This window comes from Eublepharis macularius, chromosome 7 (assembly GCF_028583425.1).
Source record: "Eublepharis macularius isolate TG4126 chromosome 7, MPM_Emac_v1.0, whole genome shotgun sequence".
Taxonomy (NCBI): Eukaryota; Metazoa; Chordata; class Lepidosauria; order Squamata; family Eublepharidae; genus Eublepharis; species Eublepharis macularius.
The window spans coordinates 69,661,756-69,950,113 of NC_072796.1; the positions used below are offsets into that span (position 1 = coordinate 69,661,756).

The window sequence follows — 288,358 nt, forward strand, 5'->3', positions numbered from 1 at the left end:
GAAACAGCAGCATGGAAATGTTATCTGGTTGCTAAGCTGAAAGTATTAAATGAGTGCTTGTCTCGGTGGAATTTTTTTGTTAAAAAAAACCAACTATGAAGTATTTTATAGTGTGAGAACTGTGAGAAATCTCAGCCATGGAAAAGGGAATCCCAAGTCATTTTTTCATAGATCAGTTTATTACCCCAACACCTGCATTTCACAATTGGTCCATTAACTGTAAGGCAAGGGTCCTTGGAAAGGCATGGGCAACTGCTAGTGAAAGTCAAATCTTTTCCTGGCTGCCTGTCTTGACCTCAGAATTTGAACATAAACCATTGTCAGCCCCAGGCAGCTGGAGGACAAGCATCTAGTTTTCCTCCCAAACCTTTAACTCCTTAAAGCAAATTTGGATTTCCTCTCTCCACCTATTAAAAATGTGATCTGTTACTCTAAGTTGAAGACAAGCATATTTTCTTAAGTTTTGGGAAGTTCAAGTAGTGGGTTTTGTGTCCTGAAGAGGTCTGACAAGGCTGGACTACATTTCAGGCTTAGCTTTTGTACAGACTTAAATTGGTTTTGCAAGTTCCTGAGAATTTGTTCTGTGGTTAGGGAACTCAGCACTGTCAGAAGATGGCAATAGGATGGTTTAGAGGAAGCCGCAACTCTTTTTTTTTTTTTGAAAATTTTTTTATTGGGTTAGAACATTATTTTTACATTTACATTCAATGTTCCCCAGTTTTTTCATCTCTAACCCCTCCCTTTCCCCCCTTTTTGTTGACTTCCAACAGCTTTCCCACCCTTTGTCCCCTTTCCCTTATTTTTATTAGCTTCCTCTATCTAAAACAAATATATATTCTCCATTATTCTAAGCAGTACATCCTTGACTATTTTTAACATTGTATGCCCAAACTGTAAGTCTTTGTTTCCATCTTAGATAAACAATTTATCCCATTTTTCAGTTTCAAATATTTCTATATATCATAAACCATATAAATCATACATTCATTTATATCAAACAATTTGACTTATTCTCTATATATTACTCATTCTATCTCTTTGTAATAGTTCTATATATCTCTCATCACGTAGTCAATCAATTTGACCCATCTATATCTACAGACATTCAGTTTGGTACAAAACTTACCGAAAAGAAAATATTATTAGTTAATCAATCCTTATATTTAATCCTTATAGTTAATTATTTTCTCTATGTTCTGTTTATTAACCTATATATATCTATATATATATATCAATCTATTAATCTGACTGCTTATTGATTCACATTTATCTCTTCTCCTCCCGGTAAAGTCTCCCCCCTCTACTTCAGTGCTTCAGTAGTTCTCAAACTGCCACAGTTTTCCTCCCACCTCCCATTTCTTCTCCAGATATTGTTTCAGCTTCTCCCAGTCTGTGTTGAACTGCCCTGAGTCCAGATCTCTCAGTTTTCTTGTCATCTTATCCATTTCAGCCATATACAGCAATTTGTAAATCCAATCTTCAATAGTTGGCACTTCTTGTACTTTCCATTTTTGCGCATACAGAAGTCTAGCTGCTGCTGTCATATAAAATATCAACGTCCTGTATTGGGCTGGAATTCCCTCCATTCCCAAGTTCAGTAGCAGGAGTTCTGGGTTCTTATTAATTTGAAATTGTAAAATTTCACTCATTTCTCTTATTATTTCCCCCCAGTACTGCCTAGCTACCTCACACGACCACCACATATGATAGAGGGAGCCCTCATGCTTCTTACATTTCCAGCATTTATTAGAAGTATTCGAATTCCCTAGCGCAATCTTCTTTGGTGTCATGTACCAACGATAGATCATTTTGTAGATGTTCTCTTTGATATTAGTACATGTCGTTGTCTTCATTGTAGTTTTCCACAAGTATTCCCATGCCTCCATTGTTATTTCTTTATTAAAGTTTATAGCCCATTTCACCATTTGTATTTTAACTATCTCATCCTCGGTATACCACTTCAACAGTACTTGGTATACCTTGGATATTCTTTTCTTATCTTCTTTAAGAAGGGTCTGCTCTAGTTCCGAATTTTCTATTCGTATACCTCCCTTTACAGAGTCCGAATTATATAAGTCTCTGATCTGTCTATACTGGAACCAGTCGTAGTTAGGTGATAGTTCCTCTTGTGTCTTTATTCTGAGTTTAGATGCTTCAGTTTTGGTTATTTCTTTGTACGTTAAACATTGTTGTTCATTATCAACAGCTCTCGGGTCTATCACCTCATACGGAACCACCCACAAAGGAGTTCCTTCTTGTAAATAAATTCTGTACTTCTTCCAGATTATGTATAGACTTCTCCGAACAAAGTGATGCAGGAACATCGAGTTGACCTTTACTTTGTCATGCCATAAATATGCGTGCCATCCAAATATTTTTTTATATCCCTCTAGGGCTAGTAGTTTCTTGTTCTTTAATGTCATCCATTCTTTCAACCAAACTAGGCAGATTGCATCATGATAAAGTCTCAGATTGGGCAGTTGCATTCCGCCTCTTTCCTTTGCATCTTGTAAAACTTTCACTTTCACTCGAGGCTTCTTGCCTGCCCAAACAAAATCTGATATTTTCCTCTGCCATTTTTCAAATTGTTTAGAGTCTCTGATGATTGGTATTGTCTGCAGCAAAAACATTACTCTTGGTAACACATTCATCTTAACTGCTGCAATCCTGCCCAACCATGACAAATTCAATCTATTCCATTTAATCAAGTCTCTCTCTATCTGAGTCCATAGTTTTTCATAATTGTTTTTGAATAGATCTATGTTCTTTGCAGTTAATTCAACTCCCAAATATTTCACTTTACTTGTTACTTCACAATCCGTTGTTTCCATTAACAATTGTTGTTTCTGCTTAGTCATGTTTTTGCATAGTATCTTTGACTTCTTTTTATTAATGAAGAAACCTGCCAAGTCTCCAAACTCCTTGATCTTATCTATCACTCTTGGCATGTTCTCCAATGGGTCCTCTACAATTAACATTATGTCATCCGCAAATGCTCTGACCTTATATGAATAGTCCTTTATTTTTATTCCACGAATTTCCTCATCTTGACGTATTTGTCTCATCAGAATCTCCAATACTAGAATGAACAACAATGGAGATAACGGGCAACCTTGTCTTGTTCCTTTACTTATCGTCAATTTCTTGGTCAATTCATCATTCACCACGATTGCTGCAGTCTGGTCTCTGTAAATTTCCTTAATTGCTCTGATGAATCTTTCTCCCAATTGTAGCTTTTCCATAGTGGCAAACATAAAGTCCCAGTTTAAATTGTCAAACGCTTTTTCAGCGTCTACAAAGAAGAAACCAACCTCTTTGTCACAACGCTTGTCATAATATTCAATAGCATTAATCACTGTCCTTAGATTGTCTCTTATTTGTCTGTCTGGCAAAAAGCCTGCTTGTTCCTCCTCTATGACTTCCGAGAGCCACCCCTTCAATCTCTCCGCCAATATCTTCGCAAAAATTTTATAGTCATTATTAAGTAGCGATATAGGTCTATAATTTTTCACATTAGTCAGGTCTTGGCCCTCTTTTGGGATCAATGATATGTTCGCTTCACTCCAAGTATCTGGAATCCTTTGATCCCTTAAAACCCCATTCATCACTTCTTTTAGGAATGGTGCCAGTTCATTAGCCATTGTCTTATAAAATTTAGCCGTAAGTCCATCTGGCCCTGGCGCCTTTCCTAGATTTGCAGATTGTATTGCCTTACTTATTTCCTCGTCAGTTACTTCACTGTTCAACTTATTTCTCCAAGCTTCCGAGATTTCTGGAAGTTTGGTTTTCTCCAAATATGACGCTATTGATTCTTTGTTTACTTCTTTTTTATTATACAGCTTAGCGTAGAATTTATAAAAGGCTCTACTAATGGTAGTCTGCTCCAAATACGTTTTGTTGTCTTCACAAATTTTATTTATTATTTTCTTTTCCCTTTTCTTCTTCAATTGCCATGCCAGGTACTTTCCAGGTTTATTAGCACCCTCAAACGCTTTTTGATTCAGTCTTTTAAGATTCCACTCCAATTCTTTATTGCTCATTGCTGTTAGCTGTTCTTGAAGTATTTTAATTTCCTGGTATACCTTCTTTTTCCCTGGTCTCTTTTTTAGCTGTGTTTCTTTGGCTTTTATTTTCTCCTCAGTCTCTTGTCTTTTCTCCTCTTTCTTCTTTCTTGCTCTACCATTTAAGTCCATTAGTATGCCCCTTACAACCGCCTTGTAAGCATCCCAAACTTTATTGGTTGGTACTTCTTTATTCACGTTGTATTGTATAAAAAACTTTGTCTCTCTTCTCAATATTTCCATATTCTCTCTTTCCTGTAACAAGTCCTCATTTATTCTCCATGCTTTCCTTTTTCTCCTTTTTCCAAATTTCCACATAATTGGGTTGTGATCTGAGCCTACCATCGGCATTATTTCTACCTCCTTAGTCCATAACGCTAAGTCTTTTGAGGCCCAGATCATATCAATTCTTGATAATGTAGAATGCCTTGCAGAATAAAAAGTAAACTGTCTACTTTTAGGATATTCTCTCCTCCATACATCTTCGAGAGTCTCTTGCTGAATCAACTCAAAAAAAAGCTTTGGCAATAGTCCTCTTTTCTTTTGTGCCGTTGTAGTCTTTTTGTCTAGTTCCAAGTCTGTCACTCCATTGAAGTCTCCAGCAAGAATTATCTGGTCATATGCAAGATCGTCTAAATGCTTCCTTAAATCCTCAAAGAAGCTTTCTTTTGCACCGTTAGGTGCGTAAAGTCCGACTACCAACACTCTCTTTAAATTCCAAATGCATTCCACTGCTACAAATCTAGCTTCCACATCTCTCATAACAAGTTTTGGCTGTAGCTCCTCTTTTATGTACAACACCACTCCTCTTTTTTTCTTGTTGGAGGCCGCTACAAATTCTTTGCCCAATTTTCCAGATTTTAAATATTTTACATCCTGTTTTCTAATATGGGTCTCTTGCAAACAAACAATATCACATTTTTGTTTTAGTAGCCAGTGAAAAATATTTTTCCTCTTATTCGGTGAGTTTAATCCATTTACATTCCAAGATAATACTTTACACTCCATATTCATAGTCTTGATGGTAAGTCTTTTTCATTGTCCTTAATAAATCGCTCCATCTCTCGCTCAGATCTGATGCGTTTTTTTGCCCCTCCAAACTCAAAGGACACACCTTCCGGTAATTCCCATCTGTACCTGATTTTCATGTCCTTCAAAATCTGAATTAGCACTTTATATTTTTTCCGGTCCAATAATACTGATCTAGGCAGTTCCTTCATTATAATAATCGTCTTGCCATCAATCTCCAATGGATCTTGAAACTGTTTTGTCACAATCCTCTCTTTCATATTTCGTGTTGTAAACTGCACAATCACATCTCTTGGTAATTTCCTCTGGGTTGCAATTCTCGAATTCACACGGTATGCCACGTCTAGGATAGCCACAACTTCCTCCTCCTCCTTCCCCAGGTATTCAGCCAACACCTCAGTCATCTGTTCTTGCGCTGACTTCCCTTCCACTTCTGGCAAGCCGCGAAAACGTAGCTGCTTCTCCATATGTTTAGTTTCTGCAACTGACATTCTCCCCTTCACCAATCTCATCTCTGTTTGTTGCGTGTCTGCTAAATTCTCCATCGCGTCTTCTACTGTTTTAACTCTCTGCTGCGTTCCTTGTAATTCACTTCGTATTGTTTCCATGCCTTTTTTCACTTCTGACAGCTCCGATTTTACTGTCTGTGTAACCTCTTTAACCTCTTTTATCAGCTCCAATTTCGTGTCCTTAAGTTCTTTAATCATATCTAAAAGTTTTTTATCCAAGTTTTTATCCAGGTTTTCTATTGCCGATTGCCACTCTTTTTTTGACATCGTGGGGCTTGCTTTAGCTCGCTCCCACGAATCCGCTCTCTTCCTTAACTCCGTGGCGTAAAATTTAACGTTTTTCTGTTTTAAATGTCCCAATCTTCTTTTAAAAATTAAATTTTAAAGAGTCCAAAATGTCGGGCGTCTTTTCTCTATGGTTTCTCTATGATTTTGTAAACCAAGATGGCCTACTTCCTCTTCCGCTGAAGCCGCGACCCTTCCCCTTTCAAAAATGGCGATTCCCTACTTCCTGCCCTCCAACAAGGGCCGCTTCTCTCCAGCCACTCTATTGTTATTACGCACTTCCTGTCTCCCGTCTTCCCACAGCAGATCTCGCGATGGTGTCTTTTTCTCACAGCTCCCAAGCCACAGGTATTCAAAACAATAGTCCGATTTCTTTAGTAACTTCTTTAAGCTTAGTCTCTTTTCAAATACAATTCCTGCCGAATCTTCCCCTCCTTTTCACTAGTCTGTTGCAGTTTAAAAATCTACTTTTTTCCTTCTCTGTTTTTATCAATCTGTCCCGTATCAGAAGATAATGATCTTTACCTTCTCTTCACTTTTCTCGGGTTGTAATCGCTGTTTCGATTTTAAGTTCTCCTCTCAGCTTCTTCCCCCAATCGAAGCTTGGGTATGTAGGTCTTATGCCAGCCGAATTGGCCCCAAAACTGCCGCAGAGATTATAGCCGACCCGTCGCAAGGTGGGACCTCAAGGATCGGGAGGGGACCCGTTGTGTAGAGCCCCCCCTCGTCCGAGATCTAGCTCACCCTAGGGTCTTGAGCGTTCTTTGCCTGCTCCCCGCCTGAGAGCAGTCGGCCGCGGGCTATTTTCACCCCACCGGCCGGTTAAAACGGCAGTCCGGTCAGCTCCGCAAGTGGAGCTGCGTTAGACCTCCATGAATCCCAAACCGGAAGTCAGGAAGCCGCAACTCTTAAAGTGATATAAAACTAAGAAGTTTTTACATTGTAAATATATCCATGCATCAGATTAGTTAATTATATCCGTATGAACACTAATAAACTATTACTAGTTTAACTACTAAATTAAGCTTTCAGTCTGTTGCCCATCAATGTAACTGCTGCCTCACCTCTTATGCCTCTGCCAGTAGCTTTCATTATGGAATTTTGCATTTGTCTGTAGAAAAAGTCTTCTTTGGAAAAACAGCAGCCTTGCTTTTGTTTTCCAGGATAGTCAGTCAGTCAGCATGTCCTGTAACTTGTTAGAGGTGTCATGCATACTATTCAGCACTTTCAAACAATAAGCCATCTAGCCTGGGTAGGCTGGGTAGATTCTAATGGAATGTTGAATGCAGATTTGCAGAGACAGCACAGAGCACAATGCTATAGCCCTTAATCAAATTAAACAAATTTTACTAGTGCTTTTAAATTAGTCACTTGACTTAGTCAATGTCAAGCATACATCCAGTAATATATTGTTCACCCAACTGAAGGAGTATATGTGAAAGAAAAAAGTCTTGCCAAAGAGTAGGAAACACAGCAATTTCACTATAGTCCTCAGCAACCCTTCCCCAGCCCACCAATCACAGAGCAGTGTGCTGGTGATATACCTGTGATGGGCAGAAAGAAACAATCAAGCTTCTGCTTTCAAAATGCATAACTGAAGCCCTGTTCATAAGTTGTGGTAAGTGCATATGCAATTTACAGTGTACACTTGATTTTTCTTCATACTCTGTGCTGAACAATTCTTATGTTATACTAGCCTGATACTTGTGCTTCGCTACAGTATCTAACTACTTTAAATCCAGTTATAATACTTACTGATATGTAACATTTTTTTGGTTTGCCAGCCACACAGGAAAGCCATGCCCCACAGGGAGATTGGCAACCCAAGTGAACTTTAAGGGGAAGACTGGGAGGTGCATTTGACCTCAGGACACATTCAATGACTCCCAATAGCAACTGCAGACTTAGAATGTGAGGGGTGAGGACCAATCAGGCTGCATATGCAAATGACCTCTGTGTTCCAACTGTCTCGGGGGTGGGGTGGGAATGAGGTGTGGAATGTTGTTAGCCCCAATCAGCCTGCATATGCAAATGACCTTGAAAGGCTGGCCCAATCAGGGAAGAGTGGCCAAGCTGGCAGTGAGCGGGGGCGCAAGCAGGCAGCAGCCTGCTAGCCACACAGGGGGGCTGTATCCCTTTGGGAAAACACATTTTACCCCTTTTTATCCCCTTAGGGGGTGAATTTCTTAAAATCCCTTCTTAGTGAGCCTCTACATCACAAAAGGAACGTTCTCCCCAAATTTCACATTTCTAGATCCAGCGGTTTGGGCTGGGTATTGATGAGTCAGTCAGGACACTTGTCTTTATATATATAGATTATGCACGCACCGCAGATATATTCAACTGTTGGTCTCATTTATAAAGTGAACATATGTTGGCTCTTACAAACAGATGTATGCAGGTACAGACTGTATGCATATGTGTTCACTGTAATGTGAACAGAGATAAGTGTGTGCGTGTGTATGGTACAGGAACAGAGGGAACACAACCCTCTCTACTAGAAGGAGAACCATAGTATAACCAAAAAAAGTCCTGGAGAGAATATACTCCAGAGAACTTGGCAGATGCAGGTTTCCGTTGCCTCTTCCTGTTTGACAGATGTGTTCACTGGGGAAAAGTGGCAATTCCAAACACAGCATTTTCTTGCTTCTGTAGCTCACTAAGCAGAGGCAACACTGCTAGATCACCCAAGGTTCCAGTCCTAGGGTGTACAGGGCTTGAGAGCACTAACCATTTGCCAGGCAAAGGGAATACAGACACTGCCTACAAGGGCACACACAACTGCATCTTCCTGTCAGCTCCCTAATAGCTCACTGGGAAAGGCACTTGTGTTTCAGTCAGGGATCATGGGCTCCGAACCTGTTGCCTTTTGGCCAGCGACAAGTTGGGCAGCAGCAAAACAGGTGGAAGAGTCCCGTCTAGAACAGAGTTTTTATACATGGGTGAAAGTTTTCAGAGTTTTCATACATCACATACCCATGTAGACACACAGAAAGAGAGCCTATCCCAAGTTAGTAGATCTAGTCTGGTATGTGGCCAGAAAGGAGTCCAAGCCATAGCTGAGATCTTACTCCATTTAACATAATTACTTGGGATGGGCGTCTCATGCTGAGTGGCTGCCCTGCACCTCCATCAGTTTGGCCAGCTATCTGCCATGCCCCATCTCTCTCCTGCATTCCAGTGCCTTGTTTGCTGTTCATCTCAACGACTGTTTCACTCCATCTGTTCTCGCCCTCCCCTGCCATGCAGGCTTCCTGGCTAATCTGGTTCTGACAGTGATATCAGGCAGTGTGTAACCCGAGGGACCTTCCTCTCCTTTGAAATGCCTGGACTACGCACTCCATCCCCTTGCAGTGTGAGTTGCATGCTGAGATTGGTAGCAAGCAGGGAATGGCATCTGATCCCTATCTGAAAAACCCTGATCATGCGGAGAGCTGTAAAGGAATCCACACATGTATTGAACAGCATCAGGTTTACTGGCAGCAAGCCAAATGAAGAGGTTGCCAGCTCTTTCAGTCTGTACTGAGTCTTGGGTGTAGGGTGGGAGAACTCTCCATGTGTTCAGTGTGACTCAAAGCTACACCAAGGTTTTTGCTGACATAAATTAGGGCCATGTTTGGGGCTGTAGAAGCTGAGGATGCTAACTAAACCCTGCTCCTCCTTTGACACATTGCTGATGCTCTCCATTTATACACCAAAGTCAGGGCTGTATCAGTTCATGCCACCATTTCTACATATACACCAGCATATCTTTGAGATATGCAGTCACAACTTCAGGATATGCTGGTGTAGGGCTAAGTGGTCATACAAAGCCATAGATTAGGTTTAGATTAGGTTCATAGATTAGGTTTAGGATTGTACTGCTAGTTGAGTTTTAGGATTAGTTAGTGAAAGTAAAAATGCTTTATAAGCTGAAATCCATAATACTTTCCAGGGAGTAATCCCCATTGAATAAAATGGGAGTAGACCTGCTTAAGATTGCTCTCATAATGTCTTTTCCTTGAAAAGGAGTATGATAGCGAGGTCATCTAAAGTAAAACAACCATCGAATGGAGATCATTCATATCTGCTGTGCAGACATAACATAAATGGGAAGGACCTGATTACAAATGAGTGTTATCTTCAGAGCTTCTTGGTACATAAAATTCCTTTTGTCTTAAAGAGGCAGCAGGAATGTTTCTCAACAAAGGATTTGGAAGTAAATGTGGCATAAAATAGTACACATTTTAGGAGTAGTATTTTCTGCATATAGTTTATCAGTTTTAATAGCTGCCTGCTCTTTATTTTTCCATCTAGAAATCTGAGCCTTCTGTGCAGGAATTGTGTAACAAGTTTAATATCCTCTACATTCACTGTTTTCTGAAATAGCACTGAAAAACTAGAGAGCAACACACCTGAAGAACTAGAAATCAAGCATTACATTTGTCTAGCCAGAAATTGAACCATTTGTTCAAATTTTGGTAAATAATACCATTTTAAGTGCATTTAGGTAGAACCACTGGAATAAAACAGTTGTATTAAGTGATTTGGGCTTTCAGATCAACACAAATGACTGATCCTCTGCAATGTGTTAACAGCTGTTCTTGTTCTCTATTCCTGTCCTATTCCAAGCTCAGTGACTTCAATAGATGTGAAAGGTGGTGTTAACTCTGCTTAGGATTGCACCTCGTATGGTTAAAGTCACTGAGGTTAGATATGCCTAAATCTGTATAAGAATTGGCCTATAAAGTTATAATAGTGTTCTCAGTCATGTTTGCCTAAGTTCGATTTATTTCAGTGGGATTCTTACGCATTTAGATACAGGGGTGTATTTCATACTTCCTGAAGTATGTGTTGACAGACTTGAATACAGCATTTCAAAGCAGTTTGATTTTAAGAACAAACATTTTGCAATAGTTTTGTATTTAAAAATTAGATGTATTTAAATATCTAGAGGGTCACACTTCAAGCACTGTATTTGGTATTTGTGTCTCCTCTGCAAACATTTCTTTGTTTTCTTTGTTGCATGATATGATTCTGTTCCCTTGTGGAGTGTTAGCAATCTTTGAAAGGCCTGGAATGTGATTATCACTGCATGCTGTGGAATCTGAACTCAGGTTCTTCATCACACTCAGAGGAACTAAGTAGGAACACAGAGTCCTGCCATGTGAACATCAGTCCTGTTGCATCCCAGATGTTGCAGAGATTTCCACAAGAGGTGAGACAGGGTCTGTATGACTATTTCAGAAAGAGTTTGAGGAAAAGATGGAAGTTGAAGATCAACAAAGAGTTCAACTCTTAAAGGCTAATCAAACAAGAGTTAAACACTTAAAGGCTAAACAAAGTTCCATTATATGCCATGTAGATGCTTTATGTTTGTATGATACAGTTTGCAGTATTTTTGAACTGTGTTTAAGTTGCTGTTGATGAAGGCTGTGTAAAACTTAAAATGTGTCCAATACAATAACAACGTGAAGTGTTCCAGTAAATAAACAAAACAATTTTGTTTGACAGCTTTTGAGATATACTTTCTCCTTGGCTTGAAGATTGGTGCTACCTTGCTTCCTTTCCATTTCTCTGTCTCTTTGTTGGTTACGTTAACTAAATATGAACAACATAAAGCACTGATAGATGTGTTACAGTTCCACTCAGTACATTTATATGAAGTAAACTTAAAATTATCCTCAAATGTGTTTTCTGAAGAACATACAATAAATATATTCATACACACTGACAAGGATATGTACAACTCCTCCATTTCACCTGTTTATAGTTTTAATTTATTTCAATTATTTCTCTTTCTTTTCTTGAGTTTTAGGCGGAAATGTGTTTTTCCGCTACAAGTTTATGTCCATCAAATATTATATAAGATACTAGGTGCATTCTTGTGTATTTACATAAGGGTGCTCATTCACATGTAAAGAAGGCGGAGGGGAATCAGTTTCTTTTTTTGTTTTGTTTAAGGGGTATACAGGTTAGGGAATATAAACCCTATTCCTTCTCGTGTCTTATTTTTTTCTCCAGTGGACTAAACTGCTGAAAGAAAGGAAGCTCAGGGTTTGAGAAGGGATAGGATTTAGCTCCCTGCACTTTCATGTTCCGTCCAATTTTAAATTTCTCTACCCAGTGAATTCATTTAAATACAGAAGGATTTCTCCAATCATGCCTAATATAGCCCTTTAGTATAAGTGTATAAAAAAGTTGCCTGTAGTTTTTCCCAACTGGAGCTACAAACAGCTATGGTTGTGATGTCATTTGTACAGAGAAATAGCACAGGGACAAAGGGTTAAATTAACCACCTGGCTGTCTGGCATCCTGAGGGGCATATGCCTCCCACTCCTTGGCCAGCTGTGTTTATAAATATTCAAGTTGAAACTTTCCCAGCTGCAGGAGCCAGCAATGTAATTGGTGTAAAATGCATCTTGGAGAGACAGACCTATTAACTCCATCCTCTTCGGTGGAAAAATCTACCCATATATTTTCAAACAGGAAAATCGTCCCTCAGTGCCCCCCCCTTCATCTTGGGCATGTAACAGGATAATGGAGAGATTTATTAATTACTGCCATTATTTTTTTCAGTTCTGATTAGTTTATAACAATAAAGCATTTTTACATCCCTACCAATCAATAAAGAGTACAGCCACACATTAATTAGTTACCAGTTCCTGTATTGTCTCTTTTTTTGAAATTTTTTTATTAGGAGTACATATTACAAATAACATTTTTATTTAAAACCTAAATATCAATTTCCCCCCACCCTTTCCCTCCCCCCTTTTCTCAGACTTCCAACAGCTTTCCAACCCATATCTTATTCTATTCCTTACTTATCTATTCCCTTTATATATTATTATCTCATATTTCCCTAATAAACTAGATAATATCCATTAAATTCAAATCTATTCAAAACTTAAACTTAACAATAATTAAAGCTTCACTTTAAATGGTAAAAATCCCTATCTCCACTATTTCCCCCAGTTCCTGTATTGTCTTCAGTCAGCGCAAAAAAGATCACAGGGAGAATAGTTACCGTTTTAAGTTGCACCAAATAATTGTATGGTTGGGTTTTTTTGTTTTCTCCAGACAAGCTTTTGCTTGCACTGATGTGCAACAGAAGGCTTGCAGGTTTCCTAGCAATTCTTTTTTTGTCCAGCACTGGTTCTGTAAATGTACACATTGGAAAATGCATGAGCTTTTCCTGCTCCATAAGCTCTAAACAGGTTACATGAGCTGTGTGAAAAAAAATTGTATATTGAAACTTTATTCATTTTGAGAGGGTGACAAGAATGTACAGCTATTGTTTCCTGTAATTAACTGGGTGTCTTCTGCAAGGAAAGAAGTTACTAGAACACTGGTCTTAATAAAAGAGTCTCAGGGCTGGACTGGAAGGCCAAAATGGCCCTGGGAAAAGGCCACATCATCCTCTCATGAAGCAGGGCCCCAGAGCCGGCTGAGGCAAAAGGAAGCACCACATACCACCATGCCCATGCTCCTCCACACAGGGTGCACAGAGAGTGCTTGGTCTAGCAGAACAAATTGGGTTGCCACTGTGCTCTTGTTCCTCTTTGCAGGGGCATCCAAGGTGCCTCCATGCACATGCCCAAGACTGGCCCAGCAGGGTGAAGCCAGGCACTGCTGTACAGGCAAAGCAACATGCCACTGTGCCTGTGCTCCTCCTTGCAGGATGAAGCTGGGCTCTAGTGTACCTATTCTGCTACTTGCTGGCCAAATGGAGCCCATGCTGGCACAGGGTGAACCGTGGTGCTTCTACATCTCGCTGGCCACATTATGCCTGGGCCAGCAGGGTGAAGCCATATGCTGCTGTGGTTAGGCAGGGGCACGGTTTGTGGCATCAGCCCACCAAGATATTTCCCCGTTAAAGAAATAGCCAGTCTGCCCCAATATGTCTTGTATGTTAAAACTCTGCAGCAACTTTTTTAGCCTCATGAAAGGCAGGGGACAAGATTTCCTTACAAGACTATACACTAATATTTACCATCATAACAACTTAAGATCCAGGAATGGTTTCCAGTTTGATTAATATTAAATGCAATTGGGAGCTGTTTAACTCCTTCTCCTGTATAATTGTCCTAGTCTAAATCATCCTTTCCATCCAGTTGCCAGTTACCTTGTGAGTGATAAAAAAAAAATTACAGGCATGATACAAGAACTGGTATCATTTTCCACTGTGAACTGCTTAAGAGCTTGATGAGGTGGAGATATTGTTGATCAGCACAGGGAAAAAATTTCTCATGACACTTCCCTGATCAACTCAGTTGACCTTGTCTCTCCGCCCCCTTGCAGTTGCATCAGAACAGCTGTGTGGGAAAGATTTACTTTTCATTTAAAGAGATCCAGGATTTAAATGGCGCAGTGGTTACTGTGGTGGTGTAGTGGTTAGAACGTTCGACTAGGATAAGGAGAAGCCATGTTCAAATCCTTACTCTGCCATGAGGTTCTCTGGGTGATATTAGGCTTCTCTCCCTCCTCCTCTACACACCTCACAAAGTTGGAGTGAGGATAAAATGGAAAAGGGGATACAAATGTAGACATTAAATAAATACCTTTACCATATTTCTGTAGAAAAATCAAAGTTGCAAGCAAGGTTGCAAAATGCTGTTTTTGATAGTGAATTATAGAAAAGGTAATTTAAGTTGGATACAAAGGTGGATAAATAGCATTACAGAAGATCAATCTAAGCCTTAACAGATTTCAGTTCTGGAATTTGTTTTCAGTCTCATCAGGAAGGAGGACTTGCAGGTTAGGCATTGGAACGTTATACCTCAGAAGTTAAAAATTGAGTAAAACTCTTGAATAAGTACACTAGAAGCATAAACTTAATCATGTTCACTCAGAAGGAAGTCCCTCTGTGCTCAGAGGGACTTACTCCTGAGGAAATATGCCCAGAATTGCAACTGTGCAGCAGGCTGCACATCTACTGAGAAATGTCCCACAAAATTGAATGGGGTTTCTTATGAGTGTGTGTGCATAGATTTGCAGCTTTTAGTAGCTTATCTGCCTGTTTTGTCAGCTTAGAAGGGTAACTGAGAACAGTTGACTGAAGACTTCTGCTCAGCTAAGTAGCATTAAGAATAATATGGACAATAATGCCAATTATTATGAGACTGTATTACAAATCAATAGCTAATGCTTATCTGGAACATTATGTTCAGACAAATGAACTCTTTTTTTAAAAAAATGCTGAAGTTTAGAGTAGGAGAACAAAAAAGCTAGTTTCTCTCCTTGTCTGTAATAAAAGAACCAGAAACATTTAATAACAATAAGGAACTGTTTTATCCTTTGCCATTTCATTGTAAGTATATAGGCTGGGATCCAAAAGGATTCTATTCAGTGTACTGCTGCCTATTTTGCAAATAGAGCTTCAGGATGAAATACTGACCAGGGAAATTTTCACTATGTCCTTGGAAAAAAGTGCTGTAGCCCTTTAAATCACATTGTTATGGCTGTTGTCCAAGGCTGGGCTGCATTCTTTGGGACTTCTCATTGCTGTGGAAAATGGGGAGTCTATAACAATATGAATGGTCCTGTAAGCCCAAAGACAGAAATTAAAGTGCTCCGCATGGATTTTGAAATTTTGATGGTCATTGCAGGAGACAGAATGCAGTGGCCTGTCTTTAAAAGGGTCAAGGGAGGTTACCAGACTATTATTGACCAGACTATAAGTGATGAAGGAAACTTGTGATTAGGTTCCAGATTTTAAAAACTTGAAATACAGCCTCAGTGGGCTGTACAATTGATCAGACCAGCAGCATGGAATGGAAGGATTGCTCAACCAGGATCCTAACAGATTTTCTTCAGGTCTGAGAGCCAGCCCCAAAATTTGGGAGCCACCCATTTTTCAGCCTTCAGGCCTTTGTATTGTAATTACCATATTTATTTACATCATTTATAGTCTGCCTTTCTCACTGAGACTCAAGGCGGATTACACAGTACGATGTTAATACAATCAGTATCAAGTACATTTCAATACAATACCATAAGGCAAATCATTCTTATAACAAAACCTAGCCCTAACCTGTTCACAGTTGCTTGTAATTTTTTAAGACTATGACAAAAGTAAAAAGTGGAAGGCCTGCAAATTTTGTAAGGGAGAGTAATCCCATCTTGCCCCCACCCCAGTTTCTCCCTTCTCATAGTTTTCTCCCTAGGTGTTCTCTTGGCTTTGCGGACAATTTCCCCCTACCTGTACATGACCCAAGAATGTGGATTTTTTTGTTCTGCCTTCTGGGGTCATTGTTCAGGATTAGATATATTTTATAGGAATAACCCTTGTTATCATCACTACAAAAAGCTAGCTTTTAACACTTTCCTACCTACTTCCCAATTTCTTACAATTCTATTATTGCTTCAAAAAGTTCCAATTAATTGAATATTGGAGCTAGAATAGAAAGTAACTGGTTGAAAAATGAATTCACCCACCATCGTTGAATGGTGTGAAGTTCAATTTATATATAAAAACATAATGACAAGCATTTCATGCACATTTTTTATATCATACAACAAAACATTGTGATGCAAATGATGATATATTAGCTTTATAAGTCCACTGAGAATTGCCAGGAGACCCTCCAAGAAAAGAATTGTTGGAAATACTAAGTACCACAATTAAATTACTGGGTGCCCTGGCAACCTGGTGCCAGGGATTTATTAAACTGTAGCTTAATTCCATTTGGTTAGGCCATTTTCCTAACCAAATTGCCTTCCCCAGAAGAAAAAATATGATATATACAATAAGATTTATCAGAAAAAGAGTGACTATTTATTTCTCTGGGCAGCTATGATCAGGCTCCCAGTTGCATTTCAGTTAAAAAAAATGAAATAGGTGGCCATCAGTCCTAGATTAACATACTTTGTGACATTCCCATGGAAGCAATAGTATTTGTTTGAATAAGTAACATGACATCCTGCACTTAGGATCAGAGCACAAGTCTGCCAGCTCCTTTACATGAACAGAGATTGTCCTGTGTCATCTCTTTCTCCCAAATTTTAAACTATGCCTTAGCTTTTGCTGTAAATTTAGTTGGCCTTTGATTCACCACTGTCCTGGGCATAAGCCCCACCAACTAACACAGAGCTTACTTTGGAGTAGGTCTGCTTAGGACTGCTCCTAATGATTTACATCTGCTTGTGCTACAAAACTGTATGAACAGATCCTTGTTTAAATTGGTTATACAGAGGTCTGGCCTCTCTGCAGTTGGTGTCCTAGACATTCTTTGAACCATCTGTTTGTGTGATGCGTGCTATAGAATGTCAGGTCAGATCAGTGGCATTTGTGTGCAGACACACAGACCCTTTAGTGTCTTGTCTAGCCTTAGATGAGCATGTACAGACTTCCAGACCAGGGAAGTTCAAAGGGCATTCTGACCAATCTCTTTTGCCTCTTTTGCAAACTCTAGACTCAATATTAAAGGTCCTTATTTTTTTCTACCATTATTTTTAGTGGGAGCAGCTGAGTAAAGTTTGCAAAAAAACACAGCATAATCAGTTAGGGTTCATTTACCCCAAATTTCTCAGTGCCTAAGTAAGTGTGGTTTTATTGTACTTAGGCTGAGATTGATCGAAGTAGCACTTCGTAATTATATAAGTATTTGGACCTGAAAATAGTTCTTTGTTTCCAGTCTTTGTTAGTTAGAAAAGGGGGCTATCGGTTCCCCAAAAAAAGTATGGCACAAGAATACATTAAAGATTAAAGTACACGTCTAGATCCCATTGAAACTATTATGATTGTGATGACTTTAATACCCAAGGAGAAGTTGTGTGAAGTTCCATTTGTAGAATTACGTATCTTAAAACCCAACAAATTTCCGTAGAAAGCCTGATATAGTATAACTTTATTTTTATGTTAGGATTTGATCAAGGTCAATATTCTTGTTGAAGTCAGGGAAGTAATACCTGTACCTGTATACCTGTAATTCTCATCCAAGCTGTTTAAATCAATATATTGCACTAACACATAATGTGTTCGGGATTGAGGTGCTGGCTTGTGGTATGTTTCTGGGCTTGTAGTCAATATTTTGCCAGATTCTGGAGCTGTGCTGAGCCGATGAAACTTTGACCCATTTTGATACTATGCCATGTAACTGCAGGGATGTTATTGCACCATTGGCATTTATTTCTCGATGCCTGGTCCAGTAGACGTTGCTGTTAAGTAGGTTTGGAACGTGGCCCCATCCCTCCGAATACTGGTGCAAGGCCCGGAGCATCTGCACTGCTGATTCACAAGAGGACATTTGGGATCTGCGATTTGTCTTGGCATAGGGTCTATTTTTAAGAGGAGTTTTCCTCATCATCCCCCCCCCCACCCCCCGCCCCAGCCAGCTGGATCTAGCTGTTACCTCCTTTCCGTTCGCGGGGTCTGGGAAGGCGCTTGCCCGTTTCTGATTTGCTGAAAATCGCAGAGGGCTCGTCCTGGGCAGAGCCCGGCTGTGCTGCTGACGCGTGGCTCCGGCTTGCTGCAGTTGCCGCACGTCCCTGTGACGTGTTGCACGCAGACTTCGATCCGGAGCCTGGCTCTGGCTCTTGCTCGCTGCGCCCTTTTGGACGAGGTACGCGCGTCTCCCCGCCTTTGCTCGCTGTCCCCTCACTGTTAAGCCAATGTCGTTTCCACGCCGCAGAGCCCGAGGGGGAGGGGAAGCGGGGGGGGGGGGTCCTGGGAAGGGCTCCAAGGCCTTCGCTTCTGCTCAGATTCATTTAAGTCTCGAGATGTGGGTTCTAGAAGCCATTTTTAAGTTCACGGTCGGTGGCGGCGGGAATGGGTCGCAAAGGGGTCGGGCCGCGGGACGTGGAGCTGAGGGGATGCGCCCTACTCGCGCCGACAGTCCCTCCGCCCTCCCCAGCAGCGCTTCCCACGCCAGGCGGCCGTTTCCTGGCCTGGGCGCTAATGGCCATTTAATGGTGTCGGCGGGCGCGGGAGATCTGGCTTGGGTGAACGATTCGCAGCAGCAGCCGGCCGAGGGCTTGGGGCTGAACGTGGAGATGGGGTGGGCAGAAGGGGCGCTTCTGGCCAGCAATGATGGAGAATGCCCTGTGGAAGGCATGGGCTGCGCACGAGAGCCGGGGACCCCGTAGCCTCGGCGTGCGCGTCCCTGGAAGTAGCGGACTGAATGACAAGGTCTGTGTAGGCAAGTCTGCTGCCTTCTGGAGATCTCAAGCGACTCTGCAGTGCCACCACTGGAGTGGGGTCTCTTTGAGGCGGGCTCCTGGCAGTGTGGAGCTGTCACTTCTTTATGTCGTTAATGGGGCACTTTGTAAGAGGGGGAGACCGATAGGAAACCGTCACGACCTATCGATTACAGGTTGGGGGGTGGGGGGCGGGACGGCTGCGGTCTTCCCTTGCAGCTGGAAGGTGAACAGGTTGCCTTGGTCGCCCCAGCCCGCCCGCTCCCCGAGAGGAGTCTGCAGACGCGCAGACCGCCTGTCCCCGGCTTCTTGCCAGCCTTCCGTAGATTCTCTGGGGTGAAATCGTTCTACAACCGTTCACAGGTAGAAGGTCCCCAGATGGCCTCTCCTCTGGGCCCATGCAGCCCTCCAGGCAATTTTCTGAGCGCCCAGTCACTGGGGCATTTCCCGATGGGCCGCGTAGGCTCATCCAGCCCAGGGTGGAAGGAAAAGTGGCCTCACCCGAACGAACCAGGGAAAGTGGGTCCTGCCCGGCGCGCGCCTCGCCTGGTGCATCCTGCAGATGGCCGCGCCCAGGAGGATCACAGGCGAGGCGCGAGGCTGGCTGACTCCCCCCCCCTTTCCCGGGGTGCAGGGATGCACGGCCGGAGGACGGCCCGTTTTTTCCTCCCCTGCGACGAGCTGCAGCCGCCTGCGCCTCCCCATGGTTGCCTGTGGGGAGGCTGATCCTGAAGTTGACTTGTGGCCTTGCGTTGCCTTCATGACCCACGTGAGAGTGCATTTCTTGATGCTGCTGGTTCTGCCAGCCCTGTTTGGGCTGAAGTAGGTGAAACGGAAGGACGTGGCTTTGATGAGAAGCTGTCAGAGCAGCAGAGAACTTTAGACGAGTTTATGGACTAGTTTGTGGAACAGCATTTCATTTTGCCTTGGAAGTGCTGCGTAGTTCTATACGGGAGCGTGAGCCGCCTGAATGCAAACTGAGCCCCAAACTTGCTCCATTGCCCAGCTGGGAAGCGCTTGCTGCAAACGAGCTTCTGGAGTTGGATTTGCGGGGCGCGTCGCCCGCGGGTTCCTGCGCGTGTCTCCCCTCCCCTCCTCTCCCTACTTCGCCTCCCCCGGCTCATGGCTTCTGCAATGCGGTGGGTGTGGTTTATATAGTAAATTGTCGGTCTGGACCTCTGCAGTGGAAGCTCTGTGAGTCTCCTCCTGCTTTTGCACTGCTAGTCCCAAGGTCCCCTTTGGTTCGATCTTGGCTGCAGACTGGAGTTTCAAGTTGGGGGAAAGAGGCTCCTGCGAGCTTAAAAGGAACGAACGAGGGAAGCAGATGGTATTAATCAGACGTGTGGGACGGGGAAGGAAAAGGGAGGTCGGTAAGGGAGGGGAGGGCCGGACCGACTTGGCTTGCAAGCCGGGGAACCCCAGTATGAAGCGTTGGGTTGACGCGCTGGTCCTGCTTCGAAGTGTTGCTTCCCTAGTTTCTAACTAAGTGGAGTGGTTCTTTGAAGGGATGTTTCTGTGGTTGATTTATTGCAAGTTTTATTTGACCACTAAGATAATCGAGTGATCCCGAAACATGCGTGGTGTAGCAGATGCAGATATATAGTACCAAGTAGTGGGAGCTTTATGGACTGGGGCGGGGGAGGGGGTGCTATTTAACATTTTTATAAGGGTATGGTTGTACCATAAAACTTTTCTGAATGTCACATTTCTGAGCAGTAGTCGAAAAAGGAGATTGCTCCTATTAGAATTGTTGATGTATATAACGTGTAATGTTTTACAAGTGACTTGTTTTGCATTTTTATAATTTAATAATTTTGGAAATCTTATAAATACCATTTTTGTGACTTGCTCTTTTATATTTTATAAAGCACATAGCATTGTTTGAATTCCATTTCTCATCTAGTTATACTTGGTGTCGATTAAACTTGTATTAATTATAGTCCTTTAATATCATAAGAACTCTTAAGTACCGTCTTTTCATGACATTTATTTTTGTTCTAGTTTTGATACTACACTAATACAGCTTCATAGTAAGTACTCATATAATGTAATATATTTTTGAAAATGAAAGCAATGCAATTATGCCTGACTGTGCAATATGGCCCTACACAATCTAAAGCAGCACTTAATCTGGGAATAAATCCCTTGAATTGTGTGACTTCGTAGCTGAAATGTACAAGTGGGATTGTTTCCTAGCCTTATCGGTCTGTTATGTTAAACTTCACAGGTGATTTTTAATATTGAAAAATAGAGTTGCAATGGATGCTAGTTCATAAAGTCTTATAAATTAACATACATCGGTATAGAGGTTAAAAAGGCAAATCCTGCAATACCATCCCAATAATTCTTCATTTTAAAATGTAGTTTTCACTTTTAGCTTAACAGATGTCTTAATAATGATTTAAATGTCCTAATTAAGTAGAAACTTGACACTCTGGAGTGGGAATAAAAGTGACACATACAGACAGAATATCTTGGTTAGATGACTGTAAAGTAACAGCTGATGCAAGTTCATATTTGTAATTTCCACTTGTATGACATAGTTGTCATGTAACTGGTATAACTGTTATTCCTAATAACTGCAATGGTAAAAGGGCAGTAGAACATCATCTTAAGTTAAGTACACTGTGAACAGCTAAACATTGCCACCCTTCTTAATGGTATATGTGTCTTTTTAAATATAATACTTCTAAAACCCTCACATTATGGCAACTGGTGGCTTGTAAAACTCGTCATTGCATAGGAAGAGTCTGCACATTGTAAGACTGATGGCAGTCTACTCTTGGGGAGGGGAAGGGTGGAGACATAGAAGCAACTAGAATCGTAGCAATGAAGTGCAAATACTGCTTTGGACATGACATCACCTTGGCTCAAGGAAATGAGGGTGGGGCAAGGAGACTGTCTGAGCCATCTTTAATCATCACAAATGATATGCGTTCAGTAAACAGATATTTAAATAAATGCTATGTTGCTCTGAGTACAGAACTATGATAGCTAATTGACGGAAGAGCTGGTAGAGATGAACTGAGTGGGTCTACTACACATACACAAGTGAGACAGAACAAGATAGAATAAATTCATATGCTATTCATTGCCCATCTTCCCAGAAAATGTTCTAATCGATATTTGAGAAATTCATTATTTGGATAAAGAATGTGATTATAGACAGTTGGTTTTAGGTAGCTATGTTTTTTATTCCCCAAAGAAAGGTCTAGCAGTGTACTAAGTGTACTCCTTTTAAAATTAGTATACATTCAACAAAACTAGTTGGGTTTTTTTAGAGTGGATTATTTCATCAGTATTGGTATGAGCGCTCATCTTTAAAAGAAGATTGCTCTTGAAGACTGCTAATGAGTATTATTCAAGACAGCGCAGTTCATTTATAACTGTAAATGTGTTGTTTAAGGGCTGACTTAGAACAAAACTAATGCAGATTTAAGATTCTGCAAAGGAACTACAATTAAAATAATGTGCTTGGTCAATATTATGAATATTTTCTTAATCTGGAATTTTGATTACATGTTATTATTTATAAAGTACCTGAACAAATATGTGGTCTGTTTTGCTATGGATCATCATGTGGTTTCACATCTATCAGTATTTAAAGGTAGTCTCCCAAGTAGTTAAACTTTTGTCTTTCACATACAGGAGATAAACACAGGGTACAGCTGTGAAAATATGATTACTTTCCACCTGTGTCTAAAACTGAGCTGTGATTATTTTACTAGGTTGAGTGAGTACCCTGGTAATCTTGATGGATTGCTTTTATCAAAGGTATACAAGCTGTAAAAACATCCAGCAGTGCTCAAAGGGATGAAAGCAGTGCCAACCAAAATTAAACTCCACAACAGAAAGCTAATAAGTCTTTCCCCCTCTGATGCGGGCATCCGATTTAACAATTAAATAGAATCCTTAAACATTCTTATGATGTTAATATTAGAAATTTCATTCACTTTTTAATCTTTACGTATGCTAGAGGAATTAAAAATCGATAGAATAATTTTCAGAAGCTATTCCTTATTATGTTAATTTTTGATAAATACAAAATCTAAAATCCGCTTTCTGTAAATCTATAAATAAAAGGCGAGCCTAAAGAATAAATAAAATGTCTAGGCTTGAAAGAAGATATTTTTTAAAAATATAAAAAGAGAGTATAATTTATTTTCATGGTGATAGTTGAGATACCATTCTTGTTAAGCGAAGATAACTCTTACAGATGTGTAATGGTGGAATGCTTCTGTTGTTTTCCAGTGTTCCTGACATCTGGGAGAAGAAACAGCATAGATTATAGGAAGAAATAGCCCACTTCATCTTTATGGTTTTGGCAAGGGAAATCATACAGGCTTATTCTTCTAGCTCCTGACATAACTAATGGCTGTCACTATGGGCATCAGAGCAGAAAGGGCCTCTAGAAAAAATGTAAGGCATTGGATGTCTAAGAAGTTGAAATGTGATTATCATTTGAGATGTAAGACTGTTTAAAATACTGTGTCCGAGAATAAATACAATGAAACTGAATACTGACAAGGTGGAGACAATGCTGGTTGGGAAGGCTGAGGTCTTGATGGGCATTGTGCATCCCACCTTAGTTGGGGTCTGGCAGATCCTTGCTGACTTGGTTAAAAGCCCGATCCAGCACTATTGCTGAAGAAGCAAGTTAAAACAGATGCCCCCCCCCCCAAGGCCTTATATTAGCTTCTTTTAGCCTGGAAAATGGCTTCCGACCTCAACTCAGCTGGTCTGGCCACATGGATCCGCACTATGGTAACTTCAAGGCTAGACTATTGTAATACACTCTACGTGGGCCTGAAAGACAACTCACAAACACCAGTTGATACAGAATGCTGCAGCCCAATTATTATCAGGCACCAGGGAGAAGTAGGACGTGCATGTCATACCCATTCTTTAAACGCTTAACTGGTCATACATCTGTTACCAGATTCAGTTCAAGATTCAGGTTATCACCTACAAATCCATTAATAGCCTTAGACTCGCATACTACATACATGTACACTGCTGCAAACACTTCACCCATCTGAGCAAAGCCTTCTAAAGGGGCCATCCTGTAAATGTTTAAGATGGACAACTGCCCATTCATGTGCATTCTCAAGTGGTGGCGGCCATCTTGTGGAACGACCTGACTAAGGAGGTCAGGAAAGCTCCCATGCCTCTATCATTCTGTAGAAAGTACAAGACAGAAATGTTCAGGAGAGTATTTTTAAAAAGGAATTAGAATTGTAGCAGAATGGAATTGCTTGGAAAGGCACCTTTATAATGGAAGGATTATAGTACATACCACTTGCTTTTAATGCATTGTCTTAAATCTTGTAATTAAGTTTCTATATTTTTTATAGTGTACCTTGCCTTGCTTACTTGTTCACATTTTTCTCCAAGTCTCTAATGTTACTCCTATTGCATTGGTTGTCATATGCTGTTAGCTTGCAGTATTTTGTATCCTGTAATCTCCCTTAAGTCTTAGCAAGTAAGGTGGGCTGTAAATAAAGTTAATGAAATAAAGTAGCTGAGTAATTTCAGCAGATGTGTTTCCAACACAAATATTACCAATTTAATCTTTTTGGCTGCAATAACAATGCTAAATCACTCATCAACCTGAGACATTCAGACAACAGTGTAATGTTCTTAAGAGTGTAATCCTGTTGGTTTCGTTTTCTCAGCCATGTCGGACGCTCCTCTTCGCTGGCTCGAGAGGAAGCGGCCGAGCACCCTGTCCGGGCGGCTGATCTGCGAAGATTAGCCCCCAAAACTCCCAGTGAGGGAGGCTGGGTCCGGGACGCTGCAGGAAGAGCCCCCCGGAATCAGTGCGGGGGGTTAATTGCCCGTTTGTCCCTACGGAGGCCGGCGGACATGCGCGGCGCCTCGAGTGCTGCCGGGCCATGAGAAACGGCAAAGAGCAGAACTAGGCGAGAGCCTACAAGTAAGCGAATTCCTTCTGTTATTACAAGCGTACGTGAAGGAGAGGTGAGATCTGAAGCTAAGAAGGCTCACTCTTCCCCTTTGCTGAGTTTCAAAATTTGGTTGGCGCCCCCCCCCCCCCAAATGGCAACAAAAAAACAAAGTCCTGCCCTTGGCATGTCAGTTTCGGCTGCCTTAAAGGGAGAATCGCTGGAGGAAATAGTACGGAGGGCGGTTGGTGAAGCTATAAAACCCTTTGTTGACAAGCTGAATGAAACAGATCAAAGGGTGGGCTTAATTGAGAGCGAAGTGAAAACCATCAAGGAAGCAGCGGGGGGGGGCAGAGAAGTCTGCTCGGGAAAGTGCGTCACTCGTGAAGGCTACGAATAAAGAGCTTAAACTGGTGGAGAATCAGTTGATCGGGCTACAAGTGGAACGAACACAGACAATTTTGCGCCTCCAGAATGTGAAAGAGGAGGAAAACGAGGATTTACGGGGTCTTGTCTCGGAACTATTGGCGACTCCCGCGAGGGCAAGTAAAGAAGAAGTAAAAAGCGCCATTTTGGAAGCCCGTCGGGCTACTTCAAAATATGCAATGAAGCGTCAGTTGCCGCGCGAGATCATCATCGATTTTTCATCTAAGAGGATCCGGGATACTATCCTATACAATTCATACAATGCGGATTTGGACTTCTTGGGCAACAAAATTAAGATATTGAAAGACGTCCCATTTCTAGTTCGGAAAAGACGTTTTAAGTATAAAAAGTTCGCAGCTCTTCTGAGAGAACGTGGAATAAAGTACAAATGGTTATTCCCGGAAGGAATCTGGTTCAGCCATAAAGATCAAGCCTTTAAGATATTATCAGAAGATCAACTAAGGGATTTTGAGGACAGGAACCCAGAATTCCAGTGCACCAAGCAAGACGAAAAGGAGAAGTCTGAGGGGGAGGGGGAGGAAACGAGCACTGCGGCTGCAGTTGCTCAGAGAGAACTGCGTCCGGGACCCAGGAGGGGAAGAAAAATTTAACTTGAAATTAAATTGTAATTTGCATTTAGTAAGGTCAACCACTCCATCAATATAATATAAAGCTTTAACTTTTGAATAATGACAGTATGAAGGGAAAACAGAAATGTAGTGTTTAGTGTTTGTAGGGCACCTTCCCCTTTTTTCCACCCTTCCCTCCCTCTCTCTTTTCTCTCTCTTTTTTCCCATCCCTTGTGTTATTGTAGTCTTTTGTAGTTACTGTTTTGTAGGGTATGTATGTATGTAGTAGTTGTATGTTAGATATTGAAAAATAAAAAATATTACAAAAAAAAAAGAGTGTAATCCTGTGTAGTTATTGCAGGTCCTTGCTATAGTCTGTTTTTTTTTCCCAAATGAGATGGCCAACCATTGTTTGCTTCTTCTTCCCAGATTGCAAATGCTGTAATCTAACACCTACAACAATTAAACCAGAGCCTGTCAGCATCTAACATCAAAGGCTGACATGAGAGGGCTTAAGATTTAGACCTGGAACATTTGCTTTTTTCTGTCTTCATTTTTAATTTTGTAACATCTGCATGATGAATCGTTTTGATGAACTCAAATGTTTTGGACCACTAAAAGGTATTACTCTGAGCCACTATGATATAATGGCTAGAGTGTCAGAGTAGGATCTGGGTGACCCAGGTTTGATTACCTACTTTGTCATAGAAGTTGCTGGGTGACCTAGGGACCTAACCTACCTCACAGGGTTGTTGTGAGGAAAAATGGAGAAGAAGAGAAGGCAGGATATAAATGATGTAAAATAAAATAAATTACATGTTTCTTTTCTGGATTTTTTGTAGGCCAATATGGCTGTTTATACATTTTTATATACTTGTCTAAGCTGATTGATACCATAGCATTATACCGTAAGGCACTTCCTTTGACCAACAATAATCAATAATGTAATATCCAGTAAAATGTTAATTTCTCCAGGTCTTGTTATAAGGTATCTAATTGTGGCTTGAAGTGCATCATTGGACCTAGCCCATGAGCAGAACATGATCGCCCCAACTTTAAAGTCCGTTAACTTTCAGGTAGGTAACTGTGTTGGTCTGTAGCAGAACATTTGGAGATGCTACTGAACTCAAATCCTGCTGTTCTACTTAGGTACTAATACCAACAAAATATGTCACCATTCATAGTACTGGGAGAAAAGCTGCTTTTGAACTGACCAGTAAGAATGAGTGTTTTTTTCCCCTGATCTTCCTTTATAAAGTTTACCGCAGCAAAGGATCTGCTATCTTTGGTCATCTTCCTTAATCAAAAATGTGTAGGTATTAGTTAAAAATGAAAAACCAAGTCTAGTTCTTACTTAATTAAGAGGAGCAACATATATTGGCTGAATAATGTGCTTCTTTCCCATATCATGTTATTTGTTTATTTTACAACTACAAAATACGTATCTGAATCTTCTTCCTTGGCTATACAGAGATATCATTCAAGCTGCAGTCTTAAGTGTACTTAATAGTCATGCTTAATTCAGTAAGATTACTATTACTTTAAGATCACACTTTAAAGTATCTGTGGAGTACAAATTTAAATCAGGACTTAGTTTTTTACCTAGGTCAAAACACCTCTAAAACAGGTTCTGAAGGCACAGCAAACTGGCTGAAGCTGGCAGGTGTGAGTGAAGGAGATCTCCTGGGAGCTTCATCTGTTACTTTGAGTCCCATGGAAGAAAAGAATTATATGAATGTTGTAAAGAAACAAACTAATAAGTGGGCTTTTGTGAACTGGCTGTTTTTTGTGTGTATTGGAATACAGAGGATGAAAAAACCTATACAAACAGATGGTAGTCAGACAGGCTTTCTAGCTGAGAATGGAGTTTTGAGAATAAGTCTTTCTGTTTTAAAGATCTCCTGTGAATTTTTCTATTATCTTTTGCAAGTCATTTATGTTTTACAAAAGTGTTCATTTTATTGTTGTGCTCTTAATTCCAAAGGTTTTGTTTAAATTTTGTGAAGCTTTTTGCAAACTGAGAGTGAAATACTGAAACATAATTTAAGCACAACATGGGTTGATTTCAGTTGTACTTTCCAGACCAAGATGTTAGAAGAGTTACAGGTACTTGGAATTTAGGAAAGGAGTTATCAAGCTTGAGAGCGACTTGTGCATTTACTTTATTTAGACTTCGTTCTTATCCAGATTGTAAGGGATTCGTAATGCTCAAAGTATGCCTATCAACAATTTGTTACTTATAATTAACCACTGGTGTTAATGTGTGGTAACGCTGAAGTCTTACATATAGTGGGGAAAGTATAGCTTTGTTTGTATTGTGTTTAAAATGAAATCCTGTAAAAGAACAGTTGTCCCACTTTGTAGAACTTGGAACGTTGGAAGATATTGAACATCTCTGGTTAGAATAATGTTGAGAGGAAGTTGTGGTGCAGAAGAGGGGGGGGCAATGAACTATTGTCACACAGTACAGATGCCACAATGTTGTCCCTGGGAAGTGTCCTTGGGGCAAGACATCATCATTATTTATTTATTTAAAACATTTATACACTGTCCACCCAAATCAGGTCCTCAAGGCAGCAAACATCAAGGCATTAAAAGCATTTAAAACATTAAAAATAACATTTAGGTGTGCATGTGCGTGTGTATTTAACAATATAGTGAAGACATATAGACATACAAAAACACCTCTAGGAAGGAGAACAATGAGAATTGCTGGGAGAATGCCAGACAAAACAGAAAAGTCTTCATCCTCTGGCGGAAGATGACGACGGAAGGAGGCAGGTGAATCTCTCTGAGGAGGGAGTTCCAGAGTTCTAGTGCTGCGACTTTCTTGGGTTGCCATTGCAACTTATTTAGCCTCAGATGGCGAGGGCACCCAAAGGAAGGCCTCCGAAGATGACCAGGGTAAGATACTCCGTTAAGTAGGGTATTCCTTACCACTCTCAGGGCACAGCATTGCAGTGTTACCTCTTTCTAAACTCTGCTGGTGGTGCTTTCTAGTAAAATATATGAGCTACCTTTTCCTTCTTTTTTCTCTTTCTGTATTTTTGCTACTGGCATTCTTCCCTCCGCACCTGTACCATGGATATATTTAGGTGTGTCTAAAAAAGGTTTTGATTGGAAAATATGGTTCTTTTTGTCTGCCTTGGAAGGAAGAAAGGGCTTTCAGACGCTGCTCAAATTAGCTATTCAGTTGTAAACGGATTCTTTTGACATTCTGTACATAACATTTGAAGCAGCCCTAAATGTTCTGCAGTCAACTATAGGCTAGTATACAGAAATTTATGCATATCCCCTGTTTTTCCTAAATCTACCCCTAATATAGTTTCAATGAAGAAGGGGGAAAATGTCTTTTTATCTCCCTACAGTCTTTATTATTTCTTTTTGGATAATATACAAAGGTGTTCCTTTGTCTTCACATACTTTGATACCTTTTAAACTACTTGTAGCTCAAACATATGAAGTCTTGTTCTTATTATACCTGAAACTGTATGTGCAATTGTTGACAATACAGTCCAGTCCCATTCAGTCCAGCCCTCTCTGAAACCTGAGCTAGCAAATCTGAGAACCATCCACCTATCTTATCTAGAAACTCTGAACCTTTTGATTCAACAATCCAAACATCAGAATCCTCTGTTTCCAGAACAATATAGGCATAGGCTGTTTTTAGTCTATCTACTTCAGAATCAGTATATTTATTATATGATATTTTTGCTAGATAAACATTGTGAGATTTATTTTGAAGCAGTATGAATGGAAGCAAAAAGTATGAATGGAAGCAATTTAGATAGCAACAATTTTAAATTAATTATTTGGGCACAGGTCCCATTGAAGACCTACTTCTGCTGCTCATCCTAACGTGTTAAGTCCCTAATGTGTAAGAACATGTAAATATAATACATTGTAGTACCTGTATTGAAGAGGCTTACTATAAAAATAGAACATAGACAAAGGGTTGAAGGAGAAAAAAGAAGCTCTGAGTGAGGTAGCTTGCTCAAGGTCATTCAGCAGTGCAAACCAAAAATAGATATCATATTCTGCTTCATATAGCACTGGAGCTTGTACTCAAAGGTGTTGTTCTGTCACATTTATTGTGCTATTCCGCGTTGAGTCTTAACATCATGATTTTTTTAATTAAAAAAAAGTTATAATAAGAGACATGTAACACAGCTATAAAAATACTGTTGCAAGTTTTGTTGCACACATTTTTCTTCAAGGTGACGGTGTTAGAATTGAAACGGTTATATGGGAGGGCAACAGAGATAGCCGTGGATGTGGACTTGCTAATGTACTGAGAGATGGTTAACTTCAGTTCAGCTGAGAGTTGACTGAAGTGAGAATATGATAGTAATTATAGATAAGATCAGAGAAAAGATAGTTCGTATCTTAAAGTGTGAGAGTCAGAATTTAGCAGACAGCTTTAAAGGACAATTGGCTTGGAATGAACAAGAGGAAGTAATGTTGATGTAAGGTATTTATAGGCCCAGTAAGTTGCAGTACTATAATAAATATATTCAAAATGGATAGTCACAAATAGAATTAAACAACGATTGTTGACTGTTTGCTTAAAAGGATAGTAAATAAAATTTCATGGTTAGAGTATTCCCAAACATAGCGTATATTGGTAATGGGGGAAGAAGACCAAAGACAGACAGAAACTGTTATGCAGCTTGCCATCAGGGCTCGCCCGCCCATTGAGGCCGGCCTGGCAGCTGCCTGGGGCACTAAGGTGCCAGAGGGGGCACCGGCCCAGGGGCAGGTGCATGCGCCACAGAGCTCAATTGCTGCTGCTCCTGGCCAGGAGCATGTACTGGCGGCGGCAACACGGGGCCACTGAGCGGGCAACCTCCGAGCTCTCCCACCCAGTTGCTCTGTGCTGCTGCCGCCGCCGCCAGCACACAGCTGCGGGCCAGGGGTGGCAGGTGGCTGGGGCAGCGCACGGAGCATCTGAGCCGAAGGGCTGGGAGGATGCATGCTGCTGTGCGCCGCCCCGGCCACCTGCCGCGCCTGGCCCACAGTTTCTGTGCGCAGCCAGGAGCATGTGCTGGCGGTGGCAGCATGGGGCAGCTGAGCGGGCAGCCTCCTGTTCAGTTGCTTTATGGGCCAGGCGCAGCCCTTAAGCTGCCTCAGGTGCTAGCGACGCTGGAGCTGGCCCTGCTTGTCATTGTCGGAGATGAGACAATTTACTTGGTAGGCCACTAACAGCACAACCCTAAGCAGCATTATTCCCTTCTAAACCCATTTACTTCAGTGGAAGGGAATAATAGCAGGTCATACATTCTCATATTGGTAGAAAAAATCGTAGATTTTGTGGTGGGTAAATGTTGTAAATTATTTTAGAATTCATAACATTTGCAGTGTTCCATTTTTCTTTATGATCTTGATGCATTAAGACTTTTTTCACGTCTTCAGTCCACTAATGCTGGACATCAGCAGCCAGCATTTTTTTATTCCCTTTTCCTTTCCCTTCTAAAAAGTAGCAGAAAACTATGAGGATTACTGAAGAGACAAAATAATGTTTCCTGAGTAGTAGTCGCTTTGGGAACATTAGGTACTCGGGTATTAAGTATAGATTAAGTATTATTCAACTGAACCAAAATAATATGTAATAATATGAAGGAATTATATTAAGGTAATTCTTTCTTTAATTAGGGAACATAGAGAATAAAATGTTACCAGCAAGAACTCTTGGACTATGGGACTGTTTCCCTAGGGAGCCAGTAAAAATCCCATCACTTGAATCATTTACAAGTTGACTAGACAGAGTACTCAACAGTACAATAGAGAATGCCAGTTTACAATGTTGGGGGATGGTCAGAATGACCTAATTTTCTCCCTCTAGTTTTATGATTTATTAAAGAGTTTTGCAGCCTGTTTGCTAGGGGCTGACTAAATGGAATTTGAAACGTAGCAATTAGAAGGGCCCTTTCAGTGCCAGCATATTGCTGTTTTTGATCACTTTGCTGTAGCACCAGTGTGGATAATGTGGATAATTCCCTCCATTGCAACAGACTGAGTATGCAAAGACTTTTGGACGAACTTGGTTCAGATTCTGTCTGCAGATTGCTATTTGTTGCAAAGGCCAGTGAATGAAACACAGTGCGTTTGATTGAGAGCATGAGGAAATTGAAGGCCTGGCATTGTTTGTTAGTTACATTTGTATAAATAAAAGGCTCTGTCCATCTGTCTGAATATTGGTCTGTCTGTGACAGACAAACTCCTCTGAAGACAAGGCTAGGTGCCTCAAAATTGGCTGCTGGCTTCAAAATGATTGTGGAAGTTGCAGTGGCAAACATAAACAGAATTGGAACATCCTGGCCAGCACAATTCCCAGTCCTTTTTGCATTGGAAGTCGTGGTTGTCCATGGCAGGCATAACTCATCTGGAACTAAAGCTACAAGCCTAAGAATTCACCTCTAGCTTCAGGATGATGACAGGAGTTGCTTTGCCCAAAATGAGGTTATCAGAACATCCTGGCCCAGGTTATTTCACAACCTTCTCCTCACTTTATTTCTGTTGGAAGCTACAGTTGACTGTGGCAGGCATAACTCACCCACGAATAAAGCCAGGAGCCTCAAATTGGCTACTGGCTTGAAGATGATTGAGGAAGGTGCTGTGACAGACACAAATGGAATGAGAATATCCTGACCTACACAATCCCCAGAAACCCCCACCTCTACTTCTTGTTGTATTGGAAGCAGTTGTTGTCTGTGGCAGGCATAACTCATCAGAAAGTAAAGCTAGGAGTTTCAGAACTATCACTCACTTCAGAATGATCATGGGAGTTGCTGTGCCCAAAAGAAACAGGACTGGACCAAACCATAGCAGAGATTAGTTCCACAACTCTCTGTTGTTGACAGTTGACACAAAGATTTGCTCACAAGGAACCCTGCAAGTGTTGGCAGCACAGACAGGAAGGGGGGATATCCCTTCTGTAAAAAAAACAGTGTTTAACCCCTGCTCTGATCTATCAGAGCCTGTTTGTGGTAGCAGTTAGGGTGCCAGACTAGGAGATCCAGGATCAAATCTCTACTCTTGTCATGAAATGTTGCTGGCTGATCTTTGTCAGGCCCTCTGTTCTGGATGACTCTGGTCAGGCCTTATGCAGATATAGGCATGCACTTATGAAGCCCTGAGTGTCTAGTTAGCTTTCCTATATCAAATCATTTAACTCGCCACAGATAATCTCTTAGGCTCATTTTTGGTTATAGTGCACAAATAATACAGTTATGGAGTCTCTGCTTCCATTCGAACCCTTTATTATTACAACATAATCAGGGCTTTTTTTCAGCTGGAACGCGGTGGAACGGAGTTCCAGCACCTCTTGAAAATGGTCACATGGCTGGTGGCCCCGCCCCCTGATCTCCAGACAGAGGGGAGTTTAGATTGCCCTCTGCGCCACCTCCACCACCTCTTTTCCCAGAAAAAAAGCCCTGAACATAATTATTCAGCATTCTTAATATCAACTCAATAAACAGAAAATCATATCATGCATTATACCCACATAGGTCATTAAAGGACAGTGATTACATGATTCCAAAAAAATATCTTGCCCAAAGATAAGAAGGTCATAGGGAAGGAGCCTTGTCTAGGAAGAAGCTCCCAATCAATTCAGCTTGTCATATCTATAAGGTTTCAGCATCAGTTCCTTACAATAGCTGTCTGTCCTCCTTCAAAGGGACTTGCATTCTTGGCTAAGTTATTGTCTTATAACCAGACATGGTTACCTGTATTGGAAACATCTTAAAATCCATAAAAATAGTTCATTCTTGCTACCTCTTATCTTAACCAAGCCTATGTAAAACCAGTGATTACAAGTTTCTCTGCATATGAATATCATTTGGCTCTCAACTAGTACATCTGTCCTTGAGTCATTTTGCCAGCTTCTATGAAGTTAAACATTCCTGCTTTGTGAAACTTCCCATTTTGCAAAGCTTCTTCACCAGCCACATTTAAATTGCATATCCATACGTGAATGCTGTCTCATGTGCATTGGTAATACTGTCAGTGCAGCATGAGACAGCATTCATGTATGGATATGCAATTTAAATGTGGCTTGTGAAGAAGCTTTGCAAAACGGGATGTTTTAGTTGCTAGCACATCCATTGCCATCTCTCCCGGAATTGTCAACTCTCCTGGATCTTTGCTTCCTGTTGGATGAAATTGGGTTCTCCATGACGATGACTTTCCTGCAAAAGAAAGGATTGAGAAAATATATTGGTTACAAGGACTATAAAGGACTATTTTAAGAGTACCAATTCTGGATACTTATCTTTAACATCCATTGACATTGACATAATTCATTAATATGATTGTATGATAAACTTTAAATAAGGGGCTTTCCTCTACCTTTTGAAAGAATTTATTAATGGTTGTATTATTGAATTATCACTGTATAATTGAATTTTCACTGTATTACTGAATTTTCACTGAATTTTCACTATTATTGAATTATCACTGTATTATTGAATTTTTACTGTTTACACTTGCACTTTATAAATAGAATTGTTGTGATAATTGTTCATAGAGTGGAGTGTTGGAGTCTCCTTGGACTAGGTCCTGCTTGGTTTGTGGCTAGTCTGAAACTCGACTGCTTCCATTGGGTGGCTGCGGTTGAAGAATAGCAAGCAACTGGGCCTGGATGTACCATCCAAGTTGGGTGGTAGCAAGTCACACAGTGGTTGCTGCGAGGCCCCAGTGAGTCCTCCCTCAAAGGCCAAAGGAGCCCTGGAAAGGGCCCAGCCCCCTCCTCCTGCCTTTTATTGACAGAAATGGAAGCTGGCAATTTATCCCCAGTATATCCAGCAGCTGATTTAGATATTTCTCCCATTTTAAAACAAAACTTGGTTTCTCTAAAGTATCTGTGTTCAAAAGAACTTGTTATGTTTTAGACTCAGGATGAGAAACCATCGTTATGCAGTACCTTTTAAGCTGTCTTCAGTGTTCATGAATTGCCTCTTGTCTATTTCGGTCATTTAAAATGTCAAATTCTGGAGATATTTACTGAACAGTGGTTTAAAATCTCCTGTTCTTTTCTGTAGAGTACTATCTCCTTTGACTCCCTATTTTGAATCCAGTCTAAAGACTCATTTTCAATTTCTGTTAAATTGACTATCAAAAGTGACTGATACGGGAGATTTATCTGAGCTGAAAAATATTTTAAGTTTATACCAAACAGTTCATAAATAAAAACATACTTTTACTGTGAAATACCTTTCCACTTGGTTTCATCCATAATATAGAATTCAAAAGAAATTTAGACATCCTGTTATTTAAGGACTTCCATGTCTGTTTATGTGCATGTCCATGTTTTCTTTTAAAAAGAAAGAATAACTGTTATTAATTAATTAGATTTATAGCCCACTTTCCCCGCAAGTGGGCTCAGGGTGGGTTACAACAATAAAATACAAAAATAGAACATTTAAATACATTAAAGTATGTTATGAGCTTTACAATGCAGTCCCAAACAGAGTTTTATACTCTTCTACATCCACTGAAGTCAGTGAGTTTAGAAGTCTTTAACTGTTTAGTATTGTGTTGTTAGTTACATATTGTAATTCTTGCAGTATTGGTGGAAGTTGCTCCGATGAATGGCAGAAATGTAAACCCCAGCCATCCTAGCTAATGCAAAAGTCTCTCCTCCCCAACAGTCTAAACCCTCAGTTGTGCTGATGAATCCGTGACTGTCTGTGAGTTCTTGAGTCTGTGAGATAGCAATCTTCAATCAGTCAGCACAGCTATCAGAAATATAAATGGTGTGGGGGAAGTTGTTTCAAAAATACTGTTGTATAGAAACTAGCAATGTGATGTGGTAAAGGTTCTTTCGAGGCATGAATGACCGCAGGGTTGAAAACTTTAGTATAGAATTTTAGAAAGCAAACCCTTCTAGTTTTGAGAATGAATCGTTTTTAAGAGGCTTTTGTATTTTGCTATACATTATATTAAGCAATTGTGTTAAAGTGAGAGAGGTTTTAGCTTGTGCACAGCTGGTTAAAGGAGCTGATTAGCTCCTGCATCAAGTACAGTTCTGTCAAAGTTGAACTGTTGCCCACTCTAATTCTTTGGAGCTCCTGCTTTATTTCTGTTTTGTCTTTAATTATCCCTTGTGCAGAAGAAACTGTTCCCTTCTCTCAGCCCTTTATTGTTCTTCCAGACACAACTGTCACTATACATACAGCACAGATGATCTCTCTTTAGTTGTTGTACTGTTCTTCTTTCATCAGTTTTTCCTTTCTAAAACAGGCAGTTTCTTCAGTCTTACACTGTGTTGATGGTTAAGGCAGTTTTTAAATCGGGGCTTCTTACTTCATGGTTTCACTGGGATGGCATTGCACTGTAAAAAAGTCGGTTGATGTTTCTTCGTGCCAGATTTGACCTACTGTTTTGGCTTGTTTGCAAGAGCCTGTGTAAATGTTTGCTTTTCCTGCACAACTGACCTAGTCCTCCAGTGTTTGGCGCCTTTGTTGCCCTGCTTGTTCTACTGTGTATTACATGTCAAAGTAACACTCTTTTGTGTGCAGCTTGCCACAATATTCTTTGGATCTGGGGACTTCTTTGGATCTGGAACACTATATTGTGAATTGTTTTAAAATTCTGATTACAGATCATTTTCAAAAGTCATAATATTCTCTTTCTAGTTAACCTTTAATTTAGCAACACTGTTTTATAATTCAAGAATTGAGAGATGGGTCTGTATAATGACAAAGTTGAAAAAATAAAATGAGGATTAAATTAATCAAGTAAACAAAACGCTCTCTCAAAATTTGTCCTCAAATTTGACAAATAAGAAAGCAGAGGTGAAATACTCAGTTTTTAAAATATATTTGTATGACTTTGATGTTTTCAGATCTTAAATATTGCACTTTCCATAGTGGTATGTACGTGTTTAAATAGGCCTTGCTTGTCAGTGGGGACAAGATGTTTTCTGGGAAAACTGGTCCAAGAGATGCCCTTACCTCATCTGACAACGTGGTGTTCATTAGATAAATAGTACAGTATTGCATGGGGCATGGTGACTTGGTCTGTATCACTCATGTTATATGATGTGAATACATTAAGATTTAATTGAAGCATAGCTAAAATTGGGTTGCCTTGGAGTAAAGACTCTTGGCAGCCCTCATCTCCAACTTACTGTCACAAATAGTTTTATACCCACTTTGAGAAGGTTGTCTTTATGTAACTTGGTTTAAACTTGGTCACTCCTACCTATTTGCTAACACATCAAAATTTGGGGTGTTTGTAAATTGGCAGGGGGGGGAATGATCAGTTTTCATGTGGTAAACTACATTTTTAAAAATTAAAATTACTGCAGATTTGAGTATGTTGAAATGTTGGTTGTTATTTATGAACAGCAGTTTTCTCCTAGAAGACAATTATTGCCTTTTAACTATATTCAACTGCATCATATTTAAGAACTATGTTAGCAAAACTTTTTATTGCTATCCAGTCTCAGGCTGCAGCAGTGGAAAGGGCCAGTGGTTCAGTGGCAGAGCATCTTGTCGGCACGCAGAAGATCCAAAGCTAAGTCCCCAGCATCTCCAGTTAAAAGGATCAGGTAATAGGTGACGTGAAAGACCTCACCTTGGTGTGCTGTTGCCAGGAGGCAATATGGGACTTGATGGACCAAGGGTCTGATTCAGTATAAGGCAGCTTCATGTGTGTTCATGTGACAACTGCCAATGTTATAGTAGTGGTGCTGTGAATATTCCACAGAGAGGAGGGGGGGGGAATCACATTTTGTTCCACAAGGCACAGACGACATAGCAAGCATGCCAAAACAACCTTTGCAACACCCACCAATCAGGTAGTAGTGCCTAATGACATTCATCTGAGTAACACACACAGGCAGAACCAGTCACTAGGGGTGTGCACCTGAAAAAGATATGGGTGTCCCACTTCGGGTTCACCCGAAGCAGAAAAACAATTTGGGATAACCCAAATCCCAAAGCGGCAAGCTGCTTCAGGATTTGGGCATTTAAAAGCTTCGATATACTCCATGAAGATTCGGGAATCTTTATAGAGCACACGGAAACTCAAAGCAACCCTTTTCGTGCAGCTTGCAAGTGGCAAGAAAAGAGTTGCTTAAACTTGCCACCCACCGCTTGCTTCCCATCGAGGGAAGCAAGCGGTATGGAGTTTGAAAGCGCCCCTTTCCATGCCACTTGCAAGCAGCACGAAAAGGGACATTTTCAGTTTCAAATGCCGAGCCACTTGCTTCTCCCGATGAATGAAGCAAGTGGTGCGGCATTTGAAAGCACCCCTTTTCATGCTGCGAGCGGCATGAAAACAGGCACTTTTCAGTTTCAAACAAACAGGGAGGAAAGACCCAGCAATAGCGCAGCTCCATCAGAAATCATAGAATCATAGAATCATAGAGTTGGAAGGGGCCATACAGACCATCTAGTCCAACCCCCTGCCCAGTGCAGGATCAGCCTAAAGCATCTCTGACAAGTATTCATCCAGCCTCTTCTTGAAAACTGCCAGTGAAGGGGAGCTCACCACCTCCCTAGGCAGCTGATTCCACTTTTGAACTACTCTGACCGTGAAAAAGTTTTTCCTAATATCCAGCCAGTACCTTTGTGCATGTAGTTTTAGCCCATTGCTTCGCGTCCTACCCTCTGCTGCCAACTGGAACAGCTCTTTGCCCTTCTCCAAATGACAGCCTTTCAAATATTTAAAGAGAGCAATCATGTCCCCCCTCAACCTCCTCTTCTCCAAACTAAACATTCCCAAGGCCCTCAGCCTTTCCTCGTAGGGCTCAGTCTCCAGACCCCTGATCATTCTTGTCGCTCTCCTCTGCACCCTCTCGATTTTGTCCACGTCCTTTTTGAAGTGAGGCCTCCAGAACTGCACACAATACTCCAGGTGTGGCCTGACTAAGGCAGTATGGAGAGGGGCTATGACCTCCTGCGATTTCGATGCTATGGCCCCTTTGATACAACCCAGGATTGAATTAGCCTTTTTTGCCACCGCATCACACTGACTGCTCATATTCAGTTTACAGTCCACTCTTACCCCAAGATCCCTTTCACATATACTACTGCCCAGAAGTGTATCCCCCGTCCAGTATTTGTGCTTCCCATTTTTGTGGCCCAGATGTAATACTGTGCACTTGTCTTTGTTGAATTGCATCGATGGGGCGTGGCGCTGCTTCGGATGAAGACAGTCGCAGAAACCTGAGCTCTGCTCTCCCCTCGAGCCAATTAGTGTAAGAAAGCAACTCATTTAAGCAAGAACGCTCAAATAATGGGCAAGCACAATGCAGAAAAGAAAAATGCAAATGGCAAGTCAGCTAAAAAGCTCCAGGATTACTTTCCTGCTTCGTTGCAGCCTGATACTCAAAACAAGGCTGGAGAAGAAGCACTCAAAATGGCGTCTGAGGCAAATGCAACAGGTAAAACTTTGAAACTAACCTGCCCTTGTTGCTGCAAAAAATGGAGCAAAGAATCTTGCATAAAATTACAAATTTAACCAACCAGATCTCAGATATAAAATTGGACATTACTAGAGCCATTCATAAAGCCGATTGTGCAATGGATCTGAGTACTTCATTGCAAAATGAAATCCAAGCCTTGCAAAAGGACAATGACTTAATGAAAAGCAAAATTCAATCCCTAGAACTTTCAAATCGCAAGCTTCATCTTAAGTTTAGAGGGATTGAAGAAAATGAAGCAATAAATGAAGATCCTGCAGCTTTCTTGAATAAATGGCTAACAAAAATTCTAACCCTCAGAGATCATACTGCCGCTCTAATTACCACAGCATATCGGCTTGGTTTGCCAAATAATCCACGAAGGAAAAGCCCCAGGGACATTTTAGCAACTTTTTCAGATGGGAGTTCAAGAAGAAAGATCTTAGAAATGGCCAGACAACAGAAGTCACTTACTTATAATGGGTCTTATATTGCTGTCTTGGTTGATCTGCCGAAAGAAATCCTCAACAAAAGAAGAGAACTTAAACCGATTACAAGAATTCTTAGAGAAGCAGGAATTGAATACAAATGGTCAAACTTTACAAAGCTCCGAGTCACACACAAAGGGAACACTTACCTGGCAGAAGACCAAGAATCAGGTTTGACCGTGCTGAAGAATATCAATCTGGAGATACCCATAGACCCATAGACTATATCTCTTAAAAGGAAAAGATCTCAGCCTCCTACCCCCCAAAAGGGTAGTAAAATTCCAGTCAGACATACCTAATAGTCATTTTCCTCATTGTAGCCTGCTTATAATTCTAACTTTTCTGCATAGAAGCCTCTGTATATATTCTAACAAATGCAGTGTTCTAGTTTACTAATTAAGGTTCGGGGGTGGGAAAAGTTAAGCATTATGTTATTTCAGGTTCAGCTCCAGGAAGTATTATGGCTTTTCTACCTTGGTAACTGATATCAAGTACCTGAGTGGGGTACATACCCACAAGGTATAGAGAGTTGTTTAAATAACATGATGAAGTGATTTAAGTTTAACTGTAATTCTTCTTTTTTCGTTTAGTGCATAACACTTGATTAGTGAATCTAGCAATTTGTATTTCTCTTTGTAGGGGGAGGGGGAGGTTAGGGAGGGAAGGCTTGTTAAGGATGGAGGGCAGGGGTGGGCAATTTCAGCAGGAGGGAGGGTAGATGACTGTTTATGTAAATGTTAAGGCATGTTGGTAACATTTTCCAAATTATTACTTTTCATAGCTCTAACTATAATTGCTTTTAGATGTAGAATCCTTGTGATAATGTATCGCTAAAAATCTTTGTACAATATTTTATTTTGCTATTGAATATCTTCCCTTTTGTTATTGAAAAAGTTAAAAATAAAATTTAAAAAAAAGAAAAAAAAAGAAATGTGTAGCATCAGTGTTCCCTCATATCCCACAGGAGAAGGGGGCCCACACAACAGATAGAATGCCCCCTCCCAAGCCCTCTGGCAAAAATCTGACTGGCCACCCAAACACAACCATCTTTGCTCCAAGGCAAACACACCCTGCCCCCAAAAAAGAAAAGAGGAGAAATAAAGTTAGAGGTTGGACTCAAATCCTTAATCCCCTCACCCAAGACAAGCAACCTAGCCACTGGTACAAAGTGCAAAAGAGACATGCCAACAAGGCATTTAGCACGCTGCTGCAGCCCTGACATCACCAGCAGCCATATGACAGACAACATTGCACAGATATGTATAGCTCAGTAGAAGGGGACTGAGGCAGCATGTCTCAGGCTCCTGAATTGATCCCCACAAGGTGAACTGTTTTGGAGCTGACATTTTGCCCCTATGAACCACAGAAAGGGTAATGGGATGGCCTAGCCGATGGGCTGCCCTGGACGACTATCATTTTGGCTGAGACACCCTTTCACAGTCCTGTTCCACATCCTTGCACCCTTTCCACCCTGAGACTCCTGCACACGAATACTACCAATCTGCATGACTTATCATATGCCAGTGGTACTGTGGGGGAGTGTATGACCCAAAGACCTCCCCCCCTTGCCAGAGCAGACTCATTTCCCCTCAGAGCACCCCAGTCCCCTCCTCGTGAGAGCCGTATACAGAATGTGTGTGGGACGGGGTGGGGACACAAGGATGGCTGTGTCATTCTGTTGATAAGTGAGCTTCAACGCATGAAAGCTTGTAGTGAACTACATGCCATAATTTTTTAATGTGCCAATGGAATGTGTTATATTTTGCAGCTAAGCAAAACAAAGGTCCAGTGACTCCATAAAGACCGACAGTATCAATGTCAGCATGAGCTTCTGTGTGATAGAGCCCACCCCTTCAGTTGTGTGAAAGTAGGATCATTTGGGGAGGCACCGTGGGGGAAATCACAAAAGGAGGCAGAGCATGGTATGCTGGGAGGGGGGAGGGGGCAGGGAGTAAACCCCATTTGCTCAACAACAAATAATAGGGTCAGAATTATAACTCATTTCAGACTTTATTGAAGAGCAGTAGGGAAATAGTAATGAGGTATCCAGTAACAGTTCCCATGCCTCTACAGGTTGCTCCAAGAAGCAATGAGGAGATGAGATGAGCCCTTCCTATCAAATCATTGCCATGAGCAGGGTAGACTTGCCAGACAGATAGCTGCTTGAGTTAGGATGCTGCAGAAGCTGGCCTGGAACCAGTGGGATGGCAGACAGAGTGGCAGAGTCCCTGCAGCTAGCCCGTACCTCACCAGGAACGTCATCTTGCTGGGTTTCCCAGTTGAACCCGCACATATGCCAGAGGCTTATGACATGATGACAGACAGCACAGTGTTCCTTTCCAGTGCAGCCATGCTGGTGGGGACCTAGAACGTTCTGTGGGTGGGGAACTCCACAGCTCTTGTCAGCTGTCAGAATGACACTCATCTGCTGTGTTGTTACACCTCAGCTGTACATGCTTTGCCAGCTGCTGCTGCATAGGGTTTGAATACTATAAGGCAATAGATGCCTTGGTTGCTTGGCCAGCAGATGCACAGAGCACAGTTGAGGTGAATTCCAGTTGTTAATTTCCCCACCTGGGGTGGTGTCTTGGCAAGAGACTGCTGGCAGCCCTATACAGAGTTTCCAGCACTCCTGTCACTCTCCCCCTCCTCTCCATGGCATTATAGCCAGCACATTCCTAGAAGTATGCCCCATCACATGAAATGGGGCTCGCTGCTGGGCGCAGCTGCCTTGGGTTGTCCTCATACACACACCGCTGGCCTTGGCTGTAGGAGCCTGCAATGCCAAGGTTGTGTGTGAGGAGGGAAAGGGGAGGGAGTGCAGACAGCTGGCCCAAGACTGGTGAATCCCTGCCCCTGCTCACTTGTAAGAGGATGGGTTGCTCTTTCACTGTGTGTCCCCATAGATGGGGTACCTGTAAGGGTTCTGAAATGAGACATGTTAGTCACACAGCAATGGGATTTGCAAAGTGCCCTTTCTCTGCATTTCTCACATCGAGTGTGAAACACTGTGCACACTACATGTACATGGGATTAATTTAAGGATCTAGACAACCCATCAGAGGACCTGAAAGAATACATTTCTTCATTTAAGACTTTTCACAGCCACTTGTATTTGCCTCCATCTGAAAGAGCTTTCTGGAGTTCTCTTTGCCACCTGGTTACATAGTGCTTATGACCACTGTATATAATGGTTCGTGTATACTGATATATATTTGCTTGGTTGCTGCTATATTATGCACTTTCACTTTTTAAGAATGTGCAATAAGATGTATGTTTACTACAGCTCCTTAGTAATAGCACTTTATGTATACTTGGATAGAAGGTTACTTATGTTATAGCACATGTATAAATTGTAATTCCAGCAGTGATAGGAAGTCCTTATATTCTCTTTAATGTACTATTAGGTATCTCTGTGTATGTTATTTAGGTTATATGGAGTAGCATTAAATAAAAAACCAACACATAAGTTTTGTTAAAAGGTTTATTAGTCAGTACACACAAGACTCCTTGCTTGTGTTGTTACTTATCATGTACTCTCCTTGTTTGGATACCTATGTAGTCACAATAGGGCTACCAGATAGTAAGTAAAACTCTATAATACAGAAAATATTCAACTCTTTAATTATATATTATAAAAACATTATAGAATATTAATTGTCAAAATTATTCACACTTAAGAAATAAACCTATCTTTGAAAATATGTTGTATATGAGGACAGTATACAAAGGAATTCTTATCCTCTAATGCTGTAGGTTATAGTACACTGCCATGAAAGTTTGCTTGGCGACTCATGCACTCTCAACCTAACCTGTCCCACGTGGCCATTGTGAAGATAAAATGGAGATGCAGAGAAAGAAGTTGTAGGCTGCTTTGAGTCCTTGTAGGGGAGAAAAGTGGGTAAAATAAATAAATAAAATAAAAATTACACTAGCATGTTAAAGGAGTTAGGACACACTGGGTATGCGTGTGTTATGTGCCGTTAAGTCCCCACTGACCTATGGCAACCCTATCAATGAAAGACATCCAAAACATTCTATCAATCATTAACAGACTTGCTCAGATCCTGCAAACTGGAAGACGTGGCTTCTTTTATTGAGTCAAGCCATCTCGTTTTAGGTCTTCCTCTTTTCCTGCTGCCTTCCACTTTTCCTAGCATTATTGACTTTTCCACAGAATCTTGTCTTCTCATGATGTGACCAAATTACGATAGCCTTTGTCTTGTTATTTTAGCTTCTAGGGAGAAATCAGGCTTGATTTGATCTAGTACCCACTTATTTGTCTTTTTGGCTGTCCATGGTATCTGCAAAACTCTTGCTTCGGCATCACATTTCAAATGAATCAATTTTCTTCCTGTCAGCTTTCTTCACTGTCCAACTTTCACATCCATATATGGCAATGAGGAATACCATAGTTTGGATTATCATGATCTTGGTTCCCAAAGAGACATCTTTATCTTTAAGGATCTTATCTAGCACCCTCACAGCTGCTCTTCGAAGTCTCAATCTTTGATTTCTCCATTGCAGTCTCCCTATTGGTTGATGATTGAGCCAAGGAATAGAAAAATCTTCAACAATTTCAATTTCGTCATTGTCAACTTTAAAATTGTGTAATTCTTCAGCAGTGTCATCTGTATATCTCAGATTGTTAACATTCCTCCCACCAATTTTCACTCCACCTTCTTCTAGATCTAATCCAGCTTTCCTTATGATATACTCTGCATAGAGGTTGAACAGGTAGGGAGATAATATGCATCCTTGCCTGACACCCTTGCCAGTTGGAAACCGTTCTGTTTCCCCATATTCTGTCCTGACAGTAGCCTCTTGTCCAGAGTACAGGTTGCACAATAAAACAATCAGATGTTATGGCACCCCCATTTCCTTTAAAACTCTCCTTAGCTTTCCATGGTCCACACAGTCAAAAGCTTTGCTGTAATCTATAAAACACAGGCTGATTTTGTTCTGAAATTCCCTGGTATGTTCCATTAGCCATGGTAGAGTACATGCAATGCATAAAGAAAGTCATAGGTTCTCTGTTATTCTACCATTAAAATATCTCGGATATCAAGAGTCGGAAAGACCCTTCTTTTCCTGAGTCTCTGGAAAGCTGCTGCCAATCAGAGTAGAAAATACGGAGCTAGATGGCCAAGAATTTAACATTGTATGAAACAGCTTCATATATTTATCAGTATTGACCTCACCTTTAAATCTCACTTTTGAGTAGTGTTTACTATGACTTGCATTTCTTAATTGGCTGCCATAGTTTTTGTGTGCTCGTTGCTCACTTCTTTCCCATTGCTGAGGAACTGAAACATCAGCTCATATCAACTTCTGGCTGCATTCCTGTACAAATCTTATTAAAAGCATGTTGATGTTGTTTTGATTTTCAATGGCAGCAGTCTAATTCCATTGCAGTAGAAGTGGAGTGAGTGTTCTCTCCCTCCCCTCAAACGGGAACTCTATATTTGTGCTCCCCCAAAGACCTGCATGCGGGGGAGAGGTGCACTGAACTAGCAGGAATTTCCCCTGGACCACTCTGACATTGGAGTAGTCCACTTGCTGGAATGCTCCAAAGAGCATGTTTGATGTAATGAGAGCCAGTATGCTGTAGTTGTTAAGAGCGGTAGGACTCTAATCTGGAGGACTCTAATCTGGCAAGCAGCCAGTCCTGGGTGGGTTATAGAAGTCACGTGGTAGCAAGATATCTGAGAGCCAGTGTGGTGTCGTGGTTACGAGGGGTGGGACTCTAATCTGGAGAAGTGGGTTTGATTCCCCACTTCTCCACCTGAGACCAGTTGTGTGACCTTGGGTCAGTCACAGCTCTCTCAGCCCCACCCACCTCACAAGGTGTCTGTTGGGGGGATAATAATGATGCTGACTTGTTAATCACTCTGAGTGTGGCACTAATATGTCCTGAAGAGTGGTATATAAACACAAGGTTATATAAGCACATGCTGATTACAAGCCTTTTGATTTATTTATTTAAAACATTTATATGCTACCTTTCTACCCAAATAGGGGACCTCAAGGTGGTGAACATCGGACATTAAAACATTAAAATTATATTTAAAATGTATATATAAATACCATAAGAATATATAAATTGTTGTATCTTGAATACCATGATACGCCAGCTTTATATACAAGAAACAGGTTTTTATTCAGCTCTCACTCTGGCTCAGCCTGCATTTCTAGTCAGCCTCTCAGTCAAGCTTGGGCAGCCACAATTTGCTACAGGAACCCTGAAGGACCAAGACTGAAGAACATGCAAAGCAGAATGCTATCCCCTAGAGGCTGTTTGTTCACAGTACATCGTAAACACACACACAAGCAAGGAGGAGGGCCAATGACAGTTTGCTGGGGGTATGCCAAATGTAACAGAACGTTGCATTTGGAACATTGCTGATGGAACACAATGACAGAGACAGACCAGCAAATCTCCCTGGAGTAGGATTCCAAAGTTTCGGTGCCACAACCAAGAAGGCCCTTTCTTTGGTTGCTGCCTGTCTAGCTTCAGATGGCAGGGGCAAGCAAAGCATAGTCTTTGAAGGTGACTGGGGTGTTGGTTATATTCATATGGTGGCCCTTAAGGTATGCTGTTCCCAAGCCATATAGGGCACTGTGTAATCAACCTTGAGTATCAGTGAGAAAGGCAGACTGTAAATAACATAAATAAATAAATACCAGCACCTTAAATTGGACCCGGAAGCAAATTGGGAGCCAGTGTAGATAGAACAAGACTGGAGTGATATGGCTGCAGTCAGCAGTTTGGCCTCAGCATTATGTACTGTCAGTCTTCAAGGGCAACTCTGTTGCAGTAATCTAATCTAGGTGTTGCCAGGGCATGCATCACACTAGCAAGATCTTTCCTGTCCAACTGGTTCACCAGCTGGAGCTGGTGAAAGGCACCCCTGACCACTGCTGTCACCTGTTTATCCAATAGGAGGCCTGGGTCCAGCATGCCCTTCCAAACCTTCTTCCAGCCTTCCTTAGATAACCCAGCTAGCAAACCATGGGACAGGCTTCTGCTCTAAGGGTTGGAGAAGTTGGTGAGGAAGATGTTCTCAATAGCTTTGAGGATCCTACTACAGCCTCAATACAGCATGTGTTTGGAATTCTAAAATCCCCCAGGGCATTTTGGAATCTAGAAGGATCTATGGCCCTTTGTGGGTGAACCACTGTAATAGGACCTACCTTTTGTCAGGGCCATATTCATTTTTGCCTTCAGTAGATAAATGACCAGACCATGGTTCATACTGAATCTTCAACCCTGAAACAAGACCTTCCTTCAAAGGCTCAGTGCAAAATATTAAGTCCAAGATGTGGCCTCTTTCATACTTGGGCCCTGTCACTATTTGAAAGAGGCTTGGTGCTACCAGGGAAGCTGTAAATTTCTGGGTTGACCCTCACGTGGAGCATTCAGTATGAATGTTGAAGTTGCCCAGAACAATAAGTCCAGGGGTCTCCAACACCACATCTGAATGCATCTCTGTCAAGTCAGAAAAGGTGCTTGCTGGGGAGCTGGGTGGTTGGTAAACAACCAGAATACCTAGTCTTTCTTAGTTCCGATGAAAGGAACATACATCATTGCTAGCTGTAGTGTGTACCAAAAGTCTGTGATAGTTTAATAACTCATGAAGGATAATAGCAAACCCTTCTCTCCAGCCACCATTGTGAGGTTGGTGTAGCATAGCCAAGTGGAGTTAGTTTGGCAAACACACCACATTTTCTCCTCCAACCAAGTCTCTGTTATGTAAGCCACGTCTATTTCCTCATCTTGCAACAACCCAGTAAGTCATGCAGCTTTGTTCCTTACAGATCTGTTATGGCATAACATTAGTGTAATGGTGGGGGAGGTAGTGGCTCTTGCATTGTTGACTTTTAGGATGCTATGAAGATTAGATAAGCAGCAAGCATCTTTGCCTGATACTGGCCACTACTGATAAATCCCATCTCCCTGTCTCCTAGCTCCCATCTACACTGAAATAGTATATTCATAGAATCATAGGGTTAGAAGGGACATCTACCCCTGCACAATGCAGGAAATTCACAATTACCTCCCCTACCCACACCCCCAGTGACCTCTGCTCCATGCCCAGAAGATGCAAAACACCATCAGGATCCCTAGCCAAACTGGCCTGGGGAAAATTACTATCTGACCCCCAAGTGGCAATCGGCCTTACCCTGGGCATGTAAGAAGGGGTCACGAGTAGAGATGGGCACGAACTGCATTACGAACGTCAAAAAACCACGAAATTGGCGGTCGTGCAATTGCACGATCGCGATCCAGTGGTTCGTGATTGTCCTCGTCCAACGAACCAGTGTTCAGCAGAAGCCTGGTTCGGTGCGTTCAGCCGTGGTTCGGGAAGCCAGACAGTCAGGCGCCAGCTATCAATTCCCCTGGCAACGGAGCAGGGGGAATGCCTGAACTCTGTCTGCGCTCCCTCTGTCGCCCTGGAAACCCGAATGGAAGCCCAGCTTACCTTGATCGGCAGGTCTTCCTTCCAACCACGGAGCCGCAAAGCGGTTACAAGTTGGGAGAAGACACCCAGGGGAGGGAGGGGGAAGGGGGTGTTCTGTAGCCACGGGCACTCCAATCCCATCCCGACAAACTCTGATAGGCAGCTCTGATGGCCAAACACAGACCTCCTGCGTTGCTCAATGAGACCTGTGCTTATAAATAGCCGTGGGCTCCCATGCTGGGTTTCACTTTCAGTGAGCAGTGGAGTGTGACAGAGCTGTTGCTTACTACTTGCTAGCCTTTGGGGAGAGAGACAGAGAGAGTTTAATTGGAGCTTGGATCCCTATTGTAATCTTGACCAAACTTGGGTAATGGCTGGAGGAGAGCTTGTTAAACACTCAATGGGAATATGGGCTCTCTAATTCCAACGGGGGCCGTTCTGACACCCACGAACCTCGAACTGGTTTGGCAATGGGAAATGTTTGTTGTGGTTCGCGACCTCGGGATCGTCGTTGGCACCGAACCATGAACTGCAGAGTTGTTAAATTATTTTTGGTTCATTCCCATGTCTAGTCACGAGAACTAAGCACTGATGTAACCTTTCCTGCCCTCCCTCTCATGATCTGCCTAGGTTCACAGAATCAGCGTTGCTGTCAGATGGCCATCTAGCCTCTGCTTAAAAACCTCCAAAGATGGAGAGCCCACCACCTCCCACAGAAGCCTGTTCCACTGAGGGACCACTCTGTCAGGAAGTTCTTCCTAATGTTTAGCCCAAAACTCTTGATTTAATTTCAACCTGCTGGTTCTGGTCTGACTTTCTGGGGCAGCAAAAAACAACTCTGCTGTATGACAGCCCTTCAAGTACCTGAAGATGGTTATCATATCACCTCTCAGTCATCTCTTCTCCAGGCTAAACATACTGAGCTCCTTCAATCTTTTCTCATAGGACTTGGTCTCCAGACCCCTCACCATCTTTGTTGCCCTCCTCTGGAGTCTGGACATGTTCCAGCTTGTCTAGATCCTTCTGAAATTGTGGTGCCCAAAACTGAACACAATACTCTAGGTGAGGTCTAACCAGAGCAGAGTAGAGCGATACCATCACTTCGTGTGATCTGGACAATTTGCTTCTGTTGATACAGCCCAAACTTGCATTTGCCTTTTTAGCTATCATATAACACTGCTGACTCATGTCCAGTGTATGGTCTATTAAGTACCTAGATCCTTTTTGCACATACTACTGCCAAGAGAAGTCTCCTCCATCCTATAATTATGCCTTTGATTTTTCTTACCTAAATGTAGAACTTTGCATTTATCTCTGTTGAAATTCATTTTATTCATTCTACACTGGGTAAAGAAAGCTCAAAAATGCACCCCCAAAACCATATATTCACATATTCAACATGCTAATGGCCACAAAACTCAAACTATAGTCCAGAGTCATTGTGTATTTTCTGTAGTCATTGGCCAACAGGCGATTCCATTCTGTCTGTTTCTAGTAATCAGTTAGATAATTGGTGGAGCTCTTCCTCTCCTCTAGTGTCCTCCATCTGGTACAAGCAATGTGTGCACTCTAGCTGCATGCCTCAGGCTAAGAGCCACAGACCGAGAGCCCTTATGTTCTCTCCAAGAGGCTCATGTTCCCCGCACAAGGCCTATGTTAAAGGAGGCATGTACCTGTGAAAGAGAAGGGGTCCAGATAGCACTCAATGGACTCAAGTTTGGTGGATATAACCTAAGGCTATACAATCTTTCTCTGTGCATTTTACCTCCATCATTCAGTCCCAAATCCAGGGAAATGTCATCAGGCTGCTGATCAGCCTTTGTTGTATCAGACTGAGCTGTCCCACTGTCTCTGTAACTCAATCATTCCATCTAAAAATCATCTCTAGATTTGCACTGTCCTGCACCGCATCCTTCGCAAAACCTATAAATGGGACTTCTCAAGCCCCTCCAGCGTTGTAGTTAGTTCTGGGCTTCCTTTCTTGATGGCCCGTTTCCTGGACCTTTGCTATTTCACTGGCTTCCCTTGCTTTTGTTTCCCAGTTTCATAGTTTTGGTTTGGATTGTTCCTTTAGCAGCTTTTCTGCCCTAGGTGACAGCTCAGCACACTCCTCTCTTCAGGATAAGGCAATATATGTTTTTATTTTCGCCCTTTAATTTTCCTTAAACTTCCCACTTGCCCCCAAACAGGCAGTAACTAAGGGTAATATTGCTAGGATTGTCTTACTACATTGGAATGTTATTTATATTTCTTGTTCTTCCTTGTATTTCATTTTCCTGCCAGGTACCTTTTTGGGAATTAAAGTTTTCTCTTATTTGAGATTCTTTTTCTCTGTTTCATTTCCCCTTCTTAACTAGAATGCTGTATCAGATCTAGACCCGGTGTATACTAGACTATTTGGTCCAGAAATAATTGTCTATTGACGCTGTCTTATTCTGCAAGCGTAAAGGACATTTTGAATGTTACAGGCCTTACACATGCATTGATTTGGGTAACAGTACTACATAACACAAGATTGGACGAATAAGCATTGTTTTAACAACCCATGAAACTCTGACACAGTTTCTTAGAGTCCGTCTTTGAATAGTGAAGAGAGCTTTCTTTATAGGGATTTTTTAAAATCAACAAACAATCCATTTGGGTTTGTCTAGCAGTGTGGCAGCTGGGAAGTTTAATTATAGGCTGAGAAGCCCTACTGGGATTAAGGAAAGTGTTAGCAGAAGGGGTGCATATTAATGACAGCTGTTTGCCAGAGGCCCCAAAGAACAGTGTGTATTTGGGATGGAGGCTAAAGTGTAACGCCCAACATATGTGTTTAAAAAACCTAGTTCATTATTATGGCATGAGTTTATATTTTCAGACTATATTTTTATGGTAACACTTCCCTACTCCTTCCAGTGTAGATATATTTAACAAGAACGACATTTGCATCTTACTCAAGACCAGAACTGTACACCAGCAACTGTGCATTGTCCTATATAAGTGCATCGCCACAACTGTAGTATTTGAATTGTATGTTCATTTTCAAGGAATGGATTTAAATGATAATTGCATTGAGCCTTAACATCCAAATCAAGATGTTCTTTAAACTTGATAGATAATGGCCTTCAGGAACAAATGGGCTTTGTGGAAGGAACTTCCTTAAAGAAATATGTACAATTACTAGGAATTGCTGTAGGTCATTCTAGGGCTGTATAGTAGCTTACGTGTTCTCCTAAATTCTTTATTGTGATGCAGAGGGTCAGTGCCTCTTGTCCTTCCCCTGGTCCTTTGCTAAAATAAGATAAGCTTTGTAGACATCAGTATTTCGTATTGGGAGACACATCAGAGAGGTTTTTCTAGACTGTGTTGAAGTCTGAGAACTCTATCCTCACGCTCATGTCCAAAATTAAGCTCAGTTGTTTTGAGTCTAGTGTACCCTTTCTCCACTTGTCTGCAAAAGACAGAAGGTATTTACACCTCTGTGTTTAAAGCACTAATGTTCTTCAAGTAAACTTTCTGGCATAAGGAAGAAGAAAGCACCATGAAGTACTTAACATTCAGGATAGGAATTCACCACAGGAGTTTCCTGTGCTGACCTGAGAATGAATCGAAAGCAAATGCAGTGTGACAGAAGGTTGTGCATGTCAACCCTTTTGCTGTAAGGAATGTGATATACATTCCTGCTATCCAGCTATTGTTTAAATAACTGGGCTTGCAAGGATTAACTTGCAATGGGTAAGTAAAAACTGCAACTCAGACTGTTTATTTTGGCATGCATTACACCAAGAGGAAGTCCCAAATTCTGGAAGTCAGAATGGTGCTTGGGCTCCCTCATTCACATGATTGAATTTTCCCACTGACTCTTGAACCTGGTAAGCTGCAGCTTCAAGCACTAAGTAAATTGGATAACAAGAACTTTGCAGTGATGGTGGTTTGATACAGAATCCCGTCCCACATTCCTGAAATGTTGTGCTCCTGCTGCCAAGGGCTCATCATTGCACCAGTCTATAACAATCCCTATTTAAAATAGTATGAGAGAATATTAGTGCAAGCACCAGAGTCTTGTCTTTGTCTAGCAACTGGTGTTTTACCTAACTGGACCAGTTTTATGTGACTGTGTTGAGCCAGTTCCTAGATTGTAGCCCAGATGAGGTACCCAGATGAACAACTATGGGCAGATCTGTTTAGGAAATAAGGAAATTATTTTAGTGGAAAACAGGAAAGCTAATATTTTAAATTGTACATGTAAGCAAGTGGTACAGTATTTTAAACTTAGTCATTGTCTGTAGATTTTAAATTTATGTACAATGTGAGAATTATGAACGGAACTATTGTAGCTTGTCATGTAACTTTGTCTTTTGATTGCTTCAGTTGGGCCTGCCTCTGGAAAAGCACTTTCTGATGAAAGGTGCTGTCATTATATCGATGCATGTAGTTCTTCAGCTTATGTATGTACTGCACACTGTTGACTGCAGCCCCACCCAAACTGTGCTGTAGCATCATAAATAGAACTTGCTTTTAAAAATGAAGAAACAAAGAAAAATTATTGGTATGATCTGTTTTATGTTAAAATAGAGCCATGGAAATGTTAATAACAATAACAACAGTGTGCTTATATATCAAGATGGGTAGTCGTGTTTATCTGTAGCAGCAGAAAAGAGCAAGAGTCCAGTAGCACCTGAAGAAGTGATGTGTGACTCACGAAAGCTCATACTCTACCAGATTTTTTTAGTCTTTTAGGTACTACTGGACTCTTTCCCAGTGTGCGTATATACCACTTGTAGACAAATTAGTACCTACTCAGAGTGAACATAGTGTTGTTGTTATCACCACAATATAGCTGGGGAGCTGGGGCTAAGAGGAGCGGCCTATCGAGGGCCACCTGCTGAGCTCAGCGCAATAGTGGAATTCAAGCGAACTGAGTGCAGATTCGCAGCCCAACCACTTAACCATTAGGCTCTAGCAGCTAGAGTAAAATACCAGAAGATTTAAAGCTTGCAAGTATTTGGAAGGACTTCTTCAAACGAAAGATGTTGTTAACTAACTTATCCTTGAATTTTCCCAGTTCCACATTTGAAAGGTCTTTGTGACATGACTAATTACAAATGTTTATTTACACAAGTCACTAAAAGTGACAGGAAGATGAGAGCAGTCCGTGTTGTTGTTCCTGTATCCAGTAGAGGCCAGTAGATTGCATAGATAAAATCACAACATGCTCTTCTAATGGACATGAGTTTGCTCTCAACACATTAATAAATTGTATCACAGCCAGCGAAGCATCTGGGATCTCCTTATGTCTCAAGAGCTTTTGAAATCAGAAAAGAGAGGAAAGGATTTGAATATTCCTGAAGTGCTAGCAGTGCTTTACTTTGTGGCACCACCACAAGCACTGAAGTTTCAAATCAGTGGAATTGTTTCCCAGAACAATTACAAATGAAGCACATAATTGTTTTCCACATATATATATATGCCTGATGCCTATTTGATAGGAGGAAATACATTTGGTTTTTATTATTCTAGAACATTTAAATAAACAGATAGGAAAATTGTACTTTAATTTTTGCTTTTCTGCGAGGTGAGGGTGCAATGTGCCAGTTTCAGTTGCCAGTGCCACATAATAACAACTTTACTAAACAATTTTGGCCTTCTGCATCCATGGGCGTAATGCCAATTTATTTCAAAATGTGCAATAACAAGACCCATATTGATTATTTTCCTGGATAGTAAGTATAGGATAAAATCCACCAAGAATTGTTCTGTCTGAATTCTAGCGCTGGTGCAATGCAACATTTTCATTCAGGCGTGGAGCTAAACAGCCTCTTAAACAGGGCTGATGCCACACAAAGAAGTTTTCCCGTGTTTGTCACATTGCCAGTACAATTATAATTATTCTCAATCTGCATTTGCAACATAGATTCCACATGGCACAAAGTAACCTGGGTTTCACCATTTTCGGGTGTGTTTTCCATTCTACACCAGGTATACATTGTATTCCCCCCCCCCACCACCAGTGCTGTCGTCATACCACTATCATGATTCCCCACCCACCTTTATTGCCTAGGAATGACACACTACTACAAACAATAACTGTGAATCTGCAGAGTGCTGTTTAAGAGTAATGCAATTCTTCCTATTTGGGGGGCATGCATGAGGATGACATCATGTGCAAACAAAAAATAAGGAGCACAACTAGAGCTTCAGAAACCTCCCATGTGGAATCAGCCCAGAATTTGAAATAAAAGTTTAGAGCTGATTTCAGTTCTAGTTTTGGGGAAATCCTGCTTAGCTTTAACTGAGGTAAATAGTGGAAAGATTAGATGAGATAGGAGAAATTTGCTATGAAAGAATAAAGAATAAGAAGAGATCCTCATCCATATAGTATTCTATAGTACTGACGATACTACAGATTTATATTATGATTTTTCAGCCTAGAAATTATAATACAGTGTGTGTATTACATTCATGTTTAAATCTTCAGAAAGTCTAAGATGTTAATTACCGGTGTTCTTCGTGCGGGGAAGATGCTGCCTTCTTGTATGCTATAGTCTAAATATGTATCTGTATAACACCCAAATGACTTCATTCATTTTGTGGCTTTGATATCTTAAATGGCCAAAGTTCCTAGTGACTAGTAAGTTTCCAATTTATTTATGGACTTATACCTCACTTTTCTGCCCTGTGGAAACATAAAAAGGCTCACAGCATTCTGCCCTTCTGGATTTTTATTGTCAAAATAACTCTGTGAGATGGTTAGGCTGAGTGTGTGTGATTGACTCACTCAGCGAGCTTCCATGGGAGAATGGGAGATTCAAACCCTGATCTTCCAGATCTGAGCCCAACATGCCACTACAGCCTGCTGGCTGTCTTATAAGGGACTAGCAACTAGTAGATGTTATTAATCATATCATTGATGAGTATTAGAAAATAAACTTCATATATATAGCAAGCAGTTCTAAACTCTATGCACTGTAACACAAGCTGACATGAAGGATTATGGGATGGTTGTGTGATAAAATGCAACAATAATTGGGAGAATTAAAGGTGCTGGTGAAACTTCTGATTGTTAGGAATAAAAGTTAAGGGCTTAATTACTGTGCTTACTCCATGCCATGAACTAGCAGCTGCAACATCAATCTTGAAACCATCTGAAATTGGTGTAGGTGCACCTGGAACATGTTTTCATGGATCAAACTGCACCACTTTGAAGAGGGACTGGTGTTTATGATTAAACTCTTAAAAAGGTGAAAAAATTGAGAATGAATGTCAGACTTAACCTTATATTGTGAAATGCCCTTGCTAGTTGAGTATAGCTGTTCTTTTGCCTTTTATTCTGTTTCTGATATTCAATACTTCTGGCACAGTAGGCAATTGCATAGTAAAGAAAACTATTTTCACAGATGATATTTTGTTGTCTGAAAGGATGTTTTGTATAATTGCAAGACATCCTTTAATTCATAGAATAGACAATATATTTGCACTAGTGAAGTAGGACTTTTTGTAATATTACTGATAACCAGAAAAAGATTCTTACCAGAGTTTGTAAAAATATCTTTAAAACTGTATTGAAAATATCTGTAACTGCATTCTTTGGCATATTTACCTGTGAGTGGCAAAAATGATGTGGCCAGTTATTGCCCAGTCTATAATCTGCCCTTTCTAGGCAGTGATTGAGAGCAGTAGCAGACCAACTTCAAATCTTCAGTTACTCTTTCTCCAACTTTGGAAATTTTAGAAATGAAATTAGTGCCCCAGCTTCTATATGGAGCAGCACTTCGGGGCTCCAGAAATCTCCAGTCTTTAGAAGTTGCTTGAAACAAATTTGCTCACCTACCGTTAGCTGCTCCTCCTTCAACATCTTCCGCTCCAGCCAAAGTAGAACTCTCTCTAATTTCAATAATAACCTTAGTTTATAAAGCAGCCATTAATTATTGGCTGAAAATTTATATTGAGATTAGTGGTTAGCCATGGATTCTCAGAATACTTGAGGATCCTCAGCTTCCATGCAGCCAAACTTCTAGAAAAACAGATTGTTAGACCAGAATGCTCAAACTGATGCTGGATTAGTACCTTGAGAATAACCTTCCCTTACAGTTGGTTACTTCCTTCTCCCCAGACTCTTCGAGCATACTTTACTGATTTAATGAATTACAAGTACAGAAAGGCCTTCACTAAGACGTGCTTTGATATTCTAGCACTTGCAGTCTTGGACGGCCACTTCAGTGAGGTTCTATATAGGAATAGAGTCTGCTCCTGTGGCTATAGGTCCATTGAGAATTTGTTCCATATCACATTCTAGTGCCTGAGATTTGAGGCTGAGCGCAATAGATTTCTGAGGACTATCGTATCTCGCTTCTCAGGAAGGTCAGATGAGGATAAATTAATATTATTATTGGCAGATAGTGACAAACATATTACTTTCCGAATGGCAAAGTTTGTTGCCACTATCATAATGATAAAGATGATGAAGAGGCATGCTAATGTAAGAATGGTTGACCACACTAATTTCTCGATTGTGGGTTATTAGCCGTTGGATTGTAAAGTGGTTTTATTCTGAGTTATTTTAAATGATTGCTATATACTGTAATTTCTTCTATGAAAATGTGTGGAAATATCCTGATTTTATCTTGATGGAATTATTGTGTTGTTGCTGTGGCTTATTTGTTGATGTAATAAGAGAGATTTAGGTTAGGATAACTCTTATGCCCTAGTCCCAGGCTGGACTGTGGGACAGAGGTGGCTCTGGTGGCTTTAGTGTATGATCGCTGTCTGAAAGTAAACAAAGGCCATGCTTCTCTGTTGCTCCTCTTGGACCTGTCTCGGCTTTTGACACAGTAGATCATGCCAATCTGTTGAAATGTTTGGAGGCAGAAGTGGGTATCAGGAGATGTGCCTTGGACTGGTTAAATCGTTACTCATTGATTGAACTCAGAGGGTTGCTATGGGATACCAGCTGTCTTCAGTATTACAGGTTCCACAGGCACAATCTTATCCCCTATGTTATTCAACCTCTATGTAAAGCTTTTAGGAGAAATAATTTGTAGTTACTAAACGATGTCATCAATATGCAGACGACACCCAGCTCTGTATCTCTCTATCCAAATCCCTTGGTGCTGCAGTAGAAGTCTTGAATTGTTGCCTAACAACAATAAGAAATGTGCTGAAAACAAACAAATTGAAACTGAACCCAAACAAGATGGAAGTGGTGCTGGTTGGGAAGACAGAGATATTGAAGGACATTGTGCTTCCCACTTTTGAGGAGGTTCAGCTGACTCTTGCAGATTTGGTTAAGGACCTGGAGACTATACTGGACTCAGTGCTGCTGCTAGAAAATCAAGTTAAGGCAGTTGTAAAAAAACACCTTCCACAAGCTCTATCTAGCCCAGAAAATCGACCCACCCCCTCCCCTGACATGTGCACGTGGTTCCACATCATGGTAAGATCAAGACTAGACTACTGTAGTGCAGTTTACATAGATCTCCCCTCAAAGTCAGCTTGGATAATTGAAATGCAATTATTATCAGGAGCTAGGCAGAGCATACGTATTACTCCCATTCTGCAGTCCCTACATATTGGCAGCCCATCAGTTGCTGGGCTCAATTCATACTTTTGGCTATTACATACAAACCCTTCATGGCCTTGGTCCCTCATATCTATGGTACCACTTCTCTCTCTATACACAGCCACAGCGCTTTCATCCATCTGAACAGGACTTTTTGCAGGAGCCATCTCACACATGGGCAAAATCAACAACTGCCCATACATACACTCTGGTGTCCCTAACCTTATGGAATGGCTTGTCTGAAGAAGTCAGGAAAGCTCCCACTCTCTTTGTTTTCTGCAAACTGTGCAAAACCGAATTATTCAGGAGTGCTTTTTTACACCAGTAGTAGAGAAATGGTTTAGAGAGATGCTTTGAGAAAGGGGATAGGAACTTTAGGCTGTAAGAAAGGGGATAGGACTGTGAACTATACTACTGTGTACTGTCTGTTCCTGTTCCCACTAAGTAGTTTCCACATTGTTTACTGTGTCATGTCAGATTGTTTATGTTTTATTCTAGCATTGTATTAATTCTGTATCAGATTGTCTGCTTTTTCATTTTTCTATAATCTGTAACCTTTTATACTATTCGAATGCCACAGCCTCTGATCATGTTGATTTACACTGTAATCCACTTTGAGTCTCAATGAGAAAGGTGGACTATAAATAATAATAAAGTTAAATCAGTGGGACTTAATTTCAAGATGATCATGTTTTTAGTCAGTACATGGAAAATCCTTAAACAGAGGTAAGAAAATGTAAGAAATGAACAGCAAGTTCAGGGGAAACATTTAAATCAGTCTGACTTCGGAGAAGAAAGGGTTAAATGCCACTCCCTGTAATTCTCTGTGCTGATCAGATTAGGAGAACTGGTAGAAACATAAATGTAGGCAGAGCTAATCATAGATATAGCATGTGGTTTGACATAGCAGTTACTGAACTGACAATTTTTCTGGTATTATTTTCATCATCACCTTAATAAGTGGCAGTATGTATCTCCAGAGTGACCTTGAGGGCTCAGCTAGATGAGATGGAGATCCATGTATCTTTAAATTTTTATAAATAGCAGCCTCAGGGCCTCAGTTGGATTGGAACTGCTTTAAAAATCATTTGTGCTTGGCACTCTTGATAGGGATGGAATGGTACTGTTGATGTTAGCTAGAGTTCAGTAGAAGTGTGGTGGCTTTGACAAGTGTCAATAAAGAAAAATTTGCCAGTGAAGAACATTAATAATCGAATAAGATATTTACTTAGTAGATTTCAGTAATTATTGCATTAATTGAAATATTGAGTTGTAAGGCCTATTTCAGGGATTAGCAAGCTTTTATAATTACAGAGCCAACTACATCAAAATTCAGGACAAGAGATTAACAAAAACACAGTATATAAGAGATCTCATTTGCATAACTGAAAATATACAATTTAACATTCTTGATAATGGACACGTTGATTAATAAACCCATAAAGTCTCTGCAGCCCAAACAGAAGTTATTTCAGGTCCTGTATTAGGAAGTGCACATACAAGTTCTCACTATAAATATACATAGAAGCACTCTGCACTGACATAAATATGTGCATGGCTTGCTCTTGAATTACTAGAAGCCTTTTATCTCTATTATTTCCCTTTCTGTAAAGCACGTTCCATAAAAAAGCTCTGCCTGCATACTGGTAAATCTAACATCCCTCCTTCCTCTCCAATAAAGATATTTAAAGATATCTTTTGTGGGGGGGGCATATTTGTTTCCATACTGAGCCACATTTGGCTATGGAATTACAGGTTGCAGATCCCTAGCTTAGTGTGAGAAGTGAAATCCTAGCAATATTAAGTGACATCCCATTGGTATGAATGGTTTCAGTGTTAAATCCAAGTGCTTTCATTTTAGCTCATTTTGGAGGTGATTATTGCATCGATTTGGTTTCAAAGTAAAAGGGCTGTGTTCTTTTTATTATAGTTTATATATGTTGCATCCTGTTGAATATTTACTCTGTCACTATGCCAAGAATGTTTGTCCAAAGAGATTAGTTTGAATCTCATTTATTTTACTATCACTGACATTACTAACATCTTCCTATTCCAATATCTGCTCCAGTTCATTGAATGGAACTTTATTTTCATATAATATGTATATAATCACTGAGAGTGGACAGATTAAATTGCTGGTAAGTTTTAGAAGCTGAATCTATTTGAGACATGCCAGTGCATTTTGACCAGCTTTACAATTTATTTGTTGTTGTTGCTGCTGCTGCTGCTAGGATTATTTCCCAGTTTTGTGGCTTGCAATACTTAAAATCAGGGCTTTTTTCTAGCAGGAATGCGGGGGAACGGAGTTCCGGAACCTCTTGAAAATGGTCACATGGCCGGTGTCCCTGCCCCCTGATCTCCAGACAGAGGGGAGTTGAGATTGCCCTCCACGCCGCTCCAGCGCACAGAGGGCAATCTCAACTCCCCTCTGTCTGGAGATCAGGGGGCGAGGCCACCAGCCATGTGACCATTTTCTCCGGGGGCAACCCACTGAGTTCCACCACCTCTTTTCCCAGAAAAAAGCCCTGCTTAAAATTACTAAGGATGTATGTATATCTGTCTGTCAAATTAATTATTCCAGTAATGCTGTGAGGGATATTAAAATACAACCAGTTGCCTGCCCAGTGCAGCCATTTCTATCAGAACTCCAGTTCTGAAATTTTATTTGTTTTGGGAAAACAGCATAAAAGTGAAAAGTTTGTGCAGTCAGGTATCTTAAATCCTGTTGAAGTCATTGGGGATTTAAGTACCCAAAGTGTGCAGGATCACAGCCAAAGGTTTTAAGGAACCTGCAGCTTGTTTTAATAGAGCTTCAAATTAAAAATGTTATTATATAAAACTGCATGATTTAAATTAATGAAAGTTAACCTTAAAATTAAAAATGTTGTTGTTTAGGATACTTTGAGTTTTTTAGTTAGAACCACAAACCAGAAGAATACAGCAGGACGTTCAGCAAACTTTGGTGAAGATGCAGATTGTTACCTAGACTAATTCTAGTGATTTGTGAATTAAGTGACTTGATTGTGGTGGTTAGACAGGTATGCAAACCTTAATTCAATTTGTAAGCACATGCAGTGCAGCTTTAAAGCCAGCATGCTAGTCATTAAGTGTCAAGTGACTAATAACCAGGAAGATCATACTACATAATGGAAAAGGTACATGGATTATGAAACATTTGAATTACAATTTGCTAGATGTCTGAATCTCCATGGGAAGGAAATCTAAGTCCAGATAAGCAGCTGAAATATTAACAGTCACCTTAAGCAGAGTCACACCCTTCTAACCCATTGACTTAAATTGACTTAGACGGGAGCAAACTATTTAGGATGGTATGGTAAACCAATTAATACAAAAAGGAGGATTTTAAAAGGAAGATTAGCCATTTTATGTTGGCATAAACTTTCATGGATCTGATGGTAGGTTCTAGTCTGCAAACGCTAATATAAGTAAGATACTAGAATACATCATTTTGTTTCTGTAACATTAACATTAGATAGTCTCTGAAATTTGTTCTCAACGAAGACACTAGATCAGCTAGAACATTTAGAGTTCAACAGCACCCTTCTTTAAAAAAAAAAGAATTTTAGTAAATCTCAGTCGCTACTTTAGCTTGCTCTTACAGGCCATATTTTTGTTCTTGATATTATGCTGTTATTGCTACATCTTCCAGATGTGGACAGATGATGGGTTTCAGACCTCCTGCCTCCCGTGTACCTGAGAAAAATGGACAAAAAAGCTGATAAATTGCAGCCAGAACCATATTTTTTTTAAACCATTCAATTAAAGTTTTACATGAGCCCTGTTCCTGTAACAACTGTACATAGGGGTGTCTGGTCCCAGTGGGAGTGGGGGGACCTGGCACTTACCATGCGCCATCCAGGTACTCTTTTTCTTTTGCGCACAAAGTGCATGCCCATTCCCAGCACTTACGTGATTACATCGGGCACAGGTATGCTCCCATGCTTTGCGTGGGGCAAACTCAGCCTGTTTGGGGCTAAAATTGGCCCCAGCGAAGTGCGGAAGCATGCTGTAGCTTGTGCAATGATGTCACTTCAGGAAGTGACATTATTGCACCCCGCAGTAAGTGCACCTGGTGCTGCAACGAGACAAACCTCTGGGAGATTGCTCACCATTGGTGGGCAACTAGGAAGCCTACCTACACAGCCTGCATGTGCGTGCATAAATCTGTTTGTAAGAATGTGTGAGCACATATTCACTTTACCAATGAAATCAGGGATCAATAACTGCATAAATGTGGGCTGTGAATTACACATTCAACTGAACATGTGTTGAAGATAACATAGGATTTACTGAACACATATATAAAGAAAAATCAAGTATACACTGTACATGGATGTATTTATTTATACCCCCAATGGGGACCCAGAGTGGCTCCTCTCTGCTATTTTATCCTCACACCAATCCTGTGAGATAGTTTAGGCTGAGTGTGTGTGGCTGGTCCAGGATCACTAAGTGAGCTTCCGTGGCAGAGTGGGGATTTCAACACGGGCCTCATAGATCCTAGTCTGACACTGGCTCTCTACATGAATTGTGAGTAGAAATGGGAACGAACCGAAATACGAACCAAAATTCAGCACGAACCAGGGTGATTCGTGGTTCGCAAACCAGCGGTTTATCAGATCCCATTTCTGACGAACTGCCACGAACTTTAAGCTGGCTCATTTGGTTCATTTTTTGGTTCATCACTGCAGACAGCCTGGTGCCAATCAGTCAGTTTCCTAGGCAACAGGGGATGGACTTCCTGCAGACCTTCTGCTGACCCAGAAATGAACTTCTGCTGGCCTGGAAGTGACCTTCTGCTGACCCGGAAGTGATAATTTTCTGACCTGGATGTGACATTTTCACGAACCAAACGAACCAGTTTGTGAACCAGGGGCAGGTTCGTGAAAGTTCGTGGTTCATGGTTCATCAAACTTAACGAACCACATGGTTCAGGTTTTTTCCGGTTCATGCCCATCTCTACTTGTGAGCAGGGCTGTGGTGAAAGGTGAGTGTATGCAAGAGCATGCGTGCAGGCATATACTCAAAATCTCTTCTAAACAAGGCACTGAGCAGCAGTGTGTTGGTACTAGTGATGCTTCTCCAGAAAGAAGAAGATAAGGGACTAAAAGAAGCTGTTCCAAGAAACTCATCTATGCAAGTGAAATCATCAAAGAGAGTGTATTGTAGCTATCATTAATCACAAACATGGAAAGTGAGTTGATGCTAAGCAGTGAAGTCAGGATAAAAGAATGCTTGGCTGTATAGTACGTGAAAGAGGTTGAATCCCCAAGAAAATTAGACGTGAATAATAAAAATGTTTCAAGTCTATTGAGAGTTATAATGAACCATTTCAGCAAATCTGTCCTCCCTTCCTAATTGCTTGATGAAATATTAATTACTCATTTTTATTCAGTTTCCAGAAATGTTAGGTTGTAGTAACATCATTTACAAATACTGTTTTTGCTTTCTTTATGGTTTTAATGAAGTACACTCAGAAATCTTTGAGTGGGAATATGCTCTCTCTTCCAGAGTATCAGTCATCAACCCAATATAATGTCAAGTATTTTTCTGTGATTAGGGCTGAACAGAATACGCAGATGAGTTTAAACCAATGGTTCCCAAAGTGAGTGTAGAGCCCCCTGTAGGGTGATGAAATTATTTGGGGGGCACTAAGAGGTAAGGGAGTTGCAGAGGAGCTCTGGAGGCAGGCCCCTCCAAGCATGTTGTTCACTTACTTGCAATTGACCAGGCTAGAGTTTTGGTTACAGAGGGAAATTTCTGATCACTATCCTGTACTATGGATAGTAGTTAAGAAGTTTCTTGTTGGACTTCCAGCATTATATTTGGTGGAACGTGGTTTTAGAGTGATCATCCAATCTCTCTCCAAGCAAAAAGATTGACTCCAGATGACTAAACATGGGGATTTAAGACTCCTGCTAACAGACATTGGGAAACTGGTATTGCTTCATCATTAATCAATTTTGTTGAATTAATTAAACAAAAAAAGTTTTAATTAGATTACTGTTTTGATCTTTATTGCTATTATTGTTAGCGGGACTTGCAAATCGTTATTCAGAATAATGCTTTTTAAAGGGTAGGGAAGGAGGTACTAGGTGGAGTTTATAAAATCAAGGGGACGCTGGCCTGAAAAAGTTTGGGAACCACTGGTTTAAATTTTGGAATTTTCTGTACAGAAAAAAAGTTCTTCACTGCAGAAGGCTGAAGGGCATAATATCCAGGCAGTCTTAAGCCACTCCACATCTTGGTGTAGAAAAGCAGAGAAGATTGGAATAAATTTGAGCCAAGATTAGCCCAGTCTCTCAATACTGAGACTAAATACCATGTATTAGATTACGTTTACTACACAGTAATTATACCTGTTTGGTATTAGGAGATAACAAGGGGAGACCCGTAAGGGCTTGCGAAGAGCATCTCATGTCCCCCTCCAGCACCATGCCCTCTTTCCTTTCACTGCCCCCATAACCTCTCCCCTTTCCTGCTTTCTTTTCTACTTCCTGTGCACCTTTGTCTGCCCCCCCCAGTCTTAACCTTTCCCCCTCCCTCCCAACAGCCTCTCCCCTACAGCCCAGTTGCATGGTGAGGAGCTTGCAAGGAATTTTCCCTATATCCTCTTCTCCATACTGTTTTCTCTTTCCTTCCTCTTGGCAGCCCCCATATGCTCTCCTTTCCCTATGTCCTTCTGTCCTTCAAACCCATTAAACAACTTATCTTTTATCTGTCCCCCAACTTCATCTATATTTACTAATTTATATACTGCCTTTCTCCACAGTGGGGACCCAGAGCAGCTTACAGCATGCTTCTTGCCTCGACATTATCCTTCCAACAACCCTGAGAGGAAAGAGGCTGAGAGTGTACGACTGGATCAAAGTCACCCAATGAGATTCCAGAGCGGAGTGATGATTTAAATCTGGGTCTCCCACATCCTGCTCTGAAAGCCTAACCATTACACTAGATTGGCTTTTGTGGGGGTGGGACTGCTATTGAGCAGTAGCCAGCAGCCAGGCCTGGGTGAGTCGTGCGAGTCATGTGGTATCAAGTTGTGCTCTGGTTGCTTCTGGCTGGCCCCAGTGAGTCCTCCATCAAAGGCCAAATTGCCCTAGAAAGGGCCCTCCCCCTCCCCCCTAACTTTTCCTAGCAGAAACAAAGCCTGGAATACTGACCTGTTATGTGGTTGTCTACCAACATCCACTGAGTGCATTTGGTTAAAGCTACAGGAGCTCCTTTAACCATTTATTTGTTTTTTAGATTTCAGATTTTTCTTCAAACCTGGGGCATTTTTCAGGTGTATAGGAAGATCTGTCTTGTCTGATCATGGCTCCAGTCTCCAGATTTAAGTACCCCCAGACCAGGGCTACTTCACTATTAGTATATAACATTTCTAGATGGGAGTGAGTGATTTATAGGAAGGTGTAATTTAGGAATTTTGCCTTTCAGTGATTAAGGCACTGATTCCTCTGCCACCTACCTCAGTTTTCATAATACATTTTTGTATCTTGCCTTCCAGTATTATGTCCTGTATATCACTTGAGAGAAGAATGTAGGGATGTTAATTAAATCAATATAGGACTCCTAGCAGGATCATTTCTCCCTGAGTAGCTGATGGTATGTCATATTGCAGATATATGGCTTCTTTTAATATGTTCAGTTGTGTACATGTGTTGAAGTTACGTAAGACTCACTCAACACATGAACAAAGAAATATCAAAAAGGAAGCCACAGCACAAGTAAATTGGAGATTAGCATTAACATCTCAATTGTAATCTACATTTAGCATGTAATTAATTTCCATGTTATTTTTATTTCTTAATCTGGTAAATAGTCCTCTTCAAACCATGTGATTGTGATTATACATACATACCAAGAGGTACCTATCAACTGGTACAGAAGTACTACATGGTAGCATTGCGACTACTGTAATGCATTCTATCATAAGTCTCTCCTTGAAATCAATTTCAAAATGCTGCAGCTTGGTTATTATCAGGAACTAGACACAGCATGCTTATTACTCCTATTCTACAGTTACTTCATTAGCTGCCAATCAATAACCAGGCTTAATTCAAAGTTTTAGCTATTATATACAAATCCTTTCATGGCTTTGGTCCCTCATATCTATGTGACCACCTCTCCCCATGCTCTGCCATGACACTTTTGCTCATCTGATTTTATCTTGATGGAATTATTTTGCAAACGGGCAAAATCAGTAACTGCCCCTCTGCGCGCGTTCTCTGTTGTGGCCCCCTCCTTATGGAATGGCCTGCCTGATGAGGTCAGGAGGACTCCCACTTTCCTGGCTTTTTGCAGTCTGTGCAAAACTGAATTATTTGGGAGGGCCTTTTTACACAGGTAATGGGGCTGTACTGTAACAAGATGATTCAGAAACAGGCTTTGACAAAGGGGTAGTGACTGTGGGCCATATTTGGTATAGTACATATTTTTTGTTGCTGTAAATATGCTCCTACAACATAATTTCTGCATCATTTAACATGTCATTTTAATGCTTATGCTTTGTTTCAGATTTGTTTCAGTCTGTTTCATATTTCTGCGTGTGTCTATTTCATTAATTATTGGATGCCCCATCCTGTTGATTATATTGACTTGCACTGTGTAATCTACCTTGAGTCTCAGTGAGAAAAGCAGACTATAAATAACATAAACAAACAAACAGATAAATATTACTATTAATATAACAATTTGATGTGGCGTTATCAGGCTTCATCCAATGAGTCTCGTGATTTTGGATAATAGAAATCTGGCAACCTTGGACCCCTTCAGTATGCTCATAGCCCCTCACCATAAAATTTCTGGTTACTGGTATATATATTCATATGGATTGACCATTTCTTGTAGAATAAGTGGTGTGGTGGTGGAGACTGCCGTCAAGTCCCAGCTGACTTATGGCGACCCTGTTGGGGTTTTCATAGCAAGAGAGTAATGGGTGGTTTGTCATTGCCTGCTTCTGCAATCCTGGTCTTTGTTGGAGGTCTTCCATCCAATTACTGGCCACAGCTGACCCTGCTTAGCTTCCTGAGTAGTCCTTTGTGTATTCACTCTGTGAAAGGTAAATTGATTAAAGAAATACTTTTGTGAGTTTAGTTGTGTGTGTTGGTACAGATGGAGTTGGCATCAGTGCAGTTACTATAATAGATGGACTAGATATTGGAGGAATAAGTGCTGAGGAAAGTAGATCATTAATCATGCGGGGGGGAAAGGATATGTGTCTTGATTCCCACTTCTTCCACCTCCCAGTCAGCTGCTGTTATTTCAATTTCCCATCAATATCATTGAAGAAACATACATGCCAGAATCTGATGACCTTTCAGAGAGCAGCATTTTATTTATATATTATTTTTATATCTCAGACATTCTCAGAGGAGAGAGTCGGATTGCAAGACAAGCTACATTGTGAGAAAGACTTGACAGATAGAGAATGATTTTTACTCCTTGGCAGCTGTTTGACGATTTTACGTTTCTGTTACACAGTAGCTTTCTAGGAAACAATAAAGAAATTATCTCAATGCTTACTGAAAAGTTGATAGTAGAAGGTGTCTCTCCATCCATAAGACAACTGGATTTCTGGAGAGGATAAAAGTGGTTATTGTGCATTCTCAGTTAACTAAATTATATCATGGTTACAAACAAAAATAAAAGCGCAACAGTGATATTTCATCTCAAACGGCAGAAATCATTCTATGAAAGTGATGAACGATTAATGCTCAGATTGTAATAAGGTTGTGTCTATTTTGTTTGGATATTTATCTAGTTGATTTTATGGATGGAATATACTTAATGTTTTGCCATAGTCTTACATTCAGATCAGTGCAGAGACCCTGGTTTCTTTGGATCCTGGGGAATTGTTGACATACAAAGATTTTTGCACCAAGCTACCATGCAGGGACAGGGTAACTTTAGTCTATTCTTGATTGGGTTTCTACCAGCACTGTTAAACACAAATAATGACGGATCATGTGGTTGATGTTTGGGAGACCTCTAAAATCAAATCCTAATCAAATACTTGCCCCAAGCAGGGCAACCCTGGCTAGTGGTTATAATGTTTAGGGTTAGATATTGCTGAAATGTATGTTACTTTTATGCGTGGGGATGAGGTAGGAGACAAAATATCTGTGCCTGAGGTCTTCTCCCAATATAAGTGTGTGTAGAGGTGGAAAGATATGATTAGCAGTTATACCAGCCTAATTTCAATAGGCTGGAGGAATTCTGCTTAAGATTTCACTGTACATCTACCAATCAGCAAGACTAAAGTTGGGCCAGCTGCAATTTGTGATAGTTGTGACAGTTTTCCTAATTTTAAAAATATGTCATGTTCATACCTTTAATATTTTAATGATAATGAATACCTGTTACTTGTAATTAGGGATGTACATTTTTTTTGTTTTAATTTTTGCTGCATCTGGGGTTTTTTTTTTGTATCATTACAATTTTTCTTAGTGAGTTTGGTGGAGGGGGTAACATTTTTAAGAAATTGATTTTAAAAATGCAGTAATTTTAAAGGCAAAATTTCTGTCAAATTGCTTGATTGTAGTTGAGGGGGTGGTGGGTGGGTAACCAAAGCTTTATCCTGTGTGGGAAAACCATAACGGAAATGTGAACTTGTGAATTAAGCCAGAGTTGTCACAACATTTAGTAACTTCCCTATTTTTTATTGCAGAATAACTGACCATGACTACAGAATTGGGATCAGACTCTGAATCTAAGGATCAGAACCAAGAGCAGAAAGAAGCTTCTGGCCAACAAGAAACAGCGGGGACTGCGTCTCAAGAACAGCAGCAGCTCAGTGAAGAGCACCAGAATGCGTTAGAACAGTTCTCTGCTGTGGCAGCCCATAGCACGCCTGTGAAAAAGGAACAGGTAAGTTATCCAGGGACATGTGATTAACTATAAAAATACAATAGCAAGCAGAATTATGGTTATACTCAAACACAAAGATCCATCTCATTAAATGTTTTCTAAGAACCATTTCTTTATGGCATAATGTAAAAATATTGACCTACCTGAGTGTGTGTGCTTGGGGGTGAGTGGGGTGTTTTGACGCTACTTTTTTCATTTCACAGCCATGTGATATATTTGCAATTTGTGTCAGATTGTCCTTCTTGCTGAGCTTAATTCAGAGTCCTCTTTCAGTAAGAGGAGGAAAAAACCTATGACTATTCCATTTCCATGTTAGATCACACCAATTTGTAGGGAAGCAGGAGAAAATGGGGGCAGATTTCTTCTTTGACATTGCGGAAATCTAATTTCAGTCAGGGTCGTGTGATGCTTGAAACTAACACAATATCAAGTTTATTAAACCTGGACAATTCTTAATTGATTGCACTGTTACTATGTTCTGTCATGTGGTTTAATTCTAAACTTTAAAACGTTATTTATCATTGAGTTTTTTCTTCAATAAAACATTGATTATTGGATGCGAAAAAGCTACAACGTATTAAACTAGTCTCTAATTCCCTTCTTAAATAGGTCAGAGTCTTTTAAAAATAATTCTTATAGGAGGTAGATGGAACTGGATCTTACTTTGTCTTAATAATTTTCTGATCTTGATCACTTTTGATGTGCAACATATACATCTGTTTAACCTTGTGTGTTGTACTCTTTCACAAGTCTAAACATTAGTGGATTAATTATTATTTTAGTGAGATTCTTAAATGGATTTTAAACTGCATGGATTTCAAACTGTTTGAAAATATTTTTCAGTTGTCACATGTTACTAGCTAAAGAAACACAATTGTGCTGTGTGAAACATTTTTATCATTTACCTTAGGAGGAAAATACAGGCTTGTATTAGATGCTGATGAGGGAGCTGTGTCTTGCAGTCCATCTTGCAGTCAAGGTTCTACCATTTGAATAAGGGGGGAAAGTGTTGTAGATTTGAACGCTCCCCATGTGGGTTGTTTCACCCGCAACCTAAATGGTATAGTCAGTGGAAAGCTGCATCACACAAGCCTGCTGTATATGTAGAGAGAGAAAGCAATCATATTCAGTTTTCTTTTCAACGCTGGCCCGTCTCTTAGGTAACACATTTCTGTAGAAAAAGGATTTCTCCTGAAATTAAATCTTTATGTAGTTCAAAAGAAAAGAAAGTAGTCCTAGGGTTGAATGCAGTCTTTCTGTTTTGCTAGTGATGGATTTTCCTCTGATGTTACGCCGAGGAACTGAGTCCTGCTGGCTCAAGGTTCATTGAATGAGCCGTACACTTCTTACATCAGCGGAAGGCTCCACCACTAGCAGAAAAGAAACATATCTGTAGGCTTCACTGTTTTTTAAATGATAAAGAAAAGTTTTTGGTAAAGAAAAGTTTGATATGGTGCATTCAGTAATCTGCTTCAGCAATCTGAAATTGAGAGTTGGTAATATATGGCCTTTGAAATTTTTGACTTGATCATCATAAACTGCCTAAGGCAAATTTCTATCACAAAACTGAAGACAGTGTATTTCAGTTGTTCCAGATATTTCATTTTCAAAGTTTATTTAAAACATTTCTATTACAGTGTTTGAGGCATACAAACCTGAAATAAAAACAAACACAGCGCTTAAAAATGGCAAAAAAAAGATTGCCTCAATCCAAATTCTAAAAGCTTGCATAAAAATGTATGGCTTTTCTGAATATTAGGAGGGATGCCAGCTGACATTTATATATTTATTTAAATAAATCCTCACGTGGCCCCCAAGCTTCTTACGCGTGGCCTTCCAGCCTGCTTGTTTGCTGCTATCACCTTCAAGGCGTTTTCCCCTCAGTCTCACACGATTCTTCCTGCCTCAAGAGGCACCGCCTACTGCTGTCCTTCCTGTCCCTTTCCTGCAAAAAACTCAATAGCAACATTGTTTCTTCTGGTCTCCATGGTTCCTTCTGTCAGCCCCCTCTTGGTCTTATCCCTCATACTAGCATTTTGGCCATTCTGGGTGCTTTGCTAGCCAGCAGAGCTGAGGAACCCATACCACTCAGCTTTTTCACTCCCCCTCTCCATGAGTTACCATGTTGAAGGCTATATAAGTGTGTAAGGGAGATAAAGCAGTGGTGTGAATGGGTACAGGAGAGGTCTTGAAAAAAAGCAAGGGAAAGGACAGTAAAACGCTGGTATTTTTGCAAAAAAAAAAAAAAGAATACCAAGTGTTTTGCATGCTGAACATTTCTAGAGGTTCCACCCATCACAGCTACTCCAAGTGACTTGCAAGGTTACTGGTGAGGTTGCTGCTGCAGGCAAAAGCGTTCTTCCATCCTCAAGAACTGGTTGCTCTGACTTTTTGCCTTGCTTGCTTCTGCCTCTCCTCCCCCAATGTAAGTGGTCATACTTATCCTCACGATATTAAGGCTTATGGATATGGCAATATCATAAGCCCCTCTGCTCATGTGTTTAAAACACAGACAAGCTGCCTGGCTAGGCAGGAGATGGAAAAGTACTGGAATGTGAGAAGTGAAGTAAGACTAACTTAACCCCACACCCTGGAGTTTGTGCATAACCATAGAACAATGGAGGTCTCCAGAAGTACTTGAATTAATCCATTCACACACCCTGCCAATTTTACCCTTTACCCACTCCTATTGTAGCCTCACCCATCCAGCCATCGTGGGTCATCAAATAATCTTTTTACACCTATAGTTCCTTCCAGGAAGACCTAATCAAACCTTCCTAGTTCATTGTCCCACCTTGGAGACAGTTCACCAGCCTTACTGTCTCACCCTGGAGACAATTTCCCAGTTCTTTGTCCCACCCTGGGAAGAACCATTAAGGCATTGTTTTAGGGCAGAGACTCTTAGTCCTGCCTTAGGGCATGTCACACAGTATATATGACTGTCCTGCCATTTTCTCAGTGTATGTGTGTTCTGGACCCTCCACACCCTCAGATCGCATGTCTGAGCCCTTCTCCCTCTTGCCATGAAGTACTGGTCACTGAAGCTGCTCTCCCTTGGACACTCTCAGTCTTCTGGACCTGGTAACTATCAAACCAACTCTGCAACTCTCTCCAACTTTCTTCCCTGTTTTTTTCTAGTTAGCTGTGTGTGTGTGTGCTGTGTGTTTTTTGTGCAATTGATCTATAATATTTTAAATTTAAAAAACCTGTTTGATTGAATATCTGCCTTCTTATTGAAATGGTTTTCTAGAGGAATGGATCCTCGTAGACATTGGCGCACAAGATCCCATAGTCCCCCACAAATTCTCTTACTCACAAGGAGACCAATTACAGTAACACCACCCACATCAGCTAGGAGTCTTCTCATGCATCTGTGATTGCAGGAGCCAGTGAGTGGCTCCTTGGGTTGAGAGCGAAAGAGTACTCTCTTAGCAGGGAAGCTTATGGGATTCCCCTTCTCATATCTTCCTCCAGACAAGTTTCCCTCCTCCCGGCTGCCATTTTGCTTCTCATGATTGAGGCTTGACTGGCAGGCATTGATCTGTATGTGCACCATGCATATAATTTGAAGCCAACTTAATGGCATATCCTCTGCTTCAGGTGGGAGGCTGCCTTTTCATTCCTTCTTTCTCTCTACCTGCCCTTTTTTGTAGGGCCCCCAAAGTATTAGCATATGTAGATTTAAACCTCATGGCAGTGTGTTTATTAAGAAATGAATCTCATAGTATTCAATGTACTTAGGATTGCAACTCAGCCATCTGGTAGGTCAGATTCATAATCCATTTTTAAAAAATTCTTTCTAGCCTGTGCATATGGCCCAGTACCCCTAAGAACTGTAGAGGCAGGGGTTTCTTCTCTTCTTTGCAATGGTCAAAATTAAAATCCCCAGCTAATAGCAGCTACAGTGGGCTGAATTTGATGGGAAAAGTTAGATCCCTAAAACTGCTTCTCATATTTTTATTTATTCAGGGATAATGTTGAAACTCTGCAAATGGTGCTCTGCTAAAAATTCTGTAAGATGTCTGCAGAATAAAGTGCTGTTTCAAAGAAATGAAAAATTGCAAATGAGCACAGTGTCTTTTATGACAAATGGACTACTGAGTACTTGTTTGTTTTAAACAAGGATAAAGCAGTTTGCCTGATACGTCTTGAAACTGTCTCAGTATTAAAGGAGTACAATGTTAAAAGGCACTTTAAATCCTGTCACAAGAGCCACTCAATATATCAAGGAGAGGTGCGAGTAAACAAGATAAATTTTCTTAAAAGATCGATGTTTTTGCAGCACATTGTCTACTATGTCTACTATAAGGCCAGCTATCATGTTTCTAAATGTATTGCTGAGAGTGGTAGGCCATTCACTGATGGTGAATTTGTTAAAAAAGTGCACGGTTAAAGTAATGGAGGAAATGTGCACTGATAAGGTATGTTGTGTCAGTTGTATCAGTTCATCTGCATCTACAATCACCAGGCATGTTAAAGAACTAGGAGATGAGCTGCATGTGTCACTGATTGTCAAGGCAAAAAGTTTTGGTTTTTTTCTTTGGCATTAGATAAGAGCAGTGATATTATAGACGCTGCTCAACTACTAATATTTATCAGGGAGATAGATTCCAGCTTCAGAATTACAGAAGAGTTGTGTCCACTGCAGAGTTTGAAAGGCAGAAAACATACGGTGTGTGAATCAATAGAAAATCTTGGTCTGAGTTGGCATAAATTGAAAAGCATCACAACTGATGTTGCAAGAAATATGGTGGGAAGTAGAACTGGTATAGTTGCAAGAATTAATGAAGAGAGATATTGAAATTAAACATGCAATTTCACTGTATCATTCATCAATAGGCCTTTTGTAGTAAGATTCTTCAGTGGGAAGGTGTGATGCGTATTGTTGTATTCAGTATTAATTAGATCAGACATGACCTTGTCAGTTTCAAGATTTTTTCTCAGAGATAGATGCAGAATATGGAGATGAATTGTTCCAATCAAAAGTCAGGTGGCTTAGCAGAGGCAAAGTCCTCAAATGTTTTTTCAGTCTTCCTCATGAAGTTGTTATCTTTCTGAAGGAGAAAGAAAAAGGTCAAGAAGTACTTTCTGACCCTGGATGGCTTTTTGATTTGGCTTACTTGACTGATATCACAGAGCATCTGAATACATTGAATTTAAGTGTTCAGGGGAAAGGAAAGCATGTGTGCGAAATGAATTCTCAACTTAAAGCTCTTGAAGTAAAACTAAACATTTTGGGAAAGAAAATTATGAAATCCAAATATAGGCCAAGACTTACTGATTAACATTTACAAGATATTTTTAAGGGTGTCTGTCTCAAACCTTGACGTGGACATTAATAGAAAATAGCCACAAAAATCACACTGATTAGGCAAGCATATGTAGCTAGATAAAAGAATTCAGCAGTAAAATATTGTTCCAAAATGGATTGCATTCAAATTAGCATTTCTTCATTAACCTCTGAATGTTCACTGTTGGTCTAAATAGGTAGATTAATAATTTTGTTACATTTTGATTTAAAATGTGGCCCTCTTTAGGCGTTGGGCGCTCTAATGCAGCCCCCATGTACCAAAAGTTTGGGAACCCCTCTGTACATTGTATCCCTGAATGAAGTGGGTGCTGACTGACTCAGAACTGATAACAATTTATTTTTATTTACGTCTTCCATGCCATTCAGATGGGATTACATGGATTCTCTCACTCTTTTATTATCATAACCATTCTATGAGGTAGCTTAGGCTGATATGTAGTGACTGGCTTTGGGTGACCTTCATGACAGAATGGCAGTTTTGAACCTACATCATCTCCTCAGTGGTGCTAGTTTGACACTGTAACCACTACAGCACTGTGGCTTACAGACCAGGAGTCCCTTTGCAATGGAAGCAGTTTGTTTTGGAAAGCATATGGCTTAGAAACTTTAGAGATTAAAAATCTTGAAAATGTTGAGATTGAGATATATAAAATGAACATACAGTTGCATGTGATTTTTCTTAAGGATATCAGCATCTACTTCAAAGGAAACGTCAGGCATACTTTCTGAACTAAGAATGGACCTACGTTTTAATAACCTGTGATCACTTTGCAAGAATTTTGATGAACCATTTTATGCACTTGATCATGTGTGCAGGGGCTCATGAAAACCTCTGCTACAATAAACGTCAAGTTGGTCCACTACTCCTTAGAAACTAAGTTTAAAAACTGAGTCACAGAAAAATGTATGGTTGGAACTATGCTTTTAACTAGGATAGATTTGCATTGCAATCCTAGCAATACTTTCCTGGGACTAAACTCCATTGAATAGACCTGAGTAAGATTCCGAGTCTCCTTGTTTAGGAAGGCAGTGTTGGTCACCATACTCTCTTACTACAGGTGAAGTATCTGTGCATACATTTTGTAGTTTAACTTTGGCAATCTTAGCTCTACCAACAGAGCATTGTTAAGGAGATTGCATTTGCAATTGTGAGCACAGCTGCCAGTGATGTTTATGGTATAAATAGGGGTGTATGACTTCTTATTATAGAAGCCCCTCTCCATTTAGCATAGATAAAAGCTGTTGCAAGGATGATGGCTTGCAACAGCATGACTGTTGAGAACATGTTCTGCAGCAAAATTCAGGACATCAACAAAATAGTATATTGCCATAAATTTATCACCTTTTGGTTCAATCATTGCCTTCTGCTTATTAATTGGATTCCTCTGGCTGTAAATGCTCAAACATCAACCAGGTTGTATGATCCAGATAAGACATTTGAGTAGTGTCATTGCTGCTCCCCACCCCCCAAAACTGTAACATTTCTTCCCTGTTAGACGTTAACCAATGGGACAATGGCCAAATTCTCAGCTTTGCTGGATGAATACGTCACAAAGATATTTTTGAGGGAAAATTAGATCCAAAAGAGTGCATTTATGCATGTAAAATGCAAAATACAAGTTGTGTCTCAGTGGTCACTTTTGGCCTAGATAACTGTATGAAAGGGATGTCAGGCTTCTTTAGGAAGATGAGACTTAATTCCCTCTGAAACTGACTTGCTACATGAACATGTCTTGACAGTTTTGGGTCCTACTCTAATCGTTCCTGGCATGTTTTTGTGCACAGCCCAAATTAGTATAAGGTACTGCTGTGACTGTCTAAGCTAGAAAATTTCCCCCAGCATTGGTTTGTTCTGCTTAGCTACATCTAGAAATTAGTTCCATGTATGCCCTTAAAAGAAAATATATAAAGCTCCTTCTATATGTGTAACATTATCCAACAGTTTGTTTTTTAACAGCCAGGGAAAGTTTCGATCAGGAATGGGGGCGAGCAGTTTAACTCTCACCATTCCAGCCATTTTCAACTGAAAATTTCTCCATACCTGTTTTTCTATTCACAGGGAAAAATACATGTGTACTTGATTGCCTTCAGTGTATGACAGAAAGATCTCATAGAACCATGGTTCATGAATACAATACTCTTATTACAAAAGCACAAGTAAGCTAATGTTGTTCTGGCTGTGTGGTTGTAGAGGTTAGTGTATTGCATTTTGATTACTACTACATTGCTGTGAAACTCGTAAATGCTTTCTAACCAGTGGATCAAGACCCTCAGGTGGGTTGAACAGCTTCTCCTTCTGCGTCACAAGTTTATTTATTATTTATTTATTATTTCGATTTATAAACTGCCCATCCTCAGGGGCTCTGGGCGGTGAACAACAGTTAAAATCAATGATAACAAGAAAACAATAATTCTAAAATCAACATACAATAAGCAATAATAAAATAAATTAACCAAGTACATTAAATGGTGGGGAGAACCCCCCCCCCACCCCAAAGGTGGGAGGCTGACATGGCACCGCCCCCTTCAACCACCGAACGCCTGGCGGAACAGCTCTGTCTTACAGGCCCGCTGGGCCCAGGTCTCCATTGGCAGAGTGTTCTTATAGAGCTGCCAGTTTTGCTCCATAGAGAACATGTGTGCTTTACCTCTTGTCTTTCTTTGGTTGCATACTGAGAAGCGCAACTGAATAGTAAGAAGGGGAGGTCGTTCTGTGGTGGAGAGGATTTCTTCATGGCTCTGACCCTTGGCTTGTTCATCACTGCAGTACATCTTCTAGTACTTGTCCTGTGTTTCCTTTCCCCAGCACTTTTGGTCTTCTGGCCATGGTCTTTGACTGGTGAGGTCATAACTAGGGGTGTGCGATTCGGGTTTCCGATTCAGGAAAAATACCCGAATCGGGCCCGATTCACAAAGGTTTGGGATTTCCGAATCAGCTCCAGTATGCCGGGTCCATTTTGGAAACCCCGAATCAGAGATTCGTGCTGGGTCAAGGGATCAAGAGGGTTAAAATGCCTCTTTCTGTGCCGCTGTGGAGTGGCACAGAAAGGGGCATTCTAACCCCCGAATCAGCTGTTTGGCGGCGAGTTTTCCGCCAGGCAGCTGAGTCAAGCCAGCAGGGTTAAAATGCCCCTTTCCGTGCCACTGTGCAGCGGCAGGGAAAGGGGCATTCTAACCCCCAAATCAGCTGCTTGGCAGCGAGTTCCCCACCAGGCAGCCAAGTCTAGCTGGTGGGGTTAGAATGCCCCTTTCCGTGCCGCTGCTCAGTGGCATGAAAAGGGGCATTCTGACCCCCAAATCCAGTGGGATTTAAACTATCCCCCTCCACTTTTTTCTTCCAATGGGAGGGGGAGGAGGGAACCCCCTCCTCCCCCTCCCATTGCATGAAATAAGCAGCTGGTCAGGGAAGTTTGTCAGTGTGCTCTAAATCTTTATGGAGCACACCGAAGTGGGTTAAATAAGCGATTCCTTATTTATGGATTTTTGCTGCACACCCCTAGTCATAACTCTGGTACCCATTTTTCTTATTGCTTGAGTCTGATATCGTAAGTCTTACTGCTTGCAGGTTTGTGAGTTCTAGGTCTGGAAGAGTTAAAATCACTGCAGTAGGTAGTCTTGGGCCAATCACTTTTTACCTCAAAAGGTTGCTAGGAGAGTAAAATTAGACTACGCTATCCCTGCAGGAGAGACATTAGATAGATAGCACGGGTGAGGGGAACCACACCTTACAGATAATTGCAGTGGTTACTTGATGCTTCCATCTTAAAAGGCTTTTATGAACTATATTGGAGAAGAGGGTGGAAGGTACATGTGCTTCGTGTGTTATCTTTATTATCCTATGTGAAAAAACAATAAAAAATCTTAATGGGGAAAAAGGCTTATAGCTGATGGGGTGGCAGTAGGAGAGGGGGAAAATTAATGAACCATTCCAGTTGTAGGATTAGGCAAACTACTCTACTGAACTACTCTGGACATCTTATTGGATACCATAGGCCTGTAGAGCTGGAAATACCTGACCTATATGCAAAAAAATTGGAGTTCCTAGTCCTTATCTTGCATTAGTAGTAATTTTTGCACACCTTTCCCAGAAGCATTTCTAACTGCTGAGAAGTTTTGTTAGCTCAGATGGATGGTCAGGAAACTGGGGGAGATAATCTCGGTTTTGGTTCACCTTTTTTTACACCCGTACAGAAGTTTTTGTAAATTCAGAACATTCTTCCTTAATTCTCTGTCCCATTAAGCATTCAGTTTTCTATATGACCACGGCACAGTGCCCACCTGTTGTTAATACTCTATCTTTTGGAAAGAGGTACAGAGGGAAGCACAGGAGGATTCAGGATTTACCCATCAGAATTAGATGCTTGGAAGAAACAGCCTTGTAGTCAAGAAACTTGAATGGGTGTTTTTGTTTTGGTGCATATTCACATGAAGCTGTCCAAGCTGTTCACTTTTGAATAAAATTGCTTATGCAATACTCCATTAAGCTGTCTCGCAAGCACAATGTGGCTCTATTCAGAGCTCGGCATTGTCAGATAAAAGCTCCAGCTGGGGTTGTAACAGAAAGGGAAAGGGATAGAAGAGGACCAGTTGTTTACCTAGTGAGAAGATGAGTCTTTGGCATGGGGTAAGCAGCACTAAAAGCTGGATGGTATAAAACCTGTTTAAGACAAGGTATAAATGGAGATGGAAGCCTTTGCTCTCTTTTTCAGACTTGAAGCATTACTATAATTTCTCCTTTTTCTGAAGGCTTTCTTTTATCATTGTAATGGAGATGTAGAAGGATCCATGGTGTGGAAATGGGCTAGACATCCTATCCTCCCCTTCCATTTGCCTATTCAAATTGTAACATAAGGGATAGGAGATACAGGTCCTCATATTGTTTACCATTGCTGAAGAAAAGTTGCTGAGAGCAGGAACAGGGAAGTAGCTGGTGGAGGAGGCTCAAACAGCCCCTTTGCATACCCTTAGTCCTTCTCAGACTGACTTCACCTACAGCCGCTTTATGTAATATAATAGAACCATTGGGAAAGAACAATAATTGGATTATGTGTAATCCAGATGTAGTTCAACATTTGGTAGCATGATACACCTCACCTTAGATGAATTTAATCTTTTCATATAGTGCTAAAAAAACAAGAAAAAGCTGTTACAAGCCTCCCCCAGAGCTCTGCTATAAGCAGTGAAGTCTGTTTTGTGTGACAGTCAACTCTTTAGGTCTCAAAGCAGATTAAATCTTTTGACCAGATTAGATTCATTTTCATAGTGTCTTGTTTCAAGGAAGGAAAAAGACTAGGAGGATTAATTTATGATGAAGGTCAGTGCTGCAGCCTGCTGACTTATTCCGAAGCCATTTCAGGGCAAATCAGATAAATATTTTTATGATGGTCAGATAGAAATAAGATTAATTTTCTAAGCTTTATCTAAACTATTACTGTGTTTTTGTTCCTAATGAAATTCTGCTTGCAGAGTGGCTGGGAAGGAGCTGATTTATTATTAAAGTGCTGCTATTGTAATGCGGCTGCTGTATGGGGAAAGTTCACTGCTGGTAAACTGTAAAAGTGGTCACACTTGAGTCTTCTCAAAAGAGGCATGAGTTCTAAACCATCAGACAGCATGTTGGAGCTCTCAAAACCAGATTACTGAACAAGTGAAAATGACTTTCTGCAGTGATTCCTCTAAGCTTGTCTTCTAAAGCAGTCAGTGTACAACTGAGCAGCAATTAGTGTTTTATTGACTAAAAAAGCTTTTCAAAACCCTGACTGAAGTTTATCACTGTTGCACTGCAGTTGTATAGCAATCTAAATATTCAGTTCTAAGTAGTCATCTGTAAAAAGGGAATCTGTGCTTTGTAATTTTAAAAGCTTACTGTGATGAGCCACATTTTTTTAAAAAATCTGAAATTGGAGCTTAATCTCCCTATTTTCTCTTTGTAGGCTACTGACAAAGAACGTGAATTTGCTGCAGAAGCAGCAAAACAACTGGAATACCAGCAGTTTGAAGACGACAAGCTCTCTCAGAAATCATCCTCAAGTAAACTCTCTAGATCTCCTCTAAAGATTGTCAAGAAACCGAAAAGTATGCAGTGTAAAGTGACGCTCTTGGATGGTTCAGAATATGGCTGTGAGGTGGAGGTAAAAAACATTGAGGAAGGGCTATTACTGTGCCTGATATCAGCTGTGCAGTAAATTAATTGTATTTGGTTGAAGTGTGGTAGTAATAGAGCTCTTATATCTTTCTTTTTATTTCAAAAGAAAAGCATTTCCAAAAGGATATAGTGCTTGTAAATGCCTGTGGTTGGCACTCTGGAACAGTGACAGTATAAAATATAAAAGAAATGGAATATTTCTGTTTCCAGGGCTTCCTTTGATTCTTTTTCTTTGTGATGACTCACTTAGCAATTCAGCTTTTTCCTCAAAGTACAATATTGGTCCTCATGATGGTGGGGAATGTTGAGAATGGAGCAGCAGGAGACACCAGTAAGTGAAAGAATAACAGTATAGATGGAAAACTGTCAGGGTTGTCACACTTTGTTGCTCTGTTCTCTAGCTGTGTCTGAATCCAATGGAAGAGAACTGATTTAGGGCTTGGTAGTCAGAAGGCTCTTGCTTTGTGTACTTGACAAAGAATAGCCTGTTGAGAGTTTCACACCTTCATTTTCAAGGCAAGGATCTTGTTGGTGATTATGGAAAAGAAGCAAGCAATTTATTATCACCCAGGGCTGCAGCATGCAGCAGTGGTGAAAAAGGCAGAATCCATGGCAGGAGTTACTAGGAAAGGATTCGAAAATAAAATGGCGACAAGTACAGAAATCTGTGGTGCTGTTGCATTTGGAATACTGTGGGCAGTTCTGATTGCCCAGTCTAAAAAAAAAATTGTAGAGCTGGAAATGGTGCCAAAAAGGTCAATCTAAAGAATTATGGGGTTGGAGTATCTTTCCTATGTAGAGAGAGACTGGCTGCATTCCTGAGAACCCTTTCCTGGGAGTAAACCCTATTGAATAAAATGTGAATTCTAATGAGATCTGTTTAGTATTGCTTCTTTTAAAAAGGCATCTTGTTAAACAGAACTTTCTCCCTGAACTGAAGATTTAATATTAGAGTTTTGCATAACCCTACTTTCTGACATTTTGTGATTGGCTGCCCCCCCCCCCCCGTAGCAGCCATTTTGTGGTTGTGTCCACCATCCTGTGTCAGAATTCCAGAGTTGCCTGATGGGTCAAAAAGGTCAGGGATCCCTGCCTTAGAGACTGGGGGAAATTGTAAGAGTGTCACTGTCTGGAGGCCATTTCAGATTATAACTATGGTGATCACATGGCCTGTTTGAATTTGTTTATGTGATTTTGATGTAGGACTGGAAGTGGAGTCCTTAAGAATATTTTGAAGAAGATAAATCAGTATAATGATATTTAATTTTATTTCTTAAATCCTATATATTTGCATGTGTTATTACTGAGAGAACATACGTTAATGTTGGCTGCACCAGATTTTTTGTTGTATTTGGAAGTCACTACTCATTGTCAGCAGACTACATTCTTTCTAGATTTTTTAGTCAGCAGACTACATTCTCTCAGCATTTTTACAGTGCAATCTTATGCAGAATTACTCCAGTCTAAGCTCACTGATTTAATGGATTTAGACTGGAGTAACTATGCATAGGATTATACTTGTAAAGCTCCACCAATGTAGAACTACTCCACTGTCTTTCTTCTTCTTCCCATGGACTCTGGATTGCTTCCTCCCCTCTCCAGTGCTAGCAGGCAAAACAAGAAATGGGATCCTGATTTGTCAGATGTGTTCAATTATATAGGTCCTCCTGGCCAATAAGTGACAGAATCATTGAGTTTAAGAAACTTAAGGTCTGCATCTCAGAGTTTCCGTTACTTTTTTTGCTGGATGGTCATGCAGCCTACCCCCCCCCCCCAGCTGTTGTTACAATGTGCCATATAGATTTTTGCTATTGGTTAAATACAGGCTAGAAACCTCGTTTTGTTCTGTATGCTCCTCACTGGTTAAAATAACTGGTACAGTACCACTTCTGACAGGCAGATGGGATATATTGAGCTAATTTGGGCTGTAAATGCACATGTGCTGTAACTAGCCAATCCAACACAGAAATGCAAGGGAGTGTTTTAGGAGCCACTATAGTGAATATGTTTCCGATGCCTGGCTGTCTGAATTGAGGATAGAGGGCTGCATGTTCAAATGTTCCTCAGTGCATATAGAAATTTCTTAGAAGATTTCTGTGTACAAAGATGGCTTCTTTTTTAAATGCAGGAAACGTTTGGCTAAGACTGTAGCAATTTATTTGGACATGTAGTCTGAAATAGTACAACTTAGCAAGGACTGTACCAGATGGGGCTTGTAATGTTTGGTTCAGCTGTTACTGTGGGCCGTGTTCTGATGGAAGAGCTAGGAAAGTAGGAACCCTTTATGTTAGGCAGAAAGGGTGGGATGGTGGGGTCTGGACCTGAAGAGGAAATGTGTAGGCAAATAATATAAAGGTTGCCCATAAGCGTTTAGGATGCACAAATATCTATTTGTGTTTTGGTGGCCTTGAAGCTTTCCATTAATGGCATTTCTTGATGATTTTAGTGTCATGTTATTTTGGACTATTCCCACCATGTATGATGTATGAAATTATCCATCTGCAGCTGATTGGCTCTGCAGCAAAGCCATTCAAAATAGGGACTGTTTCCAGTTGGTAGTGGTAGTGGTCCTCCTTTTCCTCCACCACCAAAAAGGGAACAGTCATTGGTGAATGTTTGAAGTCAGTTTTTAGACATTAGGCTGGCTTTGGCTTCCTCTAATAGTTCAGCTGTAATGTTTTATGGTGTCTTCTTTGTTTAAATTTTAACCTCATAAAGTGGATGCTGATGGTTTCTGCAGTATTAACATTATTCTCCAATCAAATGGAAATGGAATTATCATTGTTGTTCCACTCACTGAGCTGTTTTTCCTGCTAGCACCCTACAATCCTTGTCATACTGCTAAAGTGTAAGTAGGCATATCGGTGGTCGTATCTGGTGGTCATTTTTTTTTAAAAGTGCTACTTTGCAATATAGTTCTGCACATTTATAGAAAATAGAAATCTACTGACCAAAACAGAAATTTAACATCTTTATTTGAACAGAGATCAACAGTGTTATAAACCTGCTTACAAACTCATGATGTTTGTAGCCAGTGTTTCTAGCACACAGTTTCAAAATGAAAAAAATTCAGTGGTTGATATAATTGTAAACATTTGTTGTTTGTATGCAGTTGTGCTTTAATTAATATAAAATGTATATTTGAATGTCATAATGTTTCTACGTAAAAAAAATTAGTGGTGAACATCATGGGCACGACTTGCCTCTTTTTAGGTAAGACAGTAGTGGGAGTGCAGGAGTGAAAAGACATTTCACCAGCCAGATCACAACCCACATTATGGAACTCTGCTCTGCAAAAGGCAAGACAAGAGCTCTGTGTCTGTCCACACATGGCAATGAATCATTGTACTACTGTTTGAATTCATAAGTATTACTGCAAATGAACAAAACAAAAATGACAGGGCAATGGAAAAATATTACGATGCAATAATAATAATAATACTTGATTTATATACCACCCTTCAGGATAATTTAAAACCCACTCAGCGGTTTATAAAGTATGTTATCATTATCCCCACAACTATCACTCTGTGAGGTGGGTGGGGCTGAGAGAGCTCTGGAACAGCTGTGACTGACCCAGGGTTACCCAGCTGGCTTCAAGCGGAAGAGTGAGGAATCAAACCCAATTCTCCAGATTAGAGTCCTGCCGCTCTTAACCACAACACCAAACTGGCACTCTCTAATAGTGTTTCAAACTAATAGTTTGAAACACTTGCTGTCCTCTGGATTTGCAGGAATAATTGACTGAACGAATGATGTCAATTCGGAAGAAATGGCTAGAGCAGAAGCATCCATATGTAAGGACCACAACTGCAACATTACATAATGTAACAAAAGAGAGAGATTCTGTAGTCTGTCTCCACACTTTTGGTAGCTTATAACTACTTTGATCTGGCTGAATAATTAGGGTTGCTAACATCCAGGTGGGGCCAGCAATCTCCTGGAATTACAGCTGATCTCCAGATGAGACAGAGATCAGCTCCCCTGGATAAAATGGCTGCTTTGGAGAGTATGGTTAAAACTCCTCCCCAAACCTTGCCCTCTTCAGGCTCCACCCCCAAATATCCAGGAATTTTCCAACCATGAGTTGGCAACTGTAGCTGGCTTCCAAATAGTTATTTATAGGAGCTTGAATCCAATACAGTATTTAAGGTTTTTTTTTAAAATAGCAGACCTCTTTTTTCCAAATAGCAAACTGATTTAAAATCTCTTCTCAATTTCAAATACTGTTTTTCCATGCTATTTGAGAAAATGAAGTACCAAGGTATCTTGTATTAACTGGTGGATGGCTCTTTGTTCCTTTCTCTAGCCATTAGAATACTTAACAAAAAGGCTAATCAAAGAATGCATGAAACAAAACAATTAAACCAAATAATTAAGGTTTTGAGGGAAGAAGTACTGAAAAATTTGCCAGAAAGAGCCGTTCACTGATACTACCAATTTCTTCCTAGTATGATTTTTATTTTCAGTATTCTTCAGTAGAAATGGGCAAGAACAGAAAAAAAACCAAACATGATGTTCGTTGTTCATTGCCATCCATGAACAGGGACTCACGAACAACCATGAACGTGGCCCTGTTTACGAACATGTTTGTGGGGGCCAGCAGGCTCTCCTCCAGCCATCATCCAAGTCAAGATCCCTACAGCACCAATCCCAGAAACCTGACCTGAGCAGGCACCAGAAAAGGTACCAATAATAAATAATAGCTTGGCCTCAGAGCCTGGCAGCAGCCCTGGAACTTGAAGGAGTAGATCCCTACCATACCACTCCCAGAAACCTTACCTGAGCAGGCAGCATGAAAGGTACCAATAATAAATAATAGCTTGGCCCAGAGCTTGGCAGCAGCCCTGGAACTTGAAGAGGTAGATCCCTATCCCACCACACACAAAGAAAATTCAAGCTCCAATGCACTCTCTCTATCAAAATGCCAACAGCAACTGTCTCTCCCCCTCTCCACTGTCTCCAAAGTCGGGAGCCCCCTCCCCCCTGCTCTTTGCTCCCTTGTTGTAACAAATTTGGAGCTCTGCACTTGAAAGGAACACCTGCCTATCAAGCTAAATTGGACTTAGATTGGGGTTTCCAGGGCAACAGTAGGAGTTCAGACAATCCCTGCCTAAGTTGCCAAGGGAATTGATTGCAGGTGCCAGACTGTCTGGCTTGACGGACAGCAACGGACAGCAACGAACGAAGCTTCCAACGACCACCTGTTCGTTTAGAATGGGGCCTCATGAACAGCTTGTTTGTGAGCAGCAGATTGGGCTGTTCCTGACTTTTTTTGTTTGTATTGCTGTTTGTGCCCATCTCTATTCTTCAGATAAGGTTCAAAATGCTTTTCGTCACTTATAACAGTTATTAAGAAGTCCGTATGTACTGTCACCTCATCATTTTTCCATATTGCTTTGTTTTTTACTCTTAACGGTGGGATTTGTACTGTTTGAAATAATTTGATATAATCCTCCAGATTCCTTGAGACACTTGAACAGGAAGTTGTTTTAGTTTGGAATTTTTCTAATTATACATAAGTAGACTGCTGTGCTCTTGAAGAGGCAGTCCAATTGTAGAGGCATTGTGGGCACAACCAGTACTAAGCTAGCATTTTCTCCACTTACTGAACAACCACTACAATGTGTGGGATATTTGTTGCTACTGTATAGTAGAATAACTGCACCTAAATTATCTAAAGCCTTTTAAGAAATCTGGACATTTGTCACTAAGATGATGAAAGAACAATTTATTTCTGTAATCTTCTTGGTGACCATAGGGTCATAAGGAACTTCAGAAGAGAACCACAGTTGTAAAGATAGTGGGAGCTAAAGTTTTCCCTGAGTGGGTAAATGGAGAGAAGCAGTTTTGCAGAATACCAGCAGAGAATTGATTCCTAGGGCAGTAGACATTTGGAGGTGAGTCATAGTAAGAATTGCGGAGTTTAAAAAAGTTTGTTTCACACTTCAGTCTCTGTCACATCATTTTATGAAGATGTCAGCTACAGACTGTATGTGGTATCAGAAGAGAAACTGAATGTAAAACAGTGAAGAATGGACCAGTTAAACGTTGCAGTAGGAAAAACGGAGCAAAGAATTGGTGGCATCAATCACTGGAGGCAATTCTTAGATAAAAAACTTTGTATAATGTATCTACACAGAATCTAGAGATTCTGTTATGTAGAAATGTGAAGCCCTTTTCCCCCAGTAAAAACTGCAATAAAAAACCCTTACATTTCCCTTTATTTTTTTTCTGAGCACTTTCAATCCAAAATTTGTGAAAACACGTAAAAGAACTTCTATGAAATATTTCATCTCTTTGAATGAATGGAATGCTTTTTCAAACAAGGGATCACTCACTCAAAATGTGTCATATGAAAATCTATGTATAAGACAACCCATAGCATTAGATAATTAAAATTCCCATATATACTGTAGACACATACAACATATTGTCAATAATAACGTTTATTGTTTAAATGTGAATAATTTTGGAAAATTAATATGTTGGAATGTATTTAATAACAAGAGGGGGACCTGTAAGGACTTGTGGGAGGTGCTTCTTTTTCCTCTCCCCCACAGTGTCTTGATCCCTTTCCTGAAAGGCCCCTTAACATTTCCTTTTATCCTGCTTCTTTCTCTTCTTCCTGACCACCAGCCAACCAACCTTTATCTGCTCCCCTGACTTTAGATGTCCCTCCTTTTTTCTCCTTAGCAGTCTATACTCAAGAAAACTATGGCCTAGTTGTTTGGTGCTGGCTGCCAGGCCAGGCCCAGTAGCAAGTGGGGAGCCTTCAAGAACTTGCTGGGGGCACCTCGTTTTACCATGTATCCCCCATTCTATTTCCTTGATATCTTCTCCTGGCAGCCTCCATATCCTCACCTTTCCCTGCTTCCTTCTCTCCTTCCACCAACCAAACTACCTTTTATATGCTCCTCATCATCAGCATAAATGTGGAACATGATAACTTTCTAAACATGCTTTTCCTTAGACTGAGGATAAACCAATAGTGTATTGATGTAATATATATGTATATTTATGCAGAAAATATAGGAGCAAGGTAAACAGGAAAGCCACCTTGAGTCTGAGAAGATAAAATGTAATATAAACGTTTTAAATAACAAAATTAAATACAAAACTTTGTCTTAAACATTGTAGAATGAATGCTATAGTGTCCTATAATGGTTATGTTCCTGGTGCTGATGTCACAAGCACTCCAACTCCCGATCAAAGACTAGGTCACCAATCTTCTTAGTAGGATTTAGAAATCCTTTGGGTTTTTCGTTTTTATTTTGTTTAGATTAGTGCTGGCTTTTTAGGATTTTGAGCTCAGTGAGTATTAAAAAGAGGCTGGCCCCAGTAAGAAAGTGTGTCATATTATACAGTGTCACTGACACAGTGTGCGCACACGTGTGTTAGCGTAACATGGAAAGTGTGAGGCATTCATCTACACATTAAAAGTACATTGAAAGAAGATACCCAAGTATTATTTAAATGGAACAGCTAGGTAAATTTTTGGGAATGTTATTTTTTCCTGCAATGATATCTTTTGTATAAAGTGCAAATTGGAAAAAATGAAATTCTTAATTGGACATTGATGATACTTTTCTAATCCACTTTAAGAGGTTTTATTCTCATGAAGCCTTAACTTACGTTATACCATATGTGTAATGCAGAAGCTGTTTGAACTACAGTGATAGTTTTAGTCTATAATATTCCTTTGTATTTTGTATACAGAGCATTAGGTTTTTAGAAAATTTTACCTTTGTGTAGTACAGAAATATTTTAATTTACTCTCATATAAACATGCTACTATAATAAAGACAACTGTGGCATTTGAAACTATAGTACATAATCAAAGAAATTTGTATTTATAGTATCTATATTTATAGCCTGCAAATGAAGTGTAACTCAGTCTTCATTGTTGGTCTTCTTGTGCAGGCACATATGGGACTGTGCATGTGCAGGCTTGCAGAACGGTGAGGTTTTTACGGCTTTAAATTCTACTAAAGGACGCCTGTATCTCACAGAGCAGGCTTGGGCAATTCCCACCAAAAAAATGCCTGCTCTCTGCAGAGATGGCGCCCCTACCCTCAGTTCCCCTTTTGCCCCCGGGCAGAGAGGTTCTATTCAGCATGTGTCACAGCTTATTTTCTCTTTGATTGAGATCTTTCCCTCCTTCAGAGACAGATTTACCAGCAGATCCCTGTGGAATGGCACATAAGGCTCTGTTTAAGAGGTACACAAAATGCTGTACTAAGATGACCCATACGAACGGGCATGATCTTTGCCTCATTTGCTTAGGGGAGGGCCACAACATCCCGGCCTGCAAGTCGTGCCTGAAGTTCACCCCAAAGGCATGGTCTGAGAGGGCTACCCAACTAAAGGCCCTATTATGGGAGCAGGCTATTTCAGCATCTAATAGCCCTGCTACTAAGACAGCAAAATCTTAAGAACATAAGAGAACATAAGAGACGCCATGTTGGATCAGGCCAATGGCCCATACAGTCCAACACTCTGTGTCACACAGTGGCCAAAAACCAGGTGTCCTCAGGAGGTCTGCCAGTGGGGAAGGGTCACTAGAAGCCGTCCCACTGATTGCCCCCCCCAAACACCAAGAATACAGAGCATCACTGCCCTAGACAGAGAGTTCCATCTATACCTTGTGGTTAATAGCCACTGATGGACCTCTGCTCCATATGTTTATCCAATCCCCTCTTGAAGCTGTCTATACTTGAAGCTGCCACCACCTCCTGAAGCAGTGAATTCCATGTGTTAATCACCCTTTGGGTGAAGAAGTACTTCCTTTTATCCATTCTAACCCGACTGTTCAGCAATTTCATTGAGTGCCCACGAGTTCTTGTATTGTGAGAAAGGGAGAAAAATACTTCTTTCTCTACATTCTCTATCCCATGCATAATCTTGTAAACCTCTATCATGACACCCCTCAGTCATTTCTTCAAGCTAAAGAGCCCCAAGCGCTTTAACCTTTCTTCATAGGGGAAATGTTCCATCCCTTTAATCATTCTAGTTGCCGCTTTCTGCACTTTTTCCAGTGCTATAATATCTTTTTTGAGGTGTGGTGACCAGAATTGTACACAGTATTCCAAATGAGGCTATACCATTGATTTATACAGGGACATTATGATACTAGCTGATTTGTTTTCAGTTCCCTTCCTAATAATCCCCAGCATAGCGTTGGCCTTTTTTATTGCCATCACACACTGTATCGACATTTTCAGTGAGTTATCCACCACGACTCCAAGATCTCTCTCTTGGTCAGTCTCCGCCAGTTTGGACCCCATCATTGTGTATTTATATTTGGGATTTTTGGCCCCAATGTGCATTACTTTGCACTTGGCCACGTCGAACCTAATTTGCCACATTGACGCCCACTCGCCCAGCCTCAACAGATCCCTTTAGAGTGCCTCACAATCCTCCCTGGTTCTTGCCACCCTGAACAATTTAGTGTCATCAGCAAACTTAGCCACTTCACAGCTTATTCCCAACTCCAAATCATTAATGAACAAATTAAAAAGCATTGGACCCAGTACTGAGCCCTGCAGTACCCTACTGCTTACTACCCTCCACTGTGAATATTGCCCATTTATACTCACTCTCTGTTTCCTATTCATTAGCCAGTTTTTGATCCACGAGAGGACTTGTCCTTTTACTCCATGACTATTGAGCTTACTTAGTAGCCTTTGATGAAGAACTTTATCAAAAACTTTCTGGAAGTCCAGGTAGACAATATCTATTGATTCCCTCTTGTCCACATGTTTGTTCACTCCCTCAAAGAACTCTAACAGGTTCGTGAGACAAGATCTTCCCTTACAGAACCCATGCTGAGTTTTCCTCAATAGCTTTTGTTTGTTAGAGTTGGCCACACACTTGGATCCGACCACCTTAGAACCCTTGACTTCGGGGATGTGTGCTCCCTTGGATCTGACCATACCACCTCTGATCCTAAAACATCACCCACTCTGACGTCGGCCTTGACAGCGAGACCTATGAACCCTTCAGATCCAATCGTGCCTCTTCGGATTCGACACCCGACTCTAGGGACACAAAACCTGTCGGAGTATCCTCAGGGCCAACATTCTTACCCGATCTTCCCCTCACCTAGCAGATCAGAATTGGTGCGGACAAAACCAACTTGACACAACTCGGAGTCAAGGGGACTGCCTGATGCCAGCTGTTGCTCTAGGCTCTTGTCCAGAACCACCCAGTGAGAGGGAATGACGGGCAAAAGATTGAAGTGAACCACCTAAGAAAAAGGCATGACCAAAATCACAACATACCCACAAGAAAGTGGAAAAAACCAAACACACTGTAGATACCAAAATAGAGTCTCCTGAGGTCCAGATCGTTGAAACCCCAAGAATCCCTTCTATGCACTCAAGATCACAATCAGGATACTCATCAGAAGAGGGTCAGCTATCCAGGATCTAACCAGATCGACTTAACTGAGAATGAGAACAGGGCCACTCTCCCACTGCTGCTCCCATAAATATGCGTCATATAGACAATACCAGCAACAATAGCCTTTCAGAAGTCGCTTCTACAGATACCAGCCCTACCAGCATCCGTCATACTGTCAGAATCCCTCTCAACTGGATAACTACCAGAGGTGGAGGTCTGCCCAGAAACAAAGATAGGGTCACAATCCTTCAAATAACAAGGACGTAACCCAACACAGTAAATAATTCTGACTAGAGGTGGAACACCTCGTAGTATTTGGGGACAAGCTAAAAGAATGGCATCTGATTACTTTTGATGTGTGGGTTCTTAATATCGTTGAGGTTGGTTTTAAAATTGAATTTGAATATTTACCAACTCTGAGTCTCCCTCATAACCTACCCTGAGCTAGTTCAAGAGTTAGCAGCATTGCTGCAGAAGGGAGCCATCCAACAGGTTCCCGAGCAAGAATCCCAGTGGGGATTTTACTCTAGATTTTTCTTGGTTGAAAAGAAAGATGGAGGGCTTAGAAAATTGCCTGCTTCTGAACATCTACAGAGTAAAATTCTTATATTTTGCAGAACCTCTCTTCCTGCCCATCATCTCTTCAATTTTTTCTTTGATCAAACAGAATTGATTAGAAACTGACTCCAAATTTCTAAAAAGAGGAAATGTAAAATGGATTATTGGATTTCAGGGAGAAATTGGGTGCAGATGAATTAAGAGAATTTCTCTTTTTACAATCCTAGCTCCATGAGCTAGGAAAGGTAAGTCTGCCAAATCCCATTTCCCCCTGCATTCCTCATTATTCCTAAGGATGCCATGATTTAGGGGGCCTACAGCGGTAGAAACAATTCTTAGAAATCTTTAAACTACACCATGCAACCCAAACTAGAACCACTCAGAATGGTAATCAAAATATTTAGTAATAATAAAGTGCAGGTGCAAGTGCTAATACAATGTTATCATACAACACATGAATACATGTAAGGAATGGAACTGAAGAGTCCACAGACATAAAGTCTTCCTTAAGATACTTGGAGCAATGCTTTCTTCATTCGTTCAACAAGTAACCCCAATGGCGTGAATAAGCCAGGAAGCCAACTCCCGGGAGGGAGATACTGCTGCAAGGTGTGGACTACACCGGAGAAGGTGCAACTCCCCAACTGCTCAACAGTTTGCAAGCTGGATTCCTGTTTCGGGAATTCTTTCTCAAGAGCGTGGAAGGACAGCAATAATACCTATACACATAATCATAAAACATTCCTGTTGGGAGCTAATGTGATAGTCTGGTTAAATGGTTGCACTGGGACTGTGGAGATTTGAGATCAAATCCCCATCCAGCCATCAAACTCACTGGGTGATCTAGGGTCCGGTCACACAGTCTCAGCTTACCTTGTGGAAAGCTCCCTTAATATTTACACATGGTTTGCCCAGATGAAAAATAATTTCATGCATAAGACTTAAGTGTAAAACATTCTCTAGTGGTCCTAGGAGTGGGGCAGTCCTTTTGGGATATAGCTCCTCCTCTCCGAAGGCAGGGTCAGTCAGCTGATTTTGATCCTGGAGGGGAGGGGCTTGTCCCTGGAATCACCAGTCTTTCTGGCCCTGCCATCCGAGTAGGACGTCTTCAGCAACGCTCTGCAGAGCTCACTGATCCTGGTGAAGAAGAAACTGCCAGAGATGAGCCGGGTGTGGTGGCGCGCGCCTGTAATCCCAGTACTCAGGGAGGTCGAGGCCACAGGCAGTGAGGAGCTCTCAGGGGAAAGGAAAAGCCCTACCGCCTACCCCACCCCCATTTCGCTTGGAGCAACAGTGAGCATTAGAGCCGACAGCCCTAGGCTGCTCCTAGGTTCCATGGCCACAACCGCAAAACTCCACCAAGGTCCCCCACCTTTGGGTTGGAAGGAACCCCACCCCTCAGACGGCCAGAGGGTACAGTGTTTGAGTCTGCGGTAGCCTGTTGTAGAGACCGATATTATCGGGAACTCCCTCAGGCTTGGAAGGAGCAGCCTCCAGCAGAAGCAGCAGAGGACCAGCTCTAACCCCGGCAGCCCCGACTGAACCGCGGTAAGACTGATCCTGCGGGTAATGGGGGCAGCGAAAGGAAAGAGGGAGGAGAAAAGAGTAGCAGAAGCCTCAGAGCCAGCTCGCCCTAAATAAGAGGGAGCCCTCCTTTATTTCTCTTTCCTTTTAGCCGGGACTTGTGAGGTACGCTTTCACTTTCATTTCTCCTTTTGGAGGGAAAATTTCTGTGGGCAGAATGTCAGCAAAGGCAGACCTAGCCACCTCACAGGCCTCAAAGAGCGTAAGCCTGCGGCCTAGACTTTCCAAACTCCCAGGCCTCAGCCTCTTCTAGGCCTTTCAACAGGCCAGTGAATGAGAAATGTCCAAGGGCCTGGATGGCAGCATTCAGCAAAGGCAGGCCTAGCTACCTCCCAGGCCTCAAAGAGCATATGCCTGCGGCCTAGACTTTCCAAACTCCCAGGCCTCAGCCCCTCCTGGGCCTCTCAACAGGCCAGTGAAAGAGAAATGCCCAGGGGCCTAGATGGCAGAATGTCAGGAAAGGCAGGCCTAACCATCTCCCAGGCCTCTAAAAGTGCAAGCCTGCAGCCTAGACTTTCCAAATTCCCAGGCCTTAGCCTCTTCTAGACCTCTGAATCGGCCAGTGAAAGAGAAAAAGCCCAAGGGCCTGGACCCGTCAGGCAAGAATGCCTGGAAAATTTTCTGCTGGTGGTAGGTTAGCAAAGGCAGGCCTAGCCTCCTTCCAGGCCTCAGAGAGTGCAAGCCAGTGGCCTAAACTTGCCCAATTCCCAGGCCTCAGCCTACTCCCGGGCATCTCAAGAGACTAGTGAAAGGGAGAAGGTCTGGTGTTTGCGTTTACCAGGCAAGGAAGCCTGCAATGAGTTGCTGTAATGTTGTGGTTAAGTGCTGGGCCATGAATCATTACCCTGCTGGTTCGAGTCCCATAATTACTTGAACTCGGTGTCTGACCATGGGTAAAAGTCTCAATTACCTAGCAGTTCTGGGGGAATAATGATGATTCTGACCTTATCACAGCCCCTGACTGTGATATCACAGTCCAGGCAAGCCAGATCTCATCAGATCTCAGTACCTCAGCAGGGTTGGCCTTGGTTAGCAATTGGATGGGAGACCCCCCCCCCCAAAAAAAACAGTGTTGCAGAGGCAACTATGACTGGATGACATTTTCCACCACTAAGTGGAAAGAAATTACATGCCCCCTATTTACGTAGTCGCAGCCATAGTTACTATTTAACAAACGAACTGGCATGGCCCAGGATGAAATAAGGAATTCAAAGAGGTCCTGAAAGCATACCAATAAATAGTCTAGCGGCTAGACTCTCAGATGGGCAAGAGAGGCATTCCAGTATGGGAGTCTGACTCCAGATAGGTAAAGGGGTGCCCCTTCCCCAGATTAAAGAGGAGGCAAGGGCCATTAAGAGCACAGATCTCGGTTAAGCCTTCAACCTGAGGACCCTGAGCTATCAGCTTTCTCCCTCAGCCAAGAAGAAAGGGGAGCTGTTAAAAGAAGGGAAAGTCCCCTAGCAGGTCTTCCTCAGGAGCCGTATCTTAAATGGCTCCCTAAGGTGATGAGGATCCTGTAGTCTTCTCCCTTAAGGACTAAGGGGTTGGAAAGAATCCTCCCCAGAATCAGGAATAATCCCATCAGGGATTCCCTTCCAGTAGTCTCACATACTTGTAGAAATCTAAGAGGGAAACTTAGGCAAAACTAACTACTCTTTTTCCCTCAAACCCCCCCCCCCAAGTCTTATACATTAGTTCCAGGGGTCACTGAGAGGATCAAGCTGCCATTGGTGGATTATCTGGTAACCAGCCTGCCATCTAATCCTGTGCTGCCCGTTGACAGGGATGGACTGCCTAGGATTCCAGCCTCAGGTGGTTTGAACTGGCTGTGCGCAGAAAATTGGAAGTTTCCGCTACATCCTTCAGAGCATTGGTGACAGCTCCACTCCTTCCTAGAGTCACATTCTCTCGGGTCTCAGACCTGGCTGCAGTGAGCAGTAAACCCCTGCCAAAGAGCAAAACTAAGAAAATAGCCCAGGCAATATGCTATGCTGTGGTCAACAAGGACCGTGGTTTTCAGGCAACCAGGCACAACACTTAGCTTAGAAATTGGAACATGGACCATTTGCCCCAAAGCCAAAGTAACCGTGGTTCCTTTCAAAGATATAAACCTGTCTGGAGAAACTCTAAATAAAGGAAAGCAGACCAGACATCGAGAGGAGGGTAGTACCTTCTCCCTCAACAAATCCGATCAGAATACTAAAGGGCCAAAGAAGGGAACTCAATGAGTCTACACTAAGGCAGCAGGCGCGATGGTGTTTGGGGGATGCTTACAATATTTGACAAACCCTTGACAGCTAATAATAAGAAACAGGCGGATACTGTGATCAGTGGAATTCAATTCTGTGCCACCTGGTCCCTTTCCCCATAGATCCAAAGGAATTTGGTCAAATAAAATAGATGCCTAAGAACAAGAAGGTGGGAATGGAAAGGGTAAAATTAGTCATGACTGCCATTCAGAAGGGAGATTGTCTGGCTTCCATCAATCTCTCAGAGGTACTTCCAACATTGGGCCTTTCCTTTGAGCTGAAAACGCCACCTATGGTGTTCTTCAGAATCCTAGTATCACTGATAGCATGGCTAGGTCATGGAGAGTGGCTCCTTTCCCATATCCAAATGACATCTTGATCTGCGCACTTCAGAAATGCCTGTTGCCATATCATGGGGTGTTAGATCACAAGAGGACCAAGATAGTTGAATTGCCAGAGATCTTCAAACAGGAAAACAACCAGTGGCTGTACCTCAATCAGTCCCATGTTGGTGTCCCACTCAAGGAACCAGAGAGAACAGTGATGGCTATGGACATGTCTTTGGGGATGGGGATCCCACACCCAAGGAAGAATGGCATAGGGCATCTGACTAAAGGACAAATGATCAACAAGGTAAACCCTTTGGAACTCGGAGCCATCAGACACGGTATGGTGGAATCTTGGAATCTTCCCACAGGTCACACTATATGTTTATACAGAGGACAACTCTGAGGCGGACTGGCTAAGCCAGAGAGTGATGAACCAAGCAGAATGGATGCTATCCAGAGAGATTTCCCCAACTGGTCTACCACAGTTTTCAACAAGGCTCAAGGAGAAAAAACCCTCAAACCATAGGGATAGATGATGTGAGCGGCAAGCTGCCTTCACACGTCCTGTATGTCTTTCCCAGTACAGCTATTGCACAGAGCTGTTCAGAAGATCACACAGTAAAGTGCAGAAGTGATGCTAATAGCAACCTTCAGGTCCAGAAAGACATGGTCTCAAAATCTGAAGAATCTTTCAAGCATGGATCCCTGGCACCTCCACTACAGGAGGGCCCATTGATGCAGGGATCAATACAACACCCCTAACCAGCTCTGACAAGCCTCACAGTGTGGAGGTTGAACACAAACAGCTAATAGGGTTGGACTAAACAGAAGACATGATTGGTACTATGCTAATCTCCAGGAAGAGTTCCACAGAGTCTATAAAAATTCCTGCCAAGTTCCCAGAAGAGTGCATGGATAGAGTCATGTAATCTTTTGGGGCTAATTATGGAGTTACTATCCTTTCTTCAAGAGGGGTTGAAGAAAAGTCTTAATACCAACACCCTTAGACAACAGGTAGTGACCAGTTAGGGGTTCTAGGAAGGGACGTTCCCTAATATATCACCTTCATGGCAGTGGATTCTAAAAGGGGACCTCATTGTAGAATCTTCCAAGGATTCGCTGGTTTTTCCCACATGAAATCTTAATCTGGTATTGAGAGCATTATACAAAAGATGCCTTGAGCCTATAACCTCATGTCCCCTAAAGGAACTGACCTTTAAAACCATCTTTCAGATGCGAATAAAATCAGCTAGACAAGTGTCAGAATGGCAGGCACTAGCAGTAGATAGAGAGCCATGCCCATTCCTCCAAGATGGTAGAGCAAATTATGAACAAAAACAACTTTCTTCCAAAGGTGAACTTCATGTTTTCATAGGACAGGAGAGATAGTACTTACCTCCTTCTAATCTAATCCAAAGCACAGGAAGAAAATGAATGAATGAATGAATGAATGAATGAATGAATGAGTCTCACTACCTTGATATATGTAGAGATGTGAGATTCCACTTGGGCAGGACTAAACAGTGTTTCAGAAGTCTGGGACGCTAGTTGTGTGTTTGCAGGAGGCCCTTCTTGGGACCTAGAGTGTCCTTTTCTTGGCTAAGTAGGTAAAGCAAGAGGGTACATAATTCTGGCATGTCAAGCCAGAGGTCTGGAGATGCCCATAGATGTCAGGGGGCACTCACTAAGGGAAACAGCGACACAGGCAACCTATAAATCCTTTAGTCGTTAGAAATGATCGATAAGGTGGTCTTTAAGATAAGTTGTCTTCCCCAGAGACAACCTTTAGCAGGAGGGTACTAATACACACCCTCTAGGCCTGGAAGCCGGACTACCCATCCTGGGGTACACTGCTCTTGTATGTCCCAAAAGTAAGGACTGCCCCACTCCTCGGACCACCGGAGAATGGAAGATTTGTATTCACTTACCGTGAAGCTTCCTTTCTTGGTGGTCCAGGAGTGGGGCAGTCCTTCCCACCCGAGTTTCTTGCAGGGCGGCTTCTAGGATTAGATGAAGAGTTAGGATGATAGTCTTCCTCCCAGTGGATTCAAGGGAGGGATCTTTCTATTTAAAAAAATAATAATTGAGGGGAGTTATTATTTTCCCTTCTGGTATCATGATGGGGAGTCAGGGCTTGGGACCAGATTGGTGATTCCAGGGACAAGCCCCTCCCCTCCAGGATCAAAATCAGCTGAGAGGAGGAGCTATATCCCAAAAGTAAGGACTGCCCCACTCCTGGACCACCGAGAAAGGAAGCTTCACGGTAAGTGAATACAATTTCTGCTTTAAAATTCTTTACCATGAAGAAGAAACTTGAGCAGGTACCTTGCTTAGATGCTGCAACAGAAGTCAGCAGTTCAGAGACTGAACTGTAGACACTGAAATCCGTCAGCTACGAGGAGTGGGCATGTGCTATTACTATGCTACAAAGTATTTCTGACAAGCAGCTAAACCTCCCAGGCATTTTATTCCTACTGGGACATTTATGGAAAGGTGCAATATGAGTGGAGTGGCGATTCATGCTTATAGTTACATTTTTTTCAGTATGAATATTTAAATGTGTATATTAAACTGTATATAAATACAGATAAAAGTGTATACATGAACACATTCCTTTTTTAGTTTAGGCAATTTTAATTTTTAAAAAGGCTATTGTAAAGTATGAATTATGTATTTCATAAAATAACATGCATGCAACCCAAAGCCTTTGTGTACTCAATATCTCAGATGAATTGTGAGAAAATTAATAGTCTGTTTATCATTTGGACAAAATATTGAGTCCTCACCGTGGCTTCTTCTGTTCCATATTTATCATGGACTATAGATTTAAACTGACAAGAAGTTCCTGTCTTCAATTCTCTAATTCTGTTAACTTCGAAGTTATTAATCAGCTCATGAGGACTAACCACTAGAGGTGTGGGATCTAGAAAATGTTCATTGTGGTTTCATATCCAAGGCTGTTGAGTGAAATGTTTAACATTGGGTAGTTTTCCAGTGAGGTGTTGCTGGGCTAGGGTCAAAATTCATTCTTTTTTTTCACATTCTTATGACTTTTGTGGCTGTTCTTTTCACTGGGGAAGGGAAGGGGGAAAATTGGAGGCTCTTGGACAGCTGTTTTTGCATTTAATAGCACCAAAATTGCACAGAACACAGTCCTCACTTTAATCTAAAGAACCTTGAAGTTTCAAGCAGATTGACCAAAGGAAACTGATTTTAAAGACTCCCAAAGTAGGTCCCTCTCTGTGTGGCTGCAGTGAGTTCTCTCTACTAATACCTAAAATGGCTGTTAAGCAGCAGCCAGCAGAAGAGCTTTAACTAGCCACCAGTATTTAAAAAACCAAAGCCCTGTCTGCATTAATTTCATTTCCCTACTCTTACAGTAACTGAAATTAAAAAAAAAATCAACTAAAAACTCGGCATTTGCCTTCCTTCCTTGTTGTAGTTTTTGTTTGTTTCCTTTCAGAAAGGGAGGAAGGATTCCATTGCAGTCCTTCCAACATTGTTACACTTTCATTGTTCCCTATGAAGGATTTCTGGGGAGCCTTGTGTCACTGTTTTTCAACCAGATGTCACCAAAATTGCAGCAGTGTCTTCTGCCTGTCCTTCAAAGAACCCCAATTTTCAAGCAGATTGCACAAAGTGTTTGTATTCTACAGGCCCCTGAGCAAGCCAAGGCTTTTCTACTTTCACAAGATAAAAAAATTCTCTCTCAAACCCCCAAGGAGGGGGGAAGGAGGGAGAAAAGAGAATGGCGGCTGTCTGCAGTTTGGGATTGCTTGGAAGTGCTCCTTGCTCCTCTCCTGCAACAATCTGATTAGAAGGGAGAAAGTCTCTAGAAAATCAGTACAGATTCATAGTGTAATATGAGCGCATGCTGCATTGCTGGTAAACACCAGAACTTCAGGGGGGAAAACCATGGATTTTTTTTCAGGGAGGGGTTTAATGACTACTAAACAGCAAGGACTAGCTTTCTGTTCCAGAGAGTCACAGGTAAGATCCATAAACAGTTTTTTTTGGTGATTTTTGCAGCTTGTGATTTTCATTACACACCCCTACTAACAACCCCACTGATACCAGTGGTGCTTCTGTCTCAGCAATAATACATAGAAGGGACAGTTCTCATTTTTTCTATGCATAGTTGAGATCACTAGCACACTAATTCTGTGTTTGCTGGGATGATAGTTACAAACTGGAATCAGTAACAATTTAAATCTATTCTTGTACATAGAGGAAAGGGAATGGAGGCATACATATAATATACACTATTTTTAGGTTTAACAACAACAACATTCAGTTAATATACCACCCTTCAGGACAACTTAATGCTGACTCAGAGTGGTTTACAAAGTATGTTATTATTATCCTCACAACAATCACCCTGTGAGGTGGGTGGGGCTGAGAGAGCTCCAGAGAACTGTGACTAGCCCAAGGTCACCCAGCTGGCTTCAAGTGGAGGAGTGGGGAATCAAACCTGGCTCTCCAGATTAGAGACCCACGCTCTTAACCACTACACCAAACTGACTCTGCATTCTTTAATTTTGGAAAAAAATGTTTGACTGCAATTATTTTGTTCTCATCTAACAGTTGCAAAGATGGTCCCCTTGCAGTGCTTTATTGTTATTTTTCTTCATATGTGCAGATTTTTCCTTATAGAAACCATCCTAATTGGGATATTTTACGATAGCTTGCAGAGTCTGAAAGGTCTCTTGCCTTTTGCAGTAAGCTGTGGTTTTTTTGTTTGTCTTGTTCAGCATTCCTGATACACATGAGACTGCAGCGTTGCATATAAAAATAGCTTTGCTGTAAAATGTGGCCACTGAGTCACTACAATAGATTTCATTTCAAAAGAGAGTATTTTCTTTTGTGCTCATACTTGTTCAACTCATCTCTTGTAGATTAGTACACTAAGGGTAGCCAAGCATGGAATTAAAAATAGAAAATTGAAGCTGAAAATAAATAAAAAGTGGGGAGGGAGACAATAAGTTTTCTGGATTTTATCCATATGTGAATGAACAGACCGATATCGTACATGTCTAACTGGAACAGCCTAACACTTGATAATTCCATGTTGTTCCCACCAATGACACAGGATTCTCTTGGTACTGTGAAGATGATGATATTCTGAAGATAAGATATTCTGTATCTTAACTGGTATCGTAATTTGTGAGCAAATATTATATGCAAAGGTTATAATTATATGTACTGGCAGCAAAGATGTGGTCAGACATCAACAGACCTGTCTCTGAGACTCAGTGAGTGCAGTCCTGAGCAAAATTAAAACCTGAAGTCAATGGGCTTAGAAGGGTGCAGTTTGGTTTAGCATTACGCTATGAATAACCTAGGACCTCATGGGCAATCTCACATTATTTGAAGCAGTTCTCACCAGTGCAGATACACATTACCACCACCACCACCCCAGGTATGTGTGTATGTGTACGCATACTCTGATTATTTAGGTTTAGCACTTCCAATTTGCTGATGTGATGTGCTCTCGTCTCATCACACCCCAATACTTGTAGCCTTTATCCACCATCTGCTTTGGGTTGCTCGGGGTTACCTATGCACCCCTCTTACACTTTTCCTGTGGTTACTCGGGAGAAACATCTTCAAGGCTTTCTAGAAATTATCCTTTATAGCAGCACTCTCTAGAGTAAGGAGAAGAACCAGTTAATTGGGAAGAAGAGAGAATTTTAAAAGGATGAGGAGACTGGGGTGGGAGAGCAATAATATTCCCTCAGCATTATGTCCTCCCCTCATTTTGATTTTGTGTCTGTGTGACAGGAGTGGACTTTTCCTTCATGCGACTACTCCTCCAAGAAGCAGCTGCCACCAATAGTTTATTCCTGCAATGCTCACTCTTTTCCTTTTGATCTAGAAAATCTGATCTCTGTTTAGATAGTGTTACTGACATGTTCTCGAATTCATGCATTGAGAAGGTGGCCAAACAGCCTTCCTTATTAGATTTTTTGACCAGTATCCTCTTGTAGTTGCATCTGACCAACATTTTATTTGTTCTTATTTCTTTGAGAGTCATTCCATCTGATAGAACCTCCAGTAACATGCAGCACTTTGCCTAAACAGTGACTATTATTTTGAAACTACAGGCACATGAGTAGTAAAGCAGTTGATAAAATTAATTTATAGTGCTTCAGGTGCAAAAATGATGGGAGACCAAGGATGAAAAAGGAAGTAGTTACAATACTGCTCACTGGTAGCCTGAGTATCCTCAAGATGAGAGATATCAATACCTAGGGATATCTATCTATTGTTATTATTGGATCTTAAAGGAAAACAAAACCCTGCTTCAAAGTTATCTCCAGCACAGAACATCTTATCTATGATGAATCTATTATTTGCAGTTCCTTCTATAATTGAAAAGCACTTTGCGGGCATTGCTATAACCTGCTCTACTGTATTAAATATATTACTCTACTGTATTCTACTCTACTGAGAGCCAGTTTGGTGTAGTGGTTAAGAGCGTGGGACTCTAATCTGGAGAACCGGGTTTGATTCCTCACTCCTCCACTTGAAGCCAGCTGAGCGACCTTGGGTCAGTCACAGCTTCTAGCTCTCTCAGCCCCACCCACCTCACAGGATTTTTTGTTGTGGGGATAATAATAACATACTTTGTAAAAGTCATCCTGAAGGGTGGTATATAAATGTTGTTGTTATTAAATATATTAAATATTATGACCCAAAATAACCCCCCTCTCTCTTGCTGGTATAATAGTTGACATATATTATATTAGTTGACAAAATGGCTTTTTGTATTACACATACAAAATAGAATTAGTAAGCAGGGGACTTTTATGGGGGAGATCACATTTTCTCTTCCCTCACTATTTCCTCTTTCCCTTCCCTGAAAGCCCCCACATAACTTCTCTCATATCCTTGGTTCCTTTTCTCTTTCATGATGAACAACCAATCTACCTTTTATCTCCCCTCCCATCTTCAGCTCTATTTATTATTTAATTTATACCCCCCTTTCTCCATAATGGTGACCCAAAGCAGCTGACATTCTTTTAACCTCCATATCATCCTCACAACTACATTGTGTGGTAGATTTGGCTGGGAATGGACCATTGGATACTCACCTTGAAGGATCCTTCTCCTCTGAGGAAAGGAGGAACTCTTGATGGGTGATTCCCACCCTCCATTCACGAAGGCAGGAATAAGTTTTCTGCTTCCTGGTGGGAGTCACCCTTTCCTTGAGGTTTGGCAGCTCTGAGAGCATTTATAACAACATAATTATGAATACAATACTCTAGAACTGAATAACAAGAAGAAAGGTGAGTAACAACATGTTAAGGGAAACAACAGGACAAGCTTAAAGTGTTTAACAAAGATAGATACAAACGACAAAGTACCTTCCAAGCAAATTTATTTGACTGTAGCATGTTTGGCAAATGCTGTGCTGGTTGTGGCACTTTGTATTGAGTGAGCAGAAATTCTAGCTGGTAAGTCTAGTTTTTGAATTTTGTGTGCTTCTGTGATGCATGCCTTGAGGTTACTGCTAATGGCTGATTTAGACATCCTCGTTCCTTTATTCTGTGAGGATATAGAGATAAATAAGGAAGTCGTTTTCTGGATTTGCTCTGTTCCATAAATAAATGCTTTTAGAGTATGTCTTACATCCACAGTATGCCACGTTTCTTCTTTGAGATGAGAAGTATTTGGGCAACTGAGAGTAGACATAATTCCAATGATCTGTGAAAGGAAGAGATCACTTTTGGTATGAAGGTAGGATCTGTTCTCAGAATCACTTGTCCTTGTGTAAGATACATAGCTCAGGCTAATTGACAGGGCGCTAGGTTCAGATACTCTTCTTGCAGATGTTACTGCGGTAAGGAACAAAGTTTTTGTCCTCAGTCACTTAAGAGGAATTTCTTTGATAGGCTTGAAGGGATGTCTGGTAAGAGCAGACAAAGCTGTATGCAATTTCCAAATCAGAAACTGGTGAACCTGTGGCGGATCCTTCAGAGTATCACACTTGAGGGAGCTATGCATGTGTGCTGTCTGGACAGACTCAGACCCTGGTAGAGTGGCAGCACTGTTATTAAGACTGTGACCTAGGTGTTAAGATTGAGGCTCTGAGACCACTTGTATGACCGACCTGTAGGAAGGATAGAATGGATCTAGTTTTGGATTTCATGACATTAACCTCTTTTTCTTCTGCATGCCCTGCGGAGGCTTTCCATAAAGCATTATATATCCTGTTAGTGGACTGTCTTCTAGAGGCCAGTAGCGTGTCAGTTACTTCTTGAGAATAACCTAGCTGGGAGACATAGTCCTGCTCACTCTCCATGCAGTTAAATGTAGCCATTCCGGGTGTGGATGATGAACTGGGCATTGCTAGAGCATATCTGGAGATATTGGAAGAGTCAGTGGTGGAAGTGTTGACAGCTGTTTAAGAGCGGAGAACCATGAGCGCTGGGGCCAGTAGGGTGCTACCACTATGATTTCTGCTTTTTTTGTTTTCTGATCTTCCTGATTAGCATTGGGAGAATCAAAGTGGTTGGAAGGCAAACAGCAGAACATGTGGCCACTGTGATGTCGATGCTTTAGGATAGATAAATTGCTCAAAGTTCCAGTTTGTTGACAGAAGGTCTCATCTCACTGCTGGACTATCGACCTTGCACTGTTGGATCTTCTAGTGCTGCTCCCCATCCAGACAGTCCATGGAAACCTGTTCCATTACTGGAATGCAGTATTGCTTTCTTTACAGAAGGTTGGTCATCCTTGCCCACCATAAGAGGCTCATTTTTTTTACCATGAAGGGGACTGAAATGGAAAGATCTTTTCTGTTCATAATTTGTAGGTGGAAGGGACTTAGAAGTCACAGTAAGGTCTTGTATGTAGTCGACCCCCCTGGATGGCATCAATACTCAGAATCAGTGGATCCATCAGTTTTGCAAATGTCCATCAGCTTCCGTGCCAGAGTCATGGGAGTCTGGGGTAGGTATGTCCTCTGGGTTGGCCTCTAAGGCAGTGAGATGCCCTCTTGGCTAGTCTCAGAATGAGGAGAGGAAGGGGATTTACAGCACCCTTGTACCTTCTCTCTCCCATAGCTGGGTGCTACTCCTTTACACAGCTTGCCCACTCTCTGGCTTCACGTGTACCTCTCCTCAGCCAACTTCCTCCCTGACCTGCCTGGGCTCTCTCTCTTTATAGGGGCTTTCCTGGGTCTGGCCCACCCCTCTCCTAGACTCCAGCCCATGCCTGCCCTCGCCTGTGTCTTGACAGGTATCTGGGCCAATGCCAGGCCTGGACACCAAATCCTCCCGGCCACCTCCCCCATTACTGCTCCAATGGGGTGAGTTCCACAGGGTGGGGCCACCCCACATCCATGCTCACCAGCATGGCTGGAGCCGTCACTGCTGCCAGGAGCACCCTGGGCCTTATTGGCGCTCCTGTGGTGGCCTCGCCTGCTGGGGTTGCGCCTGCCCTGTTTTGGCCCTTCCCTGGCCTTGTGGGCATGGGCTGCCTGTGCATTGGGCCCTCCGGAGCATCTGGGGCTGCCCTGCAGCCAGCAGTGTGCTTCTCTGCTGCTGTCGCCGCTGGCGCCATCTTCTCGGGGCTTTCCATGGCTGCGACTCAGGCAGTCCCGCAGCCAGAGGCTTGTTCTCCTGTCTCAGCCACTCCTGCATCCCACTCCAGTCTGCCACTGAGCTATAGGTCTTGCATTACTAGGGATTCTGTGATGGATCTCATTGTCTTCAGTCTGAGATACCTCAGTCTGATTAACTTGTTGAATGTTTTAAGTCTAGTATCAGCCTTCAATCTCCGTTCTTTTGAGCACTGTAAAGAATATAAAGTATACTTTTCCCCATGTCCCAGGGAAATGGAAGCATGGCAAAGCAGAGATGCACTTACCTGTAACAAGGGTGTTGTCTATCTGGACTGAAGAATTCAGAGTCTCTGTGAAGTCACAGCAACAGTCACTATGAAACACCCCGATATCTGAAAAAAGTAAACTTAACTCACAAAAATTCATAGCAAAAAATTTATTAGTTCTTAGGGAGCCATTGGGCTTTTATCTTTTCCTACAAGGATGCAGTCTGCTATTAGAGATGATCAGTGACCTCAATTCATAGTACTTTGGCCCATTCCCTTTATGTTCCAGGATAGGGTTAAATGCATTTCATGTTTCCTTCAAGGGAATGGTAGAAAGCTCATAATGACCTGTTGATCAGTAGCTTAAAGGAAAAATTGCAACAGGGAATTCTGCTTCCCACATAGGCTAACAGTTTATAACATTCACTGTCTACAGAAACTGAAATAGAGATGAGGTGCTGTTTAATCTATAGATCCTCAGCCACAATAGTGATGAGCACTGGAATGAAGAATAAATTTGCTAAGGGTTACAGCAGAGGCCCTGACAGTAGCCAATTCAATGAAAGTTTGTGCATCAAGGACTTCTTGCCCTGGGGCACCCTTTCAGAGTAGAAGGATGGTCGTGGAATTTATCCAAACCCCAGCTTTCAGCCCCAGTGTGGACTCAAAGGTGATTGCAACATTTCATACCTTTCCATTCCATCCACACAATAACCTCACAAGGCAGGCCAGGCCTAGAGAATGCAATAGGCCCAAGGCCATAGGCAAGCCTCCCAGGCAGAATGGCAAGAGAATCTGGATCTCCCAGATCCCAGTCCAACGCTCTATCCACTACTCCAAACTGGCTCTTGTTAAAAATAGTGTCATACATGAAAGATTCAAGAGACAGGATGAATACAGTTGCAAATAGAACTCTCTCCCAATGTAGGCAGTTGTAATGCTGCAGAGCCTGTTTCATATTTTATGTTGGTCCCAGGATACTAAAAACTGGAGTAGTTCTATTCCAGTCCAGAGTTTACTCATGTCTGCATGAGCTGCTAGGGAAGGCCTGCTAGGCCTTGTGCTCTTTTCTTTGTTTCTGGCTGAATAAAGTTTCTATTTTTGTTTTGTACCTCTTTATGTAATTTTTGTTTGTTTAGATACTTCTACCTAATTATTATAAATATGTTCTGTATTTCCTAAAACTAAATTGTTCCGAAATCTTGTTCTGAAATCTCTGTGCTGATTAAAAGAGATTAAGAACCCTGGGGAGAAACGCTTGGAGGAAAAAGGGTGTGTTAGCATGTATGGGACCAACGGAAAAAAACCTTCACTAACTGCATACGTGTCAGATTCCCCTGGAGAGAGATCACTCCTCCCTTTTTTTCTTTTTTGTTCTGTGCCTGTTTATATAATTTTTATTTGTTTAGATACTTCTACCCGATTATTATAAATATGTTCTGTTTCCTAAAACAAAATTGTTCTGAAATCTTAGACTCTCACTTTGTGTGCAATTATCCATTACTAAAGTTAAAAAAGTACTTTTACATAGATAGCAGAAAATTTTCTATTGGTGGTATGTCAGCAAAGGCAGGCCTAGCCACCTCTCAGGCCTTAGAGAGCACAAGCCTGCGGCCTAGACTTGCCCAGCTCCTAGGTCTCGGCCTACTCCTGGGACTCTCAACAGACTCGTGAAAGGGAGAAGGTCCAGGGGCTGGACCCGTCAGGCAAGAATGTCTGAAGTGAGTTGCTGTAACATTGTGCTTAAGTGACTGGGCCACGAATCAGCACCCTGCTGCCTTCACATATCCTGTACACTTTCCACAGTACAGCTATTGCACAGAGCTTTTCAGAAGATCACACAGTAAAGTGTGGAAGTGATACTAATAGCAACTTTCAGGTCCAGAAAGACATGGTCTCAAACCCTGAAGAATCTTTCAAGCATTGATCCCTGGCACCTTCCACTGAAGGTGGGCCCATTGATGCAGAGAACAATTCTACACCCTTGACCAGCTCTGATAAGCCTCACAGCATGGAGGTTGAACGTAAACAACTAATAGTGTTGGACTAAGCAGAAGGCATAATTTGTACTATGTTAGTCTCCAGGAAGAGTTCCATAGTGTCTATAAAAATTCCTGCCAAGTTCCCAGAAGAATGCATGGATAGAAACATGTAACCTTTCGCGGCTAATTAGGGAGTTACTATCTTTCCTTCAAGAAAGGTTGAAGAAAAATCTTAACACCAGCACCATTAGACAACAGGTAGCGCCCTTCTTGACAATTAGGGGTTCTAGGAAGGAACATTCCCTTATACATCACCCTCATGGCAACAAATTCCAAAAGACGAACCCTCCAAGTATGTGAAATCCCACATGAAATCTTAATCTGGTATTGAGCGCATTATCCGAAGATGCTTTGAGCCCATGACCTCATGTCCCCTAAAGGAACTGACCTTTAAAACCATCTTTTAGATGGGAATAAATTCAGCTAGACAAGTGTCAGAATGGCAGGCACTAGCAGTAGGTCACCCATCCACTTTCCTTCAAGATGGCAGAGCAAGTTATGAACGGATCCAACTTGCTTCCGAAGGTGAACTCCACGTTTTCATAGGACAGAAGAGACAGTACTTCCCTCTTAGTAACCTAATCCAAAGCACAGGAAGGAAATGGAATCTCACTACCTTGGCATACATAGAAACATGATATTCCACTTGAGCAGGACTAAACAGTTGTCAGGGCTTGCCGCGGCTGCCGCTGGGCGTGGCACTGGGCGGTCAGCTCCTGACGTCACAGGGGGGCCAGGGATTCTGCAGGACCCTGCTCTGTGGAAGGAGGGGCGGTATACCTCACCCTGACTCCCTCTCAATCCACTCGCTGGCCTGCTCAACCTGGCCTTCTTACCCCCTACATCTTCCACCATCTCTTCCTCCCAGGCCTCTCCTTCAAGCCTCCACTCTCCTTCTTGCCTTTTCCTTGGCTTCTCTCCATTCCAACTCCGCTCCATCACTCCCACTCAAACCCACCACCCCAGAGCTCTTCCCAGCCACCCTTTGTAGGGTTTCCTCTCTCCGCCCCACCGGGGCATCTCTTCCCAGCAGCATTGGGTGGGGTAAGTGGGCTACCTTGACGACCTCTATGCGGCGGATCGCCCCCAGGTATTCCACCGTGACCCAGACCGCAGGATACGGCAGGGTGCGGCCCATCACATCTGTCACTGGGATCCAGCAGTGCACTGGGGTGGCAGCTGGGACGAGTTGGGTGTGGATTGCCGAGACTGTGCTCCCTGAGTCCAACAGCGCCTGTAGGCTCAGCTGGACTACCCTCACGGTGACGCACAGACTCTGTACCCTCTTGCCAGCTGGTGGGTTAATCTCCCAAGCCAACGCACATACCACTGGCGAGGAGGCTGTGGGGGCACAGGCTTGCATCCGCTGCTCCACAGCCTGCGTTAGCTCTGCCTGAGCTGTTTGGAAGGCCGCCTCCAGCTTCCTACACATCCCGTCCAAGCGTTCCTCCAGCCACAGTCTGAGGTCTGCTGGGGCTGCGGCGTTGGGATACATCCCCATGACTGGCGCCTGCGTCGGAACAACTTTCCCCATACGGGCCACCAACTTGTCAGGGCTTGCCGCGGCTGCCGCTGGGCGTGGCACTGGGCGGTCAGCTCCTGACGTCACAGGGGGGCCAGGGATTCTGCAGGACCCTGCTCTGTGGAAGGAGGGGCAGTATACCTCACCCTGACTCCCTCTCAATCCACTCGCTGGCCTGCTCAACCTGGCCTGCTTACCCCCTACATCTTCCACCATCTCTTCCTCCCAGGCCTCTCCTTCAAGCCTCCACTCTCCTTCTTGCCTTTTCCTTGGCTTCTCTCCATTCCAACTCCGCTCCATCACTCCCACTCAAACCCACCACCCCAGAGCTCTTCCCAGCCACCCTTTATAGGGTTTCCTCTCTCCGCCCCGCCCTCCTTCCAGGCTTGTTCCTTCTCCTGACCGGGCCCAGCTGTGCGTTCCTCCAGGTGTTTCCGTCCAACCACTAATCCCTCCTGGGCTCCTTTGCCTTGCTGGTAGGGTGGGGTTGAGTGCGAGCCATCCCCAGCTGAGGGCTCCTTGGCCTTGCTCACGAGGAGCTGCCCCAGCCAGCCTCTGTGCTATTGAGCTTGCCTGGCCTTGCTCACGAGGAGCTGCCACAGCCAGCCTCCATGCTATTGGGCTTGCCTGGCCTTGCTCACGAGGAGCTGCCCCAGCCAGCCTCTGTGCTATTGGGCTTGCCTGGCCTTGCTCATGAGGTGCTGCCTTAGCCAGCTTCTGCGCTGCCTGCTCAGCAATGCTGGGCGGGGCTACCCATCTCCTCCCCCAGAATGCCTGTGGCAGCCCCCCCTGGAGAGGCTTGGCTTCTAGAAACTCCTGAGCCAGGCTGCTGTCTTCTAGCCATGGTGTGGCTCTGGGCTGTAGAGGCTGCTTCCTCTCCCTGCCAGGTAAGGGCTCTGCTTGGGCTGCTGCTGGTCCCACATTCCCCCTGCTGTGGCCCTTTCCCTCTGGCCTGCTTAGCCCCCTTTCTTCCCCCTGGAAGGTGGGACTGGCTGGTCTCTCCTTGCCCCCTCCACCCCTCTGAGGTTCTGGCCTTTTACCCCTTCCCCCTGGAGTAGGTAGGTTCTGGCCCTGGTTGCCGGCTTGGGGGGTGGGGTTGCTGCCACCCTTTTGTCCCCTGCTGTTCCCTCTTGTCAAGTCTGGGGGCTGGGGCTCAGACCCCGGACAACAGTTTTCACAATTCTGGAACACTAGTTGTGTGTTTTCAGGTGTGTCCTTCTCTTGGCTATGTAATTAAAATAGCGGGTACATAATTCTGGCATGTTGAGCCAGAGGTCTGGAGATGCCCCTAGACATCAGGGCACACTCAGGGCAGCAGCAACATAGACAGCCTATAAATCCTTTAGTCTTTAGAAATGATAAGGCAGCCACATGGAAATCAGTATATTCTCTTATCAAGAAATATAGGATAGATAAGTTGTCCTCCCCAAAGACAACCTTCAGCAGGAGGGCACCACAACACATCCTTTAGGCCTGGAAGCCGGACTACCCATTCTGGGGCACACTGCTCTTGTATGTCTCCTGTAGGACTGCCGGAGAATGGAAGATTTATATTCACTTACCATTAAGCTTCATTTCTTGGTGGTCCAGGAGTGGGACAGTCCTACCCACCTGAGTTTCTTGGGGGCGGCTTCTAGGATTGGATGAAGAGTTAGGACAATCGTCTTCCTCCCACTGGATTCAAGGGAGGGGACCTTTCTATTTATTAAAAAAAATGAGGGGAGTTATTTTTTCCTCTTGGTATTGGGATGGGGAGTTAGGCTTTGAGAATGGACTGGCAATTCCAGAGACAAGCCCCTCCCCTCACGCCCCTCTGCCTTCAGAGAGGAGGAGCTATATCCCAAAAGTATGGACTGCTCCACTCCTGGACCACCAAGGAAGCTTCACGGTAAGTGAACACAAATCTTCTATTCCACTCACAGAGTTTTAGGTGTTCTGTACTTTACCCTGGCTTTTACCTTGAGAACACATTCCCTTTTGTTTGTGTGACCTATTTATTGATGCCTCCCTGACTCCCTCAAAAGGTTTTCACTGCCACCAGACTTTTGCCTGAGACCTCATTGTTGTAATTTAGGAAAGCTTGTTAGAGATAGTTGTTTAACAGAATGATCAGCACGTGAGGATGATTGTGAGGTAAAAAGAGGCTCTTTTTTTTCTTAAAGAAAAGTAGAATTTATTTAGGAGTACAGAAGCATGAAGATTGCCGAGTTTTGATAACTGTATTGGTTTCAGAATAGTTCTTGGCAGTTTTCAAAAACAGTTATATATCTACAAACTCAGTCACACAGACTAATTTTCCACACAGATTTTCATTAACAGAATAAATTTTCAACTAATCCACACAGACATAGATTCACTCAGGCCTTCCCACACATTTCCTGAACTAGATAGATTAATGTCTCAGTCAGATAATCTCTCACTCTTAGGCGTGCGCAGTTTGCCTGATTTAACTAGAATTTCTCACAACTCCATACAGAGAGCTCAGTCTCCACACAGGTTACCTGATTTAAGTAGATAACTTCTCTCTAAGAAATACAAAGGGTGACTGGAAAGTATTACCTCAGCACTGAATAAAACCTGAAGTTCACCCACCCCCTAGGGTACAGCTACCATCCAATCAGATTACACTTCATTCACCCATCCAGTTCCCCTACTTCTTTTCCCAGAAGCCTAGATTTTTGTTTCTTAATTACATTTGGTGGCAAATCTTGAAATATTTGTATTTCTTGTCCTTCAGTTCCCAATGGTCCTTTTCTATGTTGAAACAGAATTGTGTTCTTAAATTTTTTTGTGAGTAAAAGTAACTAATATGTCTCACAGTACCTTATTCCTGGTTGCGTACTTTGAATTGATTCTAAAACTTTGCTCAGTCTCTGGGAAATCACCTTATACTTTCAAATAATCTTGTATTAGCTTTCAGAATCTGTTTTCAAGATCCTGATCACCCAGCATTTCTGGGATTTCATGGAACTTTAGATTGTTGCTTCTGAATTTTGTTTCCAAGATTTCTTTTCTCTGATCTGCTTCTGTCAAGCTTACATGTAATTCTTGTACTAATTCAATTTTTCTGTATCCCTCAGTTCCTTCTCTGTTCCTTAATTTCTTGAATATCTTGTTTATTTTTTTGACTAATTTCATACAATCCAGAAGATCGCTCAGGCCTGAGCCTTTGTATATCATCCTTTAATCCAGATAATGTTTCTTGTGTGATCTGATGCGATTTTTGTAGTTGGGTCAAAAGTTCTTTGTTTTCTTGTCTTATGTATTCAACAGCTTCTTGAGTCTTCTCCACCAGTTTGGTGGACAGGTTTTTGAACTGTTGTGAAAGTGCTGACATTACTTTCTCAGTCACTATATCCATGTCATCCTCTGAAGTCAGCTCAATCTGAGCCCTTCTCTAACCTGCAATCATTTTCTTGCGTTTAGCTAATTTCCCTTGTCTTTTATATGCCCCATATATTGTTATCCATATAACAATACTCAAATAAGTCTTCAGTGCTTAAAATTCAATATATCCAATAATCATACAATAGTCTTACCAAAAAAAACCCACATTCTTTTAGCAGTCTGGATCTTAAACTTAACCAATATATTGTTAATACTTTATAATTGTTATAATAGTTTATAATTGTTACTAATTTATAATAATTAATAATAATAAAAAAACTGATAATTCAATATGGGTATCAATTTTGATTATTCAAACGAAAGTCAAATCTGATATGGAAGTTTAGATTTTCTTATCTATACCAGCAAATGAATAAAGTGATAGGGAAATGGATAAAGAAAACCAAAAAGAAAAAAATCTCTTAAATATTAGAAATCAGTTCATTCTTCAAACCAGCAGATGGTAGTGGAGTTCTAATAATAAATTTTACGCAGCTAGGATACCTCAGATGTTTTTAAAGAAAAATTCTAATGTTCCAACATGGCTTCAAAGATTAGACCAATTAGTTCATTCCTGGCTAACAGGTGGCAACAAATTTCAGTTTGTAAATTTCCAGAGTATTATTTTGATTCTTCAGCCATTTTACAAAAAGGTAGGAGAAAGGAAAAATAACAGTTCCAGCCCAGTAATATATGAAAGATCTTTATAACTTTAAATCCTTCATGGTATAATAGGGTTCAGTCAGTAGAAAAAGTTATTTAAAATAAGTATTTTGTAATCCAAAAACAGCAGAATTATTCAAAGTTAGTCTGGTAAACAAAGCAAAATAAATCCAGTTATATTGTCCCATTTCTTCTTAGAAAGACCAAAGAGTAGAGAATCAAAACAAGCAAAAAAAAAAAAAGATAGTGTCAAATTTGGGCAAAGTTCCTGGTTATGTTTACGCTTGTTCCTTTAATAGTCAATTAAGTTGCCAAAATAAAATAGCAGATTATCTTCATGTTGAGGTCAATATCCAATTAAAATCCGAGGACTCTTATAGACAGAAAATTAATAAGATGGTTCTAAGGCCAAGCATCTGAATTATATTTTGAAATCAACAGTCCAAATAAATAACAACAACAACAACAACAACTGTCCTTATATACCGCTCTTCTAGACAGACTAGTGCCTCACCCAGAGCAGAGAACAAATTAGGGTTGTTATTCTCCTCACAATACAGCTGGGGAGCTGGGGCTGAGAGGAGTGGCTTACCCAAGGCCATCAACTGAGTTCATGGCAGTAGTAGGATTCAAACCAGTAGAGAGATGATTCACAGCCGAACCACTTAACCATTTTATGGAGAGCCATAAATTTTACTAACTCTCTTCATTCGAACAGAAAAGTAAAACGCAGCCTGTAGATTCTAGTTTTGGTCAAAGTTTCTTACAAAATGAGAGAAGAGGAAAACAGAAGTCTAAATACTGTCCAGGAAAATGGCAGACTTATTCAGTCTTCTGACCAGCCTCAATCTGTTCCTGCTTTCATGTTACTGCATTATAAGGACACAGAAGATCCCACTAATTAAAAAGAGCTCAAAAATCCTCTGATCTTCCCTTGGCACATGACAGCTGGAGCGTCTCCTATCTGTAAGGAGATGGGCTAGGGTTGATATCCCAATCCTGCCTGGCAATTAAACCCAGGAAACAGAACCAGCACAAGAGCCCACAGAAGTTTGTGCTTTCAGACAGTTGCTGTCTTCTTCAGAATCCTGGATTTTAACTAACAGCAACAACTTAAAAACTTCCACATTAGCAAGCACAAATAAAATATTCAAACTTAATTACATGCAAAACATTACAGGGTATCATTGCACTTAAGATATTTATTCATTTCTTTAAGCACTTTCTGGCCACTTGTCTCTTTGGAGAGACCCGAAGTGGCTTATAAAACCAAAAATTCCAAATTACAAAATTATAGACAAAATTATAAAACAATAGAAAAATTTGGGCTGGTCCACATCCATGGCCACAGATCCAACGTTGTAAGCCCTGGGTTAAGCACCAAGAGCTCTGTGATTCATACTTCTGGCCCTCTCCAAGCTAAATACTTGCAGGATGAGGAGAGAAACTCCATGGAATTCAGCTGCTGATAGTTTGCTGACAGCAAACCTGCTAAGTCTTCCTCACTGCCCCTCCCAACAGCATTATTACATTTCTTACTGTACGTGTATCAGTATTCTCACAATATTTTCTTAAGAATCCTGACATGTTTATCCACTTTTTAATCTATTCTCATAATTGTATGATCTTATGGTATGTAAAAAATTAAATTATCTAATTCCCAGTCTACTTTTGCACTGTGTCTATTTAAGGTTTGAATACTTACTGGCAGCTTATCATTTTGAAATCTTTTAAACATTGTGTCTGTAAGCAAATATGCATATGCAATAATATTTCAGTGTTATGCTTCTTGTTCTGCAGTGTATGTGTTTGTGTAGGTGTGCACAAAATCATTCTAGGATCTGAGATGCATAAATGTGGAGGAATGTCTATGGTATCTAGCACAGGCGGTTATTGAGGGCTTGTTTCCAAATAAGTATTCATAAGATCAGTATGTGGGTTTTTCAAAAAATCTGCTGTCTAGAAGCCAATGGATCTGATAATTAGCAGGGATTCATGTTAATGGAACTTCTCCACACAATATTGCCTGTAATGAATTCCCCCAAGACCCACCAGTAATTTGTGTTGCTTTTAAAAAATTTGTAATGCATTCAGAAAAAATAAATAAATACCAGTGCTGTGACAGGAAAAATATCGTAAGCAACAGCAAACACTGATTTAGTTATATTCCATATATATATCACATGTCTTCCTTAAAACATTGTGAAATTAAGTCAGCATTTGCCCAATAACCTAATTCCTGATAATGGGCTCTATTTTAAACAGTTTCTGTATTCTGAAACTTTAAAACGTTTCCTTGTCTGCTTTCCTATAGAAACGCTCAAGGGGCCAGGTGCTGTTCGACAAGGTGTGTGAGCACCTAAATCTCTTGGAGAAAGACTACTTTGGACTAACATACAGAGACATGGAAAACCAAAAGGTAAAAATGGGAAAGCTGTCAAAATCCAAGCACAGAAACCTAAATAAATGGAACTGTGATAGTGTTTGTAAGAGTTCTCAGGCTTAAAAACTGACTAGTTACAAACTTTTTTTTTTGCAAAAGTATGGTTTCCATGTAATTTTAAGTCATTATGGCATTTTAAAGCAGGGCTGTGCTTCATGAGTCTGTTCCATGTTACTTATGGGGTAAGGGGAAGGTAACTTTGTTCCTTTGAATTTATTCAGCTGCCTTATATAGGTTAAAAAATTATAACCGTATGTACATTCAGGTTCATAATGTAGCTTAATGTTAATGCAAAGAAATGAATTTATTATCGCTAGTAATTCTTTTTCAAGGCTCATATTACTCTGATAATATTTCTCAGATGGCGCTGACACATGAAGTTCAGTGACCTATAAATATGAGTTATCAAGTGTGAAAGAGGCTAAGAAGGCAAAAAGCTTGAAAAAATTAGTTGTCCTATTGCCCCCTGCAGTAAATGTGTGGGATAAAATACACAGTATCTTGAGTGGACAGCCTATTCCTGAATCTTGCTTTGGCTTCTGATTTGCAAGTTGATGGATGGAACATTGTAGGAAATTTTTAAGATAGACAATGGCTGCTTCCAACATCCTTTTTTTTTTTTAAAGAAAATTTTATTGGGTAGGTTAAAATATAAGTATTACAAATTACATATATCATCCATTTTCCTTCTATCTTCTTCATACTAATTGCCTTACAATTATTACTTGATATAAGCACTTCCTACCCTCCCTTCCCCTCCCTCCTTAGACCCCCAACAGCACTAAAACCTTTTTATCTCTTAACAAATTCCTTCTATTCTATTACTTCTCACAGTTCTCAAAGGTAAAGTTCTTATATATATTCTAGTTCCATTATCGTATACACATCAATAATTATCTATAGACCATAACTGTCCTTTTACATCCCACTTATTTTCCAGATATTCTTTAAGTTTTTCCCAATCCTTTAAAAATTCATTTTAGCTTTGTTCCCTTAATTTTCTGGTCAGCTTGTCCATCTCCACCATGTACAACAGCTTTCGTATCCATTCTTGAATTTCTGGTACCTCCTCTTGCTTCCAGTATTGCGCATATAGTAGTCTTGCTGCTACCGTCATGTACCATAATAGTGTTCTATCCATTACATTACTTTTTTCCATGTTAAGTCCAAGCAAAAACAATTCAGGGCTTTTTGGCAAATTACCTTTTATAATTATCAACATTTCTGCATATATCTTGGACCAAAATTGCTTTGCCTTATCACAAATCCACCACATATGATAAAAACAGCCTTCATGTTGTTTACGTTTCCAACACTTATTTGACATAGCATTACTCATATTTGCTAATTTTTTCGGTGTTAAATACCATCTATACATCATTTTATAACTTGAATAAGGATGCTTCCAACATCCTTATTCATCACAGCCTACCACAAGCACAGGACACATTTTTTTAAAAAAAAGAACATATTCTTAGGTGTAATTCTTAAATTACAGTTTGGTTAATGTTATCAAACAATAGTAAAAGGCAGCTCACAAAATAAAAAACATAAAATCAAGTCATTTAAAACTCAGCCTTTAAAAATAAACAGATCACCAAAGTCCATTAAAAGAATCTAGGTAGTAAAAGCACATTGAAAACCCAGGGCACAAAACGTCTAGCAGATCCTCATAACGTTTAAAATGTCCTCATTATACAGTTCAGGCTAGAAGCAATTTGTAAAAAAAAGATCAACCCCCTGATTAAAAATGTAGGTAAAAAATGTTTTGGTGTGGTGCTTAAAATAAAAGAAAATAGGATAGGTGCCTGGCAAGCCTCAAGAGGGTAGGGCAGTCCAGCGCTGCAGATGGGAGTGGGAGAATATCACCTAGAAGGCTGGAGAGTATGGGAGGAGATGGTCTTTCAAGTACGAGCAAGTGTTTAACTTTTACTCCAGAACTGTGTTTTTGTTTTGCTTCATATGCTGTTAATTTAAAAGTTAAAATGCCATGTTTGTTGTGCATTTGATTCCAATTTTTAAAATACTGCTTTTCAGAACTGGTTGGATCCAGCAAAAGAAATAAAGAAGCAGATCCGAAGTAAGTTGTGCTATATTATTTATTAGAGGAGAACTGCAATTTTTTAAAAGCAACATTTTGCTGGATACTTTTTTTTAAAGTTAAGAATTCATGTTCCAAAAAGTTTTTTTTTTAGAAAATGCAATGATAAATTATGGTTTGCCATAAAAGCAGGGTTTTTATCCTTTTCATCTGAGAAAAATGATGGTGTGGGGTGGGGAGGACATGAGCTTGAGGATTCTTCTGGGTTGTTTCCATACTTACAAACTGTTTTGTGTTTATGTGTGAATCATACCATTATTTCAGCTGAGTTCTAGTCATTGTTAGGGTTTTCAACTCCTGGTTGGGAAATTCCTGGCGATCTGGGGGTAGAGCTGGGGGAGGCCAAGATTTGAGGAGGGGAAGGGCCTTAGTAGGGTATAACACCTTAAGATCCACCTTCCAAAACAGCCATTTTCTCCAAGGGAACTCTTTTCTATTGCCTAGGATCAGTTATAATTCCAGGAGATCTCCTGGCCCCAGCTGGAGTTTGGCAACCCTACTTCTTACAGGTCTTGGAACTGATAATCTGAAAGCATACAAAGGAGGGGGAAATGAAGATCCAAGTTTAACTACTGAACCTCTATGTCAGGAGCAGTCAGCTTGCTCCTGCCAGGTAGCATTACAGCTGGCTGTTTGGATCTGCCATGTTAACTAATAGCACTCTCCATAAGTATTTATTCTTTTGGGAAAAGGGAAAAGCTGCTACAGCCATGTTGTAAACAGCAAACTAATCTGATATATGCTGCTTTTGGCCTGGTTTAACCATTTTTCAAGCAAATTAGGTTCAAAAGCAATCTATAATCGGTCATCTACTTTCTCCAACTTTACTGAGCATTCATGGTGAAAGGTAGGTAGTCATAGTGGAAAATCATCTAGGGGACCAGGTGTCCACTTATGCTCTAAGATTTATAAATTGAAGTCTTACATAGTATTAATATTATAGATTGTGCTAAAAGACTACTAGAAGAATCAAGCTGTGAAAACAAAAACCACAATGGTAAAATGAGAAGTGAAAAAACAAAACTAGTAAAAGATGAATGAAATCTCTCAGGTCTAATATACTATATATAGATTTTAGTTCTTGTATAAAATATGTGGCACTGGAAAATAAGTGTCTCTGGAAAACAAAGACTTTGTTTGACATAGATTTCTCAATACAACAATCTAAGATCATTTTTAATGTTTATATTTGAAGGATTCCAGTGTACTTTTTGAAGTTATTCAAACTTGTGTTTGAATACCTTCAATCTGGGTTCAGGAAAATACAAAAACCATGTTGTGAGTATTTTAATGGCCAGACTTCCCTTGTAACAAATTAGGTCTAGTTTATGATTCTTTGAATCCTGGACAATGCATTGTCCATAGATGGTTTGGTATAGGAGGCCTTCTCAATAATGCAACTTTCTCTTTCAAAAGTAACATGGTATAGGGATCCAGGGGGGTCTGTAACTGCTCAGTCCTCCCTATCCACCTCCATGGTTCAAGCCAAGCCCCCTGGGCTGGCAAAGGCTTCAGATGCAGAGAGAGGAGAAAGTTTACTCCTCCTCCAGACAATTGCGGGAACCTTATATGGGCCAGGCTTAATTACATGCATACTTAATAGCCTCCTCTGACTTTCCATGCCTGTTCTTTATTTGGCTGATAGCCTGGCTGGTCTGGCTCAGCTGCAGCTAGCAGCTCCTTAACGGGGCCACTTGGTGATGTATAGGGGCTATGTATTGCCAGCCCTCTTGCTGTCAGGGCTGAGAGTATGGGAGAGGTCTGATCTCAGACATACTGTAGGAGGCAGCATTGTAATGTTGTGAATGTCCTTGCAATGTTTGAAGAGGAAAAGGTTCTGAATGGCAACATGCTTTGTCATCATGGCTGCCTGTCAGGGTAAATTGCCTAGCATTAGTGGACCTGGCAAAAGTCTGTCTACACATTTCATTTATCAAGGTGCACAGGGTTGCAGGATTTCACCATCCATATTTAGTGCTACCTTTTGGTCTGGTGTCATCTTCAGTGATGATTACAAAGGCATTAGTCGCTCTAGTAGGACTGTCCCACACTCAAGGGGTAGTAGTTTTTTCTGTATCTCTCTGATATCCTCATCAGATCACCCAGCCAGCAACAGGGGCTGCAGAACACGGAATACACTCTCACCTGCTTATGGAACCGCAGGTTCATGATCAACGTGAAGAGTTGCCTTATTTCCAAGCAACAGATTCGTCATCTGAGAATGTACATAGATACCAGCACAGACAGACATTTCCAATCACTGGCGAGACAACTGTGAATATACAGAAGGCTCTAAAGTCTGTCTTCCAATAGATCCAAGAAGATCTTACGATATTGACACAGCTGCTGAGAATTCTAATATTCTGCCAGGATGTTATTCCATGGGAAAGATTCCATGCTAGGTCACAATAAAAGTGATTACTGCCATTACAACTAGAGGTGGGCACGAACAGCAATATGAACAAAAAAAGCTACAAACAGCCGATCAGCTGTTCGCAAGCAATCTGTTCATGAGGCCCCATTCCCGATGAACATGTGTTCGTTCCAACCCCTGTTCATGGTGTTCATCAGCTGTTCATCAAGCCAGACAGTCTGGCGCCTTTCAATCAATTCCTGTGGCAACGGTAGGCACAGACTTTCTGAACTCTGTCTGAACTCCTGTTGCCCTGGAAACCCCAATCTAAGCCCAGGGGCACTTCACCCCCAATTCAGCCGCTTGTCAAGGAAAACCCTGACGAGGGCTGATTGCAGCCTGCTGGGGTTTAAATTTCCCTCTCTCTGCTGCTCAGTGCAGGAAGAGGGACATTTAAATCCTCCACTCAGCTGCTTCTCAGGGAAACCCCTGACAAGCAGCTGAGTGCAGCCTGCCGGGGTGAAATGCCCTTCTCCCTTCTGCTGCACAGCAGCAGGGAGAGGGGACTTCACCCCCGACCCAGCCACTTGTCAGGGATTTCCTGACAAAGTCTCCCCCCCTCTCTCCAGCCGGCTGGAAGGAGGGAGACTGAAGGGAAGGAGGTTCCCCACGCTGTTTGCAAACAGCATGGGGAACCTTCCCTTCAGAATGTCCCCTCCCTCACTCCAGCCGGCTGAAAGGAGGGAGACTTTGAAGGGAAGGAGGTTCCCCACGCCGTTTGCAAACGGCATGGGGAACCTTCTTCCCTTCAGAGTCTTCCCCCCTCCCTCTAGCCAGCTGGAAGGAGGGAGACTTTGATGGGAAGGAGGTTCCCCACGCCGTTTGCAAACAGCATGGGGAACTTTCTTCTCTTCCAAGACTCCCCCCTTCCTCCCATGAACAGCCAACCACAAACATGTTCGTGAACAGGGTCATGTTCGTGGATGGCAACGAACATTGTGTTCGGGTTTTTTTCCTGTTCGTGCCCACTTCTAATTACAGCCCCAAATACCTTTAATACCATAGATTTTGCCATCCTGTTGAGGCATTTGGGAGCAACATAGGTATCAGGGAATATACTTTGGATTGGTTTAAATGTTCTTTATGGAATAGATTCGAAGAGTTGCTGTGGGAGATCAGCTAGGAGTAGGTCCCCTGCAAATTTGGGATTGCACATGCTTAGGCCTGCTGGCCGGAGGCTTTTTGGTAGCTTTAAAGTCACTAGAGGGTGCTCGACACCTCCCAGAATGCAGGCACGGTGACTCTCAGCCTGCTATGTTCTACACTGCTATTCTACACTGCTATGTTCTACGTAAACAAGCAGGAATGCACGACTTCCAAAACTCTGTGTATAGAGGCCATACTCATTTGGGAATGGGCCAACAGACAGGGTGCATGGCTTCAGGCTATTCACATCCCAGGAATGACCAACCTCATTGCAGAAACACAGCAGATTAGGCTCCTCTACTCACAAATGGTTGCTGAAAGAATCGTGCATACTACCACTGTTACGACAGTGGGGCTTCCCGGATGTAGACCTGTTTGCCACAAGGGAGAATTGAAAGACTCCCTTATTCTGCTCCAGAGGGGGACTAGATCCAGCGTTCTTAGGAGACACATTGCAGATAAATTGGTTGGGATGCTTTTCCTCCCATTCCTCTAATTGCTTGAATGCTCAGCAAGATACAGGCCGAGGGAACAAATGCCATTGTAGTGACTCCATTCTGACTTTGCCAGCCATGGCCAGAGGCAAATTTCAACAACTGCCCATGACTCCAGATCTACTCACAGGGGAGTCCAGTATCACAACATACCCGGACTCAAACTGATAGCCTGGTTGATTATTCAATAGGGAAACTTCCAGAAGGGGTAACTGTAGTTAACCTTAATGCTGGGAAACTTAATACCCAAAAGTCTTATGCCTTCAAATGGGGCAAGTTTGTTGATTAGACCAAGAATATGGGTTTGGACCCTTATAATTGCTCACTAGCCCAGATACTGGAATACCAACTCAAGTTCAAACAAGCTGGTCTATTCATCTCGTCTACTAAAGTGTATTTAGCTGCCGTCTCAGCGTTTCATCCTCCTATAGACAGGAAGACAGTTTTGTCCCATTACTCTTTGAAACTATTCCTTAAAGGGATACATATGTTTCCACATGCTCCACAGATTGTTTCTCAGTGGTCATTACAGCTGGTATTAGCAAAGCTGTTAATGAGACCCTTTGAACCTTTAGCTACTTGTCATCTTAGGGTCTTATCCATGAAAGTGGTGCTTCTTGTGACAAGTGTCTCTGTCAGAAGAATAAGTGAACTGGCAGAATTACTCATGGACCCACCTTTTCTTCAAATCCACATGGAGAAGATGGTCCTTAAACCTAGTCTGGAATTTCTCCCAAAGATGGTTTCCAAGTTTCACACCACACAGATCATACTCCCAGTGTTTTTCCCATCCCCAGTGTCTGAGGCTGAAAGGACACTTCACATACTAGATGTACAAAAAGCAATTCTTTTTTATCTGGACTGTCCAGTGTCCTTAGATCAGACATTGAGTTATTTGTTACACAGGTCTGAATAAAGGGGAAAGGACCACCTCACAAACAGTTGCTAGGTGGGTGGCCCAAGCCATAAAACTGTGCTACAAGCAAGCTAACCTACCTTGTCCTTTGGAAGTCCATGCTCATTCCACCAGGTCACAAGCATCTTCAGCAGCACTTTTTAGAGGATTACCTCTGCAGGAGATATGCAGAGCGACATGGACTTCATCTGACACCTTCATCAGGCATTATGCTCTGGATGTGCTCAATAGGAGAGAAGCAGTATTGGGTCCTACAGTTGCTGTTCCAGTGAAGAGCCCAACCCACCACTTTGGGTAAGTGGCTTGCTAATCTCCATGTGGGACTGCACAGAAAACCGACAATGAAAACAGGGTTGCACTTACCTGTAACTGTTGTTCATTGAGGTCTTCTGTGCAGGCATACATACCCTCCCTCCTGCCTCACTATGTGTTCTTCACTACTTACCTGAAGAGTCCTGCAGTTTAGGAGAAACTGAGGATTGGGAGCACCACCTCTCCCGAGCATGGGCTGCTTTGGCAGGAAGTGGCCATGCATGTGCTCGGGTGGGGCGGGGAGCCCCTTACTGGATTAAAAGCTGCAAAACATCTCCAAATGGCAGGTCTGTATGTGCACGATCCCCCATGTGTGCCTGCATAGACGACCTCAATGAACAACAGTTACAGGTAAGTGCAAACCTGTTTTCATGAACAATTTATGCAATCCTATACAGTGCAATCCTAAACAGAGTTACACCCTTCTAAGTTGAATGACGTCAATGGGGTTAGAAGGGTGTAACTCTGTTTAGGATTGCACTGTAAGAGAATATCCAGGATAGAAAACTCTAGGCTTGCATTTCACTGTATGGAAAGTACGTGAGGCCTCCTGAGTGGAACCTGCCAGAAATTTGCAGGCACTTTAATGTACATTGTACAATCAAGGTTAGTCTGGCTTCTCTTCTTTCAGGCACAGCAAGGCTGTGGTAATAGTATTTGACATGCCTTCAACATATATATTCATCAGTCAGTTTAAATACTTAAAAATAGAGCACTTCAAAATGCCAAGCAAATGAAATAAAAGGTCCCAGAATTTGGCCTGAGCTGTACATGTGAAGTGAATGTGGCTCTTTACTGTTGTTTCTAGATGATATTTTCTTGTGCCAAGATACAGCCAGTATAAGGACAATTGCACCATGCTTGTCAGAGTTTGGGCTAGTCACAGCTCTCTGGAGCTCTCTCAGCCCCACCCACTGTTGTGGGGATAATAATAGCATACTTTGTAAACCTCTATGAGTGGGCATTAAGTTGTCCTGAAGGGTGGTATATAAATCGAATGTTGTTATTATTACTGTTAATGTGAAAAAGAGAATGGTTAAATCCAGATTTTCATGTGAATATTTATTTAAAACATTTGTATGCACCTTTCCATCCACCTTAGAGTCCAGAAGACAGTGAACACAGTGCAGAGAGAGAGAGAGAGAGAGAGAGATGTTTAAACAATCTAAACACATAGATCCACAGACACATGAACAGGGAGGAGGGCCAGTGAGAGTTAGAGCCAAGCTACAAGTGACGCCTGACACAGGTTGGACACTTGTCAGCTTCCCTCAAGTTTTGATGGGAAATGTAGGCACATCCTGGTCTTGCAGCTGTAACGGAGAGCCAAGCTGTAAAACCAGGACGCCTACATTTCCCATCTAAACTTGAGGTAAGCTGTCAAGTGTCCAACCTGTGTACGGCGTCACTTGTAGCTTGGCTCTTAGTGAAGGAATGCAAAAAAAAAAAAGTCTTCTCCCACTGATAGACAACAGTGGTAGAGGAGGACAGACTAATTTTCTTGAGGGGAGAGTTCCAGAGTTTGAGTACCATGACTGAAGAGGCCTTTTCCAGGTTCCCGCCTGAAGCAGGTCCTCTGGGTAGATTCATATGAGAATGTGTGGGCCTAAAGGCATGCTGGCCCTAAACTGTATAGGACCTTAAAAATCAATACTACCTCCTTTTAATTGGGCCCAAAAGCAAATTGGGAGCCAATGTAGATGGAGTATGACTGGCATGATATGATCTATGTGACCTTCTTTGGTCAACCTTTTAGCTGCAGTATTCTGTGCCACCTGAAGCTTCTAGATACTCATCAAGGGAAATCCCCCATAGAACACATTGCAGTAGTCTAATCTAGATGTTATGAGGGCATGCACCAGAGCTACAAGCTCTTTTCTGCCTAGGAAGAGCCACAGCTGGATCACAAGCCAAAGCTGGTGAAAGTTGCCCTTGGCAAACACTGGGGCCTGTTAATACAACAGGAGGCCCAGGTCCAACAGCACCCCCAAATTTCAAACCTGCTTCTTTAAGGGAAGCACAACATTATACAGGAACAGTAGGTCTCAATTCCTGGGTTGAACCTCCCCCTGCCCGCCACAGTAGTGCCTCCACTTTATTGGGATTAAGTTTCATCTGTCTTTAAATGAATATAGCTATGGAAATACATTAATAATATAATATCTAATATTAAAACTTTCAGGGCAGATTTTTCACATTTGTCTTTACAGTTTTGTTCATGATAAAGGCTAAGCATTTGAGCTGGGATAGCGCTCCCAAAGGGGTTATTGATTTTGTTGTGGATAAAATAGTGCGTGCTTCACTAGGTTATGGATGTGTAACCCATGCCAGCAGATGCTGAAAATTGCTGAATGTGTATCTGGCAGTGTTCTTTCTTATCTTCCCTTTTATTTGTTACATATCCCCCCATGGGTCAGTAATGACTCGGTGCTTGCACAAGGGACTCCCTTTACCTTTTTTAAACCAACCAAGGAAACAGGTTGTTTGTATACCAGAGTTATGGTCAGTATAGGACAAATTATTATTTGCTAAGAGCTATAACTGTGCCTGAGTAGGGAAATGCCACTGAATGAAATTCTCTGAATGTTTTATGATAAAAACTACTTTTAATCTTTAAGAAAGCAATTAAATTGGTTCGTGCAACTCAGTAACTGTTATGGGAGACAGTGTGCCAGTAATTCCAATAATCTTTTGTTACTCTTGCAGGTGGTGCTTGGCAGTTTTCATTTAATGTGAAATTCTACCCTCCTGATCCTGCTCAGCTTTCTGAAGATATCACCCGGTATTTCAAACACAAGCACTGTTCCTAACTTGGTTGGAAAAAAATTCTGATAATAGTAATCTTCATTTACCCACAATCCTTCCTATATTGTTGAGTGACCACCACAATTCTAATATCAGCAGGTGGTAGGAAAAGGCATTAGTTGTTGGCTGTGCTTCTGCACTTCCGTTTATTTTTTGCAATATTTACACAATTTGTTAGTGTACATATGTATTTTTAATAAAGATTAATTTTGTTGTCAAATGTTGTAACTAATAACATATACAGCATAACAGCGTATACAGATGCATGAGGAAAAATCATTAAAATTAAGAGAGAAAAGGTTACTGCTGTTGGAGCTGACTTTATTTTAAAAATGAAGACCCTGAAAATGTAATGTGAAGATTTCAGTTTTCCCCTCCTACACAATGTTTGCTATCAGTAATTTTCATATTTCAAATTTAATCAGATAACCTGCTGATGACAAAAATTTGTACCAGTGTTCTTTCCAGCAATACGAACATGGTATTCGTGCATCATTACTGTAATGTCCTGGTTTGTGCTAGGGGTGTGCACCCCAGAAGATTTGGGTTTCCCACTTCGGGTTTACCCAAAGCAGTTTAAATAACTGAACGCTTCGGGTTTGGGTATTTAAACTGCTTTGCGATTATTAGGGAAGATTCGGCCATTGTTTCCAATGGGAAATGCCACTCCTGGCTATCTGGGGGCCTGGGGGTGTATTTTCTTCCCGAATAATCCCAAATTTGCTGGGGACTCTCTCCTAACCCTCCTCTCACAGCCACCCAAGTTTCAGGGATATTGGACTTTGGGGGCCCCAAAGAAGGTGCCCTTATCCACTGCCAATCTCCATTATTCCCTATGGGGAAGCAGTGGATAGGGGTGCCTTCTTCCTGAAGTCCAATCTCCCTGAAACTTGAGGGGTCATGAGAGAAGGGTTAGGAAAGAGTCCCCTGCAGGTTTAGTGTATTTTGCTTACAAAATGCCACCCCCACCCACCTAGAACCCCCCCAATTTTCCCCATAGGGAACAATGAAGATCGGTGGTAGATACGGGCACCTTTTTGCAGGGTCATAACATGGCCCCTACGAAGTCCAATCTTTCTGAAACTGGGGGGGGGGGGGTCTTGAGAAGACAGGTAGGAGTAGGTCTCCTTCAAATTTGGTGCATTTTCCTTGAAAAATGCCACCCCCAGCCACCTAGAAAGTCCCACTAGCAGCCGAAGCAGTGTTTCCTCTCAGCGTTCCTTAGGAACGGCAAGGGAAAGACTGTTTCCGCACTACCCGAAGCTTAACGAAGCACTTCAGTAAGCTTTGCTTTGGAATTCCCGAATCACTTCAGCAATGCTGAGGCTGATTCAAGAATGCCAAAACATCCCAAATCGGGCCTAATCCGTGTTAAATACCCAGATCCAGAACCCAAATCACACATCCCTAGTTTGTGCTGCCACTGGAGTCGGCATGCTTATTTTAAGTGCTTAGTTGCCTGTGCAACAAACTTTAGGATTAGAAAACATTTATTTTTATTTATTTTACTGAGGGAGGTGGGGGCAGAGTTTGAGATAGACTAGATGAACCTTGGGATCAGTTCCATCTCTGTGTTTCTATGTTTTATACCTGCCTTTCTCTCCGGTGAGGACCCAGAGTGGCTTACATAGTTCTCCTTTTCATTTTTTCTTCACAACAAACTCTGTGAGGTAGGTTAGGCTGAGAGTAGGTGACTGGCTGAGGGTCACCTAGCAAAGAGTGGGGAATCAAACCTGGGTCACCTAGATCCTAGTCTGTCATTCCAGCCACTGCACCACACTGACTCTCAGTAAACATGTACATTATCTTACAAAAATACAAGCTGCAATCTGAAGGAATTTGGTTTAAATATGAATATTCCATGTTTAAAAGTTCAAAGGCTGTATTTCATTACTATTTAGTAGGAATGATTGAAAAAACCTGTTAGAGCCCATTGAAAAAGAATTTCTTTATACCTCCTATAAAAGGAAGGAGCAAATTCAGTTATACTTTTGTGTATCTACTCTTTCTTTCCTTCTCCTCTTCAAATTATTGCAATCTGTCCTGCATATACCAAATTGTGCTGCTTGTTATTCAGTTCAACTTTTTCACTTAAAAGTGTACATTTAAAAGTAAATTTTCTGGTAAATATTCTGTTACTGAATTTCCTATCATGAATGAAGCCAAAGATATCAAGAATACTCTGACAAGTTTAATAAAATCTGCTGTGGGAATTACAGGTGGATTGTGGGAACTTGTACATTTTCTGTTTGTAAGAGAACTGAAAAGTTGTTTTTTGTTTTCTTTTAAAATCTGCTACAGATACTACTTATGCTTGCAGTTGAGAGACGACATCGTTTCTGGACGGCTGCCATGTTCTTTTGTTACACTTGCACTCTTGGGCTCCTATACAGTTCAGTCCGAACTTGGAGATTATGATCCTGAAGAATACGGGAGTGATTACGTCAGTGATTTTCGCTTTGCACCAAACCATACTAAAGAACTGGAAGACAAAGTAATAGAGCTTCACAAAAGCCACAGGTAAGATAAGCAGCAGAAGGAGATGCAAATATATATTAAAAATACGGCTTTTTGGAACTTGAGGCTGATTAGAGGAAAATGAAAGTAATGAGCATGTATTGTATCTTTAGTTTAAAAGTAGACAATATTATGAAAGATTATCATAATATTTCATTTAAATCAATACAAATAATAAATGCATTTTTAGTTTATTTTTTAAAATATATTTTCATCCACACTAATTAATGCTTGTCAGGGGAATGACACCTGCAGAAGCTGAGATGCATTTCCTGGAGAATGCCAAAAAATTGTCCATGTATGGAGTAGATCTACACCATGCCAAGGTACACACTATGAACAGAACTCTAATTTATATCGTGATCCTTATGTTTGCCTTTGTGCATCAAGTAGCATGTTACCCTTTATTTGAAAGTGTGCTATCCTATAGTTATTTCTTCTTCCAGGCAAGGACATGTCCAGTTTATTAAATGTATTGGCATGAGAAAATAACACACATGCTTTTTAGTTAAAAGTCACATCTAATCGGAATAGGAACATCAATGGGCTATTTATTTATTTGAAAGTGCAAGTGTCTCATAATTACAATAAGTGTTGAAATTCGTGTGCGCTTTATGCTGGCAGAGCCTTCAGCATTGCTCCAGCAAAGCCCCAGCTGCATTGAGGAGAAAGGGAAAGAGATTCATTGCAGTATCCACTGTACCCTGAGAGAAATCCTTCTCCTTCAGCGCCTGTGCAAATCTGTGCCAACAGTTTACCACAATGGAGGGGGAAAGCATGCTTGTGTAGGTTACACAATAGCAGCTAAGACATGTGGTATGGCTTTGTCCCATTCGCCTCGAATAGAGAGCCTCTGAAGCAGGACAGGCACAAGCCTTTTATCACAACAGCTTATGCATGTAGAATTGGGAGCAAACATCTTAGAAGTGGCGCAAAAGGGAATCTGGCTCTGGAATCTAATTCTGCTGTTTTTTTCATGATCAACCATCACTCTGCATTTAGCTGCATACGATTAGGCTATCCTGTCATATATATTTTCATGCTGAAGAACACTTCGGTAATTTGCCCAAATTAGATACTTTGTGAACTAACCATTTTAATAAACTGTGTTCTGTAATTATTAAAATGGAAATCATTAACAAACCGTGTATGTTTTAGTACTTCAAGAAAAACAAAATCAGTCATATTTTTATACAGTGAAAAAATGTATATTCCACTGTTTAGCACAACAGTTTTTAAAAAATAGGTATTGCTCCAGGATTTCTGTCTATAATATCAGCAGAACATCTTACAGATTATTTACAGGAAAAATGGACTATGGCAATACGACATTTGAGATTTCCTTTTTATTATGTATGTACACCTTTATATATATTTCACCTCTTTCAGAGGTTCAAAGAGTCTCAGCACACACAAAGGTTTTGTCATACATGCAGAAAGTCCCAGTCCCTGGCATCTCCAGTTGAAAGAATCAGGTAATTGGTCATGTGAAAATATCCTCTACCTGAGACCCTGAAGAGTCAGTGCCGGTCAGAGTAGATAATACTAACCTTGACAGACCCATGGTCTGACATTGCATAAGGTAACGAGTGCATACATTCATTGGGGAGAGCTTGGTATGTACGATAGTGAGGCTCCATACTTTGAATTCAACAGGAAATCCTTTCTTGTGAAGCTTTTCTTTGTGTGTGTCTCAGTCCATGCAAATTTTCTGCTAGACTGGATACTAACAGAAAAGTTAGCTCAAGTTATACAAGCCTTTCTTGGGGCTAGATCCAGGGATTTCCTTTCACAAAGTGCAGAACCTTTGTGGTGACCTTGCTGCTCTCCACCTGTTGATGGACAGACCAGGGGTTCCTCCTCCTTTCCTCCATCAGGCGTGGATCAAGTGGGTAGTTCCCTTTTCAGGTCCTTTTTTTGTCTCCAATCTGCTCCTCTAAGTTACTGATAGAGCAATCCTAAGCAAGTTTTCTCAGAATCCTACTGAGGTCTTTTCAGTGGAGGTTACTTCCAGGAAAGTGTTCTTAATTTCTCACTGTTAGGTGCAATCTTAATATCAGTCTCCTGGGAATAAGTGAATAAAATGGGATTTACTTCTGAGCAGACTTGCTTAAGATTGGTCTCTACAGTTACAAAGCTCCATCTTCCCAGATTGCCACCCATCTAGCCTCAGGGCCCATTAAGATTACTTGGTTGGTTGGGTAAGTTCATATGAGAGTAGGCAATCCTTTGTGTATGCTGGCCCCTAGCCATATAGAGCTTTAAAGATCAATACCAGCACCTTGAATAGGGGTGTGGAAACAAACTGGGAGCAAGTGTAGATGGAACAAGACTTGGACTAATATGGTCCTTACAACCCACTCCACTCAGCATTCCATACCAACTGTAGCTTCTGGTCAGCCTTCAAAAGTAGCCCCATAAAGAGCACATTGCAGTAATCTAGTATATATGCTACCAATGGCAAGATCTTTCCCACTTAAGAAGAGCTGCAGCTGGCTTGCCAGCCAAAGCAAGTAAGAAGTGCTCCTATCCAGCTGGTCCAGTAGCACCTCCAAGCAGCACAAACCTGCTGCTTTAGGGGGAGTGCAAACCCATCCAGAATAGGAGATACCTCAGTTCATGGGTCAGTGCTTCTACTTGTTAAGTAGCACCTTCATTTTATTAGGATTAAGTTTCAGTTTATTAGCCCTCATCCATCACAAAACTGCCTTCAGGCACTGTTTTAGCAAATATGGAAAAGCTAGCTTGATCCATGGGCACATGCTCAAAAGGTGAAGGAGAAAGGAAAATCAATGCCAGTGTTAGTGATGCTGTTACTGAAATTCACACCTGCTTTACATAATAATGCCGTTGATAGTGAAAATGCAAATGAAATAGCACAAATCTAAACATCTCCTTGAGAGCTACGTCTCTCTGGAAAGAGACTTCATCCCACTTCTTTCACTTATTTATTTATTAGGATTCTGAAGGAGTTGAAATCATGTTAGGGGTTTGTGCAAGTGGTCTTTTAATATACCGTGACCGACTCAGGATAAATAGATTTGCCTGGCCTAAGGTTCTCAAAATTTCATACAAGAGGAACAACTTCTACATCAAAATCCGACCGGGAGAGGTAAGCTGTGAACTCACCTTCTGAAGATTTCTCGCAAGCTTGTTCTGCTTGTCCAGCCTCACATATTTTGCTTTAAATATTAGTGCTGTAAAAAAATCTGTTTCTTGTATAAATTGGTCACTTTTGTTTCAGCCTTAAAAATAATTATTGCTGGGTAATTATCTTTTCCTTTCCCTTCTGCCTAGTATCACTGAAACGGAAGATACTTCTTCTTCCAGAAGAAGAAAGGCTTGCTCTTCCAGTGGCCAGAGCACTCTGCTGTATTTGCATAGGCAGCAGACCTTTGCTGCTGTTTCTGTGCTCTCCCTCCCTCTCACAAAGGCAGAGGGGATGAATGTATGGCTGCCTGCCCAGTGCGTGCACACCACTCTCTCACACTCCCTCCCTCTGTGTAAATCTAATTATAAAGTTATATTCACATTATTTCAGCATGTATAATGTTCCTATAAAAGTGGGTTAGTTCCAAATTACTTCTTCAAGGATACCCAATAAATTTCCTTACTAAACGGGGACTTAATCTATGTGGGTCTACTAATTCATATTCTGGTCTGCCACACTGTCTAAAGTAGTGTGAACTCTAAATGTTGGTATAGGGATAGCCGCCCCAAACCTCCTAATTCTGGGCACAGATCACAGCCGCTCCAGCAATCAGGCCAGTGGGATGCACTTCCCTCTTGCTTTGAGACGGAAAGCTTTATCTTACCCTGGGGCCTTGGTTTTCCAATCTCTGGGTTCATTCTGGGGTGTACCCAAGCACAAGTCATTAATTCCAGACTCAGCTTAATTAAAATTATATTTATTAGCAGGAGTGTTGCAAAGTATAAAGCATTCATACACAGGCAACAGACATAAAACAAAGAAACCTTACTGTTGTTACCTAAAAATCTGCCTATCTAAAAACTTAAGCATCTCTGGTTGGCATCCATTTGTTGTTCATCTCACCCATCTGGTAGCATGTGTGCCTCTTCCATGCCTAGTTGGCCTGGCATAGGGACATGCCAAGGTGAAAGTTCAGTGTAGTGGTTAAGAGCGGAGAGCTTGTAATCTGGAGAACAGGGTTTGATTGCCCACTCCTCCACTTGTAGCCAACGAGGTGACCTTGGGTCAGTCACAGCTCTTCCAGAGCTCTCTCAGCCCTACCCACCTCACAGGGTGATTGTTGTGGGGAATAATAATAACATACTTTGTAAACCACTCTGAGTGGGCATTAAGTTGTCCTGAAGGGCAGTATATAAATCAAATAATGTTATTATTGTTATGAAAGAAGGGACCTGGGTGAGCTGAGAAGCCATCTTTTCTAGAACTCAGCACATCAAGAGCAAATCAGGGCCAAGCTATTAATTAGCATTACAGCTGTAAGAGCATCTCAGGAGGACAGATCTAGGTTGAATCACTGGGAAACAGAGAGACTGTTTGCAGGTGTTGTTGATCAGCTTAGCCAGCACATTTGAAGTTAGGCCAGAGTCTGCAGCCACTCACAACACTGAACCAAAGTCCATCCATCCTTACTAGAACTCTCACTTGACTAGCACTTCTACACTTTTATGCTGGAATTAATTGACTGTTAAGGATGTATTGCCATTGTAATGGTCTCTGACCGCAAATAAATTCAAATTCATTCATTCACTCACTAGCAACTTCCATACAGGTGGTTGCTCAACTTATCAGTAAAATGAAATATTACATGTGCATATATATATATGAATTTCAGATTAGTAACCACATTGATCTGTAGTATAAGAGGAGGATTTGAGTCCTGTAGCACCAACAAGATTTCCAGAGTATAAGCTTTTGAGAGTGAAAGTTTCCTTCATCACAATACCAGTAAGAATATATATATGAGAGAGAGAATATTCTTCAAATATATTCGTCTAATTAGTCTAATCCAATGGTACTCACTCCATGGCTTGCAGAGAGCCATATTCACAATTACCATCAGCATCAGCATCAAAAAAACACATTTACTTCCATCTCTTGCATGAGGCTTAAACCTTAGGAAGGTTTGCAGCATACCTGTTCCCAGCAGTGGCTGTTTCAAGGTGGAAACCACTTGCCAACCACAGGCCCCACCAGGCAATGGCCTTGTCCACTTTCCTGAAACATGGTACATGTGCCGTATTGGGAAACAATGCTCAGAAGAGCCACAAATGACATATGAAAGAGCTATATGTCACTCTTAAGCCACTGAGTATAAGTGGTATAATCTATGTATAACTGTAATTTGATAAAGAGCAAATTTTCTAATTTGTTTTTTGGCCCAGAATCCATTAAACATTTCTACTCTTATTACAAATTATGTATGCTCTCATATATGCATAAACACAATTTAAAAGCCATTAACCAAATTAAATATACCATTCTTATGAAATAATTGTGAATTTTATAAGCTAGATCTCTAGCCTTAGGGGATATTTTAATTTCTCAAGTATCTGAAGTCTTAACATTACTGTTGAAAGACTGCTCTCTAGTGGTATTAAAGGGATAATAGGAAATACTATCAAACCACTGGGCTGTATTAGTCTCCAGAAAGGCAGATCACTGTATTCTTTATCAGGTGCACTTCTGCTTATAAAACTACAGTTCTTTCATTTGCAACAAACACTTACTTCTTCAGCCATTAATATAAAAATAGTAAATATTTGGAAGAAATCCTCTTCCAGATATTTTTTAAAGTGAACTGAGTTTCTTTTTGGTGTGGAGGAGCATTCCATCATGCCTGGACCTCATTTGCAGTCTAAAATGGTGCAGGTAGAGTTTATCTTCTCAGTGATGCCTCACAAGATGTCATATTTTTACAATAGGAGCTAAATCACATGTCCGTCTGATGTATTATGGCTGCCAGAAAAGTCTGCATCGTTCCCAGAGCATGATGGTCATGTCTTCATGCTACCTTTCTCAGGATTCTATTTTTCAGTGTGTATTTTAAGTGCCAAGAAGTTACGTACAACTTTTCCCCAAGACTCTCCATCCCCTAAGAGCAGCACTTCATGGGACATTTTGTGCTGCAGCAGGATGAGGGAGGCAAGGAATTTGTTTTCCACTGATGGAAATCCTTCCATCAGTGAAAATTGTTGGAAGTATTCTAGCCACGGTGGTTGGAATAATCAAGACCAGCCTACTGTGCCAACTTACAACACATAAAACAAGTACATCACCCTCAGTCTGCTTCTAGAGGCTGGCAAAGTCCTTCCGACTTGGTATATGAACAGAGGAGACAGCATCTAATTAGAAATCCCGAATATCTGCAGAATGTATCCTATTATTATTCACTGTTCATTAGAACACATCATGGAATAGAGATTCCCCATTTCCCAGAATAGGAGCTATGAGATTTTTCTCACAGCACCTTTTCTGCTCAACAGATGGCACCAGAGACATGTCCTTCATTGTGATGTGCATCGTTAATTTACTAGCATGGGTAGCTTGAAATGTCTATACTATATATTTATCAAGATGCAGAGATAATAATGTGTATATCTTGCATGATGATTGCAGTGGTGTGAATATCATTCCTTAAAAGACTATTAATTGGGTGTGTCAAACACTACAGTAAAAGTTGTCTGTTTTTAACTTAATTTTGCCCCTCATGTGAGTTTTATGGCATGATATATACCACCAGAGTGTTCTTACATCTGACCCAGAAGTTGGTCTCAGACAAGGGGCTAAATTAAATTTCATGGGCAACTATACATCTAGAAACCCATGTTACTTGTGTAAGTTGGCAAACAAAGTGATCTGCTAATCAGATTTATCTATTATGTGTTTATACAGATGCAAATAGTGTAATGACTGAAATAACAATCTCAGTCATTATGTATTTGATGTACCTTGCATTGGAAACAAATGAATATTCCTTTTCTCCTCTAGTTTGAGCAGTTTGAAAGCACTATTGGTTTTAAATTGCCAAACCATCGTGCTGCAAAGCGTTTGTGGAAAGTTTGTGTTGAACATCATACATTCTTCAGGTAAAACATTTTTTCAAGGTTTGTTTTAAAATGTGACATGTAGGAATAAGAATTGGCTGTCTGGACAGAATTCATATTCTTGGCCATAAAAGAATATAGTATTTTATGTTTATCATTAATATTCTTAATTTGTTCTAATTTAAAGAAAACTTGATGAAAATTATATGAATCTACCATCTGTTCTCCAGCTTTGTGTTTCTTGCATTAAGAAGGGGGGTTGGACTAGAAGGCCCCTCTGATAATCACTAATTCTTTGTTAGTGCTATTTTTTCTTACCATGAATATCTTTTCCTTCCTTTTATTCCATTAGAATCTCATTGATTAACAAATATTGATCAGCAGAAAGTTCTTGTTCATCATTTTTTGGATTCTAGGGATAGAGGGACTGGAATAAATTTTCCTACTGCCAAAGCAATCTTTGGATAGTTATCTCTAAGCAGATAAACCAGTGTTTCTAAGATGTAGGTGGTGATGCCGTGAATATCTGTGCTGGTTGCCTAAGCTGAATATATTTTCATATTCTCATATCCAATTAATGTATTTTCATATCTTTTCCTAAATAACAAAATGCCTCTGGACAGTACAATGGTGAGAGCTTCACCTGAACAGACAACTTCATACTGTTCTCACAGAGAGAGGTAGAAATCACTAGTGATGCTGTTACTGCTATCACTGCTTCAATAGAAAAGGGAGGATATTGGCAGCAAGGGGGGGGTCTTGTAAGGAAACCATTTCAATGGACTGTACAAGAGATTGGGGAGAATGATTTCACAGTGAGAATGAATTTTATGGCAAGTGTCATATCTGTGGCATCTACTAATATGAGAGGAGTGGAGGGCAGAGTCTCGGAGCTCAATGTTTCTTCTTCCTGGTCTCTCTGAATCAACTTAATGGATTTTGCTCCTGCACAGAAGCCAATCTCAGAAACTTCTACAGTTACAAAAAGGTGTGAAAATCCCCTTTCCTGCTGCCAGAGGATGGGGTGGTGGAAGTTGGAGCTCTAACTGAGCTTCTCTTGAACCTGACTTACACATGCGCAAGCCATGACTTCTTCCTCCTCAGGACTAACATACAATTGCCTTTTTTTTTCAAACCCATGCCACCTAACTTTTATTTGTAAAACTATACCCAGGCTTGAAAGATAACTAATTTTTTTGTAATTGTGACCTGAAATGAATGTATGGAACTCTTTTTAAAAACCTCAGTTTTTAACCTACTAGCAAAGCCTTTTAAAAAAAATTAAACTAATCAATACATTTTCCAAAAACCTGACTTCAGTTTTTTAGAAGACTAAAAGGTCAGTCTAAAGCCTATGTGCTAAACCACTTAGCTTCAGTAGTTTTGAAGCCTAAATCAGCCTAATATTTTTTAAAAGTAAATCCTATGCTCCAGTTTAATAAAAGAAACACACCCAGCTTATTATTACTTTGGAAGCCAAACAGACACCTATAATTTTGGGGGGATAACACTGACTGAACCCTAAGCTAATATTTATGTTGTTTTTTAAATACCTAAACCCTCACCTACAGTTTACTATTAAAAATTTTATATGAAAACCAAAAATTTACTTCAGAATGATTAAATTTTTCAACATCAACAGGAATATGTAAGGATGCCATAGAACAGGGGTGGGCAAATTGTGGCCCACGGGCCACATGCGGCCCGCTACAGAGTTTTTTGTGGCCCGCCAAGACAGTCAGAAAAATCCGCCTTGAACCGAGATTTCCTTCTAAAATTAAATGTGCTTGCAGCTATAGATGATATGAAATTAGCACAATAAATAAATTGAATAAAACTACCACTATTTTATTTAATTTATATTTATTGATTTTTATGATACAATTTATACCTTTTCTGAAATGCAAAGTTAACTAATGAATGCAATCATTTTAAAAGGTGCGGCCCTCCGCTAACCTCTGCTCCCACAAAGTGGCCCCCGAGCCAAAACAATTGCCCACCCCTGCCATAGAATACTGTAAAACCACTCCCCCAAATAACACAACACATAAAAATCTTTAAAATAACTATACAAGAACAACTGTAAAACCAGAACCATAAGTATGCCATAACTTTTAAAAACAGCAACAATCTGGAACCACCCCCCAGCACAAACCCATTAACAATTTAAATGCAAAGCAATTAAAAACTCTAGAAAAAGCCAAGAGAAAGAACCCCAACAAAAAACATAAGCCTTTTAAACCTATAACAGCACTAAAGAAAACTGTTTTTTAAAAGAATAAGAAATAAAACAAAGCTTCTTCTTCCAGCTGTAACATACCAGACCAAAAAACCCCAGACAATTTTGAAATAATATTTTAAAACAAAAGTGCAGTCCTGGTGCAAAACAGAAAATTGGTCTTGCAAGGCAGGCAGCAGAATTAATCCAAGGCACAGAGAGGCCAGAGCAGCCAGAGACATACCAGTTCAAAAAATCTTGCCCTGAAATGAAGTCAAGCTGCATCCAGGCCTCTTTGCCAATAGTCAGAAAGTAATGAGCTATGAGAGAGAACTGCCATGATTGGGCATACAGTTAGAGCGCCCCCTAGCATGTAAAATTTTCATGATAGGGATGCCTCCTTAACCTCTCCCTCCAGTTGCCCAGGAAACCTTTTAAATGTGGAGGGAGGGGACAGGCCTTGGAGGCTTAAAATGCAGGCCCTGGATATTCCCAAATATTTCCAGAAATATTCAGACTCAGATACTGTTATTCTTGAGAATCCTGGATAGCATCTGGATACCCAGATATATTTTATATTCAGACTGGATATGTCTGAGTGCACATCTCTAAAAACAGGCTCCAATCAAACCAAACCCAGTCTTCATGATCTTGTACTTGATGGCCACCCACTAGAAGTCTTTCTGCCTGTTGCAAAGGCTCAGTGAGGTTGCCAGAGATTCTTGGGACAAGCTCTCCTCCAACCCTCCCACCTCCAGTAAAATGCACGGCCTCTTTAGGTTGCAAACAGGAATGTGCCTTCTTTAGTTACTCAGTGACTAACTCAGTAATTGTTGAAGCTGCTCATGGCAAAACACAACAGGAATCCCATTATTCCTCCACTTACAAAAAGGGCAGGAAACTGGATAACTTTGGCAGGAATATCTGACCACTATGTGTGAGCTCCACCAGCTGGGACGTCAGGGCCTGAAGGGGGCGCTGTCACCAGGTTTGCCCTCCCGGCTGTCACACCCAGGAATAGGGTTCCCACACAGCAGGGGGGAGGGGGGTTCTCTAGCGCCCTGTCCTCCCACTCCCTTCCCTGTGTCACTTCCCAGCCCCTCCACTCGACCGGAGAAAAAGGGGGGGTTATCCTGCACCCACCCCTTTAATAGCCCCTCCCTTGTCAGGAAAAGAGGGAGGTTTTATAGCACCTGGCTCCCTCTCTTTCCTCCCCCTGATAACCCTTGCTCCGTTGACTCTCCCTGTCACTCCCCCTTTGTCCCCCTTCCATTCCTCTCTCTCTCTCCTTCCTCTCTACCACCAATACTTCCCTGCCAATCTGAGGGCTCCCCGGCCAGTCCTGTTGCTCAGGGCGTTTCTGTGGCTCTGCCCAGCCCCGGCACAGCACAGGGCTGGCTGGTCCCACCCACCGCTGGCGTTCCTGTCGGATGGCGTGGGCCTTGCTGTTCAGCTCCAGTGCAGTGCCGCCCCGCCACTAGCTGGTGTGCACCAGGGCTCTCTGAGGCCATGCTCCAGCCCCGGCGCCTGGCGGCGGCTCTGTCATCCTGTTGACAGCAGCCGGCTTCCAGGTGCCTGCAGCGGCCGTCCCTCATTCCGCCACCTCGGGGGGAGTCACGACCTTCGTTGGCCCCCACACCGCTGCTGCCGGTTGCGGCTGAGGCGCTGGGGGGCCCTCCCAGCCCAGCCTCGGCTGCTTCCTTTGTCCTGGCCCTTGGAATGGGCCCACCAGGCAAGTTGGGGGTGAGGGAGGCCTCTACGTCCCGACACTATGACTTGTGTAACGGCCAGTGTAATGATTTTGTTTTTTCTTTAACCTGCCTTTGCCTTTGGACCTTTAATTCAGCTCCCCCTTATGTTACTTTAAACTTTTGTCTCTGGAAGGCCCTGGCTACAACCAATGCTCCTTTTATTTCCACTCACACAGAACTTCAGGTGTTTTTTACTTTTACCTCAAGAACTGTTAGCAGTCAACTCTGACCCTCACGCTAATAGAGAAGCCTATAAATAGAGCTATATCATAAGTCCCTTTCCTCACGTTTTAAACACACAAACACTGCCTGGCAAGGCAGAAAATGGTTGCCAACCCCTGGCTGGGAGTTGGAAAATTAACAGAATGTGAGTCATAGGCAAGACTGCCTATCAGCCCCACACCCAGGAGATATACAAAGATCTTAAGACAAAGGATCTTCCAAAAGTTTCTGAATTAATCACATCCATACCCTGTCGATCTTCTCTTATCCACTCTCCCAATCTGGGCTATTCAGGGATCTAAGCCCCATCTGTCCAGCCATCACGGATCATCAAGCACTTTTTTGTTTAGTAACACCCAGAAAAGTTCAATCAAACCTTTCCCATTTTATTGTCTCGCTTCTAGAGACAGCCATTAAGTTACTGTTTGGGGGCAGAACATGCCATACTGCTCCAGGGTATGTTCCACAGTAAAACTGAGCTACCCTCCACCTTAGTTGTGTGTGCATGTTCTTCGATCCAACACCCACCCTTAATGTGTGTCTGAGCCTCTCTTCCTGCTGTGAAGCGCTGGTCACTCAAAGCTACTATCACACAGACATCCCCTACTTTCTAGACTGGTAAAAATCACCCGATCCTGCACTCCTTTCCATTTTCCTCCTGATTTTCTAGTTAACTCTGTGTGTATGCTGTATGCGATTTCCTGTGTTTGCTACCCCTTTAAAAACCATTCCTGTTGAATATCTGCCTGTTTTTATCAAGAGTTCTCTAGAGGAATGATCCTCATATACACTGGTGGAGAAATCTCGCTTAGTTACCCCCTCTCAGTGCTTCTCCTTGTATACTAATTCCCCCAACTCACAAGGAGATCACCTATTTGGGTAACAGAACACCTTCCTGTTGAGGTTTGAATCCTATTGCTGTGTGACCTATATATTGCTGTTTCCCAAAAGGTTTTCACTGCCACCAGATCTCCTCTGGTATTCTGGGAAGGCCTTGTTATAATAGTAGTATGACAGTCAATTGTGAGTTTAAAAAGGGATCCTTTTTTGCTTAACCAAAAGTATAGTTTATTTAGAAGTATATAAGCAAGATAGTTGCAGAGCATTGATAAGTGTATTGGTTTCAGAATAGTTCTTAAGCTTGGTGGTTTCCAAAACAGTAATATATTCAAAAACCCAGTCACAAAAATTTGTTTTCCGCACAAATATTCACAAACAGGAATACAGGATAAACACTCGGCTCATCTGCACAGACATAGATTCACTCAGGCCTTTCCACACAGTTTGCCTAACCTATATAGAAGAACCTCTTCATATACACAGACTGCTCAAACTCTACACAGATTGCCTGACGTAGCCAGAGTCTCTTGGCTGGTTAACTCTCTATCTCTCATAAACACACAGACACAGAATCTCTGGCTCCACAGTTTACCAGACTCAACTAGAATGAACACTTTCTCTCAGCACACTGAATAAAAACTGCAATTCACTCTGCTCCCTAGAATACAGCTACCATCCAACCAGAGTAGGCTCCAGTCATCCATCCCACCCACCCCCACTTTCTTTCCTCAAAGGCCTGCATTTAAACTCACAGTAACAAATATTTAAAAACCCCACAGTAACACAGAAATAAAAAAACACATTGTTAATTACATTCAAAACATTACAGCCAGCTACCAATCCTGCTTCTTGCAGTACGAGCTTTTCCTATGAGAGAAAATCCCCCTAATCCTGGAGTTCTTGCCTGACAAATTATATTGATGGCCCTTGCATTTGGGAACAAAGGCCTGTGAATTACAAAGTAACAGATGTTGCTGAAATGAGGATGAGGCAAAAGGCCTCAGACATAGCTCTCTGTTGCCTCGCCTGGTTACAATCCTCCACTGTGGCCCCAGATAACTGAAGACCTTCCTTTTGACAATGAGGGCCTGTCCAACAGCAAAACTGACAACTCTATAAACTCATCAGCTCTCCACATGACGGCTAAATCTATGGGCCTTGCCCCTTCCTCATCTAGGCCATAATCTGCCAGGCTCTGGCACCCCAATTATTGAAACATCATACAGTCCAAGTCATACCCTGATTGAGGTTCTAACTGACAATCCTTCCAGCCTACATGAAGAAAGCCTTTATCAGGACTGAAATCACAGTCATCTTCTCACTCCAAACATTCCTCCAGTACCGTGGAGAGATTTTGATATTCTGAGTGACTTTTCTCCCCTCTTCCTCCTCCACTTTAGTCTACCTCTCTCTGTGTGGGAACTCATCAGTCATCACCTCTTACTAAAGTCAGGCTTGACTATAGCATACCGACACCGTCTGCTTTTACCATTCAAAGACTCCTGGAGCTCATGACTGCAACCATTTTGACAATTTGGTTTCCTCGACTGTCATGAGACCCCTCCAATGGTGGTTTTTTACTATTCCCACCCACTCAAGGACTCTCGATACAAAATGCTAACACTTCCACTGGAAGTATGGTACATTATTACTTGGTGTTCGCATCCCAGCTACTTAAATCAGCGTATGCGTTTCCTACGTCCTAACCAACCCTCGTCTTCACTACCAATACCTCTCTCTGGGACCACATCAGCCTGCTGTGGTCATGCAAGAACTTCACAGATCAACTGCCTGCATTCCTGGAAGCCTTCAAGGACATTCTTACTTTCCTCCTCTTGAAATGACAGATAATCCATGTGGTCACTGTTAACACTACCACAGTGCATTACGTAAGCAGAAAAAGTGGCACTGTCCACAGCCTCAACAGTCTCGCTTGTTGCCTGCAGGAGCATTGCACCTAGTACCACATTCTCCTAGTTACCGTACACATACCCAGAGCCACAAACTCCATAGCAGTCACTCTTGAGTTGACAGGACACCATGGGGCATGAATGGTCTATAAAAAATGTCATCAGGGATGTCTTCACTAGGGGTGTGCAATTCGGGTTTCCAATTGGGGTAAAATACCCAAATCAGACCCAATTTGCAAAGATTCGGGACTTCCGAATCGGCCCCAGCACACAGGGCTCAATTCGGAAACCCCGAATCAAAGCTTCCCGAAGCAATTGGTATTGCTTTGGGTCAAGGGTTTAAATGCCCCTTTCCTTGCCCCTGCAAAGCAGCAGGGAAAGGGGCATTTAAACCCCAGATCAGCTGTTTGGTGGAGAAATCTCTCCCTCCTTTTGGATGAAATAGCCAGACTGGATACTTTCAAAGCTCAAAGCAGTGCTGAAAAGCCCTGCTCTGAGCTTTGAAAAAGTCCAAGCCGGCTATTTTACCCAATGGGAGGGAGGCAGAGAGAGCTCCCTCCTATTGGTTGAAATAACCAACTTGGAGTTTTTCAAAGCTCAGAGCCGCGCTGAAAAGCACTGCTTTGAGCTTTGAAAGTTTTCAGGCTGGCTTTTTCACCCAATGGGATGATGGAAGAGGGAGCTCCCTCTTCCCCCCTCCCATCAGGTGAAAAAGCCAAGAACTGCTGTGATCTTCTGTATGCTCTGAATTTTTACGGAGCCTACCGAAGCAGCTGAAATGCCCTAATTCCAAAGCGGCTTGCCGCTTAGGGTTTAGGGGCATTCCGATTGTTTTCCTGCTTCGGGTAAACCCGAAGCAGGAAACATGAATCGTTTCCCTGTTCACACCCCTAGTCTTCACCCATGTGAGTCATCCTCACCGTGACCTCTCTGCAACTTGAGATAACAAGAAATTCCTGTAATTTTGCTCTTGCAGACAACACAATTCTGACACCATCCCCATCCCTCTCCTTCAGCCATGTCAACTGTGATTTCCGACAGTTCTCAACATGGCCCAGGAACATTACATCTGTCTCCCAAAGATGCCCAGCCTCCTCTCTCAGGAGGAATGGTTCAAACATCTAGACTTCTTGAACATAGTGGCTTTGAAAATCCAACCATGGAACTCGTCATGAGCCCTGAAGGACATTCCCTTCAGTGTTTGAAAACCCTCAACAAGCAAGTCATATGACCATAAGTGGAATTTCATCTTTACGTTTGTCACAAATCAAGGAATGAAGCCATTCAATATTTTCGCTACCTGTAATCCTGGAATACTTTCTACTATTACATTCCTCTGGACTGGCTTACTCATCAAATCTTGCTGCCCTCTCAGCTGCATGATCACTCATCAGTTGCAAAATTACCTTCTCTTATACTGTTGTTAAACAGTTTCTTAATAGACAGTTAAAAAAGCATTTGAACTTCTGGCTACATGTGATCTGAGATTCCTTTCCTTTAAGATGGCCTTCCTAGTTGACTGCTGACCCTTACATTTACTTCATACCCACAGTTGTTTTTGATTTTCATTTGAATCAGGTTATCATTCTTCCTACTTCCTTTGCAGCATCTACTAACACAGAGAGGAACCTGCACTTGCTTGACGTCAAAAGTTCACTGACCTTTTACATTGTCTGTACCTCTTCCTTTTGTTTGCATTACCATTCGTCATATTTTGTGCCGGCAACCACAAGCACCAACCTGTATCCTCACAGATGGCTCTCGCATACCACTGAGGTGTGCTACAAGCTGGAGTGTAAACCACAGCTACCACATCGTAAGGCCCACTTCTGTGGCAGTGTCCCATACCTTCGCCAAGGAAGTACATCTTCCTGAACCCTGTTGAGTGTCCACGTAGGTACCTGGGCTATTGTTCACCTTCATCCAGCACTATATGCTCAACATTAGAGCATGCAGGGATGCTTCCTTTGAGCAAGATGTTTTTCAGTCCTTCTTCTCCTAAGCAGTTCCTGCACCTAGCTCCAGATAGGCATGGTTGCTAATCTAGATCAGTCAGTATGATGCATGGCCATTAAGAAGCAAAGATAGGTTGCTTACCTGAACCTGTAGTTCTTTGAGTGGTCATCTGTGCAGTCACACAACCTTTCCTCCTTCCTCACTGCAGGTACTGTGCATCTTAGTTATGTCTCCATAGTTGGAAGGAACTGAGTAGGAGAGACTCAGCTCCTCCCCTTTGGGCATGTGTTGTGTATTTCCATGCTGGGGGGGAGGGGATTTTTGTACCTTTTTGTAGCTCTAGAAGTTTCTAAGATCAGCTTCTGTTGGGCAGAAAACCCACCGGTGTGAATGCACATATGATCACTTGAAGGACAACAGTTACAGGTAAGCATTCTGTCTTTCTTACCAATCACTGTCAGGTGCTATAAAATAACGTTTATTTTTATGCTTGGTATGATGACCAGCTGTTTTTGTTTAGAACAATATCTGACATAGTTCCATAAAGACTTTGAAGTATTCAGCCATTTCTTACATAATACTGTACTAACTAAAAATATAATGTTGAGGGCTACATCTATATCTCTTATATTGTAAACTCACAGTCTTAAGTACACAGAACTTCATTTTAGTGCATGATTCATTACAAATGCATAATATTAATTTGCTTTGATATGTTCTAGGCTCTTGTTACCTGAAGCTCCTCCCAAAAAATTCCTTACATTGGGTTCCAAGTTTCGCTACAGTGGAAGGACACAGGCCCAAACGAGAAGAGCCAGTGCACTGATAGACCGCCCGGCACCTTACTTTGAACGTTCTTCAAGTAAACGCTACACTATGTCTCGCAGTCTAGATGGGGGTAAGATGCTCTTAATTGACCTTTTTTTTTAGTTTTATCTTTTTGTTTCTTAAGAAACAATCTCGTTAAAGAATAGATTTAAGCCTCTTGTTATCTTCGTGTCTCCTGAGCTTCTTCCAGATGACATTTGTAAGTATATGCATGACTTTTCATTGACTATAGACTTTCATTGTCTGACAATCTGTTCCCTCAGATTCTTTGTTTGAGAACTTTTACTTCCTTCTCCAGGTTTTCATGGTCCCCCAGCTAAAGATATCTTTGCACTCAGTGAGTTGGCTGTAGGTGTTCAGAGAGGACTTTGTTTCTAGATCCAAACAACACACTCATATTCCTAACCAAAAGGGTGTATTCAACATGTAGAACACGTGCTGTCAGAATCCTACTACTGTAGGTTGCATCTTGGTGCCTGTAAACTTCATGAGGGTGGGTAGGGAAGTAAGGTTTCCATGTGAGTTCACTGCCCATAGGATCCCTCATGGGCAAGAAGGGAGTGGGGAAGGCTCGGTTTAAGTATCTAAGCTGTGTGGCTTGAAATGATTTATGTGGATCAACTTGGCATCCTCATCTATCAGTATGAATAAGATATACATGTCAATGAATTTTCAGTTTTAAATCATACTTTTCATTCTTTTATATATGTTATACTTTTTCTAGATGATGCTATTAACCCATTCCTGACAGAAATTATCACTCAGTAGCCTGGAAAATATTCTTCTTTGTTTAATTTATAAATGGTGCATTGAAAAATGTTTCCGATTTAAAGAGCATTGGCAACAGACCTGAGAGGAAACTATGCCACTCATGTCCATTGCCTGCCCTCTCTACCCTGGCCAGTCAACCCTGATCGGCTGGCCTGCAGATTTAAATTGGAGTAGAAAGTGCTGCCTCATGGAGGCTGCTGGGAGCCTTCCCGCCCTCGCTAATATGGCAGCAACCATATGCCTTGTCTCCCCCCACCTGTGGGCCCATAACCAGATCCCCCAGGTAAGTCTGGGGGCTGGCATTCTTACTTTCATGTTGAACTAAACATAAAACAGTTTGTACCTAGTAGGACTGGTTGCATATTGTAATACAGCCCTACCCCATATAGTAAGCCAGCCGTAAGAAAATGTTTGCCGCAGGTCTTGTACAAATAACAATTTTACACAAAGACTTCAGTTATATTTCACTTGAAAATGACAGTCAGCAGTTGCCCATTTTGTGGCCTTGCTTGCATGTGTACAGTTTTTTATGAAAAGAAATGAATTTGTGTTATTTCATAATATAAATAATTAAAAGCTGTTTTCTTTTTTTTCTGTGCTTTTACTGATTCTCACAGAAATCAAGAATTTAACAGTCCTTTTAAACTAATCAAGCATGATGCTCAGAGAAATATAAACATATCTAACCATTTTTCAGTACAATGCTGCTTTAATTGCACACAGATAATGGCATATGATTGTTTCCTATGTAGCTCTGATTCCTGTACTTTTAAAATGAATGTAACCAGGTGGATTTCATGCATGTTGAGCACAGCAGACACTGAAGAATGTAGAAGGTCAACCAAAAACAAATCTGTGTTCCATATAAATCAGCAATAATCCCTGTTGCTCCTTGCTGCAATTCGTAATATGGTTAATACTTTTTAATAGTGACCCTTTGAGTCATAATATTCTGACTGCTGGTTACCAAGCAACTCCTGTCCTTAATGCTATGCATGAAACTTGGAATACAAATTGTTCTCAATGTAATTTTTTTTCTGATCTGGGCCTTCCCTGATCTGGGCCTTCCCTGCCACCCAGCTGTCTGCTGTGGCGGCAGAGGAGGCGGTGGAGGAGCTGGCTCCGGGCTTTCCTGCTGCCAGCTCCAGCCTTCTCTGCCACCTGGCTAGCCACTGCAGCAGTGGAGGAGGTGGTGCGGGCGGCGGGGGAGCCAGCTCCGGCCTTCCTTGCCACCCAGCTGGTCTTCTCCCTGGCTCCATGGCCTGGTAAGTGGGGTGGGGGTGCAGAGGACGGGGGACTAATTGGGGGGTTGAGGGGGGCTGGGAGACAGGCTGCTTCCCCCTCACTTTGGTATGCTCCAAATCTTTACGGCGCATACCAAAACAATTTAAATACCCGAAGCCAAAGCGGCTTGCTGCTTCAGCTTCTGGGGTATTACAGATCATTTTCCTGCTTTGGGTAAACCTGAAGCAGGAAAACCGAATTTTTGCCCTGACAGTAACTGTGATAGCAGCCGTCTTAGTAGCATTAAAGGAAAGATGGTCCAATAAATTTTGATAAATGTGAATTGAGGCATATGCATCTTTCAGTCTCAGATAACAAGCCCTGCAAAGTAAGAAGTATAGAAACTTTTTTGTAGGAAAGTGTCAGAAGAGTCAGGATTCTGAATACATTAACTTGGAAACTCACTGTGAACTAAGTATATATACATAAAGAGAGGGGCATGAGATTATTTCAAGTCAATTGTTTTTTATTTGACAGAATAGGTTTACCCTACACTCTTTTATGTTGCATACACTGATACCTATGAGCAAGGTTATGCAAGTGTCTGTTAATTTTGGAATTAACCAGGTTGTAGGATTATTGATCACCAAAGTGACATAGGAGTACATCTGGTTTTTATTTAGTTATTTCTTTTTTTTTTTTTGAAAAATTTTTATTGGGTTAGAATCCATTATTTCCACATTTACATTCAATTTTCCCCAATTTTTTCATCTCTAACCCCCTCCCTTTCCCCCCCCCCTTTTTGTTGACTTCCAACAGCTTTCCAACCCTTTGTCCCCTTTCCCTTACTTTTATTAACTTCCTCTATCTAAAACAAATATATATTCTCCATTATTCTAAGCAGTACATCCTTAACTATTTTTAACATTATATGCCCAAACTGTAAGCCTTTGTTTCCATCTTAGATAAACAATTTATCCCAATTTTTCAATTTCAGGTATTTCTATATATCATAAACCATATAGATCATACATTCGTTTATATCAAACAATTTGACTTATTCTCTATATATATTACTCATTCTATCTTTTTATAATAGTTCTATATATCTCTCCTCACGTAGTCAATCAATTTGACCCATCTATATCTTCAGACATTCAGTTTGGTACAAAACTTATCCGAAAAAAAAAGAAAATATTGTTAGTTAATCGCTCCTTATATTTAGTCCTTATAATTAATTATTTTCTCTATGTTCTGTTTGTTAACCTATATATATCTATATATATGTCAATCTATTAATCTGACTGCTTATTAATTCACATTTATCTCTTCTCCCCCCGGTAAAGTCTCCCCCCTCTACTTCAATACTTCAGTAGTTCTCAAACTGCCACAGTTTTCCTCCCACCTCCCATTTCTTCTCCAGGTATTGTTTCAGCTTCTCCCAGTCTGTGTTGAACTGCCCTGAGTCCAGATCTCTCAGTTTTCTTGTCATCTTGTCCATTTCAGCCATATACAGCAATTTGTAAGTCCAATCTTCAATAGTTGGCACTTCTTGTACTTTCCATTTTTGCGCATACAAAAGTCTAGCTGCTGCTGTCATATAAAATATCAACGTCCTGTGTTGGACTGGAATTCCCTCCATTCCCAAGTTCAGTAGCAGGAGTTCTGGGTTCTTATTAATTTGAAATTGTAAAATTTCACTCATTTCTCTTATTATTTCCCCCCAGTACTGCCTGGCTACCTCACACGACCACCACATATGATAGAGGGAGCCCTCATGCTTCTTACATTTCCAGCATTTATTAGAAGTATTCAAATTCCCTAGCGCAATCTTCTTTGGTGTCATGTACCAACGATAGATCATTTTGTAAATGTTCTCTTTGATATTAATACATGTCGTTGTCTTCATTGTAGTTTTCCACAAGTATTCCCATGCCTCCATTGTTATTTCTTTATTAAAGTTTATAGCCCATTTCACCATTTGTGTTTTAACTATCTCATCCTCGGTATACCACTTCAACAGTACTTGGTATACCTTGGATATTCTTTTCTTATCTTCTTTAAGAAGGGTCTGCTCTAGTTCCGAATTCTCTATTCGTATACCTCCCTTTACAGAGTCCGAATTATATAAGTCTCTGATCTGTCTATACTGGAACCAATCGTAGTTAGGTGATAGTTCCTCTTGTGTCTTTATTCTAAGTTTGGATGCTTCAGTTTTAGTTATTTCTTTATACGTTAAACATTGTTGTTCATTATCAACAGCTCTCGGGTCTATCACCTCATATGGAACCACCCACAAAGGGGTTCCTTCTTGTAGATAAATTCTGTACTTCTTCCAGATTATGTATAGACTTCTCCGAACAAAGTGATGCAGGAACATCGAGTTGACCTTTACTTTGTCATGCCATAAATATGCGTGCCATCCAAATATTTTTTTATATCCCTCTAGGGCTAATAGTTTCTTGTTCTTTAATGGTTTTTATTTAGTTATTTCTATCTTGCGTGTTCCAGGGAGCTTGGAATGAAAGTTTGACCCACGAAACTTGGTGAAGTAGGTTAAGATTAGTAAGATTCAAAGAACAGTGTGGAACTAAAGCTGAGTTTTCTATTTTCAAACCAAATCTAGCCCTTACACATTTACACACCCAAAAGGGTGGTGAAAGTTTTTAGCATTACGTGTAGGTTTCTTGGAAGAATGATGCATATAACTGCTACTGCTGCTGCTTTTAAAGTTGGTACTCAGTTTGCTGCTGAGGTGCATGTATGTCATTAAAATTAAACAGTAGTCTAATGTAATTTTACTAGAGGTAATATGTTTTCATTGCATCTGGGTTAAATGCAAAGAAGGTGTTTCAATTCATCAGAAACAAAAATAATATGTAAAAAAAACCGATTTATAGAACTTTTGTTAAACCTGTTTCTCAGGAATATGGAGAGCCAGTTTTTCATAAAATTTAGAATTCATCTAGACCTACAAAGAGCAAATTAATATTTTTAGTGTAAAATGATTAGTGAATGATTGAGAATGGTCACTTTGGGGTAACTGGCTGTTCAATAGAATTTAGTAGGCCTGCACCATATAATTCAGTTAGATTGATTTAAAAAAATTTGATCAATTATAAAAGAATTCCTAGTTAATCAGGTAGAAAATTTTTCGTTTTTTAATTATATTAAATCCAAGTACTTATTAGAACTACATATCAAGCCACTGTTTTATGGGAAGGATTTCTCCTGTGTTGAGAAAAAGGGGACAATGCCTGTTCCCTCTGATACATCTCATATGCATTATAGAAAGAAAGCTTGCTTCTTCCTTTAGAAATATATATGTAGATTTATACATATTTGACTGATTGACTTAAATTGGTTTATTGACTTAAAACTCACAAGTAATCAATGAAGATTTCTTTAATTAGATGATAGCTCTCTCTATATGTATGGTTTTTCTCATATGTGTTTATTAAATGACACCAGGACAGCTAACATATGACAAGTACATGGTCAAGCTTGCCAAAGTAAAGAGAAAGTGTGGCATGTGATAAACAAACCTTCGACCCTCTGATTATCAAATGTATGAATTCAGGGACATCAGTGTTAATTGATCTATTATTATTATTATTATTATTATTATTATTATTATTATTATTATTATTATTATTATTATTATATAACTTAATATATTTGATATTTATAGATGTATATTATACCCTAATGAAATTACATTTTTTTCTGGTTCTAGAAATTGTTGTTTACATATTCTAGTTTCTAAAATGTTATTTTTTCTTTCAAATAAATTACAGAACCATCTTTGGATCCCTATTTTTTTAGGTTCACGGTATTCTCCTGTGTTTGGCTTCATTTTATTTGGATGGCATTTGGTTACATTATCATTAAAATGTTAAGTCCTTTCTTGCTGTAGCGGCATCTCTGGAGCAATACTGATTGTTTCTTGCATTGTATTACACAACAAGAAACATTGCAATGTATTCAGCAGCTGATATTTACAAGTATTCTGAATAGATGTTATGGAGCATCTGCATGTGTGCAAATACAAGCAAATTCTCAATATTGCATATACACATTTATCAATTAGCTTGACCCCTCCCAGCACATTTAATTAGCATTTATACATGTTTCTGCATGTTTTTTGAAACATGGCATCACTTTGGCAAGTTGTCTTAATCCACAATTCATGTTAGTTACAAAGAATATTTATTTCAGACTTTACCTCTTTAAATTATATTTGCTTTTAGCATCAGTGAATGAAAACCATGAAATGTACATGAAGGATTCTATGTCTGCTGCAGAGGTTGGTACTGGCCAGTATGTCACGACAAAGGGCATCTCTCAAACCAACTTGATAACCACTGTGACTCCAGAGAAAAAGGCGGAAGAAGAGAAGGATGAGGAACCGAACAAAAAAAAGAAAGAGGAAGTCACTCCAGTGTCAGCAATACGACATGATACCAAGGTACAGTTTTCAAGTCTCTATTTAACTCAGCCAGCTAAGGAATATTAGAAGTGATACAATAACTGCTAATAAAAAAAAACTGAGCAAAATCAAAATATGTATTTGGTGCTCGATGGTGAATATAGTGGGGTTTGTGTACTGTCTTACTTCTCTTGTAACCAGTCTGAATTAGGGTTTTTTATGGAGAAGCGCTTGTTAAAATGTAGGTGGCATTGTGATTAACAGATGAAATTTCTTCTGCATTTTACTTGGGTTTTTTACAAAAGAAAGAATTTTGTGAGAGTAACCTGTAGTTTTTTTGTCTGCTTGCTGTTAATTTATTTTGATAATTTTTTCTGATAACTATTGTGACAAATTTTATTTTTCTGAATAGACTGTTTGCTTCCTTGTGATTAACCTTAGAATCAATGTTACTGCCATTTCTGTACACAAGTGTATTTCTGGCATTCCTTGCATTCTACTTTTCTGCCATATAAATGTAGAATTGCGTTAACTAAGTCGTTACTGTGCAGTAAATTAGGACTACCAATGTCACACATACGATTCAGTTATAAGGCTAAAAGTAAAGTATTAACATTTGCAGTTTGCAAATATTACACTGAAGGAAATGACTGTCTCTTCTCAGTTGGCTGAGCTTCATTTGGGTTGTGTTTGTTTTTTTCTAATAAATCAGAAAATATTGTGAATTGCAAATATTGCTGAAGACTAATATCTAGAAATACACATTATTATCCTAAAGGTTTTTTTGATACTCAAAATTACATTCTGATTTTATTAAGCAATATTGATTTTTTAAAAAATAAGATTCCTTGTTAAAAATGTCTGCAAGATTTAACTAATTTTAAAATACCTTTTAATATCCTTTCTGATATGAAGTACACCATCTTAATGAACAGGATCCTGATCTGGATCATAAAACCTAGTAATTATATCAGACTTTTGCAAAACAAGTCTTTCCCCCCTTATTCTTCTTGTTGCAGCCTTCTGAACTCCTAGCAGATGGGTTGGGGGCTTTCTTGAATGTTGTAGGATATGAAGCAGTGTTCTGCTTGATCCATTTTAAATCCTATTCCACTGATCTTTGTGTGTAACAGTAGACTGCATGCAAAATTCTGTACATATCAGTCTGCCAAACTGATTGTCAGCGCACAGTCCTCAAAGCGAATGCTGAAAACTAACAGCTCCATCAGTTTACTGCAATATACATGCAAGAACCAACCATGCACTGCAGTCCTTCTCCCAGTGTGACAGTTCTTGTTAAAGTCAATAGCAATTTAATCTGCTGATTTTTAAAGAAACTGGATTGTGCTCACCAGTTTGTTTATTTGTATTTTATTATATATTATTTTCAGTTACATTTTATTTTATTTTGCCAGTTGACTATACCTGAATGTTTGTGGGAACTGGGATGTTTTGGAAGATTATTGGGGTTTATTACTTCTCATCGAAGGTACTAGAAATCCATGATCTGACCGCCCATGTCTTTAACTATCCATTGAAAACAGTTGCATGAGATTCACCTACTGTACCTGACTTATTTTCCTGTTGTAAATCGCTCCCATACCTGGCTCTGATGTTTGTCCTGATAAGATACCCATATGTTTTCTCTGTCAGGGTAAATAGTACTTTTGAGAAGGGCAGGGGGTTAATTAATCCTCTCCCTATGCCACGGTACCACCTTCCCCCCAGTAGCTGCTGTTTACAGACATTAAAAGGCATGGGAGGTATACATGGATTTCCACTATTTCATGCAGTTGCATCCTGAGAAGGTCAAGCAAGTTTCCCTGAAATATGAGATAAATTTCCATGGAAGTCATTTTGATCATTATCCACCACTACTGATCTCCTGTAATGAACAGCCTCCACACCGGTGCATTCTAGAGTCCATGCTAAGATCATGTGTGGTTATGGTCACTGCCCTAAGTAGTCCTTAGAACATAGGTCAGAATTCTCTACAGCACAAAGAGGTTCCTTGTCAGACATGTGAGTCCCTCAGCAGGCAAATCAATGTGAGTAAGATTTCCTGATGACAAAAAGGAGCTATATAAACTGAATTTTTGAAGTACTTGGTTTTGTGACGTCTTAGAAATTCAGTTGGAATAAAAACTTTAAAGAATATTTAAGAGGCAAGCATATAGAGCTTTAAGGGCGGTTTTGTTATTTATGTGCACAGGAATGCTTGGTAATAAACATGTTTTCAGTATCAACTAACATGATTTCATATACTGCATTTGTGTCCAAGCACAAATCAATACAACCAACCAGTGGCAGAACAGGACAAGAAAAAAGAAGAAAAACTAAATAGATGAATGGCTATAATATGTACCCTAAGCAAGCCAATTCTGAAGGATAATCTGTCTTGCCCAACCATATTTGTGACACACTCACATCTGCTATTGCTACACATTATATCATGCTAACTCACATCATCACAAAATTTTATTTGATTATCAAATTTAACACCTGGTTAACTCCAAGCTTAATGAATGAGTAGTTAATAACAATTTAGTGATCACTTGTATTAAACAAGCTTGGTTGATAAGATATGAGAGAGAAGTATAAAATTAGAAAGTTGTAGGGGAGCTTAGAAACATTTAAAAGGGAGTAATCAGAACGGCTATGGAATGGCCATCACTATAATCCTATACTTGAAGCATCTTAGAGATATCTGGGAGGTCATTGTGGGAGATAAAACCCTGCATTACACAGACATTGACTTGATTCAGCAAGGCAATCATATCCTGTTCCATTATTGTTTCATCAGCAGAAACTATTCCACTAAAAAGTACTATCCTGTCCATTTTGTGTCTGATTCTCTGAAAATCAATACACAAAGTGGTTTCAGTTAGCAAATACACTCCTTTCTTGTTTTGTAGTTAGAATGAATATGCACAGTGTGAACATTCCGTGTCAGGATCTTCATTATCCAGCTTGAGGATCTTTCCTAATTAACTTGGAACTAGCATGATTACTAGCCAACTTAAAATTTAAGTGAAACCAAGAGTAAGGACCAAATGTTAATATGCTGTAATAGATCTAAGGCCATGCCCACTGCTTTGTTTTTTGAAAATTGCCTTCTGTCTTGAAAAGAAAAATGAAAAGACATAGTTTTTTAATAAACCATCATTTTTAATCAACTTCATTCACAGTTTTTCTGCCATTCTATTCTTCCAGTTTGCACCTCTCCAAAATTTGCTCTTGAGTGTTTGATGACACTTAGAATGGTATAGGATGTTGCATAAGCAAAAATCAGGTGAGGAAGCACATCAAGAGGAAGTTATTATTTTAACATTCATATGCTATAAGTAGCCTGTGTTGGAAAAAAGGAAGTATATTAGAATCTTTGAAAGATTCTATGAAAAGACACACACAAATTGGCTATTCAGTTGATTTGCCTGTAAGGAAACATAAACAGTGAAATACTAAGTAGAGTTACTCTAGTTTAAGTCCCTTGAAGTCAAGGGGCTTAGACTGAAGTAACTCTGCTTAGTATTTCACTGAAAGTACTTCTCATGTGAAAATTCTTGCCTTTCTGTGACATCACCGGATCTTCAAGAACATATGGCATTCTATGAAAAAATCATTACTAAGGATCTTCAAGATCACACGTACATTACAGCAGGGCTTTTTTGGAGCCAGAATGGCGTTCCAGCAACTCTTTAAAATACCCACATGACTGGTGTTATGTGGGTATTTTTAAAAGGGCCAATTTTGGACCCGGATTCAGCCCAAAACAGCCTGAATCAGGCTGTTACCGGGTGGAGGCAGAAACAACCTGGATTGGGGTCGAAATGGCCGGCATCGGGCCGGTGCTGGGTGGGAGAGGGTTCCCCCATCTAGCAGCGACCCAATCCAGGCCATTTAGGGCTCAAAATGTCCCAGAATGGGGCCGAAACAGCCAGGATTGGGCCGGTGCTGGCCAGGGGAGGGTTCCTCCACCTGGCAGCATCCCGTTCCAGGCCGGTTCAGCCCCAATGCGGGCCATTTTGGCGCAATTTTGACCGTTTTGGGCTCATTTAAGACAGAGATGTTCCACCAGGCATTTGGTTGAGGCCAGTACCCAGATCCACCGATTGGCCTCCCTACCTGTCTCCTATCAGTAGGAGACAGGCTATATTGAGTCATCTGCCCCATGTAGGAAAGGTGGCCAATCTCGCACCGACTCAGGTCCCCACCCCCTCTTCCCTTATGGCTGGCAGGGAAGGGTAAAGTGAACCTGGGACATAGTGCAGAGTCAGAACATAGTTCAGAGTTTGTTTTTATGCTGTTAAATCAGGCTTTTATCATTACTTAACGTACCGTTTTATCAATGTGTTTTTATCCGTATGTTGTGATCCGCCCTGAGCCCGTCCACGGGGAGGATGGACTATAAATTTAATTAATGAATAATAATAATAATTTAGGGCCCAAAATGGCCAGGAACGGGCCGGGTGGGGAAGGGGTCCCCAGTCTGGCAGTGGCCCATTCCACGCCTGTTCGGCTCCCATCCAAGCCGTTTTGGGGGCATTCTGGACATTTTAAGGCCATTTAGGCGGTGGAAGAGTCCCCTGCCTGGCAGCAACCCGATCCTGGCCATTTCGGCCCCAATCTGGGCCATTTTGGGCCTGAATTGGGCCCAAAAGGGGCCCAAAATGGCCAGCATCGGGCCTGTGCCAGGCGGAGGAAGACTCCCCTGCCTGGCAGCAGCTTGATCCTGGTCATTTTGGACCCCTTTGGCCATTTGGGGCCCAATTTGGACCCATAATGGCCTAGATGGGCCTGAAACAGGCAGGATTGGGCTTATGCTGGCTGGGGGAACACTCCTCCCTCCCGGCAGCGGCCCAATCTTGGCCATTTTGAGCCCCTTTGGGCCATTTTGGGCCCAATTTGGCCCAGAATGGTCAGGACTGGGCCCGAAACGGCCAGGATCAGGCCACTTCCCAGCGGGGGAGTGCTCTCCCATGTGACAGCAGCCTGTTCCAGGCCGATCCAGGCCATTTCTGGCTCATTTGGGCCCAGATCGGGCCCTAGACAGCCTGGTTTGGGCTCCTACCCTGCAGGGGAGTGCTCTCCCGTGTGGCAACAACCTGTTGCAGGCTGTTCCAGGCCATTTTGGGCCCAAAATGGCCCAAATCCAGCCACTGCCAGGCGGGGGAGTGGTCCCCTGCGGCGGAGCAGCCCATTCTGGGCTGAATCAGGAACCCAAACCCCCCCCCCCATGGAGCACAGGAGTGCTTCTGGGGCGGCCACGCCTGCATCATGACATCATTTCCCAGAAGTGATGTCATCATGCAGTCCTGAGAGTGCACGAGCACGCATGTATTGAGAGGTGCATCACCTCCTTCCGGGAGTTGCCTTGGGTGAGATTTCCCCCACCTCTTTCTCCAGAAAAAAAACTCTGCATTACAGGCTATTCCAGATTTCAACTTCAACTTTCATTCTTACCCCAGAGTTCTGGCAATTATAATATAATTAGGTGGTAAGAATTACCTGTTAGAGATCCATATCCACCAACCAATAACATCAATTCCCAGGGTTTCCTGGGAAGAAGGAATGGGTTTGGAAGATTAGGAACATACTGCAGGATCAAACATTCTATATTTGCATTTTTCACACTGACTCTCTCTTGCATTTCCTGTGATTAGCACTAACCCATCCAAGCTATGATTTGAAGATGATGGTATGAAGTGAGTTTGTAAACCATGTTTGGACTTAGCATTTACCATAGCTGCCCGTTTCAGACATTGTGGTAAACTAAATTTCATCATCATTTCTTCCATGCAGTCCCACATGGGTATTGCACATGCACAAGCCACCCATGGGCATTCTAAAAGCTGCTGGCAGCACAAGGCGCTCTCCCACCATCCAGCATAGTTTTCCACCTAAACTGCCTATTAAAAAAGGAAGAGCACTTCCCTCCCTCAGTTCTTTTCACTTCTCCAATTCCTGACAGTTGGGAGGCAAGAAGAAACACTTGTGGAACTGATCATCTTTGTAAATCTTGTTATAGCAACCCCTGGGGGGTTCCTTTCCTCTGGCCTTATGGATCAAAAACCCTATTTTAAAAATACTTTTAAACTGTGGAACCAAGATGAATCAGTTATACTGTCATGACTCTTGCCTGTTTTACCTCGGCAAAACTCATGACACCTCAAGGTGCCCTAACTGCCAGCAATCTATGCCGAAGGCTTGTGATGAAAGGGTTTCCAGACTTGAAGCCACCCTATAGGAAAGTACCCTGAAAGGAACAGACTCAACCCCAGCTACGACAGGACAAAAAGGCTCCACTGATTACAACCATGCATCAAGTTTTGGTATCTTTGTTGGTTCCATCATCTCCATTGTTGGTTTCAAGATCACAACTTTCACCTCTGAGTCAGTCTGAACCAGCATCCAAAAAAGCCAAGATGAAGATTAAGCACTTGGAGAAACCCTTTTCTGCCTCCTTTTCCACAAACTCCAAGTCACTGAAGAAGAAGAAGAACGGATCCTCTGCATTGTTTGTTCCAGTGGGTCTCTTGGATCTGACACCATTTCCAATCACTCCTTTGCCTATTCCCTGCTCTCGGTTGCTGAGAGTAGATTTGAGAATCTTCCCTTTGCCTCCATCACTGGAATATAGACCAATCTCACATCCAGACTCAAGAGCGGTATCCTCTCTTCTGAACCAAAGCACTCAGCTTACTCTGACCATTGTCAACACCACCATCAGTTCTGATACTCTCCCTGTTGATCCCCTTGCCATTCTTTTTATGGCTATGTGTATGAGGATCCCCTTTACCCATACCTTCACCATTTTCACTTTCATTATCCTGAATATGATCATTCCCACTCAGAACCAAGACCTAGTCACTGCTCACCACTTTCTGCTGCACGTGACAGATAACGTTGTGAGTGATCAAAGCCTATCTCTGGAACCCTGTGCACAGAGCAACCACAGTTCTGAATCTGATTCAGGCATCATCATTGAATCTTCTCCTGACCTACATATTGAAGACACTACCGCTTCCCCAAGTTAGTACCTTCACCTTTACACAAAACAACTAGTGCCACAAGTCTTTGGAGACGAACAACACCTGTCAGGTTCCCACCTATACTAACCCTGTGTTTAAGGTCCTACTCTTGGATGCTGTACCTTATGTTCTTTCCCATGATGGAGGGCATACTAGACATCTTGAAGGACATTTGGTCTAGACCAGCTACCATCCCAGCTACTGCAAAAAAGCTGGAAGATGTATGTAAGACCAAACAGGAGGGTTTGCGCTTTCTTTTTATCCATCCAGCTGCAAATTTAGTGATGACAGAAGCATTGCAAAGAGTATCCCAAAAAGGCCAGCCCATTTTGCCTCACATGATAGGGAGGGCAGGAAGCCGGATATTCTAGGGTATAAGGCCTATGCTTCCTCAGCTTTAGTTTTCAGAGTAGCTGACTATGAGGCTATAATAGGAAGGTACCAGCTCTTTTAAGAGAAAATGGGTTTTTATCTTGAGCTGATCCCACATGAAAAGAGGCATCTGGCTAAGATTTTGCAGACAGAGGCCCTTAGGTTGTCCAAATAACAGATTAACACAGACTTTCATGGCTTACCGCTCATCCAGATCCATGGTCGCTGCAATCCCTTAGGAGAGGCATGCTTGGCTAAGGTCTGTGGATTTTCCCTCATAGGATCAGGGTAAAAGATTGACCTCTTGATCATATATGCTGCCCTTAAGAAAATCAAAGAAAATTATTTCACAGCCAGATCCCTAGGCAGTACCCTTGTGTACCCCAATCCTTACAAGCAAAGGGATTCTTCTTGACAGTACACTGGTTAGCAGAGATACCCTAGGTACTCTGCACAAAAATCTCCCCTCCTCCCTTGACCTCCTCACTCATCGCTTCCATAATCAACAAAGTCGTAAAATTTAACATTCTAAGCATAAAAGATCTCTCTAAAATCCTCAGGGAACAGGCAAGTGGGGGGGGGGGGTTGAATGTTGACCTTTCCTATTCAGTGATTGCCTGGCCTGCTTTGCTCAAAAATAGTAGGCTGTTACTTGAGACAAGTAGGTTTTTGTCTTGTTCATCAGGGCTATGCTAGAGTTCTAAAGCAAGCCATGTTTTGCTGCTCCTCATACCTTTCCTCCTGCCTCTCCTCCTCTTAACAAGAGGTGGAGGTTGAGAGAGGCAGTTCCCTCTCGGCAAAGAGAGCCATACAGGAAGTTCCACCTGAGACTGCAAAAGGAGTTTTCTACTGATACTTCATATGGGACAAAAATTCAGAAAGCAAACGTCCAAATCAGGACCCGTTTTCTATACAAGTTTGTTGTTCCAAAAAGTCGATATGGTTTCTCTCAGATATATCTTACCGCTGTCAAGTGATCCTGCTTCGTTTGCTACCATAGATCTTTGCGACGCGTACTTTCATATCTCAATAAAAAGTTTCAGAAAATCCTTTCGTTTTGAGTGTGGGAGCCAGATGTACCAGTATACCTTCCTTTCGTTTAACATGTCTGCCCACATTTGTTATTTTGGACACCCTTCAAGACAGGTCTGTAGGTAAATGTGGTGCTTTCTTCCATTCAGTGTATATGGGCACAGTTCTCAACTCTATAATGAGTCTATCTTATCCTTCCAAGGATAGGATTGCAGTTTTTTTGCAAATAGTAAACTAGATGCTCTCTTTCTGTTTTTAACCTGCAGGAAACATCCAACGGTTGTTAGGGTTTATGGCCTCAATGACCCTAATAGTTCCACTTTGCCAGACTAACACCCAGGCCGTGACAAAATTGGTTTGTAAGAGTATTCACTCCCCTCCAGCACACCTCACACACAAAATATTCTGTTCATAGAATTATGCTCAAAGCATTGTTTGTGATCCCACTGAACAAATCTCCTTGTTGGAAATCCCTTTGAGTCTGTCCCTACCAATATTTCTCTTGATCACCAATGGGCTAGGGAGGTCACTGTGTGGGCACTCAGGTAAAAAGTTTTTGGTCCCCACTTGAAAGCACTCTTCATATCAACAATCTCAAACTCAGAACAATAGGATATGTCTGAACAACTTGTTTCTCCCTCATTCAGGGGGAAAACATACAGGTCTGGACAGAAGATATCACAACCAGACATGACAGCACAATTGCCTTGCTCTATGTCAGCAGGACACCCTCACTTGAGAATCGTCCATCAATCACAAAATGGGTTTGTTAAGTGATTCGCATAGCATGGAAGGACAATGGTCTAGCAGCTACTTTGAGCTGTTCACCCCAGGAAAACCATGAATGGTCTTCAGCCACCAGATCTCCCGCCCCTCCCCCCCACCATTCTCAGAGTTTGGAACTCCCTCTGTAGACCTGTCTACCACCTCCCTCAACACCAAATAGAAACATTTCTATTCAAAGTTGAGGAAGAACCCATCATCTCTAGGACATGTCTTTCAAGTTCCCTGGCAGGGTGATCTGTTCTTTGCCTTTCCCCCCATCCCTTAATCCCTGGAACTCTCTACAAGAAGCTGCAAGATGGGACACCAGCTATCTTCATTGCCTCTTATTGGCCAAGGTGGAACTAGTTCACCACTCTAGCCTACATGGTCAGGAAGAAAACTCATTCATTCCCTCTAGCCCAGACCTCCTGCAGTATAGAGAAGTCCTTACTGCTCTCCCAGATGGGACTGCACAGAAGATATGATGATAAACATAGTTGCACTTAATGCATGTTCATCAGGTGTTCTTCTGTGCAAGCATATATCCCTCTGTCTCCACTGTGAGCTCTTTTTGGTCTTCCTATGGTTGTACCTTCTCCAGCAGCAACCTCAACAAACTGAGGGAGACGCTCCATCCCCTTTTCAGGTGGTTTGGTTGGGAACCTACACCAGGAATGAGAGAGCGTCTTGTGCTGTCAGAAGTTTTCAAATGTCTGAGGCTGGCTTGTTCAAGAGCAATTCCCATGTGTGCTGTACAGAAGAACACTTGATGGACATCAGTTACAGGTAAGTGCAACCATATTTTAGAGCAACCTGGAAATATGTAGGAAGGAATTGGCATGTGAATGGAAGGAGAAAATGTACAGATTGAATTCAGCCTTTGTATTTGAGAGGACATGAACCAACCTTGTGTGGGGTGTGGAATTTCCACAGAATCTAAAACTTCACGTGCATAATCATTCTACAGCTCAACATTTTTAAACATACGGGCTCATACTAGTATACTTTGACAGGTGGTCTTTCAAATATGCTTTATTGGGCTGCTACCCTTTGCTTAAATAATTACAGCATGCAGCATGGGAATTGATATATTTTAATCCAGTGAATAAATTTGGTATTTTTTAATCTTGTGTAATTACATTTTTATATACAGAGGAAATTAACTAATTACAATTTTCTTTTTGTCCTTTTTGCTCTTGCACTTCGTTTGCTGCTCTTTCTTCTATGTCATCAGCCACCTTTGCTTGGCACAGATTCATCACACCCATCTCCATCCTCACAGTCTGGTCCCCTTGAGTCTTCAACAAAGCTCCGTAGGAGATGCAAGGAGAATGATCAAAAGTCATTTGATTATGAGGCATCTAAAAATAGTGTTCAAAAGCACAGCAAATCTGACTTGGACTCTGATAGAAAAGGAAGAGTTTGCTTGGTTGAACAAGATACGGCGTTTAACTATAAGCAAAAAGCTGGGAAAGGTGGAACGTTGTTTTCTTTCTCCTTGCAACTTCCAGAGTCATTTCCTTCTCTCTTAGATGATGATGGCTACTTGTCCTTTCCTAATCTCTCTGAAACCAACTTCCTGCCAGAAAGCATACAGCATTTTCTTCCCATTCGCTCACCCTCCCTCGTGCCTTGCTTCCTTTTCATCTTTTTCTTTCTGCTGTCTGCCTCTTTCTCAGTGCCCTATGCCCTCACTCTCTCCTTTCCTCTGGCTATGTGCCTCTGCTACCTGGAGCCCAAGGCGGCCTCCTTGAGTGCTTCACTTGACAATGACCTGAGTGACAGTTCAGAGGAAGAGGTGTGTACCTCGGCACAGAACACACTTTTTTGTGTTCGTTGCTGCAGTCCTAAACAGTGTTAGAATGCTGAAATAGTAGTCCTACTTTCAGAGCCTCATTTCTGTCTGTGCTGATATGTTCAGAATTTTTTTTAACTTCTGTTGTGTTGAGAGTGTAGCTTGAGCCCCAGGGTTAGGCACAACACTACGTGTATGAGGGGGTGGTATTTACAAATTGCCACAAACCCCCTTTAAAGTAGCTTACTTGCAATCTAAGGTCTTCTAGTCATATGTTTAACTCAATAAACTATTGGTTTGGTTTTAGTGCCATCTAAAAACAAATAAATAGGTCTAGTTTTTTATATAGTTGACTATGCCTTAACTTTAAATGTGTAGAAGTTTAAAGTTAAAGCATGGTACGTAATTGATTTAGTAGCTTTCATCTTTGTAAGATGCTGAGTCAGCATCTGGTAGTGCCTAGTAATTTAAGTGCTTTATAAGTAAATACATTCATAATAAAATGCATTCAGTATTTGAGGTGTATGTTATTTGGATATAGGTATTATAACCTCTGTTGCAGATCCAATTGGTGTTTCATTAAATAATCCCATTGACTAAGAAACTGTCAAAGGAAATATATCCACCAGTTCTCTCTAGGTGTCTATCACATACTATGCCACACACTTACACTGCCAAAATTGGTGCTTCCTGTATGAAGGGCATTTTTCCATATGTTTGCCAAGGAAGTAGACTGTCCAGACAATATTTAAATATACTTACTACAATTCAAAAGACATCCAATCTATTTTGCACGGATCTGTTAAGTTTTTTTCATTATAAAAAGGTTTGAAAACAGTTTCACCACTTATTCTCACCATTATCTTATATATACATTATGATGTATAGCGGCAACCAGATTTATGTTTTGTATTCTTCAAGCAAAATATAACAATATTTATGTCAATTAGGGTGCAATTCTGAACACGTTCTGTAGTGGCCACCTTATTTTCTGTCAGACATCAGCATGTTTGTGACTGTAGGATTAGTAATCAACCAAACTATTATTGGCAAAAGTAGTTTTTGACTACCATTCAAAGAAAATTCACATAGCCCTTCTGAATCTAGTAGTATTTGTGAATAGAAATGCACAGACTTGAGCTGTATCTGATGGTGTTTTGAGACTACGATTACTCCAGGACCAGTACTTCTATGGTAGATTACACAGATTTGTGCCTAATCCAGGGTGCTTTTCTTGTTGGACATTTTGCATGAATATTTATTTTCAACCCAGGCATGTCTACATTACATCAGCAAAACAAAACACAGCAGTTATTAAGAAAAGCTAAAGAATTTGTCTGAAACTTTGTTTTAAAACTCCTACGTTTTACTTGAAAAGTCTTTACGTGCCTGTTAGTTGCATCACTAAGAAACTAAAGTCGGTTTGTAATTACCTATTCATCTTTTTAACTAACTGTCCCTACAAAAACTTTCCTTTAGGGCCCCTGTTAAGTTTCTATTTCACTGCAAATCCAATTGGTGCTTCATTTAATATTCTCATTGTTTGAGGAGCTGCCAAGAGAATTGTGCTAACAGCTTCTCTCTAGATATGTCTTCATATCCTTTACTGGGCTGTTACCTATATACACACACTTTTTCATTGTAGCCTTTGTTTCTGGTTGCAATTGTATACTTCCAATTAAGGAGGGATTACTAGTTTTATGTTCCATCTGACAGAAACTGTCAATTTATACAGGCAGGCTCATATTTTATGGCAGCCATGATGTCCAAGCTTGAAAGATTTTGAGGACTTCTTTGGTTGGGAACATTTTCCCTCCCCTGTCATGGTGCTGGACTATTTGCATTTGAGAAAAGTTTCCAGTTGTAAAGAGAATGAGGGATATTTAAATAAATAGGAGCAGAACATGCAAGTTACAGTTACAGACAGTTAAAAGGCAACACTGGAAACATAGTACATTGGGCAGTTGTACTTATTAACTCAACTCTGGCAGTGAAAAACCAAATCCAGTATGATAAAAATAAGTGCACAGAATTCTGAACCTATTTAAGAGTAACAATTAGCATTTTGCACCTGGAAATATTTTAATTGTGGATGGTTGAATACTAATAATGTTTCTCATGTAAAACTTAGTATATATCCAATAATTTGATGTTACATAACTAGTTACTAAGCAAACTCCAAGTTCCACAAATAATTTACCAAATAAGTAATTAATTAGAACTTTTGTGACTCCTGATATCTGTATATATATTTCTTTAGTTAGTGTCATGGAATATCACCATACTAAACACAATACTACAATGTAAATATATCCATTCAAAGCATAGCTACTGAATGTATTGCAGCACGGCATTGCTTGATTATACAAAGAATTATGTAGCCATAATCTTCATTTGGAATAAGTCTAGTAGGCCAAATGTGGATTACAGAACTAACCAGACACACGGGCATGACACCATTTCCCTTCCCTGAGATCAGGGATGTGGAGGTTCACCCTGACAATGCATCAGCAAGTGGCATTCCAGAACCTCAGTGGAGTGGCTGGTTTCCCAAAACTAATTTTGCTGCTACTGCGCTGAATCAAGCTGCACGTGAAAAATGAACACTCTGAAGCTTATTTTTGTAAAAACAAGGATGATAGAAATTAATCTTTAAAAATACTGAAATTTCTAAGGTTGTTTTCTCATTGAGATCATTTGTTCTTTAGCATGGATTCCTGTGTACCATCAAGGATTAACAGTATATGTGTGAGACTTTGGTTGCATTCTACTTTCAAATACAAGGGCCACTCCAAGTTTTCACTACTTGCATTTTAAAACTGCACACAGTAAACATACACTTCCATACTTCGCAAGTATCATGTGTATTTTGTACCCTAGTAACCATCCTTAAATACAAAAGATCACATGAGGCACAGCAATTAAAATTATCTAGAAGAAACAGCAAATATACAATATATTTTAGAAATGCCTTTTCCCAAAAAAGCCTTCACGTTATCAGATTCTATACCAGCATTTTGCAAATGCTATAAAAATAAATTTGGGGAAATTAAAAATGCCATTAAGTTTTGTCTTTTAATCGGTCTGCAAATGCAAAAGAATGAGATACAGACGTGATCAAATTCTGAATTCTATTAGAATGGGCTTAAGATAGCAAGGATCAATGGTTGTTGTGGGTTTTCCGGGCTGTATTGCCGTGGTCTTGGCATTGTAGTTCCTGACGTTTCGCCAGCAGCTGTGGCTGGCATCTTCAGAGGTGTAGTACCAAAAGACAGAGATCTGGGACACTGAGAGATCTCTGTGTTTTGGTGCTACACCTCTGAAGATGCCAGCCACAGCTGCTGGCGAAACGTCAGGAACTACAATGCCAAGACCATGGCAATACAGCCCGGAAAACCCACAACAACCATCGTTCTCCGGCCGTGAAAGCCTTCGACAATACATAGCAAGGATCCATTTTTGAATGCTTCCTTGCATTTAAAAATGTGATCAATAGGAAATTAGTAGAGAGCAGATTGGTGATGGACCTTTCTCTCTAATGTGCCAGATTTTTTTTCGATATTGTTTACAGAAGGTTTTTACATCATGGAACAAACAAATTGCACTCACACCTTCAGTCCCAATGCTGCAGCCCACTGTATTACCGCAGGATTTTACCACCCTATTCTGCTGCCTATTTAGATCAGTCTTCATTGTTTCTGTTTTCCAAAACTAGTGTGTTAGGCATCCTATTTTGCATAGTCCCCCAAACCTATATTGAGATGGTGAAGAAACTCTTAGATTCTGCACATGGCAGCTGCTTCAAGCAAACAGTTTGCTGTGGACTGGGAGATGCTGCATGATTGATTCTTAAAGCAGCTGTGGAGTGATTATTTTTTAAAAAAAATGGCTGCAAACCTATTGCAAAAATGTGAGTGGATGTGCAAAATTGCACTGCACTTTTCCAGATTTTCTTCTCAGAGCCTGACATCGGGCTCTTCCGTGACTGGATTATTATTATTTTTTTTGCAGACGAGCCAAACTTTGGGAACACTGCCTGTATTCATTTTTTGGCTATCACCTACATGGTACCATTTGGAAATGTCATTAATTTTACAACAATGTATTGTTTGTAACCAGCAATAGATGGTTTACTGATGCTAACAGAATCTGTATTGTTGTGACTGGGGATACTATGGCACTGAATTGCCTTTATTCTCTTAACAAGAACTGTTTGTAAAATGTGAGATGATTCCCCCTTTAAACTGATTCAGTCTATACTTACCTGTAGTAATTCCTTTTTTTCAGTAGTGTTAGAGTTATTCCTGATACAATCTAAATCAATAATAGATTAGGATGGATAATGCTGTGCTTTGTTTCACTTTTATCATTTGTACCTAGTAAATACCATTCTTTTTTTAAAAAATCTGTTTATGTCTTGTAAATTGGAATGATAAGTATTGTCTTTTTTAACTATTCCCTTACAACTTTAGAATTATAATCTGCATTTCTATATTAGCAATAACTGACATCTGTTGAGAATTGCCATTCTGTCAAAGGCAGAATGTAGCATATGAAACGTTTTGGTAATGCTAATTCCCACTTAGCCTTTTTACAGGGAAAGACATCAACATCTGTACAAATGAGGAGCTGAAAGTCAGGTGACGGTTAACATGGAGAGAGTTTGTGTGTATACACACAAGAAATTATTTCCAACTTTTTCTTATCAAAATACAAGCTAAAAACCAATTTTCACAGATAATTTTTCATTAAATGTTTACAAGGATTTTTGGTGTGTGCATTGTAGCAAGAAATGTCCGCTTTACACATTTTTATTGTTATTCAGAGCCACCTGGCTTTCCTAAGAAGAATCATAAACTACAAATTACATGACTTTTTCTAGAAATACTTTGGCTTTGTACAATACATCTTGAGTCTTCCTCTGATTCTGGTCTGTTTCTCATTTTGCTTCTTTAGCTATGTTTGGAAAGTAACTCAAGTGCAGTTCACAGGGATGTAGACTTGGCTAATCAGCCTGTGACTTATATTTACTGACAAACTGGGTTTATTCTTTTTTCTTGTTAACCTGCTGGATCCTGGTTACTCATGCCACAAAACAGACTGACAGTGAAAGGACAGATACAGCAGCTGATGGTGAAACAACTGCCACCGAGGTTTGTTTAGTTGCTATCACATTGTTGCCAAATAACATAACGCTATCTTCACCTATAATTTTTGTGTGTTAGCACCATGTGTGTGTGTTTAGTGCAACTCTTAAAATATGCTGGAGACCTCAAGCAGTGAAAAATACATAGATACCAATGATGCTCCAGTAATAGAGTATACACATATTAATAATTTACAGATTTTTTGTTTCAGAGTATGCCCAATTTCAAATATTTAGAAAGCAAAAATCTGAATATTGTTAGGTATGTATTTTTTATTCTGGTACTAGAATCCAGTTATATAATATACTAACAATATTCCTGTCATCATGATGAGCAGTATATGTGGGACAGGGTTTTTTTTGTACTGGAATAACCCCTAGAATGTGCAGTCACAGAAACCTTTACCAAGGCTGCCATGGCCAGAGGCACACTGCCAAATACAAGCTCCACACCAGACAGTCCAACAGAACCAAACTGATACCCCCCTCCCCAAAACCAATACCCCCTGAAAGGCTAACTAGTCACTCTCCATAGTTCCCAATGATGAGAGAACTTTTAAAAGTTCATTCCCAGGGGCACATATGCACAGGGCAAGGATGCCACAGCCAAGGCGTGCTCCTAAATGCAAGCTCCTCCTTGGGGAAACTCAACAGAACCAAACTGATGCCCCCCCCCCACTCCAGTGCCCCCTGCGCAGGTTGACCAGTCACTCTCCATTGTTCCCTATGAGGACCAACATCACACCAGAGAATCATGCAAACCAAAATGAAGTAAGGCACAGTCTTGAAATTAGAAGGAAAATAAAGCAAGGGAATGGACACCCCCCCCCCGAACCAAACTGAAGCAAGGGACACTTGCAACTTAGCTCAACAGAACCAGTGTCATTCACAGCAGCCAGGCACTGGGTTCAGCCAGTGGGGGAACACCACAGAACAGAATCAAGCAGTACCCAGTCACAAGTACAAGAGAATGGCATGTGCCAAGCTCAGTTGCAAAAGTTGGATCCCATTCCTACTCACTGGCCTCAGCCTGAAGCTGACTGTGAGGTACAACTCTTGGGAAGCCCAAGGAATTCTCTTTCAGCAGTAATCTCTTTCAGAAGTAATCTTCATCATCAGCCAGCAATCTCTCCCACCCCTGCAATGAAGGAAGTTCAGTCAACAACAGTAGAACATGATTTACATCAGCCATGCCTCCTACCCCTGGCAATGAGGGGGGTGTCCAAAACTGCACTGCATTTTTTGTGCCAACTGAATCAACTGTCCTTCTGCTGGTTTTCTATTTAACATTTAAATATTAGGAAGAGTGTTTTTCCTTACCTCGTAGACTCCCAGAGTATGCAGGCCACAAGGTGGGCTCATTCTCTCTGGAAGTACACAGTTTGAAAATTGCAGAGCTGCATGTTGACCTTCAGGAAGACCAACTGCTCAACTCTCCAGGGGAGCAGGCGAGTGTGATGCGAGCCGACAATGTCGCCCATATAGGAAAATACATGCTTGCTCTCCAAACTCGTCAGAGGGCATGAGAGGAGCTTCTGAGCCTTGAGAGAGAGAGGTCCCACCGGACCGCCTCCTTGGACAGTAGCTCAACCGATTGGTGGAAAGCAACTCTGCAAGCTAGCCCCTGACTATTGCCTCCACTGAATCCTGATTCACGCGCCTCAAGTTCCCAGTGGGTATGCCAGAGCATCTCCATCTCCATGAACATTTCAGCACTGGCTGTGGGGAGAGCCTGCTGAGAAGGGGCAAAAGGGGGACCAGCACAACTCGTCTCCTCTGCTGGCAGGAGATCCTCTTGGCCTGCCTACATCACTCCCACACAGAGGAGGCATCTCTCGCAATGGTGAGGTGGTCAGCCTGCTCAGTGAAGGTACACATGGTTGCCAACACGTATAACTCCTTGCTGAGAGACTGCAGCAGAGAGACAAAGCTCTATTGCAGCCTTCGCATGACCACATGCACTCCTGGAACCAGGTCTGTATGTCCTGTATCTGGGTCCATGAAGGAGGCTATAACATTCTAAAGTGTATTCACTAGAAAAATGACCAGACCCTGGGTTGCCACGTCAGATGAGACCACAACAGTAAAGTCCTTGAAGGGCCTCAGGACCTCCACTGTCTGGGACATGGCAAACAAATCCTCTCAGCTGAACTCACCCCCCCCCCTCCAAGTGGAGCTCTCAAAGAGCCATTCTATGAAGGCAGCCTGTTTCTCCACCACGCAGCCAAGCATGGCGCAGGTGGAATTCCAGCAAGTGACAACATTAGTGATCAGGCAGTGCTCCGGCACATCTAGCCTGGTCTGCTTCTTCTGAAACTCACAAGTTGTAGGGTCCTCAGCAGGTTCCTTGGAGGAACCCAGACCACGTGCATCCTTCACCAGGAGGTGAAGTTTGTGGGCCACACAATAAATGTGCTTGAGGCCCACTTTAGACACTGCTTTCTTTATGTTTGCACCACGACCATCAACATGAATCCCATGGTGACTATGCCCTCACCATCGCCTACGTAGTCCACTAATTCTCTTTTGATTGTGGCAGCAATGTTCCCCGCTGTGTGCGCCTCATCGAGAATCGCAGTGTGGAGCAAAGCCTTGTGGTAGCCGACCCAGCAGTCTCCCATCTGGCCCTGCCTGACAATGTTCATCCAACCCCCACCCTGAATGTCATAGGGTTGCCACCACTGTACAATAAGCAAGAGGTAAACATGCTGCAACTGAGTGCAGGTCCAGATGTCTGACATGAAGTGCACAGTTCTCTCAGCAGTGAGAGATAACTATGCCTTCATGTACTCCTTGGCAGCCCTGTAAAAGTAGGGCACAATAGTCCTGCTCGCCATGGTGCGAGCAGGGGGCATGTACCAAGGAAAGAGCAGCTGGGGCAGCTCTGAGAAGCCGAAGTGGTTTACTAAGGAAAAGGCTGCCCATCTTTGATGATCATGCCCATGATCTTCTAAGTGACAAGCCTAGATTCCCTCTGGATAACCCCTCTTGGCACCCTAGTGCCATGTGCACCAAAGATTTCAGACAGAGATGCTTGGAATTCCTTCCCTACAGGAAACTTGTCGGGGGGGGGGGCACCAGAGGTGGCAGCCATGTGGTGCCAGTCTCTCTCGCCCTCCAAAGAAGCATTGCCTGGTGGTGCTTCTTCAGGTGATTCCTCAGGCTGGTTGTTGAGAGATCATTCACATCCCTCTCAACTGACCCAGAACCTACAGTGCTAGCACTGTGCTTCCCGATGTTGGAGGACAAAGGTTGCTCACACTGCTGTGCAGCTGCAGGCACTCCAAGACATGCCTCCTGTGAGGTGCTTGAGCCAGACACACCCTTTGTAGGCTGGGCAGAAAAAGATGGCTGAGGGTGAAGGGGTAGAGATGTGGGGGTCAACACTTCCACACTCTCTTCCTCTTCCTCCACCATCTTCTCCTGTGTGGCCCTGAAAGACCTGCTACTGGCCTCAGCAAAACCTGGGGAAGTCTCACCGATGGTGGGCCCTCTGCCAGTTCCTTCAACATCTTCCATGTCCCTGGGGTGAGCACAAGGGACAGAAAACTCACATCCCCTAAGCCCATTCTGAAAGACTCCTCCTGCTGCTCCTCCCGCTGCTGCTGGGTCTCAACAGCGAAAAGAGGGAGAGCCTCAGCAGCAGGCCCCTGTCCAGTGCCAGCTCCTGCCTCAGGCAGCTTTAGTGGAGGTAGTGCTCCTGCAGCTGCCTCAGGAAAGAGAGCCTTGTGAACCCTCTTGCTGTCACCAGAATCCAAGCTGGTGAACAGCAGCTGCACTGGGGTAAGTCTTCTACGTGCAGGTGGGGGGAGAGCTGCAGCCCTCCCCCTCTCCTCCATCCCTCTAGTCTTATCCCTTGCCTTTCCCCCAAGGCCCTTTCTGGTCTCTTGTCACTCATTTTTCTGCCCCCTGGAACCTATATTAACTAGTAACTAACCTTATTAAACAATTAAATTACCAACCCTCCCAAAGCACCTAGCCAAAAATGAGCATTTCTTTTAAACCTACCTACCTACTCAAAATGCTTGTTTGTTGTGGGTCTAAATCTGGAGATGGACATACAGATCTCTTTTTTAAAAGCCCTATTTAGGTGTGTGGTGACACTACAGTAGCAAGCAGCTGAATTCCTCTTCAGGAATGAAGCTACCTCTGAACCCCAATCTACAGGTAAGCCTAATATGACCCCCCAAAAAAACTGCTTCTAATGAGCCTGGCCTTGCTACAGAGAAAACTTAGTTAAATGCACAAATGGGTGGGCTATGTATCGATAGAATTTGATTTGAACCCGAACTCTTCTTAATTCTCTACACAAACAAAAGGGGGGAAACCTCTCTTTGGTCCCCAGAAAGCTAGCAATTAAGGGTTTTTTTACAAGACCTACAATCTTAAAAAACTATTTTTAAAAGTTCACACCTTCTCAGGATACCCAAAAGGTGCACCCAAACACTGCTAGATAATTTAAATTAACAAACATCCCATAGGAGGAGGACAACTAACAACAATTGAACACTTAACCAAACCACCAGAAAAAAGAACCCTGCAAAAATACCAACCAAACTTCTGTAAAGAAAGCCCAACAACAGGAGAAAACTGTTCCCCCAAAGAACAACCAGCAAAAATTCACAGCAACAAAGAAAGCACCCAGAACAGGGGAGCCCCCCCCCCATCTAAAGAAGAAGTGAATTTAATTAAATGAACTATAAAACACTACAGTAAACTAAACAACGAATCACTGACAATAGGAAAAGATCCCCCGCCACACAAGAACAAACAGCAAAATTAAGAGTAAATATAAAAGCCAGAAACCAAAGCCTCCCCTGCACAAAAACCCAACCAAAGCCCCCTACACACATAGCAAAAAGCACTTTTAAAAATGAAAACTAAAAAAAGCTTTTCCATTCTCCCCCCCCCCATCCCTCCCAGATACCAGGCCAACCCCCTCCCCTCAAAAAGAGAAAAAACCCAGGGAGTCTAACGACTCTCAAACCAATCATCCAGGTGCAGTCTTTGGGTGTAGTAGCAGAAGTCCTCCAAGGGCAGGTCTCAGCAGCAAGAATCACTCCAGGATCCAGGCAGTCACAATCCAGAGAAGGCCAGCCAGAGTCCCAGACTACAAAGAAAAAGCCAACACCACCAGCAGCAAGGCAGTATTTCTTTCAATCTCCAGGCCAGAGCAAAATGGAGACTACTCTGAGGCAAGCCTCCTAATTTAACTCGTTGCAGCAGGTTAAAAAAGGTACTCTCCTTGAACATCCCATTGGCCAGAGAAGGAGAGCTGCTGCAATGATTGGCCACTCACACTGCCCCTCCCTTCCCCCCTTCTGCCTCTGCTTCACTCTCCCCTCCCTTCTCTTCCATCTGGTTAAAAAAGGCAGCAGCAAAGAACAGCCCCACTACAGTTTCTGAAGTTTGCAGAATTTTACTGAACAAATTCGATAAACTTAAATTTAAATTACTGAACTTAAATCTGTATTACTGAATTCAGTAATACAGACTAAGTTCAGTAATACCAAATTTTACCGAATCAGGTAAAATTTGTTATTTTTTTACTGAATACCGAACCCAAATTTTACACCCATAGTTAGCAGTATGATGAGCTGTGAACGAGGAGGATCCTTGTTCCGCTCTCATCTCCATGAACACACTTAAGCGAGTAAGAACCCACATCACTGGAAATATGACCGTAGTAATTCTGACCTACAGGATTGTTGAAAAACACTTTAATGCTGTGAAACACTTTAATACTGTGAGAAGAAGAATATAATCTGAAAGAATTGTATTGTTATACATGTATATATTGTTTTAGTATAATTTATTTTATTATAATATTTTCAAATCTTTTCTTTGCTAACAGTCAGATCAGGAGGAAGATGGTGATCTCAAGGCGCAGGTGAGTGTGTATGTGTGTGGGGGGCTAACTGTTGGTACCTACAGAGGTTTCTTCCTCTCAGTATGACATTTATCAATTCTACCTATTACACCATTCTTGTAACCTTTCAATATTGTTGCCCTTACTTTTCCTTTTCTCTTTCACTTTTTCAGAATAGTCTGATTAAGCGCATAAAGGGTGAAAATGTGTATGTCAAACATAGTAATCTTATGTTAGAGGTTGGTATTGGTATATAGCAGTGCATGTACTGTACATGTGTTTTGATTAAAGTGGTTAAACTGTGAATCTACACTATGATGCATGTATTCTCACTTGCTAATAAATTTAACTATCTTCTGAGGACTTTCTGTTACACTGTCTTTTAGGACTTTTGTGTGTGTGCATAGATTTTTTTAAGTCTTTTGTAGGTAGAATCTAGAATGTGTGTGGAATCTGAGAATTCTTTAGAATATTTGACACTCGCAGAAATGAGGACCACTTTACACACTGCATTTTTAAAGTGTTCTCATGAAACGTTTTACTCATCCAAGCAAAAATGTAATTTGTGAACGCAGTGAATGAGTTTGAAAATGCATGCATTATACAGGTATGCTCACCAGGGAGCTGGGTAGTTTCCTGATAAGAGTGCATTCAGTTTGCTATCAAGTTCTGTGTGAAGCGGGTCTAAGAGTTTCTCTGTAGCTATCTTTCAAAATACCACAATTTCACACGTGTTGTGTTAGTGCTGTGAGACCTAATCCCTCCAAGGTTTATTTTTTATCCTTTTTTCCTGACTAATTTACATGGTTTGATCCCCTCCCCCACAGTTTTTCAGTTTAGATAAATTAAGTTACAAAATGCTGCATTTTCCCCCAGGAGCTAGATAAAAACCAAGAAGACCTGATGAAACATCAGACAAATATAAGTGAGCTGAAACGGACGTTCTTGGAAACCTCCACAGATATCTCAGGGACCAATGAATGGGAGAAGAGGCTTTCTACATCACCAGTCCGGCTTGCTGCAAGACAAGAGGAAGCTCCTATGATTGAACCACTTGTGCCTGAAGAGGTGGGTGACTGTCAATGCCATACTAACCAGTTATACTCCTCTAAGCTTAGGGTAAAAATACACAGGATATGTCAGATGTCTGAAAGAGATGTTTAGTAGGAATAGGAATAAAAAATTGCTTACTGTATCTTTCTCCCTACAATTGTGATTGTATGAGGCCAGTAGGGGGGTCCTGTTAGCATGAATAAAAAATAATCCAGGCACTATTATGATTTGTGACTGATTTGCTTTATATTGGAATTTCTACGGAGAGGAATCCTCCCCAATCACTAGCTGATCAGCAATTTGTCCAGTTCATCTCCGGTCTTCAGTGCAGTCCCACATTGGGGACTTCGCTTGCACAGGCCAGCCGCTCGGAATAGGATCTTTCTAGCTTTTAGGCTATTAAGGGGGGCAACCTCCCCCACAGCCAGTCTGAGCCGGTTCTTCCCGCCCAGCCAGCCACGTGATCGGGGAGGTCACCCCCTCCTTTCCCCAGTTCGTTTTTTGCCACGGCTTAGAACAAACGTGTTAGGATCACGCTCTTAAATTTAGGCTTATTAATAGTTATTAGTAGTTGTTAATATAGTTAGTTGTTGTTAGTATAGTTAGTGGTTTATATTGTTAGTTGTTCGAGTTCTATTGTTAAAAGAATATATAATAAGGAACACACGGAGGGTGAGAACAGGAAGGTGAATTCATCCTGTGTGAGTTGATCTGTCTCCTTTCCTCCCCCCCCCCCCGACTGTGCCCAAGGTCAGAGACAGGAGATGGCGGGCAAATCCTTATTTTAAAAAAGTGCAACTTGTAGCACTAAGATGGCAAAGACTGATGGCCACTCACTCTGATTAGCTTGCTTAGGAGAGGGCCATATCATGGAGAAGTGCAAGCATTGCCAGCTCTTCACACCTAAGGCAAGAGGAGACCGCGCTTCTAGATTGAAGGCTATGCTGTGGGAGAGAGCGATGTCCAGTGCCAACAGCCCGGCAGCTAAGATATCTGCCCCGGCAGAGCGCACAGCAAGAGCGATTTCAGAACCAGCAAGGGAGGCGGCGTCCACCTCGACTCCGAATGTGGTTACTCCTTCAGTTCCGATCGAGCCCGTCCATGGTCATTCGAGGAAGCGCTCTCGTTCCTGAGATACATCGGCATCGATTGTCTCAGTGTGTGGCAGTGAATGAAAGCCCTCCACATGCTGCTAACCCGGTGCTGCAGACTCCAGTTCTGAGAGCAGAGGAGTCCGAACCAGATCCACCACCAAAGAAACTTAAAGACAAATCGAAGCATCGGGAGAAATCGAAGGGTAAATCTAGAGATAGAGCAAAATCAGTTCCAGCACCCATTTTGGAACTGGTGGCTGCGAAGTCCACAGGTCAGCGAGCCAAATCTCCATTCTCGGGAGAGGAGGATAGGCAGGGTTCTTCAAAACATGTTCATGCCTCTGGGAAGTCCGATGTAGGGAGAAGACCTTTTCTTCAACTTCCGTGGTACCCTCCTTATCCACCAACTGCCTACCCTTATGATTGGGATACCTACCCAACTTTTCCACATGCAGCATCTATGTCAGAAGTCAAGTCATGCAGCTCCAAGCTGGTACTCGCATTCACATACCGCGATCTCAGTTCGCAGATCTGATTTGGGTTCAGAACCGGAGTTGGATGCATCAGATTGTAGTTTGATAGTGGCCTCAGATCCGGCTCCGGAAGATGTGGCAATTGATTCGGAGGGATCAGCTCCTGTCATTGACTTTAAGTTATACTCAGAGCAGGTGTTCCGTATGGCAAAATCTTTGAATATTGATGTGTCTACTCTGTTGTTGAATATTGATGTGTTTATCTACTCTGATAAACCGGACATTATAGCCTTTCCCATGATTGAAGGCTTTGTGGATGTCATGACTGAGGTGTTACAGAAACCAGCTACAGTTCCGGCTACTAGTAGAAAGGTGGAGAGTTTGTACAGGATCAAACAAGATAAGTGCTCTTACCTGTTTATGCATCTACCTGCTTCCTCGATGATTGCTGAGGAATTACAAGCCAAGCATTGGCAGGGTGGTTTGGTAGTACCTGCGGACAAGGAAGGAAAAAAGCTGGACGCAGTTGGAAGGAAACTTTATGCTGGTGCACCTCTGAACATTAAGGCGTCGAATTACCTAGCGATTATGAGTGGGTACCAAATTTTTCTGTGGCAGAAAATGATGCCCTTTATGGACATGGTAGCAGAGGATAAAAAGCCTCTGGCAAAGTTGATCCAGGAAGAAGCTATTGTGCTACCAAATTAGCAGATTAATGCCAGTCAGCATGCTCTAAATGTATCAGCCAGAAGTCTGGGTACAGCTATGGTGCTACGCAGACATGCCTGGTTGAGGTCGACAGCCCTTCCTCCCGATACCCGCTCAAAGATAGAAGATATGCCCTTCGAAGGTTCCTCCTTGTTTGCGGAAAAGATGGACGAATATCTGTCTAAGAAGAAGAAAGATAGGCAAACCTCTAGGTCCTATGGAGTAGTCCCAAATGTACCAGGCAGTATGCCATATAGGAGGCCTGGCAGGAGAGATTACCAACCCAGAAGGGATTATAAACCTTACCGGTATCAACCTTATCGTCAGCCGTATCCATTCAGTGCTCCTTATGCAACTCCGCATCAACCTAGAGGGAAGCAAAATCAACAATCTAAGTTGTCCCATGAAACCCAAGCCAGCAAGGAGCAGGGACAAAATCAAAAGAATCAATTCTGACTATCCATACCGGGGCAGTTGCCCCCTATGTTGTTCGAAAACAGGCTGTTTAGGTGTTTTTCTGAGAGGCAAGCCGTTACTAATGATTGTTGGGTTCTTTCTATTATTAAAACACGTTACAGATTGGAGTTCTATTCCTTTCCTCCTACTTTGTTGCCTGCTGGTGCTCCCAACAATACCTTACCTGAGCTGAAGGAAGAGATTCAGGATCTTATGCAGAAGGGGGCTCTGCAAAGGGTGTCCCAGTCTGAGTCTCCCCTTGGTTTCTTTTCTCGTTTCTTTCTAGTGGATAAGAAAGATGGGGGTAAGAGGCCGATACTGGACCTTGGGGGTCTTAATTCTTATCTGAGAGTTGAGAAGTTTAGGATGGTCACACTCCCAGGGGTGTTGAATATGGTACCCCCTGACTCTTGGTTTGCGGTCTTAGACCTACAAGATGCTTACTTCCACATTTCAATTTGTCAGGAACATAGAAAGTACCTCAGATTTGTATTTAACAGTGAATCGTTCCAATATTCGGCCCTACCATTTGGGCTTGCTACAGCACCTAGAGTGTTTACGAAATGCCTGGCAGTTGTAGTAGCTCATTTGAGATGCCTAGGATGTTCTATTTACCCTTATCTTGATTATTGGCTTCTTACAGCTGATTCCCTTGTAAGATTAGAGGAACACATAGAACTGGTATTATGTTTTTGTGATTCACTGGGGCTGGTAGTTAATAGAAAAAAATTGGAGTTGGTCCCAACACAGCTTATAAGTTTATCGGAGCGTTGTTGGATTCTAGATCCAATAAAGCATTCTTACCACAGGATAGGTTAAGTCGCTTATCTGGTCTTGTCCTACACTTTCAGAAGAATAGATTTCAGTCTGCTCGATCAATACAAGTGTTATTGGGGTTAATGGCCTCTACAACTGCAGTTGTGTCGCTGGCACGTCTTAAGATGTAAACACTGCACCTTTGGTTTATCATGCACTTTCATCCGAGTGTGCAGTCCCCGCATACCAGATTCTCTATACCCAGGAGAGTGTTGAGGTCACTATCTTGGTGGACAATACATGATAACCTATCAAGAGGTAGGGTACCCTTTGGGGTACCCTCTCATGAGACCACTATTACAACGGATGCTTCCTTGGAGGGTTGGGATGGCCATTGGGAAGATGTGTCAGTTAATGGGTTGTGGTCTACTTCGGAGAAGGAGAGTCATATTAATTTTTTGGAACTTCGTGCAATGATTCACTCTTTGGCAGATATGCTGACGGGAAAAGCGGTGCAGGTTCTGTCAGACAACATTACCATGGTTTACTATATAAACAAACAAGCAGGCACAGCCTCACAAAAGCTATGCAGGGAGGCCATTCGCTTATGGGAATGGGCTATTGGCCATGGTATTGCACTTTCAGCCCTACATATCGCTGGTGCAGACAATGTCAAAGCAGATTGTTTAAGCAGGCTAGGAAAGTCACATCACGAGTGGGTGTTAGCAGACGAGTATCTCCACCCCCTATTTTGTCAGTGGGGGTTCCCTCAAATCGATTTGTTCGCTACGGAAGGGAACAAGAAAGCCCCTCAGTTTTGCTCAAGGGGAGGGATAGGCGAGAAATCTCTAGGTGATGCCTTCCAAATCAGTTGGATGGGGGGACTGTTCTGTGCATTCCCTCCTGTTCTCTTGCTTCACAGAGTGATATGCAAGTTACAAGTAGAACATCCACGATGCATAATTGATAGCCCTGTTTTGGCCTCGACTGCACTGGTTTCATACTCTGAAAAGTATGGCCAGAGGACGATATGTCTACCTACCGCTGGTGCTGAATTTACTGACATACGGGCAGACTCATCATCACAATGTGCACAGGCTACATTTGATGGCATGGCTCCTGGGGTAGTGGGTCTGCAATTCTCTTCAGAGGTTGCGAATATTTTACTTAATGCCAGGAGGCTTTCCACTAGAATGTCTTATACTTATAAGTGGAATAGTTTCATTCATTGGGCTTCTTCCAGAGGGATAATCCCTGATATGTGCCCTCTGTCTCAAGTTTTTGAATACCTGGTGTTTCTACAGGCGTCTGGCTTAGCATCTACATCCATAAAGGTCCATTTGGCGGCCATATCAGCCTTCCACAGAGAAATTGACAATAAGACAGTGTTTTCACATTACCTGTCGAAGCTATTTATAAAAGGATTGTTTAATTTGTACCCGCCTAGGGTTCCTCTAGTTCCACAGTGGTCGCTGTCCCTAGTCTTGGCTAAGCTGATGCTGAAGCCTTTTGAACCTTTGGCTACATGCCCCTTATCTTTTTTATCAGGAAAGATGGCATTCCTCTTGGCCGTAACATCGGCTAGGAGGGTGGGAGAACTAGGGGCGCTAAGTATAGACTCTCCCTTCAGATTTAACCAGATAGGGTAGTGATGAGGACTAGCTTACAGTTTATTCCTAAGGTGGTATCTCATTTTCACGTTTCAAAGGCTATCTCACTTCCAGTGTTCTTTCCTAATCCCTCCACACCACAGGAACGCACTCTTCATGCATTGGATGTGAGGTGGGCCATTTTGTTTTATAAGGATAGGACGCAGTCCTTTCGCAAGGATTCAGCATTTTTTGTCTGTTATGCTGGTCCCAAGAAGGGGAAGGCGGCTTCATCTCAAACAATTTCTAGATGGGTATTAATGGCGATTAGGCAGTGCTATAAGTTGGCCAATGTCCCATGCCCTTTTGCCCTGCAGGCGCATTCCACAAGACCTCAGGTAGCTTCAGCTGCTTTCCTACGTGGGGTTCCTGTCGGTGACATCTGTCGAGCTGCTACATGGTCGTTGGAAGAGACCTTTGTGAGACATTATGTGGTGGATGTCAACACACGCAAAGAATCGGCTGTGGGGCAAGCAGTGCTCCAGTCCCTCTTCAGTTGAGAGTTCATCCCACCACCGGTTAAGTAGCTAGCTATTCTCCCAATGTGGGACTGCACTGAAGACCGTAGATGAAAACAGAGTTGCTTACCTGTAACTGCTGTTCATCTAGTTCTTTGTGCAGGCACACATTTGTGAACTCTTTGGTGTAAAAAAAAAAAGAGAGAGAACATGAGGAAAATTGGAACGTAATGTTAAAAAAAAACAAAAGGAGAGTGGTGGTGGCACAGGAGAACTGGGGAAAGGAGGGGGCCACCTCCTGGATCACGTAGCTGGCTGGGCGGGAAGAACCGGCTCAGACTGACTGTGGGAGAGGTCGCCCCCGCCCTTAATAGCCTAAAAGCTGGAAAGATCCTATTCCGAGCGGCTGGCCTGCGCAAGTGCAGTCCCCAGTGTGCCTTCACGAAGACCTAGATGAACAGCAGTTACAGGTAAGCAACTCTGTTTTTCATTGTTTCTGCATGACATGTTGTGTGACTCAGGACTAGACATGGGCACAAACACAAACAGAAAAAAAACCCCAAACATGGTGTTCGTTGTTCATTGCCATCCACAAACAACGAACATTGATAAACATGACCTGTTCACGAACATGTTGGTTGTTTGTGGGGGCCAGCAGTCTCTCCTCCAGCATCAAGATCCCTACCACACCACTCCCAGAAACCCTACCTGAGCAGGCAGCAGGAAATGTACCAGCACACCCACCCACCCCAAACCCCCCCACTTAGCCCCTCCTCCCTTCCAACCCATTTACCTGGCCCTTTAAAGATCCCTTTAAACTATCAGCTGGCAGGCGACGGGGGATTCCACCCTGCTGCCTGCTAGCTGATAGTTTAAACGGCCCTCTCCACCCACATGCAAGCAGCAGAGCCCTTTAAACATCCTCAGCCCCCACCCCCCCCTGCCCCATGCCAGCACTGAGGGGCTTCTTCTGCCTGGTGCGAATGGGGCGGGCAGATTCTCTCCGTCCCTCTTGCACCGGGCAGAGCTGGTGCCGCAGGGCTGCTTCTACCCTGTGCGAGTGGGGCGGGCAGATTCTCCCAATCCCACTCACGTCCGGCAGAGCTGGCGCCGTGGGGCTACCTCTGCCCGGTGCCAGTGGGGCAGGGAGATTCCTCCTGTCCCGCTAGCACCCGGCAGAGCAAGCGCCGCAGAGCTACCTCTGCCTGGTGCCAGTGGGGCGGGAGATTCCCCCCCCCCCCCCCCCGTCCTGCTTGCACCCTGCAAAGCCAGCACTGCGGGGCTGCTTCTGCCCCATGCGAGCAGGGCCGGGAGATTCTCCCTGTCCTGCTCGCACCCGGCAGAGCACTCACTGCAGGGCTGCATCTGCCCGGTGCCAGCAGGGCGGGGAGATTCTCCTCATGCCTCTGACACCAGGCAGAAGCAGCCTGGGGGCGCCGGATCTCCCAGGGCTGAGAGCGACGGGAAGATTCTCCCCCCTCCCACTGGGAGAGCGAGTGCGCTGGGCTGCTTATCCTTGTCTCTCTGACACTGGGCAGAAGAAGCCTGGTGGCGGCAGCCCTCCTGGTGCTGAGAGGGACGGGAAGCTTCTCCCCGCTCCCACTGGGAGAGGGAGCACACGGGGCTGCTTCTACCCGGTGTCAGAGGGACGAGGAGAATCTCCTCGTCCCTTTGACACCGGGCAGAAGAAGCCTGGCGGCGCCGGCCCTTCCGGAGCTTAGATGGACCCTCCCACCGGCAGAGCGAGCTCACCAGGCTGCTTCTGCCCAGTTTCAGAGGGATGAGGAGAATCTCCTCGTCCTTCTGACACTGGAGAGAAGAAGCCCGGCGCTCAGAGGGACGGAAAGATTCTCCCCCCCTCACACCAGGAGAACAAGCACTGGGCTGCTTCTGCCCCGTGTCAGAGGGACGAGGAGAATCTCCTCGTCCATCTGACACCGGGCAGAAACAGCCTGGTGCACTTGCTCTAACGATGGGAGAGGGGAGAATCTCTCCATCCCTCTAACCACTGGGAGGGCTGCCGCCACCAGGCTATTTCTGCCTCTCGCACCAGATTGCTCCAGCCGAGCAGCGCTGGCTCTCCCAGTGGCTGAGGGGTAGGGAGAATCTCCCGGTCCCTCTCGCATCAGAAGAGCTGGCGCCACCGCCTCCTCATCCCTCTGACACGCGCTTGCTCTCCCTTGTCCCTCTGACACCAGGCAGAAAAAGCCCGGCAGTGCTAGCCCTCCCAGTGCTGAGAGGGACGGGAAGATTCTCCCCTTCCCACTGAGAGAGCGAACGCACCAGGCTGCTTCTGCCCAGTGTCAGAAGGACAAGGAGAATCTCCCCAATGGGAGAAGAGAGAATCTCTCTGTCCCTTTAACCACCATGAGGGCTGCCGCCACCGGGCTATTTCTGCCTCTCGCACCAGGTTGCAGCAGCTGAGCAGCGCCTGCTCTCCCAGTGCCAGAGGGGTGGGGAGAACCTCCCAGCCCCTCTCGCATCAGAAGAGCTGGAGTTTCTGACACCGGCCAGAAGAAGCCCAGTAGCGCTGGCCCTCCCAGTGCTTTGAGGAACAGAGAGAGTCTTCCCCCTCCCACCAGGAGAGCGAACGCGCCGGGCTGCTTCTACCCAGTGTCAGAGAGATGGGGAGAATCTCCTCATCCCTCTGACACCAGGCAGAAGAAGCCCAGCGGTGGTGGCTCTCCCGGTGCGAGAGGGATGGGGAGATTCTCCCCACCCCTCTGGCACCGGGAGAGCCGGCACTGCTGGGCTGCTGCAACCTGGTGCGAGAGGGGCGGAGAGATTCTTCCTGTTCCTATCGCACCAGAAGAAGGGCAGCCGGCACTCAGCCACTCCTCTGGGAATCCCATTATGAACAGCTGATTCATCCCTGCCTAAGTTGCCACAGGAATTGATTGCAGGTGCCGGACTGTCTGGCTTGACGAACAGCAACGAAGGAGGCTTGCAACGACCACCTGTTCATTTAGAATGGGGCCTCACGAACAGCTTGTTTGCAAACAGCTGATCGGGGTGTTCGTGGGTTTTTCAGTTCGTAATGCTGTTCATGCCCATCTCTACTCAGGACTGTAAGTGAGAAATATGGGTATGAAAAAGGAAAAAGGCATGAGATACACATTTGATGAAGCGGCCTCCGAACAGAAGCTAGAATTAAAATGTGTTAGATTGCACAGTGCCACACGTTTCTTTTTTTCTGTGACAGACTTATTTGGCTATGCCTATGGTATGGGAAAAAGATCTTATATTCAGTCCTAGTCAATACACAATGTATGTGAAAGTTTTGAATTCTTACTCAGAGTGAAGCAACCTCGGTTGCTTCTGAAAGAGAACATTTGATTCCACTTTAGAACAACATAGCTACATTAAACAATCAAAAAATTTCCCACATTCTTACTGCTTGTAACTAGGATTTTTATTCATAATGATGCAACTTTGAAGAGTTACATCATTGTAAAGAAGTAAATAAAGTGAAAAGTATCTAATAAAAGAGAATTTGAGTCATGTACACTAAAGAGTTCCTGAAGCCATTTGTTGAGGGTCACACCATTTGGAGGCACATGCTATGGCAGGATAGATGGGTAGGTAGACCCCATCTCTGAGACACAAGCCTTTTTCACCCCTTTGCCACCCAGGCAAGTAAAGATTGGGAGTCCACTGCCACACACCACCTGTCTAGCCTCCACTACAGCAGGCAGAGAGCTCTGACCCAAATCCTCACAAGGTCCCCTCTATCCTCTTCCAGAAGCACCACTAGACAGGCACCCAGTATGTACCTCCTCTCACTCAGCAACAGCCCAGGGCTATTGGTGAAAAGGGAACTCAGATGTTACCTTCCCTGTATATATTCTGCCACCATTTAAACTCAGCCCATTTAAGGTGACCAGAGCGTTTGAGGTCTGTGGTTTTTTCCCCCCGCAGGCAACAAGTTCAAGCCAGCCAGGATTAAACAAAACAGAAACAGACTTTATTTAAACGATGGAATATAGAGTGAACAGATTTTAAACTAGCAAACATACTGTGGTTGAACAGGAAAGGTTTCAAGTAAAAGAACAGATTAATAGCTAACTATATTTCTGATGCTTTCTTAGCAGCATCTCAGAACCTTCTCTGTCTCCCCAAGCCTCCTTTTCCATCCTACGGACCCTCTTTCTCATTGGCCCAGCATTCCACCTGCTCCCATTGGCTGTCTGTCCTGTCTGTCACACATGCTATAGAGGATGAATAGTGATTCTAGATGTATACTATATAAGCCAGTATGACATAGTGTTAGGGAGTCAAAAAGAGATCAAGGAATCCCATGTTTAAGTCCCCACTTAACTAATGAAGCTCTCTGGATGACCTTGGGGCCATTCTGTCACAGCCCACTACCTCACAATATTTTTATAAAGAAACGGAGAAGAGAACTTATGTATGCCACCCTTAGCTCCCTGAAGGAATGGCAAAAGAAGATGTAATAAATAATAAACAAGAATGATATTAAGGAGATAATGGGTATTTCAGCTTGTTATCAAAGTGTAACCCCCTTTACACACTGCCAGCCACCAGAAATTTCACAGGTCTGGGGGCTTCACAAGCAGTTAAGGGCAGTCACTACACACTGCCTGTCTAGCCTCTAATTTTCAGACAGAGAGCCCTGACCCTAATCCACACAGGATACCTTCTCTCCTATTCCCACAGGCTCCACCAGGCAGGCAGCCCATTCGCTATATTTACTTCCCCTCACTTAGCTACTGCACTGGGCTATTGGGGAAAGGAAATTTAATGTTTACTTCCCATATATGTTGCCACCATTTAATTAAACTTGGCCCGTTGGTCGTGACCAGCATGTTCGAGGTTTGTGTGTGTGTATCTTAATTCCCCTCAGCTAACAATTTTAAGCCAGCCAGGAAAAAAAGTAGGAGTGAATAATTGAAACACATAAATATATGGTGATTAAACAGGGAATGGTTAATATGTAACAGAATAAATTATGCTGCTCCTCTCAGCAGCTTCCAAAACCTTCTCTCCCCAATAACTGCCTTTCAACGGACTCCAACTGTCACTGCCCCATGCTAACTCTCATTGGCTGTTTCTGAGGAGAAGCAGAGCTGGAACTAGTCTTGTCCGACACATGGAGTTACAAAGGCACTGGGATATCAGGGAATTCCAGCCTGTTGCAAGCCTTGCCATGGTAATTAGCAGCTGGTATTAATTACCTACAGAATTCTATAATATGTATGCCAAGGAATCTTAAAGAATTGTGGCTTACAGTCTTATCCAATACAGACTTATATGAATCTAAGCCCTTATAAATCAATTAACACAAACCTAATTTGGCATAGGATCAGGCTGCCAAGTAAATCTTGGTTTCATCTTCAGTAGTCTTCCCTAGTGTCTGGAAGACATATTTCTGTTGTCTTGTTTGTTTGTTCCCAGTAAAATAGCTTAATGATTTGTGTTCTGCCTAAATATTGGAGACAGATGGGGAAAATATTTACATTTTTGTTAATACAGGAAAAATGATGTTGTAAAGTACACAAACAATTATTTCCCTACTTCCTTTTATTCATTAGACCAAAGAAGAAAGAGAAAAAACTGAAAAACGTATATTTTTGCAGAAGGAAAGCTCTCCATACCTTGATTCTCAGGTAAAATAAACAGGGCTCAAATTCTTATGATTCTGAAGTATATCTTGTGATACCAATTACTCACTCATTGGTAGACAGGATCATGGGGCAGAATGGGGGGGGCGGCGGGATTAATAGCATGAAAAGGTCTGTGAGATCTCTTTGAGACTTACTCCCTAGAAACTCAGTAGATGGAGCGTAGACTCTCTTAATGTGATGTCTGTGTATGCGTGTATTTATATACTAAATACCCTTGCAAACCGTATACTAGTAATACAGTGTGAAAAAACCCCTCAGATCTCCATACATTACAGAAAATAGCATGTTTCCCAGTATATCCATACAGACTAGAAAGTTTCATCTCCTATGCCATATATTCCTATCATTCACAAGTTTATATTTATTTATTTATTTATTTACTTCATTTATGACCCCCCTTTTTCCCCAGTGGGGACCCAGACCACCTTACATCGTTCTCCTTCACTCTGTCTTCACAACAACCCTGTGAAGTAGGCTAGGCTGAGAGTGTATAACTTCCCCAAGGTCACCCAGCAAACTTCCATGACAGAGTGAGAATTTGAACCTGAGTCTCCTAGATCCTAGTCCTACACTCTAACCACTATACCTCGCTGGCTCACAATGTATTTGCCATAGGCAAATCTTTCACCATATAGACAGCGTGTACACCCACTGTTCCTAATGGATGTAGTAGAGTCCTCTTTCTTTCCCTGCCATCTCTGGCACATTCATTACTGCACATTCAGCCATTTTGTTGGACTGTTACTGGGAACCAGAAAACTGTGCACACTGTCTTTATTCCTAGAAATTGCATAATATGACTGAGTGGTAGGGATTGGGAAGGACTGGATGGGGATATAAGAGTTGCACCTACACTTTCAATTTCCAGTAACAGCCTATTGTGCTGCCTGCATGTCTGCTCATCGCTGTGTGCTAGGGTGGGGAGAGAAATAGGCCTGTGAAGCTGCAAGAGGATCGCTTTTCATCAAACTAATAGGCCGAACTATTCTTTCATTACTCCATATAAATGGGCACAGAGTTTAATTAAAATAACACATATCTCTCTCTTTGTACAACAGTCTTAATCATATTTATTTAGAAGCAAAAATGATTGATTCGATTGTGATATACTTCCAAGTAACTATACTTGGGATTGAATCTTTGGATTCCAATGTACAAAATGGCTTATTTGGATAATTGTAAATAAAGTTGTGTCCCCATAAAATTAAGCAGACTTTGTTAAGAACCTTGATATAAATATGCAGTATTTTCAGGAGCCAGTGTGTATTAAGAACATTACTAGGGCAGAGTGATTTCCTTCCTTTATGATTTATTTTGGATTTTACTTTCTACAAAGTTCAGTGTTTAAATTGTCTATAGGCTTTTGAAACCTATACAAGGTAGTATTCCCTAAGTTTATATTCTCAGCATGGTACCATAAATGTCCTAAAAGGTATTATATTTCACTTTCCTAACACAGAGATAAACCAATTAGCTGTTCTAATTTAGCTTTTATATTTCAAATATAGGGCACTGAGGATTGGGTTATTGTAGACAAAGTACCCACTGAGGTAGTTGATGGTGAATCGAAAACCATTGTGACATACAAATTAATGACTGTGAGCAGTAAAACTGGTGACATCCCAACCAAGCTTTTAAAACCCACTACCACTGATATGCAGACCTTTGAGGACTTGGAAGGTGAATTGCAGTTGAAAGATGAGAATAAGCAGAAAATGTACACCTTAGGAAAATCGTACGATACTGTCTCTGGGAAAATTGTAACCATGACCACTAAAGTAAAAGAGGGAGAAAAATGTGTGCCATCGCCACTTGAAGCATTACAAAAAATGGAAAGAGCAGCGCCAGAATCTGTGAAAATCATTCCCATAGTAGCAGAGTATGAAATTCTAGAACCAGTCACAGATGAAAATGCCAGAAGGTTATCTGATGCAAAAAGAAGGGTATCAGAATCATTGACTCCCATTAAAGAGGCAGACTCCCGGTTGCAGAGTCCTGAAGAGGAAGGTTTGAAGAAGACCCAGAAAATGGATCAGGATTTGCGGCTGCGTGATACAGTGGGGGACGTGCAGATGGCCGGAGCTGAGAAACCTCTTGACAGTGAAAGACTAAAAGGAGAGCCATTTGGTCGGAAAGATAAGACGAGTATATCAGAATGGAAATATTCCCGAGAGCCACCCTTTACCATTGCTACTGCTCACTATGTTACTGAATCATCAGCATCAAGAGTAGTGGTAACATGCAACTTTGCCACAGTTTAAAGATAAAAGCATGACTCTTTGGGCAATACCCTTACTACCCTGCCTTTCAGTCCTTTTGCTGCTTGGCTTTATGTTGACAACAGCCAACCCAGCTTCTTATTATTTCCTCATGGTTTGTCAATTAACACAATACAAAGCAGGCTTTTTCGGGCTTTTAAACTTTTAAAAATAATTGTTACTGAAATATAATATATTGCTGTGGCTTCTTTTGAAGGGGTAAAATGCTTCACAAATTCTAATGCTAACAACTTTGCTTTTTAGATTACTGCTTATAGTCATTACAAATATGTGCTCATTTATTTTCCCATTATTTTCCTCTCTGTATCCCTGCCACTTTTCCTCCTCTTCTCTGTTTTTGTCTCTACTTTTATCAATTAACATAGCCTGTGTATGTCTGTCTGTTTCTCTTTGTGTGTGTGACTCTACATTTCTCTGTCTATTTAGACAAAACAACTCTCCAGTGAAAAAACTTTGGATGGTTCAGATATCTTCACTTTAATAGAATCTGCAAGAAAACCAACTGAGTTCATAGGAGGGGTTACATCTACTTCACGTAGCTGGGCTCAGGTGGCCGTTTGATTCCATCTTTAGATTTTAATATGGGCATATGCTTTTGGGAGAAGGGGAACGTTCCTTATATTTTTCATATAAGTGTATGATCTCACTTATGTACTTACATTTCCTCAGAAACTGCATCCTGGGAAAGAGTTCTTGCCTCTTAGGCTTGAATCACATACAAAAAACACAGGAAAATTTGTTTTGCTTGATTGTAGTCATTTCGTTTGCTTGAGGATTGATACATGCGAATGCTATGCAATCTTTTATAATTACAAATACTAAGGTCTATATACAACTAAAGCTACACCAACATTCAAACCTAAGAAGGTGGGCAAATTTAGTAGCTTTACAGTGCTATCCTAAACTGAGTTACTCCAGGGTAAGCCCATTGAAATCAATGGGCTTAGACTGGAGTAATTCTGCTTAGGATTGCACTGGTAGTAATGTAATACATTGCTATATACATTATACATCACATTGACTTATGATATTAACTTTTTCTATTATGGTTCAAGGCTGAGGGAACCCATTGTATTGGGAATATGCCTCCAGTTGCTGCTGGCAAGATCTCTAGGCTTTGCTGACCCCATTTGGGGTGTGTGTGTGTGTTCAAATGATGCTAGCAGACAGTAGGGTCATGGGTAGAGTTGCGTACCAAAAACAAATTCCAGGAAATCCAGATCTGTGTTTTGGGGATCCCCCCCAAAATTCAGAATTTCTGAAATTTGGGAGAGATTCTTTGATGCGGTTAAGACTGATGAGAGAATCCTGGATTTATTCAGCCATTGTTCTTTATGGGGGAAACTTATCAAGGGCTATCCAGGGGAGCTGTGGGTGGCATTTTTCAAGTGAATTCAACCAAATTTTCAGCTAACCTACTCCTGTCCTGACTGTTCTCTAAAGCCCCCCCCCCCCAAAGTTTCAGGAAGATTGGACCCCGGGGTCCAATTCTGTGGGCTCTTGAAGAAGGTGCCCCCAGCCACTCTCCATTGTTTCCTTAGGGGGGAAACATTTTCAAGCAGACTTTCAGACAGAAACACACAGAGGCAAGATGGCCAGTGGCCAAAGGCGCACTCTCAGTGCAAGAGGAAACCCAACAGAGTCAAACTGAAGCAAGAGAATGGATGGAATCCCCCTAGAACCAAAGTGAATCAAGGGGACCAGTATGAAACCAGAGAATCATGTCAAAACAGTAAATTCCATCCAAACCAAACTGAAGCAAGAAGAACCAAAGTGAATCAAGGAGACCAAAACCAAACTACAGAATCATGTCAAAACAGAGAATTCCACCCAAACCAAACTGAAGCAAGGGACACTGTTACAACTTAGCCCAACTGAACCAGTGTCATTCACAGAAGCCAGGCACACAAGGAGAGTTCCTGCACATATTGGTCATCCACTCCCCCTTCTTTGCCCCCATCCCCTCCCCTCCCCTACCTGAAAAAGGCAGAAGTTCAAGAGGGAGCCAGTCAAAGGCTGAAGCCACATTTCCGGGATTTATCTGGGGGTCTGGATCCAGGATTCTCTGGTTTAGAGTCGCAAAAGCCAGATGGTAAAAATCTGGCCAAACCTGGATTGCACTCCCCTAGTCATGAACTTCCAGGAGTGAAGATGACCTCAGCGCTCCACAACCAGGTTTCTTCTTTCTCATCTTAGCTGGGAGTCAATAGGCTTGGGCTGGTACCCTCAAGCAGGGGATAAGACTGGTTTTACAGAAGGAAATCTACCTAGCACTAAAGGTTCTCTAAGGACATCAAAGAAGGGGGGGGAAGCTGTAGCACACTCAAGTCAGCTGGGAGGCTGTGAGCACAGCTAAACACCCATAGAAGAAATAAAAGCTTCCCCTCCTCACATCTAGTCTTCAGAGCATGGAGACGGGTAGTTGCAAAAGGGGCAGTTGGACTCATAAACAGGGCAGCAGGAAATCTCTACTTAGCAATGAGAAAGCGTGTTAGCATGTGTGGAGCTCTTCTATTGAAGATTCAACTCTTGTCCCTCTTCCCTAAAACATGTTCTGCCATATGAATCCTCTGTAAGCGCAGGGATGGTATTCCTTATCCAGTCTCTCAGGATAAATGGCTCAGCAAAATTCCTTATCCAGTCTCTCAGGATAAATGGCTCAGACATTAGCACACGTTCTCTATATGCTGATATCCTGTAAGGACATTGATCCATGGATCAGATTCAGTATAACTCAACTATAGAAGTATGACTTTCCTTTCAGGCTCACATAACCAAACAGGAATAACACCTTGTAACCATCCCCTCCAGACTATGTTAGGAAGTTGTATTGTGACACAAAAGAATGTCCTAAAGAATCACCAGGATGGTCCTGATCACAGCGGATGCTAGTCTACTTGGTAGGGGAAGCCATTTTCAGGGAACAGTGACACAGGGAAACTGGTCAGACTCAGAATCCAGAATGAGCATCAACTGGCTAGACCTTAGAATAATTTGACTCTGACTTCTTGCCTTCCAGTAATGCCTAAAGAGCAAGGTCTGTTAATCCATATAAACAATACGTCAACCAAAGGAGGAACCTGTTCAAAGTCTCTTCATGCAGAAACAAGTAAGATCATGATGGGATCAGAACAATATAGAGAATCAATCAAATCTGTTCTTCTGGCAGTGGTCTGAAAGTCACAACAGATTGTCTCAGCAGCAGAATGCTGGGCCAGTCCAAATGTAATTTACATCCCTAAGTCTTCAGATAAATTTTTCAATAGTTTGGGAAAGTGGCCATTGATCTCTTTGCATCCCTGGACAACAGATAAGTAAAGAACTTCACCTTCAAGACCAAGTGCAACCAAGCACAGGCTGTAGATGTTGCATGCTGCTGGTCCCAAGGTCTAGTGATCTATGGATGAAGCTGGTTCCACTGATCATCCAGTGAATACTATATCTGAAGGCAGAAGCAATCCTCATTGCATCATTTTGGCTTCAAAGACACCAGTTCCATGGCCTTCTTAGGTGGCCCTCTTAACCTGAATGGTGGCTATCAAAGCCCCCAGGCCTCCTAGTTTGATCTTGATCTTCTTTCATAACCAGACCTCCCCAAACTGACAGACTAGAAGTTGTGTAGCACCAGTTACATGGGCTAAGGTACTCCAAGGAGGTTATTGCCATACTAACAGTGTCATGCAAGACTTCTACCCATAGGGCCTGCAATAACATATGGGAAAGCACATGCATACATGCATAGCAAAGGAAAGGAAAGGTTTTCCTGCCCCAGTACAGCAGTCTGCTTTGAAACGCCATTTTTTTGATAAATAAAGGGGGGGGGTTGCATATATGTCAGATTTGACATAATTTTAGAGTTTCAGTTCAACTTCATGAATGTTAAAAAGTTGCTTTTGCATTTGATACAGGCATACTCTTAAATACTAATGAATTTTAAAGCAGCAACACTAAGTGTCTTTTATATACCACCTTTTGCAGCCAAAATAGTTTGTAATGATGAGTTACGACTTTGGAGGATAAAATATAATTTGTAAGGGGGGCATCCAGTCGCCTGCGGCATTCTTTTATTCCCCTCCTCCATGCAGTGTTCCAGAGTGACAGTGCAAACTTAAGCATATATACTCAGAAGCAAATCCCACTGCATTTAGTGGTTTATTCCTTACAGATTAGGTTTGCAGCCTCAAAGTTCTAATGATAAGTGAAGGGAGGAGACAGGATCAAATCCACAATCATTGTATTTTTAATGATAAATACTTTTGGTTCAGTATCTTAGAATATTTCCATATCCAGAACCAATGTGGAACACTAATCTACAATTAAAGAAATTATTATTAATTGTACTGTGCCTTACTGTCTCTTCATTCTGTGAATCTACTACATTTTTTTATCATTCACATTCCTCAGGGATCAGGAATGAATACAATTGTGTGAGGTAGACTGGGCTGAGAACTAATGATGGGCCCAAAATCACACAATGAGCTTTTTGGTTGGACAGAGATTTAACACAAGGTATCCACAATCCTCGTTCAAAACTCTAGCCCATTTTGTGCTAAGACCATTGGAGGGGATGAAGAGCTGATTTGGCCCCTTAACTGAACACCCCTGAGCTAAACCACCTGCCCCAATTTGCTATAGGTAAGCAAAATGTTGCCATTATTGGTATGTGTTGCTTTTGTTCTTCTGGGCTTTTAATCCTTTCAAGCAGTCTTGAAGGCAAAGATGGTCTGGACTAGCAAACAGAATTCTTCCATCCATTGATAGAATATCAATGAGGAAATCACTTCACATATTCATATACTCCCTGGCAGCATTTGGCAGAAAGGACAGAACATGTTCACAGTTTGAATTACATTCCCGCCCTGGGCCTGAACTGCTTTTCTAGATCCCAGACTGACCCACCCCTGAACCAAAGAGGAAAGGAAAATTTGTTCATCAGCCATGAATTTCCATTTTCTGTGGTTCCAGAATGGTGCAGTCTTCCCTCCTTCTTTCTACCCCTCCCCTCTCATTCAAGCCATGCAATACTCTCCAGCTTGACAAGTACTGAAAATCTTGGAGTGGTTTCTGAATAGGAGAGCCTCCCCAGATCTTTACCAGGCTTAGACAGTTTAAGTCCTGTAGAATGTCCTCTTCTGTTACTGTTTTTTTACTTCTTATTTTCTGTGATTGCTGGTTTGACAGATATTGGAATGTGTTTTCTTGGGGTTTTATTAACCTTTAAAGTTTTTTTTCAAGAAATGGCCTGGGAGCATTGTGGAAAACCCCTCCCATTAGGGTCAGCAAAACCTCACAATCCTGTCTGCAACAATGGAAGGGCTGGCACTTTTCCAAGAGGGCAGACTGCGTCACCCTTGAACCACTGAGAATGAAAATTCACAATTCCCCCCCCCCTTTTTTTTTTCTTTGCAGAGAACACAAGCTAAGACTGATCAGGAGGTACATTCCAGTGAAACGGTGACAGAGGAGCAGCAGGAAGAGGAGACGATGAAGAAGGTTGTGCAGGAAACTATAATGGTCGAGGAGAGACGTGTGATGAATGTGCATGCAAGTGGGGATGCTGCTAATGTTGCTGGCGTTCAGCTGGATGCTGCAGCACAGGCAGTGTCTCGTATGGCTTCTGGCATCCAAGGGAAGGAGGGCTGTGCTGTGACTGAGGGGTCTAAAGAGGGGCAAAGGCAGGAGGCTCTGCAAGCTGAAACCAAACAGGAAGGAACTGCTTCTGTTTCTCATGATCAAGAGGAGGAGCAGAGTGCAACAGCCCAAGTTTTGGATGCACTGGAAAGAAAACCTCTTTTTGAGGTAATGAATAACTTCTAATGAGTCAGTTCTACAAAAATCATAAACGGATACATTCTTTACATTAAATTCTTCATGAAGTTACATGTTGGGCGTCATTGCTGTAAGTGAGCAGTTTGTTTCTCCTCTTAGGATAGGGCTGCTTCTCAGCAATTGTTTCTTCCATGGATGGCTATCACACAGAAAAGCTGTTTAGACTGTACTACACTATAAAATATATGAAGATTGTCCATGTATTTATTTCTCTGCATATTCACTCAGTGAAATACATGTGACAGCATATACATTGCATAAAAGCCGTTTTCCTACTTGGATGGGTGTGATCTTTGTAGGAAACCTCACATGTGAAGTAGTCCATATTGCCTGTGCATGGCAGTTTTGAAGCCTACTGCTGGTTTCTGCTTTCTGCTTTGAGTTCAGGCATCTTGTAGGTTGCCAAAAACAACATGTGCTGCAGCTGCTGAACATCAGTGCCTAACCATGATAGCCTTGTGACACGAGACAGCAGTGGGCTGTTCTACAGAAAGATTAACATCTGTTGATCTTTCTTATCTAGGCAATAAGCTTTCCCCCTCCACTTCTCCAGTTTGGAAATAGTTTTCTATACAGCGTCCCTGCTAATTAAAATTTTGTCCTCTAATTGTCATGTATATGATCTTAATGAGCTTTTGATTGTATTGAAGTAAAATAAGCTTATGTAGAACTCAGTAATTAAAAAAACAAAAATTAAGCTAAAAATTACAAAGCTCACTTTCTTTAAATATGTTCTATATTAAATACAATCCTGCTTTAGATATGTATGTTGCTCTAAGCTGCTGCTGATGCCTATTTGAGTGTATTGTCTTACAATGGATATCTTGTGTTCTTAATATGCAGTAATAAAAAACATTATTTATTTTACTCCACAATTATTTCAGAACTCTATAACTTTAATATACCTTAAAATTACTTTTTTTCATTGAAATAGTCACCAGTTGTGAAGACTGAAACAATTAGTTTTGGAAGTGTTTCTTCAGGTGGGGAGAAAATGGAAATTTCTATGAAGGAAGTGCCCATCATTCATACTGAAACAAAAACTATTACATACGAGTCATCTGAGGTAAGAAATTCTATAAAAAAAATTTTACTTAGGAATTACAGAACTTTACTAGATACTAAAAGAGTGGCATATGATTAAATGCATATAAATTAAAACTTTATTGGATTTATACCTTTAAATGTTGGCATTGTATGATGAATATATTTCTCTTTCACTTGTGATGTAGTTAGTTTTCGCAGCCTGTTGTTTTGGCTTGGCTTTTTTCCATTATACTCTCCTTTGTGCATATTAATACCAATACAGCATAAAAATCCCAAGCCTGACAAGTCAGATATTGTTGAAGGCCTTTTGTAGCAGAGGCATGTCTTTAACAGGTGGCAGTAGCATCCACATTTCCCTGGCAAGGAAGTTCCAGTTTAGAGGTGGCAGCTAAGACTACCCAAAAGGCCCCTACTATTTGCATATCAGAAAAAATAGGTTCCAGCAGCCACATCCCCAAACAGTATCAGATATTGATAGAAGCAATCCATCAGGTACTCTGGGCATTCAGAGTCTTAATGGTCAAAAACAGCAGTTTGAATTGGATGTGGAAACAAATCAGAAGCCAATGTAATTGATATAATGCTGGTTGTATGTGTTCATTTCTGTAAACACTCTGGTCAACTCGTTTTGCTGCAGCTGATATTTCTGGATTGTCTGCAGAGACAATGGCCCTTTTCACACTGCTTACCTGCTGCCGCACCGTCGCAAAATAGCGCACAAAAAATGCGGAAGATAGCATCTTCTCGTGAGAGTTTCGCGCAATGTCGCGCAAAACTCTCGCGAGAAGACGCTACCTTCCGCGTTTTTTGCACGATATTTCGTGGCATTGCGGCAGCAGGTAAGCAGTGTGAAAAGGACCAATGTACATAGAATGCATTATGGTTGTATATTCTGGTTGTTCTGAAGACATGTATGACAATGGCCAGGGTAGACTGGTGAACCAAGCTCTAAGCTACCCACCTGTGCAACCTATTTGTCTAAGGACAGTGAAGACATCTAGGAGTACTCCCAGGCTGCATAGTTTATCTTTGAGACAGTAGTCCAACCTCATCCAAAACAGTTTACACCTATTGCCATATTAGATTTACTACTATCAACAGCACTTCTGTATTGCCTGAGGGCCAAGCTACAAGTGACAAATGACACTTGAACGGCAAGTGGATTGAGTGGAGGGCAAGTGAACAGGGAGAAATACACTTGCCGTTCAAGTGTCATTTGTCACTTGTAGCTTGGCCCTGAGTTAATCTCCAGTTTGTTCATTCTCACCTAATTCCTCGACTGTTTCCAGATGCTAACATTTTCACTGTCTCCATGGAACAGAAAGGAAAAAAAGAGCTCAATGGCATCAGCATGTTGAGCATGTTGATGGCATTTAACTAAAAATATCTGGATGAGATCCCAGTGGCTTTATATAGAAGTCAAATATCATGGGGGACAAGATAGAACCTTGTGAAACCCCACAAGATAGAGGGCAGCATGCAAAACAGGTCTCTTAGCAACACCCTACTGGAAACTGCCCTTCAAGAAGGACAATAATAGCAGTGTTCCCAAAGCCCATTCAAGCCATCTGGTCCAGGATACTAGGATTGATTGTATCAAAAGACACTAAACTATAGATTAGTATCTTCCAACTTTTAAAGATATTTTAATTATACTTTTGTTCATTTGTTTTCACTAGGCAGATCCTTGTGCTGATTCAGAGCCAGGAGTTCTGATGAGTGCACAGACCATCACATCTGAAACTACCAGTACTACAACTACTACACACATTACCAAAGTAAGTTTCTGAGAAATATGTACTCAAAAACAGGTTGGACTTTTATGACATGGTTAAAAAAATGGATAACTAAAGGCTAAACCTGATAAAATGTTGAAAGATCTTTTCTGCTGTTATACATACTAACTATGGAGTCCTTTATTCGGATTGAGATGGCGGGATATCTGTTCCCCTCTGCCACTTTCCTGGCTTCAGATGGCTCCATAGTGCTGATATTTGCCCCTTTGCCTGAATTTACCTAAATATTTTTTTTCCTCAGCAAGATAAAATTCAGCTCCAGGGGGCTGTTTGTAATTGGAAAAATGATGCTGCAGGAAATAGTTATCTCAATTTCCCCCATATCACAGTCCAATTCAAGCCCCCTACAGCATCTTATTTTGTGGCCCTGGGCCAAGGAAATCAAAGTCCCCTGTCTCCCCCGAGTCTCATTTAGGTGAGTTAATATTACATGGTAGATTCTGGAACAATTGTATGAATTACTGAACAGAACATCTATACTTTGTCGAAGGCTTTCACGGCCAGAGAATGATGGTTATTGTGGATTTTCCGGGCTGTATAGCCGTGGTCTGAGAGATCTCTGACTTTTGGTGCTACACCTCTGAAGATGCCAGTCACAGCTGCTGGCGAAACGTCAGGAACTAGAATGCCAAGACCACAGCTATACAGCCCGGAAAACCCACAACACAACATCTATATTGTTTGCCACTACTCACTCTGGAAATAGGTAAGCAAGGCCCCACAAACATGATTGACAGTGGCAACTAGGTATTTAATTCTGGTGACCATGGAAAATCTTCAGTACACTCCACCACAAGAGTAAGATGTTTGCTAAATGCTGGTGTCCAGGACGATAGCATATGCCTGTTATCAAACAGTGCTAGCTGATCATGTGCTCGACACATCATCATCATGGGCTAGCAGAGATTGCAACACACAGTGCATATCCCTTTAAACACCAGGCAGTGGTTGTAAAAACTTTACACTTATTTTGCTGGACATTGGGATCAAAGGTTAACTACCAGTGTTTGTTAGTGTGTATTTGTTTCCTTTAGACAGTGAAAGGAGGCATATCAGAGACAAGAATTGAAAAAAGAATAGTCATCACAGGCGATGCAGACATTGACCATGATCAGGTATAGTATATATAAGCTATAAATTAACCCACAGTCTAACTACGTTCTAACTATATATCTAAAGACCATGTTAGTATTAGCATGCCTTTAAAAATGGATTAGTCTTTAGATCAAAGATGATATTCCTGTTTTGATTCACTTTTCCTCATTTGCAAACTGTGTAATTTATCATGAATCTCTTCACCTTGCTACTGATCATGCATGTTCCACCTCCTTCTTGTTTTTGCCCTTCTGTGGTTTCCTTGGGCTAGGCGCTGGCTCAGGCAATTAAAGAGGCCAAAGAGCAGCACCCTGACATGTCAGTGACCAAAGTAGTGGTACATAAAGAGACTGAAATCACACCAGAAGATGGGGAGGATTGACCACAGGTAAGAGGCTGAGATTTTTCCCAGGCACTCACTGGGCTGGCATGTGACAAAGGCATTTCTTCTTTCATAATTCATCTCTAACCCTCTATATTCTCTCTGGCATTTATAGCACATTTGATGGAAACAATGAGTCTGAAATTTACCTTAAGCTTATGAGGTCCCAGCCCCCTTCCCATTGTGACAATGCCAGTTAGAGAAATAGAATAAATCCATTTGCTTGTGCCTGCTTGCTAGTTGCTATGCATTTTCCATAGTCCAATACATGCCAAAATAATTTCTGAAGACAGCATACATATATGGCTTGTGGGGCAGCAGGGAAACGTTTTTAACTGTAAATACTTATTTGTTTGTTAATGGGTTCGTCCTAGCATATTATTGAATTAATAGAATTGTAGGCTTTTACTGCCAAGTTGTCTGGATATGGTTGAGCCACTTTTAAATGTTATCTTAGTTAACTTGTTGTAAGCACGGATCTAGGTATCTTTATCTGCTATGCATTGTTTCTTGAGGAGAGACAATACAGCTTTCCTTGTCTGCTATTCTTCAACAAAGGCATGCTGACAGTCTAGCTGAACAGGCATCTTGAAAGTATTTCAATTGTAATTTGCATGTGCTAGAATACATTCTGCATACTAACATGCTATGCAAGAACCCGTAATACTAGCATCTTCTGTAGGTGGCTTTGAATGTTGCGTGCAAAAAAAAATGTTTTTTTTCCTGCTTTGTGTGAACTGACAGCAACAGTTTCAAGCAATATGTAGTCCCAAATCTTGACAGAAATCTTACTTTGCGTATGGAAGAATGGGACTCTCCAGTGGTTTGTTGGGACTTTCTAAATAGATTTACAGGCTTCTAGCTGCAAGTGAAGATAAAATAAAGATTAAAAGAACTTCTGAGGTGGGATATTCCCAGTAGATCAAAGAACACATTTCATTGATGGGTCTCCTTTGCAAAGTATTTAGGAACTATGGGCATAAAAATATGTATTAGTGGCACAGCATCACTGAATACAATTGTTGCCTTACATTGAGTCAAACCATTGCTCCATCTGGTTGAGTAAAACCTACTCTGATGTACAGTGGCTCTCTAAATTTCATGGAAAAATCTTTCCAGCTCATGTAAGGGATTGAACCTAGGACATTCTGCATGTGGGGCATGTGCCACATTACTGAGTTATAAGAAACTAAAGCTGATTACTCCTTTTTGCTGCAGTTTCAAATCTTGTCTAGGTATTTGTTTACTGAGTTATAGTTCACTCTCCTAAGGACTTACTGCAGTTTTTCCCTATAAAATTATGCTGAGTCCCAGCATAATTTTACGGAATTTTTGCATATTGCTTTAGAAAACTTGAATGCCTGAACCTTATGCCTGACCCAAGTCATTGGACTCAAAATAATTTTTGAAACGGTCTTGCTGTAAAGAGTTAATTCTACTAGACTAGGCTGCTTGTAGCTTGGTCATTTCTGACCATGATCTGTTTGAATTAATTCACAGAATTTAACTACATTCTCTCTGCTGCAGGAATAACGTAGCTTTCATATGGATTCAGTCGTGTACGTCATTGGGAATAACAGAACCTACATGGAGTCTTGGTTCTACCCAGCAGGCTTACATCTTTCCAGAGAAAAATTCAGTGCGGAAGAATTGATCTTGATTGCTACTAAGGTCACTGGCAGAAATATTGTCCCCATTTACAGCAATCTGAATCAGCATTAGCAACCAATATTGCATGAAGCAACAAACAAATTACAAAAAAGCAGCATTTTGATTTTCCAAAACTAAGTTTCCATCTATACCTGCACGTTCATCACCACTATAAAACAGCGATCTCATGTTACACATAAACAATTCATGCCTTCACAAATTATTGGAAGTATAAACAGATCACAGTTTCTTAGGTGGCAAAACTTTTGTTTAAGGTAATTGAAGATTACCCTAAAATGCTAAAAGCTGTATAGGTACTGTGTATAATGTTTTATCACCTTAGATGTGCCAATAACACAATTTATTCAGTAAACAGTTTGAATTATATACTTGTGTCATCTGGTTTCATTATCGTCCAATAAACAATGATCAATCTCTAATGATGTTTAAATATTTACAAAATGTGCTTTGTTTACCTGATTTTAAACGTTTAATAGGTAGTAATAATTTTAGATTATTCAAAGTTTAAAGTTAGAATTTTTCCACCATTCACAAATACTTCTTATAAATTATGTTGTGATTATTTTAAAATGTATGCTTTCCTTAGCATTACAGTATTATTACTCTGAAAATATTTCCCTTTAGTTCTCAAAGAAAATGTTTCTTTTCAGAGTGTGGTTGCATTTTCCTATCTAGGACAGAGTTAAGCCTTAAACTGTACAGAACACCTACTGAAAAATTCTTTGGTATTTGGTTTTTCACATTCATTTAAGGGATACTGTCTTCATTGCACTGTCAGTCACATCACAACACATGGTGAATGTATGTTTCTGCATAGTGAAATAAAAGTGGTAAATGCATCCAAATTTGTATTGGTCTGTGTCTAAAAACATGTTTTCTGTTATCAAAACTTCAATATCATTTGTATGATATAAAAGACATTTTAATGTGCATAACAGATGTTCTTCCATCATGTCACACAGCTATTTATACAGCTAAAACAGAAAATCAGAGGCCTGAAAAATAGTGTAAACGAATTCCTGTACAATTGTGTACATAGGACAGGTGCCCTCCAACCTCTTCTGTATTATATCGCTGTGAAACGTGCTTCACGTAAACTAAACAAGAGTATAATCAACTATTTTTTGAGCGCTGGGCTGGGAAAAAATCCTTTTGTATTTTCCGTTCTAAATCATGAGAAAATTACCCATTTCAAGTAAGTACTCTGGGCACAATCCAGCCAAAGTTAAGCACTCGTTCAGTTCATTTCAATAGGATGAGATTTTAAAAATGTTTAACTTTGGGCAGATTGTGCCATTGACTATTTTGGATTAGTTGCTCAATTACTTCACAATATTCTTTACAGAAAAAATGTAATAAAGTGCATTTTATAGAACTATCAAAATACGTAAGGGACCATATGTAAGTCAACTTTTGCTGGTAAAAACTAAGTACATAAATATTTCCAACTTAATAAAGTGACAGGAGCTTCTGTGAAGTAAGACCAACTCTTTAGGGTAGATTAAATGGAATAAATATTTTTAGAGAATATATATATATATGAAGGAAAATATAGAGAAAAACTATATAAAAATAATAGACCTAGAACAATAGTTTTTGTATGGATGGAATTCGAGTGTTCAGTGATTTTCTTGTAATCTTTACAGTATTCACCAACTGACTTAGGACTTCGTTGGGATCATATGATTGAGATTTATGCGGCCACATAAGCTTGAGAAAGGGTCATATTAACTACTAATGACTGACGTGAGTTTACTCCAGGTGGAGCTTCTGGTTCATTAAAGTGGAATCTCCCCACAGTCCCAGCATAATCATGAACCTGCTGGTGGCACAGCACACTCCTGTAGGCAATCACATAGGACTTCTGATCTCGACCTTGTTAACTGGACCTCTTGGAAAACTTTGGATCAGAATGAATGTTTTGTTTCTGTCTCTGCTGAAATTGTTCTCTAAATCATTCTCCATGTTACAATAATATAGGCATAAATTAACTTGTGTGTCTCAAAAGTTCATGTAGTAACAGTTAATATACCTAGCCAGATCAGCTAAAGACACTACTGAATCCTTCACAGTAGCTTGACATATATGCCACCTTTAGAGCAGATATAATTCCCTTTATTCTAGTTATACCCGTAAATTGATGCACCTTTGACTCTTGGGCATGTTTACAATACTACATGACACTTGCGTTGCTACCTGACTCACAGGAGTATTCTTGCTGTTAATGCTGTTGATCCAATCATTTTTAATTGTTTTTGTACAGCTGTTCTCAGTCCAACCATAATCTTCTGTTAGTAATGAAAAGCAAAAAAAATTGGTCATTTTGTGTCACGTTTTAGATTCACCAAGTTCTTAACCTCATCATATTGTTGAATATAGCATCCAGTTGTTACTGTTTCCTTCCATCTCTGTGAAAATCAAAAGCAGCTTTTTTTTTTCTTGTGGCAGCTGTTGACGGTATGTGTGCCATGTTTCTCAGAAGACTATGCTCCAAATTCTAGTTAAGGCAACAAGTGTTAAAACAGATTCTGAAATGGTATTCCTATTCATTTCAGATAGTTGCATTGTCAGCAAAAATGAGTTTCAGATGGCCAATTCATAGTCACTTTGTGAAAAGCTTATCCTGTTTAAAAACTAGGCAATTGTAGAGCTAAATGTCAAAGTTACTATTAAAAAGTGGAAGATGATATTTTGAAGTGGCTGAAAGGGTAGGTTTTCAAAACCAGGTTATATGGTAATGCTAAGCAGATGCTTCTTTCAGACAGTTGGCATTTCTTGGTTCATATGATAAAACTATCTATAGTAGCTATTTCACAAATCAGCATTATCAATTGTCTCAAGCACAGCATCAGAGTCCACTTAAGATTTATGGAACAGATTGATTTTTTTTGTCCAAGGTTGCTGCTACTTTGCCTACATTTTAGCATGACATTAAAATAAGAATGGTATCAAAAGCTACTGATTGTTCATAAAATTTGTCTATTTAGAATGGGTGCTCACTGCTAGAATAACAAGTGCACAGTGGTGGCTCAGTCTTAGTGAACTTTGTTTGAAGATACTTCCTGGCAAATAAATGTTGCTTTTTAATAATTGTTTTTTGAGTTTACTGCCTAATTCTGTGCCAGATTAAATAAAAAGCTCTTGCCTGTTTCTAACAGCTGCTGTGTCTCAATCTTTTGTTCGTTGGTCCTCTTTCAGCTCTTATACTTAATATGGGCTCATGCCACTTTAGCAAGATAAGCTTTGTTAGAAGGCAACTGGGATGAGTTTTTATCATAATTATGGTGCTTTTACATAACGTGGGAAATGGGGGAATTATACTACATGACAGCAAGCATAACAATTCTTGATAATTGTGTATTTGTTTAGTATTTTTCTATGCTGCCTTTTCAGAGTCCTACTTGAGGCAACTTAAAATTAAAAACCACAGTATAAAAAAACAAGCCATTAGATGTAAGTAGCATAAAAACTGTCTATAAAACAGAGCAGATCATTTAAAAGCTGATAACGCTCCTAGTTAAAAGTCTGGGTAAAAAGATGTCTTAACCTGGTTCCTAGAAGAAAGTAAAGTAGATACTAGGTGAACCTCGAGGGCATTCCAAAGGCAAGGTGCCACCGTGTGCTGTCTCTAGTCACCATCTGCCTCACCTGTAAAGGCAAGAGCACATAGAGCAGGGCTTGATAGACGGCTCTTAACTGGCAGATCAGAGTATGAAAAGATATTTAAGGGCTTAAAGGTAAGAACCAGCACTTAATTGTGCTCAGAAACAGATGGGCAGCCTGTGCAAATCTTTCAGCACAGAGGTGATACAATGCTTGTGAGTAGAGATGGGCACGAACTGAAATATATACCAAAATTCATCATGAATCAGCCAGTTCATGGTTTCGTGAACCGGTGATTCGTCAGAGCCCATTTCTGACGAACCATCATGAACTTTAGACTGGTTCATTTGGTTCATTTTTCAGTTCTTCACTGCAGACAGCCTGGCGCAATCAATCAGGTTCCTAGGCAACGGGGGATGGGCTTTCTGCAGACCTTCTGCTGACCCAGAAGTGACATTTTCACGAACCAAACGAACCAGTTCACGAACCAGGGCAGGTTCATGAAAGTTCGTGGTTGGTTATGTTTGTGAGACGCAATGAACCATGAACGACATGGTTCTCCCCCCCCCCCCAGTTCGTGCCTATCTCTCCTTGTAAGCAACTCCTGACAGTAATCTGGCCACTGCATTTTGGACCAGTTGAAGTTTCTGAACCATTTTCAAAGGCAGTCCTACTTTGTTGTTTAATATAGAATTGCTTATGTTCTGTTTCAGCATTTTTTCAACTGTTACTCACACTATGTAATCCACCTTGAGTCTCAGTGAGAAAGGCGGACTATAAATAACATAAATAAATACTTTTTCACACCTTCTGGGTGCAGAAATGCATCTTGGATTTAAGAGCTGTGTAAGTCTACAGCATGCCCACCTTGTCTTTAAAAGCATTTAATGCATTCTAAAAGAAAAAATATTCATAAGTAGGTTTTTTTCAGTACTTCCCAAATTTCCAATTTTTCCATTGGAAAAACGGGGGGGGGGGAGACTTCAGGAAAATAATTCAGGAATCTTTTTGAGCCTTTACATCTCCAATCTTGAGACAGGGATATGATTCCTTTATCCTTCTTCCATTTTGTCAAACCTCCTGCTTCACCGCTGAACTGCCTGTCTACTCACTCTTCCTTCACAACTGATTTTTTTCTAAAGGCTGCTTTCCCCATCTTTAGTCCTATGTCCTAAATCTCTTCCACATGGTTTTTTATACCTTTTTATATACCTTTATTCTTACCTTTGAAATACAATATTGATCAAAGTCATAAATTATCCTGTTCCTCAGTCTTACATAATGCAAACACAGCTTTACAATTCTCACAACTTTTTATTGACATGTTTATCTATATAGGCACAACTTACATGGAGAACAAGCAAAAATTTCAGTGTGACCTGGTCCTAAATTAACAATCCAAATACGAATTAACGGGGTAGTCCCTGCAGGCTAGATAGCTAATATTCAGATTGTGTTTGTTTATTTCTAAATGGAACTATTTAAAACAAATATAATTATGTATTAAATGTCACATTCATGTTCATCCTGCAGTTGTAATAAAGGGTGTACATTTATAAGAACCTACTAATTAATAGGGGAGGAAGACGTTTTGCACATATATGTTATTTTTCAGTGTAATGCAGCTTTGCAAAACATTTATTATGGTTGTACAGATATCAATAATAAACAGATTTCCATTTTAAGCAGCTTTTCCATTTTACCCCAATTATGATCTTATAAACTAAACCTATAAATGCAGATTGCTGTTCTTTAAAATCTTGAATCTTTGGCTTCAGCTTATTAAAAATGAAGACTTCACTAGCCATTAATAATTACTCATTTATAACTCACCTATCCCTAAAAGGACACACGTACACATAAACAGCGGGGTTTTTTCTGGGAAAAGAGGTGGTAGAACACTCTATTATCACATGTGTGCGCGCGCACTCCCAGAACTGCGTGATGACGTCACTTCCAGAAGTGACGCCGCTTCCCGGACCCCAGCAAAATGCATTGTGACTGATACTTTAACTAATACAAATAACTGTAATTGATATATTTAACTAACACAGAACCAATCTGCATTCAAAAGCTGTGGGAACCATAACGTCAACTTCAGTCAACAAAAGAATGAAAGCAACACACACACACACACACACAGCCTCACCCACCCCCATGAAAAGAAAGAAGAATGAACTCAAAGCCGTACACACACACACAGCCCCCACCCCCATGAAAAGAAAGCATAATGTACTCAAAGCAGCACACACACACAAAGCCCCACCCACCCCCAAATGAAAATAAAACAATGAACTCAAAGCAGCACACACACACACACTGCCCCACCCACCAACTCCCCCAGTCCCACCCTTAGAGACTATTGCAATTAGGAGTGGTTCTACAAACCTCTCTGATGCAATGTGGTGAGCCATGTGTGAAGCCAAAGTTATTAACAATTAAACAACATTAAAACTTATATAAATCAAAACATTCATGCAGTATAACCAAATTTAACCCTTATCACACTCACACACACACACACACACACACACACGGGTCATTTTGTAGAAAAAACTGCAGAAACTCATTAGCATAACTCATAAGCATAACTCAGTATATGCCACACCCCTTGCCATCGCCAGAAGTGTGTCATTGGCATAACTGATTTGCATATGCCACACCCCCTGACATCACTGGGGGAGGCTTTATCACCCTCCAGAGTGCCCTTTTTCTCCCTCCAGAGGAATACAGATACGTATTCCTAGGGCCCTTCTGGAAGATGACAATCAACGTAACAAAAGATGACAAAAAATAACCTCAGAGGAAAAAAGTCACTACACAGTGTAGTACACACTAAGGAACAACCCTGTTCTTGCAGTGGCAAAGATCAAACTGAGGGAGATGTCACTTCAATTGGCTTAGACTGCAGTAACTCTGCTTAAAATTGCACTGTAAGTCACTTAACTCTACAATCCTCTCTAAGTGGCCACCATGTGCACTTGCTAGGCCAGCACAGAGATTTCTAACACAGTTCAGACCTCAACTGCATCTCCTGAGCAACTCAAGAAGGAAAATGGCACGCTAGGCAGATAACCGAAGCAGTAGAGCTGAGCCTCAGATGAAATGAATTCAAGATCTGTGAAGATCTGTCAAGATCTGTATTCATGATCTGCGGATTGATTTTTTTTCTCTCTCTCTACCACCCCACCCACTCTCTCTCTCTCTCTCTCTCTCTCTCTCCCCCCCCTCTACCCCCCCCTCCCCCTCCAGTCCACACATACTCACACACACTCAGGAGTCAAAGATTAAAATAAAGCAAATGAAATCAAAGCAGTACACTCTCCTTTAGAAAGCCAGCCCCAGCAGCCCAGCTTACAGGCAGTCACTCACTCACTCAGGAGTCACGAATGAAGGTAAAGCAAGTGAAATCAAAGCAGCTTACCCTCCTTTACAAATATAGCCCCAGCAGCCCAGCTGCTGCCTCCGCTTCCTGCTGCTAAAGAGATGCTGCAGGGAGGCAGCGTTGAGGAAAAGGAATCACATGGGCAGGGCCAAAACCCACGTGATCTCTTTTCAGAGCTACCGGAACGCCGTTCCGGCGCATTCCCCCTCCAAATGAGCCTTGTTACAACGTTTGGTTTATCACAACCTAGACATTCCAATAATGTTTCTTGAGAGAGCATCAGCTATTACATTTTCTTTTCCTTGCACATGGATGATATTAAAATTATAGTCCTGTAGTTGCAAGCTCCATCAAATTAGCTTGCTATTTGTACTTTTAACTTGATTCAGCCACCGCAATGGCGAGTAGTCTGTGCACAACGTAAACTTTCTCCCCCATAAGTAGGGTTTTAGTTTCTCTATTGCCCACACAATAGCTAGGCATTCCCTTTCAATGACAGAAAGATGTTGCTCTCTGTCTACAAGTTTTCGACTAAGGTAAAGGATGGGGTGTGACTTTATACAGTTCTCCCTCTCTGATAACAGACACTGTATCTCTGACTCCTGAGATACACTTGTTTTCTTAGTGCTTAATCCCGGGTTCTGAATTTTGAATCTATTTGATCCTTTCATATAACCTTTTGAATTATTGGTTGGCATACTTATAGTTTACATCTTTCGGATGTTCAGTAAGAAACAGGTAGCAGACTATTTCCATGACAGATATTCTAATGCCAGGTGCTACAAAAGATAGACCCCAGTAGGTAGATGTCCAGTAGCTAGCTATTAAGGATCCCACAATATTTCCCACTGAAGTGTGAAAATTCCAAAATCCCATTATTAAGCCTATCCTTACTTTCTCTAACCAATTGCCCATGCACATTAAGACTGCTTGTAACAGCATGTGATTCCATTTTGATAAGCTAAAGACCAAAATGTGTCCCAAGTCATGCTGGAACCATTTCATTTGGCACTGAGCAGTAATAAATACTGCAACACGTATGAAGAATGGTAACAAACATGTTCCAAAGTACCATACAGTAAACCAGGTAGCAACATCTAATGTCACAATATAAAGGAAAATCAAGAAAAAGAAGAGGATGTTGGGCTTCTGGAGTCCTGTCTTCTCAACAGGGAATAGCAGCTTCGGAAAGTTCTCGGTTATCAATTGATTTTCGTTGGGTTCAGAGTTAGGTTGCTCTGGTGCCAGCTCCCCATTCAGAAATGTTCTCAAGTTTTTGCTGTCGTGATTATTATCAAGATGGAATGCTGGAAATGCATCTGTTGCATCTTGTGTGGTATAGAGTCTGATCACCTGGGCGCCTCCCGGGTGCCTCTTGTAGAATTGGTTGACATTGTAGACTTTCCTGTTGCTCACCTGCCAGTGCTCCTCATAAGGCTGGACTTGTCCTGTGCGCAGCTTGATCTCTTCTCCAGTGAAGAAATGGTGGTGTCTGTTCCTGCCGCTGCTCACAGCCTCCTTCCTTACAGGTTCATCATAGTTCAATTGTAGCGTAGTCATCTGTGCTAGGCCAGATCGTCCACCTGCTATCTTTCCTCGGCCACACTGCTCTCTGGTCTTGTTGATGCCTAAATGTCTGGCCCTGGATGTTTCATGGTGCCATCTGGGAACCACCAATTGTTTTCTCTTTTCCCAGACGACAGCACATTTTCACCTCATTGTCAGTCTGCATAGTCTCTTTTCCAGGACCCTGAACACACAAGGGTTTTCAGGACTCAGTTCTTGGGTGTTTGCTTCTGCTTTCTCCTACAAAACTCTCAGTGTCTCATCTGCTCTTTGCTCAGCTATGAATTCTTCAGCTTGAGGTCCCTGTAACAATGTATCAACTTTTCTAATATTGTGCTCGGCTGGCACTGCCTGCTGCACTTCTGATAACGTCTGTTGCTGTGGAACCTGAGGCCTACTTCTGGTAATTCTGTTTACATTTCTCACTTGCGCTGCCAGGTCATTTCCCAAAATAATAGGTATGTCTAAGTCTTTCCATGCTCCCATAACCCAGTTCCCTTGGAAATCTTGGTATTTGATTGGGATTTCTGCTAAGGCTACTTTGAATTCAGGGCCTCCTATCCCTTTGATGCTGCATGTTTGCCCAGGCAAATACTGTTCCTGCTTCACCAGTTCTGGTTTAATCAATGTGATCGAAGCGCTCGTATCTCTCAAGCCTATTCTCCTCATTTACTTCTACAGCTTCCAAGTAATCTTTATTTAAATCACTTTGGGCTTTCCATACTTGCATTACCCTTGCAGGCTGTTCTGTTGGGGCAGTCTCTAGATCTGGCTTTGAAAGCTTTTCAGTAGTCTCCTCTGCCCTCTTAAGGATGTTAATAGTTTTAGTTTGGCTGTGGTAGGTTTTTCCCTTGGCCGTTTCCAGATGGCTTACCTGAAGCCGCTCCATTGTGGATCGTGCCGCAATGTTGTGGATCGTGCCGGGGAAAACGCGAAGTATTGCGTTTTCTCGTGCAACATTGCGCAAAACTCACGTGAGAAAACGCGATATTTCACGTTTTCCCCAGCACGATCCACAACATTGCAGCATGGAGCGGCTTCAGGTAAGCCATCTGGAAACGGCCCTTGTCTAGCTGAGGACATCTGGATTTTGTGTGTCCTTCCTGACAGTGGTAACAAATAATCACTCCCCTCCTGAATGTGGTTGGAGTGTCCTGCCTCACTGGTTGGTTTTTGGTGGCTCAACTTTCCCTTGAGAGGCCCAGACTTTATTCTTTCTAATGGGGTGTTGTAGTAAATCTCCCATGTCCCCTTCAATTTCATCTAGCACAGTGGCGGGCTCTTCCACTATCTGGAGCTTCTTATCCTTCAGGAACCATCTTAACTGGGAAGAGACCTGCCTGTAAAATTGCTCTAGCCCCATCATGTTCTTCAGTTCCTGGAAAGTGTTCACTTTGCTCCCCTCAATCCATCTATGGAGAGCTCTGTCTAACCGACATCCCAGTTGGGAATAAGTCTCCTGGTTTTCTTCTGATCTCTCTAAAAGCCTTTCTGCTTTGCTCTGCTGTTAGGCCAGAATGAATTCTGACCATTTCTTTAAACAGCTGGTAATCTGAGGTTTCCTCATCTCTGCATAGATTTCATTTAGCCCTCCACGGATCTGTGGGCATAAAGACAGCATTCTAGCATCATCAGGAATTTGTAAATCTTTGCATGTTCTTTTAAAACTAAATAAAAATGCTTCCACATCATCTCCCTTCTAATAACAGGGAAATTTCTTTTGCTCTACTGAGAAGATTCCCTCACTTCTATGTCGAATTGGTAGTTCTGCCCACATCTGTAATTCTTGCATCCTTAAAGCAAACATCTCTTTCTCATGTTCTCTGTCAGCCTCTCTCTCAACACTTCTATCTTCTGCCTGAATTTTGGCCAGCTGTTCTTTTTCTGCCTCAATTCTGGCTTTTTCTTTTTCTGCCTCAATTTTTGCCAGTTCAACCTTCATTCTCATTATTTCCAAATCCTGACTAGGATTCTCTTCCCCAGCCACTTCTGGTGCCTGAGTATCGCTCGGTGTCTCTGTTCTTCCGTCTAGTGGCCATTTCTGACAGGAATTTTCCAGAATTACTTCACAAAATATTACTGTAGAGTAAGATGTTGCTGTTTTGTGGTGGGAACAACTGTTGTGGGTGTGCTATTCAGATCTCGCAGCTGCCACCAATTAATATGTCACAAACCCACATCCAACCCAGGCTTGGGCTGACTTTCCCCTATCCTGAGGTAAAACTTCTCCTCTCTAAGCCTATGAAGCTGTATACTGGGCTGGGAAGCCTCTGGTATAGTGGTTGATGTTAAGTTTTCGCTTTCCTTCTTGTCCCACCCTTAAGGATTATTAAAAATGGTTACCCAGCCAAGTTTTAGTAGGAAACAGATCAGGAGTTTGCGCTTCCCTTTAGCAGAAACTGGCACACAAGGCTTGGGGAGGTTCAAAAGGTAACAGCAGGTTTATTTACAGTAGGTTAAAGTCAAAAGGCAGGTAGGCAGATGTTTGAACTGATGTAACAGAAAGGTTTTTGTACAGAAACTTCACTGGTGTGTGGCACTAAACACTTGGTATAACTCTTAAGTTGCTGGCTTATTTCAGAGGTTGACATTGCTTAACAAATGCTTTACTTTCAAAGCACAGACACAGCATGACTTCCCCTCCTCTCCAGACTTAAGGGTGCTCCACTGAGACAAACCCTTACTAGATACTGGGCAGGTGTTATAGTTATGAGCTATAACCCTGTTCCTGGCACTGAAGGGGAGACTCCTTTCTACCCACTTCCTTGGCCCACTTCTTTGGCCCAGACCTCTCAAGTCTAAGCAGGAGTTAGTGCTGGTTTTTCCCACTTTAGCCTGAGGACTAACAGTGCTTCACAAACATTATTTCCTCTCACAGAGGATTCTCTGGATGACCCTCTGCTCAAAAGCCAGACTCCAAACCCTTTTCACTCCCTTGTTTTCTCTCTCACTCCAACTGACAGCTTCCCCAACATTCCATCCCCAACTGCCATTTCAGGCTAGCCACATTGGGGGAGGGGAGGAAACATGTCAACCATAGCTCACTGACTGAAAATCTCAGCATCTGAAGCTGAGTCCGTCACACCCCCAATGAAAATAAAACAGAATGAACTCCAAGCAGCACCACACACACCCAAACTCCTGAATGAAATGAAAGCAGAATGAACTCAAAGCAACTTAACCTCCTCTGCAGAGCCGGCCGCAGCAGCTCTGCTTGCACTCTCTCACTCACAAATTTAAAAAAAAGCAGAATGAACTCGACGAAGCTAAACCTCCTCTGCAGAGCTCATGCCGGGCCCCAGCTTGTGCGCTCTCTCTCTCTCTCTCTCTCTCTCTCTCTCACAGAGGAATGGGAAAAAAGCAGAATGAACTCAAAGCAGCTTACCATCCTCTGCAGAGTTAGGCCCAGCTTCACTTTTCCTACCAATTGGAGCTTGAATTGTTTTCAAAGGCAGCCCCATCTAGGACATTTCAGTAATCCAGCCTTGAGGATCTAGTAGTACAGATCAGCATGTGTCAAAGAGAAGGGTAATACTCTTAATCAGCTGTAGCTCAGAGAAAGCACACTTCCATAGTTTTAAACTGTTCCTAAATGGAGCAAAGAGCATGCAAGACTTTTACCTAGTCAGACAGATCCATTCACCCCATCTAAAACAGTTCAACCTTATCTAGAACATTAACTCTACTAATCAGAATCACCACTGTCTTGTTGGGATAGCTTGTTCATCCCCATCCACTTGACCACTTTTTCTAAGCACCAAATTAGGGCAGAGACAGCTACATCGAGAGAGCTGGAGAAATACAGAGGTGGATGTTATCACACTGATGACACCCAACCCCAAGGCTTTGAATGATCTCTGTTAGAAGTTGCTTATAAATATCAAACAGCATAGGTACAGACATCTGTGAAACACTCCAATTTACAGGTACAAAAATCCTGCCTTCATATTTCTAACAACTTTCTAGGTAAGAAAGATTGAAACCAATGGTGTACAATGCCAGACACCCCTCCCTTGACCCCAGTAATCAAAATACCATAGCTGATGGTATCAAAAAGAGCATCAACAAAAACCTCTAGTAGAATCAACAGAGAAGAATCAACCTTATCCCGCTCTAAGCAAAGATCACTCCCAGGACTATTAAAGCTGTTTCTTTCCCAAAACCTACTCCTGAAGTTTGATTGAAATGAATTGCATCAAGAGCAGAGTTGCTAAGTAAATTTTAAACTGGCCCACCATTTGCTGAATCATCCTTAGGCAAGAAAGACTCACAGACATTTTTCTCTAGTTTTGGCATTCAAACAAGGAGTGCTTGGTGGGTAGGGTGGAGGAGATGTCATATTGTAATCTTTAACCTTTCACATTTCCCCTTGCTTTAATATGAGGTGTTGGTTGTTTTTTAAGATTGCAGTCTGTGTGCATGCTATATAGAAATGTGCCTGTTTTCTAAGGTCCTGCCAACACTGGCACCATTTTACTGGCTTTGACTCTCAGTGGTCATAATTTCCCCCCACTCCACCAGAATGCTTTTGGGAGGTCCTTTTCCCCCCTCAGCTTTATAAGAATCTATTGCCACAATCTTTTAGTTTTTATGAATCCCAAGCTTCCATATTTACATACATCCTTTAATTGCAAATATATATGGGAGAAAAGGTTAGAGACTTACTCTAAAAAATGAAAACTCAGAATTCAGAGGAGTGGGTAAGCCATGGCAACAGCTTGCTATAATGTTATAGTGACCTATCAACTGCCAATACTTTTAAGAGGCTTAAAAATGCTCTCTGGTGGACTGTAGAAATGGCATCCACAGGTGAAAGAGTATTAGAGAACAGTTGCAGTGACAACAAAAGCTACATAGAAAACAATTCTTCTGTGGAAGCAGCCATTGTTTATTTAAGATGTGGCATTCAACAAATCATTTGTAATACCACCGGTGTTCTGATCTTATCCCAGTAAAATTTAGTGTCAGGACAAGCAAGGATCCGTATTGCAAGTGGTGGCATTCATAACCACAAGTACCCTGTTCACATCACTAAGGGAACTCAATCAAAAGTTACCCATGTGAGAATGGCAACAAATTGTTGCTGCTATCTGTAACGATCTTCTTTAAACTTGGTATGTAAGTTGGACCAAATAAGAGAAATTTTATCAGGAAACAAACATCACAGCAATCAATCAAATTCACCTTGTCCATGGGTTCAGATATAGGAGTCAATAAATTCTATCACAATTTAGATTTTACTGGCAGAGAAAACAAGCTCGATTTGCTGCCACTTAGCCTTCAAATTGACTCCATAAGCTGCTGTGAATCAGTAGGTCTTCCAAACGACACTCCATTAATCTCCCAATCCACTTTAATTCTTTCAGCTATGATATACACCAAGAAACAGATGTCTAGTAGATGATAAGGGCATCAAGGCCTGGAGAGTTCACAATTCTGCAGCTCTGTAGAGTCACTATTGTGACTCAAAATCCCTAGATCATTCTGGTAACCAATTGGGTCTGTAAGTTTTCACAGTAAACCGTCTTAATTGATCCCCTGCCACTCTGTAATGTAACAGAATGTTATGGAAAGTTGATGAATATTAAGATTCTAGTCCAGTATCACCTTAGACACCAACTAGATTTCCAGGGTATGAGCTTTCAAGAGTCAAAGCACCCTTCATCAGACACTCTCAAAAGCTCATACCCTGGAAATCTAGTTGATCTCTAAAGGTGCTACTGGACTACAGTTTTACTCTTCTACTGCAGACTAACACAGCTACCCACTTGAATCTATCTTGATGAAAACTGAAACTGTCCAGAGGCTCAAGAGAACTGTCTTGCAAAAAAAGCGTTTGGACAAGTGGGATTATGTATTGTTAGGAGGAAGAGGTTAGGTAAAAAACAATGGGCAGCACTATCAACGTACAGGTCAACTGTTGAGACACGTCGATGTATACTAGAATCTTACTATATAATTGAGTAAGAGTATTTCCGACAACTCACTTTATATCCGGGTGCACCACCAGAGGACGCTGCCATGGAGGGAAGCCTAGGCAAGGCTTCATGTCCCTCCAGAAAATGTCCCATGGTGGGAAGCCCCGGACAGGAACAGGATGGGAGCAGGTGGCAATGCCCGCCCCCCTTTGAACCAGTTGGGATCAGGAGCAGAGCAGTTGGCAATGCCAGCCCTCCGCCTTAACCCAGCTGGTAATAGGAGCGGAGCACATGGCAATATCCACCCCCCATCATAACCCAGCTGGTATTAGAAGCAGCGCAGGTGGCAGTGCTGACCCCGCCTTAACCAAGCGGGTATTAGGAGCGGAGAAGGTGGCAATGCCCACCCCCGTTCAACCAGCTGGGATCAGGAGCAGAGCAAATGGCAATGCCTGCCCCATGCCTTAAGCCAGCAGGTATTAGGAGCGGAGCAGGTGGCCATACCCACCCCCACCTTAACCCAACTGGGATCAGAAGCAGAGCAGGTGACGATACCACTCCCCTTCACCCAGCTGGGATCAGGAGCAGAGAAGGTGGTAATGCCGCCCTCTTCAACCTACCAGAATAAGCCACTGAGCAGACAGCAATGCCCTTCCTGTCTTCACCCTGCCTGAGTCAGGAGCCAAGTATGCAGCAATGCCTTCCCCCCTTCAACCTGCCAGAATCAGGATGGAGCAGAGCTGGTGGCAATGCCCGCACCCCCTTCACCCAGCTGGGATCAGGAGCAGAGCAGGTGGTAAGGCCCACTGCCCACCTTCACCTGTCAGGATCAGGCATGGAGCAGGAGGCAATACCTATTCCTCCCTTCATCCAGCTGGGATCAGGCTCAGAGCAAGCAGCAATGACTGCCTCCCTTCACCCAGCCGTAGTCAGGCACAGGAGGCAATGCTCCCTCTTTACCTAGCATGTATCAGGCATGGAGCAGGTAGCAAAGCCCACCACCCCTTCACATGGCCAATATCAGGCAGATCAGGCGTGGATCAGATGACAACGCCTACTCCCCTCCACCAGCTGGAATCAGTGATGGAGAACGAGCGAATGCCTGCCTGCCCATCCTTTCTAGAGCCCGTTGTATTTTCCCCCCACAACGGGCTTTGTTGCTAGTATGTATATAAAAGTAAACATATACAAGAATATGTATATAAAAGTATTGGGGGTGTACAGTGTGAAAGGAGGGAAATCAAAGATAATGGACACTGGTATATTAAAAATGTGTGCAATAACTGTGTATGTTGTGGGCCCATTTACAGATTATATAATGGCATGCATCAGGATGAAAAAAAAACCTTGTTGCTGATGAATGCTTATATGGTACAACGAAGGAAAAGCGCTACTTTTTACAAAATTGAAATAGATACAGCAGCTCACAGTAGCTTGATGAGAGGTTACAATCTACCTACATTTATGTATTTAAAATTTATATCCTATTTTCTCTGCAAATGAAATTTTATTTATGTTGCTTGTAGTCTGCAAAGGCTAGGCACAGGTTATGAATTTAATTAAAATCAAGAAAAAACAAAATAAATTTACAGAAATTAAAATGAAGATTGAAAAATAAATGGCATCTAAAGCCATTTTGATAACAGCCAATAATTGTAAATTAAATAATTTTCATGTACTTAAGAGTTTCACAATGTCTGTCACAGTAGAGTAGCCATCCTTTGCCTATACACTGAGCTCCATCTACCTTGGCCAGATTGTAGCCCAAGTCTACTTGGCATCCAGTTTATCATGTGCAGTGAAATAACACACAGTGGAATCCTAAACAGAGTTGAAGTCAATAAGCTAAGAAGGGTATAACTGTTTAAGATTCCACCATCACACTCCTTCATATAAAAGTAAAAAATAGCTGTACCTTCACAAGATGCTACATGTCCCTTCAAATGCATTGATACATTTGTAGGTCCAAAGGTCCCATCAATTTTTAGTTAATAGCCTTCAAGCAAACATAATACAGAAACCCACACATTCAGTGCAGCTGCAGAGGGCCATATCTCTATCATATCTGACCAGAGAGCAGTTCCCCTGGAGAAACTGATTGCTTTGGAGGGCAGACTATATAACATCACATCCCTGATAAGCTCCTTCCCTTCCCCAAACTCCAACCACCTCAGGCTCCACCCCCCAAATCTCAAGGAATTTTCCAACCTGGAGCTAGCAACCCTATTCACACTCCTAAAAATGTAATGAAGTAAAACTCTGTTTACAAAAGCTTGTGTGGGAATAAATTTTGTTAAGCCTTTGAAGGTGCTACTCAACTGTTTTATTTAAAAATCTTACCTAACATTGTTAAAAATTATGTGTTGCCCTTTAAAAAATTTAATTCCATTATTTCACAATAAGTAATGTTTGTAATTAGCACAAATATCAAACATGTTGATGATTAAAACCTTGTTTGCCTAATAAACTCAATGCTTGACCAGTATTTGACCCATCAATTCACCAACTCAACACAGATATTTTAATATGTAGCATTAACCTTTTTTGTGCTGTTTCTGATCAATTAATCAATTAATAAAACATGGCCTAGACACAACCCAGGCATTAGGAGTCACCATAAGGGGAGCATCTGCCAAGGCCCAAGCACTGCTACTACAGATATTTGAAGAGGCCTCAGTAGGAATCTCCCACAATATTAAGCAAAATGCCTTGAGGGAGCCCAGCATGACTCCTTTAACCTCACTGGTGCTGATAAGGCTAGGAGTAGAAGTATGAAAAGCCATTCCCTGTGTGAGGATGTCATGTTTAGCAAGTCAGCCACTAGAAGACGTCAGCCAGGCCCCTCAAAAAACTAGAGCCAGCTCTATGTAGACACGGTGGCGTGGTTAAAATAACCGTTTTTCACAGAGGGACTCTCTTGTGTGTTTCACAGGGGTGATAAATTTTCTTGTCAGTCTAGGGTTGCCAGGTCCCCTTGGTTGCAAACCAGGGAATGAGGGGGCATATGGGGGAAACTTATTGTGCGCAGCTCTCTGGAGTAGTATTACCATCCTCCAGGTGGTGCCTGGAGATCTGGAATTACAACTGATCTCCAGCCAACAGAGACCAGTTCCCCTGGAGATGGTTGCCGTGGAGGGCAGAGTATATGCCATTTCACCTTGCTACCCTACCTCCCCAAACCCTGCCCTCTCCATGTTCCATCCCCCAAATCTCCAAGAATTTCCCAACCCATAGCTAGAAACCCTACTCTGGAGCCTTCATTGTTGCTCCAGGAATAACATAATTCCCGGTGTGACAAGGAAGGGATGGCCCCCGAACCGGGGTATTTTTGCTTAAAATCAGAGCTCCCATTCTCCTCAACTTTTCCAGGCCAGGGAAGAGGTGGCAGGTGGCAGTGGCTCGGAGCCCCAATCAGAGGACTGGGAGCCCTATGTCACATCTATTTATTTATTTATTTATATTCAATTTATATTCTGCCCTCCCCACAACAGCAGGCTCAGGACGGATTACAACTGACATACCGTCTAAAATTACATTACAGTTTATACCATTTAAAACCATAACACATTTTAAATACCGTAACTAAAGTGCATATACACACACACAGCGGCACAATGATCCAACCAACCACACTTTAACTATCTCCAGAGCATTGTGGCAGGGAATATGTGAGAGATGGAGAGTGTCACTAGTAAGGAGGGCATGTGTTATGCTCACCCGGCCAGGGGGCACCGCCTAGCATTGACCATATGTCTGGCAGAACAGCTCTTTCTTACAGGCCCAGCGGAAAGATGATAAATCCCACCAGGCCCTGGTCTCATTGGACAGAGCATTCCACCAGGCTGGGGCCAAGACTGAAAAGGCCCTGGCCGATGCCAGACAGGCCTCCCTGGGGCCAGGGATCTTTAACAGGTGTTTATCACTGGAATGGAGAGTCCTCTGGGGTTCATATGGGGAGAGGCGGTCCCGCAGATACCAGTCCAAGCCCGCATCTATCTGTCATTTTGTCAGTTACTATCTTAATTTTAAATATACAATTATACCTCTAAAAATATAGAATCTTAGATAGCTACTGTAAGACAATTTAAGCAATTTTTAATGTATTACTGTTAATACAGATCATAGTTTTGGAATTGGGTGCATCAATATGTTAATGATACCTGTACTGTTAGTATTTAAATAAGTTAGTTTTTTCCTGCTTACTCATATGCGGTTTTTTGAGTTGTTGCTGTTAGTTAAAACGCAGGCCTCTGAGGAAAGGAGAGGGACTAGATGGTAGAGTTAAATGGATGGAGTTACATGTGATTGGATAGTTGCAGTACCCTACAGGGCAGAATGAACTGTAGTTTTTTAGTTAATGTTCTTAGAGAAAATATTGGTTCTGGCCAAAGCAGGCAATCCCTGTGAAGCCTGAACTGTTTGTGTGTTTCTGGTAAAAACAGGCAATCTTTGTGTCCGCATGTTCTTGAGAGAAATTTATTCTGCCAAGTTGAATGAACCTGTGTGTTTCTTAGGATTTGAGTCCAGTGGCACCTTAAGAGACCAACAAGATTTTGAGAGTAAGCTTTTAAGAGTCAGAGCTCCCTTCTTCAGACACCAGACAGATCTTCTTGGTAGTCATTATTAGAACAGCAGATTGGAATTGCTAGGCTGGCACCCTCTTAATTTAACATTTAGTTTGTAAGTTATATCCCTTCTAGTTGCAGCTGACCTAGCTATGTTGATCCGTGCCTCTTCACCCTCTAGTTAGATTGTAGTAATATGCTAGTAATAGACTGTCCTTGGATACAACTTGAAAGTTTCAGCTAATGTATGAATGCACAGCTCACCTTAGTCACTGTGATTGCACTGCAATTTTGAATTAAGTGTACTACTTCCCTTTTTGTTTTCAGGCTCACTTTCAAGAGCCTCAAGTTTTCAGGCTCACTTATTTTTAAAGTTATTCATGTGGTAAGTCACATATATTTGAAAGATCACTTCTTCCTGTGTATGCCAATTAGTCTTCTCTGCCGGTTGTACCTTCCATTCAGGAGGCAAGTTATAATGAAGTTGTGATCCAGCATTCTGCAACATCATGTCAACTCTACAAATACTAGTTTACTTTTTATTAACTTTCAAAAACCAGTTCTTTTTCTATGGATTTTTTTTTTGTTAAATACTGGTTTTCAGTTCAAACACTTCTTTGATGTTGACTGGCGAAATTTAAATCTTGACCTATCTGAAAGCTGCACTATTCCTAAGTCAGAACGTTGTCACTTTTAGTTAATAAAAGAAGTGAATCAAAGTAATACCAACAAATCTATAATTATTACTGTTATCTTCTGTAAAGGAAAAACTAAAAACCTTCCAGGCACTATCTTGCCTGGAAGATATCTTGTGACTATCTTGCCGTAGGTTTTGTTTTCCACTTTAGACTCAGAAACCCTCCTTATGTCCCCACAGCCTCCCCCCCATTCCCGATGCCTTTCCAGTCAAACCTACCCCCCGCCTAAAATCTACTAACTCAGCCTAAACGTTTAAAAAACATTGAAGCGGCATGAAGGCTCCTCCGTGTGCGCGCTATAGGAATGGAGACCCGAACAGGGCAACTGTGAAATCACGAAGGGAACAAAAAGTTTGAGCTGATTCGACTATCGCCTTTTCCTCTGAGAGAGACGGATGTTAGCACGAGCGCTAATTATTGAACATATCATTATCCTCCTCTTTGGTGGCGATGAGAAAAAGCAGCCGCTCGAACAGGGCCTTGAGCACAGACGCGACTCCCTAACAAAGCCAGACCGTCAGCTTCGCGCGGCAACGCGTGCCCCGTCCATAGCTAGAGCGCGAGAATCCGCCCCGCCAACGGGCGTGCTCCGGGCGCGAGCCCGCTCAGGAGACCGAAAGAACGCCTTCAGGCCTCCCTCCCCACCACCTTTTTTTCTCAACCGCAGCTCCCGCCTTCTCCCTGCGGGGGGCGCGCCCTACTCGCATCGCGCATGCACGTTCCCGCCTCCGGCGCGCGCCCTCCCCGCTCGCGCGCGCGCTGTTATGCTCGTGCTGGAAACGGCCGTAACGGTCAGAGAGACGCGCGCCAGTTCCCCCTAAACCCCCCTTCCCCCCAAACCCCCCAAATTCCTTGCTTGGAGCAAAGAGCCGGTACCCCCCGACTCGTTTTCCCCCTCGCGCGAAACGTGGCGCCGGCAAGGTAAGCGCGGAGGCGGCGGCGGGGGGAGGGAATCCATGCGCGCGCGCTCGACGACAGGCTGCGGCGAAGCCTGGAGCCGTGGAGGTGGGGGGAGGGCACGAGAGAGGGGGAGGGAGGTGCGCCGGAGAGGCTCCGCCGCGCGCCGTTCCCCTTCCATTACGCTCTGCGCGCGCCGCACGTCTCGGGGCCGGCGGGCTGCCCCGCGCGGCTCGGGCAGGTCTGAGGAAGCGCGGTTGTAGTGCCGCTTTCCGAGCTTGCGGCGCGGTCCCGCGGAGGAGTGCAGCAACGAGCCCGCCGCTCGCTCCAGGGAAAAAAAAACCCGTTTGTTGTTCGGCCGTGCCGCAGCCCCCTCAGCCCTGCAGTCGACCGGCCAGGGGAAGCGCGAGCGAGCTCTGCGGCGAGCCTAGCGGCGGGAGGGGCTCAAAGCGGAAGCCGCTTTTCTCCGCTCCCGCGCGCGCCCCAGCTTTTCCCAGCTGAGGGGTGACGGGCGCCGCGCGCCTGCGTGTGTTAGTGCGCACTCCCTCCCTGGCTCAGCGGCAGTCCCGTCTCGGCGGGGCACAGGCAGGCAGAAAGGCCTGCGCGGGCATTAGCGCGCATGCACCAATTCGAGTCTCCGCAGTGCACGTCTCATGGTTACTCGCACGGAGCCGGCGTTGACGCTCGCTCGCTGGCTTACGTGCACGTACAGCGTGCACGCTTTCGCCTGCAAAGTGGCCGCGGGGGGGGGGGATTGCCCATCTATTCAGCGCGAAGCAAAAGAGACTGAGGAGCATAATAGCCTCGGCACTGTTAAAACTAACACATTTTTATGCGGATATAAACTTCTATGGATTAAAACCTTCGTATTCAAATAGGCCCTTGTCCATAAAATGTTATTCTGCAGTAAAATTTCGTTCGTTTGCTAACTTGCTGCAAAGCTTTTTTCCTGCAAAATGGCTACTTTTCTGGAATCACAATTTTAGAAATACTGATTTTCCCTCACGTTATGATTTCAGTTCATTTATCTCAAGCACAACTTTGTAGAAAACCATTCTGAATTAAAAATATACCTGTTTCCTGGCAGTTGTTGAGATTGTGATAACAATACTGCAAACATTGATATAATTGTGGTCTGCTTTTTAAAAACAAAAAAAATATGAATTTAATTGGTTAGCTGCCTACACTCTATGATAAAGTTTGCTTAGTCAGACTGAGTGCTTGCTTATTGGTCAACCTATTAACACCATAATCTTAAATGCATTTACTTGGAAGTAAGCCTTACTGATTTCAATAGCATCTATTTAGGATTGCATTATGAAGTTAGAAAGTACCATGTACAGTAAAAAACTAATTCTATTATCTTCTTTAGGATGTTTTATTGTATTTCATTATTTTCCAGTATAAATAAAGCTCAATTTTTATCAACAGGACAATAAAACCCTTTATATATTTGTTCAAAGGAAGTGACTATCAACAGGGATGTTACTAAGGAGTTCAAGAGCACTCTTATAATATGTAAACAGTGGGTGCTTTACTATATTAATCCTTTTTGTGTTTCAGATGATGTCTGCTGAAATATCTGCTTAAGGTGTTCTATTGCCCCCTTTCCTTAAAATCAACAAGATCAATGATATTCCTTTGGTGGTACATCTCATTTTTTGCATCTTTATTTTGCTCGTTTAAAGAGCGCTTTTCTTTAAGTCAAAGGGAGCCAAACAATGTAAGAAAATTAGATATTAAATTCCATCTAATCTCCACATTCATAAATCTGAGTTTTTTGCCAGTTGTCTTATGAATAAACAAAAAGCAGTGCCCTCCCCCCTGTTCAAGTCCAGCACTGGACTGACTGGTATCTGGGAAGCTGAAGTGAAAAGGGAAACAATAGTTGTTGTTTTTTTCATCTAGAGTCTCTAGGGTCTAAAAATATTCATTTCCCTAGGACTACAGTGATGAAAAGTAAAAGAGTCCCTGAACATAGGTAGGTCCCTTTGTAAGATCAGCATGCAGTATATCGTCCCTCCCCCTTTCTACAACTATTTGTATGATTACAAAGCCCTACATCTAACTGGCAAGTGGATGCTGTACTTTGCTGATTTAAAAGATTATTTAGCATCAGACTATCTTGTGTATCAAAATAAATTATTTGCTTTTTTTGAGGTGTAACCTGACCCCTAACAAAGGTCACATGACTGATACTCAAAGGTAAGTCATGGGAGGATTTTACGTGGAATTGAAAATTGAGTAGCTTGATCAGTCACAGTGCATCCAGTCATAAAAACTGCTTGTGGAGGGAACTATGTGACCTGTTATGTAGCTTGCCCTTGATGTACACAACTTTGAGGATTCCGCCATTCGAAATATCTTACTGATTTCAATGAAGGCATCTATGTAGAGATGCTTGAGATTATATAGTGAATGACTGTGCACATGAGTTTACTGTTTTGTACAATATGCAAAAAATGCTTTTTGTGCTTAATATGTGATTTTTTAATTATTTTGAGAATGTTTTCTACTAGTTTTCTAAATAACTTTAAATATATAATTAAAAGAAATTGATAAAGATAATGTTCTTTTAAACATTCCCCATCTTTTTTTTCTTTCAGGTTTAGGTTGCCAAGGATAAAGGATAATCTGCTGTCAAAACTTTGCTCAAATAATAAGAAAAGAGCATTCATTGTTCATGGTACAGTCTAAATATTTCCTTTTTCACTTTTTTATTCACCATGTGATTGCATATTAAGTTTCACAGATGGATTATGGCCAGGTAGAGAAAGGAGAGTTTTGTTCTCCTTACTTATGTCCATCACCCACCCACCCCGGTTCTTTACATTCTCTTTGCTACAGTCCACTCCAAATCAGCATTTTGTTGCTGCACTTCCAGCACAGTTGGTCAGGGAAGAATGGCTTGCTCTTCTAGGTTGCTGAGCATCCAGTCAAGGCCACAGTCTTTGTACATGCTTGGCCATGCTCAGCCTTAAATCAACTGATGTTTGGCAACTCTTTGGTAAGATACTTCAGCCTTACATTACTGAAGTCCACAGTTCAGTTGTTAAATTTCTTAATGAAGAAAGCTTATACAATAACAGTAATCAGATTTATCCGTGTTTGTTAAAGTTTATTAATGGTGTCATGATTCCCTTTCTGTTGTATAGTTAGAGTTTGCCTTTAACCCTCTTCTTCTTACATCCTCTGGGTAGATAATGCTGCAACCAGGAATTATATTCCAAATGAATTAATTTAAATTTCCCCCTGAATAACGTGCCCAAGCATCAGGCTCCTTCATGGGACTATGTGGCCCTAAGGATAGGAATGGGATATATAGGAATCACATATACACAACGCAAAATAGGTAAAGGAGGAGCAGACACCAGAATGAAGAACAAAAACACAAAATAAACTTATTTTTAGATGAAGAGTATGGGTTTTGCATTATTTCTTAAGCTTGATGGTTTCAAAGATAGTTATCTGTTCTTAACGTTTCTTTACATATGCTCAGTCACACAGGTCTTCTTTATGAGAATAAACTCCACACAGACAGATTCATTCAGGCCTTTCCACACAGCTTGTCTGATTTAGACAGCCCAATCTCTCACTCAGATATACATAGACTTTCTCTCTCAGGGGCACACAGTTTGCCTGCTTCAGACTGAATGAATGTTTTCTCTCAGGCACACACAGTTCCGGCTTTCACACAGGATGCCTAACTGAACTAGAATGAGAATCTCCTCAGGCTTCCACACAGGTTGCCTGCTTTGCCCAGACTGAATATTCTCTCTCAGACATACACAGTTCACTCTGCCCCTAGAGTACTGGTCCTGTCCAATCAGATTTCACTCCAGTCACACTTCTCAACCCCTCCCATATTTTCAGTCATCAACCAATCATCTCACTTACTCATGCCTCTCACCCTCATTCTTCATCTGTAACACAGCAAGCATTTAAAGAAACACACACACTTAAATCATTACAAATGGCTTTTAAAACAATTATCAAATTTAATAGAATTTGAATCTAGTGACATTTCTCACAGTGTCTCAACTTTTTAGAATGACTTGTAAAACAACATTTTAATAATTTTTTTCTATAGGAGTTTTTCCTCAGTATGTCTGAAACCATTAAGTATAATGACGACGATCACAAAACTGTGTTTCTGAAAACATTAAATGAACAGCGATTGGAAGGAGAATTTTGTGACATAGCTATTGTTGTAGAAGACGTGAAGTTCAGAGCCCACAGGTGTGTGCTCGCTGCTTGCAGTACCTACTTTAAAAAGCTTTTCAAAAAACTGGAAGTTGATAGCTCATCAGTGATAGAGATAGATTTCCTTCGCTCTGATATATTTGAGGAAGTTTTGAATTATATGTACACAGCCAAGATTTCAGTTAAGAAAGAAGATGTAAACTTAATGATGTCATCTGGTCAAATTCTTGGTATTAGATTTTTGGATAAACTCTGCTCTCAAAAACGTGACGTTTCCAGTCCAGAAGATAACTCACAATCAAAAAATAAGTATTGTCTTAAAATAAATCGATCAATTGGTGAATCTAATGATAACCAAGATGATGAAGTGGAAGAAATTGGAGATCATGATGATAGCCCATCAGATATGACAATGGAAGGGACTCCTCCTAGTCAAGAAGATGGAAAATCACCAACTGCCACTTTAAGGGTTCAGGAAGCTATTTTGAAAGAGTTGGGGAGTGAAGAGGTTCGAAAGGTAAATTGCTATGGTCAGGAAGTAGAGTCCATAGAGACTGCAGAAACAAAAGAATTAGGATCTCAGACTCCTCAAGCTCTAGCGTTTAATGATGGCATAAGTGAGGTAAAGGATGAACAGACCCCAGCATGGACAACAGCAGCTGGTGACATGAAGTTTGAATATTTGCTTTATGGTCACAGGGAACAGATTGCATGTCAGGCCTGTGGCAAGACATTTTCTGATGAAGCACGATTGAGAAAACATGAAAAGCTTCATACTGCTGATAGACCATTTGTTTGTGAAATGTGCACTAAAGGCTTTACTACTCAAGCTCACTTGAAAGAACACCTAAAAATCCACACAGGTTACAAGCCTTATAGCTGTGAAGTATGTGGAAAGTCTTTTATCCGTGCTCCAGATCTAAAGAAGCACGAAAGAGTTCACAGTAATGAAAGGCCATTTGCGTGCCACATGTGTGATAAAGCATTCAAGCACAAGTCCCATCTGAAAGACCATGAACGAAGACACAGAGGAGAAAAGCCTTTTGTGTGTAGCTCTTGTACTAAAGCTTTTGCCAAAGCATCTGATTTAAAAAGACATGAGAACAATATGCACAGTGAAAGGAAACAGGTAACCACTACCAGTGCTCTTCAGAGTGAAACAGAACAGTTACAGGCAGCAGCTATGGCTGCTGAAGCAGAACAGCAACTTGAAACTATAGCCTGTAATTAAAGGTGTAAGTAGCAGTGTGTTGAAAAATGTTTGATAAATCACCATTGGAAAATATTTTTAAAGGGATTTAAAGAGTAAGAAAAATAGTTTGCAGCAAAGAGCACTCCATCAGTGACCTTAAATGTGGGATAAAGTCTTGATTTAGAATGTTAATCTTACATAAATAAAAATTGGAGTCAGTTTCTTGCCAGTACTTTACTTCTCTATTAAAATTCTTTTTTTTTCCAGTGCATGCCCAGTCCCCATTAGAATAAACTCTATGCATGTGGAATGGACATCTTTACACTCCAATGCACAGCAAAATTAAGCCAAACTATATGAATTTCAACTATTTATTATTTCAATTCCTTTAATATCCCAGTCCTAAATCCAAGTAATCTATAACTTGCTTTAGATTAGCTGTGTTCTCTTTGGATGAGAAATGGTGAGGTGCTGAGTGAAAGGGGAAGAAACTATTTCATTATGGGCTCTTTGGACTGCAGTACTTGTGTGGAAATAAGCCTCATAGAAATCAGTAGAAATAAGGTCTATATACTTATGGCAATCAGTTTAAATCCATGTCCTTTGGTTTCATTGGCCTGCAGGTTGTACATTGAACACCTTAAAATTATGACTACCAAAATGAATCAGAGTAAGTGCAGGGATTCATTCAAAATTTTAGAAATACTATTTAAGCATTTCATCTAATACATCTTAACAGTTGTCTAATTCCAGCTTAATCTGCTGCAAATGGGTTGGATCTGAAGGTTCCATCCATTGGAGGAAGACCCCACCCTTAGCAGAATAGAAACTTTGGATCCAACCCTTATTTTTGTGAATTAATATAGCTGAGTGGACAACTGAAGAATGGGCATGCTGCTTTTTCTTTCCCCGCTCTGCCTGGTGAATTAGAATACCCTGATATTTCTGTTTTGCCTTCATCATGTACTTTAAGATACCAATCATATGTATACTCACTAGGGAATAAGCTCCGTCTACAGAGTGAGACTTGTTTCTGACCAATCATGCACAGGATTGGAGCAGTAAAGATATAGAATTTTCCTGTGTATTTGAGGAAGTGGTCTTCCACACTGCCAATGTGATTCTACAGGAGCTTCAAGGTCATGTCTGGCCCATTCCAGAACATTCTTCCTTACATAAGCATTCTAATTTAACCCTATTTTGTTTTTTCTAATCAGTGCCATGCAAGAGTAAGGAATGTCCATTCCTCTCAGTTGCTTTGTAGTGTTTAGTGTCACTGCAACAATTTTCTCCAAACCATTTCTTTTCTAAGCCCCCTTTCATGTTGCTTATGTGACTATTGCTGCAATCCAGGCCTCAAGGCAATAGCAAGAGTTACTGGCTGATTTGCTTGTTTTTGTCTTAATTGCATTCAAGTGATTAATTTTTTCTGATAGGGAACCCAAACATAAGACAGCAGACAGAAGAGGGTACAGCTGTTGCACCAGTGTTCATATAATGGAAGGCGATATTCACTAGCTGTACATGTAGGAACCAGTTGAGAAGCCACTAGGACGCTCAGGTCTGCATGAGTACTGCATGCCAATTCCCAATCCAATATGTTGTCCCTTGCACAAAGATATTTTATTCTAGTGCCAGAAGCTTTAGAGTAGAAAGCAGTGGGCATGGACAAAGAGGTCAACAAATATCATACAGAACTCCGAACTGTTCAGCCTTTTTTTATTCAAAACAGCTCAAGGGGGAGAGATTCATACAACAATGAGCTGCAATCAGTCTTTACCGTCCCTTCACAAGTTTGATCTTAAGTGGCTGAACAATCTTGCTGTAGTAGCAGTAGTAGCAGGCAGTTCAGAGGATCCAGCTATTAGAGATGAGTTCACTATAACACAGTTTAAAAGGCTCCAGACTCTAGTTCTCACTGAGGTGGTAATTTTATGGCTGGGCCATACAATTTCAGATTGCAAGTAATAGCTCACATGATTGGATACGCCTTACAAAAAAAATACCTACAGATGACAAACTAGCAGGTCAGAGGAATATATATATATATATATTTAAAATAAGGAAAACAGTCACATGAGTCACCATGTACCTTTGAAGCAGAATGGCCCATACATAAGTTCTGAGATAATTCAGGGTCATTTTCAGGAATCTAGTGGAATACAATGTGTAAACCTGCAGAATAGAAAGAGGCATGTTATAACACTATTCCCTTTTGATTGACAAAAATTAAAATTACAGTGCTGTTTTGCTTCTTGTTATTTTTCCTACTTTAAAAAAAATAGGTATTGTATTGTGGCAAGCTATATCACAACTAGTTGCACTATTCAGTGTTTTGAGATTTACATCCTAGTCATGAGCCTATCTGCTTGGAAGTAAGCTTCCTCGAGTTCAACTGGACGGACAAACTAGTAAGTGAGCTTAGGGTTGCAGCTTGGTACCAGAGCTTAGAAGGCACAGTTATGAAATCATTGCTTCACAAAATCACCAGATTTGGACAACAAGTTCATATACATTTCTTAAAGCAGCTCTCCAGAAAAGAGTTCCAGGGAGAGAATCCTTAAAAAAATTGGTAGAGAATTTCTGTCTGGGATATTTTCTGAAAAAAGAAACAGAATTTTTTTGAGATTCTTTCAAAATATAGTGCTCCCCCACTTTTTAATAAAAGTGGGATTTAAAATGCAAAAATCAGATATCAGATAGGCTTTCAGAGATTTCACTGATCATAATTTCATTTGTAATGAACTGTAGGATGGGATGTCTGTTTCTTGTGTTAAAAGAGAAGCTGGTAAGTCAGTTACAGACTTTGAAGAATTTTCTCAACACCTGTAAGATTTGTTTACATACTATTATCAAGATTACATTTAAAATAGCATCAGACAAAATGTGTTGTATTAACATCAGGTTAGAATAAGTTCCTAGAGTATGTATTTATAAATTATTGTGTGGCAAATCAACTTTTGCATTTCTAAATAGAAATTAAGATTAACATTTTTAATTATTAGAATAAAAATCATCTAACTATTGATCTTTGTTATACTGTCATTGTGCTTCATAGTTATATTTAAAATGCCAACAGTTTGAAAATGATCTTGTAAATAAAATGTGACTATTTTAGAATATGTAAACTTTGTCTGTATATTTTTACAGAACATTTTGATACATTGGTTTTAACTTACCTAAACAGCTTCCATACACAAAAGTAATCTAAATGCCAGTTCACAGATTACAAAATCCATGTGGCAGACACATGGGGAGTTTGAATCAGATGTATCTCTAGAGTTCTTTACTGGGTAAGAGCGCAACCCAGATGGAGATCATAGTGTGCAGGAAGTGTGAAGTTAACCCACTATTTTTCTGACCTGAAAAGGCCCCAAGGAGCTGCTGTTTGTCCCATTGAAAAAGGTAAACAACAACGGGCGGCCCCGGTACCAATATAAAGCAAAACAACCAAACCGGGACTCTACAGTCTTAGGAGCCAAAATATACTCTAATTTTCTGTATTATAAAGTGCGAACAGTGCAATAAATAGAAACATGAATACAGAATACGTTATACAAATTTTTAGAAGTGCCAAAATACAAAACTACAGAGTCCAAGCATATATACATATATCACAGTGTTTCTGTTGTCCGGAATCGTCAGGAAAATTTTTATAAAGTGCCAGTTGCCAGTTGCCAGTACATCAAAGGGAGCCGGTAGGTAGGGAGTTGTGCACAGTACTTATATATTCACAGTCCATAAATATGAATGTAATTAAACGAACGCCAACGGGGGTTTGCTTGCAAATATCATTAACCCGTTTCGTGAGTACCACGACTCACTTCCTCCTGGGCTTAAGGCAATTCGGACTGGTCATAAGTATGTTACAAGCACAAGGCATACTCTCCTACCACTCCACACATTCCACGGACATGTCTAAAAATTTGTATAACGTATTCTGTATTCATGTTTGTATTTATTGCACTGTTCGCACTTTATAATACAGAAAATTAGAGTATATTTTGGCTCCTAAGACTGCAAAAAGCACTGTACCATTTCGGGTGGGAGAAATGGCACACAGGGAAGGTGTAAGCCTGTTCTGTTTGTACACTGTGGTCCTGATGTGAGTTGGATGCCTGAGCAGTTAGGAACTGAAATGCCCTATTAACCTCTGACTGAAGACTAACTCATATCTGACTTTAGGTTGTGACATGAAGAACAATATGTGTGTATTTTGATACCAAGGAATACCATGTAAGTTAGCCAGTAAGTTAGCCCAATTGCATGGTGCCAACTGCAACGTTGGGCTCAGTTGCATGATGGGGAACCTGCAAGGGGAACCTGTATCCCCTTCCTTATACTATTTCCTCTTTCTCTTCTAGAAATCCCCATATTCTCACCTTTCCCTACTTCCTTCTGGCCTTCCCATCCACCTACTTTTTATCTGCCCCATCCAGGGCTTTTTTTCAGCTGGAATGTGGTGGAACGGAGTTCCAGCACCTCTTGAAAATAGTCACGTGGCCAGTGGCCCCACCCCCTGATTTCCAGACAGGGGAGCTTAGATTGCCCTCCGTGCTGCTCAGTGGCACGGAGGGCAATCTAAATTCCCCTCTGTCTGGAGATCAGGGGGCGGGGCCACCAGCCATGTGACCATTTTCGCTGAGGGTGATTTAAACTTTAAAATATTCCCTCCTTGTTCCAGCTGACACAAAGTGATGTCATTCTGCGGTACTGAGTTCCACCACCTCTTTTCCTAGAAAAAAGCCCTGGCCCCATCATATATTATTTCATATTTCAATATATTTATTGTTTAATTTATACCCTGCCTTTTTCCACAAAGGGGACCCAAAATTGTTTACAATATCCTCTCCATTTTATCCTCACAACCCTGTGAACTAGATTAGGCTGAGAGTGTATGGCAGTCACCCGGTGAGCTTCCTGAGCAGAGTGTTAACAAACCTGAGACTCCCAGAATCTCATCTGAAACACTAATCACTATACAACACTGGACTTCATGGGGTGGCTGCTGTTGAACAGTAGCAAGCAATTGAGCCTGAGTGAATCATGGAAGCCATGGTACCAAGTCGCCCAGTGGTTGCTGTCAGGCCTGGCCCCAATGAGTCCTAGTTCAAATACTCCGTCCCGCTTCCCTTTTCTGACAAGGCTTGAAAGCTCACTATACTGTGGTTGTCTATCAAGAGCCACCAAAAGCATTTGTTTCTTAAAACTACAGGTGTTGCATTATTATTGGGGGGGGGGTTAACCCCCCCCCCAATGTTTTGTCTCTTAGATTTTAGATTTTCTGAAAATCTAGAATGTTTTCAAGTTTATAAAAAGCTCTGTCGTGTCTATTCATGGCTCCAGACTCTGAATTTAGATATCCAAACATTTGTCGACATTGAGAATTACATGTATTAATAATAAATGTTTATGTAGGGAAGTAATGTATGAAACAGTCTTTAAAAAGTGAAAGGAAACTGATAAGATGGATTTTAGATAGCTTGCATATTTTGTCAGCTATGGTGGAGCCTAAGTGCTTATACAAAGAGAATTTATAGGATTCATGCTGGTAACAGTATGAGACTGAGCTTCCTGGGCTGAAAGGCAGCTAAGGCATTATGGCAGAACAAGCATTTCAGAGAATCAGTCTGCTCTTGAGTCTATTTTTTTTTAATAAACTTTTTATTAACTTTAAAAACAACATACAATGCGTAAACAGGAAAACAAATTACACAATGTTAAAGTCAACTATAAGACAAGAAAAAACAGATAGCTTATAATATACTACCAGTTTTCAAATATAATATTAACAAAGGAATAAGAAGATTTGGTTAGAGAATTGCGATATACGTAAGCAGAGAGGGAGGTTCTTTACAGTCTGTATGAAACCTAACATATTGCTCAGAAACACCATGAGACAAACAAATGTTTTGGAGGGTGTATATCATTGGTTAATAAGTAGTCAAAGAAAGGGAGCCATTTTGTCATAAAATCAGTTTCTTTTGGAAAATGCTGAGATATATAAATAGAATCATAAACCTTCTGGATATAATGATCCCACACTCTAGAAAACTAACTGTCGATAGATGGGATCTTGGGGGACTGCCAGTTTTGAGTCTATTTATGATGTTTCACTGCCTACATTGCCAGTGTGATCCACTTGGTTAGTGAACCATCCCCATATATGTTTGTTTCTATTTTATTTTAGGCTGATTTTATATCAGCCTTAGGCTGATAACCACAAGGTAAGGGCCAAGAGTCCTCTGGTTCTTGCCCTTCAACTCATGCCTCTTACAATTTTTGGATGTTGGGAGGCAAAAGTGAAGGGACAAGGTAAACTACTTAAGGAGAAAGATGCAAAATTTCTGTAAATTCTGAAGGAAAATGAAATAAATGCAGTGCTTACCTTCTTATCAAACCTAAACTCATCATATTTCTAATTCTGGACCATGTCATAGAATATGTGATTAATAGATCCACAAAATGGAGCTAGGGATGGGGGGGATTTCTCTACAAACCTGAAGCAAGTCTCGGGCTTTCAGAAATATCTGACAGCATAAAAAATATATGGGGATACGAAAACTCCCCCAAATAATTGAAACAACTATAGCTTTAAGAAAAGAATACCCACTGAGCATTCACTGGCCCATTTTGGAGGTATCTAGGCAACCACAAGTATATTGCTGAGCCTTCCAAACCTTGGTTTCCATAACTTGAAGAAATAGCCCTGGGAAAGGGCCTGCACCCCCCTTCCCCTATCATATTCCCTGATGAAGAATGATTTGCTGGCCACATGCCTGGTAACACCTACCAGAGTCTTATTACCCATTAAACTGGGCATGACTTGGCAGTGGCAGCCACCAACACCACACAACTGGGCCCTAGGGTTGCCAGGTCCTCTTACCCTTCCTGCAGGAGAGAGGGACCCAGCACTCACATTTTTGTCACTCCATGCAGGAAGTGATGTCATTGCGCAGGCCTAGGAGTGTGTGCATGCTTCACAGCGGGCCAATTTGGGTCCCAAACGGATGCAATTCACCCCATTTGGGGCCCATATAGTTCGACTGTGAAATGCGGGAGCGCTCTCTAGTGGCACAATGATATTACTCCTGGGGGTGATGTCATGCTGCTCTGGGAGTGCCTGAGAGGCCTGTTTCCCCACCCTCCACCCAGGTGAGTGGTGGGGAGGGGCCTGAGGGTGAAAGCAGGAGATCCCCTGCCCCCACCGGAGGACCTGGGATCCTTACTGGTCCCAGCCTGGTGGTGATGGCTGCCAAACAATTTGACCTGTTCTGATGGCAATCATACAACTGGGACCCGCAGCAGCTGCTGCACAATTTAGCTAAACTTTTCCTAGGAAGAGCTTCTTAGGGAGTGAAAGAGGAAAAGCTGAAAACAGGGACAGATAAAGGTAGGGTGGCTGATGGGTGGGAGGGAGAGAAGGAAGTAGGAAAAGGGGAGAATCTGCAGGGAATCTGCAACTGCAGAGAAGGGAACGAACAAATGTCCATGTACCTTATTGTTTGTGAGATCAATCCATTGTAGGAGGACCTTAACTATAATTCAATATACTTAGATAAGTACCCATACTAACAGTTGAGTATGCCAGATAGGCTTCTATAGTTACATGACAAAAATGCATAAAATAGTATGCATGCTTGTGTTGAAAAGAGTGTATACAATCTGTTTATTACTCAATATGTAGATTAGAGGTGGGCACGAACAGAAAAAAACCCGAACACGATGTTCATTGTTCGTTGCCATCCATGAACAGGGACTCACGAACAACCATGAACATAGCTCTGTTCACGAACATGTTCATGGTTGGCTGTTCGTGGGGGCCAGCAGGCTCTCCTCCAGCCATCATCCAACTTAGATCAAGATACCTACTTCACTACTAGAAACCTGACCTGAGCAGGCACCAGGAAAGGTACCAATAATAAATAATAGCTTGGCCCCAGAGCCTGACAGCAGCCCTGGAACTTGGAGGAGTAGATCCCTACCACACCACTCCCAGAAACCTTACCTGAGCAGGCAGCATGAAAGGAACCTGTAATAAATAATAGCTTGGCCCAGAGCCTGGCAGCAGCCCTAGAACTTGAAGGGGTAGATCCCTATCCTACCACACACAAAGAAAATTCAAGCCCCAATGCACTCTATCAAAATGCCAACAACAACTGTCTCTCCCCCTCTCCACTGTCTGCAAACTAAGCAACAGCTGGGAGCCCCCTCCCCCCTGCTCTTTGCTCCTTTGTAACAAATTTGGAGCTCCACACTTGAAAGGAAGACCTGCTTATCAAGCTAAATTGGGCTTAGTTTGGGGTTTCCGGGGCAACAGCAGGAGTTCAGACAGAGTTCAGACAATCCCTGCCTATGTTGCCAAGGGAATTGATTGCAGGTGCCAGACTGTCTGGCTTGACGAACAGCAACGAACGAGGCTTGCAACGACCACCTATTCATTTAGAATGGGGACTCAACAGCTTGTTCGTGAACAGCAGATTGGGCTGTTCATGGCTTTTTTTTGTTCGTATTGCTGTTCATGCCCATCTCTAATGTAGGTACAACAAATACAAAGTATAATGAATGTAAATGTAAGTAACATTATTAATATTTGTTCAAATTATCATGGATATCCTGCCTTGAGGATATTTTAAATATTTTAAATACCAGTAGGAATGACGTTGCCACATTTTCACTACTACATTAAATTGGAGTCATGGTTGCTTTTTCATGAGCCAGTTATTTCTGCCTGCAGGTTTAGTATTGTCCTAAGTGTCTGTACTTGAGTGTGTGGAATCACAGCTGCTTCAGCTGAACTTGTAAGTATAGTATTGCCAAAAAAAGCAATACTTAGCTGTGAATTATGGCTTCTTTCAGTAATATAACAACTTTCAGCATGCTCTGTGTTGCACTACATAGAGATCAGTATCTTGTTACATGGATCTACTTGCCTTCACAAAATCCAGTAGCAAAATGTTTAGCTGATGAAAGCAGCACAGTGGGGCCACTTACAGACAAGTCTTTGTATACTGAGTGGAGTGCCAGGTCTTTAACAGAAAGTCTTTATATGTGTCCTGATGAGAACTAAGCACACTCCAGAAGAAACACAATATTGAGAGAGGCTGAGCATCAGTTAAAAGGAAAGGGGAGTCAGCCTGCTCAAATGCCTGAAAACTTAGATTCATCTACAGTCTTTGGTGCAGTCTCACATCGGGGACTGAGCCTGCGCAGGCCAGCCTCTCGGAACAGGGCTTTTCCTAGCTTAAAGGCTATTAAGAGGAGACAACCTCCCCAGCAACCACTCTGAGCTGATTCTTCTTGCCAAAGCAGTCACGTGGTAGGGGAGGTCACCCCCTTCTTCCCCCAGTTTGTTTTTTGCAGGGGTTTTTTTCTGGGAAAAGACGTGGCGGAACTCTCAAGACAGAAATGAGGAAGAAACACACGGGATTCTTTGAAATCATATTATTTTCAAGCACTATTGCCGAGTATTTTCAAGAGGTGCCAGAACTCCGTCCCCCATGTTCCCCCTGAAAAAAAGCCCTAGTTTTTTGCCACCTCAAAGAACAGATGTTTTTAATGGCTCAAAGAACAGATGTTTTCAATGAACAGATGTTTTCAATGGTAGTAGAAGTTAGAAAGTTTGCTGTTTAAAAAAAAGAGGTTTTTTGTTTTCATTGTTTGCAGCATTACGGGAATCATGGGAGAGGTGAGTTGCGTTGTTCCCCCTTTTGATGCATTTGCAACCACTAGTGAGCTGTTTGCTCATCCTGAACCCCAATGATTTGAAATGGCGGACAAATTGCTCTTTAAGAAGTGTGCACAGTGTGGCTCTAAGGTGTCCAAAACAGATGGACATTCACTGCCTAGCATGTCTAGAAGGCCACATCATGGAGAAATGCAAACATTGCCAGCTCCTTACTCCCAAAGTGAGGGGAGATCGTGCCTCCCAGCTGAAAGCAATGGTGTTGGAAAAGGCAATGTCCAGTTGAAAAAGAAAAAAGAGAAAAAGGTGATAACTAAGATTCAAGAAAATGGAACGACATTGACCAATCAAACAGCGATTAGTAGAGCGTTCTTTAAATTGTATGCAAAATTGTATCAAAGGAAAGAAGTAAATTTGGATGCTCAGAGAATTGGAAGGAAAAGCTGAATGCAGAAATTACGGAGACAGAGATAAGAGAAGCCACTCAGTCGACTAAATTAGGCAAGGCACCAGGTCCAGATGGAATCACGGCTAGATTTTATAAATCATTGGTAGAGGAGTTGGTACCTTTTTTGAAGGTGGTAATGAATGAAATTTTAAGAGGACAAAAGGTTCCAGAGTCTTGGAATGAGGCCACTATATCATTGATACCAAAGGAGGATCAGGACCTATGTAATGTTAAAAACTATCGACCTATTTCATTGCTGAATAATGACTATAATTTTTTTGCAAAAATATTGGCGGAAAGACTGAAGGAAGGGCTTGTGGAATTTATTGCAGAAGAACAAGCAGGTTTCCTTCCAAATAGACAAATCAAAGACAATTTGAGAACTGTTCTAAATGCGATAGAATATTACGATAAACACTGTGAAAAGGAAGTTGGTTTCTTTTTTGTGGATGCAGAGAAAGCCTTTGATAATTTAAATTGGAGTTTTATGTTCGCCACAATGGAAAAACTGCAAATGGGAAAAGACTTTATTCGAGCGGTAAGAGCGATTTACAAAGACCAATGTACAGCAATTGTAGTCAATAATGATCTAACTAAAAAACTGGAAATAAGGAAAGGTACAAGGCAGGGCTGCCCACTATCTCCATTGTTGTTTATTTTGGAAATACTGTTGATTCAGATTCGAGAGGATGATGCGATAAGAGGCATAAAATTTAAAGATTTTACCTACAAAGTTAGAGCTTTTGCGGATGATGTGATGGTTATTGTCGAAGATCCAATACAAAATATGCCAAAGTTGTTGGACAAAATAAAGGAATTTGGAGAGTTGGCTGGATTTTATGTCAATAAGAGAAAATCTAAGATACTATGTAAGAATATGACCAAATAAAAGCAACAAGAATTGATGGAAATTACAAATTGTGAAGTAACACATAAAGTAAAATATCTAGGAATTGAGCTAACAATGAAGAATATTGACTTGCACATGAATAAATATGAAAAGCTATGGCAGAAAATTGACAGAGATTTGATTAAATGGAATAAATTAAACCTGTCATGGCTGGGAAGAATAGCAGCAGTCAAGATGAATGTGTTACCTCGGATTATGTTCTTATTACAAACAATTCCAATTATTAGAGATACCAAGCAATTCGAAAAGTGGCAAAGGAAGATTTCTGATTTTGTATGGGCTGGCAAGAAACCGCGAGTAAAAATGAAAGTTCTGTGTGATGCCAAGGAAAGAGGTGGACTGCAATTGCCAAATATTAGACTATACTATGAAGCGATTTGTTTGGTTTGGCTTAAAGATTGGATGTCATTGGAGAACTGTAAGCTACTAACTTTAGAAGGTTATAAAAAACTGTTTGGGTGGCATGCCTACTTGTGGCATGATAAATTGAAAGCTGATTCTATGTTTCTACATCATTATGTGAGAAGAAGTCTCTTCACAATCTGGAAAAAATATAAAAGTTACCTGGGTGAAGGCATCCCCTCGTGGGTGGTACCATATGAATCTATCGACCCAAGAGTTATTTACAATAGAGATCAACGTCTGTCCTATAAAAAGATTCTCATTCAGGAACAAAATATGTTAAGAATCAAAACAGAAGAAGAGTTAGGTTCATGTTATGGATGGTTTCAATATAGGCAGATAAAGGACTTATATAACTCGGATCGTTTAAGAAGTGGAATTAAATGGAAAGATTCGGAATTGGAAGAAGCTATATTGCAAGAAAGTAAGAAGAAAATCTCAAAAATTTATAAAATACTTTTGAAGTGGCACACAGAGGATGAAACTGTTAAAGTCCAGATGGTGAAGTGGGCTATAAATTGTCAAAGAGACATAACAATGGAGTCATGGGAGTATTTGTGGGAAAATACAATGAAGATTTCAACTTGTACTAGTATTAAAGAAAATGTTTTTAAGATGATATATAGGTGGTATTTGACGCCAAAAAAAATAGCTTATGAAAATGCTAAAATGTCTGATAAATGTTGGAAATGTAAAAGTCATGAAGGATCACTGCATCATATGTAGTGGACTTGTGAGGTAGCTAGGCAGTACTGGGGAGATATTTTAGAAACGATAAATGAGATTTTGCAGACTTCAATAACAAAGAACCCAGAACTCCTGCTACTGAACCTAAATATGGAGGATGTTCCTATACAACATAGAACATTGCTATTTTACATGACAACAGCGGCAAGAATACTGTATGCTCGGAAATGGAAAGTGCAAGAAATACCATCTATTGGAGATTGGATACAAAAGTTGCTGTACATGGCGGAAATGGACAAAATGACAAGAAGGCTGAGAGACCAGAATGCTGAAGAATTTTTTAAGGATTGGGGTAGACTGAAGGAGTATTTGGAAAAAAAGTGGGACGTGAAGGGGAAACTGTGGCAATTTGAAAGTTATTAGGGGAATTTAGTGGGGACAGTAATCTTTACCATTTAGAGAAAAGTTTTAATTATTGTAAAGTTTAAATTTTAAATAGATTCAAGGTTAATGGAAATTATTTAGTTTATTAATGTAATAAGAGTTAATTAAATATAGAGAGAATAGAAAAATAAGTTATAGAATAAGATATGGGTTGGAAAACTGTTGGAAGTCATTAGAAAAGGGGGGAGGGAAAGGGTGGGGGGAAATTGATATTTAGGTTTAATAACTGAAATAATGTTTGTAAATGTGTACTCACCTAATAAAAAATTCTTTAAAAAAAAAAAAGGAAAAGGCAATGTTGAGCATCAGTAGCCCAGCAGTGAAGGTATCTGCCCTGATAGAGCACACAATCCGAGCAGTTTCAGAGCCAGCGCAAGATTCAGTGTCAAAATCAGATCAGAGACCAGAGATCCGGTCGGATCTGACTGGTCGGCCTCGGGGTCAACAGCGAAAACTGTCCCAGTCTTGAGAAATCTCTGAGTCAGTCCGATCTGTCATGAGCATTACCCTTGTTGAACAGAGCCCTCACAGGACCAGAAGGCACTTCTTCGGACCCACCGCCAAAGAAATGCAAAGAGAAAACTAAACATTTAGAAAAGCCATGTCACAAGTCTAAAAACCATTCTAAATCCACCCTGGAGCCTGCACCAGAACCATGCAGGGAGAAACCATTCACTCCTCGTCAGAGATTTGAGTTCAAGGTCCCCTTCACCTGGGGAAGACAACAAAAGAGCTCGGATTCCAATGCCAAGGCTATCCACCCTGGGACTGAGGGCAGGCTCACCAACGCCCACCTTGGTATTCGCCTGGGTATCATTATGATTGGGATATACACCCACCTTTCCTGGGCGCATCGTCAGCTTTGGAGCAGACAGTTCTGACAAAGCCTTCTTGCCAGTCGGAACCGAATTGTTATACTCAATCACACACCATCTTTTCGGAGCAGAGATTGGAGTCGGGGTCCAAGCTGGAGGCAGAAGGGTCAGATTGGAGTCCAACAGGAACCTCAGATCCGTCACCTGAACAGATTGGGGGAGACTTGGAACGGAATTCCCCCAACATCGATTTTAAGCTGTACTCTGAGCAGATGCTCCATATAGCCAAGTCACTAAATATTGATGTTTCGACAGTGCAACAGAAACCCAGGGATAGCATCCTGAAGTATATTTACTCTGACACAACTGACATAGTGGCTTTCCCTATGATTGAAGGCTTTGTAGACATCATGGACAATCTGTTCCAGAAGCTTGCCTCGACACTCGCAACTGCACAGAAGGTGGAGGCCCTGTATAAAGTTAAACAGGATAAATGCCCTTACCTGTTTACACACCCTCTGGCTTCCTCAATGATCGCTGAGGAGCTCCAGTCCAAGCACAGGCAGGGTAGTATGGCAACACCTGCGGATAAGGAGGGAAGAATACTTGATGCAGTAGGCAGAAAACTCTATGCCAGATCGATCCTGATGATTAAGATGACGAACTATCTTGCCATAATGAGTGGATACCAAATTTTTCTATGGCAAAAGATGGCTGCTTTCATAGAGCATTTACTGGAGGAAAAGAGGTTCCTGTCCAAGCTTATTTATGATGAGGCTTTAATACTATCTAAGCAGCAGATCAGTGCCAGAAGGCACATCCTGAACATTTCTGCAAGGGGTCTCAACACTGCTGTAGTGCTATGTAGGCATGCTTGGCTTAGGTCGATGGCCTTAACTCTTGAGACTAGGGCAAAGATTGAGGACATGCCTTTTGAGAGTCTTCACCGAGAAGACGGATGAATACCTATCTTAAAAGAAAAAAGACAGACAAACAGCCAGATCCTATGGCGTCTTGCCAGCAGTAGCTGGAAGTTCAACATTTAGGCGTTTGGGAAAGTGAGATTACAACCAGAGGTGTGATTTCCTTTCTTATCAGTTCCAGCAATTTAGCCCGCAGTATCCCTACAGAGCATCATATACGGGCCAGGGTCAGCCAAGAAGGAAGCAGTCTGGGCATTCCAGAGCTTCACACCAAGGCCAAGCTAATAAAGAGCAGGCGCATAATCAAAAGAGCCAGTTCTGACTAGAGATGCAAGGGTCACTGGCTTTTAACCCCTTTTGAAGACAGGCTGTTTAAGTTCTTCCAGGCATGGCAGGACATTATGTCTGATTGTTGGATTCTGTCAGTAATTAAAATAGGTTACAGGTTAGAATTCTATTCCTTGCCTCCTGTTTCTTTGCCATCATGGGCTCCTAATAATACTTTACCTGAGCTACAGGAGGAGAATCAAACTTTGTTACACAAAGGAGCCCTCCAAAAGATCCCTGAGTCAGAGACACTTCTTGGTTTCTTTTCCCATTTCTTCCCAGTAGACAAGAAGGATGGGGAGAAACGACCTCTATTAGACCTCAGGGGTTTAAACGCCCATCTAAAGGTCTCAAAGTTTAGAATGGTGACACTTCCGTGGGTTATAAACATGGTTTCAACTGATGCTTCGTTTGTGGTCTTAGACCTGCAAGATGTGTATTTCCACATCTCAATACACCAAAAATACAGGAAATATCTAAGATTTGTGTTCAAAGTATTGTGTTTTCCAATACTTAGCACTCCCATTTGGTCTGGCCACGGCACCTCGAATATTTACAAAGTGTGTAACAGTGGTTGTGGCTCACCTAAGGCGGTTAGGGCCTTCCATTTACCCCACACCTTGATGACTGGGTAATTACTGCTAGTTCGCCAGGGAAGTTAGAGGAACACATAAATATCATCCTAAATACATGTAAGTCCGTGGGGCTGATAGTCAATAGAAAAAAATCTGAGCTCATGCCTAAACGCACAGTAACATTTATAGGGGTGGTGCTAGATTCCCTTTCCAACAAAGCATACTTACCCCGGGATCGACTTGCCTGCTTGTCTAACCTTATCCAGCAATTCCTGTCCAACAGGTTCCAGTCTGCACAGTCCATACAGATCCTACTGGGATTGATGGCTTCTACCACTGCAGTGGTACCATTGGCACGCTTGAAAATTGAGAACCCTACAGTTGTGGTTTATTAGGTGGTTTTGAGGGATATGGATTTGAAGAAAGGGATTTTATATACCACTTCTCGAGGGTTCAATCCACCCCAAACCAAATTCTTGTTTCCTAGTAAGGTCCTGAGGTCCTTAGTATGGTGGTTGGACCGTGATAACTTATCTAAAGGAGTCGAGTTTGGTATATATAGTCATGAAACCACCATTGCCACAGATGGCCTCCCTAGAGGGATGGAGAGGCAACTGGGAGGATTTGTCAGTAAATGGGGTCTGGTCTGAGTCTGAAAAAAGGAAGCATATTCATTTCTTGGAATTATGAGCAGTTTTGTCTTTGAGGCTAAACATTCTCTACCAAGTACTCTTAACTCGCTCTCAGATATGCTTTCAGGCAAGAAGATTCAAGTCCTATCGGACAATACAACCACAGTATATTACATAAACAAGCAAGGTGGAACTGCATCAGGGAAGCTTTGTGAAGAAGCTATTCGTTTATGGGACTGGGCCATTGCCCATGGCATTACACTTTCAGCCTTGCATATTGGAGGAGCTAACAACATAAGAGCAGACTTCCTCAGCAGAGTGGAAAAGTTCCATCATGAGTGGGTTTTGACAGACAGATATGTACATCCAGTTTTTCTTCAGTGGGGATTTCCACAGGTTGACCTGTTCACAATCCAGGACAATACAAAGGCCTCCAGGTTTTGCTCCAGAGGAGGGAGAGACAGGAATTCCCTGGGGGATGCCTTTCAGATCGATTGGACAGGAGGGCTATTTTATGCACTCCCTCCCATTCTGCTGATTCTCAAGGTGATCTGCAAAATTCAGGCAGACCAGACTACTTGCATACTGATAGCCCCATTTTGGCCACAGCAGCCCTGGTTCCATATGCTGAAACAGATGGCCAAAGGGCATTATGTTCATCTGCCGCTGGCTCTGGACTTGCTCACCTGTGAGCACACACAGCACCACAATTTGAATAAACTGCACCTAACAGCGTAGTTCCTAGGGTAGAAGATGTGCAGTTTTCAAGGGAATTGGCAAATATCCTACTCAATGCCCGACAGTTATCCACCAGGAAATCATATGCTTACAAATGGAACAGATTTGTTCTGTGGGCAAACACTAGGACAATAAGCCCAGAGATGTGTCCCTTGTCTAACATCTTTGACTATTTAGTATCCCTACATCATAGATCCAGAGGAGTTAGCCATGTTAGTCTGTAGTAGCAAAATAGAAAAAAGTCCAGTAGCACCTTTAAGACTAACCAACTTTACTGTCACATACAGTAAAGTTGGTTAGTCTTAAAGGTGCTACTGGACTCTTTTCTATTTTAATATCCCTACAGTCATCAGTCCTGGTGTCTTTGTTAGTTAAAATTCGTTTAGCAGCTATATCAGCGTTTCATAAAGGCATAGATGGAAAGACAGTTTTTTCACACTATTTGTTGAAGTTGTTTCTGAAGGGGTTATATAATCTTTACCCTCCAAGGGTCCCTTTGGTCCCCCAGTGGCCTTTATAGTTGGTCTTAGCAAAATTGATGCTGAAGCCATTTGAGCCTCTGGCACCTTGTCCTTTTTCTCTTCTTTCTGTGAAGATGGCATTTCTACTGGCAATTACATCAGCCAGGAGAGTTGGGGAACTTAGAGCACTCAGCATAGACCCTCCATTTCTACAGATATATCCAGACAGGGCGGTAATGCGTACTAGTCTAGCTACCTAAAGTAGTTTTGAGATTCCACATGTCACAAGTCATAAGTCTACCCGTATTTTTCCCTGACCCTACCACACCCCAGGAACGGACACTGCATGCATTGGACGTTAGAAGGGCCATTTTGTTTTACAAGGATAGGACTCAATCTTTTGGTAAGGACTCAACATTCTTCGTCTGTCATTCAAGTCCTAATAAAGGCAAGGCTGCGTCATCACAGACAATTTCTAGATGGGTGGTGTTAGCGATTAAGCATTGTTATAAACTGACCAATGTACCTTGCCCCTTTATTCTCTGGGCCCATTCAACAAGGGCCAGGCAGCGTCAGCTGCTTTCCTGCGAGGAATCCCTGTTGCTAACATCTGTCATGCTGCTAGATGGTTGTCTGGAGAGACCTTCATGAAGCATTATGCTGTAGATGTCAACTCCAGGAGAGAAGCTGCAGTGGAACAGGCAGTCCTACAATCTCTTTTTGTCTGAGAGTTCCTCCCACCACTGGGTGAGTAGCTTGCTATTCTCCCAATGTGGGACTGCACCAAAGAGCATAGATGAAAACAGGATTGCACCTACCTGTAACTGTTGTTCATCTAGATCTTTGTGCAGGCACACATTACCCCACCTCCTGCCCTTCTGTGATCTCTCTGACAGTCTTGGGGAGATTGTGGCGGCACAGGAGAACTGAGTGAAGAAGGGGGCAACTCCCTTACCACATGAATGCTTTGGCGGGAAGAACCGGCTTGGAGTGGTTGTAGGGGAGGTCACCCCCCTTAATAGCCTTTAAGCTAGGAAAAGTCCTGTTCTACGAGGCTGGCCTGCACAGGCGCAGTCCCTGCTGTGGGACTGCACCAAAGACTGTTGATGAACAACAGTTTCAGGTAGGCGCAACCTTGTTTAATCATAGAGATTTTAAGGGGTGGGCTGGGTTTCCACACTGTTTATCTCCCCATGATTCCTCATGAGTTTTTAGTCCCCCCATTATAGTAATAAAAGTAGGGGATCACTCCAGGTAAACAAAAGGTATAATTTTATAAATTAGTCAAAAGAAAAGGAACCCTCCCGACAAAAAGAAACCCCCCTAACTCCCCCTAACAAATAAAAGGATTGATGAACACTGAGTGAGTTCCAAAAGCAAAACTGCTGAGAGCCGGCTGAATATCAGGCCAAGCTAGACGTTATGTGAAATGCATGATTGCCATGGAAACTTGTACAGTTTCTTTGTTGGAATTCAATTCTGAAGTACCATGGGTGCTCCATTTGGATTGGGACCATTATCCCCGCAATACAGTTGGAGAGCTGGGGCTGAGAGGAGTGGCTTACCCAAGGCCACCTGCTGAGCTCATAGCAGTAGTGGGATTCGAATAAGAGTACAGATTCACAGTCCAACCACTGAACCACTCTGCTACAGCAGCTCATGCGTTACATAACCACATAACATCTAGTTTAGGCCTCGGTGAAAGGAGCAAAGGGGAGAGAAGAAAACAAAACCATTCCTATCAGTTCCCCAGATTGTCATTGGCTATAATCACACTGTAAACGTATAAGATCGTACCTTCTTTTTCACTGGAATAAAAGGATGGACCAGGGATTATGGAACCAATCTGAACAGAAAGCCAGATATGATGAGGCTGTGGTGAAGAGAAGACTCAGGTGAGATTCCCACTCCTTGCTCTTGTCGCCTATGTGTTATGTTAGTCTGCGTTCCGGCTCAAATGACTCACACAACACCTTTCTTGGGTTAGAAAATGGCCACAATTTTATTGATTACAGCTTGCTGGAGCATTGGCCAGGCATCTGGGCTCGGATCCCCATTGGCATTGGAGGGCCATCCTGCCGACCGATGCATCCTCCACCAGCCCCGTGCTGGCCCACCGTAGCAAGTGTCATCCGCCGCCAGCACGTGCCAGGCGGTCTTCTCTTCCCAATCCGTCGGGGTGAGCAGACCCGTGGCCCACTCACCCTATTGGGATCCAGCCCAATGCTACAAAACCACCAAACCCATAAAGTTGTGACAGTCCTCCTTCCAGTCCATGGAAGTGGTGAGTGGGAGGGAAACGTGCTGCTCCAGCTGACGCTCTGGGAGGAATGGCATCGACCACGAGGCTGGACTGGAGATGGGCAAGGTGTTCTGCCCCATCCTGGCTGACCCGCCTCCACTGCATCCTTCACAACAGCAACAACCCAGCCCATCGGTAAGTCAGCAAGCTTCTCTTGTACCAGCAGATAAACTGGAAGTGACCAACCTTAGGCTCCAAAGTCTGAAGTCAGGACACTTAAATATATCCAGCAAAGTATGTTGATTTTGATTTATGCTTTGTGGTACAATCATAGTGATCTAAATGTAGATGTTTTAAAAGATGGAGCCCTTTTCCAGAGGCTCGTGAGGAAGAGGAGAGAGGAGGAGGTAGAAAAGGGATCAATGAAACAGAAGAAAGTGGAATACAAGAACACATTAATGTCCCTCCCACTTACTCTACTTACTCTGTTCTTCTTCTGTGCGTTTAACAGCAGCCTGACATTTAGCAGGAAAAGATTCATTTTCTTAATTCCTCTGTGTTAATGTTAAATGTTAATTCCTCTTTAATGTTAAAGGTACAGGAAAATGCTAGTTTAAAAAAATATATCAAACATATACCCAACTTTCTGTTTCTACTTTTTAATAATAATAATAACAATAATAACAAAAATAATATTTGATTTATATACCGCCCTTCAGGACAACTTAATGCCCACTCAGAGCGGCTTACAAAGTATGTCATTATTATCCCCACAACAAAACACCCTGTGAGGTGGGTGGGGTTGAGAGAGCTCCAGAGAGCCGTGACTAGCCCAAGATCACCCAGCTAGCTTCAAGTGGAGGAGTGGGGAATCAAACCCGGCTCTCCAGATTAGAGTCCTGCGCTCTTAACCACTACACCAAACTGGCTCTATTTGCTCCCTGCTTAATCTAAACCTCTTGCCAGAATCCTAAATACCCTTGCTTGAATCCAGTGGAAGAATTCACAGAATTAGTTGGCATAGTAGATCTCTCCCCACCATCCCCTTCCCCACGAAGCCTAGAACCAAATGCACCACAGGATGGATAGGACTACAGTGATGAAGGGGAATCAGTAAAAATCACCTCTTCCTCCCTCTTCCATGCACGGCCTGCATCAGGAGAGGATGGGATTGAGTGTTTAGAAGCTGAGACCATATACCAGCAAGTCAACCAAGGCCAAAGCCAATCCCTGAATAGTACCACTTTGTCTCTTATTTGGCATTCCTTGTGCAAGAAGAATGCAGGGAAAAATAGGGAAACACTGACCAGTTCAACTCATGTCTTGTTCATCATTTTCACAGAGGGAGTTGATTTTTCAATAATCCTTCCTAACAGAGCAGCGCAGCACAATTGGTGTTTCCTACCATTTCCCCTTTCCTGCCAATGCTACCCGAGAGCTTTTTGAAAACTGAAATTGCTAATGTGAAAGTGTACACTGACATTCGCACAATCTGTTGTCAGAGGTCATGACAATAGATCATGAGAATGTCAGTGTACACTTTTTATGTTGGTTCTGTTGGGCTTGCATTGGCCCCGGGTTCTGCCATTCGTCTGTGAGTGGCACTAGTTCTGTTCAACTTGTAACGGTATCCCTTGCCTCATGTTGGTTCTGCTAAGATTCTCTGGTTTGACATTGGTTCTGTTGGGGGGGGGGGGGTTGGTTCTCTTTCCATTGGAAGGCTTGGTCAGTGTGGTTGTTGTGTGTTTGGCTAAGGCTCTTTTTTCTGTCTTTGTCCTGGAGAACTCACTGGATAATGTTTTCCCCCCCTATAGGAAATAAGGGAAGGTGGCTGGTGGCACCATTTCAGGGGCCCATAGAATTGGACTCCTTAACCCAATCAACTTGAAACTTGTGAGGTCTTTAGTGGACAGGCAGGACTAGGTTCCCTACAATTTTGGTCTAGTTTGCTTGAAAACCAGCCCCTCCACCCCCTGGAAAGATTTCCCCATAGGAAATAATAGAGACAAATATATTTGGAATTCCAAATAAAATCCGTATCCAAATACTATACTGGTATTTTTGGGGCCCAGTATCGGAAATACCAAATTTATATGGTATGCCAGATACCCAAATCTGAAAAATACTAATTTTTTTAGTGCACACTCCTTGTTGCTGGCATTATATTTTCTATGTTGTCCAGTTTTAGTCACTTAAAAATGTACTAATAGAATGGTTCAGATGAAACAGCCTACAATGGCTACTTAGCTGAATAATTCTCAAGGGGGTACAATTGAAACCTTCACCGACAGTGAGGAGCCTGAGTGTGACCTTGGATGCCACACTTTCAATGGAGGCCCAGGTCACGACCGTTGCCAGGTCTGCCTTTTTTCATCTTCGACAGGCCAGGCAACTGGTGCTCTTTCACCCCAGGACCTGGCCACAGTAATCCATGCAACGGTCACCTCCAGGTTAGACTACTGCAACTCACTCTATGCTGGGCTGCCCTTGGGCCTGACCCGGAAGTTACAGCTGGTCCAGAACGCAGCGGCACGCGTCCTTACTGGAACTCCAATCCGAGCACACATTCATCCTGTGCTGTGCCAGCTGCACTGGCTCTCAGTAGAGTTCCGGATCAGGTTCAAGGTGTTAACCTTGGTGTTTAAAGCCCTTCACAGACTGGGATCTGCATACCTGTGGGACCACATCTTCCATTACACCCCCTGCAGGGCATTGTGTTCTGCAGACAAGCAACTGCTGGTGGTTCCCGGCCCAAAGGACATCCATCTGGCCTCAACCAGGGCCAGGGCTTTTTATGCCCTGGCCCCTACCTGGTGGAACGTTCTCCAGCTGGAGATCCAGGCCCTGTGGGACCTGTTACAGTTCCACAGGGCCTGTAAAACGGAGATGTTCCACTGGGCCTTTGGCTGAGTGCCAGCGGGTGTCCCCCTTCTTCCATCTAAGACCACCACTTTTTCTGGGGCTGCCCTCGGCCATCTACTATGCCCATATATGGACTCCCAAATATTTATTTAAATAGCCTGCGCCTGGACTATTTCAATGACTTTTTAAAGACTTTTTAAATGACTTTTTATGGTTTTGTGATTAATTCACTGTGTTTTATGAATGTTGTTAGCCGCCCTGAGCCCATTTGTGGGGAGTGTGGGGTATAAATCAAATAAATAAATAAATAATACCCTGGTGAACTGGAACATTTTCAGTTATTTCAGCTAAATAGTCAATTTTTCCTACCATTGTGTTATATTTGCTTTACGTTGGAAGCTTTGTGTATCATTTCAACTTCTATTTATAAATGTTCCTATTAGATATATTCTAATCTTGGGTTCTATTCATATTGAACTCTGTTTTAGAAAACATTGATCTTGTATCCATTTTAAAAATGAAATTTTGAGCATGAGCCAAAAAATCATAAAACGGCATCAAAACAACTTCGATCAGGCATTATTTCTGAATGTAAATCTCACCTTTTTGTAAATAAGCTACTGTGTTAACAGCCCTGACATCTAGTTTTGAGATTTGTGTCCTTCAGAAGAGATTTCTGGTCAATGCTGTCTACAAATCATCTCTTCTCACAATCTTCAGATTACCCTAAAGGATCTTGTGTTGCTTCACAATAGATCAGAGATCATTTCCACAAAAACTAACAACAAGTTAAGTTTGCTCCTAGATGAATTTTGAAAGTGTTCCACAGTTAAAGGTTAAAAAAGGAACGCAAGAGGGTCAGTGGATGAATGATGTAAATGTTGAAATGACTGAGAATAAAGATGAGAACTTTTTGAAAGAGGACAGCTAGAAATAAAGCAAGATGAATAAAGTACAAGTTTGGGATAACAGATGCAATGACATATTAAAGTATCTTGAAAAAATGTGAATGAGGGATGAAACTGAAACCAAACAATGGGAAAGCAGAAGTGGAAACAAGTTGGTTTAAATTAAATTTAATAGACTAACCAAAGTACCTTGAAATGATGAATTGCTTCTCTTACATAAAGATTATGAACATAATGAGCAAATATGCAACTCGGTCCTTTGCTGAATGCTATTGAGTTCAAGGAGGTTTACCCTAAATAAGCACCTTTAGAAACTTTTGCAACCTATTTTGTTGACCATTTGATTTAAATAAGAGAGTAAAGCATGTGCTTAAATCTTTCCCATTCAAATCGATAAGATTTGGCTGGATTGTACTTAGCCTATTTTGAAAGGATTGAGAAATCAATGGATATGAAGGCTCATATGGATGATTATGAAACTTACACCTAAGGCCTGATTAGACTAATCACTTTAACTTGAATTACTCTAATAGCTTTAAACAGCTAAATCCATGTATTAAGCAAAGATCCACACTAGCAAACAAACTGTCCTGAGTTCATGTCTGCAAAGCTTGTCATCATTCCAAATTCGAGGTGGGGGGGCAACCTGATGCTGGAATTGGTATTTGCAAATAATAACCCAAGATAAGTCCTCATGGCAGTCACTTAAAAAATCAAACATGTCCCCTCCAACTATGACTTCACAATAATGTGACAATAAAAGGATGACAGCTTTAAATTTTAAAAGGTACTAGTATTTTTCTGCTTAACACAATTTTCATCTCCCCATTTCCTAGAGTTTCACTTTATTTTGCTGCTGCTTTCCGAATTCCATTTGCTTGAAAAGCTGCCTGAATTTGGAGAACCCCCACGAAGATGCTGAACAGAATTGGCCTCTTACTTATGATTGCTTTTATTTCAAGAAAATGCATGATAAGCAGCTGAAATCTCTTGAAGAACTCTGCAGAATACGAGCCTGTTTACAAGCGGTTTTAAGATGAGCCTCAAAGAGCACCCCGTAAATGTCAGGCTGCATCCAGTGTAGATGTTGACGAGAGTTAATTAGGAGCAATTAGGTGGTCCTCCTGCCGAGAGTCTCTGCGATTACCTTTCCCTCCTCCCCCCCACCCTCCCGCTGCTGCTACTGCTGCAGAGTCCAGCATTGCTGCGTGTGCAGCAGGCAAAGGAATGAGAGATGAGCCGAGTCCCGGGCTCGCCTTTCCTCCCCCTCCTTCGCAGAGCGGTGCATTGTGGAGGTAACGTTGAGGAAGCGTCCGCTGTTGACTAGCGCTGTCCTGGGCTGGGAGCTGTCCAAGGTGCTACTTCTCCGGGGAGTCCCTGCAAAACGCACGCCCTTGTTCGCGCTCGCCTCCCTTGCCTGCCCGCTTCTTTCTGTCCTTTCCACACGCTCTCGGCTTATCTGTTGTTCAGTCCATTGTTCCTTTGGCAGGAAGAGATCATGGTGTTTGCTCCAGGTAACGTATTCACCTTCTCATTCTCTCTCTTAGATCGTTTCAAGTCGGCCTTATTCTGCTCTCCTTGGGAAGCGCAGGTTGAGCCATTCCTTCCACTCGCACACACAGTTCTAACCCAGTGCCGCCGGTGTTTATTGCTATCCTGTCCCCAGCTGGGACAGAGGAGCAGGGTTGCAGGTGGAAACGCTGCAGAGGAACCGCTGGTGGAAATTATTGTAGAGTCAGTCAGTTCTGGTTTTGGCTAAATGAAGAACAGCATTTGCCCTACATCTCAACTGCGCTAAACTAAAGCTGTGAGAGAGGAGTGGGAAGATTGTGGAGTCAGAGGAGTCTGATAACTGCGACTATTAATTAAGCAGGACATTGTTGCTATGTGTGTGTGTAAAAGTGTGTAGCATTCCTGCATTTCAGGTGTTTGAAATCATAAGGTCACATTGTACCAGAAAATTGACCTGGGTCAAGAGTGACCGCTAAACAGAAGCTCTTCTCTTCTTAATTTGAAATTCCTTATATTAGCACACTCTTAAGCATGTTTATCCAGAAATTACTTTCTCCCAAATAAGTGTCTTTAGGCTTTCAGCCAAAATCAGATCACAAAAGAAGGAAGTTTATCTGCATCAAAAGATAGTTCCAGAGTATCTCTTCAAAAATGCCCAGGCCAAACTTTTCAGTCTTCAGAAATTTGATTCCCTCTCAACTCCTCCCTTTTCCTTTTATGGTCACAGTCTTCAATCCATTAACTCTAGAGTAATCTCATTTGTCTGGGAAGTCGTTTTTAGGATCATTGCCCAAATAACAAAATAGAATGAGAAAAGGAATACTTTAACCAATCTTATCTCATGATGTTTGGACTTCGTGTGTGTGTGTGTGCACAAGATAAAAAATGTATTAAAAAGACAGAAAAGTGCAGGGAACAGAGTGGGCCTGTAAGCTTTATTCAAACTTTTAAAAAATAGGACTAACAGTTACAAAATCAGGTTTTAAGATTGAAAATATTTTTTGTTTATGAAGCTGTGGAATTTGTTATAGCCCATTAAAATTGTTTCAACTGCTGGATTGTGTAATCCACATATTGGGCTTGTTGGTTATAAAAAACTGGAACAGTTTTGATGTAGCTGATGGAGGGATTAAACAATACACACACACACACACACACACATATCAGCCTCAAGAAGTAAACAAATAGTTAGAGGTTTGCCAAAACCTAGGACTCTAAACAATGCAAAGGAAAACAAACAAAGGGGTATTTTAACTTCAAGGAGAAATCTAGCCACATGAAATGTCTTACTGACATTGAACCAGGATACTGTTCCATTGTACTTAGCATAATCTACTCTGACTGGCAGTGGCTTCCCAGAATTTCAGACAGGAAAAGTCCTTTTAACTTCCTACTTGCAGTTCTTTACCTGGAAACGAATCCAGAATTGAAACAAGAACTTTTTGTATTAAAGGATCACTAAATCATGGCTACTCCCCTACTTTTATGCCTATCACTTTCAGAGAAAGAAAATTAATGAAATTAATTAATTAAACTGTTTAGCACATCTTCAATAAATAAGGTTATATTATCATTTGCAAAGCTGGCGATGTCTGAAGAAATTTTCCAACCTAGCTGTTCTATTGGAGAAACAGGTAGCATTGTTGCTAAAAACTCCATCTTCAAATTATATCTGGTACATTAGATCACTTCAGCCATCAATGTAAGTGGAAGCAATTTTCACACACACATGCATGCATGGGCAACCACCCTGCACTGCTCCACTAGTTGCTGCCCCCCAGGACAATGTTTAGGGGGCCCAGTGGGATGTAGCAAGAGGGGGAACCAAGAAGGCTTGACTCTGCAAACAGAGTTGCACTTCATGATACCAGTATGTTGTAGTGGTTAGAGCGTCAGATTTTTATTAAAGTGACTAGTTAAAAAAAACAGCGTATGGATTGCACCCTAGGACTACATTATGGAATTCTTATAATGCCTTGAGGAAGACATTATATGATGATAACTATTCAGTTTTACAAGAAAGATTGAGAGCCAAAAGAGAATTCCACCAATCAATGGGACTTCCTTCCAAGTAAACATGGTTGAGAAAGGAGTTTTAAAAGGTGAAATAGCAATGAAAACTGAAATCATTTCCTTATATGTGAAAATAGTTTTAAAAAAATAATTTCCAGTGTACTGGATATTTCCAAAACGCATTGTATGAGTCTTTAATTGTGGGGATGGCAGTATCTCTGCTTTCTGCACTACTCTCCAGAGTTGCTACACTTCTTCTAATTACCTTTTATCTCACAGCCCAGATGCTCCATACCTTTATCCAAAGGCTGCTTTTGAGACAAACACTTGGGGCTCAAGAACTGTGACAAGAGATTATAAGTACAATAAAGTCAAGAAAACATTATCTTCAAGGGTTGATAAGTTGATCGAATTCATAATGTGCTGTTTGTTACTTCTGTGTGAGAAGGAACAATCTTTACATATTCTTAGGCTACTGAAATTGTTAATGTAATAATTGTCTTTTATACTTGTTTTTGCTGGAAGAATATTTTGTCATTTCCTAATGTCTTTCCCCCCTTGCAATGGTGTCATTTTAAAATAACAGTGGGTTGGATTCAACAACACCCTTCTGCTAAGTTAGATTCAATAGTTCTTTTCTACTTCCTCCAACAGAGGAGGACTTCCTGTGATGGAGCAAGGTTACCCAATGGAAGTTTTTCTTGTTTGGAAGATTTCTTTCTCTACTAAAGGAAGATACAGCAGAGGAGCCATTGGATCCAGCTTGGTGGAAGGGTGTCACTGAACCCAATCCAGAAGAAATAGCAAATGATATCTGTGAATTTTGAAATCAGATATAGGTATATTTGACCAATCAAAAATCTTAAGTACAGACACAAACTAGCCAAAGTTAATTGTTTATTTGAATGACAGAGACATACAAAACTCCTCCCTTGAAATAAATGGTATATCATACTGCTTAATAAGGTTTAGATCATTCCCTGTATTCTTAATCAAAGTACCAAGATGGCTTTGTACTGCATCTGTGGCCAGAATTATATGGGATTGTAGATTCCCAGTGGAATTTGTAGGTACCAAGTAACAAGCTAACGATTATAGATACTCAGTGACAACCACAGATTTGCACAATGTACTTGTGCAAAGCACTTGTGCAGATGCTCTTTCACGAGCATAAACCTTTGATTTAGCATGCAGTAGAAAATAATCCAGACTTGCTTGAGCAATGCTGTGCTAAATCAGTTTCTACTAAGAATGAAGTATCCTTGCAATGTCCCTTAAATTGGTAGTATTTTAATAATCTGGATTTCATTGCAGTGAACATAATTATTAAAATACTATCAGTTTAAGGGTCATCTCCCAAACTTCAAAGAACAAAGAATACTGTGCATGTGTAGACCTTGCCACAAAACATAATATTCAGATATTTGTTAGATTCATTACACTTCATTCTCATGTCATTTTCTTAATGGATTAATACTTGGTTTTATGTATTTGCCTTATAAAAAAACTGTAATTAGTTTTTTAATAGTGAGTTAGGGACCACAAACTTCACCACTACGTTGCCTTACAACATCGTATTTTAAATATGCGCTCCTATGAGCTACCTGTGCTTCGTGTTGTCTAATGTCAGCCCTAGAATTGCTTATGTTTCAGAATTTCCTCAACTCTGTATTGGATCCTAGCCAATGCTATGTCTTTGTAAACTTGTATTTACCCTATGGCATTGTTTATGGAAATATCCTTGATATTGACTATACTAATCTTACACTGTGTAATCCGCCTTGAGTCTCAGTGAGAAAGGTAGACTATAAATAAGTAAATAAATAAATAACCTTCAGCTTGGTGTCTAGTTTAAGCTATATTTAGTAGATTTTAGTTTAATCTACATTCAGTAGAATGTTTTCCTAAGGAGGAAAACAGAATTTTAAAATAGCTTGTCTAGGTTTTCTGAAGGCAAGTATTATTTTGTTTCAAAGATACTGCAAATCTGTCAGCCTTCAGTGCAATATATTACTACACAATGAAGATTAAGTTCTATTTAACCATATGTGAGAAAGTCTTCCTTCTTGTTAAAATACCTTGGAAAAGACAAACCTAACTGTATATGGACTATCAGCTAATCTACAAAGGCACACTTGCAATACTATCCTACTTTGTCCCACTTGCTTTGAAACAGAAAATTAAACTACTAGGAAACAGTAGTGGCATTGAATGACCTATAGAATGAAACTAAAATAGCCATTGCCAGCTCTTTCCCTACTATTGGGCCAAATAATTCACTTGAATTGAATTGAATAAATTAAATTAAATGATCATTTAGTAGAAGAATGTTGGGGTATAAGAAGTGTACTTATTTATGCCATGGATATAGTACTAGTCCTGTAGTTCAGAAATAACGAGCCTATATATTAATTTACCCATCTCAAAACATTCAGCTGTATTTCAAAGACTTTTAAAAGGCTAATTGCAAGTTCAGTTGATTGGGGGGAAAACAACAACCTCTTAGTCCATCAATGGGGGAGGGGGGTTGCCTTATGAACAATACATTAACCAGTCACTTTAAAATGTTGGCATGTTGACTGGTATAAGACAAAATGGTAAAATAAATAAATAAATGGAGCAAGCTGGAGAATTCAACAATCTCAGCCTCTGTGTTGCAATTCCCAAGGGCAGTGCGACAATGTGTATGTGTAAAAGTATCAAAATTTAGAACTTCCTCTCGTCCAATAAAATCTGTTTTCCTTAGAATTCCTCAGTGATGCTCACAGCTGTTGACTGAATAATTGTTCAAGCCAAGAGAACTTTACAAAGAATAAACAGAAATGTGTTTAAGATCAACATGTTATTGTGTTTAGGCTGTCTATTTATTTAATCTGGCTTCAGAATAGGGTGGACAGCATTGAGGGGGAAACACTGTCTTTCTCTGTGTTCTTCCTGCCAACATGATTTATTATAATTTCAGAAAGGGGGGGGGGTGCTTGACCACACAAACTCATGGCCAGTCTGTAAACAAGTTAGGATGGCAACAAAGCTGCACACTGGCACAATCTTTAGAAATGCCAGTGTTGTACCCTGCTAACATTGTACTGGTGAAATCTGGCCCAGGCCCAGTTGTGTCAGGTTAAAGAGCAGAAATGGGAAGTGCTGGGTATGTGCTAGGAGAGCAACAGGTCTCAATCAGTATACTAAGCCCCCACTATATACACCCCACTCCTAATTCCAGCAATAATGGCAAAAATTCTGACCTAAGTATAAACACTCCCAATGAAAGTGAAAACCAAGTCTGCCTGTCTACGTTCTAGACAGCCATTGTGCAGCTTAGGATACTGACCACACATGAGCATACTCTTCCAGGCTCTATATAAACCCAGCTAGGGCCCCTATATCTAAGATGATAGGACACAAGATATAGGGCTACATCTCTGTGGTTTCATGCCACACATAACAAATATGGACAGACAGACAGACATTGGAGGTAGGAACTGCAAGACCAGGTACTTTACACAAGGAAGAGAAGGTTACATAAACAAACAGCCAAAGGGGAGAACAAGCACTGCAATAGCATATTGCTAATTATGCTCTGCTCAGAACCCTTACAGGTACTCCACCTCAGGAAACAAAAACTGAATGCTCCACTCCTCCCACTGGGAATGCAAGGACAATACACCTAGCTCAAACATGGATGGCTGGAAATACCTCCCCCACCTCCAGTGGCGTGCCTACTGTATACCGGCTCAACTACTCTATCTCCCTCAGTGGTTACTAGCAACTTCACTTAGAAGGGGGCACAGGTAAGTATGCACAGTACAGAAAGCCCCCATCCCCTTGGAGATATTTTGGCAGAATGACACTCTAATATTGGCATGAGGTCATGTCAGAGTAAACCGACATGCAAGTGATAAAAACCGGGAGCACAAGTCTGAGTGGCCACTAGGCATCCCAACTGTTCCTACTGCTGGCCAAGCACTCATGTAACATTTTTCTTTGCAGGAGGAGAGCCCCATGAAGCAAGCTGAACAGCAACTGCAGTCAGACTTCCAATTCAGCTCCGTACAAGAGATGGGTAACTGTTGCCTCACTGATTATCCTATCTCCCATAGCAGATGAATCATAAAACAAGGGAACCCACAAGTGGGAGGGGGTAGGAAATTTCAAAAGTACCTAGGTGGTGCTATTCTCTCAAACTCACAACTCAGAGCATATACAGAGTGCTCAAGTCACATACCGTGAAACATTACTCATCACTGTCCTTTTGTCTTTTGGGGCTTTTCCAGGTAGTTCTCCATCAGGGAGAAAAGCCACGATGGACTCCATGACCCATGTGGTGCTGTCTACTGAGCCTAAAACAAGACCAATCACTGCCATGACTAGTGTGCTTCTTTGCTGTGTGATTGCTGAGTCTCTTGTTCTTCTAACTTGGTTCCTGCACCATTGCAAGCAAGCTGTTTGAACTGGCACTGTTCAACCCCCTGCTTTGTACTTATTATTGGCATGTAGTAGTGCAGCTACCTGTGATTCTGCTGCCTGGGTGCAGCTTTCAAAGGCTCAAGAGCCTTGATAGGCCAAGAATTTTGTAAACCCCATTCATCTGATTTGCATTCAGAACGCAATTCCTGATGCTGGTCAATAAATGTTTGGATTGTTTCACAGCTGTCTCTGTTAGGTTTTGTAGAGGGGGGGGGGACCTGTCCATCCATTGGTGTTCATGAATCTCAGCTATTTTCAGCATGGGAATCACAACTGGAAAGGCAGAGCGGGTGGGGAGGGATGAAAGATTCTCCCTGTCTCTGTTGTGCTCTGGCAAGGGGGAAATGCAGGCTCTTCTGAGTTCATAATTCCCCTGATCACTGGTGCTATGTGATAAAACATGCAGGTTTCTTGATGAAGAGAAATGGAGTACACAGGTTGCTGGGATGCCTAAGGGCAAGCAGGAGTAGTTAAACTCCTGAATCAAGTGGAGGGATGCCTACATCAGAGGGTGCTAAGCAAAATTATTGGAGTCTGGGTCAACCAATCACCATCAGCAGTCCATCCCCAGCATTACCATTCTCTACAGTATTTAATGCCCTGATTTATGTGGCTGGTTTTGAATGGAGGATTCCAAATATCCCATGATGTGTCTTATTAATGTATGCCCAGTTAGGTGTGTGGTTATAGGAATCTTCTGCAATGTGTGAAGCATGGATTCTATTCCTGCCCCTTCCTTCCATTTTCCTGCTGTTTGGCTTGTTGGTGGCTAAAACATGATTGTTGCCTTATTCCCTGCTTCCCAGTTGGTCCTACATGAGTACTTTCTCCCAATTAATATTGAGAAGATTACAACCATGTCTTATATACATGTGCATTTGTGTGTTTACCTGTTATAAAAGTATTGTACTCTTTTATAATTCTTTCTAATAACCTGAAAGGGTATATAAGATATTATGCAGAGGTTTCTAAGTAGCCAATGATAGGCCTTATTTTCACATGTGTATCTAGTCTTTTAGAATGCCATTTATATTAGTGGCTATCACAACTTTTTGTTGCATTGAATTCCATAGGTTAATAACATACTTGTAAAGCAGTACTTTTTGACTTAAATATGCTACAATGTACTATCTTTTAAAATTCACTTTCTCTCCTGATGATTAAAAAAACCCAAATATCATGGTTCTCCTTAATCTGGTCCCCCTCCCCATGCTCACTTTCTGCTACCATCCCTGGTAAATGTGCAGGGACTGCTTATGCTTTTTTAAAAAGAAGGGTAATCTGTTCCTACATCAACAGTCTTGGTTCCTAAGGTGGACCAGCTCCTAAGCTAAACAGGATCAATAGTTTGTTCTCCTCAAAAACAGAGCAGAGAATATCTGCTATTCAAGAAAAGGGGTATCATCGCCTAAATTTCCATTGCAACTGAACTGCAGTTTCTCAATGTTAGATCTCCTTGCTTCCAAAATTACTTTTCTTGATGCTGTCTTCAGAACTTTGGCTTCATTGCCTACCATAATGAGGGCTGGAAACATCCACATTTATATCCAGTGATCCCACAAACAATGGAACATAATAATATAACATTAACTCACACCGTACGTTGTAACTTGTACTATTCACAGAACAAAATGACTTAAAAGTATGCAGATTAGTTCCTATCATCCTTCCTGGAATTCTTTTCCCTTTGAATTTGCACACGTTGTCAGTTTACTTCTCTAGGTGGCATTCTCAAAAGGCTATTAGACATGTAAAGCAGATTTGCACAAAAATAATACAATAGTAACATATCCCAGAAGGGTAATCTAATGTAGTGATGGCAACAATTGGTGAGAATGTTGCTGTGGATATGTATGTTTTCAAAGTGCCAACGAGTCAAATATCGCAATGAGTCCAATATCCAGCTGAGTATGAAAATCAGAACCTTTCAGCAGACAAATTCTAGAACTTTATATTCAAGATGGCCTCTGTGCATAAACATATTTCTGTGCTCCATTTTGTTTTTGGCAACATAGTTTGGAAGTGAAAGTTACAGCACATCTCACCCCCCTTCCCCAAACTATGTATCTGACTAATTCAAAATTTTCTTAAGATGTTAGTACAAATGTACATTTTAGAGCACATAGGTGCAGCAGTGTTCTGTAAACCAAGTTATGGCATATCTATGCTACACACTTAAAAACAGTATCATAGTCATTCACCTTCCCAAGGAACCCTGAGACTGTAGCTGGGTGTGGGGTTGCAATAAATTTTTGTTGCAATTAATTTCATGGGTTAATAATGTATTGTGCACCAAACAGCTCATGTGCACTGAAACAATTTATCTGGATCTCCTAAATAATAACAATATGAATATGCTATCAGTTTAAGCCTTATGACCGAGAAGGCCAAGCCTATTGGTCAGTATTAAATACAATAGTACAAATAGATATGGCTGAATGTTTCAATTCTATCCCAGTTGCCACAAGAATCACTCAATTGTTGTACAGTGGCAAGGATCTGCTGCCACCCCACAACTTTCCATTCCACAGTACATCTTTACTTCTGAGTCAAGGAATGGAAGGCTGCATGAAATCACTAAATTAATTGATGGCTCAAAGCTTCAGAGCAGTCATAATCATAGTATCCTGCATGGAACAAAATGCTTTGCTTATGATAACAATAGATTTTACTGTAAAGTCAGAGGTCTGGCGATGCTTTCTGTTTTTAGATTTGCATACAAACAACCTCTAGATTTAATCCTGTACACTCTTAGGTTAGTAATGAAATATCCTGGAAGTGTAACCAGTGCCCTTCCACTACCTAGGACAAGCAGGCCAGTCCCTAGGCAAAAGAAAACATGGGCATAAATCTGACATTAAAAATCACAACACTCAAAAACCAGTGGGAGAACATCTTCCAGGATCTTCCATTGATGATTTTAAAGTGGCAAAAGTGGGGATTGGACTAGATGACCCTAGAAGTCCCTTCCAACCCTATGATTCTATGATTCTTCAAACAGAGAAGCTTCACTGGGGTTCTTATCTCACTACAGATGCTGATTTTCTGCTTTTTCAAACCACACATTTCTCCCCTGCTCTAATCAAGCTGATTACTTTTGTATCCTTCTTGGCAACACCCCTCCCAACTTCTCACTGGGATATAAGGGCTTGGGTATCTCCATTCCTATTTGTATCTGAAAAGGGAGCTTGACTCTCAAAAGCTTATACCGTGGCATTCTTGTTGGTCTTTAAGGTGCTACTGGACTTGAATCTTGCTTTAAATGGAATTGTTCTTCCTACTGTCAATGGTGTGCACCTTTTGCTGAACGACTCTATAAAGAGCTTAGGAGTCTTAATGGATACTGATCTTCTTTTGAAGGAACAGGTGTCCATGACAGCGAAAAATACTTTTTCCCCCAGCTACATCTAGTTAGGAAGCTGGTTCTCTATTTGCAGATGTCTGGTCTGGCCATGTTGTTCTATGCTACAGTAACCCTGAGGCTAGATTACTGTAACATGATCTATGTCAGGCTGCCTTTGAAGATGATCCAAAAACTGCAGCAGATGTGTGAATACCTGGAGCATGGATGGTTGAAGTAAGCTAGGAAGTGGGCATGACTCCATGGATGTGGCAGTATCTCACATGGAAGACCCAACAACAATTACAATCCTCGGTCGGTTTCGTTTTCTCAGCCATGCCGGACGCTCCTCTCGGCTGGTCCGGGAGGAAACGACCGGGCACCCTGACCGGGTGGCTGATCCGCAAGGATTAGCCCCCAGGACTCCCAGGGAGGGAGCCAGGGTCCGGGACGCGGCGGGAAGAACTCCCCGAAATCAATGCGGGGGGGAATTGCCCGTTTGTCCCTATGGAGGCCGGCAGATGTGCGCGGCGCCTCGAGTGCCGCCGGGCAACGAGAAACGGCAAGTAAAAGAAACAGGCGGAAGCCTGTAAACAAGCGAATCCCTTCTGTTTTACAAGCGTTTGTGAAGGAGAGGTTGATCTGAAGAAGACTCGCTCTTCCCCTTCGTTGAGTTCCAGAATTTTGTTGGCGCCCCCCCCCCCCCAAAATGGCAGCAAAGAAGCAAAGTCCCGCTCTCGGTAAGTCAATCTCGGCTACTTTGAAGGGGGAGTCGCTCGAAGAGTTGGTGCGCAGGGCGGTGGTGGAAGCCATAAAACCCTTTGTTGACAAGCTGAACGAAACTGATCAAAGGGTGGGCTTAATTGAAAGCGAGGTGAAAACCATTAAGGCAGCAGCGGGGGGGGGGCAGAAAAGTCTGCTCTGGAAAGTGCGTCACTTGTGAAGGCTACAAAAAAGGAGCTGAAGTTGGTGGAGAACCAGCTGATCGGGCTACAGGTGGAACGAACGCAGACAGTTTTGCGTCTCCAAAACGTGAAGGAGGAGGAAAATGAGGATCTGTGGGATTTGGTCTCGGAACTACTGGCGACACCCGCGAGGACGACTAAAGAAGAGGTTAAAAGCGCCATTTTGGAGGTCCGTCGGGCTTCTTCAAAATATGCAACAAAGCGACAGTTGCCTCGTGAGATCACTATTGACTTTTCATCTAAAAAGATTCGGGACACCATCCTATATAACTCATACAATGCGGATTTGGACTTTATGGGTTTGAAAGTCAAGATTTTGAAGGACGTTCCATTTCTAGTCCGGAAACGGCGTTTTAAGTATAAAAAGTTTGCAGCTCTTCTGAGGGACCATGGAATAAAGTACAAATGGTTATTCCCGGAAGGAATATGGTTCAGATATAAAGATCAGGCCTATAAGATATCAGAAGATCAACTAAAGGATTTTGAGAATAAAAACCCAGAACTCTGCTGCACCAAGAACGAAGAAAAGGAGGAGCCGGAGGGGGGGGAGGAGGAGGAGAGCATCGCAACAGCAGTTGCACAGAGAGAATTGCGTCCGGGACCTAGAAGGGGGAGGAAAGTTTAATCAGAATTTGAAATGTTTATTCTCTGTATGATTAACCACTCCATCATTACTCTATGGAGCTATTTTTGTATTATGACAGTATGAAGGGAAACATTGAAGTGTAGTGTTTAGTGTTTGTAGTTCATCCCCCCCCTTTTCTTTTTCCACTCCCCTTTGTCCCTTCCCTCTCCCCTTTCCTTGTGATAGTCTGGTGTAGTGTCTTGTAGTTATGAAAATAAAAAAAAATTATATAAAAAAAAAACAATTACAATCCTCCTTTATCATGCCTTGCTACAGAGTAGGCAACTCACACTATCCCAACAAGTTCAGCAGGAAGTGGTTCGTGCCACTGCCCCCCTACTCTTCCATTGCCTCCTTGTCTTGGACCCTCCATCCCCCACAAGTGTCTCATCACCTTTTTTACATTGCAGCCAAGCATCTGGTTCTGCCCCCATTCTTGCATTCTTTCTACCCTTTCTCTTGTTCTTAAGCCCAAGGAAGTTCCTTCACCCTCTATGGCTGCAGCAAACCAACCATCCCCAAGGCACACCCATGCGGTTTGACATTGCCCCTTAATAATAATAATAATAATAATAATAATAATAACATCAATTTATATGCCGCCCTTCAGGACAACTTAATGCCCAGTCAGAGTAGTTTACAAAGTATGTTACTATTATCCCCATAACAATCACCCTGTGAGGTGGGTGGAGCTGAGAGAGCTCCTAGAAGCTGTGACTGACCCAAGGTCACCCAGCTAGCTTCAAGTGGAGGAGCGCGGAATCAAACCCGGTTCTCCAGATTAGAGTCCTGTCTTCTTAGCCACTACACCAAACTGGCTCCTTGCAGGTCTCTGGGTCTGCTATCCAGGCCCGCACCAGCCTACATGATGACGTCACATGTGAGCTGGCCCAATTGCTGAGGTGGGCGGCTGGGACGGCGCACGGGGGGCCTCCCAGCTCTCCCTCTCGATTGCCCTGCACCACCCTGGATGCCTGCCCACGGCTGCTGTGCCTGGCTGGGGGTGTGTGCTGGAGGCAGCAGCAGCACGGGGCAGGAGGGCTGGGAGGTTGCAGCTCCGTGGCATGCGCTCCCACCCCCAGCGCCTCCTCCAGCGCCCCCTCTGGCGCCCCGCACCCTGAGGCAACCACCGACTTGGCCTCAATGGGCACACCAGCCCTGCTGCTATCCCTGGCAATGCCTCTTCTCCTGAGGTCACCAGGATCTGTGGCCATAGAGTACAAAATAAAGCTGTTCATCAGTTATCCAGGGCTAGCTGACAGAATATGTCACTTACTCTGAGATCCTTTTATTGGCTGGTGATTAGTTTCTGGGTCCAATTCAATGAGTTGGTGCTCACCTTTACAGTCCTATGTGATCTAGGGCTTGCATACTTGAAGAAGTGCATGTGCCCACACACCAGCTCCATTCTGCCTAGCAAGTTTTAATAAGCAGTTCCTCCATTGTCTAAGGCACACTTTGCCATGGTCCAGGCATGGACTTTTTCAGTGGCTAGCCTGCACATTTGGAACTGTCTCCTACTCTCCTTACTTTACAGAAAGGATGCCAAATAGAGGTGATATGGAAAACTTTGGGGGAAGCCTGAGCCTGGGCAATGGGGGAATATACTTCTTGCTGGATCATGTTATTTTAAATTTTGAATGTGTTGTTTTAATGTTAGTTTTAAATGTTTGTTTTCTTTAATTGTTTTGTATTGTTTTAATATTGTTATGCATCTTGTGTCCTGGAATAGCTGGGAGAAAAGCAGGGTATATCAATATTTTAAACAAACAAACCAATACTGATTTCTGTAGGCTATAGGCTTCTATAGGCTTAGATACTACACTGCCAAAGGTTGATCATTAATAAACATTTCAGTTGTATCTTTCCTGCCAACTTGCAATTAGTAATCAACACACATTTGGAAGAGCCAACTTCAAAGCTAATTCCCCCCCTTGGGTAGTTCCAAATCTGTAAGTGACATTAATTCCTGCTCCCCTCAGACCACAGCAGACAATAATTCCAAAACAAAAGATCATTCCAAAAGTATCTTTTTGATAATGAGGATTGTCCTATGAATGGTTTCAGAATGTGCCATCAGAGTGGAGGGGGTGGTGGTCAGTGAAACTGCTACATATATAGTATCAGGTCAGAGAAGTTACAATTGTGTTAATCATCTGCTTTCCCATCTACATTACCTGTATTTTTGATATCTTTACAAACAAACGTGAATATGTGGTTTTCAGGGTACATCTTTTGAACTTTCTTACCTGGTACAGAATGTATAGTCAATATAGTATTTTAGGGCAGATGGGAAGTTGTAGATATGGGGGTGGGATTTATCAAAGGTGGCCCATATCGAGCAAAGATGCTTGCTGCTTATTTAACCTCTCTAGCATCCTAAGAGTCGGCAATGCAAGGGTCACTGCCTCCCTCACTGCTACACTAATAGTATGCAAAACCAGATCTGTAAGGAACAAAGCTATATGCCTTATTGAGATGCTGCAGGAAGAGGAAATAGATGTGACTTGCATAACAAATACCTGATTAGAGGCAAATGATGTTGTGTGTCTGTCCAAACTAAGTCCTCCTGGCTGTATAGTCCTATCACAACCTTGTTCTTGGTGACTTCAACACCCATGCTGAATGCTCCATGTCAGGATAGCCCAGGAATGTACAGCTTCCCTGGTAGCCCTGGGCTTCTCTCAAATAGTGACAGGCTCCATACATGAAAGAAGCCACATCTTGAACTTAATATTTTGCACTGAGCCTTTGAGAGAAAGTCTTGTTTCAGGGTTGGAAATTTGGCTTGAACCATGGTCTGACCATTATCTACTGATGGCAAAAGTGAATATGGTCCCGATACCCTACAAAAAGCAATCTTAGAATTGCTTATGCTCTGTTTCAGCATTTCTTTAACTCTGTATTGTATTTCTGCTGGTTTAAAACTTTACAGATTTGCATTTATATACCCTATTTGTTTATTGAAATTTCTTTGAACTGACTACTGATTCACACCATGTAATATGCCTTGAGTCTCAGTGACAAAAGTGGACTATAAATAATGTAAATAAACAAAAAAAACCCATGCTTTTTATTTTGTAATGACACCCCAGTTGCCAAGATGGTTCATTAATGTTTACAGGTCTAAACGGGAGTGGATGCCAGCCTGTATAGTTCACAAAGCTAATTTTGGCATATCCTTCTAAGCAATTTCTACTGAAGTAATCTCTATTTAGAGGAGGAAAATGTTCATCTGGGTATGTGGCAGCTCAATAATGTGGTGAAGCCCAGAGGATAAATTTTTAGTCAGAATACACAACAGTCTTTGTAAGAGGAAGTGGTCCAGCTCCTTCATTTAGACTGGACAGGTTCATCACACAGTCACTTAAAACATGCCATTAGTATGTTTTAGACACTGGATGATATAACCACAAATGATTATAGCATGACATTCAGTTCCTACCAGGAGATCTCCTTGCCCTGTCTTTGACAAGAATCTGACTACATATGTGCAGGAAACATCCAAAGAATGTATGGCCTCCAAAACATGACTGTGCACTTTATGCAGCAAATGGGAAGCAAATGCACATTTATTTGATTGCATGAAAAGTTCCTTAATGGCACTAACAGGATGATCAGCACCTGCCAAAAGGTTACTTTAAAACACCACGAGACAAACCTAAATAATGCTGAAAAGCAGAGACAAGGCCCAGAAGCTGAAAGCACTGTTGAATTCAAGGAAACTATAAAATACAAAAATGCCTCTGTTAAAAACAGAAAATCTTAAATAACGCCTCCCCTAAAGAACTCAGAGACTTTTCACACTCGCACTTTACAGAGTTTCCGCACCTGTTTCATGTCCCATGTTTGCAGAGGTTTCACACTTGCAAGCTAGTCATGAGATGTAGTGCTGCTCTTAGTCCGCAATATCCCCGATTCCCCCCCCTGTGGACATACGGTGAAGTTATTTTGAACCCACTGCCAACTCTCAGCTGGCCTGATTAATGCCAGTGTGAAGACTTTTGTCCTCTTTTTGCTTCTCTCCCCCCCTTCTCCTTCTCCTTGGGAGCTGATTGGTCTGTGTGGATCTGACCACACCCTCTCTTCTCAGCTCCCTGACTGCTTTGTCCGCCCCCCCTTTTAACATTTCAGCATGTGGTGGCTATGCGGAGAAGTGTCCCAGCTTGCCTGGCTGGCTGGCTGGCAGCAGGGAGCCAGGCACTTGCCTGGCCTGGCCCAAGCAGGGAAAGCAGAGTGCAGAGCAGGAGGGAGGTGGGCAGGGCCGGGGTGGCAGGATGCAAGTGTGCGCACTTGCCCTCTGTGCCCCAGTGACTCTGTCCGAACAACGCCCCCAAAGAACTCAGGCTTGGCTTAGCAGGCAGCCCTGGTAGGGGGTGGGAGAGCTTCATCTGTGCAAAACACAAGGTGCTTGGTGTGCGGTCTGGGGCTGAGCCGACTTTAATCTTCGCTCAACTGCCTTTTGCCCTTGCCAGTGCCGGCAAGTTTGTGAACCGGGGATTATGTGCAGCCTGGAGTAAAGGAGGGCGGAAGGCTGGGAATGAGCAAGGGGCATGGGAGACTTCCCTCCGGCAAGGCCTCCGCTCAGCCTCTCCTCTCTTCTGGCTCCTATCCTTGCGTCCCCCTCTGCCCCTGCATCCTGCTGCTATGGCTTCCTCTTAAGTTTCTGTCATCACATTTGAGCTGTTTGCTTCTCTACACCACCCACTCCTTTTCCTTAAGCTGATTAGCCTGTGTGGATCTAATAAAACCCACCCTCCTCAGCACCCCATCAGCTTTTTCTGTAATTTTTAAAATATTTCTAAAGTACACTAATGTTCTAGCATTAAAATGGCATTCAAACAAACATGGGGAGTCTTTCTCCAAAAAGATCACCACACCCCATCCATTCAGGGTTCACGTGATCGTGTGAGACCAATGGGGGCCAGAAAATTTGCTGGGCAGGGACAATCAGCTCTCAACACCTCTCAGCACTATTTTCAAACGTGAAAAGTTAGGGTGCGAAAATGGCTGCATAGAGATGCAGTATTGATGTGCATAAGGAGGGGTGGGGTTTCAAGTGGTGATGTCACAAAGTTACAACGCATGCATAAACTTTTTTTTTTTAAAGTGACATGAATTCCAAAGCTCACAAAGTGCACAACAAAACCGGGGCTTGTGAAACAAAATGCTGGATACCAATTCAAAATTCCTCGGACAGTGGGAAACGCACGGGTGCCGAGCCAAATCTGTTGCGATTGTGGCGACTCCTCAGAAATGGCGTGTTAACCCTTGAGTGTGAAATATCTCTAAGATTGGACAGATTAAGAGTGAAATCCTAAAAAGAGCTATTTCAGCCTAAGCCCATTGAAATCAAGTACATTGAAATCAAGTACATGAAAGAACAAATCCCTAGGAATTAAAAAAAATGTCCACTGTGTATTAGAGTCAGGAAGTTGGAAAGAGTGCAGGAGGACTGTTTGATAAGCACAGTGGAAGGGAAGCAGTCAAGGACTATGGGATGTAGCGGAGAGCCTAAGTGAGTTCTTTGCATCTGTTTTTGTTCTAGAGGGTATTGAAAAGGTACCACTGAACATTTCAGGAAAAGGTAAACATGATAGAATTTTATAAAACAAGTGTAATGGAGAAAGTGAATATGGAAAAAAAAGCCCACAAATGACACATAGCTATAATTGCCCACTAAAATGTGTAGGGCATGGATTTTGAGGAATATAACCACTATTATCCCATGATGACTAGTATCAGAGAGTTTTCCCCCCAAAAAGCAAGATGGAGGATGTCTGCCATTTACTACCATCTATGATAATCAGAGATGACATTTTTGCAAAAAGAAACTAATAAAATCTATGCTATTAACAGCCACCATACCCTAAAATAAAAAATTCAGGACTCAACCAATTGCTTAAGCTATGGTCAGTTCATTCATAGCTGAACTGCATGTCCAATACACTCTCCCGAAGTGCCTGAAAGGCTCCTTAATAGGTTGCCACCATGTGGCCATTCCTGCCCTTGCTCCAGTCTCAACCCTGCAAAACTACTGTGCAGAGAAATGCTGACTATCCCCACCATCCCCATAAGGGCTCAAATGGTGATGCCCCTAACTGGATGTTCCCTGCCCATCCACCTAGGTCTGGACAGCCATGAGTGGCTGGCTATCTCCTCCCATATTCTGATGCATCAGGGTACTTTCCAATCTATGATAAATTTCCAATACATAACTTGCATGAATCCTGTCAGATTTCCTAGTTAGGGCCTAACCAGTCCACAGGATCAAGCCAATATAATTGCCGTATCCAGTAGCTCCTAAACAATGTGAAGCAGGTGAAAAATGGTCCATCCTTGAAGAAATTAGAGGCTGACCCCCAAAATTCCTGTTTGGTCCTGAAGCCAATATGGTAATCCCATATTGCTCTTCTGAAAGGTGGGCAGATCAGGCAGCATCACATCAAAAGTCTCGCTAGCAATCAGCCTTCTCTGCATCCTTCACGGTTAGTCATGCTGCACAAGACAGCCTTCTTCAGGCATGCATTTCATTTCTTAAGAGGGGTGGTTTCCAAATGATCTCCTGCCACTGGAAAACAATCCCAGTCAAGCAAATGTGCATATGTGTTCTGAAAATCAAAAGGAACAAGGAACTGGGCAGCACATTGAAGCCCCCTGCCTCTGGTCACTACACATCCCACTCAGGAGGACAACCTTTGTACGTGCCTGCTATATCTGGTTGGCCAGTGCTGGCTGAGAGGATGCTGAGCTGACTGCTGCTTTGATTCAGCACAATCTTTGGTAAAGGAATGGAGATATGTCCCATTCTTCCTGGACTCCTAATAAGGCACTGGTAACAGTATGAATATATCTGACCAGTACAGATAGAACATGGCTTTGAAGAATAGGAAAAAAATGTAAAAGTCATGTTGGAAAGGTATGCATCATTCATCATCAGGAGTTTATCGTGCTCGGCGAAGGCTGTTCATCCTCAGAACATCATGAACAGTCCAATTTTTCTAGTGGCGCAGTCCTTAACAGACTTGCATCCTTCTCATGGAGGGTGTAACTCTGTTCAGGATTGCTTTGTAAATGGTGTCAGCTGTCAAGGTCTCATTGACACGTCCTTCTACAAAGCAAATTACTCTTAGCATTAAAGGGAAGGGAATCTAAAATCTTGTTTGAAGTAACAACTCTCTTTTGAATTCAAGTATTCTCCTCTTTCCTAGCAGGGGATAAATCTGGAAATGACTATGAAGAAGCAAAGCTTCAGAATGCCAGCAAACAGATAGTGCACACTGCCATTCAGCAGGCCGTGCAACAGCTCTCCCAGGAGAACCAGCAAAAGGCAAAGGGAACCAACAGCAGCGTCAGCCTGCAGCTCGAAAGAGGGGAATTAACCAAGAAGCATGAAAAGAAGTAAAAGGTCACCAAGACTGTTCTTGGATTGTCCAGTCTGCTGCCTTCTTCCTAGTATCTGCTGTATCACTAGTGCAGCATTACTACAGACAAACAAACCAAAGTGTAATCAGCACATAGTGATAGATGTATACAATTGCAATAGCCTGCAGCTGAGAAATAGGGTTTTAAGTCCATTAGGTAATGTAACAATATTTATGCAGTGCCTCTTAACATGTAACAAAACAATGCTGTGGCTACTGAAGTTGTGTCAAGTGCAGACACTTTTAGAGTACAAATCTATATTCAGAACACATTCCTGTATTTCTCTGCACATCATTGTGTCTATTTGGTTAGCAGAAATCTCTCCTGGAGTTCCAGCTTCCCAGGAATCCATCATATAGCAACACATGCACAAGCTGGAAGATGTACTTTCAGGCTCCTCAAAGTGCATAAGAAAAGAATAGAAAATAAAAGAAAGGCTGCAATACAATGATACCAGACCTATCCACGAATGAGCCTTTCATAACCAGGCTGACCATAATCCAGCACAGAATTAAACATGCTTTAACCCACTGATTTCACTTCTTACTCTTTTAACTAGCACTCCAAGATGTGAACTGAATGATCCAGAGAAAGTTAGGTGCCACTAGGTCCCATTAAAACCAATGGAACGTAAGCTTTAACGCTGCAATTAAATTAAGAACATAAAATAAAGACTGGAGTGGAGAAGACCAGAGGCCCTTCTAGTCCAGCATCCTGCTTCACACAGTGACCAACCAGTTGCCCTAGAAAACCCACAGGGTCCAAAGGCCAAAGTGTCTACCTGATGTTGTCTCCTAACACTGATATTCAGAAGCTTTTGTATATAGAGATTCCTTGGCTAGTAGCCGTTGATGAACTTTTCTTCATGAATATGTTTAATCCCCTTTTAAGCCATCTATGCTTACGGATACAGTTACATCTCCTGGCAGTGCATTTCACAATTTGGGTACTCATTGAGCAAAACAGTATTACAGTATTTCCTTTCCATATCTTTGAATCAGAGTTAAGAAGATGGAACATTCTGTTCTTTACAAGGTTGCTTATCTCTGTATCTTAATGTCAATTCCTCTGTTTACATGCATTGAGATTTATTGCTAGTACCATGGGAATTTCTAGCACTTTAAATGTCAGTGGCATCCTTCACCAGTTCAATGAATAGTATCTGTTCATTTCAATGAGTCTTATATAAGGAAGATTCACAGTGGACTCTGCCCCAGACATTAAGAGGAAGAAAAGGTAAACAATTATCTTTGTGAAATGTGAATACGGTGATATTGTGAACAGATTGCAGGATACATGTATGGACTTTATGTGGGGGGCTGATGCCAATTTGCCTAACTTGAAAATATTGTCATTGGTTTCAATCAAGAAGCTCCAAAGTGCACATGGAGTTCCACGCATCTAGTAGTTTCTTGTCCCTTGAGCTCAGGAATTCTCCTTCTGTGTTATGAGAAATCCTTGGAAGATAATGGAAGGCCAATGCATACATAAACTTTGGATTTTGTTCATTATATACAATTAAAGTAATTGAAGGGGGAAACAAAGAATTTCGACCTTAAACTGAGCTTTGTGTATTGCTTAAATCCATGAAAGCCTTCCAGGCTGTTATACGTCCTTATATGCAGTTATTGATAAAGACAACTATATATTAAAGTATCATTTCACAGTCTGCTTGAATGTTTCTGAATAAATGTGAAGTAAAGCTTGATATTCATTCATTGTGTCCTAACATATCATAATTTCATTTTTTAAAGATGTTTGGTTTTGCTCTGAGATTTTAAAATTCATGTTGTAATGGTTTAGAATTGGGTCTTAATGTTAAAATACAGAAATAAATGGTACAAGCAGGGACCCTCAAGGAACTTGTGGGGCCAGGAAAGGATGGTGGCAATAGTGGGGAGGGCAGCAAACTCCCATTCCCCCCGCCTTTTCTTCCTCTCCTCTCTACCCACCGCTTATGTGACATTCTTACCCCCTTTGCACTCCTTCTCTGTTGCTCTTCCCCTTATCCCTGCCAAACCATTCTGTCACTCTTCCCCCCCATAACTCCCTATGGTGAGGATAGTTTGACCCCACTTCACAGACACACAAGCCTTTCACACTCCTTGCCACCCACCCCAAACCTCCCTTCACAGGTTTAGGACCTCCCAGGCAAGTAAAGGCCAGGAGGAGTCCCCCGCCACATGCCTTCTGTCTAGTGTCTGTTCATTCTGTCTAGCCTTCTGTCTGGCTTCCACTACAGAAGGCAGAGAAGCCTGATCCAGATCCTCACAGGATCCACTCTCCCCTCTTCCTGAGACTCCACCAGACAGGCAGCCAGTTCCTTCACTCAGCTATAGCCCAGGGCTATTGGGGAAAAGGGAACTCAGAGGTACTTTCCTTATATATAAGCTGCCATCATTTAAACTAGGCCCATTTAAAGTGATCAGAGCATTTCTGTGTATGTGTCAGATATTTCTCCTCACCTAACAATCTCAAGCCAGCCAGAGTTAAGCAAAAAAAAAAAAAATTATTTACACAATGGAACATAGGAGTGAATGGATTTTAAATTAAAAACCATACCAGGGTTGAACAGGAAAGGTTTTGAAGTAACAGAACAGATTAAGAGCCAAGGAAGAGGGCAGGTTCAAATGCTAGCATCCTCAGTCAGGATAGCAAGAGGCTTGGAGCAACCTCAAGAGAGCAGCACTTTGGAGAGAGAGAGGCTTAGGGGAGCAGCCTGGAAGCATGCACGATTTGAATGGGGCCAGGGCACTACTTTTATAGGGTAAAACGTGCACCTAGTAACACCTAGCTCACCTAGCTGTTAGAACAAAGACTCCAACGGTCAGTTCCTGAGAGTAACAAAAGGTTTGATTACCTTGATTGGTAGCTGCTGGGGCATGTTAAAGAAAATTCAAAATTTGTCCTGGCACTGCACAAAGGGGCAGTTTGCGAATTAAGTCCACTGGAGCTAAGTTGATGAATTTAGTTGGGGAATGTACCTTCCCAGGAATGAATTATAAATACTTATGAATGCTAGTTGATTTTCTCCTCAATCATGGACAAGAGATCTCATCACAGAAGGAGGGAGAGGAATACGTTAAGTAGGATGGCTCTGCAAGACCTTTGTTGCTCTGGATTCCTTTAGGGGCTGGGGAGACTAAAACTAATCACCACTACATGCAGCATTCCATTCATGACTGGGTCTCCCAGGTGGGACTCAGCAACTGTTAGCTGGAACACCCCAGGCTGCAATTCAAACTGCCATTTTTAATCCAGGGGCCTTGTGATTTTATATCACAGGTAGCCATGTTAAATGGCTATTAAAGATGGTGGAGGTTGGGACGACTGCTTACAGCACCACAGATCACCCCCCACAGCATCCCTACCCCTTCATCCTCATCATGGTGGTGACTCACCTGGCTTTTCCCAGCCTTATTTAGTCTCTGAGGGCTCTCCTCAGCAACAATGACAGAGAAGGTAACTGGTGCATGTGCAGGCAATGTGCTGTTGGGCTAGTTACCCCACAATGAATTTTTCTAGGTTTTCAGATTTTTCTACAAACCTAGGAGTTCTGTCACATTTGCAGAACCATCTGATTTGTAGCTACATGGCTCCAGTTCTCAGATTTAAGTATCCACACATCTTGGCTATGAGGTATATGATATAAATCCTTGATATGTTATGTGCATGTTGTTCAACAAGAGCACCACATCAAGGATAATAATTTCTTCTGCAAGCTACAAATAGAGATCTGTAAACTGTACACTTAGAATGGCAACAGAGCTGGAAGAATTTGAATTGTAATAATATTTCTGTAATAGCCTTGGATGCAAAGAAGTCTGGTGCTTATGGAGGACGAACTTTATTGCATAGTGCACATTCTACATAGTAATGTAGACGTGGATAGTAATATGAACATTTGGGAAAAATTAACTGCACTCAAAGAATCCCATGTTGATATTGGTATAGAAATATATGTATGTTTGAAAGCAGTGAATGGGTATACATTAACAGAAGGTGGTCTGAAGTATTTATAGGGTCTGCATGTGTCTCACAGCATCCAGTGAAGAGCTCTTTGTGGGAAAGTTTATGAAATTCGACCCAACAATCCAAGACAATTGCAATAATATGTTGGATCTTATGAGCGGTGAGCAAAAGTTTCTTTTAGACACAAACCATTCCTTTCTCTTCTTTCCCCCAGGAGCCTCTTGAGATCTCAAAAAAGCTGTTATTGCCTGAAAGTCATGGGAGCCTGGTGGACAAAATGCCACAGGACATGAGAACTGCAAGTAGAATAGGGAATCAGGCAGAAACACCCCATTTTCCATCTTCCACCAATGGAACCTCTTGGACAAGCAGAACTTCTGCCAGCATTAAGAGCAGAGAGGAATGATTTTTGGCTGATTTTTGCCTCTCCTCACTGTAGCCCCCCTGTGGGCTGCTGGGGGGGGGGCAGTTCTGAGGAAAGACTTAATTCAGAACCCTTTCACAGGACTTCTCCATGAATGGAGGCCAGTAGAAAGAAAAGATTTCTCTGGATAAGGTTAAGTTCTCTTGCCACCCCATTTCTGCAGATCCCATACCACCCAATAGCTGATCTTAGCAGTAAGAAATATCAGCTAAGCAGAAAAGGACTCACTCCCACCCATGGAGAGAGTCCAAATTACCTCCTTTTCCTGACACTCCACTTTTTGCATCTATGGCTATTGATAGAGACACACATTCGACATGTCAGACTTTGATGATTTCTCCATCTATGTACCAGGAAATCTGTTGTGTCTTAGTTATTTTTAAGCAGTACGCTTTAGGGCAGAACACGTTGTGCCAGCACTGCTAGCTTTAAGCAACTTTAAAGAAGTTTGGCAGCACTGTGATCCAGCAGTATGTTAGATTCCTTTAGGCACTAGCTGCAGCTGCATTCATTTAAAGGACTCGGTGGTGCTCTAGGCCTAAAGACAATCTAAGATTAGTGTTTTGCTAACTGATTGCACCAATCTAAGTTTTGCCTTGCATATTCTACATAATTCTTGCAAATAAACACAGAGATAGATCAGATTGTTTCTGCTATTGCCCCAACACAACAGAAACTGTTGAATATTTGTGTCATATATCTGTTAAATTATAGGGTCATTGCCTTTAATAGCTGACATTCAGAACTTCAGCCTATCAATTCTGACCTTGGCCACTGTCCCATTCCTCAGGGAGAACATTAGTTGTTTCAGAACCATGGTTAAGAGCTGTTACAGCTGATGTGGTAATTACAACAGTGGAGGGAAGATCTTATGTTTCTAGAAGATTCTTTTTCAAGCCAGTGGAGCCATCAGTTCCAAAATGGTGGTTTGGTTCCTTGGAGCAAGAGCACATGCATGAAGGAGGAAGAAGAGAGGTGGATAGAAAAGGATGCTGATGCAAAGATGTGTGTGCTTCCTTCTATGTCACATAGAAGAGAAAGAGGAGATGAGATGCTGTGGTAGCTTTAGAGGAAAGAATAAGAGCCGAAACAGACGTGACGAGTTACCTCAATTCAACCTGGGTTTCCTTGCCTCAAGGTTTGATGAGAAGTGTAGGCGTCCTTGCAGGTGCATCGCTGCATTTCTCCTTCCCCTGCTTGCGTGGCCCGGAGCTACATAGCTGCACGTGCTCTGCCTCCCCCCCCCCGTCGCACTGAGCGTCACTTCATCTCCCCCCTCCCTCGTCTGGCCCAGTCCCTGCAGTTATGGGCTGCGCGGCTTCTGGTGGGGGCCGGGCGAGTGAGGGGAAGATGCAGCATGCTCCAGGAGCCTTTCCTCCCGCTCTCCCGGTGCAGCCCGGTGTCGCTCTGTGGGGGCTGGGCCAGGTGAGGGGGGGGAGATGAAGTGACACTCAGTGCGATGGGGGGGGGAGGCAGAGCACGTGCGGCCATGTAGCTCTGGGCCACGTGAGCAGGGAAAGGAGAAATGCAGCGATGCACCTGCAAGGACGCCTACACTTCCCGTCAAACCTTGAGGCAAGGAAACCCAGGTTGAATTGAGGTAACTCGTCACGTCTGTTTCGGGTCTAAGAAAGTGAGGAGGGATGGAGAGCTACTTTTAACTACTTGGACAGTAACTGGTCACTTCCAAGTGACTTTCTACCCTTCCTGTTTCACATAACAAGCACATAAGAGCTTTAATGGTGGAATTGCCAGCCAGCAGCTGGCAACCCACAGAAGGTCAGCAGAAGTGACTGTTAGGTCACTTCCAGGGAAGACCCAGAAGATACATCATAACTCCTGGGAATTGTTAGAAACTCTATGATAAAACCATTGAGTTCTTGATAATGCCTAGAGTGACGTGATATCACTTCTGGGTTTTCCCAGATTTCCCACACCCAGCAGACACATGGCAAACCTATTCAATGGGCATTGTGGTACATAAACTACTGCACATGGAGAAAAATGAAAATGATATTCTCCTGCTCTAGAATAATACACTGAGAGGTGAAAGCCAATAGTGGTGCCTCCTCTTCAATCTAAAGTATCTGCTTCATCATATTAAGCCTTGAGCATTCTTGTCAGTGGATTAATTTTTTATTACCACATCCCAATCCTAATCCTGTTCATATATATTCAAAAGCGAACCTCTTTGATTTTACTTAAGATAAAATCTTCAGATATCTGATGAAGGGAGCTCTGACTCGCAAAAGCTCATACCCTGGAAATCTACTTGTTCTTTAAGGTGCTACTGGATCCAAATCTTGATCTTCTGCTACAGATCAATACGGCTACCCATCTGAAACTATCTTTGATTTTATCGGGATTGACAAATTAGAATTGCAGTCCTAGAGTATGCTCCAGCATCATGTATACAGTCTATACAGTAGGATCAGTTTCATGCCTAAATGCCTGTCATACTTTATTAAGTCAATGCTACATGAAATGAAATTAGTTTGTATGTCTCCTGCCTCTGTGACTAAGATCAGGAGAAGGAAAAATAATGGGTTCTACACAACGGCTTAATTCTGTCATATTTCAGGAACAACTGATTGTATGCTAAGTGTTCTTAATAGAAACATAAAGTAGTTCCACAGCAAGAGTTTTCGCATGAGTCATCACTCAAGCATATGCCAGGCACCCTAGGAAAGGGTGAGAGTCATATTCTCCTATACATTTCACAGTGCAAAAAGAGAGAGAGAGGAAATCTTTTATCCAAAAATAGCTATCATTATATCCTTAATTATTTAAGTGTTCTGAACATTTTTGATTCCTACAAGGTTCTCATGTTTGAGTGTGATTGACAGCTTGTCGTTCTAGATGGTCCATAAGGAGTGGTAAGGACTGGCCTTCCTCTTTGGTCTGTGCTGAAGTTTGTGGGCTTCAACTGAAGTACCGACCACACTTTTGGGATCTCTGCAGACGTGGGTTCAGCTTTTCTCCTACAAACATATAACCTTTTGTCCTGCAAACACACAGGGAAGGAAGCACGGTCCCTCTCCAACCATATCTTCCACAAACCTCTGCAACCAAACCCAGCAGAGGCAAACCTCTTAGAAAGGTCACAAATCCTTCCAAGTTCTGGTTCTTGTTGGGGGAGTGATTCTCCTCGGAGCAGCTTTTTGCAAGGCAAGGTGGACATAGACACTAGGAGCAGCAAAAGAACTGCACACTCACAGAAGGCATTCCTGTAATCGCCATACTCCACATTGGGGGAAAGCACTCGTGTGAGACACAGAAGTAGGAGTTGAATCCTACGAATGGGGAAGCTGACCAAAGGGCAAAGCTTAAATTGTCCAGAAACAAGCAAAGCCAAACAGAAGGACATGGCAGGACGGCTAGTCACACTTTGCTCTCTGCAGAGTGGCAGTTCTAACCACAGAAAAGGAGTGAAGGTGCTTGTGGGACTCCTCCTCCTCCTCCCTGGCCCCCTTTCAGGGGGCAGCAACTGCAATCCCATATATTTATTTAGAAAATTGGATGCCCCCTCTACAAAGGCTTGCATAGGCAAATCACAAACAACAACATAAAACAACATTAGTTATCAATGTTCAAAACAAGCCAGGAGCTTGAAAAAAGCACAAAACAACACTGAGTGGCCTAAAGTGTTATCCATAAATTAGTCTTCAAGCTAGAAGCAGGCCATAAAAACCTCATTTAAAAAGAAAAAAAACCTCAGCTAATGGTCTTGGTAAAAATAAATGTTTTGGCCCAGTATCTAAACCACAGTAAACCAGGCACCAGAGAAGCCTAGACTTACCAGCAACCTCCTGTCCCAGCTGCCACGCAAGTGGAGTGACAAGAGCAAAGTGGGTGTCTGTGATGACATATGACACTGTTGCTTCCCAGTGATGTCATGGTGTAGCATTCCCCCCAGTTTCCACCCCAAAATGCTCCCAGCTGGCAACCTTAGGCAAGTCTGAAGGGAGGGGGAATTCCAAAGGCCTGTCTCTAGCTGACACTAACCTCACCTCTGCATATGGTTGCCAGCCTTCAGGTGATACAGACAACAACAAGGGCTATTACGGGTAAAGCACAATACAAAACAGACTTTGGTCTGTTTTGCATTGAGCCTTCAGGTGATGCCTGGAGATCTGTTGGAATTGCAAATGGTTTCCAGATGACAGAGATCAGTTCCCCTAGAGAAAATGGCTGCTTTGGAGGATGGATCCTATGCCATTATTCCCTACTGAGGTCCCTTCACAGGATCCACCCCCAAATCTCCAGGAATTTCCACCTGGAAGTTAGCAAATCTACCTCTGCAGGCAGGAGCATGGAGAGCGTAGGAAGAGGATCTTAACTGGTGGGCTGGACAGTATGGGAGAAAGAGGTCTTTTGAGTATCGCAGCCCTAAGCCAATTAGGGCCTTAAAGCCAAGAACAAGTTCTTTGAGTTGTTCCTGGAAACGTTCAGAGTGAAAGCAATCCCATACAGGAAGCATTTATCTCACAACTGGCTTCCTTTTCCTTCAGTTATTCTATCCAATAACCAATCAGGTTTGCTTATGTAGTGTACAGACATCGTCATGTTCACTACAAGAATCCTGTAGTGGTAGAACAGAAGTCATAATACATAAAATGTCACTGAGCAGCAATTATGAGGGAGACAATTGATTTGAACTGTGCCAAAAGAGATTTAATTTGGGGGGTGTGGGTGGTTCAGTGTGAATATTGCAGCACCCAAAAAGCTCCTGAAAATGATGTCAATTGAACATTTGTCACCAACCATACCATCTAATTTTCAGTTTGATTAGATATGCTCACCGCATGATTACATTTTGGACCCAGACATATGCAAGCCCCAAAATTGGATGATCCAGCTGAAGGTCCCTGTGTTTTTAATCCAAAGTTGTCACCACTTGCACACTTCCTGTCTGCAGTTGATGATAAATCTTAAAATTAATATATTAGACCTACATACAGCCTCCTAAAATATTTTTGTGAAACTGTTCCATGATGAATAGTGTGTTCCTCTGCCAATCAGAGGAATAAACAGGTTATAACAAATGATCTTTCTCTGGGGAAATTGTATTTGTCCTTTTACCAACCCCACCCCCACCCCTTTCTGATCAGCCAGCCATTAAACAGCAGCCTGCATCAATCAAATCAAATCAGAAAGCCACAGGAGCTTTGAGACGTCAGGCATTCTAATTTTATTACAAGTGTATCTGATCTTGCAGTATAATAGCAACTGGGTGAATGACTATCTCAAGTGTCACCTCCCTTTGGCACCCAGTGTGCCATTTCTCTAAGTAGCCTTCTGCTAGGGCTGTCCTTTTGTTCAAATTTTATTAGCCAATTAACAGCACAATCCTAAAAATTGTAGAAGGATGTAACTCTGTTTAGGATTGTAGCTGTTAAGTCTACTTAAGTTTAGTATAAGGTGTTTAGGATTACATTCTGAATGTCTTTGAACTTATTAATCAATATAGGAAGTATGCTAAGGTTTGACTGGATGTTTAGTATGAAAGCATGGGCAATGCATGAGACCCCTTGGCCTATCTGCTGTCTTCTGCCCAGTACTATATGAAAGTTTAAAGAAGGAGACGGGTGTCTACAAATCACACAGGTCTCCTCCTTTGCTTTAGAAAATGGGTAGCACAATCCTAAGGAACACCTTTCCACTGGCATCTCTCGTCCCCTCCCTAAGGAATTTTGCAGGAGAGCTATATCAGTGGCTGAGCCTGGTAAGGCTCAGCAAGGCTGCAACAGGGAGTGCACGCCCCACCGTTCCCTTGACAACCCCACCAGCATCCCCCAATGTGTGCACTGCCCCTATGACAGGCCCGTGAGTGGCTAGCAAAAGCACAGCCAATGCACAGGTCACAATCCACACCACCTATCAATACCTCCACCCCCACTCACCCCCACTAGAGAATAGGTGGCACAGGGACCACAGGCCCTTTGACCCCCTGGGGGGGGCAGACCCAGAGTAAACTGCAGGAATGGCCAATGGGCCAGTGCATGAGGAGGGGGTTGCGACCTGCCCAAGGATGAGCCGTGCTCACTCGTGAGGGGCCTCTCAGCAGCTCAGCCACATCACCAGTGGCAAGCCTGCATTGTGCCCCACCCACCCCTGCATGCAGGGGGATGGGAGGCAGGGGCTGGTGGCAGGCCATGAGCTGCAGCCTCAAGCTGCCCAAACAACCTCTCAATGCATGCCTAGCCCTCATGCGTGACTGCCAGCAGATCCCCCAAGTGGTCTGCAGCTGCTGCCACAGATGTAGCCATACACTAATAGCCCTGGGGCATAGCCTCCCTCTAGTCACAGCAGGTCTCCAGCACTCCCTCTCAATCGCTGCCCATGGCATAGGATCCCCTGTGGTTGCCGGCTCCAGGGATCCCCAATGCCAAGAGTCTTGAGGACGGCTATTCTTATTGCCACAGCCTATTGCAAAGGGGTCATGGCTCAGAGACCCACCACCACTCTAGCAGTGAATGTCAGCGTGCAAACCCCTGTGGGGACAAAACCAGGTGCTCGGTTCAGGTGTCCAGATCCCAGGCATGCTGGATTTGGTTTCGTTTTCTCGGCCATGCCAGACGCTCCTCTCCGCAGGTCCGGGAGGAAGCACCTCAGCAGCCTGACCGGGTGGCTGATCTGCGAAGATTAGCCCCCAAGACTCCCAGTGAGGGAGGCAGGGTCCAGAGCGCTGTGGGAAGAGCCCTCTGAAACCGATGCAGGGGGTAAATTGCCCATTTGCTCCTATGGAGGCCGGCAGACGTGCGCGGCACCTCGAGTGCTGCCGGGCCATGGAAAACGGCAAAGAGCAGAACTAGGCGAAAGCCTGTAAGTAAGCAAATCCCTTCTGTTATTACAAGCGTACGTGAAGGATTGGTGGGATCTGAAGCTAAGAAGGCTCAGGTTTCTTCCCCCTCACTGAGTTTCAGAACTTGGTCGGTGGTCTCCCCCCCCTAAAATGGCGACGAAAAAGCAGAGTCCCACTTTGGGCAAGTCAATCTCGGCTGCCCTGCAGGGAAAAGGAAAGTCTCTCGAGGACTTAGTGAAGAGGTCGGTTATCGAAGCCATAAAGCCCTTTGTTGACAAGTTAAATGAAACGGATCAAAGGGTGGGCTTAATTGAGAGCGAAGTGAAAACCATTAAGGAAGTAGTGGGGGGGCAGAGAAGTCTGCTCGGGAAAATGCGTCACTCGTGAGGGCAACGAACAAAGAATTAAAGCTGGTGGAGAACCAGCTGATCGGGCTACTAGTGGAACGAACACAGACAATTTTGTGCCTCCAGAACGTGGAAGAGGAGGAAAATGAGGATTTAAAGGATCTTGCCTCGGAATTATTGGTGACACCCGCGAGGGCAACTAAAGAAGAGGTAAAAAGCGCCATTTTGGAGGTCCGTCGGGCTTCTTCAAAATATGCAACGAAGCGTCAGCTGCCTCGCGAGATCATCATTGATTTTTCATCTAAGAGGATCCAGGACACTATCCTATATAACTCATACAATGCGGATCTGGACTTTTTGGGTAACAAGGTCAAGATACTGAAGGACGTTCCATTTTTAGTTCGGAAAAGAAGATTTAAGTATAAAAGGTTTGCAGCTCTTCTGAGGGAACGTGGAATAAAGTATAAATGGCTATTTCCGGAAGGTATCTGGTTTAGTTACAAAGATCAAGCTTACAAGATAATATCAGAAGATCAGCTAAGGGACTTTGAGGGCAAAAACCAAGAATTTCAGCAAGAGGCCAAGCAAGAAGAAAAGGACTCGAAGTCTGAAGGGGGAGGGGAGGAGGGAATGAGCACGGCGATTGCAGCTGTTCAGAGAGAACTGCGCCCGAGGCCCAGGGGGGGGGAGGAAGATTTAATTTGGATTTTAATTTGTATTTTGCAAGGTCAACCATTCCATCAGTATTTTACAAAGTTTTAATACTAAACAATGGCAGTATGAAGGGAAAGCATTATTTGTAGTGTAGTGTTGTTATATGGTGTGTTTTTTTCTTTCCTTCCCTCTGCCCCCCTTCCTTCCCTTTGTATTGTTAGTTATTGTAAGCAATTAATAAAAATTTAAAAATCAGATCCCAGGCATGCTTTCCAGGCCTCAGAATGCCTCCCATCCTCATCCTCCATCTCCTTCCATGTCCACATCCCTGGTACCCATATCATCTGCTGCATCAGCCAGCCCCATCTCCTCCTGGCTCCCTTCTTTGGCCCAGGGGCAGGGGGAGGCTAAACACAGGGTCTGTGGCAGGGTGCCCTGCTGCCCCAGATGAGAGACCTATGGCTGGCCTGAGACATTCTGGAGCTGGGAATGCTGGATGGCCCCTGGACCTCCTGGCCTCCTCACCCGTGGCACCTGATAGCTCATGAGTCGCACACACACTGTGCAATTCACCTGTACAAGAGAAGTAAAGTTGCTAGCAGCCTGCGAGGAGAGCCAAGGCCTGTCCTCAGGCCCCCAACCCACCCTGGCCGGCACTGCAGCCTTCTGGTTACAAACTCACTGGATAGGACCTCAATGTCAAGGCTGCCCACAACCAAAACAACGGGAGGCACCCCCAGGTAGGCTGGAAGCAACAAAAGGAGGAAAACCACTAGGGGTATAACTATGTAAGATCCTTAAAGAAAGAATTTACCCAATAAATATCTAAAGTTTTGAAGCTATAAATATACAGTAATGTTTACAGTGGTTGTTGTGGGTTTTCCGGGCTGTATTGCCGTGGTCTTGGCATTGGAGTTCCTGACGTTTCGCCAGCAGCTGTGGCTGGCATCTTCAGAGGTTTAGCACCAAAAGACAGAGATCTCTCAGTGTCACAGTGTTTACAGTGTTGGTTAAAGTGTTCAGTGCATCAATAATAAATATAAAATTATTAAAACTCATTTTGGAAAATATCTTTTTCAAGGGCAAAGTTACAGGGCAAAGGGCAAAGTTATAGCCGCCCATTGGAGCAGCTGATTGCTTTGTATTTAAATGTTGTTAATTGGTGTTGGGTAGATGTGGGTAATATCCGTCTGTTGGGACCTTGTAAGCAGTATTTCTCCAGGAATGTGATGAGCTATTGTTGGTTTTCTTACAATAGTTTTCAGGAGACACAGAGCACAACATGGTTACTTATGGGTAATTTTTTAATTATTTTTTCAGGTTTATTTATTAAAGGATCTGTAACTTTGCCCTTGAAAAAGATATTTTCTGAAACGAGTTGAACACTAGTTGGCTCCTGGTAGGGCAGCGGGTGCATGGGCCCTTGCACCCCCCAGATTTTTGTTCACCCTGGAAAACAAGAAGATAAACATCTGTTTAGAGTGTAGATATTTTTACTTGTATTATACTTACCAAGTGATTCCAGACAAGGACTTGAAGTGCTCTTCTGCTGTGCACCTATGAGGATAAAGGCAGACATTTGGTTTCATCTGTAAAAAGGCATCTATTGGACATAGGATTTACCCTGTAGTTGGCAGTACCATTTAATGTCTTAAGTCTTTGTATATATCTAAAATTGTGGTTTATAGATACCTTATGAATTGGCTTTTGTGTGTATTTTAATAGTTGCATATTTTAATGATTGTATATTTATTATTGATGCACTGAATACTTTAACTAACACTATAAACTTTACTGTATATTTATAGCTTCATAACTTTATATATTTATTGGTTGAAGTCTTGCTTGAAGGCTGCCCACAACAACAGGTGGGATCACTGCGCATATGACTGCCCCAGCCCCAGGCAAACCATCCTACACTGTCCACTTGTACAAGGTGCTCCCAGCCATGAAGGTGCGCTCACACTTCTGAGCCAGCCTGAAGGAGTCATTCAAACACTTCAGAGCAGACATTGCATGGTGTGCCCCAGGGCTGACACTCGCTCTGCCACCATGTGCCAAAAAGCCTGTTGGCAAGCTGTGGCTGAGGTGCCCTGGCCATGGTGAGGGTGATGCTGGTTTGGTCCACCACCAGGCCATAGGAGTGTGTTCTCGATCTTAGTCCAGTTTGGCACCCGCTAGCCACCTCGCCCTCCACAACTCTCTGCAGCCATGCTGCCCTCACACAGAGGAATGCGGAGGCAAGGCCAAGCATCGTGGAGAATCCCTGAGAGTGAAGTGCTCCCCCTACCCCAGGCTGGAATCACAGTGAATGGGTGCTGCACAGCCAGAAGCCACTCGTGATGCCCAGGTTGTGGGCCCAGGGGAAGGAGGTAGTTGATGCTTTCTCCACCAAATGGACAGCAGCAACTTTTACAAGATGGGGAGGGCCCTGAGGGTGGGGCGTGGCCCTGGAGAGTTGGCCCAAGCTCCTCGCAGAGGTCATAGATGGCCACCCTGTCCAGGTGGAAATGGTTCGGGCAGGTGCTATCTGGGATTTTGATGCACTCCTAGAATCTCCAGGCCTGGTGTCTCCTCTGGCACCAATGCACTACCCAAACATACAATGCTGGATGGAGGTGGATCCAGCAGAACCCCAAGCTCGGTCGTGGCAGGCATGGCCCCAAGACAAGTGCAGCCAGTGCGGGGCTGGCAGGGCAAGGCACTGTGTTAGTGAAGAGACGTCATCACGCAGGCTCTGGCTGCCCTGGGAGCGCTCTTGTGCTCCATGGGGGGGGGGTCCAATTTGGCCCAGATAAGGCTAAATTCAGCTAAATTCAGCCTGGATTAGGGCTGAATTGGCCAAGAACAGGCCGCTGTGCTGCAGGGGAGCACTCCCCTCCCCAGCAGTGGCTGGATTCGGACCATTTCAGGCCAAAAATGGGCCCCAAATGGCTAAAATGGCCTGGTTTGGGCCCGCAATGGCCTAGAACTGGCCACTGCTGGGCAGGGTAACCCTCCCCTACCTGGCAGCATCCCAATACAGGCCTTTTTGGGCTCAATCTAGGCATTTTTGGGCCCAATTAAGGCCCAAATGCACCCAAAATGGCCAAAATAGGCCATTTTAAAGAGGTGCCGGAACGCTGTTCTGGGGCGTTCTAGCTCAAAAATAGCCCTGCTTGGACTTATGGCACAGGGGGTAGAGGTCAGTGTGGAGAGAGGTCTAATTGCTAACAAAGTCTGTGGGGAAGGGGAAGAATATGGACTCCCATTGTGCAGTGTGGGAAAGTGTATGCATGAAATGCTGACAATATGCAAAAAGTAACTTAAAAAACAAGCTTGTGCTGCTCACCAACAGATGGTACTCTTGGTGAAAAACCAGCTTCTTGCACATAGCCAGCAAGGGGAACTTGAGCTGAACCCCCAGGTATTCAAACAACCCTAGTGACAGTCAATGTTTTCAAGCTATCATTGCACTACAACAGTAGGCCCCAGAGAGCCCAAAGATGCCAAGCTGAAGGATCACAGAAGGATGACCCCTGTCAACAAAGGAAGCCTTCATGCTGTTGGAAATAGCAATGTGTGGTGTACAAAGAATGAACAGAAGAAGACCCTACCATACGGGAGGCAGCAAGGATTAGTCAGATAGGAATGTGAGGACAGCATCTCTCTTTTTGGTTAAGTGTCACTTCTTTGTCTTGTGTCCAATTGGGCTTAACAGTGGCAATATCCTTCTCTCTTCACTCACTGAGAACACTCTCCTAGGCAGCTAGAAAACTAGGTGCTTTCTCTATCTTTCCTCTTTACTATCAATAATATAGTTCATAAATAAACTCCTTTTCACACTTTAAACCAGTACCGCGTAGCTACCACTGTATTTTTGGCACTCAGCCCACACATGCTTCATCCCTGCCCCACATTCCCCCTCTTGGCTCACACTATACATCAATCTCATTTGGATTTGTCTCCAGTAGGCAGGTAACTCACTGCTCCTGTGGCTTCATGTAAAGATGTGAATTAAGGCAATGACCATATTCTATATTCTAAATTTAGAATAACTACTGCTACCAAGACATGCTTTTTTTTTGTACAGTTCAAGTTCTTTCCCTTTTTTTGTATGGGTAATTTATCTCAGTATCATTTTGTCCACTTGATGAAGTTAGCAAGGCTCTTTTCTGATATTAAATTATACAGAACAGACAGGCTGACAGTTTGAAGCCCTAAGTTTATTGAGCTGCCTGCTCTTTCTGTAGGTAACCTGCTTTATTAACAATTGATTTAATTTGCCTTATAAAACTACTGAATTGCCCTCAATTTAAAAGTTTTGCTAAGGTTATTTCTTGGTAAAAGGACAGAAGTAAAATCAATTGAAGTTGCCAGAGACCCATTTGTGTGATGTCTGCATGAGGTAACCTTTAACGAAATCTAATTTGGGGTAGGTTTTACTGGTGACCCCTCCTCCTGCTCCTTTGGGTTATCATGATTATTATCATCTCATTTGTAGTGTGATTCATATTTACATCTGGTAGGCCCTATGAGCTAATGAAGAAATTCTCATTTTAGGTATCTTACCTTCTATTGAATAAGAGCCTGGACCAAGGCAAGGATGGTGCTGCTGCTATGCTACCTCCTTTTGGGGACTACAAGATACTTCCATTCTTTAACTCTACTTGATTCCTTCAGCTGTTGAATGCAAGCCTCTCTGGCTGACTTTCTTTGGATGCCAATTTTTCCCTCTGTAGCTGCTCTGTAATTCAAGGGGCTTTCAAGGCAAGTGAAAAGCAGAGGTGGTTTGCCAGTGCCTTCCTTTGCAGAGTCTTCCTTTGGTGGTCACCCATCCAAGTATTGACCCTGTTTAGCTTCCAAGAGAGGATGAGATTGGACTATACCATGCCACCTTCCCTTCCCCTCTTTCTCCTGTTTGTAAGAAATTTGGCAGAGGAATGCAATCCTTTGAGTGTGGGATACAATCTCTGGAAAATTCATCTACAATGTTACAGCCAGAAGTGTGTTTCCCATTGAAATCAACAGAGAATAAAACTGATTAGGAAAAAGAAAAGGAAAACATAAGTAACAAAAAATAATGAAATTATAGGAACAAAAATGGAAAGAAAGTTAAACCAAATAATCCATTTGCATACTCTTGATTGCTGGCATAGAATGGCATATGATCAACTCAGCGAGTCCTTGATGGTATCTTGGATCCTGTGATTGTGCTGCTGGATTTTTTTAGAAGATGTGGGAAGAAAGGTGACATTAGGTTTTTTGTTTTTTGGGTTTTGTTTTGTTTTTTGTTTTTAGCATGGGGTGGTTCTTGGATTTCTATCTTCATTATTTAGGGCAAATAGCTTGTTAACAGGAACAGCCCTTTCCATAAGGTGTATGAGAAGGAAAGATTCTCTTCTTCACTAGACCTGTCCTAGAAAGTATTCTTGGGTATTTGCTTGGCCTTGTTTCTTACTTGCCTAGGTGGGTACTGTAGTTTTCCAAATAATGTAAATCCTAAAGGAGTTTATCCCTGAATAAAATACTGGAGTACATGTGGCTATATCTCTGGGCTTTACTGCAGACAAAGGATTAGTCAGTGTGTTTCGGGAAGTAGTTTAAAAAAGGTAAAGGTAGTCCCCTGTGCAAGCGCCAAGTCATTACTGACCCATGGGGGGACATCGCATCACGACATTTTCTTGGCAGACTTTTAATGGGGTGGTTTGCCATTGCCTTCCCCAGTCATATACACTTTACCCGCAGGAAACTGGATACTCATTTTACCAACCTTGGACAGATGGAAGGCTGAGTCAACCTTGAGCTGGTACTTGAACCTGGCTTCCGCCAGGATCGAACTCAGGTCGTGAGCAGAGCTTGGACTGCAGTACTGCAGCTTACCACTCTGCGCCACGGGGCTCCTCATGGTAGTAGTTAAAAGCATATAAATAAGAGTAGTGGTGGTCAGTCAGTCTCTTGTATAAATGTGCAACAGAGGACTAGGCCAAAGTGGAATGAATTTAAGCTGATCTGAAAGTCGAACCAAGTTCACCACATGCATCATTCCATTCACTGGATTTCTTGGCATATAACCCCTCTGTTAAATCACACTTGGTTGTATAAATCTTGCTCGTTTGCTTAAGGAAAGTGATCTGCCTTTTCTCCTAAATCTTTGAAGACTAGTATCTATCATTAGGAAAAGAAGTGATCTATAGAGTAGGGTACTGGATGATACAGTTTGTTAAAAATGCTTCTATGGAAAGTCAGAAGCAGCTTTTCCATGAAGCAAAGTGAGGCAGATTTTGGACATAATTAACAGAAACAGAACAGGAGACTGACAGATTTGAAATATGCTACAATCCCCTGAGAGGTTTTCCTGTGCAAGCCCCACTGAAATGAATAGGAGCTGTACAATAGTTCTACTTTGAAGTTCATGATAAACATCCTTGATCAGGAAAATTATCAGAGGCTTGTGCCCCAAATCAATTAATGGTTTGGAATGCCTTGTGGATTTTCTGCTACAAACATCATAATATCTTGGGCTGGCCTTGGATTTCCCTCTCAGCCTCATATTTACCTAATGAGTCTCTCTCCCACCATCACGTGTGCCTCAGATCCTACTCCATCATACCAAGTGTCAAATTACTCCATCTTCATTGTGGCCTGTCAAAATCTATTCTTGGTGGCATGTCATTCCAAGGCAGTTCTTGCTATGAAAGGAGTGTGATCAAAATCTGCTCTCTGCTCACCCATAGATGGAACACAGGAACTATCCATTCTTTAAACTCCAAATCCGGATCTTTTCTAACTGTATCTTACCCATAGATAGAACATTATTCTTTGTTCAAAGTTGTAATTTTAAAGTGATAGCTACCTGAAATTATTACAATCAGAGCTTCCAACCTGAGGCACTGTAGGTATGCAATGGCTGATCACAAATGGCACAGCTAGCAACTGACTATGGAGATTTTGAAGCATTCTGCGCAGGAAACTATTGTGAAAGCTGTCTGAAATTTTGTGCCATCTACTATTTCAGTTGACCTTTATCAGAGCAATTTATTTGCATAAAGCCTTATTGTTTACCGTCTTGAAAGGTCATAAAGACTCTTACTAGGGTAAAATTTTTCACTATTGGCAGATAAGCGCTTCCCCAAGAGAGCAGTTCCAATACATATTTTCCCTTAAAAACATAGGAACAGAGAGAAGAACTACACTCTGAGCCTTTGGTTTGAAGCTTTTTATTCAGTTTTACTAATGGTTGATGTTTCCAGGAGTTTAAAATAAAGAGCTGGGATCATAAAAAGTCATAAAT

General features: G+C 41.9%; 2 protein-coding genes across 8 annotated transcripts; both read left to right on the forward strand.

The window, feature by feature from the left end:
• The first annotated feature begins 18,345 nt into the window (after window positions 1-18,345).
• EPB41L3 (erythrocyte membrane protein band 4.1 like 3) lies at window positions 18,346-200,289 on the forward strand. 5 transcript variants are annotated; one of them, XM_054984569.1, is made up of 22 exons: window positions 18,346-18,426; window positions 68,491-68,690; window positions 79,935-80,132; window positions 115,033-115,137; window positions 117,199-117,241; window positions 125,250-125,325; window positions 127,650-127,868; window positions 128,104-128,191; window positions 130,825-130,977; window positions 134,845-134,942; window positions 144,520-144,695; window positions 150,871-151,088; window positions 167,144-167,197; window positions 173,045-173,080; window positions 173,936-174,127; window positions 185,259-185,333; window positions 193,040-193,429; window positions 194,394-194,525; window positions 196,186-196,284; window positions 197,337-197,417; window positions 197,669-197,785; window positions 199,307-200,289. In XM_054984569.1, exons 2-21 carry the CDS (start codon window positions 68,502-68,504, stop codon window positions 197,777-197,779), a joined length of 2,733 nt encoding a protein of 910 aa, XP_054840544.1. In that variant the 5' UTR covers window positions 18,346-18,426; window positions 68,491-68,501; the 3' UTR covers window positions 197,780-197,785; window positions 199,307-200,289. The 5 variants fall into 5 exon arrangements, with proteins under 5 accessions (XP_054840544.1, XP_054840549.1, XP_054840545.1 ...); XM_054984574.1 differs by having other exon boundaries at window positions 193,040-193,123; XM_054984570.1 differs by having other exon boundaries at window positions 150,925-151,088.
• A 19,729-nt stretch (window positions 200,290-220,018) lies between these two features.
• ZBTB14 (zinc finger and BTB domain containing 14) lies at window positions 220,019-228,599 on the forward strand. 3 transcript variants are annotated; one of them, XM_054985673.1, is made up of 4 exons: window positions 220,019-220,106; window positions 222,243-222,287; window positions 222,689-222,768; window positions 224,173-228,599. In XM_054985673.1, the coding sequence occupies exons 3-4, from the start codon at window positions 222,766-222,768 to the stop codon at window positions 225,514-225,516; spliced, it is 1,347 nt and encodes a 448-aa protein (XP_054841648.1). In that variant the 5' UTR covers window positions 220,019-220,106; window positions 222,243-222,287; window positions 222,689-222,765; the 3' UTR covers window positions 225,517-228,599. The 3 variants fall into 3 exon arrangements, with proteins under 3 accessions (XP_054841648.1, XP_054841646.1, XP_054841647.1); XM_054985671.1 differs by having other exon boundaries at window positions 220,022-220,106; window positions 221,646-222,287; XM_054985672.1 differs by having other exon boundaries at window positions 220,037-220,106; window positions 222,025-222,287.
• Window positions 228,600-288,358: the final 59,759 nt, after the last annotated feature.

Bases quoted from the DNA above. Each gene is read 5' to 3' on its own strand.
- EPB41L3 (XM_054984569.1), top strand. From the start codon at position 68,502: ATGACTACAGAATTGGGATCAGACTCTGAATCTAAGGATCAGAACCAA. The intron at 68,691-79,934 runs GTAAGTTATCCA...TTCTCTTTGTAG, and splicing joins CGCCTGTGAAAAAGGAACAG to GCTACTGACAAAGAACGTGA. The intron at 80,133-115,032 runs GTAAAAAACATT...GCTTTCCTATAG, and splicing joins AATATGGCTGTGAGGTGGAG to AAACGCTCAAGGGGCCAGGT.